We start from the raw sequence: 212,673 nt of genomic DNA on the forward strand, positions 1-212,673 counted from the left end.
AACAACCACCACCTGGTCATCAGCAAAGCACAGAGTAAACAGAGTTTCGAGATCACCCAAGGGGACACCCATACCAGAGCATTTCTTTTTCCATTCTTTTAGCACGCACTCGAGATAAATTTTAAATAATGTTGGCGACAAACAACATCCCTGTTTTAAACCCTTAGTCACATAAAATCCCGCTGACAACCCCCCATGGCACTTAACTTTGGTAAAACTCCCTTTATAAAATCGCTTAACAGCGTCAATCAACCCCCCGTTAAAATTCGATTTTTCCAAGGCCTCCCAAAGTTTCACCAACGGCACGCTGTCATACGCCTTCTGGAGATCCACAAAAATTAAATGCAGTTCCTGAGCTACGGCCATTTTCTTCTCAATGACCTGGACAATAACAAAGAGGTGATCTATCGTAGACCTGCCAGCTCTAAAACCAGCCTGCTCCTCTGCTTCGTGATCCTGCCATTCGTCCTCGATCTTCGCTTTCAGTATCTTCCCGTACACTTTGCTTATTGTCCCGGTCACTGAGAGCCCCCGGTAGTTGTTACAGTCGTCCTTCCTTCCCTTCTTTTTGTAGATGGCCTTGATCCAAGACTCCTTCCACTCCCTTGGTACCTCGTCACCCCTGATGCATACAATCACAAAATCACTACGTTAAAAATAAAAGATGGTATTTAGTTAGAGAAAAAAAAAAACAAAAAAACACACAAACAAATTCTGAAACCAAATGTTAGATTCAATCGGAGGCTAGTGAAATACTGGTTTAATTATCATTCTATACAATTTTAAATTATAGGGTTTACATTAGAATTAAGGAAACTTCAAATAGTTTTTCGTATTTTTTAGGCACCTTTCCTCAAATAAATGCGGCATTGGGTGTTCATAATAATTATATGATTTCGTCTTGAATATCTATAGCTCATTATTCGATTATTCTTAGTTGTTTTTTTTCTTATTTAATGTACGTCGAAGGAGGAGAAATAAAAAGATCAGAATGTTCCTCATAATCATCGGGTGTGCTGCTTTTCTATCCAAGACAAAAGGGCGGTTTGATGTTACAGGAAAAAGTATGAACTAATGAGGAAGGTCAGTGTAAATCTATAATATGGTAATTCTGCAGGAATTCTGCTGCATGTACGTGAGAATATACTCACCGTTTTACGTCCTCAGTTCTTTTTCCTCTTCCAAAAAATATAGATACGTTTTAAATGCCTTGTATGTACGTATGCCTGGTGCTTTCGCAAAAGTACGGACAAGAAATTATGACGTTAAAAAATAGACGTCATTATGCAAGAACGCGATTGACCTATGTGCATTGGGCGTCACAAGAAGTCTTTATTTTAGGGATGGGTATGATTTGAGTTTTATCGTGTCGGGTATGGACTTAGGTTAAGGAGTGTCCTGCGCCGTGCCGGTTGTTCAATGACAATTTTGCAAGTTGGCAATACGGTTTCCCTTCCATTTGAATCCATTGAAAATATCGATTTTAGGTGAGGCAAGCTGCCTCACCAAGAATCGATTGTTTCACATACAATTAAATGGAGAGAAAGCAATATTGATTATTCTTGTAAGAATCGCTATTGCGGTCGTTCAACTTCAGTGCTTTTGCTCTAAATTGACCAACCTGTTCTTATAAAAACCGCTTCATAATAGTAAGTAACGTGCGCAGAGGCTATCAGGGCCGGATTAAGGAGGTGGCCACATGTGCCGCGGCCCATGGCGGCAAATAATCTAGGGGGCGGCAAATCTTGCAATTTTTTTTAAATGCAGGTATAAAAAAAAACGGATTTAGAAAAAAAAAATTACAAACGGAAAAAGGCGACAAAATCTCTCATTTCCTGAAAGTATAGTAATTTCTAATTTTGTCTTCTTTCAGTCATACAAGTGACAGAACCGTTAATTAATCGAGTTAAGAGAGAAACCAAACACGCAATTTGGCCTGGAACGGCGTGACTTGGAGAGAAATGATGACGAAGACTTGAGATGAAAATGAGAAGCTTCGGCGCGGCGATCGATCGGCATGTAACACATATTAGCGCCTACAAGGCTGCACGAATACTTCACGCATTGCATCAAACATAGTGCGGTCTATGTGGTCAGCGTGAAACGGATAGCGCCTGCAAGAATGCATGAATACTTCACGCATTGCGTCAAACAGTGCGTTCAGCAGCGGTCGGCGTGAGAATCATAGTACCTACAAGACTGTCGGAATACTTCACGCATTGCGCCAAACACGGTGCGGTCTGCGCGGCGCGGCGCGGCGGAAGTTAAAATCATTGAACCACATTTAGGTTTGTTCTTTCATAATTTTATCGTTCATTTCTTATGAATGGAAGGCCTTGTCCACTAAGAGATACGTTTACGAAACGTAAATTTTGTGAAAAGTTCCGTGAACTTTTGCTAGTAGTGTTGACAGGGCTTTCTCAAAAAAATTTGTCCAACACGAGTAAACGCGTCTTATGCACCCCTCTCCCGCTGGCACGTTCACTTGATGGTTTTTATTGATGTTTCAAAAACGAATGAGAATGGGCGGCAAGTAGGTAAATCCGGCCCTGGAAGCTATGCTAGAGGCCTCAAGGAGGAGCATGCGTAGAATCCTGAAATGTATACATAGCTCAACTACTGAAAAATCCTAAAGCCTTCGAGTTATACTCTGTCAGGTATATAATTCCTCCTTGTATTAATCACAATAAATATAATTTTGTTCCAAAAAACAAAACAAAAAACAAAAAAACTACTGAAAAATTGATGGGAATCGGAAAGAAAAAGTAGGTAAAATCTTTTACGAAATACCTTTCGTCACAAGTTTTTCATTCAAGTTTTCACAAGAGCGAGCATTATGTCCGAGAGATGAGCAGTGCGTTCCCTTTGAGGTAATGTCTTCTCTTAAAATTGTTTACGGATGGATGAAACAAAGTGAGTTGCAATGGACCACTAGACAAGGTACGAATTTCAGCATTCTGATGCTTGATTCTTAACCATCATTTCACGTAAAACACGATACGCACAACGAAAATTACAAAAATCAACTCCTTACGAAGCTATTTAATGATTCTTAGTGCGTGAATTCAAACCATCCGCTCCTGAAAACTTAATGCTCTACGTGATTCACATCGCGCGCTAAACGTTATCATGACAGTCTTTGCGATATAAAAATCTGGCAACCTCAATTTTGACGCTTTGGCTCAGATATAGCAAATTGCTTATAGTTTGAAAAAAACATGGCGGGAAATGAAAATGAACATTGCTCGATTGAGAAGCTTGCTGAAACCGTTGTAGTGCGCGCGAATTGACTCGCGTAGAGCTTTGAGTTTCTTGTGAGCGGGCAGTTCAAATTCCTCGTAACCAATGTGAAATAAAAACGTTAATATCTTTGTTAGGAGTTGGTTTCAGTAATTTTCGTTGTGTTAATCGGGTTCTACGTGAAATTCTTGTTAAGAAAATTGTATCAGATTGTTAAAATTCGTACCTTGTCTAGTGGTCCATTGCATCCAGCAGGATGGATCATTCAAGTATTAAACACGCTTAAGTAGCCATTTCAATGATCGGAGTCTTATGAGGTATTTATGTGACCGCTTTCGCTATGAGAGGCAACACTATTTAGACTTGTAATGCAGCCTTAGTCACTAACGTATTACTCATGTAAAAATAGCAGAGATGTATTCTTTAAATCTCTTGATGCAGGTTGACCTCAGTATGCAAACCTTGATTTCACTGCACAATGGCACAATGAAGTCCTGAATGAGTCATCTTACTCAGTTTTCGAAAGAAGTGAAGTTATCGATTTTTTTTCTTATTCAAAAAATCTCGCCCCTGATCCTGAGCCTTTGAGCTGACTCGGCTTAGAGGCAGCGAGAGAGAATATTTCAGTAAAAAAAGAAAGAAAACAACTTGAAAAATGTGCACAAACACGTGGATATTCAGAGCGGAGGAAAAGTGAAAGCACAAAAAATCCTCAATGAGGAAAAACGTTCGGGACAAAGGAAGGTGCCTAGGGCACTAGCGCATGTTTGATATTTTCATCACACAGCCGTAGGAGGGGAAAAGAGGGGATATGATTGGATGTGCTGGATTTAAACGGAAGCGTTTATACCTCAGATCACTTGTTTAAATTAATAGACCCAGCGATAGACAAAGAAGCCATAAGGATCATCCTATTGGTTGAAACGGACGGAATTGTTATAGACTGAAGGGGAAAATGATGGACTAATAATCCGGTCGCTCGTGCGTTGCTGTTAGTTTGTCTATTATTTACCTCCTTTGTCCATTGCAACCACTTGTTTCCACCAGTGGCGTGGAGTGGCGTGCTTTGCGGTATATCGATTGTTATGCCATTTAAACCTGTGGTAACTAATCGATTACTGAGGTGTTCGCTGCGAACACCTAGAGTACCTATATTGAGAGAGTATGGCCACTGGTGTTACCACCTCTGATTGGCTCAGCCATCTTAGGCTGAATGGAGCCCTTAGGATCCAAAAATGGCGGTCGCCATAAGTTAATGTAATGCAAAATGACTCAAAATGTAGTTTTCTTTGCTTATCGTAACGAGAAATTTACCCAAATGCACTATTGCGACTTCTTTACAGCCTTTCTGTCAGCCGAACATAAATCAAAACATAAAAAAAAAATAATTTAAAATATCACTCTAAAATAAGATCAGAGATTTCAATCAGGATTTGAAGAATTCTACAAGATGTAAGTAGGATTTTTTAAATGTAGGATTCCACTGAAAGAACTGAAAGTGTAAATTAAATTTGACTTTTGTCTTTCATACAATTTGTATTGCATTATTGCAAGGTGGCAACACTGCTTCAATTTAATGCTGCTTCAATTTAAATGTATGTAAATAATCGATGTTTTTAATGCATTTAAATGGAGACAAACAGGATTCCCAACTCAAGTGAAAAGTCTCCTGTTAACAACAATATTTGGCCTAGGGAAAATTTCTTTTCAAACATGGTCAATTTATCGAGCATTTTATATTCAGATATTCAAAATTACTTCCTAAGCTGACACTAAGCTGCAGAATTTCACCTCTGAAAACAGTTAAAGAACTGTGCTCATGATTCGCCGAATTTTTTTTTTATTTCCTCGGACCGCCCCATACGAGATTGAAGCTCAATGTTAAAATTCACGACAGGCTGTAAAACATATTAAAAATGAGTCCAGTCAATACTCGTAAATTGAGTCGAATAAAACTCCAACTTATGTGAGACAATTAAGGAAATTTATAGAGTTAGAGGCAAATAAAGTGAGATGCATATAGTCTTCGACTCAAATACAGAGTCTGATTTTTCAACCTGATCGTTTAGTTTGGAAAAGTATGCCCTTATTTTTAAGGGCGTATCTTTAAGTGTATTTCTATTCGGAAAATTTTTTATGCAAATGTTATCACCTTCCCTCTGCAGGGAGACATAGGGTATAATGGTCGATTCCTCAAACAAATTAGTCAATTGACATACACTCCTCAGACTGCGTCCTCTTATCTTACCCTTAAAGAATTATGCAGGCTTTTAATGAGATAATCACTCGAGAATGAGTGCTGGCTATTTTGCCGTCCACCGAAAATGAAGGAAAATCACCTGCAAACAATCCTCTTCTAATTATATGACGGACAATATGCATGGACGCTCGGCTTCACATGAGATAACTATTCGAGCATGGGTGTCGATCGTTTTGCCGTGAATCGAAATTGAAGGCGCAACATATATGCGTAACAAGACGACCCTTTGTTAATGCCCTTTGTAAGGACTTTTGATACATAACAGATAAGAGGGAGGAAAATACGAAGAAAAAGCAGGAGGGGAGAAATAAAGAGTGAGTCAAAGATGAGAGGAGAGGAGAAGGAGACAGGGAAAAGAGGAAGGAGCAGAAGAATTTATTTGTCCTCTGTTTTATTTTCTCCTTTTTTTCTTCTTCCTCTTTATATTTTCATTTTTCGTCCTCTCTTTTTCTTTATACCTCTTCTTCGGGGCTGGCACTTTGTTCGTTTGGTTTCATCTGCGGTGCGAAGGAATACACCGTATGAACGTTCGAATGTTACCAACCTCTCCGATGATAAGTATATTTTTGAAGAAAATTATTAATTCTTTTCTTTGAATTTTTCAGACATTTTGGATCCAATTACGAACAAAATTACCTGAAAAACTGTAGGATAAATATTCACAAATATTCTCGAAAATTCGTGATTTGTCAAGAAAATTTGGCAACATCTGAATGTTTTTACGGCGCACCTCCTTAGCACGACAGTTATGTATGGCCTTTTAAAGTTTAGAAGTGTCTTATAAAACCGAGTTCGCCAGACTAGGACTTTTTTCTTGTGAAAGTTGTGATTTTTGAGTTTGGATTTATCTAATTGCGCTGTTTTTGGAAGATTCAATAGTAACAACGATTTTGTGCAACATCAACTCACAAGTACAAGCAAGAACAAATTCTGAGAGATGATGCCAAGATGACTCAAGAATGCTACAGTGTGAGTAAGCCTACTTATGTAATTAGTCAAATTCTCAATGTAGTAATGAAGTTTCAGCAGGGTTGCCATTCCTGGCAGCTAAAAAGTACGAATTTGATGTCCAGGGTTCTCACTCTCACACTAGATGGCAGCTGTGTTTCAACACAAAAAATTCTGTAAATATATTTGGCAATCTACTTTCCAATAATGACTTAGTAGTAGAAGTATATATAATTTATCGGGCTCCAAAACATCTATTGGCTATATTATACCTGGTGTTCGAACATAAGATTTTGAGGTGTCAAGAAAATGTTATGAGTTAAAAACTCAACATTAATACTTTTTTTTTGTTGAGAATTGAAATTAAATGTTAAACAAAACTTTATTTTAAAAACATATGGTTCAGTCACATGTTTTACGAGATTTAATGTAATTTCAGTTGAATTCTAATTGTTTAGGCAAGTAGTAATTTGAAGTAATACTACTTTGTCACAAATGTCATAGTTTATTACCGCGAACATCCGCAGTAAGATTTCCAAATCCCTCTTTGACAAAACATTAATTGTTTTTAAGTAAAAATCATCACACTGGAAAATTCTTCAATTTGACCAAGTGTAATGTGCGCAGAAATTGGCATGGCTTAAGTAGACTTTAGCTCCTTTGAAGATACTGCGAGAAATTTAAATAGGAGACATTCATTTCTTACTTAAACGTTTTTTGAAAGCTCTATTTCATTTACTGCATTCCGTGTAAGAAACTTAGGGTCATGAAACATATCGGTGTTTAAGTTTATTAATCATTAGTGGCTAATATTTTAGCTTCTAGAGTCTTTGTGCTGACATGTACAATACAGTCCAATTCAGCCTTCCCTTTAAGCGGTAGCAAATGAATGCATTTTAATTTTATCTGTATACCATGTGTTGAGGTGGTTGATCCTACAAGTACGTGCAGAGTGAAAATTCAAAAACCAACACGTGACATAAAATGTTGCTGTGGTTGCTCCATTAGTGGTGTAGCGTGCTTTGCGATGTATCGATTGATCTGTCATTTAAACCTACGGAAAAGGATCGATAAACAGGGTGTTCGCAACGAACATCATAATAATCGATTTTTTACCACGAATTAAATGTAGTTATAATAATCGATCATTCACGCCTCGCCTCTGGGGTGCTCCTCTTGGTAAAATAATTTAAATGCCTTTAGGTATCCCATGTACTTTTCATTCAGACATTTTCCCTAAATATCGATCGATAACTGAAGTGGGAAACCGCGTATTTCAATGGAGATGTTGCATGTGTGAGGGATTTGCGATTTGACCGTTGATTTTTATATAAAAGTTCGCGAGAAACACGATGGTGCCACTGGTTTTCTCTGAAATCATCTCCCAAGCTCAAAAAAAGCTCTCAAAGTGAGGCCAAAATGGAGGGGATATCCCACCCTACCCTGAGAGTCCACCTCTACATCAAAACAAACTCTCCATGCAAAGATAGGGAGCAAATACATTAGTAGGGTTGCCACTTTATCTGGGGACTCCAAAACTGAAAACACGGCAACCCTGCTAATGTATTTGCTCCCTATCTTTGCATGGAGAGTTTGTCTTGATGTAGAGGTGGACTCTCTGGATAGCGTGGGATATCCCCTCCATTTTGGCCTCAACTTGAGAGATTTTTTTGAGCTCGGGAGTTGATTTCAGAGAAAACCAGTGCGGCACCATCGTGTTTCTCGCAAACTTTTACATAAGAATCAACAGTCAAATCGCAAATTCTTCACACATGCATGCAACATCTCCATTTCCGATCCTTTTCTATTTTTTATTCTTGAAGAGAAAGAATCAAACCTCGAGGCTTGAAATTTATATAGAATATTCTGCTAACAAAGAAGAAGAACCAAAGAGGATTTCAAGAAATTACGTTAAGTTTTAGGTACAAAGAAAAAATAAAGTATAATAGGAAGTCTGCAACGTCGCAGGGTTCGCACAGGGCCATCGAAGTGCATCTCAATTTACGAAAAAAATTGATATTCCTAAACTACACAAGATTCCTGTTTTATGTTGTATAGCTGCACAATCTTGTAGCGACACCTGATACCGCCTACCATCTTTTGAACTCATACTCACCACATGTCAATCACTCTCGCACCGAAAATGCGGGTTTTCGCCGAGATGGCAACGCCGGTCAGACCTCACCTTAACCTGAATAGTCTGATTTCGGTGGTTGCGGTTGTGAGCCTTGTAACCGAGCGTCTTTTTTCACATTTTGCACTGAATCCGTCCAATCACATTTGGCAGCGCTAAAAACAAGAAAAAAATCGCTCGCCGAATTCCATCGGGCTTCGTTGTTTCGAAATGTGGACTTGAAGGAGCTAGAGGCGTGCGTAGTAGCTCCAGCTTGTGACTGGATCTTAGCGATCGATCGTATTCGATAGTGGTTCGATGAATCGTTTGGTTCAAAACAATAGAACACAACCTTAAACAAGCATTTTAGGATTTAAGTCATTGGCGGATCCAGCAAATTGGCAACATTGTCTTTTCTCCATTCAAACCTATGGAAATAATGTATCGATTCTTGGAGGGACCAAGTGCTCCGTCAAGAATCGACTATTTAGCATAAGTTTAAATGGAGGAAATCCGGGGTTGCCAAATTGCTGGATCCGCCTCTGATTTAAGTTATATAGAGAAGCTGAAAAAGAGGGAATTCCTATAACAGTTTCACTTTTCATTGTCATCATGTGGTAGTAATAGGAATCAAAAATCAATCACAAAAACCCGATTCCACAGATTATTCCATTGATTTTTGAGGCTATGTTCACATGATGAACTAATCGATATCGATGTAATCTCAGCTACAGAACGCCTGTGTGACGTATCGAATACGATTCATTGGTTTATAGTATGAGGTGTTTAATTCTTGACTTGTGTAAATTCTACTTTTTCTATTGTGGTAAATAAGGTTCTTTGGGGGAAGTAGTCATGCATGCATCTACAAGGCACAGGAGTATGTAGGAAAAGAATAGTCCAACTCTGAATTGCATCAGTAGAATATGTTACCTATAGTTAAATAAGTGAGACATGATCGAATGAATTCAAAGTAAACCCGCCCTACAGTCACGATGAGAACGTTAAGAAATATTATAAAATTCACAATTTGACGCACCGTTTTCGTGGTCCGTATCACTTATTTTCGCAGGTATTTTTTGTTCTGAAAGCTTGTGGGGTTACATTTCCAACAAACAAAATACAATTTTAGCGGTTGGATGTCGGCAGGAAAGGGCACAAATTTACTCAAGATACACAATAATAAACATTTAAACAGCGGTTAACAAGACTTATTTTCACACGAATACCACCATAACGTCTCGGTTGAAAACTCAGCCTTTCTCAGTTGGATAAAAACAGTCAAACATTTTAAAAATCCAGCCAAGTACTAAGTTTTTGGATTTTTAAATTTTTTATACCGTTTTTCCAACTGAGAAAGGCTGAGTTTCCAGCCGGAACGTTTTGGTGGTATTTACGTGAAAATTAGCCTTGTTACCGGTTGTTCAAATTGTTATTTTTGTAAGTATATTCTTCATGATCTTACTCTTATGCGCCTTATCCTCTAAGCTCCTTAAATGTAGTTACCCAAGTAGCAGTGTTTGCGCTAGATAGCGATTTTATCGGTTCATAAGCGCGATTATATCGGTGGCAATTTATCCCAATATTATTGAATGAAAAATTGCGATTTATGGCGATTAAATCGCTATGCATCGCAATTTTTTGTTCGACAAAATCGCGATCATTTTTCGTAGATAAAATCGAGATTAAATCGCCATATATCGCGATTTTTGTTTCGATAATATCGCGATAAATTGCCGGGGATTATAAATCGTTATTATATTGCAAGAGGATCGAGGATAATCGCTCAGATGTTGATGATCCTACACTGGAAAAAAAAAACACATTGGATCTAGAGTCCAGACTCTTAAAAACATTGACAAGAAAAAATACTCTTGATTCAATCGGATTTTTGCTTGAATCAAAACGAAATCCGCTTAAATTAAGAGGCTTGGTTCTTGATTTAAGCTAGATTCTGATTGAATCAAGAGCACTTTTTCTTGTCGCTGTTTTTAAGAGTCTCGACTCTAGATCCAATGCGTTTTTCCCAGTGTTGGAGATGCAATACATCTGGTTGTAAACTTTCGCGTTCCATGCAGACTCTTAAAAACATCGACAAGAAAAAGTACTCTTGATTCAATTAGAATCTAGCTTAAATCAAGAACCAAGCCTCCTAATTTAAGCGGATTTCGTTTTGATTCAAGCAAAAATCCGATTGAATCAAGAGTATGTTATCTTGTCAATGCTTTCAAGAGTCTGGACTCTAGATCCAATGTGTTTTTTTTTCCAGTGCTCAGATGTTGATGATCCTAGCGATTTTATCGCCGATAAAATCGCAATATCTCGCGATTTTTCCGTTGAAAAATACGACTTGGGCACGTTGCTTCGAGAGGGAAACGACAAAATGCGACTTGAACACACCATTTTTCAAAACCGAGGAATCCTTTTAACCCAGAGACCCCGGCGTGCATCCAAAAACGATCTACTGACCGCTCCGATCCACGGTTTAGTTACTTTTGGGGTCAGCGTGACGGGACGGGATGCAGTCGCCCGGGAGGGGGGGGGGGGGGTCCGGCGGCACGTCGGGCGTCGCGACGCTACACTACGTCGACGCCGACGCGACGTGCGATGAAAGTCAATGAACGGCAAGGTCGTATCCGCCTGCCGCTCCCGCCCGAGAGCGACGAGGAAGAGGCGAGAGGAGATTCGATCGGTGATGCAATCAGCTTCGATCGGAAATCAAGTTCAACGATGACGCTCGTCCACTCTTCTGCCGTGCTAAGGAAGAACGCCGTATGAACATTCGAGAGTTGCCAAATTTCCTTGGATAAAATGTATATTTTGGACGAAATTTGCGAATATTTTCCCATGAAATGTTCAAAAACTTTAGATCAAATTACAAACAAAATCATCTGAAAAATTGGCAGAGAAATATTAAAAAATTGTCCTGAAAATTAGTGATTTGCCAGAAGAAATTTGGCAACGCCTGAAGGCTCATACGGCGTTTTCCCTGGCACGAAAGAATAAGTTTAAAGATTGTTACCTTTAACTATTATTTCCCTCGATAAAACACGTATTTTTGACGACATTCATGCATATTTTTCCTCGAAATTTTCAGATATTTTAGATTGAATTGCGTGCAAAAATGTCTCAAAATTTTGGGAAAGAATATTCAGAGTTTTCCTAATAAATTCAGTTTTTATCGAAAGAAACTAGGCAACGTCTGAAGGCTTATACGGCGTTCTTCCTTAGCACGGCAGTCTTGCTGCCGGTAGCGTGGCGTGCACTAGCGATCATCGATATTTCCTCATTTGAAGCTATGGTAGAGAATCGATTATTAAGGTGTTCGCTGCGAACACCCTGCAGTCTATCGATCCTTTGCCATAGGTTTAATGGCAAACCAATCGATATGTCGCAGGCGAATAGTAAAATTAGGCATTTTGTCAAATGCCTGGGCGAATAGTCAAATATTCTAACTTAGATTGAAATTCTGATTCTTTTCCTAATTTCAGGCAAAATAATTCATCGCTCCTGCCAGAGAAAATCCTCAGTAAAAATTTGCGCACACAATAGTATGTTAAACAATGTTTAGCTCCTGAGGAGACACTCATCTTGAAATTTTCAGCATGTCGTAAAATACAGAATTTTTGGAATTTCAACATTTAAAAATATGAGATGCAATTGAAGAGGAAGAGACAAAAAGAGTTCGTATAGGTTTGATGAGTTATTTCTACAAAAATAGTGAAAAATCGTGAGCTCTTTGCCATAAATTCACAAAATTGTCGTTAGATTTCACAGAACTTTCTTTGTCAACAAAAATTCAGCACACAAACCCTCGTATTTTAAGTTTTGCTCAAAGCAATCCCCCCCTCCCCCTGGTCCTAATCTTTCTTCCTTAACCAAAAGCCGCAAATGCGAATTGATTTTAAGTATGATGGTGCATACATTTTGACTGGAATAATGTATTGAGTCCCTCCGATTAGCAAATTTATATAGCTCAACAAAAATAACAAAGTGTATATTTGCGTATTTTTCATAAAATCGTATAATCAGAAGATTGGAAATTCATATAAGTTCCAAATATTTTGTTTTTAACGGTTATTGACTACATTATACGTGAGGATATATAGCAAGTGTTCAAATCTTATTCGCATTTTGAGAGGGTCAATTTTTACACCAATATCACTTTCGCTGCATATTCACCGAAAAATAACTGTTTTTGAGCTAAAGCAGAGGTTTACATATTGAACGTGGTCGACGAAATCTCGAACTGGTTCTTAGTCGACGATTTCCAGACACTCTGACTTTAGAAAACTTCGAAATGTGTTTTTTCGTTTACTTCCTATGTGAAATAATAGTTCTATCTCAATAATTCTATCTCTAATATCTCAGCTATCATAATATTAAATGTAACCTGACTTCTTCCGCTCAACACATATGTATACTCCTTTTTTAAGAAGGTCCATAGAAGGTCAATTTAATCCACTAAATGTATAATGACGCATAATTTGTCTGATAACTGACGTATAAAATGCCTTCAGTTGATGGTGTATGCAACTTCACCTACGTTCGTCTCCACAAAGTGTCGAAATCGAAACTTGCGCCTCTCGTTGTCTCGTCTCGGAAACATCGTTTGAACTTGGGAGAGGATTGGAATTCTTTCGACGCTTCTGTTCCAACCGAGTCTTTTCCGTTAGTGTTTAGAACGAAAAGAGTGTCGTCTTTCAGCCCGTTCAATGACACGAATATTACCATATTTGTCACCCATTAATAATCAGTCGTTAAGTTAGGTCAGGAGGCCCAAAGCGACGAAAATAAATTTTGACGGATGTCTCTATCGATGAATTGCAAATGAGTGCCGTTCACCACTCATCGCAGATGGTCGAATGGGAATTTTGATCTATCTGAACTTGAGTCGGAATTTAAGGAAAGGTTACCAACGTGTTTGTTTTAAATTCATGATCAGTTAATACGATCGATTTTGACTCATCGTTGTGTTTATGACCTTTTTTTTGATCAGGTCCCCAATGAAAATTTTCTGTTTAACGAGTGTTTGGGTTATTAAAAATCCTTGACCCAAATCCCTTTAATTTTAAGCCGGCTTCGGTAATGTGACTTCGCATGAAAGCTCGTCTTTCATTGTAAACTGGCTCCAATTGCGTTTTGAAAGGTTCACTTTTAAAAATTTCCTTGTTATGATCCGCCGAGCCACCACCCAATCTTTCAGATTCCCAGTAGCGATTCTTGAAAGTTGGCAACCATGTTATTCATCCATTTGTATGTAAAACAATCGAGTCTTTGTGAGGTAGCTTGCCTCACCTATAATCGATATTTCTAATGAATTTGAATGGAGGAATAAACAGTGTTGCCAACTTGCAAAATCGCCACTGCAAATTCCTTACACACGAGTATTTTTAGATTGAATTTGATTTTAAATAGAATTTGAAAGGTACCAAGGGATGTACATTTACCGAAAATCACCCAAGGATCATTCATATTTATCAGGACTGTCCCTGGAGGGTCACATTGTCAAGTTTTAGGGAGAAAAAACTCACGCCCTTTCGATAAAATTTTCTAACGAGGACGAAAGAGTTATATGATCTAAATTTTTTTAAACATCACGATTTGACCTCTTAGACAGAAATCCAGCTAATGTAACGGAGATTCATACGAAAATGCGGTCAATGACAAGAAATGCAGCTAAAAAGGGGTACTAAAAAATTCTGCCACCCTAGTATCTGTTCTGTTCATGCTACTAAATAAATATCATCCTGTCTTTCCAAGAAAATTGTATAGTGTTTAAAGTGTTATACGTGCAATCCAGCCAAACGGCCTCTACGATAAATTTATTGTAAGACAGATTAGCTAGATCACTGCTTCCAATACCTCTACCTCTAGCCTGACAGATTCAAGCCTCACCACTTCTAATAAAATGATGCAAAACGAGGACGCTCTTGAAATTGAAAGAGAGCGACACAAATGAAAAGGAATAAAAACAAATCAAAGAAAAATAGAGGGAATAAGCATATAAATGAGAAAAATGGGAGGAAAGAAGGAAGGAGAAAGTGAAATATTCTCTATAATAAATAAATATCAGGGCCGGATGAAGGGGGTGGCGGTGGCTACATGGGCCGCGGCCCATGGAGGCAAATTTAGGGGGCGGCAAATTTTGCAATTTTTTTAAATGTAGGTATAAAAAAGATCGGATTTAGAAAAAAAAAATTATCAATAAGAAAAGGAAACAAAATCTCTTTTTCCTGAGAGTATAGTAATTTCTAATTTTGTCGTTTTTCGGTGACACAAGAGACAGTATCTTCAATTAGTCGAGTTAGGAGAGGAACTAAACACGCAATTTGGCCTGGAGCTTAGCGCAGAGAGGAATGATGGCGAGGACTTGAGATGAAAAGGATAGGAGCCCTCGGCGCGACGGTCGGCATGTAACACACATTAGCGCCTACAAGACTGCATGAATACTTCACGCATCGCGTCAAACAGTGTGCGGTGAGGAGCGGTTGGCGTGAAACGCATAGCGCCTACAAGACTGCATGAATACTTCACGCATTGCGCCAAACATAGTGCCATCAGCACGGCGCACACTGTGGTATTTGACCGAAAAACCTGGCCAAAACCTCAATTTTAAATTTTTTTTTTTTGGAAAACCAATGTGATATTCGAAATCTACACCGTTTTTTACCCCAGTAGCCATGTATGTGCCATTTTTCGAGTGGCTCAATTTCCCGCGAAGAGACCACGAAGTTACCTATTTCTCAGCGATTTTTTTTATATGTTTCGACGCGCTACTCGTCGATCAGTTTACTTCAACTGTGCGACCATGGGAGGGAAGTTCGGCGATATGCAACACATTCTTAAGGGTATATTCTACACAACTAACCACAGTATTTTCGAAATTTCCTTTTTTAGTGATTTTCACAGGAGGTTGAAAAGTGATGTAAAAGTAAACGTTTTTTTCGAATTTCACAGTCCGATTAAAAATTTCTCTCAACTACTCTCAAGCGGTTTCAGGCGGAATGTTATAGTCCGAAGTGGGTATTTTCAGGATTCAGGGTCGACAGACTGAGGAAAACTGAGGAAATTGAAATTTTTGACTTCAAACATGGACTTTTGAGCGATTTTCACAAAAATGAACGGGAAAAATTATGTCGATATGACGACTGAAATTGTATTTTTCCAACAGCTCTGACCCATTTAGTACCAATTGGGTGATATTTGGTCACCCAACCTGTTTTTTTGGCCCCTACGCCCTCGAAAGAGGGATTAAAAAAAATAATTTGAAAGCGGATGGGAGGGTCACTTTAAAGTCTTGCAAAAGTGCTTAATCCGTTATCTAACAATATCTTCGTGCATTATCCTTGAGTATAGACATATTTATGCCATGATTTACTTTGACAGACAAATTTGAGTCCATGCGGCCCCGGGGATGGGGCCTTAAAAGTGGCCCTCTGGCACCATAAAATTACGCTGTGAGGCACACTTGAAGCCTCGTAAAAGTGAGATATGTGGTTTTCTTACAAATTTCTTAGTGAAGTGCCTCACTTTGAGATGTGGGACCATGGGTTAGGAAGGAACCCATCAAAATGAATCTTTTTCACAGGTGCTTTCTGTCCTTACAATGGTTCTTATTATGATAAAACTCATTTTCATCTTATAATTTATCCTCAAATCATCATATGGAGGTCCCGGCACTTTCATATTAGGACTAATTTTGATTCAAAACTGTCAAAAATCTAATATCTAGAATGATTCATATTAATTGTTTTGAGAAATGTACAATTACTCCTCAATGTGAGAGATCGGCTGTTTGGTCAAAAATTTTGAAGTGACTTACGCTGTTTTTAAAAAAAACCATTAATGAGGTAATAGAAAGTCCTTATTTCAAAAAGTAGACCATAGGTGAAGGAGAAACTCGTCTAAATGCACCGCTTTAGTTAGATACTTTGCGTCCTTTTAAAGGCTTTTTGGAGGGCTTCTTGCACCCTCTTTAAACTCTCCGCAAATTGTCGTATGATGTCTTAAGTGGTTAAATTGTGCATATTATCACTTAAGAAGAAGTACTGATTGTAAAATATTTTTAAAACTCGGCGATATCTGGTGATAAATAGTTTTGGCCAGCTTTTCAGGTCCAATACCACAGTGTGCGGCGCCGCGCCGCAGTGGCGGAAGTTAAAATTATTAAACCACATTAATGTTTGTTCTTTTACAATTTGTTGGTTTATCTCTTATAAATGGAGGACCTTGTCCACACAGAGATATGTTTACGGAACTTAACTTTCGCGTCAAGTTCCGTGAAATTCTGCAACTTTTGAAATATACCCAACAGGAGCAGGTAAACGCGTCTAATGCACCCCTCCCCCTCCGGCACGTTCACTTGATGGTTTTTATTGATGTTTCAAAACGAATGAGAAGGAGGCGGCAAAATACAGGCGGCCCATGGGCGGCAAGTAGGTAAATCCGGCCCTGATAAATATCTATATAAAAAATCTCCTTCTCTTTTTCTTTCCCTCGACTTGTCCTCCATTTATTTCTTCTCTTTCATCTTTAGCCCCCGTTTCGAAAGACGGAAATTCGGGTCCAAAAGACACACGATTGTCCGACTAAGGTTTAAAAATATTTCAATTTTAACGATACGGCCTATTCTGCCGTGCTAAGGAAAAACGCCGTATAAACCTTCAGAAGTTGCCAAAATCCCTTTGAAAATCACTAATTTTCAAGATCATTTACGAATATTTGTCTTCCAATTTCTCAAGTAATTTAGTTTGCAATTTGATCTAAAAAGTCTGAAAATTTCCAGAAAAAATATTGATAACTTTCTTCAAAAATTAATATTTTCCGAGAGGAAATTTGGCAACTCTTGAATGTTTATACGGCGTTCTTTCTTAGCACGGCAGTATTGCACTGAAGGAAAGACACCTTTCAGTAGAAGACTCAACGTGACTCTAAGGATGTTGTGAACTTGGGTAGGATTGCAGGTAATGATCCAGTAAAGCAGCGCTTTACGTGTCTCACGTTTTTTTTAAAAAGTATTTTTCGCTTCTTTTTACAGCACTTTAACATCGCACGTTTTCCTGTTGTGTCGTGTACCCCGACTCAAAGTGTTATTGCGCGCCGAAGTACCTAGGTATTTTGTTGATGGTATCAAGAATCATGTGTACTCGTAAAAAATTGGCGAATCGAAGGTGTGCGAAACGATAAAGGCACCTGCTTGGTGTAGTTAGGTTTCGTGATTTTGCGGGAGAAATCGAATTCTGATTAGAGTTCAAGGCCGTCTTGTGTACGCGTAACGCATTGTCAATTCACTGCAAAATGTTCGTATTATCTGCCGGTTTCTTTCGTTATTATGACCGTTCATAAAATACGTAAGACTAAAAATCGGATTTTTTTCACTTCCTTGACGTACTTGACGCACTCGTTTCGTAGATCTGTAACCACCCCCCCCCCCCCCCCCCAAATATAACTGCTCAACTCCTCCAATTAGCTTTTGTTATGAATTTTGGATGAGAAATTGAAATCTCACTCATTTTTATCCTGATGTTGATCTCGCAGCGTTGATACGGATATACTGAATACCAATAAAGTAAGTTTACTCAGAGCATAAGTTCATAGGTCAATGTCTTGTCCTGCTGGGTTGATTTTTTGACCGCGTTTAACTTCGCATCATGAGTTATCAAACAGAAACTAGCACTACTCTGCCACGCTAAGAAAGAACACCGTTTGAACATTCGAGAGTTGCCAAATTGCCCCGGATAAAACATGTAATTTTGAGAACGATTATGCGTATTTTTCCTTGAAATTTTCAGACATTTTTGAAAAAATTGCAAGCAAAATTCTCTGAAAAAACTGAGGAAAAAAAATTCACAATTTTCCAATTAAATTAGGTTTTTATTGAAGGAAATGTGGCAACATCTGAAGGTTCATACGGCGTTCTTCCATAGCCATAGCACGGAGGTATATCGGCCTCATATTCAAGTGCGTCATGAGTAATGAACGCGAGGATCCGCACGTTCAAGCCAGCGGACTGATTATTGAAATTGATAGACAAAGCGATAGACAAAGAAGACATAGAGAGTAAAAAGCTATCCTATCGGCGGAAACGGGTGGCTCTTATAGACTAAGGAAGAAAATGATGGACTAATTATCGGGTCTCTCGTGGGTTGCCGTTAGTTAGTCTATCACCCACGACCCACGTCCTTTGTCCATTGCAACCACCCGCTTCCACCAATAGGATCCCTCCAAATCCCTTTTGTCTTCTTTGTCTATAGCTTTGTCTATCAATTTCAATAATCGACCCGCAGGTTTTATACCTCTCGTTTCCAACTTTTAGACATTTTGAAGCAATGAGCGAAAGTTCTCAAGTTAGTTGATTGTTTTCGAAAAGATTAAAATCTTCAAGCATCAATGGACCACTAGACAAGGTACGAATTTCAGCATTCTGATACATGTTTCTCAATCAAAATTTCACGTAGAACACGATACGCACAACGAAAATTACCAAAATCAACTCCTGACGAAGATATTTAATGATTCTTGACGCGTGAATTCAAACCACCCGCTCATGAAAACTCAATGCTCTACGTGATTCACATCGCGCGCTAAATGTTTATCATAACAGTCTCTGCGATGTAAAAATCTTCAACTTCAATCTTGACACTTTGGCTCAGCTATAGCAAATTACCAATAGTTTGAACAACACATGGTGGAAAATGAACATTGCTTGATTGAGAAGCTTGCTGAAACCGTTGTAGTGCGCGATTTGACTCACGTAGAGCTTTGAGTTTCTTGTGAGCGGGCAGTTCAAATTCCTCGTAATCAGTGCGAAATAAAAACGTTAATATCTTCGTTAGAAATTGATTTCGGTAATTTTCATAATGTGAATCGTGTTCTACGTGAAATTCTGGTTAAGAAACATGTATCAGATTGCTTAAATTCGTACCTTGTCTAGTGGTCCATTCAAGCAATAAAACTGAATAGGTGAGATTTGGAGAGGGTTTTAAATGGATTCATGTGTTTTTTTGTTTGAATTTATGCGCATTGCTGAGCAAGGTATGGGAAAACACTCACTCGGGGAAATTTTATTTTATTATGGACTGAAGAATGTTTTTGAAATTGTGATGACTTCACCTTGAGGGGAGTAATTTTCATTATTCAGACAAAAAATTGCTGGATAGGGTGTGTTTGACACAAGTGCGGTAATCTGAAGCAGATTAGGTATTTTCTTTCCGATTATATTTGATTCGTTAAATATTTCGGAACATTATCAAATCTTTACTTCTGAAAACGGAATTTATTTCGAAGGTAAAGCGCTGAATAAAAATCGATTTTAGTGCATGCACGTGCTAAATTTTGGGATATGGAGTTAAAGGTTCAAAATTGAATGATTCATGCCGGAAAAGAAAAATTGAAATCGTTGGAAATTTACCAAATATTGAGGTATGATATTTCATTTCTTTCACGTATTATCGACTTGGCGTGAGGTATTATATGCTTTTATTTGTCAAAATATACTACCTAATATTTTCATACACAGAATATAGCGCGTTAATGTCATCATCTTAAGTGATTCTGAATCGTCAGAAATCTCCTTAGAATATTATTACCGAGTCGTTTCTTGAATATGAAAATGAGGTATCCTTAGCATAACAACGACCGTTTTATGTAAGGAATTTTCTAAACACAATTATTGGACAATTGTTAGAAATTAAATTTTAGGAAATAATTTCGGGATGTTGTTCAAATAAATGTGCACTCAGTAAATTAACGTAAAATATTATTTCTAAAACTACTTTTTTAAAGAGATTGTTTAACACGTTTTTTCGAACATGTCAATTTCTTAAACAATGACAGCAGATCTTCTAAGAATTGATGATACTGTAGCTTACTTCAATCCTGTCTCTTGTACATTTTGCTTTGAAAATATCCAAAAGGTACGATATGCGCAATATATATTCTGAATATATATTTTAACCATTTCTCAAGAGGTGTCTTTAAAAATTTAAGGGTTTTTTCGATATGTTTTCGAATCGATTGTATTTTTGGAATAATTTGTGTTGAGGAATTTTTCGATTTGTGCAGACGTCACAACAGCCAAGAAATTACTCTTAGATTGCCAGATACCTCAGCTCCGGCCAGAGGACGTAAGGTGATAACAATGCTAAAGCTTTGGATGCGACTATTCGCGCTTTGCGGATGTCCGTGTGTCCTATGGATGGAATTGAAGGCCTTTTACTATTCCTGTCCTTGTAGCAGCTGCAGAGTGCAAGCAGTGGCGATACTTGCTAGATAGCAACATTGCAGTGGCGTAGCGTGCTTTGCGATATAGCGATTGACCTTTAAACCTATAGAAAAGGATCGATAAATAATCGATATCATCGATAATAATCGATTCTTTACTTCAGCTTCGAAATGGGAAAGATCGATAATCGATCATTCACGCCTCGCCACTGAACATTAGGTTTCAGATTGCATGTGCAACAATCGATTCCTTCAGAAGCAGGCTGTCTCACCCAGAATCGATTATTTGTAATGGATTCAAATGGATCCAAATGAAGGGGAGGCTGCGTAACTTTATAACTTGTGAAGACTGCAATTTATTTTGACACTTTAAGTAATGTATTATTAAGAAGTGTGTCTAAGAAAAATGCGCCGCCGCGGCCGTATTGAAATTATAAGGTTGGCATATTTTTCTGAAAAAATATTTAATGCATGAGAGAAGTTTCTACTATTTTCCTCTTTTTTTTAGAAGTCATTCATCAAATTAAAAAAAAGACATTCTTCGGAATTTCGAAAAAAAATATTCATAAGTTTTGGTGACATTTATGTTAAAATGTATTTCACTTAAAATTCTCAGATGTAAAGTTAAACAGATTCTTAAATAAAACACGAGCGCTGAAATATATAGGGCACTATATAAATATATGTATTGAGGCACTATCAAACAGTAATTATTCTTATCTACAGTTGAGTATTTTACAAATAAGTGGAAAACACGCCACCAGACGCCTGTGCAATTGTTCAAGACTGATTGATCAAATGTCATGCACAAAATAATAACAGAGTTCAACCTATTTGTAGCTTTTATAATTATATCGATGTATGTTAAACCATCAGAACAACTTTTTTGTTCATCGTCATTTTGAATGCAATTCTGTCAAGCTATATTTTTTTTAGTGCTACCAAAATCTTCAATGGTATGCAAATTTCCAAGAATAATGCTGTTTGCACGTCCATGTGAAGAAGCAACAATCTAAACTTTCCTAGAATGTTTGCGACCTTTGGAATAGCGAAAAGGAGTTCCTCTAGTTCCATCATCGATGAGATCCCGGCCTAAAAGGTCTCAGAAAACGTGAGATGAAAGAATACATTAATTTTCTGGGTTAGTTCATCAAGTGCATGAGTCTGTTGAGGAGATGAGTCCCTGAAAGTAAGATACATATCACTCTTTGGAGAGACACAAGTGTCGAAGGCAAATAATCAAATCAGGCATTTCATCAAATGCCTGGGCAGATAGTCCAATTTCGATGGTTTACAAAGACTTGTATGTTTTTGTCGAGGAACTATTAAGTGTCCATTGTTTTGAAAGTAATAATTCATCAAAACTACCAACTGATTTTGTATGTAACAAGGTGGAGAACTGGTGCTGGGTCCACACCATTTCGCGGGGAAACAAAGCCAAGAAATACCAAAAATTAAAATTAGAGTCAAAAATAAATTTTAGAACTCTAATGCGCACCAGTATGAAACTGAGGGGGGAGAGTGTTCAGCTCAGGCAGTTTGCAATGGAATATTAAGTTGGAGTCACGCCGAGAGATCTTTACCGGTTTGGTATTTACCTTATTTTGTATTTTGCCCTCCAAATACATTTTAACTTTCAGAATTTTAAAAAGTCGGTATTATATGCCATGCTGAATGCTGAGATGGAAGCTCGTTTAAGGACTAGATTTAATTTATTTACAAGTGTATGATACCAATTTACATCGAAACTTCTTATCAACTTGAGAGAATGATTATTTTGTCTAAAACTAATAAAAAACTCAGAATCTCAATCCAAGGAAGATTATTTGACTATTTGTCTAGGCATTTGACAAAATGCCTGATTTGACTCATTGCCAGCGACCAGTGGCGTGGCGTGAATTGCGACGTATCGATTGTTCTGCTATTTAAAAAACCTATGGTAAAGAATCGATTATTAAGGTGTTCGCTGCAAACATCCTGTTTATCGATCCTTTTCCATAGGTTTAAATGGCATAATAATCGATTTATCGCAAAGCACGAACCGCAACTGCCTGCGACATAAACTTAACTCTGGCTGGGGTAAATGGACATGTCACATTTACTCCTCAGGCAGGAGTGATAATAGAGGACATAATACTGCCGTGCTACGGAAGAACGCCGTATGAACATTCGAGAGTTGCCAAATTTCCTTGGATAAAATGTATATTTTGGAGGAAAATTACGAATATTTTTCCTCGAAATTTTCAAAAACTTTAGATCAAATTACAAACACAATTATCTGAAAAATTGGCAAAAAAATATTTAAAAAAATGTCCTGAAAATTAGTGATTTGCCAGAAGAAATTTGGCAACGCCAGAAGGCTCATACGGCGTTTTTCTCTAGCACGGCAGAATATCTTTAAAGCTTATTCTACCCCCTCGCGGTCTCATCAAGATGTCGTTGAAGAACATTCCGATAACGACGACGAGCTATCTGTCCCAAGGGACGTAGTGCTAATTCCTACTTGACCCTCCTCTTGGTGTCTTTTCTGGTATCGCTCATACGGTGAATGGCTCCGTGAATGCTCTCTCCGGTCTCCTCGAAACGGAGATGGGCTCGGTGAATACTTAGCCTGCCTCTCTTGATACGGAGAGGGACTTCTTGGATAGCCACCCATGTCATGGTTACCACTGTAAACGTGCTGGTTACCACTGTATACCTGCTGGTTACCACTGTAAACCTGTCGGTTACCATAGTTACTGGCAGGACCAAAAGGCATGGCCGTGTGACAAGCTAGCGAGTCACCTGCAAAAAACAAACACCGCAATTTACAAATGACAAATCCAACCAGCGGGCCTATAATTGAAATGATAGACAAAGCTATAGACAAAGAAGACAAAGGGATATGGAAATTTTTCCTATATATCCAGATATCTTGGATGTGCGTGTTGGATATTCAAAAATTCGAGGCGTTGCGTTGACGCTTACAAAGACCAGGCTAGGCTGACTATAGCGCTTTGATGCAACTATTCGTGTTCTACCGATGTGCGTGTTGCATACTCAAAAATTGAAGGCACTTTCAATTTTCTCACTCTTTCAATGATACAAGGGGACTTGTCAGCTGTAGCTCATTATAGGATGTCCCTGAGTTCAATCGCCAGACTGCAAGGAGCATTTTCTAAGTAAAAATAAAAGTACTTTCTATCGGTTTACTTTTTTCTGCAAAAGTTCTCCTAGAGCTTTACGTGATTTATGGACAGCCCCTAAGATCCAAAAATCACCATTTTCGACGTTTTTGTGTATTTGGACGTATTTCTGTCAAATGGAACTATGTGCATTATGACGTGAGCCCTGTTATGCATATATTCTTATGGGTCTCGGAGCTCATGTCTTAATGCACGTAGTTCCGTTTGACAGAAATACGTCCATTTGTTCAATCGATCATCGAATAGCTCCCCGTGGCGCAAAAGTTCCAGCTAAGGATAGCCAGTGGGCTGATTGTTGAAATTGATAGACAAAGCTATAGACAAAGAAGACAAATGGATATGGAGGGATCCTATCGTTAGAAGCGAGTGGTTGCAATGAACAAAGTAGGTATAAAAGTAATAGACAAACTAAGGGCAACCCACGAGAGACCATAGAGTTATTCCATTATTTTTTCCTTCAGTCTATGGGACCCTCCCACTCCTGCCAATAGGATCGCTCCATATTTCCTATGTCTTATTTGTCTATTAATTTCAATAATCAGCCTGCTGATGAGGTTTCCTCCAAAGACAGAAAACGCATAGTGATCCGTCTTGTTTCTCCCGAAAACTACCTGGTAATGCTTTGAAATATCTCTTCACCTGGAATCTGATTCGAGGGGTAGTAAGGTGGGATTCCATACGTGGGTTGAGGATGAGACATACTGATTGGTTGATGGGTAAATCCCGTCGACACAGGCTGCTTGATGATTGGACGACCGGGTGATCCACCTCCGTGGAAAGGAGAAGGACTTCGTGACATACTCTTTTCATACGGAGAATGACTTCGAGACCCTGCTGATAAAATTAATTGTGCTTAATAAAATTGAAGATAAACCTATGCAATGGAATAAGATTAATTTTTTTCAAATGAAAATTGACTGCATTTTGCAATTCGGAACTAAAATTTCTGGCCCAGTTTAGAAACAACGTATGTAATATTAGTTTCCCAACAGATATATGTCTTTTTACGGATTAGCCTATTCGAAAATTCAACCTAGATATCCGTTTCATTGATAACAACACGTGAGATGCGCTTCTCGAGTTAATTAAAAATTATGGGACGAGCGAATTTTAGCTTCCATCTGAATGCCCATTTTACTTGACTCCACGCATATTTTTCTAAAATCTGGACGTATTTCTGCCAAACGAAACCTGCAGAGACATGTCGGAAGGAAGGGGTGTGCTTCTTAGTCGAAGGCAGTACGAATGAATGGGAATTTTAAATCGCCAGTGACGTCAGCAGCGACGGAGCTCCGCGTGGTTTTCTCAAAATTTCATTTTTGCACTTACCGTTCTCTTTGCTATCACTGCCGTGCTAAGGAAAAACGCCGTATGAGCAACCAGGCGTTGCCAAGTTTCCTCCGATAGAAACCGAATTCACAGGAAAAAATTGCGAATGTTATTTTCCGAAAATTTCAGACAATTTTGTACGCAATTAAATCTAAAATATCTGAAAATTTGAAGGAAGAATATGCATGATTTATGTAAAAAATATATGTTTTATCAAGGGAAATTTGGCAACTCTCGAATGTTCATACGGCGTTCTTCCTTAGCACGGCAGTATAGCTCCGCGTTTGGCAGAAATACGTCCAACTTATCACCCACCTTGTGCGTACCGTGATGGGCTTTTACTGCGTATCGATCCGTTTGCAAAGGGTGATCGACTACCCTCAATCCGTCCCATCGGCGACAAAGTCCCGCTTTGGCTCGTCGTCTGGTCCGAGTACAATGTCCGGCCCTCGGACATCGTCTGCTGTTGGGCGTAACATCGGGAGCCATCCCTTCGATCAATCGACCCCACCGTCCGCGGGCTGACGGCTCGACCCTGCGGCGACACCGACTGCCGGAGGGGCATCCGTCCGTCCGGGCAGGGGCAGAGCACGTGTCCCACCTCGTCCACCAACTGGCCCGAGGGGGAGGGGGCCCGCTTTTGGGGGAGTCGCGCGAGTTTCTCAGCCTCCCTCTCGGCGGCCTTCGCGGTTAGCTCCTTCTTGCGCCGCATCATTTTGTGATGGTAGCTGTTGGACACCAGGAAGAGGATGATGTTCAAGGCTGTGACATAGGCAAAAACACAAGTTGAATCTTGTAGAATCTTGTCAATAGAATGAACTTTCTCTTAAGGTGATTCGATGGACGCAATGTTTTGTGTCGGAACGGCATGCGATATATCGCATCAATTGGTTCCATTTTTTCAGCTACTCGTCATTTTTCTCCAATTTTGAGATCGCAATTCTGTTGTCAGGAGACTAAAGCATCCCCTTACCAATTTTAACAAAGAAATTCAACGTAATAAAGGCGTGGTTTTTTTAGAGAGAAAATATCGCATTCGAGTGCAGTTTGGATATCAGTATTGAATGCGATGTTTTCTCTCTAAAAAAACCACGCCTTTATTACGTTGAATTCCTTTGTTGAAATTGGTAAGTGAGTGCTTTAGTCTCTTGACAACAGAATTGCGAAATTGTATGGGAGGAAATTCACGACGCTGAAATTGAGTTACATTATTTTTATTGTCTTAAAAACGACAAATCGTCGAATCACCTTGATTCGATGGACGCCATATTTTGTGTCAGAACGGCATACGATATATCGCATCAATTGGTTCCATTTTTTCAGCTACTCGTCATTTTTCTCCAATTTTGAGATCGCAATTCTGTTGTAAGGAGACTAAAGCACTCACTAACCAATTTTAACAAGAAATTCAACGTAATGAAGGCGTGGTTTTTTTACAGAGAAAACATCGCATTCGATACTGATATCGAAACTGCACTCGGATGCGACATTTTCTCTCTGAAAAAACCACGCCTTTATTACGTTGAATATCTTTGTTGAAATTGTTATGTGAGTGCTTAAGTCTCCTGACAACAGAATTGCGATCTCAAAATTGGAGAAAAATGACGAGTAGCTGAAAAAATGGAACCAATTGATGCGATATGTAGTATGCCGTTCTGACACAAAATATGGCGTCCATCGAATCGCCTAATGGGTAACTTGGACGTAACGGGTCAGTTGCGCTGATCACAGAGTCATGTTTTGATCCGTGATTCTTGTAGATTAGCTAAAGATAAGAAGATCTATTCAAACAGCAACTTTCCACGTTTAAAATTAAGCGAGATATCGCCCTTTGAAATGTCGGGTTTTTGACGTCATCCACCGCGGTAGTGACACCCTTGATCTCTTCCACCTTGTTTTCATTAGTGACGCCATTTGCACTGGTTACTAAACGTGAAACTCGGATGAATGATATTAGCGCCTGCAAGATTGTGAGAATACTTCACGCATTGCGCCAAACAGCGTGGTCGGCTTGAACCACATATTAGCGCCTACAAGACTGCATGAATACTTCTCGCATTGCTCTCATCCGAGTTTTATGTTGAACAACCAGTGCGAATGTGCGTCGCAACGCCTGGCGAAAGCAAGGTGGAAGAAACCAAGGGTGTCACTACCGCGGTGGATGACGTCTGAAACCCGACTTTTCAAAGGGCGATATCTCGGTTGATAGTGAACGTAGAAAACTGCTGTTTGGACAGATCTTATTATTTTTAGTTATTATACAAGAATCAAACATCAAAACTCGATTCTGTGATCAGCGCAACTGACCCATTCTACCGTCCAGAACTTAACTCCCGTTCTGGTGGAAAATATGGGGTGTGTTTGTTAGTCCTCGGGCGACAAGAATGAAGTTGAGGGCCGTAAGAATGAGTGGTCCGAAATAAAAAGCGCCAATGACGTCAGCGGCAACGCACAGTGGATCGAATCAATGGGAGAGGTCGGACAAAATTTTGATGCTCTAAAAGTGGTTTCATCGTGAAATTTTGTTGAATAAACAACCCCTGAAATTTCAAATGTGCCGAAATAAACATCAAAATCTGTCATTTCGGCTAAAGATGTCATGTCCGCCTTCTCTAATTGACTCGATTCACTGTATGACGAAGCCGCCGCCGAGTTCTTTCCTCTTCTTCTAAAACGCATGAGTCCTGTCCACAACGCTCTTGTCACATGCCCCCGGCTTATGAGCCCCGATTACAGTCAGCACCAAGTTCCGTTTGATGAATTTAAAATCTCGCTTTTCCCTTTTCACCAAAAGGAATCACGCACACTTTTACATTATTTCTTATCCAGCTCACCACGAGCATATCTTTACCACGCGTACGTAGTTTTGTTTGGTAGAAAAACGTCCAGTTCCGCTTGGCACAACGTCGTGTTTTGATGCTAGATTCTTGTCGATCCGCTAAAAAATAATAAGATCTAGAGCAACTTTCTGGGTTCAACATTGACCGAGATATCGCCCTTTGAAAAGTGGGGTTTTGACGTCATCCAAACCGGTAGTGAGTTATTTTGTTTTCATTTCTAACCACTTGTTTATATGTAATCCTCCTATAAAAATTACCAATTTGCTATAGACAATTCTAGCTGAAGCGCACTTCAGCTATGTATTCACCACTGTAAAAATGTTAACGGAAATCGAAAAGGCCAGCGTGTATGAAGGCTATTTCAATTGTAATCTTCCGTCGCATTTCTAAGGCGCAATGATACAACTATTTGAACTCTCCGGAATGCGGAAGGTTTCACGCCGCATTTGAAGGCGTTTTCAAAACAGCCAAGTTCCGATACCCGGATTCTCGTTTTGCAAAGTTCCTATTATTTTGTTTTATGTCCTATCATTTGTTTGTTTTCAATCCTCATATAAAAGCTACTCATTTGCTGAATACACTCCTGGCTGTAGCGCAATTCAGCTATGCATTCATGACTGCAAAAATGTTAATGGAAATCGAAAAGGCCAGCGTGTATGAAGGCTATTTCAATTGTAATCTTCCGTCGCATTTCTAAGGCGCAATGATACAACTATTTGAACTCTCCGGAATGCGGAAGGTTTCACGCCGCATTTGAAGGCGTTTTCAAAACAGCCAAGTTCCGATACCCGGATTCTCGTTTTGCAAAGTTCCTATTATTTTGTTTTATTTCCTATCATTTGTTTGTTTTCAATCCTCATATAAAAGCTACTCATTTGCTGAATACACTCCTGGCTGTAGCGCAATTCAGCTATGCATTCATGACTGCAAAAATGTTAATGGAAATCGAAAAGGCCAGCGTGTATGAAGGCTATTTCAATTGTAATCTTCCGTCGCATTTCTAAGGCGCAATGATACAACTATTTGAACTCTCCGTAATGCGGAAGGTATCACGCCGCATTTGAAGGCGTTTTCAAACCAGCCAAGTTCCGATACCCGGATTCTCGTTTTACGAAGTTCCTATTATTATGTTTTATTTCCTACCATTTGTTTGTTTTCAATCCTCCTATAAAAGCTACTCATTTTCTGAATACAATTCTAGCTAGAGCGCACTTCAGCTATGCATTCACGACTGCAAAAATGTCAAAGGAAATCGACAAGGCCAGCGTGTATGAAGGCTATTTCAATTGTAATCTCCCGTCGCATTTCTAAGGCGCAATGATACAACTATTTGAACTCTCCGGAATGCGTGAGGTATCACTCCGCATTTGAAGGCGTTTTCAAACCGGCCAAGTTCCGATACCCGGATTATCGTTTTGCATAGTTCATATTATTAATGACACCCTTGAATTCTTCCACCTTGCTTTCATCTGCTCCTCTGACGAAATCTACTGACGTTAGTTTTGGGCCAGCCTGTGCGCATTTGCACTTGGTCAGTTTGTCCACTAATGAGTCGATGAAAATATCAAACTTACCTATGCCCAACCTGGTGTAAAACTGGGCGAGGTCTCCGCAAATGGTTTGAGACATAGGGTGAAGAGAGTCAAGCAACGGTGACAAGTACATGTATTCGTACACTATAACCCCCATAAGTCGGAGCGTGTCCAGAAAGAAGAAGAGGTTAAAAATCACCACCTTGCCTAAGTTCGCCTGCGATAATTAAAACAGAGCTTCGTTATGATTGGTCTAGCCATTTATTTACAGTAAGGCTCAATTAGATCGAGCTATATTGCCATCCTAAGAAAGAACGCCGTATGAGCCCTCAGGCGTTGCCAAATATCCTTCGATAAAACACACATTTCCAAGTAAATTAATGAATACTTTTCTTCCAATTCTTCAGATAATTTTGCTCGCACTTCCACCTAAAAGTACTGAAAATTTCAAGGGAAATATATCCATTACGTTCTTCAAAAATAAATATTTTCTGATAAGAAATTTGGCAACATTTGGATGCTCATACGGCGTTTTTCCTTGGCACGGTAGTATAGGTTTTCATCACCCCAGGTGTTGATTTTAGCCGTGATCAGTGGCATCACTCGGTTTTGCGCAAAGTTTTTCAGTGGAGCAATTGGATGAATCACAAAATTACCCGCTTATACAGAGGCTGTTTGCTCTAAAATGAAAATGCTGCAATCGAAGTATCATCATAAAAAATAGCAATTCAGTGGGGTTCCCAAAAAGGAGAGAGAAAACCCGCCGAAAAAAAGATTATCCAGCAGAAAACGGGATTATGATTCAACGGAATTTCAGTCCGCTGAATCTTACACCCTACTCTGCCGTGCTATGGAAGAACGCGGTATGAACATTCTAGAATTGCCAAATTTTCCTCGATTGAGCATTTATTTTTGACAACATACATACATATACATATTTTACATATTACATATTTACATATTTATCTCATGTACATAGATGTCTCTGTATGTCTCTTATGTAATTGATCTTCAAACAATATAACAGTTATTTTAATCATAGTAATTATATTTTTAAGATCATTATATAGAATTTTCATATTTTACATTGTTACTCACAGAATTTCCAAAAGATCAGCCGCAATCATCAGAAATTTTAACTCAAAAAACATTAACACTTCTGTTATACTTATCATTCCAATAACATTAACTTCAATTGATCCAGATTTCCTGATTATTCAAATCTAAGTAGTTTATAAAAACATTGATCATCATTGATTGTGTCTCATGATCATCTCTGTTGTATACATATTTTTCCTCGAAATTCTCAGATATTTTAGACTGATTTGCGTAAAAAATTGTCTGAAAACTCTCGGAAAATAATTTTCACAATTTCCCCCAGTAAATTCTGTTTTTATCGGAGGAAACTTGGCAACGTCTAAAGGCTCATACGGCGTTCTTCTTAGCCTCGATAGTACTCTGGTGATTATTCTAATTCTAACGTAAGGATGGTTCAGAAGCTGCATTTATGAATTATACAATTTTTTGAGCGATCACTCATTATCTCCCACAAATTGTTGACCTTGCAATGCTCAGTTTCGCAAATCTGCCGGCACAGGACCAGTCCAGTGGGCGTGTTTCACGCCAGAAACGGATTTTCCATGGGACTAATGCCCCTCCCCTCCCCTGCAGCACAGTATAACTCAGGGCACTTGCAAATCCAAAACAACCGATACGGACGGATACAGGATGAATTGGACCGCGTTAAACAGAGAGGAACCAAGCCACATCAGCTATTGCCAAATTTAATTGGCCAATTTTATTTTTTACGTGATAACGGTTCTGCGAATTTCCGTGGAAATTGCAGTGAGAATTTTCCATAGTTTGAAGCAAATACCTTGAAAATCTCAAAAGAATTCGTACAAACATTCTCTCGTCAAAAATTATATTGCCCAGTTAAATTTGGCAATACCTGATGTGGCTTGGTTCCTTTCTGTTAAACTCGGTCCAATTCATGGGTGGATTTACCCACTTACCTAAGATCGAGCTTGATTTAAATTTTATTTATTGCGGCTAAGGGAAACTTACAACTCGTTGTTTTCCAGACAAAGGAACGTAAACAGAGAGAAATTTTGACACAAAAGTTTGGTTAATACGGGAAGTGAAACACAAAATAACCATAGCCTCCGGTTGACAATTTCGAAAGAAAATGCCAGCTAGTTATCTTGAAGAAATTTAATAAAAAACGAGTGGTGAATACGAAATCCCCAATCGGAGGAAAGTATTGTCCCAGTCCCTCCATTGTTACTTGGCCGATTTTGCAGCAATCGGAATAAGAATCCGCTGAATTTTCGGTTTGAGATCCCAACAATTTTCGAGTAAAAATACTATTTTCAAAGGGGACATTTTGCGACATTCGAAAATAGTGAGCAAATAGCGAATTGTATTTTTACGAGGAAACTGTTAGGTTTTTTTACTGTAAAATTAAAGAGATTTTTCTCTTGATTACTCCCAATAAATCAGTATATTTCTGGAAACGAATTCCGTATCCTTGTAAAAAAGTGTATTGTTTCAGTCAATTTTGCAACCTTGGAATGAATTTACGTTCTTTCCTCAGGAATCTTACTTACTTAGGAATCAGTGGTGATGCGCTCTAGTTGGCAACACAGATTTTCCTTCGTTTAAATCTATTAAAAATATCGATTTCAAGTGAGGCAGCATGCCTCACCTAGAATCGATTGTTTTACAAAGTTTAAATGGAGGAAAATCAGTGTTGTCAACTATTAAGAATCGCCACTAAAATGTAGTTATGAGCATGTTACCGTTACGACTCCGCAAACGAGAACCATGGCGAGTATAAGTATCCATCCATCACAAACCAGAGCAACATATAGGTAAAGTGTCTCCACTGGAAAGAGGGAAAGGTATTTATATTTTGGAAAAATAAAACTTGGAAGAATCTACACCGAGTGAAAGCATTTTTAGGAACTGTGAAAGCTCATGCACTATGAAATGGGTTTGCGAGCATCTTATCGTTTATCATTTAAAGATCTCTGAGCCTCAGTCTTAAAACTCAGTTCCTAGATCTATTTTCAAAAATCATAACATAAAAATGGGAACCGTCAAGTTGTAAAGCTCCAAATTTGGAGTGGATTCCATTTGCAACGAGAAACTACAATTCCGTGCTCGCTGGTAGAATCACCTGTCTGTATAGGAGAATTAACAGAATATATGTTGTTTCTGAAATGAGCCAGGAAGAGTAGTTTCATATCGCAAATGCCGTCCAGGTATTGTAGCATAATAATATGGAAAATACACAAAAAGGAAGAGCAAATACATGAATCAACACAAAGTGCTTAAAGACGCCTGTTTATTTGATGGATATTATTATACTCCTTCAATCCCAGTACGTATAAAATAACCCTTTTCTTAAAGCGTGCAATGGCGCAATGTTTTATCTGTTTTAGATGCGCCAATTGACTCGAAAGAAGTGGCGAATGTTTCGCCTTCAAAATAGAGGTAGGCCAAAATACTACCTTCAAGACCAGCGCCACATTTGCTATGCCATCCATAACGTGAGCAAGCATGTAAAGTCAATTTAAGTTTGTATTTGAACTTCATCACCTTAAAATCATCGAATCGGTCTATTCAAACAAGTCATAACACAATGTTGAACACAAAAGAAAAAACATGTTATAAACATTTTTAGTATCAATTTTCTCTCGTCTACCTATTTATTCTTTATTTTTTTTCCTCTCATGACGTTACTAGTAAAAATTTTAGCACTTGTTCGATAGAAGCTATAGTATTTTAGCGTGTGCTAAAATAGGGACCATGCAGAAAAATATGTCAGGACTATGGTGTGATTTTAGTTTCAAAACTGGGTGATAACACTTAACTATTTTATTTGCGTAAAGTTTACGTCGATGGAAACAAAACTAAAATATCATTTTCTGTCACCCAGAATCATCAGCTTGCAACATACGCTATTTTTCCGATGAAAGTACTCAACAGTGAGCCCCTAAAGGGAAATGAAGGTAAGTATAAAGGTGGGTAACTTACCATCGGTTAAAAGATAGTCTGTTATCGATTGATATGGTGCGTCAAATGGTAATATGAGAGTCTGCTCAATCAAACACAGGTCAACGCCAATCGCCATCACTTTGAAAACCTAGAGTCAAGGAAAGCCACAAGGAGTTGAAAAAAATGGGATCTACATAAAAATAATGAAGATTGGTCGGTTTAATTATATACTCCTGCCTACTAAATATCGCGGAATCGATCAGAATTTGGGAGAAGGAACGTCTCCTGTGCCTCGTCTATTGGACCGCGTTAAACAGAAAGGAACCAAGCGACATCAGCTATTGCCAAATTTAATTGGGCGATTACATTTTTTACACGAAAACGGTTGTGCGGATTTTTGTGCAAATTTCAGTGAATTTTCTCCATAGCGCAAAGCAAATTCCTTAAGCTTTTCAACGGAATCCGCAGAAACGTTCTCTCATAAAAAATTAAATTGCCCACTTAAATTTGGCAATAGATAATGTGGCTTGGTTCCTTTCTGTTGAGCGCGGTCCATTGGCCTTTGAATTATGATAATCCATGGTGCGAACTTTTTAGAAATTTTATTTTTATAATGAGGGAGTGATTATTTTTTTTTTTTTTATTTTTTTTTTTCACAAACCGGTGAAAGAGGACGGTATCACTGAAAAAATTAAATTGCTGATTTAACAATTCAATTGCTAAAAAAAGGGACTGCAATGTGTAAAAGAAGATTTTACAACAAAAAAATGCTACTTTAATCACCTCCGTGGTTAAACCAGCAATAATGGTTAGAGTAGCATATTTTAGTTGTAAAAACTACGTTGAAACATTGCAATCACTTTTTTTCAGCAATTTAATTTTTTCCGTGTACCGTACCATATTAGAGTATATACTGGTTGACACGGTGAAATAATCATAAGGAAATTTGAGGAAGAGTTGAAAGAATCTCAATTCAATAGAATCTTTAAAAGGTTCAAAACAGGATATCGTCATTTTCAATTCAAAAATAGTTGCGGCTCACCTCAAATTTTATTCTGATAACCCGTCAAAACTTTTTAAAACTCAAAATACTGGACCAATTTAAGTTACCAACCTTAAATCTGCAGGCTACCAATAACGAGGGTTGAGGATAAGTCCAAAAATTATAGTAAACGGGGGTTGAGGATGATAAGTCAAAAAATTGTGGTAGAAGAGGGTTTCTTCAAAGAAAACTTTAAGGTTATAGGGATAAAATGTTACATTGCTCTGTTTCTTACCACGGTCAAAATGCCAACAAGAAGCGCACCAACCCTCAATGGAAGACCGCAACACGTAGCACACCGAGGACATATGTAGCAACAGTAGTATAAGAAGTTGCCCATCTCAATCCGTGAAGGGGCTCTTGATTCGCTGTCTCGATTTCTTCAACCTCATCCTTCAATGAGAGGACATCGTAGAGTAAAATTTAGTTGAATTTTATCTATCATTCCGATTTCTGGGCTATTTGCGCATGTTTTCGTTTACCAGACACAAGAAGTAACTATAATTTGTCATTTCCCTCACGAAAGAACGTAATTCCATTTCAATGTTGCCAAATTTGTCCTCAATTTTTACTTGTCAACCAGGAGAATCTTGGGTATTTCTGACTGAAATTTTCATTGCTTTTTCCTCAGATTTCATTCAAAAATCAGACAAATTTGGGAAAACATTGAACAGGTACATTCTTATAAAATTAATCAATTGCTCGAGTTAATATGACAACCTTGGAATGGAGTTACGTTCCTTCGTCCGGGAGACGATGAATTTGACTGCATTTTGAAATGTGGAACTATAAAATCTGGCTCGTGTGAAAAAACACGTAAGTGCACAGGGAAACTAATGGCGCGTACGTCGTTTTTTAACCGGGCTAGGATTTATATGGTTCCAAATTTCAAAATGTAGTCCAATTCAACGTTGGAAAGTCCACTTGCAACACATTTCTTGCATGTGTCGGGGATTTGCGATTTAAATACTTCCCTTTGTGTAACATTTTGTGAGAAACACGATGATGCCACTAGTTTTCTTAAAAACTAAACCCCCAAAATCTCAAAAAAAGCTTTCAAACTTAATTTTTTAGATTCCGTGTGACTTATCAGGATCGATCTTTGAAAATTGTGCACTTAAACGTTGAAAAGAAATTTCCTGAAGGAATGAAAAAAAAAGAACATTCACAAAATGACGACATGTTAAAGGAGGTTTTAGGAGCTCAGACACCTAATTTTTGGCAATTTTGAGGACTGACAAGGTTGTTAAACGTTTAAAGAATCAATGTATTTCTTGAAAAAACGACAACGTCGCGATAAAAATGAGTAATAGTTTACTTCATTGGTAAAATAAGCAAAGCTAGAATTAAGTTTAAGTGTAGGAAAAACAAACAAAGCGTTCAAGGCGCACGCAACGAACAGTGAACGAATTTCATCATGACGCCTGAATACAACTATTCGGGCTCCTTGGATGTCCGTGTTGCATACACACGGGTTTGAAGGCGTTTTGATTTTTGAGGTACTCACCGCTTCACTTAAAGCGCGGTAGCGCTGGTTGGTAGTCCTGAGAAGATCCAGAATGACAGAACGCCTTAAATTGTTCGTTTATACTACATAGACATCTCAAAAGTCAGAATAGTTGCTCTACAATCCTGATATAAAAACTGACACACAAGAGATACTTACATCCTACGTTCGTGTGGTACTATTCATGCCAAAGAGATGTATTTTTAGAATAAACAAAGAATTGAAGGTGCTCTGTCATTTTGGATTCTCGCCGTACAGCCCTATCTACCGCGGGTGAGGCGGTGAGTGTCTAAAGAATCAAAACGCCTTCACTTGCGTGCGTATGCAACGCGGACATCCTCGGAGCCCGAATAGATGCATCCCCGCGCCTAAATGATACATGTTTCTTGTTCGTCGTATGCCCCAATAGGTGAGGGCGCTTGGCCCGTTTCCCTTAGACCTTAACTTAAATTCAGTGTTGCCTATTGCACTAATGAAGTAAGCTCATGCTAATTTGTAATATAACATTATCGATTTTCTGGTTATCTCGTGATTAAAAATAGTATTAAATTGCAACCGCATTTCCAGCGTAGATAAAGTTTTGTTTTTTTTGTGTCTATTCCTCCAATTTTAAGGACAATTGTCGACACAAAGCAACGCCAGGCTTTCATCACTTCATTTTGTTCACCTTAAAAAGCTCAAATAATCATTTGCGCTTATATGGTTTGCCTTTTTCTACACGTGCGCTTTTGAAGAACATTATCGAACATAAAGTGTGTAACTGCAAAAATGCGTATCTTGGTTGCAGTGTCTTAAAATCTCCGCTCCTATTTTATTTTTTAAAAAAGGAGACCGAACATAAATTACATCTTGAAATTTTGACAGAATATTCTTCAAAAATCTCTGGGGTGTTCAATGAATGAAGTTGAGCGACAAATTATCGATGTAGAAAATAAAATAAGACGTATAATTTGCATGCCACAGACCGAGACACGCATTTATGCAATTTTCCCATCGACATGGACAAGATACATGATGTATTTACCTTTGAAGCTCAAAATTGAGGGCGTTTAATGAACGATTCACACGTTATCTGGCAAAAAACTGGTTAAAGTGCAATAAATCACAAAGTTAAAATGATGAGAAATTCTTATCCCGTCTTCATATGTTGATTATTTTCTTATTATTTCACAGTACACAACTACATAACCTTAAAAAACCTGCAATCAAAACGATCGAAATTTTTGACGGTTATATTTTGGTGCCGCCGTTTCTTAGTAACCAGGATAAGTAATCATTCATTAAAATACGCACACGACTCAGCAAAAATTACAGCGGCATGATATTATATGGTGACTCTATACTAACGAGAAAAAAATTAATCAGATCGCTGAGTAGGTTGAAAAAAAATTAACACGAGGGAGCAATATATTTTTAAAGAATATGCAAAATTGTTGAAAAATAAACTTAAACAAAGGGAAAAAGATCTAAAAATTGTCATTCATGGCTCGAATGTAATATTTTTACATTCATTGATAGAATTTTTGCATTGTGAGTAGTAACACGTACTCAATGGCGTGGCGTGCTTTGCAATTTATCGATTGATCTGCTATTTAAACTTATGGAAAATAATCGATAGACAGGGTGTTTGCAAGGAACACCTCAATAATCGATTCTTCTACATGGATTCAAATGGGACAATATCGATAGTCGATCATTCACGCCATGCCACTGCAAGTACTACTCACTCTAAGATTGGCGACCGAGAAGTGTCAGTGCTCTTGCCAAGATCAAGAACGTTCGAACCTGCCAGCACCGAAACTATCGCAGCTTTGACAGTTTAAGTGTCCCCGCAATGCCGGCGGTGATGCAATGTTGTCCGTTCACCACCCGTTAAGGTTTAGATTTGAACTTCTTTAAGGAGTTTAAAGTTCACTTTGAACAACTTTAGCGCGGTTTTCTACATTTTTGAAATTTCATCTCCATCTCTATTAAGTTTTTAACTCCTCTGAGCGATTTTCACTTCCGCACTTTACATTTGATAAGATGCATGCACGTGACACACAAGATGTTAACGCGTGGATGCATTTAAAAGTCTACACGGAGCCGAATCTCTACACTCTTTTAAGACACTTTTCGAGATAAATTAATTAGGGCCCTTAAAACTCCATGGCCTACTCTCCAGTACTCCTATTTCTCGGAACCAGTACCAAATTTCGGAATTTTTGAGATTTTCCTGAATATTCTCCGGAAATTTTGAAATTCCCGAAATGTTCAACTTTTTCAGAACTTCTGAAAATATCTGAAAAAAAAGCCCGGAAGTTTTGTCGGTCGTGGAGCGGGAGGAATTGGAACAAAAAAGTTCCAAGTCCGGAAACTTCACTGGAAAAAGAAAAGAAAAAAAAGAAAAAAAAAAAAAAAAAGAAAAAAAAAAAAAAGAAAAAAAAAAAAAAAAAAAAAAAAAAAAAAAAAAAAAAAAAACACATTGGATCCAGAGTTCAGACTCTTGAAAACATCGACAAAAAAATACTCTTGATTGAATCGGATTTTTGCTTGAATCAAAACGAATCCGCTTAAATTAAGAGGCTTACTTCTTGATTTAAGATAGCTTCTGATTGAATCAAGAGTACTTTTTCTTGTCGATGTTTTTCAGAGTCTGGACTCTAGATCCAATGTGTTTTTTTTCCAGTGTGAATTTTCTCCGGAACTTTTGAAATTCCCGAAATGTTCCGGATCTTCTGCATTTTCCGGAACTTTCTCAGAACTTTTGAAAACATCTGAAAAAAATCCGAGCCCCGGAACTTTTTACGGACATGGTCCATACTGACTCTCCCTATACTCTAGAAATGCTCTATTCGATCTCAAGGTCATCTCGGCGCGGGCCGTGCGGTACGCGCGAGTTGGCGAGGCAGGGCAACAGGGCCAAGTGCATCCCGAGCGAGCGCTCAGCGCACAAAGCCCCAATCGTTATCAGCTGTTGCGCGTATCCCCCGTCCCGGCTCGCGCGAGCGCCCGCCTCAGTCGTTTCCGAGGGGCCGATCCAACCGCGTCCCCACCGTCCCGGTCCCGAGCCGCAGCCGCGCAACCCGAGGGGCGCGCGAGCCCCCAGAACGCCTTCCAACTCCCAGTGATACCGCCCGCGCGACACACGACCAACCATGCGAGCCGCGCCCGCTCTCCTCCTCGCCTGCCTCGCCGGCCTCACCCAACTTGCCGCCTCTGGTTAGTTCTATAACTTAAGACGTTACGTGACTCTTTACGTGATAACTTAAGACGTAACTTACGACGGTCACGTTAAGGCCAGGGTGGCGAAATTTCGTGAAAAATAAAATCTTGAAATTCCGCGTGAAATATTTCATGAAATTTCAGAAATTTGTGAAAGATTTTGAAAAATTCCAGTTCCTTTTTATGTTTCGAAGGTTTTAGAAATCGTGATTTTCCTCTGTTTTTGGGTGTTTGAGTGCGGGTTGCATACTCTGGCCCCTGAATAATATGAAATATTCCACAGCCTCGTGAAATTTCATGAAATATCTCACTGAAATCGTGATTTTCCTCTGTTTATGGGTGTTTGAGTGCGGGTTGCATACTCTGGCCCCTGAAAAATATGGAATATTTCACAGCCTCGTGAAATTTCATGAAATATTTCACTGAAATTTCCAATCTTTCGTTTCTTTCTTACGTTTCATGCCACCCCGGTTAAGGCTTCGATACACGATCAAACTCCCGAACCGATGTATAATTTGCAGTTGTCTGAAATTTGATGAATTTTTGTGTTTAAGTGGAAACCACTGAGTGAACTGAGCACGAGGATACTGTTGGTTCATGAACTGAACAATGGAGAATTTGCAAGTGTCTGAAATTATTTGATGGATTTTGTGTTTGAGTGGAAACTACTGAGTGAACCGAGCACGAGGATACTCTTGGTTCATGAATTGAACAATGGAGAATTTGCAGGTGTCTGAAATTTGATGGATTTCGTGTTTAAGTGGACGCTACCAAAGTGATTTGAACTCGAGGATACCCTTGGTTCATAGATTGAACAATTATTGTAGGAAATACGGCACAATTATGGTAAAATACATGTGTTTAAATGGGAAATGCCGCGAGATGACGTCATTAGACGGTGCATTTTCTCTCTTATAAATATATTTTTATACTATTTCCCTTATCGAAAAATGAGTATGTAAAATACTGCAAAATCAGCTCTTCAGGCACTTTCAGATGAAGCATTAAAAAATTTGCGTGCGAATTCTCCATTGTTGGAGAAGATATAACCAAATGATCCAATCTGCTATAATACACGTGTTTCAATGGGAAATGCCAGATGACGTCACTAGGCGGTACTTTTCTCACTTTTAAATCGATTTTTTTACTATTTCCCACATCGGAAAAAAATTATGAAAAATACTGCGAACTCTGCTCATTAGACACTCTCAGATGAAGCAATCAAATTTGTGTGTGCAAATTCTCCATTACCATCAAAGTGTCGGGAGTCATCAGTTGTAAAATTGTTGCTTCGCCTAGTTTTTAAATGAAAACCTGGCAGGAACGTTTCGTGCGGCAGGAAATAATGCGTGGTGGCACTCCATTCTGATCAAAATTTGACGTCCTGACCAATTTTGATCAAAAAGAACTGTTGCATGGTGACCATCGGTCTACTTTGATTGGAATTGGTTCCAAATTTGATCGTGTATCGAGCGACCTTTATGCTTTCCGTTGTGTCTAACGCACGGTTTATATTTTTGGAGAGGGAAAGTTTTAAAAGGGGAAATTATATTGGTGTCTGGAACCTCGGTTCTAGTTTTGGTGATTATTCACGTGCACTGATGATAGAAATAGTCGTGTTCTTGTGTTCCGTTTGGTTAATATAGGAAGTGAAACACAAACCAACAGTGTTGATTTTGGCGCAGATTGTGGTTAAATATGTTTGATGCTCCGCAGCCCGTGACAAGATATACAATAATGACAATTTAAACAACGGGGTAACAAGGCTAATTTTTACATAAGTACCACCAAAACGATTAGGCGGAAAACTTAGCCTTCCTCAGTTGGATAAAAACAGTAAATAATTTTAAAAATCTAAAAACTTAGTACTTGGCTGTACCTTTCAAAGTGAGAAAAATGTTGTCATGAAAGAAATTTTTTGATAATAAAAAATGGTTAATTTTTCTCGCTTTGAAAGGTACAGCCAAGTTCTAAGTTCAACCCGCTAGGAGAAGATGTGGGGGACGTCCAGCAAAATCGTGGATAGGTGGCATTCATGATGAAATGACGAGCTTTCATTTACGAGATGACCTCAGGGTCGACAGACAAGCGTGACGATTAGGTGTCGCAGAGCGCCCTGGCGCGCTGAGAAAGCGACTTACACGTATGCATATTTTTGAGAGGGAACAGCAACATTAGAGCAAATGGTTTAAAGGAACAGCATCTCAAACCTTGCTTCTGAATATGACGAATATTTTTTTACAAGACTCGTTAATGATTTACTTTACAGTGGTTTTTCATGTTCCATTTGAAGAGAAACCCTCGGTTTTAACAGCCAACAAAAAATCCATTACAAACAGGAGTTTTCCGTTGTCGCATTAAATTTAAAGGCAAATAATTCACTCGACTTCGTTATTTGCTGTCTGAACAAAATGAGTATTATCTTCAAAGAAACTTAAAACTGCCGAGGGAAATGTTTTTTCTATAATGATGAATTTAATTTTTCTTGGTGTGGTGCAATTATTTAGAATGATGAGACATTTAAATCATCAGCCCTCGTTATGGCGGTAACTATTTCGGATAGTTTTAGTACACTTGGCACCAGTGTGCTACGAGAAGAAATAAATGGCAGGCTCAACTATCTTCTGGGCTGTTTTGGTGCCAAAAAGAGGTATGGTTGATTTGACCAGGTTTCTGCTAGAGCTACATTTATGAATTAATTGCATCATGCGCATAGTGTCTTTGACCATAATTTTTAGTCGGTGCCAAAATTACCTTGGTATGTGATGAAATCTATCATTCTTATTTGCTATATAGACCATTATTATTTAAGCTATAAACATCGCATTTCCACACGTGCGGTTTCTAAGTTTATAAAAGTGCAGCCTCAATACTTTTTGTGACCAGATACTGTGCTACTGTTAACTTTGACGAGCTTTCAACACTAAATTGACACACGTGCCTCACAGGAAGTGCGAGATAGGTAATAAACGGCATGAGGTTGAAAATGGTTCATTTATTACACCTATAAATTTTGGTTATTGCCTTTCCGGTCTCGTTTGAAGTGTTGCGGATGTGTGGAAAGTGAAGTATTGAGATTCAGTGAAGTCATTTTGCAATAAACGTCGGCGTTTTTCGACAAGTTGCTTAAAGAACGATTTAAACCTGAAAATCTTGAGTTTAGCCGGCCAGGCTGGCCCATGCAGTGGTCAGCGCGTCTTGCTCTGGGTCAATCGGTCCAGGGTTCGAATCCCGGTGGTGGCGACAAATTTTCACGAGACTGACGAATAGATCCGCAGTAACAGATTCATGGAGTCGATATGTAGATGTTTTTTTCTGTCAAATCCTGTTTATTTTCACTTTTGCCGAGTTCTTCTGATGTGAGGTTCGAAGATATTTTAAAAAAACATCCTAAATGTTAAAATATTATCAATAGATCGATCGACTATCAAATTGTTTCCTAGAGACTTGTAGAACTATGTTAAGATCTCACATGAATGCACAATTAAAATAAAATTCATTCTTTTCTCGGTGTAGTGGGTGGTACAATCTGAAATATTAAGCAAAAAGGAACCAAGCCACATCAGCTATTGCCACATTTAATTGGGCAATTTGATTCTTCACATGGCAACAGTTGTGCGGATTTTTGTGCAAATGTCAGTGAATTTTTTGCATAGTGCGAAGCAAATTCCTTAAAATTTTCGAAGGGATCCGCACTAACGTTCTTTTGTAAAAAGTTAAATTGCTATGTCAAATTTGGCAATAGCTGATGTGGCTTAGTTCCTTTCTGCTAAAGAAGGTCCAAATGTCGTCCGCTGCACGCTGATTGTGAGTATCAAATGCTCAGTTCTCCAACTCAACATGAACTTCGGCCTCCACGATTTGAGAGGCAACATTTTTGTGGGTTATTCAACTGAACGGGAAGCATGACATTATATCATAAGTAGCATCAGAAAAATTTGACCGACAAAAACACTGTGACGAAGATAGTAGCGAAGATGAAGAGCCGCTATAAAATCGGTTTTACGAGATCACGTTATCGATTGTTTATTTTAGGATTTGCACTTTCACACTCGTAACTCATGCTTTTTATGTGATTGGATGATTCGCAGAGTAACTCAAAACAGACAGCTCCACGCAAGCAACGGTTTTCAATTGCTTTTTTAATTTTTCTTTTATTTTTTTTATTCTTATATTTTTATAATCCCTCTCAAGGTGAGGTTGTTGACCCTTCTGAACATAATAATGCTACTCGCGTAATTATTATTGCGTAGGTAACCTAACTCTGACAATGTTAGAGGTCTCTTATTATATCGTTAATTTTTTGTTGTACTCGTTATATTTTGTAATTTTATCATTTCATTAATTTTTCATCCTATACACAGAGAGAAATGTCAACACAATAGTTTGGTGATACCCGAAGCAAAACACAAAATAACTCCAGCCTTATTCGGTTGACGATTTCAAGAGAAAATGCCGGCTAGTTTTCTTGAAGAAATGTAATAAAAAACGAAAGGGTGAATACCAACGTCACACAGTGGGTCGAGTCAATCAGAGAGGTTGGACATGAAATTGTTTATTATAACTGCAGATTTTGATGTTAATTTCGTCACATTTCAAGTTATATGGGGTGCTTCTAGAAGAAAATTTCACGAGGAAACCAATGGAGCCACTTTTAGAACCTCAAAATTGTGCATAAACGGAATTGTAAGCTTTTAAAGTTTCCGACTTTTGTCCGACCTCTCCTCTTGACTCGATCCACTGTGCGTCTCAGCCAGAGGAATGCTTCTACCCCAGTCTCTCCGTTATTTTCTTGGCTAAATTCACCGCAAACTGTACCAGAATTGACATAGAATTTGCGTTGGTTTGTGTTTCACTTCCAATAAGAACCAAAAGAAACACAAGAACACGAATATTTTTATTAGTGTTCATTAAACATATTCTCTCGGTGGAAAATTTTTCATTCAAGATTGATCAAAAAGCGCTACAAAAATGTCAGACTCTCAATTATTTATCCCTAAACCTTCAAATTTTGGTGCTTATGTAAGTTCACTAATTTTTATAAAGCTATATATACTCATTTCCCATTTTCAAGTGAGCATTTTATCAACCACTTAATGTAACTCTGTGTGACTAAGCTCTTCGAAATTTAACCAATAATTTAGCAATGGTTTAGTAATCCGTCCGCTTTGATCTTGTAATCTCAGTCAAATTTATGATCTTTTTTTACTCTCGCGTAAGCGCGCGTGACTCTTGTTTTTTATGAGGCGTCGACATGAAAATATGTTGTATATCATATTCACAAGTGGATTCAATGGTTCATTGAATTACAATATCGAGTGCGTAAGAAAGTGACAGGACTAATCTCAAAACTACGTAGTGGTTGTATATTGCTAAAATTCAAGTAAATAGGAGGAGAAAGTAAGATCATTCGGATTTCATTTTGCAATAAGCAACCAATATTTCTGACGCATTTTGGAAACAACATAGGTACCCTATGCAGAGAGGTGCTTTTATGGAAGAGCCAGAGATTACTATCTCTGGCTCTTCCATGAGGTGGTTCCATATTACAAAATGTAATCTATTTGAACTGAATGTTCACTTTCCAATGTTGAACTTCTGGGTTTATTGAAGAAGGCTTTCGGTTTATGTGACGGAGCATTTTATTGAGGTTGGGATTGATCTTAGTTCGAGACTAATTTAGTTAAATTCGACATTACTCCAACTCGTTTTTTCCCAAAATGCTCAGGGTGTAAAAATTTGTTTTCAAAGGAAGGATACAATGTAATATTATTGTCTACTCAAACATAAGCGGCTTTGAATCGTGAGAGTAAATGGCCAAACTTAACGATCAATCAAATCCGGTATTCAGTGATGCACTCACATAAAAGTATCAGGTGGTACAACCACAAAACGTCCTCAAAAATCGTTTATTCGTGGACAGACAGGCGGCAAATGCGGATTCCTGATGAATTATTTTAGCGCTACATGATATAATGTATCACTGAATGAGATCAACAATCATACTGATTGACAGTAAGAGCGGTTATAAGCGTAGTTTTGAGGAAATATAATAAAAACACTTTGTCATTGCTATCTGTATCAATTGTTATCAAATATCAATACTTTTTGCTAAATTTGGGAGGAAATACAGATTTATGAACGTTTGGTACATTCAACGTTTCATTCAATTGAATCCTAGTAAAAATGAAAAGGTTCGCTCGGTGAACGCTCTACAACGTCCATACGTTGGAACCAACCCCTTGTTTTTTTATCACTCACGCTATCTATGGAGCCACGCAATTCTATCCACGCTAAAAGTTTCAAAGTTGTGTTTTTCTCTCTCCACGTGTTTGAAACATATCCAATGTGTTTTTATTTCGAAGTAGGCTTTTTAATTATTCACCTTTCTACCGTGCGCCTCTCGCGCAAAAAATGCCTCAGTGTTGACAGTTTCAGTTACTTATCTCGAGAAAGAGGAGACATTTTGATTGGATGAAAAGAAATATACAAATATCGCTCATTGCAAGATTATCGGCAAATGCGCAACCTAACATATCTTTCTAGAATGCAAGATTGAAGTTTATTGACAGTTTGCGTAATTTCCTAAGAGTAAAAGGATAGCATGCCAATTTTTACATAAATTGTGAGCTCGTTAGTGAACGACGTGTCAACGTTTCCGACGCGCAGTAAAAAAAAGAAGGGAAAAAAAGGAAATTCATTTCGGGATTAACAGTATCGTTTTTCGTGGAAGTATAGTTTCGTTTTCCCCCAGGTACGTTTGCAAAAAGTTCAATCCGCACATATCAAGTGGTTGCAGTTGGTTTCTGTAGTTTGCTTTACTCCGGTGGGATCGAAAGTAGGTGTTTCAGTGACCCAAAGCTGGAGGTAACTACACATGTTCCTAAAATTTTCTTTGAAGTTGAATAGAAATTTGGAAGTTCGTGTACCATTTTGTTTTCAAATATCTTCTTCTACGCGCTATTTTAGCAGGGACTAGCATTTTTCTCTACATGAACTCGATCGGCAAGTTATCACAATCAAAGTAGACTGTTAGTCTTCGATTTCCAGAAATACTAAAGCTTATCCAGAGACACTACTTTCGTTTAGCAGAACTCCTAAATTATGACTCATTTCTTTCCAAAATAACCCAACTGTTTTTAAAGTATAAAAAACGAAAAAATAACACTTGTACCACACGATTTGGCAAAAAAAAACCAATGGAAAAGTATAAAAAATAGGGCTGGCTGCACAATCTACATCAAACGAAATCAGAAGCGTGCCTACTATAAAAATGTAAGGCATGCTAAAATGACAAAAAAAAAAAAAAAAAAAACCGTTGTGCATTTTCTTCATGTCTATTGTAAAACAGTAAAAACGCGCAACCTATACTTGTGACGGCTCAAAATGTCCACTTCCATTTTATTTCATCGCGGAAGAGTCGCAGAACATTCTCCTCCCAGGAAAGAAAATCAGAGAAGTTTCCCAAAAAGTCAGTGGCGTGGCGTGCTTTGCGATGTATCGATTGATCTGCCACTTAAACCTATGGAAAAGTATCGATAAAAGGTGTTCGCAGTGAACACCTTAATAATCGATTATTTACCACAGCTTCAAATGGGGAAATATCGATGGATCGAAAAGCACGCCACGCCACTGCAAAAAGTAACGGTACGTACATCTTTAAATAAAAAATTAATCATCACAGGAAGTCTGAAGCGTCGCAAACTACGTCTCCACAGTTTCACTACTGCTGTGATTCTTCTATAGTAATGATTTCTCTTAACTTAAACTAATCAGCTTAATACAGTAAGCAATGACGTGTCATATCAATGTATTGTGTTTGAATGTAATGATTGTTTTTCTTCTCCTACCTGAGGGGCCCTTTCATTGCCTGAGCCCATCACATATTATTCGTAAAATAAGGGAGCGTTCATTAATTACGTAATACACTTCATCGGCATTTTTTACCCCCCACCCCCGCGTAACTCTTCGTAAGGAAGCCCCGGACCCCTCTTTAATAATCACGTAGCACCTTAAGATTCAAAAAATCGAGGGAGACTTGTGAATATATGCCTGGATACAATTTTAAGCATCTTTCATAACAGTGTGATACATTTCAAGAAATGAGGATGATACAAGATGGATTTTGTGTGATTTGCAACAATAGAAAGGGGTACGTACTGCAGTGGTGATTCTTGAGAGTTGGTGACACCATTTTTCCTCCATTTTAATGTATGTAAAACAATCGATTCTATGTTAAGCAGCATACTTCACCTAAAATCGATATTTCTAATGGATTTAAATGGAGTATTAACAGTGTTGCCAACTTTCAAAATCGCCACGAACGCACTGATCCCTCTCACCCCCTAGAGCGGTACGTAATTTGGGAACGCCTCCCAATGTCAAGGACTTGTGAATAATCAGTAAATTTCTCACAGCAGATTCATTCTACCCGGTGCAATGGTTACGAAATGGATCTTGTTACCATTATTCCTGGTTACAATCGTAAATGATCCGGTTGCTGTGTGCGTGAAAAAAACTCCGCGGGAGAGGACGGCTCGCCATTTCGGGCTGCAATTTCTTAGCCGATCAAGTAAATCGGGTCGGTCACTCAGCAGATCGCGAGCCCGACAACTCAGTCCCAGTTCAAGTTGGTCCTTCCCATCCGTCGGAGATTTTCCAACCTCGCCAGAGCTCCAACGTATAGCGGACGAATTTGTCAAATTCAATAGAAAAGAAGCCTCTCATATCAAAAATAATCTTAGTGTAAGGATTTTTTTCTTCTTAAAAATAAAAAAAAAGAGATAATTCATGAGGTAACGACATTACTGAGCTTTCGGCTGCTCATAATGAAATCAAAATACTGAGCTTTCAGCTGATTTTACTAAAATAATATGCGAACTCAGGCCATGCTTTAATAATAAATAATTTGCAAGATGAAGGCCATCGGCATGACCGAAACGTTTGCTCCCTTATTTTGCACCATGTTGAGGTAAATTTTTTATGAATATAAAAATCCTCTTGCACATTGTTTTTTTATTGAAGCATGGTCTGAGTTCACATTTCATTGAAGTGAAAATCTGCTATAAGCTCAGTACCTATTTGATTTGATTCGAATGGACCACCGGGCAAAATACGAATCTTAGCATTCTGATGTTTGTTCACTCCTTAGAATTTAACGTAGAACACGATTCGCGCAATGAAAATTACTGGAATCAATTCCTACCAAACGTATTCACATTTTTATCTAACATATTGGTTCTGAAAAATTTGAATCAGTTGGAAAACAGAGAATCCAAAAAATAAACTCGAAAGTGCACATACCTAGTTCCCGTGTCTAGTATTGCTAGCGCGAGGCGCGATAGCAATCCTTGGTAAAAATTGGCTGTAGAATCTGTGTTCCAAAATACCATAGACCTACGGCCGGCTGTAAGATTTCCAATGGCTTCTATAGCCGGCTAAATAGTTTCTTATAGGCTTTTATAGCCGATGGCGATTAAGCAACCCACAGTCAGGCGATAAAGTGTATGCTAAACGTCACTAATTACGGATGCTAGGACTTAGTGAGTTTTTGGACCACTGCTCTCTTTTTGGGCCGTAGTATCTTGATTTATTTTGCGAGGAAAGCTTCGTACTTTCGATGGATGCCTGCCATTCCTATTATAGTAGAGCGCCTTCGGTTTCGTATGATACTGTGCAATACCCCTGGTGTGAAATAGTTGCTTCAAGCGCCGTGGCACGCTGCGGTGCGGCAGGCGGGCAGCCAGCGCGGAACGCGCATTGGCGCCTTCAAACCTAACAAGGATACTTCACGCAGTGCGCAATGCGTGAAGTATCCCTGTTAGGTTTGTAGGCGCCAGTGCGTCGCCGCTCCGCTTTGAGTTAGGCTCTAAAATTTAATCTTGTGGAGTCAGCGTTATTCAACTCATGATTTTGAAATGTTTGCACGTCCTGTATGGATTATTCTCGTTTTACTTGATGAAAAAAAAATATGCATTAAAGGAAAAGATAACGTGTGTTTTGTAAATATTAAGGCGGTTCCGTTTCAAACTTAATGATTTCCAAAGCACATGAATTTCTTACAGCCTTTTATAATCGATGGTGAAAAAGCAACAGCCAGGCGATAAAGCGTAAAGCCCGACTTTTTTATCGCTTCGTATAGCCCGGCCGTATGATTTTCTCCGCATTCTACAGCCAGCTATATGATTTTCTGTAGCCTTCTCTAGCCGGCTATAAGAATTCCGATGGTATTTTGAAACGCAGCTCTTATCGCCAATTTTTACCAGGGATTACCACCATGTTTTCTTTGAGCGGGAAGTTTCGTTTTGATACAATTAGGATGAATTTTGCTAATTTAGTAATAATTTCAGCGATTTCAACTAAACGAGATTAGACAAATTTTGAAGGAAACTCGATTTCGAAAAGTCGACACTTACTGCTCTCTTCTCTATCACGGCAGCTTTGTTTTCAATTTATTCCAGACGTTGGACCTGCTGGGCATTCGAGAGTACATGACGTCAGTGGCAACCAACGACCAATGCTCAAATAAGTTTGATTTCCGTCATCAAGGGAGCAAAACGGACTGTGTTGCCGCGTTCAAGAGATTCAAATCCATTCCTTACCATCTCCGTGGCGCAGCGTGCGCAGATGCGTATCTCGCTTGGTGCTGTCGACTAGCGGTTGGTAATTCGAAAACATGCGCGTTTTTCGTGAAAACATCCCCTGGAGAGACCAGACCGGTACAGGGTCATTGGAAACACATTCAAGAATGCGCCAACGGGATTAATTTGAGCGCATGGCAGGGCACGGTTTTTTGGCCGGGGTCAACGTAGATGGATTTCGGGAGGAGATAGAGGTTAGTTCCGGTTAGGCTAGGTACAGGGATATGAGACCCTGCACTCGCGCCGGCCATTGTGGAACGGTGGCGAGGTGTGAATGATCAATTAGGTATTGATATTTCCCCATTTGCAGCTGTAGTAAAGAATCGATTATTAAAGCGTTCGCTGCCAATCATTGCTTATATTTGTAAAAGTGGCAATTGATCAACTTTTGTTTTTATCTAAGAAATAAATGTAAAACCAGAGTTACATAAAAAAATGTGCGATTTTTTTTAATATTTGGTTTACATAGGACAACTCTCCCTGAAATAATGTTTTACATCATTTTTCAAAAGATTCATGTGCCTTGTGAAATTTTGCCACGTGTGACGTTTAAGTGTCGTGGCATAAAATTGCAAAATGCAGTCCATTCACTCTTTTTGCCTAGGCTAATTGGACCAAGTTTATCAGAGAGGAGCCAACTCACATTTCCGAAAAAATTGAGTTGCTAATGTTTTTGAGTTGCAATGGTCCTATATTTTCTTCTGCCAAAAACTCAAAGTCCAAAAAAAAAAAAAAATTATTCCGTGAAAAGAGGGGTTAAAAATTATTTTTTGCATTGAGTCTTATGGAAGAACTAGTCGTGATTAGCTCGCTTTGCGAGCTGACACGTCTAGCCGGGGAGTGCCCCTGGACCCCAGTTCTACGCTTCGCGACGAACTTGCGACTCGCTCCGCGAGCCGCCACCGCCCCGCACAGTTTTTAACATTGATGAGGAGACAACATCTATGTCTTAATCTTCTTTTTCACCAAGTTGTACAGAAATTGATGTTCTAGGAGTCCGGACCGCGTTTTCGAGCGGGGCCGCCATCTTGGATTTGGAAATGTTGAAAATCGGACCTAAAATTCTAATTTCCCTTCGAAATACACCTCCTAATACCGAATTTCACAAAAATAGATGGATCGGAAGCCGAGATAACAATTTAGACCATGTTCGCCATTTTTGATTTTTGAATTTTGAAAATCGGACCTAAAATTCTAATTTCCCGTCGAAATACACCTCCTAATACCGAATTTCACAAAAATTGATGGATCGGAAGCCAAGGTAGCAATTTAGACAACGTTCGTCATCTTGGATTTTTGAATTTTGAAAACCGGACCTTAAATCCTAATTTCCCGTCGAAATATACCCCCTAATACCGAATTTCACAAAAATCGATCGATATCCGGAAGCAATATAGCATTTTAGGCCACGGCCGCCATCTTGGATTTTGAAATTTTGAAAATCTAACAAAAAATTCGAGTTCCCCGTCGAAAAGTACCCTAGATCTCCGAGTTTCACAAAAATCGATCAAACAGGAGCCGACTTAGGTAGCATTTTAGGCCATGGCCGCCATCTTGGATTTGAAAATTTTGAAAATCTGACCGAAAATTCGAGTTTCTCGTCGAAAAATACCCCTGGATACCGAGTTTCACGAAAATCGATGTAACAGGAGCCGACTGAGCATTTTAGGCCACGGCCGCCATCTTGGATTTTGAAATTTTGAAAATCTGACCAAAAATTCGAGTTTCTCGTCGAAAAATACCCCTGGATACCGAGTTTCACGAAAATCAATCAAACAGGAGCCGACTTAGCATTTTAGGCCACGGCCGCCATCTTGGATTTTGAGATTTTGAAAATCCGACCAAAAATTCGAGATCCCCCGAGAAAAATACCCCCGCTTACCAATTTCCACAAACATTCGTCGAAAAATACCTCCTAAAACCTTAAATTTCGTCTATAAGGCAGTGACGTCACGCAACAGGATTGAACCTGTTCGGCGCGATGCGCGTAAACAACCGCGTATCTCCAATGTAATACTATATGGAGAAATAACTTTTCGCTCTTGCGGGCATCCGAGGCAGCGGATTTGAATGGGAATAATTTTAATCAACTCCTCATTACAATAGCTAAGCGTGTACCAATTTTAAAGGAAATCGCTTCGGCCAATTTTTCTCTAGGGGGGGCAGAGTGAGTGGGAACAGCAGCTTTATATAGAGTAATAATAATAATAATAATAAAACTTCAAATACCCCTTTTTCTCAGTTTCAACTTCATGTGGGTCGGTTCTTTCCTGATAAACTCGATCCAATCAAAAGATTCAATTATGCCAAATGACAGAAAATCATTAATTGCAAATGCCCATATCATCCAACAACCCCTACCTCTTTTTCCGTGAAAGTTGCACCGTGTGAAATTAGGCTTGATTATGTACCCATCTCGTGAGGTCCATTTCATTACGAGGAATCTCGATAATTTTGTTTAAAATGCCGAACCTACGTGCTGATTATTGAAATCTATAGACAAAGCGCTAGACAAAAAAAAATATAGGGAGTATGGGACGAGCCTATTGGTTGAAATGGGTGGTTCTAATAGACTAAGGGAGAAATTGATGGACTAACTATGTGATATCTTTTGGGTTGCCGTTTATTAGTCCATTACCTACCACCTTTGTTCATTACAACCTCCTGTTGCCATTAATGGGATCCCTTCATATCCCTTATGTCTTTTTTGTCTAGTTTTGTCGATCAATTTCAATAATCAGCCCGCAGAAGGTTTTTTGGCTTTAACTTCGAAAGAAAGTCAGTGGCGATGGGTGAATAATCGATTAGCGATATATCCTTATTTAAAGCTATGGTAAAGAATCGATTATTATGGTGTTCGTCACGAACACCCTGTTTATCGATCCTTTTCCATAGGTTAAATGGCGGATCGATAGTCGATTATTCACGCCTCGCCCATTGACTTTCTTTCGAAGTTAAAGTCAAGTGGCAAAAAAACCTTCTGCGGGCCGATTATTGAAATTGATCGACAAAGCTATAGACAAAGAAGACGAAAGGGATATGAAGGGATCCCATTAGTGAAAACAGGAGGTTGTAATGAACAAAGGTGGTAGGTAATGGGCTAATAATAACGGCAACCCAAAAGAGATCCCATAGTTAGTCCATCAATTTTTCCCTTAGTCTATTAGAACCACCCATTTCAACCAATAGGTTCGTTCTATACTCCTTATATCTTCTTTGTCTAGCGCTTTGTCTAGCGCTTTGCCTATAGATTTCAATAATCAGCACGCAAGTTCGCAAAAGAAGACAAAAGGGATTTGAAGGGATCCTAATGGTGGAAACAGGAGGTTGCGATGGACAGAGGAGGTAGGTAATACGAGGTCTGTTAGATTAGAAACCGGATTTTGGTCATAACTAGCCCACAGTGCGTCCGAATTAGATTTTCTTGAGCTTTCCTGATAGCTGGAAATATACTTAAGAATGCTACGTTCACAGATTTTGTTTATTTTTATCAGTGTTTATTCTGTGTCATCTTGAATACGAGTAAGTCAGGTGCATTTTGCGATTTTCATCATGCGATCACTGATATAGCAAAGATTCAACATTGAATTTTGTTTTAAACTCGGTATACCTTGCACCGAAACTTTTGGTATATGCTAAGTAAAGCTTACCGTGATCATTGTATGAGATGTTCCTACTGTTTTAAATAGGTTAAACGACTCAAAACTGGTCAGGAGTTCGTCAAAGATGAGGAGCATGGGAATCGACCCTCAACGGCAACTGACATTTGTCACGTGGAAGAAGTGCGGGCTAAAGTGCTCGAAAATGGTCGTTCCGAGCTTGTTGAACAGAGTAAGGCTCTGTGCATACAATTTTGATAGAATATGTAGACACGCATCGAGTTTCAGGTACACTTGCCCCTTGATTGTTGTCCGTTGAACGAAAATCCAACCAAATGTCAATTTCCCTTTAGCTGCTTGAACGTTCTAGCAATGATCCTACATTTTTGGATAGGATAATGTTCGGTGACAATACTTTAGTGTACGGCTACGATATGAAGACGAAACTCCAATCCAATCCGTGTGGGTTGAAAAATGTAGTGCAAGACCGAAAAAAGAGAGACAAGTTCGGTCAAACATAAAAATCGCAAAACACCCTTGAGGTTGCCTCACTTCAAGCCAAATACCAACGAAGCTAATTAGGATTTTTCAAATTTGTGAACGTAGCGTTCTTAAATATATTTTCAGCTATCAGAAAAGCTCAAGAAAACGTAATTTGGACGCATTGTGGGCTAGTTATGACCAAAATCCGGTTTCTAATCTAACAGACCTAGTAGACTAACGACAACCCATGAGAGACCCATAAAACTTTTCCATAGGTTAAATGGCATATATCGATATATCACAAAGCACGCCGCACCACTGAAGAAAATAGGAGCCTGATCGCACCGCGGGTATGATGAAATGCGAGCCCAATAAGCGTTTTGAGCGAGATGATTCGGAGGGACTCATTGCGCAAATAACACGTCCCACGCGAAATTGCGATCGCGATTTAAACTTGAACTTGCTTACATTATCGCCCGTCTCCGGGTTCATCTTTTTTTGCCAACTTTTTCGCCGGTGCGGATGCTACACCTCTCCCCTCATCTGCGGCGGCCGACCAAAGAAAATAACGCTCTGCACAACGACGCGCTGCACTTGTGCAGTCGGCGCGCCGCGATGCCGCCAAATTATATAAATAAATGGACATATTTCTGACAAACGGAACTGCGGCATAGGGGCAACTAGAGTACCTTTATAGGGAAAGTACGCTGGGGAAAAAAAAAAAAAAAAAAAAAAAAAAAAAAAAAAAAAAAACATTGGATCTGGAGTCCAGACTCTTGATTCAATCAGATTTAAGCTTAAATCAAAAGGAAATCCGCTCAAATTAAGAGGCTTGGTTCTTGATTTAAGCTTAAATCTGATTGAATCAGGAGTATTTTTTCTTGTCGATGTTTTTAAGAGTCTGGGACTCTAGATCCAACGTGTTTTTTTTCCAGCGAATAGTGTATCAGGCATTTTGTCAAATGCCTAGGCAGATAGCTAAATTTTGATTGTCTACAAAATTTTGTGAATTTATGACGGAGAGCTCACGAGTGGTCAATATTTGTGGAAAAATATCTCATCAAACCTACAAACTCTTTTTGTCTCTTTCCTCTTGAATTGCTTCTCATATTTTTAAATGTTGAAATTCTAAAAATGCTGTATTCTCTGACATGCTGAAAATTTCAAGATAAGCGCCTACTCAGGAGCTAAAAATCGTTTAAAATCCTATTTTGTAGTGCAAATTTTTACTGAGAATTTTTTCTTACGGGGTTAATTGATTATTTTGTCTAAAATTAGGAGAAGAATCAGAATTTCAACCTAAGCTAGAATATTGGACTATTTGCCTAGGCATTTGACATAATGGCTGATTTGACTATTTGCCTGCGATATGCATGTATGTTAGTGTGTGCGTACATACGTAAAAAAGTTCCAATAATGCGAGATGAAAATTTGACGCAAGGTGGCAATTTTTCACTAAAAAATCATCGTGGAAAGCCATTATGAAGGGGAGGGGGATTGAACAGAGCGTTGCGTGCTTTTTTTTAAAACGGATACTGCAGACTTTTGTTCCGAGTGCTTCGCGGAAGGGGGTGTTAAAAACTCCAGATCTTTTTTAAAAAATCATTTTTTTTTTTTTGGGGGGGGGGGGGGGAGGGAACTGACTCACTGGCGTACAATTTTAAAAGATGGGACGTGTTCGAGACCTTTGATCATCTCATCAGCCACAATTCTGCCGCGGGACCAAACGCGTCCTATTTTTTTAAAATTTTGCGCTTTCTCAGTTTTCAGTCAGTTTCATCAACAACATAATTTTTGTGTTTTTAAAGAATTCGAGACTTATGTAGCCCCATAACGGTGTTCGCAGTAAATACTCCAGATATATTAAATTTTTAGGTGAAAAATATGCTACGAGGCGAAATTATTCAACGTAAAAGACTGTTAGACTGAATCTTGTTCATTCAATCCAACTGCAGTTTCCTCGAATTCGGCAACAGCCAATGCACCTTCACCTCACGCGCGGCGTACGCTGACTCAGTCATTAACATTGACATAAATAGCCCATTCAAACGCTCTATATTTTAACCGCCACTACCCCTACTCCTTCCACCTATACCGTATTCTCTTCCTTGTCCGACAAAATTTTTCCCCGTATTTTTTGTTTCACCTCCGTTTCCGACAATACGCCGGCCTAATTATAGACTGCAGCTGCATGGTGTAAACACTGACCACTTCAAAGGTCTCGGATTAGCCGCAGGCGGCAGCACACTGACCGATAATCCAATCGCATTATCATGTGAGGCCGCCAACGGTGATGAAAATTCTGTTGACATATGGTGGGTGAAGAGTTGCACTCAAGTCGATAACGATTCTAGCTCCGCCGTGATAGCGAAGTGGGCAGTGAGGGTCAAACTGTCAAAATCGAGTCTCCTTCAAAATTCGTCGAATCTCTTTTAGATGAAAGCACACCGGAAAAAAAGCGAAGTTGATTTAGCATTTTGGATGTAAAAAAAAGTGTGAGAGAACTCGTAAAATGCTGAATTACCAGTCAGAGCAGTTAGTTTTACATTTTGGCATTGCTAAAGTAACTGCCTTTGCGGGTAATTCAGCTTGTCATAAGTTCTTGCACACTTTTTTTACATCCAGAATGAATGTTACCTAAATCAACTTCTTTTTTTTTTCGGTGCACTGAAATAGCTAAAACAGCAAAATTCATCGGAACTGTATGAAAACGAGACATATGAGAAAGCCGTAAGTGCGCACAAAATTACGTAGTTTCAGGTTTTCCTGAAATCTTCTGAATCCCCGGAATTTTCAGCCATTTGCGGTTTTTCGCCAGTTCGACAATTTATTTGATCAAATTTAGGGACTTTTTGATCAAATTAGACGATCTTCGGAACTTCGGAATCCGGGCGTATTTCGGAATTTCTCTCGGAACTTTGGCAAATCGGAATATGTTTCGAGAAATCAGAATTATTTCGGAATTTTCTGATAAAATGAAATGACAGCACTGAAGTAAAACCCCGAAAGTGAAAGCTCTCTCCTATCGTAAGGAGGCCTCACTGGAAAAAAAAGTGAAGTTGATTTAACATTCTGGATGTAAAAAAAGAGTGAGAGAACTCGTAAAATGCTGAATTACCAGCCGCAGCAGTTAGTTTTACGTCTTGGCATTGCTAAAGTAACTGCCTAAGCGGGTAATTCACAGGGGCGGATCCAGCAATCTGGCAACAACGGATTCCCTCTATTTAACCATATGTTAAATAATCGATTCTTGTCGAGGCACCTGGCCCCTCCAAGAATCGATACATTTCCATAGGTTTAAATGGAGAAAAACATTGCCTATTTGCTGGATCCGCCGATGGTAATTCAGCATTTCGTAAGTTCTCGCGCACTTTTTTTAAATCCAGAATGTTAAATCAACCTCACTTTTTTTTCGGTGCTCAAGAGGGTCTCATTTCGTGCATGTCCTTAACTCTAATTCCAGCGACCGGCGAAAAGGCGTTGATGAAACCGTTGCAGTGGGCCATTAGGCCGTTGTGCAAACGGGGACGAGGGGAGTCTGAATGGGGCACGCGTAATGGCCGAGACAATTGGATAACTACACATGCTGACCTTCGACCTTGCTGCCGTGGAAATGCGGCGCCGCCACAATCTTCGACCGATAGGAAAAAATAATTAAACGCTCCCGACGATTAATCGCTCCGCCAGATTCGCCGACGGCCGGAACCGACAGTTGCCGAACTGCACAAAAAGAGCTTCACGAACGCTGCCGTCCTAAGGAAGAAAGCCGTATGAACATTTGAGAGTTGCCAAATTTCCTTCGATAAAATGTTTATTTTCGAGGAGAGTTATGAATATTTTTCCTTTAAATGTTCAGAATCTTTAGTTGAAATTGCAAACAAAATTACTTGAAAAATTGGGAGGAAACTTTTCATAAGTTTACCAGGAAATTTACGTCTTGTCAGAGGAAATTTGGCAACGTCTGAAGGTTCATACGGCGTTTTTCCTTAGCACGGCAGAACGGTCGTTAGACTAGAATCAGCATTCGTAACCGCTCCTTGAGGTGATTCGACGGTTGCCATTTTTTGTGTTAGAGCGACGTGCGATGTATCGCATAAATTCGTTCCATAATTTCAGCTACTTGTTATTTTTTTCGAATTTTGAGATCGCACTTCTGTCGTCACGAGACTAAAGAATTCATGTACCAAATTTGCCAAAGAAATTCAACGTATTAAAGGCAGGGGGTTTTCAGAGGAAGAATATCGCATTCGAGTGCAGTTTCGATATCAGTATCTAATGCGATATTTTTCCTATAAAAAAACCCTGCCTTTATTTCGTTGAATTTTTTTGTCAAATTTGGTGCATGAATTCTTTGGTCTCATGACAACAGTAGTGCGATCTCAGAGTTCGAAAAAAAAGAGAAGTAGCCGAAATTATGGAATGAATTGATGCGATATATCGCACGTTGTTCTGACACAAAAAATGGCAACCGTCGAATCACCTTAAACAGCTCCTCTCCGTAGGAAACTCAGTATCGACTTAGGTGAAACTCCCTAACCCCCGTATCTCAGTTTCCGACCCGACGTTGCAGAGTTCCTTTCATACGTTTTTTGGGGGCTTTTTTACTATGATTCAGTTGCGTTGGTCACAGGATCGTGTTTGGATGCTTGATTCTTGTAGATTGGCTAAAAATAATAAGATCCGTCCGAACTTCTGCAACTCTCTACGTTCAATATTAACCGAGATATGGAGCTTTGAAAAAATTGGTTTATGACGTCATCCATCGCGGCAGTGACACCCTTCGTTTCCTCAACCTTGCTTTCGTCGTAGGTTAATGTTGCACAATCAGTGCAAATTTGCGTCACACCGACTGATGAAAGCAAGGTGGAAGAAACCAATGGTGTCATTACCGCGGTGGATGACGTCAAAAACCCGACTTTTCAGAAGGCGCTTATAGTATGCGTTTTACGTCAACTGACCGGCTGCACTGTTTTTGATGCAATGCGAGAAGTATTCATGCGGTCTTGTAGGCGCTAATATGCGGTGCCCTCCGACCGCACTGTTTGGCGCAATGCGTGTAGTATTTCCACAGTCTGACAGGCGCTAATATCATTCATCCGAGTTTCACGTTGAGTAACGCACATTTGCAATGGTTGTTTAGCATGAAACTCGGATGAAAGCAAGGTGGAAGAAACCAAGGGTGTCACCACCGCGGTGGATGACGTCAAAAACCCGACTTTTCAGAAGGCGTTATCTCAGTCAATATTGAACGTAGAAAGTTGCGGTTTGAACAGATCTTATTATTTTAAGCTGATCTACTAGAATCAAGCATCAAAACATGATTCTGTGATCATCGCAACTGACTCATTATACCAGGCCGATTTCCAATGCTTTTTGGCGACCGGCAGGTAATAATTTCTCAGGTTGCTTACTACAAACATTTCTAAGGTTCAAACCGGAAATTTTAGTGCAACGTATCGATTCTTAGAGGGTGCGAAGCGCCCCTTTAAAGATTGGATTACTTGACGGCCAAGACAATGTTCGTCAAGGAAACGTATGGATTGGGAAAACAATTCGATGACATCGTGCTCGAGATGCGTAAATAACAATGTGCGCGATTTTTTTTCACACTACCGACACGGCTTGTTACGACAATTACCTGGTGCTACTGCGGAAAGCACTAATTACCGCCTTAGTCGAAACACACTATGTGAACCGGCATCCTCCAGAATCGTCAAAATTGTGAGGCACTCAGGTGGGAAGGGAGACCATGGCGCTACGTTGCTCTAGGCGGCGTGTTACAGAAGACAGTAGTAACAACCAAATTTTCAAAATTAAGCGTTATACAAAAGGAGAGGTATCGATAAGGGCCTTTTTGGCCCCACTCCAGCTAAATTTCTTTACCTCAATACAAGTTTTTGCTCATTGAAGGGCTAAATTTTACGGAATACATAATTATTTGGTTATTTCCGGTCTCTTTCTGGGTCTAATATTCTGCCTTGCTAAGGAAGAACGCCGTATGAACATTCGAGAGTTGCCAAATTTCTCCGAATAAAAACGTTTATTTTTTAGGAATGTTATGCATATTTTTCCTTTAAACTTTCAGATATGTTAGACTAAATTCCGTACAAATTAACTGTACGCAAATTTTGGAAACAAACAATCACAATTTTCTGAGTAAAGTCGGTTTTCATTGGAGGAAATTTGGCAACGTCTGAAGGCTCATTCGGCGTTTTTCCTCAGCATGGCGGTACAAGGATTTACCAGTTCAGGATGAAAACTAAGAGCATGGAAGTTTGTTAAAGCAGGTTTGTTAAACCGGTAGACCAGTGACGGATACCTACGCCTTTTTTAAATAGAAGCCGAACAGTTGGTTCATTGTTGACATACTCCATCTAGGAGCAATTTTGCGAGGCAGCCTCAGCCCCTGGCAGCCAGCATCACAGGAGATAACCGAGATAAGGAAGTCTAGACGAGGATATTTCAACCCAGTGGGTATTTTCGTTCTTGCCGTGATAATTCTGACACAATATTGACGGGCTAAATCTTATCGAGATATTGCAATTAACTTGTCGGAGTTTGACGCGTTGTGCTTGCTGCCGCGTTTCCGGATGAAGAAAACAGTAACTCCAAGATCATTGAGGCTTTGAGAAAAGGAACTCCATAGTGTCCGCATGGAAGTTTTAATGAACGAATCTTTTTTTATCTTCGTAAAATTGTCAACGATCATCTGAAAGTCCCTTAGAAATCGTTCGATCGATACAATTAAACCTATTTTACCACCAAGATTGTGGGCATATTCGTAAAATAATTAAAATTCACAGAATTAGCAGGTGATATACTTATCATTGAATGAAAAATAATTTGTTTGTCGTCGTTATGATCAGTCATTGACGATCCTCACAAGTGTGTGCTACTTTGTTCCCCATTTATAGCACCATTATAAATAAAAATCTATTACTTTACACTCATTTGAATGAGTCCCAGTGTTGCTATAACTTTCAAAAATCACCACCGATCAGTCGCGTGACTATCATTCAAATTTGGAAAAACAATGAAACAATAGGTTGCTGGGTAATTTTACGTTTTCCCGAAACCGGACAACACATTTCACAGTGAATGTATGGCCCACGCTGCGCTTCATCACCCCTGCCGGAACTGCATCTGCAAGTAATGAGATAATCGGTGTAAGTCAAGTTGCCTGCTCGCGTGCTGAAGGCGCTGTAGGTCAAGGTCGATGAAACAGTGAGCTTTCTCGAGTAGCCTCTTGTCTAACAACACACGGATTGGAAATTATGACCTTTAATTATCCCAAGCTCATTTTATTTCAGCCGGATTATTTTTATGGAGTGCGCATCCCCCATACACGCAAAAAACACAATGGATTCAAGTCCAGTAAGAGATTAAAAAAAACTTTTTATAAGAGCCATAATTGATTCTTAGCGTTTAAAGAAGGTAGGCTCCCCCTGAAAATATCCGATCGTGCCAAAATTTTGAACAACTCTAATTTGAATCGCATTTAGGGAAAAGGAACCAGCGCGATTACAGTGTTGTAAAAATGTTGCTTCTTCACGGTTATCTAAAATATCTCTCAGAATAGCAAATGGTTTTTGCTTCCCACCAAAAAATTGTTAATTTTAAAGGAAATAATTGTGTAAATTTAATACTGTACATACATTGAGTATTTGTAGGAGGAAAGAAGAAGTTGCATGAATTTGAAAACACTGTAATCGCGCTGGTTCCTTTTTGCTAAATATGTTCTATTTGGTATTCGGTCTTTTAGATTGTCTACTAAGAGCTGATATTCCAAACAGTTAAAATTGTCTGAAAATGAAAATACAAAAGATGATTTTTGTCTAAAAAGGGAGGGGGGAGGGGCGCACTTTCCAAACATTAAAAGATCGACTCGAAATTTGTCTCAGCTATGTTTTTGTCATATATCTTCCAAAATTTTTACTTGGAACCGAAATTTCAGACCAAAAATGTATTTTTGAAACACCCTATTCATACAAAGTATGTATTTACTCTTGCGTCCGATTCAGTTTCGATTGGAAAGCGCAAATTCCTCGGAACTCGGCAGAGTATGCTGCTGTGCTAAGGAAAAACGCCGTATGAACATTCGAGAGTTGCCAAATTTCCTTTGATAAAACATGTAGTTTTTACGACATTTATGCGCATTTTTCTTAGAAATTTTCAGATATTTGATTTTGATTGCGTACACAATTGCGCGAAAATTTTGGAAGCAAACCATCACAATTTTCTCAGTAAAGTCAGTTTTTATCGAAGGAAACGTGTCAAAGTCTGAAGGCTCATACGGTGTTCTTTCTCGGCACGGCGGTGTGGTAAGTGCGCCCCGTTAATTAAGGGAATTTAACCACTGCGTATAATAGACTGTAATCACGAATATCCATACACAGCAGAGGCACCCTCAACGCGGAAACATTTTCCACCACGGCTCGAGGTAAATTTAACTCGAGTATCTTGCAACCCTTGAGCCGCGAGGCTCAACTCACTTTTCCAGGTGCTTCAAATACCCGAGAAATCTCAACGTGGGAGAATTCATCGATCAAATCTCGGTTGTGCTTCCGTTCAACGCGTCAGAGTACGAGAAAATCTCAAGAGAGTTGCTTAATCATATTTTGCTTTTTTCCCCTTTTTTGTTAGAAACGGAAGCGGAAAAGCAGCACTTTAGCTGCGTTGTGGGTTCGCTCTTGGGGAACCAGACGGCCACTCGGCCAACCTGTCGTGCTAATGAAAAACTCCGTTTGAGCCTTTAGACGTTACCAAATTTCCTTTGCCGAATCACAAATTTTCTGAAAATCGTATACATATTTTCCTTTCAGTTTCATTCAGAATTTTGTCATCAATTCTACCTGAAGTGTCCGAAAATTTCAAGGAAAAATACTCAAAAATTTCCTTACAAATCCATGTTTTTCCGAGGGGAAATTTGGCAACTCTTGGGTGTTCATACGGTGTCCTTCCTCAGCACGGCAGCACGGGAAGCGAGAAGAGAGAACATATCCAAGACCCCGATCTATAGGACTTTCAGTAAAAGTTACCAACAGGCTGTGTACTGGTCAAATACATGCAACCCTAAGTTCGTCTATTGAGTGCCTCTTGAGTAAATCTTCATTGGTAGTTCCAAAAAAAAACCAAAATCGACAAAGTTACAAAAAATTTGACTTCAAAATCAGCGATTATTTTATTATTACGACATAGTTATATTATGTTAAGAGTTACAAATTCAAGCAGCATATTTGAAAGATGTATACAGCTATAAATGAGCCTGAAAAGTTGAATCATAAACGCTAAACATTGAATTTGAGTTGTATTGAGGGGACTCAAATGAGTGCGAGATAGATATCTGCCATGCTATGAGAAATGGCTGCAACTGATAAGAACGAGCGTTTGTGACTGGTTAATCAAACTTTGCTGTCAAATCAACCTGGCTTTGACATCGTATCAATTCGCCTTCAATTTATAGTATAGGCAACGCGACCTCCCGAGTGGTCGAATAGTGGTATCATCGTAAAACGGCACGCTCCCTTAGTACACACACACACAAATAACAACTTATACCAATCGGTAAACGGGTGATTGGAGGAAAAATTTTGTTGGGTGGCGGATTTGAACTTTAAGAGAGCCTCCTCGTACTGAGAGGCTATCCACGGTCACAATTTCTCTGAGGAGAGGGGGGGCTGTCTTCTGTTGGAGACAGGCCTCCACCAGAACCTTCTTAACTACGTCCTTGTTGGTTTTAAAATTCAGACGGAAGATGAAAGCACCGATCAGCCTATATAAAGTTCTTAACTTCAAAAATTCAAAGTTCACAAAATCAGTGAGAATTATAGAGCGCCATCGGCAAGGCTGCTCCAAAGTTCTCCTAGAGCGCGTAAACTTACCGGAAAGTTTCGTAGAAAGATCAACTCATCAGCGGAGAATCAGCATTCATAGGAGACGAATCAAAACTTCGCAAGGAAGCAGAACTTTTCGTAAGGAGAAACTTTGTATCTTGCAGAAAAACGCAGATAGGCGGCGCACGTTAGAGTGGATAAATTTGACCGAAATCAGCTTTACTGTATTTCACGTAGCCTAATTTCTTATCGGGGTTTATTTTTTTTTATCAATAAACTTAGCGACAATATAAAACCATGAAAATATCCCTAAATTTTCCTTAGAGTATAAAAAAAAATACGTAACAAATTTAAAGGCAGTTTTATTTAAATATCTGCTCTAAAATTACAACATGAGGGTAAATAAGGCATATTTAGTTAAGCAAAGTTCAGCCAGTTCAGTCAGTATTCAGCCACCGATGAGGGACTCGTAATTTTGGCGAGACCTGTGAATAGATTCCTGAGTAGAATCAAATAAGTTTTGCTCTTGGAGCCATCGTTTTTTAAAAAAGTGACTTTAGTTATTTTAAAACTTCAGCATGTTTTCTGAAGTCCTCATACTCTTGGAAAGTCGATTTTAATAGTGGTCAATCTTCGTTTTCAACAGAAATTTTTTTTTGGCCTCTTTTATCACTGGAAGTTAAATTTTTTGTCCGTACCGTAGACCAACTAAACGGGCTTGTTTTCCTATCAATACGTGTGATAATAATACCGTTTTAAGATTTTTTCCACTCATAGAGCTATATTCTTGTAGAAGAATAAAACAAAATATCCTTCAAAGTTTTTACTTTCAAAATTTAGCCCCCAAATTGCTCTAAAGTCCGATTTCTAGAATTTTGCGCCATCATTTTTCTCCTAAAAAAGCCAGGAAATGTAATTAAATGCTTAATTTTAATTAATTTCTTTAGAACTATAACTTAGAAGATGTGGTAGACAACTTTTTTAAAGAATTTCTACAGGTTTGCTCTTTTTAAAGCTCCAAATTGTACAATTTTTTACTGGTCTACGGTACAGGACAATTACGTTACGGCACGAACAAACGGACTACGGTAAGGACGAAGAGGCATTCGTAAATATTACTGTATGCAAGGGCCGAATTATAAAGAACTGAAATTCATTGGGGAATAAACTGCTAAGTTATAGCATAGCTTATAAGTGCCACTTTTATAAATAATTACAGGCAATAAAGGTAAAAAGAGTAAGTAAATCAGTTTTTCAAAAATAATGAACTGCTTTTATTTTAAAGTAAACGCATTAAATAATTAGGGACAAATCTTAGAAGCTGAGTTCTTAAAACAAGCTTGACAACGTTAGAACGTTTTAGGTGCACTTTTACAAAATAAGAAAGAAAACAAAAAGGTAAATTTATTGAAAATGTGGTCACAAATCACCTTGAATAAATATTTAAAGGACAATAAGAAAAAATAAGTTAGATATTAACGAATAAATATTAAACGAATAAATTGCTATGAACTTCAGACGAAAAAGAGGACTCAAAGTCCTAAAAGAAAAAATGAAAAAAATAAAAAGATGGCGATCCTTATGCAATCATCGAAAAAAAAGCCTCCTTCTTCTAAGTCGCGTCGTACTAAAAAAAAATACGTCTCTCTTTTTTTTTAAATTCCAAATGTTGGTGATAGGTAAAATAAAGTAAAGTGGGATGATCTATCAAACAGCGCACCGATTTTTGGATGACTTTCACATTTTGTCCGTACTTACCGTAGACCCGGCCGCATCGCGCGTCAGCTACGGGCTACGGTACCGGACGGCTACGGGCTACGGTACGGACGGCTACGGTGCGGACAAATCGTGTGATTATTGGCAACGGTGCTCGGGCATATTCACGCATGTGGTTGAAATTCTGGATTTGAGGTTAAGATATCAGAGCGTATCAAAAAATACCAAAATTCGAGAGTTTGAAGTGATTTATGCATTAAAAAGGTAGGTATACGGTAAGGACATCCTAGATGGTCGTTAAACCTAGAAACTCATAAAAAACGGTCAAAATTTACTGTTTCATTGCGGTTTTTTTTCCTCTGCTCGACATCAGCGTGTGATAGTCACGATAACGCAAAAAAAAGTAAACAAAGTTCATAAGTGCTGCACTCTAACGGACGAAATGATGCTGAAAAAAGGGGGCTACGGTACAGGACGCGAATTCCGCAGACAAGGCTGCTTGACGCAAAGACGGTCAATATTTTCACTTATTTGGATGAATATAACTGAAAATAATAAGTTAGGTACAAGTTGAGTGTGAATTTACAGCAGAAGTGGAAGTATTTAGATGCAAGATGATGGTTATGAAGCGTTAAAGTTGCGCACTTGAGTCGCAGACAGGCTACGGTACAGGACATTTCAGCTGTTTAGGGCCAAAATTCTGATATTAAATGGCAAAAACTGCCTAAAACGATGTTGGGACCTGATTAAGCGTAAAATTTTGAACAAATGCAATAAATAAAAAGGTCAGATTTTTCCATTTTGAAGGGCTAAAAAGTCGGGAGACATGGTAGAGCAAAACTTATTTGATTCTACTCTCCTACAAAACTTTCCTCGCGAGGTTGATAGTGATTAATCAGAGTTTCACTCTGATCAACTTAATATAGTTCGTGGAAAATTCTAGTTTTTCCGTTCTTGTGTTGTGAAAATATACCTGCATGTTATCACCGCGTATTATGTAATCTCCGGATGAAGAATCAAAATTTAGTGCCCAAGGTTCGGTATCCATTGTAGTTAGGTATTTGTTGAGGAGGTTTACATCACTTAGAAGAACGATTGAATAGTCAATCAACCATTTAAAGTCATTTTTTAAGCATCCCCGAAACTGAAATCATGCTGAAGTTGGTCAGGTATCCATAAAAAACGTTTCATTGAAAAACACACCGAAACACATGCGATAGGAAACCCTGAGCAGTAGTGATTTTGCAAGTTGGCAATACTGTTTATCTTCCATTTACAAAACTTTCACATTTCTGGCAACTAATATAGCAATATTTCAGAGAAAAATGTCTTTCAAGTACGATGAAGTAGTCATCTCGACATTGCCAGCTGGCTCTAATATTTGAGGACCACCGTTTCAAAATACCCGAGTTTTGACTCTCGACTGAACCCACGCTCAGTTGCTCTTGACGGTCCTAAGGGTTGCGCCACCCCATACTTCAGATGAATGACTCACAAGTACGCGAGCTTGCGGAGTCTGCGATCAATAGCTAAATGATTAGCTTAAAGCTCATGTCGAAAAGGAGCAACCTGGCCTAAATAATACGCGAGTTCAGTCCTGTTCCCGTGGTTGAAAAACTATTTATCATTATACTACATGGCATCGATGCATTTAGACATGCATAACGGCGTTTTTTTACACCGAAAAAAAAGTGAAGTTACTCTAACATTCTGGATGTGAAAAGAGTGTGCGACGACTTATAAAATGCTGAATTACCCACCATAGCAGTTAGTTTTACATCTTGGCATTGCTGAAGGAGCTGCAGTAGCGGGTAATTCAGCATTTTATAAGTCCTCTCACACTTTTTTTACATCCAGAATGTTACATCAACTTCACTTTTTTTTCGGTGTACGTATATATGGACTGAATCTTTCCACCCACACAATTATTTTAAAATTCATTAATTTTACCAAACACTTCCGTACCATCAAAATACGGCGCCAGTAATAATAATAATAAAAAAAAAAAAAAAAAAAAAAAAAACTTCGATTACAAGGACTAAACTTGACGTACGTATTACGCTCGAAAGTTCTCGGCTTCAGAAGTTGTAGATCGCTGTAAAAAAGCGAACTATAAGGTTCACATAATCGATGTCTTCGGGGAGTGTCCGTGGTAGTAAATTACCATTATTTTGTGTACTCCCCTAATAATATTTTATGTCTACCCTCTAAAAGTAAAAAATAAGGTACAATTAACGCGGCTAGGTGGGGCGGGGGGTCTGTACCCACACCTCCCCCCCCCCTGTCTACGTCACTCACAAGCATGATCTGAAGCCCAATCATCATCAAACTAAAAATGTATAATTATGCCCTTGCGCTTAGTATCTGACAATCAACGCCGTCTGGTGGTGCAAAAGTGAACCACAGGCTACGCGCTCTATCCCCTCCCCTCCCTTCCCTACGCACTCCCAACGCACGTCACCTGTCGCCACTCTGTCTAGGACCGCTCCGATCCCTTTGTGCCGCGCCGCGCCGCATTCCTCAATCGCTGAGGAATTTGCGGAAGCGCCGGCCGGCCGGCGTCTATTTCATTTCCGAGATTTGATTTCTCCGTTATCTGTTTCTTCCACTCCTGACCTACTGACCACCCACGTTGAGCCGGAGGAACCTGTCCACACCCTTCCCAGCATGCGATTCGGACGTTTGATACATGGATCCTTGTTGCTTTTTGACAAGGAATCCGAATCTGACCTCAGAAACTGGCTATCACGCATTATAATATTTTGAAGAGTTGAATTACGCGATGAGACCGGTTTTAGGGTGATTCGATGGACGCCGTATTTTGTGTTGGAACGATATGCGATGTATCGATGCATGGACTCTTAGTGATTTTTGACGAGAGATCCGAATCGGACCTCAGATTTTGGCTATTACGCATTATGATATTTTGAAGATTTGAATTACACGACGAGACCGGTTTTAGGGTGATTCGATGGACGCCGTATTTTGAGTCAGAACCATATGCGATGTATCGCATCGATTGGTTCCATTTTTTTCAACTGCTCGTCAATTTTCTCTAATTTTGAGATCGCAATTTTGTTGCCAGGAGACTAGAAAAATTCACTTATTAATTTTGACAAAAAAATTCAACGTATCAAAGGCGTGGTTTTTTTAGAGGAAAAATATCGCATTCGAGTGCAGTTTCGACATCAGTATCGAATGCTATATTTTTCCTCTATAAAAACCACGCCTTTAATATGTTGAATTTGTTTGTCAAAATTGTTTAAAGAATTTTTTAGTCTCCTGGCAAGTGGCAACAGAATTGCGATCTCAAAATTAGAGAAAAATGACGAGTAGCTGAAAAACTGGAACCAATCTATGCGATATATCGCATATCGTTCTGGCACAAAATATGGCGTCCATCGAATCACCTTACGTTGAATCGGCCTCGTGCCCTCGGAATGGGGGGTACGGCAAGGAATAAATGGAATGAGAGAGGGAACGGGGATGGAAATTCGGTAATGGAATCATCAAAGATTACAGTAAACGTCCGATTTGTATAATCTTTATTCTCGTTTGTGACATCCATAAGCCGCGTTATCTCAACTCCCTCTATCAAGGGACTCAAGCGTCTTCCAAAACCAATACAATCGATTAATCGATCCCTGTAAAGCGAGACTCAGAAAATTCTGTGTTCCAGTTCGGAGAGGTGAGCGAAAGGCTGCCACCTCCGGGCGTGGGAGGGGGGATAATGAACTTGCGAGAGGAAGGGACAGAGGGATGGAGGGGGGGGGAGGTCGGAGGGTCCAAAGCGCGCGCATCCAGCAGTCGATTTAATACCTCGTCCCGGTGACGTCATCATCAGAGAAGTGTCGCGGACATCGGAGTTGCCTCTGTATGAAGCTGCATCCGTCATAATTTTCCGTTTTGGCGCGATTTAATCTCTTCACGACGTTGCCAGTTTTGATGAAAATAAGTATATTGTAGAGTCCCGCCCTCTAAAAATATGCAATGGTTTCTCTGATCCTTCCTCTCCCCTCACGATAAAAAAATCCCAGTCTTCCGTTTTCATCAGTGAAAAGAATGAATAGAATCAATAATTCAAAAAAGAGGCAAAATAAATTGTCCGAACATTTTTCAGTCATATAACTCATTGCAAAGGAACAGAGAGGAATCAAGAAATAACACACTGGGAAAAAAAACACATTGGATCTGAGTCTAGAGCCTTAAAAACATCGACCAGAAAAAATACTCTTGATTCAATCGGATTTTTGCTTACATCAAGAACCATGCCTCTTAATTTGAGCGGATTTCCTTTTGATTTAAGCTTAAATCTGATTGAATCAAGAGTATTTTTTCAAGAGTCAATGTTTTTAGGAGTCTGGACTCTAGATCCAATGTGTTTTTTTTCCAGTGCATATTAAAATGGAACAAAAAAAATAATAAATAAATAAAATGAAAAAGCAAAAATTAAAAGTATACCCTCTTAAAAATATTTAAAAATACAGCGCAAAGCATTATGTAACGTAGCCTTGGACCTCCTCCCTCTCCATCACTTACAAAATGTATCTCCCCATAACCACCCCTATACCGTTTCGTAGTATGTAAACGACCCTTTTTTTCAAAACTGTGTGAATATTTTTAAATACTGCAATGAAGGTCCTTCATGAGATATGTTTGACGCTCTGCAGCCCGGGATAAGATATACACAAAGAAACAATTTAAACAGCGGGTAACGAGGCTTCTCATCACCCAGATAATACCAAAACGTTTCGGCTGAGCTTTCAGCCGAGCCGGTTTGGTATTTGTTTGATAAGACGTCCCTTATTTCCTGTTTTAGCTTTGAGATTTGACAACGTTGCGGAACTTTTGCGCGCGCAACATTGGCCAGCATTCAAAGCAGGTCCCTGCTTCCTCCTAGCCACCCCTCGGCGCTTCCATACCCTTGACAGTAAGAGCAGTTTCTATGTCAATGGGTTAGAGTCTGAACTTCGGTGCATTCTCAGCCGGCCGACTAAGCAGGGATTTCTGCTCCCTCCCCCCGTTTAACACTTTCCTCCTCCTTCCCCTCCTCTCCTACTATCCTTCATTCGAGCGCGTTATTTAATTAAATACTTCCGATTTCCATGTTTTTTTCTCTTTTCTACCGAACCCAACGTGTCAAAAGTACGAGATGTCTCAGAATTAAACAACCGCAATGCACAAGGAAAAAAGTATGATCATTTCAGCTACATTCCAGGCAGTAGCGTGGCGGGTTTTGCAATATGTCAATTGATCTGCCATTCGAATGTACGAAGAAGGATCGAAAAACAGGGTGTTCGCGACTTATCGATTCTTCACCACAGCTTCAAATGGGGAAATATCGATAATTGATCATTCACCCCACGCCACTGTCCAGGGTAATCGGACGTGTTTCTGCTAAACGGAACCAGAGACAGGCGGAAAAAAGGGATGTGCTCGTTAGTTGAGGGCCGTTAGAATGATGAATTGGAATTTAAAAGCGCCAGTTCACGCGAATGATCGAGTATCGATAAATCCTCATGTGTAACTATGGTAAAGACTAGATTATTAGGTTGTTTGTTGCAAATACCCTGTTTTTCGATCTTTTTCCAGAGGTGTAAACGCAGATCAATCGATATATTGCAAAGCACGCAACGCCACTGATAAGCATATCTCTTCTCCTGGGCTCAATTTTGGGGAAATTTTCGACCTCAATTTCAACCATTCCCCCCGCCCCCGCCTCGCTCCATATAACGCTTTATGTCGTATGTTCCTCTATCCTTCCAACATGTGAAAACAAAATAGCAGTAGCGAGGCGTGAATAATCGATTATCCATAAATCCCCATTTGAAGCTATGGTAGAGAATCGATTACTAAGGTGTTCGTTGCGAACGCCCTGTTTATCGTAATTTTATATAGCATTCGTAAGTTTGAATAGCAGATCAATCGATTTATCGCAAAGCACGCCACGCCACTCCAAAATAGCGTAACGCTCTCTCAACCTCCTCCTCCCCTCTCCTGCCGTGCTAATGAAAAACGCCGTATGAGCATTCAGACGTTGCCAAATTTCCTTCAATAAAAAACGAATTTCCTGGGAAAATTCTGAATGTGTTTTCTCCAATTTTTCAGACTGTTTTGTTCCTAATTTAATCTAAATTATCTGAAACTTTCGAGGAGAAATATGCCTAACTTTCTTAAAAAATGCATATTTTACTCGGGAAAATTTGGCAACTCTCGAATGTTCATACGGCGCTCTTCCTTAGCAAAGCAGTGCACCACTACATAAGGTCGAACCGAATCAGAGATATGTAAAATACAAACTACCACAAAGAAAGAAAGTCCCAGCCGCGGAATGCGATTGTTAAAACAAATTCACTGCAAACAATGCCAAGACGTAGGATGGATTCCAGTTGTTTGATGTCCATGCATCAAAATAGCTATGATTCGCATTTTAGCCCGCAAAATACCGGAGCGCTCGGATTTTGACGGGCTCCTCAAGTCTTTGCAGTGGCGAGGCGTGAATGATCGATTATCGATCTTTCCCCATTTGAATCCATATTGTAGAATCGATTTGAGGTGTTCGCTGCAAACACACTGTTTATCGATTCTTTTCCATGGGTTTAAGTGATAGATCAATCGATAGATCGCAACGCCACTGAGTCTTAGACGCGGATTCGTGGTTTACAGAGAGTCGGCTAAATAAACGAATTTCTCGCATACGCGATGCGGTCAGTGGCTGGCGGGCAGCTCACAAATAGATTGTATTCGATAAATCGAACGGATGAGATTGTATCGATATCGATTGGTTCAATATGTGAACATAGCCTCAAAAGTCAATTTAGAAACCGAGTGTAAATTTTTGTTTGTGAGAGGCCGTTTAGCTGCTCACACCTTTTTGATCACGTTCAAATTTAAGGATTTAGGAGCAAACGCAAGTACCTTCAAAAGCCAATAAACGCACATATAATATGCATTACATCCGCCCCTGCACTCGAAAAATTATCTCAGAATGCAGTGTTACAAGCGCCAATCTTCTAAATAAAAATATTTTTTTTCTTTTAATTTTATAAACCATTAGGATTAAACGTATTCTTCGTCTATTAGACAAAATTTAAGCCATGATAACATGTCGAGCCATTTCAAATCATTCGTATGCGTCTTCTGTAAAGTTGTTTGGAGTCTGTAATATTCTGCTCGGGAGGAAAGTCACATTCCGCTCTGAAAATAATGTATTATTGAACCTTCGGAAATGCTCCAAATGAAATACAAGCGATTAGTGTTTAATTATTGAAATTATAGTACCTAATGCACGTAGTACTATGATGGTGGTGACGCTTGAATACAACTATTCGAGCTTAGAGGATGCGCGTGTTGCATTGCTTGTAACTGAAGGCGTTTTGTTGCTTCTGACCCTTGTAGCGATTCGCGTAGCGCGCCGCTCGCCACACATCCATATTTAAGGTGACTCATTAAATCCTCTTAAAGGTGCATTCTACGCGGAAATTGGTACTTATTGTTAGTTGCATTAATGGAGAGGTTTAAGTATGTATGCTTCCGCGGCTACGTATATGTTGTTCTTTTTTTCATAATGACAAAAAGCGTGTGCATCTCGTGTTGATAATGGATGTCATATAAGCTAGATATACTGCGATCAACTGTCACATATTGATTGACGGGATCGAGGAACTTTAAGCTTAACTTTTAAAGGACAACCATAAGCATGAGGGAAAAAAATCAAGTTGAGAGATGCATGAAATGAAAATAACCGTGGGTTTACAAAGTATGGTGAAAAATGCATTCAAACATTGACAAGACAAGAACGAGGAAAACTATTGGACTCTGACGCACATATATTCTTTAATTACATCCTATTTTTACTCATTTATGGTTTTTTGTTACTGTATACCGCGCGAGTATCAAAATAAGTCACTTGAGTCACCAATGCTAATAATCACCTCTCACTACCTACGACTAATTTATTGAAGTATGTATAGACCAGCATGACTTTCCCGCTATAAGTGGTATGTACCAGTCGCAAGACAGGAATGGTCGATCAAAAAAGACTCGATTATTAAGGTGCTCGTTACGAACACTCTATTTATGGATCCTTTTCCATAAGTTTAAATGGTAGATCAATTGATATATTGTAAAGCACGCCACGCCACTGGTGACTGTTTTGGCAGAGCAATTGAATGTGAACGCATATTTTTCATGATGATTTCGAAAGTAAGATTGTAATATCATGATAACTTCCAACGTTCCCTCTGTGGTTCATTTAGGGGTTTGAATGCGCTTTAGGTTCGAAAAAGGAGATGTAATAATTAGAACAATCTTCAAGTAAAATGACTTCAATAGCTTTGATGATGACGTATTAGCAAAAACAACCTAAACGAATAAATGGCGTCTTTACAATATCGAATCTCATAATAACATGCGCCAATTTCTTTGATTCTGAGTACAAACACCTTCGTTGTTCAGTTAGTTGTTGCGATTGGTTAAATCGTCTTGCGAATTGGAAGTTAGCCTGGCCACACGATTTTGAAAAACTTCAAATTGGGATGATAGTAGATTGAAGATCAGTAGATTTGAGCTCTTAGAGAGGGAGGGTATTTTGATGATCATGATCTACTAATAAATAATATCATCTTCGTTTTAGGTTATATCCAACAGCTGATTAGCGAGCTTGATAATGCCGAAATGGGAGATGCTGAGTTTATCGGTATGTATGACTATGAGGCTCTATTTTGATAAAAGAGTTGTATTTTTGGATATCATCATTCCTGAGCACCTGAGCACTTCAACAAGTAGATTTCACAGTAGAAAAACAGACGGGAGTCCTGCACACACGAGTAGCACAAATTCATTATAGATATATTCCTCACATTGACTTTTTCAAAAAAAAATTAACACAAGCTATATGGAACAGGTAACAGGCGCGTGGAAACAGATACTGACATCATGTGAATCTCTACTAATAGTAGTATATACTCTAATGACATCTATTGAGTCTCTCATAATGCGAGTAAAAAGTCTGATGATATCATTAAAATGTCTTTATTCTTTTTTTAGTAACTCACATGAATAGAGAACCAGCCGATATCAAAGCATACTTCACATCTGCCATGCCTGAAGTCTCGGGAAATTAGCACCGAATTAAAAAAATGATAGATGCAAAATGTGATTGTATTCAAATTTTACACAATACAAAGATATTCCCAGATCGAAACCAGAATATTAAATGGAAAAATTTCACTCGTATGAAAAAAAATTCTCTGCTATTATCAGCGGATTTAAGGTGAATTAGTTTGGCCTTTAAGCAGACTTCATCACCATTTCCAACGGAGAGTTTAAATTTTCAAAAAAAAAAAAAAAAAAAAAAAAAAATCTTTACGGTAAACTTTATGATTAAACACGATAATTTTTCATAGATACTTCATAATATTTCGAAATATTGCGTAGTCAAATTATGAAAAATTTCAGCTTAAAACCGTATCAAAGGACTCTCCTATTGACTTCTAATTACAAACTCATAATCTAGACGCAGTTCCATGATCAGCACAAACAAGGAAGGGAACATTCTAACTAAGTCTGGTTTAGGACCCCGAAAAGACGGTTTTCACAAATTGTTTCTCCCTGTTTAATCCTTACCCATAATTTCCCATAGACTGAGAGGCGGATCAGTGGCGTGGCGTGCTTTGCGATATATCGATCGTTATGCCACTTAAACCCATGGAAAAGGATCGATAAACAGGGTGTTCGCAGCGAAAACCTTCATAATCGATTCTTTACCATATGTTTAAATGGCATAACAATCGATACATCGCAATTCACGCCACGCCACTGAGGCAGATGCCTCCACCAACCACTCTTCCTAGAGCAAATTTCGGTTGACCAACATCTATACGGACCCGCGGATTTGATTACATTAAACTAGGGGGTTACCGCACAGTGGATCGAGTTAATGGGAGAGGTCGAGCAAAATTTGGAAACTTTAAACGCTTATTACGCCGTTTATACAAAACGTTGAGGTCCTGTAAGTGGCTTCATTGGTTTTCCTATAAAATTTTCTTCTTTAAGCACCCCTTGAATTTTAAAATGTGCCGGATAAAACATCAAAATATTCAGGTTTAGTCAAAAATTTCATGTCCGACCTCTCTAATTGACTCGATTCTTTGTGTGCCGGTTGCCCCGCTGACCGCTTCATTGTCCGACCTCCCTCCCCCTCCCGAGGAGCCTCGAGCGTTATGCGTTAAGCGTTATTCTCATTATTTTTTTTATAGAGTAAAATTTTGGCCCTGTTACCCAAATATATACAATTATTACGCCGCATTAAATACGCTCGTCATCATTTCCATCGATTGTTCAAAAGTCATAGTTTTACTCTCCTTTTTAGAGTCATTTTTTTCCACAAAAGCTAGCGGCAGAATATTAACATTACACTATCAGCAGTTCAGCACCCATTATATTTTACTTACGGCAGATTATCACTTCAATGTTATGTGTTTCCATAGTTTGAGTAAACTTTTGGCGTAGACGTATTAATAACCAAGATTTTGTGAGTTTGTACATACCTCTTTCACCACCCATGGCTGACCCACTCATCCTTGCTGATTCTTGATCTGGATAAAAAATAGAATATTTGCGGAAGTTAATACGTATTTATATATATTTTTTACGACACTAAAGAGTTGTTTGAGGTACTCCAGCTTTATTTACACTCTTGACAGCCTCTCAATCATTGATTGAAATGAGATTGACGTGAAACTTTCAAGGGGATATAAATTCAAGAGCAGGTAAGTATACGGCTTCGTCGCAATATGCAAATTGCAAATCCTATTATCTTATTTTCGCGAACAACAAGCACGCTTATTATGCAGTAGTTACACATTGGTCCATGAAAAAGTCTAAAAATTGTATAGCAAACCGTATATCTCAGCAGTACTGACATTTTATTTTATCAAAAGATACCGAAATAATTACGATTTGCGGAAACATATTACGATTTGCCAAAGTTCGGGGGAAAATTCCGGGGAAAAATTCCGAGATACGCCCGGCATTGGTTCAAAAAATCGTCAAATTTATGAAAAAGTACCTTTTGATCAAAGTAATGGTCAAGCTAACCAAAAACAGCAACTTTCGAAGAAATCCCGGAAATTTCTGAACGTCCCGGGGAAAAGAAAAAAGGCAAATCAAAAGATTCCGAAATAATTACGATTTGCAGAAACATATTACGATTTGCCAAAGTTCCAAGAAAAAATTCGGGGAAAAATTCCAAAATACGCCCGGCATTAGTTCCGAAGATAGTCAAATTTGATGAAAAAGTACCTAAATTTGATCAAATAAATGGTCAAACTGACCAAAAACAGCCAATTTCGAAGAAATCCCAGAAATAGCTGAAAATTCCGGGGACTCAGAAGATTCCGGGAAAATTTCGGATTATTTGAAAAGTTCCGACTTTCGGAATCACGTTGGAAAAAAAAAAAACACATTGGATCTAGAGTTCAGACTCTTAAAAACATCGACAAGAAAAATACTCTTGATTCAATCAGAATCTAGCTTAAATCGAGAACCAAGCCTCTTAATTTTGGCGGATTTCGTTTTGATTTAAGCATCCGGTTGAATCGAGAGTATTTTTTCTTGTCAATGTTTTCAAGAGTCTGGACTCTAGACCCAATGTGTTTGTTTTCCAGTGCATTTCCGGGAAATGGCAGCACTGTAATTTTAGGGGCTGTTGCAGTAATTAGTCGAAATTGATGGTTGGAAATAATTGTTATTTCTAGTCGTGTTAAACTTTTATAATGCACTTTGAAGCGTAGCAAAGAGTAATCGGCAATGTCTTCACTAATTTTGTCTTTTTATTTACTTTTTCAGCCTCTGCAGGAGACTGGCGCTATGGCAGTAATGAGGAAGACGGGGACGAAGGTAAGCAAGGGAAAAAAAAAACAAATTTTTCAATCCTCAAATTTTGGGTTCAGCATGCACACCGCAGTCTTCCCGTTTTGTGGAACGCGCCTCATGGTCACAATAATAACACATTAAACAGCGGGTAACAACACTGAAAAAAAATTCCCGGCGTTTTTACCACGGTCCGTTGGTACCTTTACCATCTCACTTTTTTTTACCAATTATTAGTAATTTTACTGAGACAGACTGGTAAGTTTACCTAAAAACCGGTATTTTTACTGTTTTTTTTTTCTAGAAAGAGTACCACTTTTATTGGTAATCAATTCCCGGTAACTTTGCCATTTTATCTCGGTAATTCTAATGAATGGGATAATCACGAGTGAAATGAAATAAAATAAGTAACACCATTCCAGCACTTGCTAGATTGCCTTAAACCATAAAGAGCTTTTCTAAGACGACAGACTTTGTTCTTTCGATTTGGGACATTTAACCCTGACGGTAAACGCATGTACACACTTTCTTTTAACTCCGAATGTAAAAATGCTGATTTAACATCTAATAATTATTTGTAAATTGTGTTCAAGTGCAATTGAAAACATTAATCGAATTGTAGACATGCGTGGAACTGGTGAAAACAAATTTTCCACATCATTTTGTAAAAAACCTCTAGTTACCAGTCTAGATTTCTTTACCAACACGTTATTTACCACTTTCTCAGAGAAAACCCATTTACTGTCTATCAACGTTTGACCTTCTGGAACTTGAGTGATGCTGACAATATCCCAGGTGTGGTTCTTCTCTAGTGCTGTGAATTCTTCTTGAATGGAGTCTTCCCAACCCATTTGTACCGCTTCCTTGTATGACGAAGGTAATTCTGACGGAAGTTGTCCTGAGAATAAAGCTGTCATCAGACCAGTTTCAAAATCTTCCAGATACCGAGGGAGTTTTCGTTCTCGTGTTCCTCTTCTTACCGAAGCTTCTGTTTCCGTGGTTTCATTTGTATCAAGGTGCACATGTATATCTTCTGTTTGTAAATCTCCTGTTTCCTTTTCTTGAATTCCAAATTTTGTTTCATCAAATCGTACAGATCGAGAGGTTGTGATTTTTCGTTTTTCAGGATCCCACAGGCGATAACCGTCAGCAGTGTATCCAAGATGTACCATGGGCTTGCTTCTGTCAGCTAGTTTTCCTTCTCTGTCTTCTTTAGGGATGTGAGAATATGCTAGAGATCCGAACACTCTCATGTTACTGATATCAACTTTTCTGCCATACCATAATTCAGCAGGTATCTTGTTCTGTAAAGCTGATGATGGAAGACGATTAATAGTGTAAACCGCAGTACAGACAGCATCTGCCCAAAACTTCTTATCTAGCTTTGCTTGTTTGAGCATACACCGTGCCATATTCATCACCGTCTGATTCAGTCTTTCAGAAACACCGTTCTGTTCAGGATTTCTGGGAACAGTGTAGTCCAAATGAATCCCTTTCTGGCGGCAAAATTCTTGAAGTCGGTTGGAACTGTATTCACCACCATTATCACAACGGAGATGTGATATCTTCGCTCCATGTTGAGCAGTTACTAATGCCTCGAACTCAAGGAACTTTTCGAAGACATCAGATTTGTTTGCAATGGGGTAAACAAAACTGAAATGTGTATAGTGATCAGTAAAACTCACATAATATCTGTATCCATTATGTGTCTCTGGAGTGATAGGTCCAGCAACGTCTGAGCTGACAACTTCTAGAACAGATTTCGGTTTCCTTTCTTCAGCGAGAGGCTTGAAGTCTTTTCTGGTCATTTTACAGGTGACGCACACTTCACATACCGCACTTTTGCATGGAAAGTGGGACGAATGACCCATCCGTTGATGCATTAGCTCACTGTTAGCCACGAGATTTAAAGGAGCTTTTAGATTTACGCGCACTAGATAAAGGTTTCCTTGCTTTACACCGTGCATAAATGGTTTCCCATTTTTAAGAAAGACTACTTTGCCGTCTGCAAAAATGACTTCACAGCCCTCCCCCTCAATTCTGGGGACGGATAACAGATTATACTTTAAATCTTTGCACACAAGGACATCATTAATTCTTAAATTTCGATTTTCACTTCTTGCAAAAAGGGTACCGCGTTGATTAGCACATATTGAGTGATTTTTGTTAGCAATTGTTAAATTGAACGTGACGTCTTCTTTATTAGTTAAATATTTCCCGACTTCCGCACTCACTATGTGGTGAGTCGCACCACTATCAACTACGAAGGTAACTTCATGAGCTTCCGACAAACAGGCAACCGCACTGCCTTCCAGAGAACTTTCCATGGCAGTAACGAAAGCGATTTCCTCACCATCTTGCTCAGAACACAGATGACTTTCTCTCTTTCCTGAAGATTTCCGAGAAGAACAGTCTTGCTTTTTGTGACCCTTCTTTTTACAAAAGTGGCATTTGTAAGGGAAGTAACTTGAAGAAGATGAAGAAGAACTGTCTCCACCATCATTACGATGCTGGTTCCTGTTAAACCCATTTCCATCTTGGTTTCGCTTCTTGTTAAAGCCCTTGTTCGATTTACCGGAGAAGAAAGCAGTATTCCCAGGTTCATCTGTTTGATGACTTATTTCTTCCTGAATCAGCTTAGACTTAACGAACTCAAGTGAGATATTCTCGGGGTTTTGTGAATACAAAATATCAATCGAGGAGGTTACATGACGAAACTTCTGAGGCATTGCTAAGAGTAACATTGATACAAGTTCTTGGTCATCAATGGTAGCTCCAGCTAATTTCAATTCGTCAACCTTTCCAAAAAAGATTTCAAAGAAGTCTTCCAGCTTACCAGATGTGTATCGAAGTCCCATAAGTTTCCTTTTCAGGTCTACCTGCGCTGCGAGGCCTTTCCTAGCATAGGTTGCTTCAAGTGCATCCATCATACCCTTGGCTGACGACTTTCCTCTAATGGAATTGAGTACCTTGTCAGAGACACATTGCACGATGATTTCCCTTGCCTTCACGTCTAGCTCGGCGAAGTTATCATCGGACTTTTCCTTGGGTCTTTCCTCTAGAACAGAGAGCAGCTTATCCTTCTCCAACTTGAGACGAATCCTGAAATTCCAGTCAGCAAAATTCTTACCATCGAACCTATTCAGGTTGATAACGTTCACGTTTTGAACTGAAAACATGCTAGACCGATACCATACACTTTCGCACGTTATCCAATGGTTAGGAATTGGCTAGACCGACGCCATTACTCCACACGGCAAACACGAGGACCGACCGGGACACACAGGCTTCCGAATTTCGCGTTACTTGCCATTCGTCAGAATTTCCGCGAGCGATAAACGATACGACGGCCCATAACCTAATGAATGGGATAATCACGAGTGAAATGAAATAAAATAAGTAACACCATTTCAGCCTGAGAACGCCACAGGCGAGGACGTAAGATGATATATTCAGCGAAGAAATACAAGCAAGTGAGAGCCTAACCTTGAGCCGTACACAACAGCCAATCAGGTGGTCCGAGCGGACTACCAACCTAATATGACTACACACTACCAACATAATACATCATATATCGAGCTCTAACAAATTCTACCTCATTGCCAGTCGATAAAAAATATTGGCGTTTTTACCAAGGTCCAGTAAAATTACCGAAAAAGTTCAATAATTTTACCGAGATTTCTCGGTAAAATTACCAATTCCGTACCTAAATGGTAATTTTACCAAGATAAAACGGGGATCAAATAGAACCCTGAATTCTTGGTAATTTTACCCTTTTCTTAGTAAATACGCCGAGATTTTTTTTCAGTGCGCGCTGGAATGTGAACTTCCCTGAGGAGCCTTTCAGCTTTAACTATGACGGCAAGCTAATCGAATTTTTTGCCGACACGAGCAACGAGAAAACCCCTCTCCTATCCTGAAAATCGGTTCCCTCTCTTCGAACGGCGCCCATTTCTTATCAGCACTTGTGCGAGGGCGAAGAGAGCAGTAAGTGCAAAAATGAAGTTTTGAGAAAACGGTCTCAGAAAGCTTCTGACCCGAAAAGTGTATTGAAAGAGGCCTTTGTTCTTTGTCAAATTGCCACTAATTGTCCGAAAGACTCCTAGAAATTATTCGGATGATTAAAAATCGACTGATTTTATTCAATCACATTGAAAGGGTATTTTTCATTTTCATGTTAGGCTAGTGTTAGGAAAGACAACCGAAGGTGCTATCCTCTGCAGTCTGCATGCTTTCGTGGTTGCATTTTGGACACAGAACTAACACATTTTCAGGTTAGGAATCGGCAGAAAAGGGCGGCAGTTCACTTAAAAGCACTGTTTTCATTGTCTCTCTGGAGGAATATTGTCACTTACTGCTGTCTCGCCTGAAACTACGTCATTTGCGCACCTACGGCTTTCTCGTTTGTCTCGTTTTGATACAAAGATAAATTTCGCTGCTTTAGCAATTTCGGTGATTTCATCTGAAAGAGTTAAGACGAATTTTGAAGGAAACTCGATTTCGAAAATTGGACAGTGGACACGTACTGCTCTCTTCGCCATCACGGCATCATACCCCTCTCTTACACAGGGGGGAAAAAACACATTTGATCTAGAGTCCGGACTCTTAAAAACATCGACAAGAAAAAGTACCCTTGATTAAATCAGAATTTAGCTTAAATCAAGAACCAAGCCTCTTAATTTAAGCGGATTCCCTTTTGATTTAAGCTTAAATCCGATTGAATCAAGAGTATTTTTTTTGGTCAATGTTTTCAAGAGTCTGGACTCTGGATCCAATGTGTTTTTTCCCCAGTGTATCCTGAAAATTGGTTCCCTCTCTCCGAACGGCGCCCATTTCTTTACAGTAGCCGATGAATTTGCCCTCATCAGCGGGAGAGGAGAGCGCGAATTTTTCGCGGAAGCCTACGCTCTCGCGAGCAACCTTGGCCCGGTGACCGTGGCGCATGTGCAAGCTGGCAGATCGATACGCAATTTCTGTGCATCTCAGATTGGCACGGCAGCACCGCTCTCTTCCCTTTCACCCCCTCGCCACCCCCCTCCTCCTGCCCCGCCTCACGTCAGCCGTGAAACTGCACCCTGGAGCAAGGATTGCGCGGGGAAAGTATCGTGATTTTCACGATCTACATCGAAAAAATCGGCCACTCCGGCTCTCTGACTCACCGAATTTTTATTTTTTGACATAACTTGTTCCAGAAATGTACTGGGTCGCATTCCATGGCTTTGGAATATCCTCTCTAATCTAATAAAATCGCACTGAAAAAAAAAACTCCGGCCATAGGAGCCGCAATTACGGGCTATATAGACATACCGTTCGTTCCGGGCTCAAAGGCCGAAAATTCCGGCTGCTGGAGCCCTGAGCTTCGGCCTCTGAACCCGGAGCAATCGAAGCTACGCCTCCAGCAGCCGGAATGTTCGGCCTCTGAGCCCGGAACGGACGGTTTGTCTATATAACCCGTAATTGCGGCTCCCACGGCCGGAGTTTTTTTTTTTCAGTGCAGTTTCAAGACGCACGATGGACGGGTTGAAAAATGGGAGTAAAACAGGCGATGGGCAGGAGTGAGGAAGGAGTTCAAAGGTCAGAGTTTTAATAAAGTGGGTCTTTACTTTCAGAGGCCTTTGCTCAGTCATGGACAGCTACATGAGGCCTTGTCAAGGTCGGCTCTCAAAAAAGGAATCAAATTTTAGAGTAAGGAGAAAGTCATTAAGAATAGTGTTCGGGAGGAAATTTTTCTTTGAAACATCGTTTTGTTATTCAATTAAAATTATTTGCTCGTTATCCGCCAAGGGCCAAGGGGCGATTTCGACGATTTCGCTGGCCGCGAAGCGGCCTTTGGAGGCGGACGGCGACCCAGGGGTTGGGCAGCGTAGTGACCAGGGGGCATAGCCCCCCGCTCATAAATAAAACTGGTCATTGCCCAAAAAGCATAGGTCGCAATTAAGTGCGAATGTGCGATGGAATGGTAAAATTAATGCTGCTGTATTGGATTGTTGTGTATGTTGCCTACTCACCAATTGAAGGAGCTCTTTCTTTCCGGCTTTTAAACAACGATAGATTTGCAAATTGCTCTTCTGTGTCGACAGTTACATAATAAAAACGCGTATTCTGATGGAGTGTTACAAAATCTTTGCTTCGATGATTTCGAGCGTTCGATCCACACGACAGAACTTTTTTTTTTTCAATGTCAGCTCTTAATATTACCCTTTGGCGCAACACCTATTTTTCAATTCAATCAGTGGCCTGGCACGCTTTGCGATACATCGATTGTTCTGCCGTTTAAACCTACGGAAAAAGATCGATAAACAGGGTGTTCGCAACGAACACCTTAATAATCGATTATTTACCATAGCTTCAAATGCGGAAATATCGATAGTCGATCGTTCACGCTTCGCCACTGGCGTTTAATAATAAATATTACACTGATAAAATATTTCTGTCCTTGTGTTACTTTTCGTTAATATAGGAAGTGAAACACAAACCAACATAAATTTTGTATTGATTTTGGTATAGTTTGCAGTGAATTCAGCGCAGAAAACAATGAAGAGACTGGGAAAATGCATTCCTCCGATTGCGACGTTCAGGGCCGGATTTACCTACTTGCCGCCCATAGGTCGCCTGTATTTTGCCGCCCCCTTCTCATTCGTTTTGAAACACATTAAAAACCATCAAGTGAACGTGCTGGAGGGGAGGGGTGCATAAGACGCGTTTACTCGTGTTGGACACATTTTTTGGGAAAGTCTCGTGGCACTACTAGCAAAAGTTGACGGAACTTTAGGCGAAAGTTAAGTTCCGTACACCTACCTCTGTGCGGGCAGGACCCTTCATTTATAATAAATAAATGAAAAAATTATGAAAGAACAAACATAAATTTGGTTTAAAAATTTTAACATCCGCCGCCGCGCCGCTCAGACCGCACCGTGTTCGACGCAATGCGTGAAGTATTCATGCAGTCTTGTAGGCGCTATGCGTTTCACGCTGACCGCAATGACCGCACTGCGTTTGATGCAATGCGTGAAGTATTCATGCAGTTTTGTAGGCGCTGATATGTGTTACATGTCGACCACCGCGCCGATGGCTTCTCCTGAGAAATTTTGTCGCCCTTTCTTGTTTGTATTTTTTTTTTTTTTTTTTTTTTTTTTTTTTTTTAAATCCGATTATTTTATTCCTACATTGAAAAAAATTGCAAAATTTGCCGTCCCCTAGATTTGCCGCCATGGGCCGCGGCCCATGTGGCCACCCCCTAAATCCGGCCCTGGCGATCGACGTTGGTAATCACCACTCGTTTTTCATTGAATTTCTTCAAGAAAACTAGCTAGTATTTTCTCTTGAAATCGTCAACTGAAGGCTAGGGTTATTTTGTGTTTTACTTGCCATATTAACCAAACTTTTGTGTTGCAAATTTCTCTCTGTGTAGATGGCTTAACATTATTATGTTATTACATGCAATGACATATTATCGTAGTTAAAAAAAATTCTTTATCCTGCGCAGGATGGGATGGCTTATGCGAGGTGGGGAAAAAGCAGTCACCAGTCGACTTCCCGGAAACGGAGGAGGCGAAAAAGAATGAGGACGAAGTAGAGCCTTTAGCCTTTTTCCACTATAAAGAAGCTGTATCGACCAATCTCACCAATAACGGACATACAGGTGCGTTGATCTTCTATTTATTTATTTATTTTTTTATTTATTTATCTATTTATTTATTTATCTATCCATTTATCTATTTATTTATTTATCTATTCATCTATCTATTTATTACATTTACAGTACATGAAAGCCCAATTATTGGAGCTATGGCACAAGTCAAAAAACACTAGGAATTACAATATACAATAATTAAAAATATAAATTATAATTGTAAAATGTTAAATTAAGTGGTGGTTGGTAGAATTTTATTCAACAACTGAAGTCAGAAATTCGTTTATATCATAAAATGCCTGGGTTAAGAGGAGATTTCGAAGTAATTGAAGAATTTCTTTACTTCTCCATCGCGGAGTTGTTGTTTGATGTTCCAGGGCAAATGCTACTACATGATGCGTGCAGTGGTGAGGCGTGAATGATCGATTATCGATATTTCCCATTTGAAGCTGCGGTGAAGAATCGATCATCAAAAAGTTCGTTGCAAACACCCTGTCTATCGATCCTTTTCCAGGATTTCAAATGGCAGATCAATCGATACATCGCAAAGCACGTCACGCCACTGTGCTGCCGTGCTATGGAAAAATGCCGTGTTGCAAAATGTCCTTCAGTTAAATGTTTATTTTTGAGGAGAGTTATTAATTTTTTCCATTGAAATTTTCAGATGATATCGGCCTATTTACGAGCGAAATTCCCTGGAAATCTGGACTGGAAATATTCATAAGTTTTCTGAAAATTCGAATTTGATCAAAGGAAATTTGGCAACTGACGAAGGTTCATACGGCTTTTTTCCTCAGCACGGCAACGTAGTATGCTGCCATGCTAAGGAAAAACGCCGTATGAACCTTCGTCAGTTGCCAAATTTCCTTTGATAAAACACGAATTTCCTGGTAAACTTGTGGGTATTTGCCTTCCAATTTTTCCGATAATTTTCTTCGCAATTTCACATAAAGTTCCTGAAAATTTTAAGGAAAAATATTCACAATTTTTCCTAAAAATAAACACTTCCCTGGTAAAAATGGCAAGTGTTAGGTCAGTGAATTTTCCACTGAGGTCAGTGCAATTTGCTCTGAGGTCAGTTCAGTTTTCTCTGACGTAAGTGTTAAAGCACTTACCCAAGAAGTCAGCACTGAGGTAAGAGGCACTGACGTCGGGAGAAAGACTTACCTAAGTGCAGAGATGTCTCTGAGGTAAGCGGGACTGAGGTCAGGACTTGGTTCAGAGGGTAAGTCTCTGACATCAATCTTAATCGAACCGCACTCACTCCCAAAAAGTAGAGATGGCTCCCCCTTCCCCCACCCTATTTCATTTTCGTGGGGGAATATTTCCTCGGGACACGGGGACCACAAACTTTATCTTTCAGAGAGGCATATTTTGTAGAAGGTGGGATTTTCTAAGAGGGAAGGAAAACTAGTTTAAGTAGCCACACTCTTGAATAATTTGTTTTACCCTCTTCGTTTAAGATGGCACTTAAATAATTAAAACACAACAAAAAATGAGATCGATAAAAATATTATCACCGCTAAAATATGTATTTAGATATATTTATTTAAGCATTATTATTTTTTTATAAAAAAAATAGTTTTAAATTTGGTTTTAATTTTTTTCAGTTTTAACTGTTTTTAAAATGTTTCAGTCTCAATTTTTTTTAAAATTTTCCTACTTTATTTTCAATTCTTTTCTAACTTTTTTACTCCTTTACTTTCAATTTTTGTATCTGCTAATTTATATTTTTTGTATAATTTCAACTTTCATTATTTTTTTTGCATCATTAGCTTTAATTTTGAATTTTAGTGCGATCCATTTTTTTTTCAAAGAAACGTAACTTACAAAACTTCATTTACATGTTGATTGATTAAAAAAGAATAATAGAAAAATTAAGTATCGGATTCACATTCAAAGACAAAATCATCATTTGCTGGCAAAATTACCCCAATGGGGGCCCTGAAATGGTAAAATTACGCCCCTAACACGTACACGCGCAGGTAGTGTAGTGGTTCAATCGCTAGGACGATCACCGAAGTTAAGTCACGTCGGGCGTAGTTAGTACTTAGATTGGAGACCGCATGGAACGAGCGATGTCCCCTGAAGATTGTGATACTTGCTTGGGATTGAAAACTCACAGCAGCCCTCCCTGATCGTCAAATAGTGACTTAACGTACCTGGCAGATCGGTAATTAACGAAATTTTTGCCTGTACAGTATTTCTGGGAGTTTCCACTCCGCTTACGTCTGAGACACTTAGGTCAGTGCCACTTACATCAGAGGCACTTGCCTTTGGAACAGACCTAACACTGAGGTAGCAGATCAGCGCCCGGCAGCACTGACATCAGTGCTTAGGTCTGTTCCAAAGGCAAGTGCTACTGATCTGAGCTTTTGCCATTTTTACCAGGGTTTATCGAAGGAAATTTGGCAACTCTCGAATGTTCATACGACGTTTTTCCTCAGGACGGCAGTGCAGTATGCGTGATGCCCCTTCATTACAGCCGTGCTGAGGAAAAGCACCGTATGCACATCCGAAGGCTGCCACATTTCTCGTCATAAATTATGAATTTGAAGGAAATTTAGAGTATCTTCATTGGCGGATCCAAGGGAGCGGCGTAGAGGGCGTAGGCCCTAGGCCCCTCCCCCTGTTTGATTAAAAAAAGGAAGAACAAAAGGGAAGAAAGCAAGTTGGAAGGAACGGGTGAAAGGAGAAGGAAGTACGATTATATTTGCGATAATTATTCACAAAGAAACTGACTCAAACTGCTTATCAGATGCTTTAAAATTTTAAAAATTATCTGGAGGAAGCCTCTTGAACTCTCCTTTTGTCTTTTTGAATACGCAGCTCCATATTTTCCTTTGATTATTTTTCTTTTTTTCTTTATTCTCTAATCTTCATTGTACGTCTTGAAAGGAAATGTTGGTAACTTTTAATCTCCAATTTTCTTTTTTTTTGCAGTCGTTTTGAATATCAATCAACCGTGTGACGTTGGCGTTGCATCGGGTGGTCTCAGGAGCTTGTACTTTCTAGACCAGATCCACTTTCACTGGAATTCGGAACATACCGTCAATGGTAAAAGGTAATGATGAAATAAGCGTACGATATTTTAAACCGCTAATTCCATACAGCTCCGTCTTCGTTCCAGTTCAGTACGACATACGACACCTCGTCGTCCCTCGCACGAATAAGGAATGTAACCCCATTTCAAGGTTGCAAAATTGAAATGCAAATCAATTGCTAATCAGTGAAATTTTCAGTCAGAAAGATCCACGATGTCTCGGTAAAAATAAAATTTTCGCGGGGAAATGTGGCAACATTGAAATATACTTACGTTCTTTTGGGGGGAAAACGACGATTTTTGCACTGTTTTGCTCAAAAATACTATATCAAATTATTCAATTTTTTTGCAAGACTGTACCTGCGTCGTTTTTGTTAAAAAAATGTTCGATTTTTGCATAACATCAGAAGAAAAATCAGTGAAAATTTCAGTCAGAAATATCCACGATTGTCTCGGTAAAAATGAAATATTCGGGGGAAATGTGTTATAATGAAATATACTTACGTTCTCTCGTGAGGAGAAGGACGATTTTTGCACTGTTTTATTCAAAAATACATGTAAAGCACTTCCTATGCGCTACTATCAGTATAGAAACTTCGAGTGTTTGTGGTTTGAAGTCTTTTTACTCACACTGAAAAAGAAGTATAGCAAATTTGATCAAAAGACAGGAGAAAACACTAAAAATGTGGCCCGAACCGTAACTACCGATATGGTAAAATAATGTTGGGTCTACACTAGATTGTGGGGAAAAGTAAGGCAAAAAAATTCCACAAATTTTAATTAAAGTAAAATTTGAGCTCTAATGGGCATCGGTACAAAATTGAGCGAGAAATTATCAATTCAGGCAGTTGCATCGGGATACTGCATAGAGTATTTTTGGAATTTTGTGGCCTAGCTTTCGCCGCAAAACAGCGTGGACCCAGCACTATTTTAGCACCTTGTTTTACCATACTACCTATTTAGTTGAGCCATTTAATTAGAGCTTGGCTGAAAGCGTATGCGAATGATTTGACAACATGGTATCGTAACCAGAAGTATGGTGAATTCTTTTATGCGTTTACTTGATTTTTGACATAGTGATCCTGTAGGGTAAGAACTATTAGACATCTGGTAGCATTTTTCATACTTTTGGTGAATGTATGTGGTTAGAGTTAGAGAGTTAGTGTGTGGAGAGAGTATTTGGTGCAGTGGCGTGGCGCGAACTGCAATAAATCAATTGTTATGCCATTTAAAATGCATGGAAAAGGATCGATAAACAGGATATGGATAAGAATCGATTATTTAGGTGTTCGCTGCGAACACCTAAATAATCGATTTTTTACCATATGTTTAAATAGCATATCAATCGATACATCGAAATTCACGCCACGTCACTGGCTGGCATACTGTCTGTTGAAGATTATCGTAATAATATCATTGTACCTCAAACCATATTTTCTTTCTCGGCACACGTTCACTATTCGCATGAGCACTGACTTTATTTTGATTTCTGTTTTTTCATGCGTTTTCCTCAGAAGTATGTTTTTCCCCCTCAGGTACGCAATGGAAGTACATTTAGTGCATCACAATGTGGAATTAGGATCTTTTGATAAAGCTATCAAGAAATCACGCGGTGTTGCAGTTTTAGGAGCATTTGTCACGGTAAACAACAATTTCCACTTTTACGGAGTTAGGCTAGGTTAAGTTATGAAATGTCACTCGCAGCCTCAAATGTGAATAATGTAATTTTGGGCCAAATGTTTCAATTATATGTAGACTCAAAATTGGACGGGTTAAGACTGTTATTTTGAACATCACTGATCTAGGGTCACCCTAGTAAAATGAGGAACAAAATACATTGGACGATAAAATCCAAGAAGAATGTAAAGTATGTCTATTTCGGAGATTCAGAGGTGCTCTGATTCTGTTTCAAATCATCTTGGAGTACCTAATGAATTTCATCTTGTTTTGAATTTTTATATACGATACGAAGGTGGACTATTCATAAAACAAAATTGTACAAAAACTATGGCCCAAGATCACATTTTCGGTTCTTTTGGCAATTACATGAAAAACCCCTATGAAAAGGTTCAGAGATGACAGTATGTTTGCAAAGTTTCTCAAGACCTTGATGAAATTGAAATTCTGGTCTGGAGCTATACGAAAATCGGCAAGAAAGCAAGTTTACCCATTCAATATCTCCTAAGTTATGATAGATATATGTAGAAAATGTATAAAAAACGTTGAAAAGCCATTGCTCTCAGCTTTCTAACAAGTCATAGTTTTCATAGATTTCAGTAACTACTACATTACTACGTATTTTGTGACTACGAGAAAATGAAGTTTCTTTTCATTTTTCCTCAATAATTGACTTTTGGTGACTACATTCTCGTTCAAATAACCCGCTGGATTAGGTACAAAGAGTGGATAGAGACATAATGAAAGTGGGAGAGCTGGCGCCACTTTTTAGCATTTTCCAGATCCCGATTTCCGAAACTCCTGCGTGATGCCGGGTCACTTTTTCGATACATAATCGATTGTCTTCGATACACAGGGACCCGGCCATGCGATGTAAACAAAGGAGATAGGAATTACTCATAGAGTACATACATAGAGTCGTAATGTAAATGGGAGAGCTGGCGCCATGTTCTGCTCGACGAGTTCCGAGCCCAGTGTGCACCGAGTTCGGGTCACTTTTTCGATACATGTTCGATCCAAAATGTCAGTGTGGAATACGTGGTGATTCCTATCTTCTTTGTTTACATCGCATGGCCGGGTCCCCGTGTATCGAAGACAATCGATCATGCATCGAAAAAGTGACCCGGCGTCACACAGGAGTCTCGGAATTCGGGACCTGGAAATTGCTTAAAAGTGGCGCCAGCTCTCACACTTGCATTACGACTCTATGTACTCTATGGAATTACTACGTATTCCACAGCGCCAGTTTGGATCGAACATGTATCGAAAAAGTGACCTAAGCTCGGCGCACACCGAGCTCGGAACTCGTCGACCAGAACATGGCGCCAGCTCTCCCATTTACATTACGAATCTATGTACTCTATGTACTCTGTGCTGGATTGTTACAACCGCTGTACTTTTCGTTTCAGGAGACAACCCACCCGAACCCGGTGTTCAACAGCGTGATCGAAGGGATGAGCGAAGCGCGGGATGCGGGCGCGGCCACCGTCCTGAAGAGCACCTTCTCGGCGGCCGACCTCCTCCCCAAGAACGTGGCCAACTTCTACCGCTACGAGGGATCCCTCACCACGCCGCCCTGCCTCGAAACCGTAGTCTGGACAGTCTTCGATGACACCTTACACGCTTCGAGGGAACAGGTGCGTCTCTAGAAAAATGAATCACTTGGACGTATTTCTGCCAAACGGAACCATGTGCATTAAGACATGAGCTTGAGACTCATGCACTGAAAAAAAAATATTTGTGTATTTACCAAGGAAAGGGTAAAATTACCAAAAATTCAGGGTTCTATTTGATCCCAGTTTTTTCTTGGTAAAATTACCATTTATGAAATTGGTAATTTTACCGAGAAATATCGGTAAAATTATTGAACTTTCTCGGTAACTTTACTGGACCTTGGTAAGAACGCCAATATTTTTTATCGACTGTGGTAGAATTACCGAGATAAAATGGCAAAGTTACCGGGAATTGATTACCAATAAAAGTGGTATTCTTACCTGAAAAAAACCGTAAAAATACCGGTTTTTAGGTAAGCTTACCAGTCTGTCTTGGTAAAATTACCAATAATTGGTAAAAAAAGTGAAATGATAAAGGGGTACCAACGGACCGTGGTAAAAACGCCGAGAATTTTTTTTCAGTGTGAGCTTGAGACTCATGAGAATATCTGCATAACAGGGCTCACGTCATAATGCACATAGTTCCGTTTGGCAGAAATACGTCCACTTATCAGTTTTCCCTGAAAAGATGTGACCGGATTTGGATACCTATACTGAAAAAAAAACCCGGCCGTGGAAGCCGTACTTACGGGCTATATAGACTAGACATACCGTCCGCGTTTCGGACTCAGAGGCCGAAAGCACCGGAGCGGTCGAAGTTATGGCTCTAGCACCCGGAACTTTCGGCCTCTGAGCCCGGAACAGACAATATGTCTCACTACGTAATCCAACCGGATCTCAGAGAAGGGTGCTTGTATCCCATGAAGTCAAAGTGGAGCTATTGATACTATATTGCATAGAGTTAGAAATCTACACATTTTGCAACGAATTTGACTCTAAAAGCTCAAAAACCATAAATGTCATTTTTCAATTTTTTATCTTTGAAACCCTTCGATGATAAATTTTTAATCTTAGATTTCCCCACTCCTACCCCGAATGAAGAATTTCTGGTTACGCCACGCACTGAACAAGGCACCCTCACTAAAACCTTCTGTTGTATGTAAAAACGAACTTTGCAGAAAGATTTTGCATTTGATTAGTGACTATCTGCGGAAAAATGGGTATTAAACCTTAGATTAGACCTTTTGGATGGATGGAATAAGGTAGTAAATCAGGAACTGCGAATAAGTCAGGATCGCCATCAGTGACGGTTGGGTGTCGCAGAGCGCACTATAGTTTTATAAGAATGACATGTTAGTTAATGAGACCTTAGAGACAAAATTTTTAGTGCGGATTGTATGTATTATAGACCATTTTTGTGCCAATAGAGTCCATTATTCAAGGAATATGCATGTGTCAAGGACACCAATGTGTGAAATATCCAAAAGAGACTATTTATAGCGCCTTTGAAGGAAGCGCATTTCCTCTTTTTATCGAGAACATATTAGTGGAGCTCCGAGGGATCTCATTCATTCATTGATTATTGCTAAAAGAGGGAAAGAAGCTGCGAGTAAAGGAGTAAACTGGGATGCAATTTTGTCCTCGCTTCAAACTTGAACCGGAAAGCGCGACTTCATTTCCGGCTTCGTTGCAACAGCTTTATTAAACATTTAACCTCTCAGATCTCCCTTCCTTGCTTTTAACTCCATTCACAGAGACACCAGCATATGGATTAATATTGCTAGGAACTAGGGGTTAGTAATCAAGTCTACAAGCTGAGCTCATGGCGGGTGAAAATGAAGAAATTGATTTAACACCAAAGATAGACGTCAATGGACCACTAGACAAGGTACGAATTTAAGCAATCTGATTCATGTACCTCAACCAAAATTTCATGTAGAACACGATTCTTACATCAGAAATTAATGAAATGAACTCCCAACGAAGATATTAACGTTTTTATTTCACATTGGTTACGAGGAATTTGAACTGCCCGCTCACAAGAAACTCAAAGCTCTGCGTGAGTCAAATCGCCCACTACAACGGTTTCAATAAGCTTCTCAATCGAGTAATGTTCATTTCCTACCATGTGTTGCTCAAACTATAAGCAATTTGCTACAGCTGAGCCAAAGCGTCAAGATTTAGGTTGCCAGATTTTTATATCGCCGAGACTGTCATGATACCTAATGTTTAGCGCGCGATGTGAATCACGTAGAGAATTGCGTTTTAATGAGCGGGTCGTTTGAATTCACGCATCAAGAATCACTAAAATAAATATCTTTGGAAGGAGTTGATTTTGGTAATTTTCGTTGTGCGCATTGTGTTCTATGTGAAATTTTGGTTAAGAAACATGTATCAGAATGCTGAAATTCGTACCTTGTCTCGTGGTCTATTTCAAGTAAAATTATTCTGAATGCATATTCTGTAAAATATTCGCACCCGAATTCCAATTTTCAAGCATCAAAAAGTCAATTTCAACTTTCTTTCCGCCATAAGGATCCATGTAAATAAAACTTCAAACACGTATTTCTCGAAATAGCAAAAACTACACTTATGCGCCTTGTCTTCCAAACCCGTCAATTAGCATGTTGCAAACTTTTGCTGGAGCAAAACGAGGAGTTGCTTTTCAAGTATAATGGCTCGAAATTCACAACAGGAACACTGAGAAAGTCTGAAATTCACTCCAACTTCACAATCCGAGTAAATAAACAATCAAAGCATCTTTCTGAAAACTGACAGTTTCGAGAAACGTATCAGTAATGATCCTTTACTTCATCAGCACGATAGCAACGCTGAATTTAAGGTGAGGTGGGAGAGAAACAAGCAAAAATCCGTAAGTTTGTACAGCACGCGATGTATATTTAACAGATTTCAATATAACGCCTAGCGAATGAAACTATTCCAGCTGTATGGATGTCCGTGTTGCATAAGCACGCAAGTGAAGGCGTTTTGACTCTCTAGGCCTTTGCCATTTCACCCGTGGATTGCCTGGGTCGGTGGCAAGCAGATCCTCAAGACAGAGCGCCGTCAATTCTTCGTTTGCACTACAAAGTTCTCTACGCACGAAAAGTTACACGTTGGCGAGGGATGTGAGGATAATTGGACCGCGTCTAACAGAAAGGAACTAAGCCACATCAGTCATTGCCAATTTTAACTGGGCAATTTAATTTTTTACGAGAAATCGTTTGTGCGGATCCCTTTGAAAATGTTAAGGAATTTGCTTCGTACTATGGAGAAAATTCACTGAATATTCCACGAAAATCCGCACATCTGTTTTCATGTAAAAAATTAAATTAGCCAATTAAATTTGGCAATAGCTGATGTGGCTTGGTTCCTTTCTATTTAACGCGGTCCAATTTTGCTTCAGTTTTGATATCGCGATGTCCTGAGTATGATTTGTAGAGCGACCATTCAAGCGGAATAGATTCCTTTGCGCCATAAACGAAGATTTTCAGATACTTTGTCTTTTATGATCCTCGCATCGTTCTGCCCACCTCCGTGCTGCAGGGAAGCGGCCAAAGCAGTTAGTACTTGAGGAATCAAAGCCCCTTCACTTTCGTGCGTATGCAACACGGACATCCGTGGAGCCCGAATAGTTGCATTCAGGGTTTCAGGCGCTATAATAAGATACGATAACTGTTCGTTGCGTGTGATACTAACATCGGGCACTTTGCTTGTCTTTTTTACACCTTCACTCAATTTCAGCGTTGCGTATTGTGCCAGTCATCACTAATTTTCATTGCAATATTGTCAATTTTTAGGAAAAGGTTTTGATTGTTCATTGGTGAAAAAATACAGTTTGGTAGCAAAAAATTTAGGAGGCTACGCTGCATTGATTATGGGTCCGAACACGTATGTGAGCCATGAAGTCGTACGTGAGAGCCAATGAAAACAGTGCTTTCAAATAAAGTGCCACTCTCTTCTTTCAATTTCTAACCTGAAAATGTGTTTGTTGTAGGTCCAAAACTCTACCACGAAAGCATGCAGAAGATAGCATTTACGGCTGTCTCGGTTATAGGACATTTCGTCTACGATTGTTTGTCCGCGCACCTGTTTTTTCCAGTAATTTACATCTACGCGATTTTTCGGCACGGAAGTTTTGGTTCACGTGCCAGTTGAGACCCAAAGTTAATTGGCCCACGTGTAAATACAAACGACAATTGCTCACGACGTTTTTGGATGAACATGTATGATGTCTTGGAAGAATGAGGGTTTGCTTGTTTTTTGTTTGGTCTGTTTGGTCAAAAGGAAAATAATATATAGTTGAGAGTTTTGGTAAAAATGGGGGAGCGTCAATTCCATGAGACAAAATTCACTGAAACTTTCTACACCTCTTTGGTGTAACAGGACTTAATTATCTTCCAAGAAATTCCCACCTTGTTATACCTGAACCGGATAAACCTCTATATTTGCCTCAGCCAAAGGCTCTTAGATTTTTCCTGTGTACGATAAGTATCTTGATTTATTTTGCGAGGAAAGATCTGTACTTTTTAAGGATGCCTGTCATTCTTAATAAGTTCAATTTCATATAAAACTGTGCAACAGCAACACCTCTTTTTTGAAATAGTTTCTTCAGGCGCCGCCGCACGGCGGGCGGGCGGCCAGCATGACACGTGCATTGGCGCCTGCAAACCTAAGTGGATACTTCAAGCATTGTGCAATGCGTGAAGTATCCACTTAGGTTTGTAGACGCCAGTGAGCCTCTCGCGCTGGCAGCACGCCGCTTCGCTCTGTTAGGCTTTAATATTTATACTCGCATAGTCAGCGTTTTTTAACTCCTGATTTTGAAATGTTTGCACACTCTGCATTGATTATTCTCATTAAAATTGATGGGAAAAAAGTATGTATCAATTTATCAAAGGAGAATAATAATATAAAGTGTGTTTTTTAAATATTGGTGGTCCCGTGTCAAATTTAATGATTTCCAAAGCACTTTAATTTTTTCTTTTACATTTTGTGCTTTTATTGTGCTGCAACGAGGTGTACGCGCAACCAAACGCTCAAAATTTGACGTATTTGACTCTAAAAGATCGATGTACAAATGGGTTAAAACTAGAGATTGCATGCTTCTTGGTTTTTTCCCCTTTTAATTCATTTTTTTAGATTCTGTCGGGACAACTGCAGCTCATTGAGATTAATGTCGCTTGGAAAAGGGTTTACAAATATTTGCCACGTTTTAAAAATATAAATGTTTTCAAAATGAAGTAATAATTTCGTAAAGAAAAAATTAAAAAAATAAAAAAAGCACCTGTACATATATAAGGTATATTGTACATAGAATATTTTAAGGATAGAAATAAAACCAAATATTCATCAATGACAATTTAAAAAGATGATTCAAAAGGAGAAAGTAATAACGTTTCATTTAGAAAATGAGCAACCACAACAACACCTCTTTCTCTCTCAATTTCTCATTTCCATATTGTCAATATAATTTTACATACCGACTAAAATATAACGCTTGGACCAAGTCACTGTTGCTTTTTTTACGTGTGGGCGTAAACTACTGGACAAAAAAGGTGCGCGAACAAAAAATCGTTGACAAAATGTCCTGAAACCGCCGTCTCGCCTAACACTAGCCTAGCATGAAGATGAAAAATATACTTTTTCTGTGATTGAAATAAAATCGATGGATCTTTAATCATCCAAACGGTTTCTATGAGTCTCCCGGGTGAGTTGTGGCAATTTGACAAAGAACGGAGGCTTCTGTCGATAAAATTTTTCGGTCAGACGCGTCTGAGCCCGTTTTCTAAAATCTCCATTATTGCTCTTACTGCTCTCTCCGCTATATCACGGCACTAGGAACGGCCCTTTATTAGCTAATCTTTCCCTCGTTTTTCCCGACAGATCGAGGCGTTCCGCGAGCTGCAAACGAAAGAGGGTCCGATGAAATTCAACTACCGGCCGACGCAGCCCCTGAACGACCGTGACGTCACGTGGATCTCGACGATCCTCCCGGAGGAGGAGCCGGAACACGTCTTCGCTGAACAGAACGAGATCAGCGCTGGCAGACCCACCAAATCACAAGCCACCGTTCTCATCCTAAGTTTAGCTTGCATTCGAATTATCCTTAGGACCCTCTCATAATGAGATGGTCAAGCGGTGGGAAAACTATCCAGTCCAGCTCTTGTTTGACAACTATCTCCAATACTGCCGTGCTAAGGAAAAACGCCGCATGAACCTTCAGGCGTTGCCAAATTTCCTTCGATAAAACAAGAATTTTCTAGTAAATCTAAGAAGATTTTTCTTCCAATTTTTCAGATAATTTTGTTTCCGATTTTGTCTAAATTTCCTGAAAATTTCAAGGAAACATATTCATAACTTTCCTCAAAATTTCACATTTTATCGAATAAAATTTGGCAACTCTCGAATGTTCATACGGCGTTCTTCCTTGGCACGGCAGAATAGTGGTGTGGCGTATTTTGCGATGAATCGATGGATCTGCCATTCGAACCTGTAGATCGTATTCGATAGTGGTTCGATGTATCGTTTGGTTCAAAACAATAGAACATACCCTCAAACGAAAATTTTAGGATCTAAGTGGGGGAAGTTAAATATGAAAAAACTCATACCAATTTCACTTTTCATTGTCATTTTATACTCATAAGAAGGGAAAATCTATCACAAGAAACCAGTTTCCTTAGATTACTCAATTGACTTTTAAGGCTATGTTTACATGTTGAACCAATCGATATCGATACAACCTGACCTGTTCGATGTATCGAATACAATCCATGGAAAAGGAGGGAATATCACGGCGTTCGCAACGAACACCGTGATAATCGATTCTTTAGTGTAGCTTTAAATGGGGAAATATCGATTGTCGATTATCACGCCTCGCCATTGATCTCGAGTTGATCTGAGTATGCGATGAAAAAGGAATCTCAGGTTGCCCTATTAATGATCTCATCGGATTTCTGTTCAAGAAAACTGGAATGCCTGTTGATAGGCTGGCTATTGTGATTGTCCAGTTGAAACAACGGAAATTCCGACAGTCTGAGACTCATTAGGAGGATTGTGAGAACTGAGATTTCTTCTTTCCGTATTTAGGGACTATCTATTTAGCAATGCCTTCTTAAAACAATTGGAAAAAAAAAGAACTCTTTGAATTTACGAAGTTGGAAACTCTTCTGTTCTGAGTGTTTATAAAAATTACGTACAACTTTTATGATTGAAAAAAAAATCCATAAAAAACGATGATTTATCCTAAAAAAAGAAAAAAAAAATGCACATTGTCGCGAAAACTAACACGAAAGTGCAAAATATGCAGCGGATAAAATTAAAATTACATGCGAAAACGAAGCTAGACCAATAAAATTGCCTACTGCCATTTTTATTACGGCTTTTCCCCATTCTAATACATTCTTAGATTTTTTTCTCTTTGAGAGTATATGCCTCTTAAATTTTACGAACTTCGTGACGATATATTTACTCGACATTGCTGCTAGATTTGAAAGAATTAACCCTGAATAACGGTCAATTCGATTGTGCTGAGACTTTTTACACTTGTATTAACAACAAGACTGGATAGTTATCCCGCTGAATAATTAATATCCTTTCACGAAATTGCCATCGAAACATAGCTGCCATTAGCACGACCAACTTGAGAGAGCTTCATCAACATAGATAGTTGAAGTCTTCTAAAACATCGAGTTGATTGATTTCATTACCTGAGGTAGGAACATCTTGAGGTAATTACTTATGAAAATTTTTATATCGTTAGACTTCAAGATCATCTCTATAGATCAGAATTCGATTAATGGACAGTACATTCAAGGTGATTCTTCACGTTTTCTGGCCTGGTCGACCTGGTGTGCAACGTATAGCATTGATTAAGTGAAGCATTTTGGCAAATTTTAAATTTTTAGCCAAAAATAAGGACTATTATCCTCGCGCATGAACCTAAAAAATCATTCGAAACGAATAAATTGGTAAACCTCAAAGATATAATAGCAGGATCCTTTTTGGATATACCTCGTATTCGATTCAGAAATCGATAATAGTACCGAATTTGAGGTTTTTTCCGAAAAGGACCCTGCTTTAATTTGCCCTTATTTTGGCTAAAAAATCAAAATCTGCCATATTTATTAATCGATGCTGTATATCGCAAGCCAGTTCGACCACGCTAAAAACCGTGACAAATCACCTTAACCACTTCTTGTCATAATAATATGAGCCTCATTTGAATGCAATCAGAGGAATGATTTAAATTGGTGATACTTATATTTAGGTGGTGATTTTAATGTGTAGGTATTTTAACAAGGGTACAGATTTGACGTTGGAAGCGTCATATCACATGAGTAAGTACCAGAGGTCTGGAACACGTCTTGCACGTTGTCACGGACTGCGAGAAAAATTTGACATCATGAAGCAGAGGTCATTTTTTTCAATGGAAGATTTCAAAAAGCTCTTACCTCTCAAAGCTTCAGAAGTTGGATTCATGATGTTCATTTAAAATTCTAATTGTAGTTAAATCATATCTAAGAATCAAATACTTTTCACTTTTATTTCAAATCGTCTTGTAATACTTCACCTACAAACTGGCTGTACAAGTTCCCTAATCATGAAGTATTCGAAAAATAAGAAACCAAAATATATTCAGTATAGTTTTTTACTGTAAAAAGAGGTTGAGCCCCCCTTCCACTTCATCAATTATTCAGTTGTGTCGTGTCTGAAAAATTTCGCAATCCGCACTCATCTTCCAAATGCCAAAAAAACTATGTGAAAAAATCGTCAAGACTATGCAAAACTAGTCAAAAGATTAGACTAAAAATGATAAATCTTCCTACCTTGATGTATTGTGTACAGTTTAATATTGTTGTTAGAATGTATATTTTCTTCTTTCATTTAAATAATTGGTGTATTGATCAGCACTATATCAAATGAATATAAATTGTGATAGTTAGGTCTTTTCTTTAAATGGGGAGCAAAAAAGTCAATCATACTGATAGAGAAAAGCGGAGCCACATATTATCAGGTGAAAGCAAAATGGCGCAAGACTGAATTGAAACATATTTTCTTGTATTATCACGCTTCGCAAGAACAAACGCATTGATCTTGTTAGAAGATTATCGATGGTCAAAGTGTGAAACCACGTATATCCATCCCGGTTTTTTAAGAATTTCTGTTCCTCTTTTATTTTCTCAAAATGGAACAAGTCAAATTAATAGCTTAAAATCTATACGAATGGAGTATTCTGCAAACAGAAAAGCAAAATCAAGGAAGTTTTCAAGAATTGCGATGACAAGTTCCCCACCAAAAAAAAAAAAAAAATATATACAAAAAAAACCAAATAAAAAGTGCCAGAAAATTTGCAATGTCACAAACGGAAATATGTGGTTTCATACTTTGATGGCATCATTATGTGTGATGTGATGCGGTTAATGCGAACTCCTGCATGAAATCCTTCAAGAGGGATAAAGTCAGCTAACTGTAAATATTATATATTCATCGTTTATTAGTATCTATATGAGTACGCGGGTCGACTTCGTACAAAACTTCTTCTTAGTGTAAGACTCGAATCAGTGTCATCAGTGTGATCAGTGTGATAACTCCTTCTCAAGTAAATGCTGCGCTAAACGATCTAGGTACTCGTACCTTTGAAGTTGTAACCCAACAATTAGTTCTGTCGTCATCGCATTGACAAACTATTGCAGGGCAACAAACTCATCTCAACTGATTTCATCCGTCCGCTAAATAAAAAGACCTGCGGGCTGATTGTTGAAATTGATAGACAAAGCTATAGACAAAGAAGACAAAAAGGATATAGAGAGATCCTATTGGTGGAAGCGGATGGTTAAGATGAGCAAGGGTAATAGACTAACTAGCGGCAACTCACGCGGGACCCTTCAGTCAGTCTATCATTTTTTCCCTTAGTCTGTAATAACCACCCAAATTAACCAATAGGATCGCTCCATACTACTTTTTGTCTCCTTTGTCTATTGTTTTGTCTATAAAGTTCAAAAATCAGCCCGCTGGGATGAAACCCTGTCCTGTATAGAAATTCATTTCTTGAATGTTCCGATGTTCTTGTCTCCTTGTTAAATGTTCTGCACTGAATATTATTCATCGATTGAAACACACCCAATTGAGGGGTATAGGAAGAGGAATATGTCTTACATGATATTTTCTTAATATAACGACATTATAGTAGCGACAATCTAAGATATTCCCATGGAAACATGTAGGTATAAATTGTACACGACTCCTCTCTCACAAACAGAGGTAGGTATATAGTAATATAAGTTTTGGAATATTGACAACTAATTATTCTTCCTATCAAATATACAGTTGAGCGTTTTGCGCGGTTCTAGTATCTATGAATTTCTTAAAATAGGAAGACTTTTCTCTGTAAGAGAACTTCTCCTATCGGCAATGTTGTCAAGTCTCTATTCATAAAAAGATCTCAGTGAACATAAGCGGACACTAAAATGATAGTTCTCGCTCGATAGGGTGAACATCGCGTTTTACTTTACCTAGAGAAATTGAGAACGACTTTATCTTTGCATGACTTGTGGAATTATTTTTGTACCATTAAAATTGGATTCCTGACAGTTATTACGTAGATATGGGAACTTCCTTTAAAAACAATCCCGTGAGAGCAAATTAAACGTGTAGTGGATACCATCCTCGTATTTAAGTCATTTTTTAAGGGTAGGCACGTTATTATTTTTTTTTTTCATTTTTATTTATTTATTTACTTTTTGTGGATTAAATTTCCACTAACCTGTTGGTACAATATAACCTTAGAGACAAACTTCTCTTGGTGACCATAAATTAACAATGAAGTTGTTAAGATGTTTCTCTGTGCGTGTGCGTCTGAGCCTAGGAAATTAGCGATCATTTTTAAAAATAAAAAGAATGGGTTGTCATGGGAAATTAAATCTCTTGAGATGTTCCAATTATCTTGCCATCCGTGCTCACCGCAGACTAAGAATTATGTTTTTTTTTATTATTCGAGGCTTTTAAATCTTAAGTGTGGAGTGTGGCTTTCTTCTTTCTTCTATCGTACTTTTTCATTGAAATACAAAATTTATCTGGCGCATGTACGAGGCACATACTTATTGCTGCAATTTAAGAAGTATTCTCATTGCCCACGAAAGAAGCGATTGAACTCATGAACTCAGAGCTGTATTCTCTCTTATTTTGGGGAATCATGTATTCTACATTAGTGAGACATTCCCTGACAACAAAGAAAAATTCTTAAAAGATTGCAGTGTAGAGGATACTTAGGCTTCAAGATCCCTTTAGAGTTCTTATTCCAATTCCACCTTTCTGAACTTAACATCGCGTTGTAAATAGGCCTCTCTAATTACCTTGTTTCTTTAGATCAAATGGACGTATTTCTGCCAAACAGAACTATGATCATAAACACATGAGCCCTGGGACCCATTAGAATATGCATAACAGGACTCACGTCATAATGCACAGAATTCTGTTTGGCCAGGAATACGTCAAATGACGGTGGACGTAACATACCGTAGATGTAGGTCGTCATTTTTGTAACTGTTCGATTCAAACTACAGTTTAATTAGATTTAAATAAGTATTAAGATTAATGAATTATATATAATCGTGAAGATCTCGATTGTTATATTGAACCGATTGGCCTGGTTTTGCGGAGCCGAGTATCGCAAAATTAACGGAACGGATTCGATCCATACTCCGCATTGCGGGTAGCCTGCTTATAATCTTGAAGGCGTTTTAAAACATCCTTGTTTTCAATCTACTTTACTTGAAAAGAGGCAACTCTTTAAGCGAAATCTACCTATGACTGATAAACTATAGTTACCTACATTTTTATTTTAAGATAAAGAATGTTTATTTTTATATAATCTTCCTCAGCCAACTTTGCTGATTCTTAGAGAGCCCCCATTTTTCATTGAGAAAAAAAGATTGGAATTGACTAAACCAGAGAAAATATCGGAGACTATTGTATACAAAACATAAGGTCCAGGCTCTCTTAATGTATGAAAATCATGGTATTAATAGATAGAGTTGAAATAGTGGAATTTTACGAACCACGAAAACTGCAAAATGAATAAGCTTTGCAGATTATTATTTGTAAAAGGGCGGGGGGGGGGGGGAATTTTACCTTGCCAAGCGAGACATCTATGTGGCAAAGGCAGTATTGTACAAGTTAGGTAACTTTTTTCTTGTATTTTACCAGAAAAGGTATAAAATTTGGAAAAGAATGTGATGAACAATGAATTTTATTTCCTAAAAGAATCAGAACATGACTTAATATGTACTAAATTTGAGAGTGGAATACGAAAGCGCGCAGGGTCCTCCTTATATATTGTTCTCTAAAAATGAAAGAAGTATCCTTGTTTCATGAAGAATTATTCACAAAAAAGGCAATTTGTCCAGTAAAATTGGGAGATAGATAGGTATTATATGTTCTTTTGATCTTGCCTTGTCGAAATTTTTGGAAAATCCAGTTATAAAGGTGGAAATTTTTTCCTTCCTTCAGGAATTGAAAATGCTCTTTTCCCAATGAGAAAATCTATTCTAGCTATGTGATTTTCTTAGTTGTCAAAATAACGAAGGAACCTTTCAAAATACTTGAAATACAATAATGTTTAGTTGCTAAGAAGAGAGTTGCCTACTCTGATAGGATCTTTTACTATGTAACATATCAATAAATTGTCCCTATTTTGGTTAAACTTTTTCCACTTTTAGCCTCAGCAGTATTATAAGCAGGTTAGGCATAAGGTAATCAGTGCTATTTTTGTTATTGTTGAATTGTAAGACTGTTGTGTAAATAAAGATACGTATATTGACCGTTAAAGCCCGTTTTTTTTTGTTATCCACTGCGCTTCCTTCCGTTCACCACGGCTTTGGCGCGACAGACGTCGCACAGTGGACCGAGTCAATAATAGAGGTCGGATAAAATTTGGAAAATTTTAACGCTGTTAACTCCGTTCATACAAAATTTTGAGGTTCTAAAAGTGGTTTCATTGGTTTCCTCGTGAAATTTTCTTCTTAAGGCACTTCTTTAAAATTTGAAATGTGACGAGATAAACATCAAAATTTGCAGTTTTAGTCAAAACTTTCATGTCCGACCTCTCTCATTGAATCGATCCACTGTGCGTCGGTAGCGCCTGAGTACCACTATCGATGGTTAATAGTTAAATGGTTATCCGACTCCCGTGTTGCATACACGGAAAATTGTAGGCGCTCTGGCTTTTCGAATAAATTAGATAGCTACCTAGTTTTGATTCCATATTAATTTGATCACTACCTAGTTTTGATCTTTGATTTCTCAAACACAGCAAAACTACAAAAAAGAATATAGGTGTTCTTATTCCAGTTAAATTAATCAAAGTTTAATTCCTTTTAGAGGTTTTGAGAAGTGATCGGGCATAACACTTTAAGAACTGATTTTGCGTGAAGTTAGTGTTGTATGCCAGTGAAGTCAGATTCGTAAGTTTTAATGCGAACACACGTATCGACGGTTAAGTCCGCAACCTCGTATCTTAGTTTGCGACGTCACAGACCTCCTGTCATACTTGACTTTTTTAATGTAAAACCACTCAACGGAAATGCTTAAACACTGCCATGATTTTTCTTCTCTGTGCGAGGAAAATTCTACGAAAACTTCAAGGAATGATGCCGATTTGCTGATCTTTAAGAAATAAAAAAGGAGCAGAGATTTTCAAGCGCAGCAAACGAGATACGTGGTTGTGGACTAGACCGTCGATATGCCACTTTCCATTCGTTTTGAAACATTAATGAAAACCATCAAGTGAACGCTCCGTAGAGGGAGGGGTGCATAAGACGTGTTTACTCGTGTTGGGCGCATTTCTTGGGAAAGCCCCGTCAACACTGCTAGCAAAAGTTCACGGAGCTTTAGGCGAAAGTTAAGTTCCGCAAACCTACCTCTGTGCGGACACGGCCCTCCATTTCTAATAAATGAACGAACAAATTATGAAAGAACAAACATAAATGTGGTTTAAAAATTTTAACTTCCGCCGCCGCGCGCCGCGTAGACCGCACCGTATTTGGCGCAATGCGTGAGGTATTCCTACAGTCTTGTAGGCGCTATGCGTTTCACGCCGACCGCTACTGAACGCACTGTATGTGACGTAATGCGTGAAGTATCCATGCATTCTTGTAGGCGCTATGTGTTTCACGCCGACCGCAGTGACCGCACAGATTTTGATGAAATGCGTGAAGTATTCATGCAGTCTTGTAGGCGCTAATATGTGTTACATGCCGACCGCCAAGCCGAGGGCTTCTCCTTTTCATCTCAAACCCTTGTCATCCTTACTAGTCGTAACTTTTCCTTTTGCACTGTCTACGGAGAGAGACAGGACAAAACGGTATTGCGCGGCGGAAAAGGAAAAGTTTTCTGGAACAGGCTATACTCTAAAATTTATACAACGGTTATCTGATGACTCAAACATCGATTTGAAAAGAGAGGCGAGGAAAATAAATTAATGAATAATTATAAGTAATTTTTAAAAAAAGGAGAAAGTCGTGAAAGTGATTCTAGTTAAATTGATGCACGTGCAGAAAATCGAATTCAAAAATTATCTCAGATATTTTTTTATTCGGTTGAAGGTTCCTATACTCATACTTATTTTTCCCTTTTTAAGAAAAAACGTACAAATATAATGAAAAGAAACATTAAAATGATATTTTTGGTCTTATCTCGGAAAAATCATGTCTACGTCTGATTGTAGATATTCATATTCCGATGTTGTAAGTTGGCAATCACATAACTTGGTTTGCGACGTCGCAGACTTCCTGTCACACTTTATTTTTTAAACGGAAAACTGCTCGAGAGCGATTCTTTAAAACTGCCGTGATATTTCTTCTCTGTGCGAAGAAAATTCTGCATAAACTTCAAGGAAAGATGCCAATTTGTTCCTTTTAATATAATAACATAGAGGCGGAGATTTCCAAACATCGCAAACGAGATATGCGATTGCGGACTTACGCCGTCGATTTGTTTACCAGCGAGAATTAGGCAGTGAAAAACTTGCAACGTCGCAAAATGAGGTTTGACTTATTTTAGCCTTACCACCGGTGATGAGAAAATGTGTCACAACACACGGGCTAGTAAGAAAGATCACAGGCAGTCGCAGTCGTGATCTTCTGCTATCAAATGAAAGCGACAAAGTTGAAGGCGCCCTGAGCAACTATTCCACCACAGAAGTATTGCACAGTATCAAACGAAAATGAAGGCGCTCCACCGTACGTAAATTGACCGGTATCGTTCACCGTTGTCCAAAGTCTTCCTGATCGTACGATATGCGACTCCTGTTCGATCGATTTTTGTGAAACTTGGTACCAGGGAGAATTGTTTGACGTAGAAGTCAAATTTTCAAAATTCAAGATGACGGAAGTGGCTTTAAAACGATACCTCGGCGCCTTCCAGATTGTCCTACTTTGGGATCAAAACATCTGATCTTTTTCTGTTCATTTTGAAATTAGTTGCAATCTCAGCTACCTAATTTAAACCTCAATATAGGGAGGGGGAAAAAACATAATGATGATAATAAGATTTTGATTTTTCTAATTTTTTAGATATTTTTGTCTCCTGGTCGAGGAGATGATGGTTGAAACCACCCCGAAACGTTCAATACATTTATGTTTGTTGTTTTTTTTTAGCCTTGGGTACCCGTTCTCATGTATTTTTTAGTTACTGATCAGAATTGTTTAGGGCATTCGTGGAAAACAAAAAACAGCAACAGCTCCCCAATATCGTTCAAACATAGGACAAAAAAGCTGTGAGCTTTCACAAGTGTAAAATCACCCGAGTTTTCTTGCGTCTTCGATAGGTAAGCATTAGTTGTATCAATGTAAGTTGCTCTCCAAAATTAACATTTTATTGTTTACTTATAGCTCTCTTCTCTCCTAAATAATCTACTGCACCAATCTTAAATAATTTACTGAAATCAAAATTCAACAAATTTTAATTTTTTTTCTAATCTTTCTCAACTCCCTAATATAATATTTTCTCCTATTTCTTTCTGAAACCTTAGGTAACACTCTGTGGCCTTGACAAGTATTTCTAGCAGAGATCGGACGAAGGTTCGATTATGCCGATGACGTTATTTGCATTTTTACAATTTTACCAATGTTAAGTGTAAAACCTCGTACCTTGTTTGGGAGTTGCTTTTCGGACTTCTCGTCGTGCGATTCGTTTTCCTCTGTGCGAGATTTTGAAAAGAAAATGTGCTGCGTGGTATTTTAATTCACACCTCCTCTAGAGGCTCATTGGAAAAAACTATAACGTACTTATTTGAGAAAAAGGCAGCGTAAAAAGTTAAAAAAAAAAAAAAAAAAAAAAAAAAAAAAAGAGGACAAATTACCTATTTAAAGGGTGAAAGTCGAATAAAAGATATTGAACATTCCGTACTGTGGAAGCATTTCAGATGACAAAAAATAATCATTAAAACAGTTAAAGAAATAGTTACTTTTAACCATTATTATGGCACATTATTAAATAACTCACTACCTCTCTCAATTTTTTTTCACTCGTGTGACTCTACCCTTGGATAATACATACAAAGAAGAATGCAGTTGTCTGTGTTCTTTTTTTTTATTATTGTACAGAAATCATTTTCAGTCAAAATACCTAAGACAAAACTTAAAACTATGCACAGCCTGATTCAGGTAACTCAGGTAACTGATAAGAAAGGATACAATTGATTGTTTATGCGATGTTTATCCTTCACTTAAAAAATTCGTTTGTGAGAATTACAAATTTTAAAAAAAGTTTAGGAAAATAGGACAATAAACTGAATGAGCCAAGTGAACAACAACCATTCACTACTTGCATCAGATCATTGATATACAGATATTTTTCATTGTTGGTATTTTGAAATATCATGGTTCCAAACATTTATCAACTGAAAAACATGCTAATACAAAAAAAAATACTTGAGTAGGTAAGGAATACAGTACAGTAAATGAAAACGTAATTATTTCTCTGCCTGGTTTCACTGTAAAATGGCTCAGAATTTCAAAGGCAGTTGCCTAAAAAAGTAATATTTAGGACTTTCATTATGGCCTTGCGATGAAATTTTCAGCACACTTCACTAATTAACACTGGAAGTATTTAACCAAAATCATTCTAAACATATGTCATGTTGTCTAATTTCTTTTCATGAAGTATCTGTTTAAGGCAGAACTGAATAACTTTGTGACTTAAAACTCTGGATTTGTATTACATAGAAGAGAGAACTAGAATCAAAACTTAACTTAGAAATCTCACCAATTAATGTAATACAAACCATGCTTAACTCCCAAGAAAATTGGAACTTAATCCAGAACTACCTTACTAAAATACTTAAACACAAAATAACCTTAAATAACACTTCAATTACCAACCACACCCCGACACTTATTGTTGCAGCCGGAGAAGAGTCCCCCTCTAGGGATGATTCCGGCACTATCCGGGCAGATATGCAGCCGTGAGTTTGGTTTAGTTGGTCGGCTCGATCTCGGTCCCCGATCTCCCTAGCCAGCTCCTGATCAGAGCATTTTCTAATTTAGAGCCAAACCAACATATGATAGTTTAACCATCCAGACAATCATCTGGCCGAAACCCACCCCATGTTGGGGTGGTAGCGCGAAACAGATGAGAGTCGAAATCCCTGACTATGTATAACACAGCCAGCGAAGTAGGATGCTTAAATTGTCATATCTTCGAGAAGATTCGCCACTTTTTCTGCCGGTAGAACTACAAAAAAAAAAAAAAAAAAAAAAAAAAAAAAAACTCTGGATTTTCTCCTGGATTAAAAAGAAAGTATGTAGTCATAGAGTAATTCTAAGTCTGAGTGTTGCATTGTTTCCTGGTGAATAAATAAAACATGAGAAGAAATTGGACAACATCGATTGTAGTTAGGTTGATTCTGATTCCAAATGTACACTGTACAAGCAAAACCAGTCCACACGGGCCAGTCATGCCTGTGGATGAATATTGAGACCCTGCTCAGCATTGGTGGCAGGAAGTGTAAATGCAATCAGGCCCGCCACATCCCATCTCGGGCCCTGGTACCAATTTTCTGGCCCGGGCCCCTAGCACAGGGGGGGGGGGGGGGGGTCCGGGGGGCCTCCTTCGGGAAATTTTTGAAATTTTAAATCTATTTGGACGTATTATGAAGCTCTTATGATGGAGATTTTCCATCAATTTCTGCAGAATAATTACGCCTTTTTGTTTACTTTCAGCACCAAAAACTTTCGAATTGTTGCATTCAAAACATCTATAATTTTTTTTTTTGAGGGGGCAGATGATCATTTTCAATTCTATGGGGAGCCGGGCCCCCCTGGACTCCCCTTTCGTACGTCTATGGCAAGGGAGTTAAGCCATTGAAGTCGAGGATGCCCAGAAAGGAGCCTCTTAGCATCCGACAACGGAAGAAAATGAAACACAGTTACTATAAATATCATTCTACATATACTCAAAATCTTGAAAATCTCTAAAGAAGTAAGAAAAATTTTATAGTGCCCTAGCGTGTTTTTGAAACTTCATTCACCTTTTGCGGAATTTTTACGGTAATTTTTTCACTTTTCCCTACGAGACAAGGGTTACACATGAATTCGTAGTGGTTTGTCACCTGCATCACGGGCCCCTCCAGGGCCCGGGCCCCGGTACCAGGGACCCAGTATCCCCCCCCTTGTGGCGGGCCTGAATGCAATGCATATCTTATGGGAGCAGCCAATGATACGTTCACTGGCTCCAGTCGAATGATAGGTGGGCAGGGAGGGGGGAGGGGTGGACATCCAAAAAAATGCAAAAAGACGGACTGGTGTGGATTGGTCTTGTGTACGATTAAGTTATATAAAATTTTCCAGTGGAATTGGTTACCTCATTCTAGGAGATACGTATATTTTTCTACTCCCTAAATCAAACTGACCAAAAAAATAAACATAAGAGTGGTTTTATTTTCAGGTCAGGTTTTCTCATTTGTTTAATGATTAACTTTTTCCTCAATTCACATGCACCAAATCTTCAAAATATTTCAATAGATACAAATATATGAAAAAATGGAGAAAGGGTTCGAAGTTTAGCCAAGTCAAGTAGCAGAGGTCGCAAAAAATTGCAATCACATTGTCAAATTAATGCTATTGCATGAGAGGGTTGTGTATGTTGTCTACTGAGCAACTGAGGGTGCTCCTCGTGGTGAAATTTATTCACATAAAATTGAAAAAAGTTGGAATCTTATTTTACATTGCAGATTGCATACTTCTCTCACATAAGGAACAAAATTTTTTCATCATTAGAAATTGGCTTTTATTGAGGAAAAATGATATAAAAATATTGCAATTTCGCAGAGACAGATTGTAATTTCATAGGATGAGATTGCAAAATTTTTTTGCAATGCAAATAGCAATATTTTCGTTGCATTTGTGCTACTTGGCAACTGTATGCTTTCAACTATCAAAAATGTTAAGAAGCTTTGAAAAACTAACCAAGGTGAGAGCTACCTGGTAATTAATTCAACTCTTTCTTTTTTTGATTTGGTATTTTTACGGACAACTATCATTCTATATTTGGTAAAAATTACTTGGCATTTCAGCCAAATTGCACAGACAACATACTAATTGCACCGCCTCCTTCCATGCCATCAACTAGGATACTCACAGGTTCATCAGGATGATGTGCGCCTAGCACATAAAGCAAGGGCAAATAATGTTCTGATGTTGGCACTGAAAGCTTGCCATATTCATGCTTCATAAAATTCACAAGCGGGTGGTCTTTTGCTTCCATTTGCACGTTGAGGTTTTCCCGGACATATTTGTTGAAGTTTACGGCCCATGGGTAGACATCATCACCATCTTTCCAATCCCACTGTAGCTTTCTCAGGTTGTGCACCACATTACCACTTGCTACAATCATGACGCCTTGATCACGCAATGGAGCCAGTTTTTGACCCATTTCAAAATGCCATGCCGGTGGTTTCGTTATGTCTAGACTGAGCTGTACCACAGGTATGTCTGCTTTTGGGTACATATTGATGAGAACAGTCCAAGCACCATGATCAAAACCCCACTCCTGATCCATCTGCACAGAGACTGGCGATAGAAGCTCGGCAACCTGTTTCGCAAGCTCAACTGAGCCGGGCGCAGGATAGCGTGGTTTGTACAAGGCCTTGGGAAAGCCGTAAAAATCATAGATCGTGCGGGGATTTTCCATTGCTGTTACAGCTGTGCCTTCCGTAAACCAATGAGCAGATATTGCTAGGATGGCACGAGGGCGAGGCAAACTCTCGCCAGCCTTTTGCCAAGATTCTGTGTAGCGATTCTTTTCTATCCCATTCATTGGACTGCCATGGCCCACAAACAGTGCAACCATTCGTGAGAGACTCATGACTAGTCTTAAGAAATAAGTCTTTCTATTATAATGGCACAGTTTTAATTGATGAATGTCTGGATGCTTGACAAAATTCAAATAGCTGAAATTTTAAGTGTCCTGAAACAGATAAAGTGAGCATGTTTAAGACAAGGTGTAGACATATTTTAATACCTATGTGAAAGTTTTTTTGCATATTTCGCAATAGATACATAGTCAACAAGAAACTTATGATTCTTTATAAAGATGTGCTTCACTATATACCTGACGGGATACACTAGCCTTGTGATTTCACACAGGAGATGTGTCCTGGTTTTATTACAAGTCATTTATGCCGTCTCGGCTCTAGACCGAAATTAAATCCTCTCTTTTTTTACTTGTGATCTTCTGTTGTTTTCTTTTTCATACTTTATTGTGGGACAAATTTGGACCTCGAAAAATGAGGGTATAGGCAATCTCATTCTTAGACACCAACCTTAAGATGAAAAAAAAAAAAAAATGAACAGGCTTCTGGAGCTGAATTTGCTGTACCTTTGAAATTTATTCCTAATGCAAGAAGTTATGGCACCTTTAGTTTTTATGAACAGATACAGCAGATTTGATTATTCTGTACTATTTCCTGAGTGTTTTTCAACTTGCATGGGAAGAACATCTTCAAAGCTCGACCTCAAAACATCAATCTCAGCTCACTCAGTGTAAGAATGACTCACACATGAGCTTCAGGGCTGGCACACTATAAAAACTGTCTGTAGTAAAAAGCAAATGCAGAGACTCTCTCAACTATCTCAACTCGAAAATGAAGAAAAAGTAATGGTAAAATCTGACAAGGGATGCAGAATTTTTCAAGCTCCCACGTTTTCACGCGCCCGCTTGCCGGCTGTCCACATTTTTCTCATTAGTTTTCCACAAAATTTCCCACTAATTTCAAAAGTACGGCCCTTTTTCCTCCTCCTTCTTGTGATTTTTGACTTGACCCATAAAATTTTCCCTCCTTCCACGTTTGTAAGTAAGAGCCTTTTTATTCCATGTTTTCAAACGCCCGGGCGGGCTCATGATCGAGCATTATCTGCACTCCTGAATCTGACGTTTTTTGGTGCCAAGAACAAGGCAGGGGGTAAGCAGAAATGCTCTATGTTGCCCTGGGCTGTTTTCATAGTATCCAATGCGATGGTTTTACTGTGCAGAGTCTTTCGTTAACTTTCAGAGTTGGTTTCAGTGATGCAGTGGTCACCACAGTTTTTCCTCAATACTGAGGCCCTAGATTCGATCCCCTGTGGTCATGGGTTTTTATCAGTACTTAAAAATCCATTTTTGTGGCTGACCTTTCAGAAGGGGATTAAAATTTGCCAAAATTATAAATACTTAGAAATGTTGTTTCTTGTAGGTATGCTTCTTTAAATTACTTGGATTTTTGTTTCTTTTTTCTTTCATTAAAAAAAAAGAAAAAAAGAAGAAAAAAAAACAACAAAACTTACGTCTTGTGGATGGAGCCTTTTCCTCTTCTTCAGAAGTGACATTCAAAGCTAGAGGAGTATCAGAGCTGATGTCCCTAGAAGATTTCTTCAACTTGACTGCATCAATGTTCTCATCATCGGTCAAAACATTGCCAGAGCAAGCCATGCATGGATCTGGTAAACTTTAGAACAACTTATTCATGGCCAGTGAACCAGGAGGGAAACCACTAAAAAAGAAGAAGAAAATAATGTGATACTACTTAGATAACAAAAGAGAATACAACTCATCAGGAAAATCAGTTACTCTTGACTTATATTTTTGTGAGTAAAGAAGATGCAATGAAAATTCCAAGATGGTTAAAGCCAGATCGTTCAATGTCTTTTTAATTAAATTTGAACCCAGCTTTAGTTCTGCAGCAAGAAAAAGCAGACCTAAATGATCCTTCACCTCTAGTTAGACAAGCACCAGTGTTCTGCCCTCCCTGGGCGCCATGCGCCAAATGCCCCTACAAATCGGGCTTGGCTCTTGAATATTGGGGGGACTGAGCCATCATGGTGCCTAGAAGAACTCGCAATCAGGAAGTAGCGGTAGCAATGAAGCGCTCTCTATACGCCTCGTTCGCAGTGCAACCCAAGGGCAATAGTTTGGCTTCTAAAAAATAGTAGATGGCTCCTAAAAATTGGGCTTTTCGGCCATGGTGGCTCCTAAAATTTTAGGAGTAAGACGGAACACTGATGAGCACAATATGATGAGCGTGCTAGGCACGGCCTGAGCTGTTTCTGTTTCACCTTCTCGGTTCACTCCCCTCCCGTAATTACTTGATTGGGTACGATTGGAGACAGAAAATCAGACAGATCTACAATGTTGAAATCATGGACATTAGGAGCCAAAAAAGCCCGGGAGTAAACTGTGAACTTTACAGAATGATTCAAGGTTACATACTGGTAATATGCTTGTGATTGAGTCTCAAAATATATTGTCTTGTGCTTGGCTTATGGGAGATCCGCTCTTAAAACCTACAGCATGAAGTGCTAAGGCATGGAATTTATCCTTCTTAAAATTTGTATTCATCAATCAAGAGTGCCTTCAACATGTGAACCCTTTATTGAAGTTTTTGTTAGGGTGACAGTGGTGTCCCGGGCAGTTCTCTCGCACTCAAATTCTGTGCAGTAACAAAACAAGTGTATGGAATTCAAATTGCCAATTTTCCGTAGCGGAAAGAGCACTGAAGTGAGGCGAAATAAGATACCTAATAAAAGGGCAAACCTTTTGGAGAGTCACTAGGTGAGATGATTGGATATGAAGACACTGCCGTTTAGATTTACGAGTTTGGAGGTCAGAACACAAATTGCAAAAAATATGCGAATGATAAGAGCGAAAATGACGAGGCAGCACGAATGATATAATTCAGATTACTTTTTAAATCACAATTTCACAATATTTGCGCAAATATTCCTCTGAATGCAGGAAATGTGTGGTGTGAATCGGATGACGCAACCTAACCTATCATTTCCTGAAGTAAACAATAAACAAACAATCTCAAGAACCGCGAAATTCAAAAAGGCGTACTTTGAGCGATTCAGCGATTCGAGGTGAGTTTTTTTCCAGGCAAAGGACGTCATGGCTGGGTATAAAGGGACTCTAGTCATGGCTCAATCACAATTTTAGTGAATACTCACGGTGTTTGAGTTCCTCTCCGGCGTACAATATGAGTCCGTAAATTATAATGCAAATATTAGAAAGAGCTCTGTCAAAATTGAAGAGTCACAAACTGTACTGCCGTGATTGGTAAGAATGCCGTATGAGCATTCAAACGTTGCCAAATTTCTTCCCAGAAGATCATTATTTTTAAAGAATGTCATGAATATATTTCCTTTAAATTTTCAGACTTTGCTCACTTTGCAGATCAAATTACGAAGAAAATCTTCTGAAAAATCGGAGGAGCGATGTTATAGATTTTCCTGAAAATTCATGATTGGTTAAACGAAATTAGATAACGCCTGACAGCTCATACGGTGTTTTTCCTGCAGTGGTTCTTGCCGTTTTTTCCCGAACTAACGCTGAAGCAGCGAAAATATTTACATTTCTTTAAACTTTGAGTAAAATATATATGGATACAAATTTTTCAAAAGTCGTCTTCTCTGTCTCCCCAATACTCTCCCCTCCCCCTCCCCTTTCGAGAATCGAGACGCAAAGCAGCAAATGTCGACGAGAGACACTTTTCAAAGGGAAAGAGGAGTCGAACTCACATAAAATTCCAAGATTTAGCCAAAAAATGGTATCATTTTCCCTCAGCTAAGAACTGCCTGCTGGAAATCTGTAGTCATTTTTCTTAAAGAAATTGGAAATTTTTCCCATGAGTCATGAATATGAGAGTTTAATTCTTTCATATAACTCTTTCTATGACTCTAAAAATTTCCCTCTTCCTGCTCACAGTAATGCCTAGAGTCCCTTTATACTGAGAGTCAAGACAATTTGAATCCATTTCTGATTGGTTCCCGTATTTTAGGCCTCCACAGTGTCACAAACGGGAATAAAGATTACATTTTCACCAATTGCAAAGATTATAATCTGGAATGGACCAGGGAATTACGGGTTCGGCAAGGAACAAACGGAATGAGAGGAGGAACGGAGAAAGGCATTTGAGAATGGGCCGATCAAAGATTACAAAAAACGTTCAATTTCTGTAATCTTTATTCCCGTTTGTGACATCCATGAGCCGAATTGTCTTGACTCTCAGTATAAAGGGACTCTAGTAATGCCTGAATCCTGAATCCAGTATCGTATTCGCATGAAGCTACATGCCTTGTCACTGTGTATTGCATTGCAGCATAGCGCGGCGCATCATGTACCCGGACTAGCCTTATTTTGAGAAACTCCAAGAGGTACCCCTATCATACCTATTATAGTCTATCCTCCTCTCACTTTTGTTATGCTTTATGCTTCTTCCCTTTCATTTTCATTTCATTTCATTATCGCTTTCTCCATTTTTGATCGTTTTCCATATTATTGCGTGAATAATCACAGATTTCCTCTGGTCTCCCAAGAAATTAGCTCTCAGTCCATTTGAATATTGACCGGGTTCCGCAGAATAAGTGCCGTTGCTCTGCATATTAATTAGTCGAAGCTATAATTTAATTTAATTAGTGGTCCGCCTATCCTTGTTTTTATGTCGACTGACACCTGATAAGTTTGACAAGTAGTGAGTTTCCTTATTCAAGCAGAAGAACTTTCGCAATTCGCATTTAATCCGTCTATTTTAGCCGTCCATTTTCATCAATCAATCCTCAAAATGACTTGCAATCTCTCCGAGATCGTCTGGTCCATCAAGAACAAGGAGACTGACTCAACTGCTGAGTTTCTTGACAGGCTGGAGAAAGAGGTTAGTCTACTGATCGATTCTAAGGTTCCTCACTTTTCTCACCGAATAAACTATGCCTCGATTTATCTCAAGTCATTCTCTTACAACTACAAGACATTAAAAATCTCACTAAGTGTATGAAGATCTATTGAAGTTCTAGATCGTCAATCGCAAGCATCCTGATTGGAGCACCTAACTGACACCAGCGTTTTAGTTTGATTGGATGCATTCTCGATAGACCATAGGATAAGCCTTAATGCTAATGACCCGTTGAGTATGTGGAGATTTTGAGGTTTTGATGATTATTCTTCAACCCTCTCACGATAAGTTCATTTTTTATCCAGTGACTGTCATGGTGGTTGAATGCCCTCCGCACCAGCTCAGCATTTTTTAAAGTGTGGTTTGAGATGTCAAAGGAATTGCAGAAATGGTTCTTAGAATTTGATAATAGTAGTATGGTGGGGATACTTATCAAATATGTAACATTGACTTGTCTATCCTGAATGCTCCTAATTCAATTCTATCATGGTAGCTGGACTAGAAGAATGTTGCCCATTGCAATTTGGTAGAACTGCAACCATCCTTATCAGTATTTAAGCTGGCTCGTAAACAGTAAAATGTACGCCTAATTATCAGAGCAACCATCTAAAATCCCTCACTTACTCTGTCTGAGGGAAAGCTACAGCAACCAGCATAACAATACTGCTGGTCACTGGAGTAGATTTTGTAAGTATTTTTCGGAATGGGTGGCTTGCTTGGTCACATGAGTTTTTACTTGTTTGTCACTATTTGAAGGTAAGTTTATTTTGTAAATCAATTGTCTAGTGTCTTAGGATCATGTTAAAAGCTGTAAAGGTATACTTTGTTACTTATTTATTCAGAACACACTCCGGCAGTCCAACGCTCAAACCCTGGATGTTCTCCCAATGCGTGTAAATCATTCTTAACTCTTCAACCAACATCTCAATATCATTCAGAACGTTCCCACGTTTTATAAGCTTATGTTATTTTAAAATCCTGTGTGTTTTAAATGTAACACTATACAGAAAAATTTATCGATAAAGTCTGGTAATCGAAGAAGGATCCTACGTCTACTTTCCTTGCCTCCAGCTAAAACATACCGGTCTCCTCATCTCATCAGTATTGTCAAAGGTAAGTTTTTTTTATCATCAATGATTGATACTATCATTTTGGTGTCTTCAGTGAAGCATTAAAGGGTGAAATAGTAAGATATAACAACTGACTCGCTACATCCAGGTTTGAGCGTTGGACTGCCGGAGTGTGTTCTGAATTAATAAGTAACAAAGTATACCTTTACAGCTTTTAACATGATCCTAAGACACTAGACAATTGATTTACAAAATAAACTTACCTTCAAATAGTGACAAACAAGTAAAAACTCATGAAAATGACCAAATATTGAGCTAATGTCCATGTCTGTTATCACTAAGCAGATGTAAACAATCGCCCATTGACTACAGTCTTCCTTAAAAATAGGGTTTATCCCGTCGGTTCTTATTTATCTAATGAAGGTTTTAACCATTTAAACGTACGAGGAATCCATTTCTGCTTTCAATTTTGATCAAAAAATTAGCGATTGACTCGATATTTGCATTTGAAAAGCGGCTGCCATTTCCTTACGGGAAAATACATTGTAAGTGATGAAGAAACCAGGTCTGTCATATCATTTCACGTCACAAGTATGGCGGACCCGAAACGACCGTTTTGAAAATCCAAATTCTGAGGCGTTTTTAAGTTGATTTTTTGGGGGTATTCTCATAAGTAAAGGCTCGGTGTTGGAAATCCTCCCACTGACACTTGACACAACAAATGAGCTCATCTTATTAAGTAATGCTCTAATTATAAGAACCAGTGGATTTGATGTAATTTTATTTTAGGAGTTACATTTTTCCATTTACTTTGTATCCTTTCTTCCAACTTTAAGCTGCAATTTTACCTGCAATACCCTGCAAATTTTCACCAGCAATGTTCAATGGAATACTGCACTTATATTCGGAAGTTCAAATGCATTTTCATTTATTTCAGGCCGGGGACATAAATCCTGCATACAATGGTCGCAACTTAATCCACTATGCAGCAGACTATGGAAATCTTCACACTTTGGAGCTGCTTGTGAAAAAAGGCTGCGATGTGAATGTAAGTTAAATTTTTACATTAGTACAGTAGGTTGAAGTTTAAAATATCAAATCTATGTTATATCCTAATGCACTGAATGTTGGTCTAATGTATTTCTCTGTTACTCTTTTTATATTCTGTCAGTACCAATGACAAGAATGGAACCATAAAAGAGTCTGTTAGTGCTGTAGTAAGTATTATTTTATACATTAAAATACTTAATCAAAAAAATTATATTTCTGGTATTTAATCTACCTTTACAAAAACTTCCTACATAATCTTCATGGTGACAGTAACGAATGAAATGGTAGGTATTTACCAAGTCAATTTGCAACAAGGTGCTAAAGTATTGCTGGGTCCACATTGTTTCTTGGAGATGGCAAGGCCAGAAAATTCCAACTTCAGATTAAAAAATTTAAGCTGTGATAAGTATCAGTACATGATTGAGGGGATAGAGCTGAGGCAGAAGCATGGGAGTAGGTACTAAGCTAGAGTTAAAGCAGAGAGATCTATAAAGTTGCGGGTCTTTTTAAACCTCATTAGAAGATCAAGCTCGTCAGCAAGATTTTTAGTGTTTTTCTCTTGTTCCAAATACATCCGTTGGTAGGGAGTAAAAATGTATTCAATTCTATACTGTGAAGGAATAATATTTAGAACAGGTCACTCTGTCATATTCCAGGTGTGGAATAATTTTTTTCATATTTTTTTATAGATTATGGACAAACATGAGATCACGCCTTTACTAGCAGCAATTTGGGAAGGGCATGCCAAATGTGTCAAGTTCCTCATCGACAATGTAAGTTCCCCATAATTTTTCTTCATACCTGTTTTAAAGTTCCAAGAATTTAGCCATTATTTTTTAATTTTTCTGAACATTATTGTGCAACTTTAAAATTAAAGATGAAGCAACAGGAAGGTAATGATGGAGAAAATGAAAATAGATCACTGCAAATTCAAGCATTATGATACATGTCTGTCATTAAAATTTCACGTACAACATGATTTAAGCAATGGAATTATTGAATGTATCTCCTAACCAAAATATTGGTGTCTACCTACGCCTAAATCCAAACGGCCTGCTCCTTTAAAACCATGATGTATTTGAATTAAACATGAGCATGATAGTTTCTGGGGTGTGGAAATACAGCAACCTCAATCTTTGAGCTTTAGCTCAGCTGTTGTACGTTGTTTACACTAAAGGCAGGGAAGGAATGCTGCTCAGTTGAAAAGCCTGCCCAAACCATTGTAGTGAGCATTTTAATTCAAGTAGCCTTTAGTTTTACTTTGAGGGGAAAATTCAAGCTTTTAGTAACCTAGGCTAATACTATATGATAACTTTTTGGTTAGGAGTTGATTCTAGTAATTTTTTTCACGCAAATTGTGTTCTCTGTGAAACTTTGAAGAGGAAACATATTTCAGACTGCTTTAATTCGAAAATTCTCTGGTGGTCCATTCTGAGAGACTACATTTTTAAGCCCAAACTTATTTCCCTGAAATTTTGGTATTTTCTCCAATGATGTGAATGAAAAATATTGGTCTCCCAAGCGTCGCTCTGGTGGATACCTAGAGAGGACTTTAAAAACTGGATGAATTTAATGAGAATCAGCCCATCTACATTCCATATCGCCGCTCTTCCCCTCTTATTTCATCATTTTCATCAGAGAATCGAACAACCAAATGCCCTAAAACTACCCCTGAATTTTTCTGAAATTATGACGATTTTATTTAAAACATTTGCACCTTGTGTGGTAATTTCTTGAGATGATAACTCAACTTTGAGTTTCTGTGGATTAAGTTCCCCCTTTTTATGGACAGCTATAATTGGTTTTCAAGGTATCAATATATTATTCAATTTTCTTCTCATAGGGAGCCAATTTGAGTTGGAAAACATCAGATGGCAAAACATACTTGGAAAGCACCGATGATGAAGAAATCAAGAAATTGGTGATAGATGGACTCAAGAAGCAAAACTTACCAGTTGCCTAAACTTCCCAATTTGCAATGGACGGAGCAGAGATTCATCATGCAGCTCTCAACTCAACACTGATATGTACTTCGTACTTAGATTTAAGACAGTCCTCAGACAAACAGTGTGAAAGGTTTTCCATTGTGTACCTAGCTATTAAAGGAGGTTCTCCCAAACGGATCTTCATTGATAGAAGAATGTCAACATTATTGTTAATAGACTGATATAATGGCTACAGCATTCATCATATATTGCAGTTTGATGTTTCCATTGTAAATGGACACATAAGTAGTCTTTTTGAGCGCGTTTCATTCAAGATGGAAGAATGCATGTAACTGTCTCTTGCATTTTAAGTTTCTAATGTTTAATGAGTTATTGATTGATTTATGATTCATTAATTGTTGTTTCCTAGACGAAGGAATGTATCTCAACTCTACCATTGCAAAATTCACTAAATGAATTTATCTCACACTTAAATGACGGTGCAATGGCTGCCCAAAATAGCATTGATTTTTCACTTAATCCCTGAAAAAATCTGTGAAAACATGTCGAATAGTTTCTAAGTTAAAATAAAAATTTCGAGCCGAAATTTGGCAATGGTGATGCAGGACTGCGTGCTATTGTCAGGAAAACAACGTAATGACAAAATCGTAATGGACTAACACAATAAACTCTACAGAGAATTTGGACATGAGGTCATGTTCCATTGTTTCAGTTGGAACCATCAAAAATTGATACAAGTAGTGTGAGGATGACGTAGCCATCTAATCTGTCTGCATAGGTAAAATTACCTATTCATTTGAGACTTTGATTGGACCAAATTTTTAAGAACAATGCTGCTAATATGAAGTCATATTTATAGATTTGGCAATAAATGAAAGAGGGGGAATAATTACTATTAGCCAGTTCCCTGTATTTTAATACTACGACAGCTTTTTATGCTGAAAGTCCTTCTTAAAAAGTATTACTTGATCAGCAGTCTCATCTTTGAACTCATTTTGAATTTATTTAACAAATTTTGTTTTGCAAAAAACACCACTGTTTTTAACTTGCTGTCTGAGGACTTAAAACTTTTTTTTAAAATAGAGAGTAACTGCACCATATCAATTTGCATGAATTGGAAGAAAACTTGTCTTGATTGCTCTGTTTTAAGATTTTTTATCTTTTCCCCTTTTATTTCTCTTTTAAATACAGTAATGATCCAATTATCCAACGCTCTATGGCAAGAGCCGCATCATGGCTGGTTGAATGCGATAAATGAGTATATAAATTGCAACGCGTAAGAATCTCCAATTATACTTTTTTTTTCCAATTCAAGGAAAATTAATGAAACTGTTTTCTTGTAATTTTCTGTGATTTTTTTCGGTTGTTGAGAAAATTCACAGAGATTCAATACAAACTGTTGTTTAGTTTGCCTTTGAAAAAAATTAAACATGAAAGGATATTTACACTGTTGCCATCTGAGGTACGCATTTTCTGACTACAGCCAATGACTTGTGAAACTATGAGCAGCTGCAATCATAGGCTTGTGTTTTTCTAATTTCATCATAACCAATTATTTTATCTTTCTGATTCTTTTTCAGGAAGAAGAAATTATTCTTAGTCTTGCTTCCAATTTGCAAAAGAAAGAAAGAAATAAGATGGGTCTTGACTATTTTATAAGTCCTGAGTTCTAGAGCTGATGTCATTTTATTTGGACCGGCCTGGTTAAGTGGCTATGTCATAGTTTTATATTGCAATTTCTATGGTTTAAATATAATTAGACTTGTAACCTTGTGGTGGTAAAATGCGTCCAGGTGTTTCTTGCAATCGAAACTTCTCGAGTTCAATGAGTCATCAATTGACCTCTGACTTGTCAATGATAATATTGTAATTTATTAACACAATTAACTCGCTCATAGTTTGGACATGAGATTATGTTGATTTGCTTTGGTTTGAACCATCGCAGATCAATAATGCAAAAAATTACTGCAAGAGTGATGTAGCCACTGAATCAGTCCAGCAACAGAAAGGAGCGCACTCAAATGTTTATGAAATGTGAGTTTTGGGTACTTTTAAGTGGATTTAAGACTGAAAAAAAAATTGCTTGATTTTATAAGGACAATAGTCAATCAATGACTTAAATCATCATCATCTTTTTTTTTTTTTTTTTTTTTGATATTTTAGATACATGTATGTTGAATCCTATCTGTCGTATTAAGTCCTTTTAAGGAGCTCCTGAAGCCACCTTGAATTTAATCATATTTTAACTGGAACCATTGAATGTGATAAATTCTTTACAAACTTCTCAACCTGTGTGTCGCTCCTTTTCCGAAATGATTAGCATGTTCCATCCAAAATGTTTGACATTTCATTCCAAATTTTTTTTGTTCCGGTTTTATCCTTCTCTCTTTTTTTAAATTATAAGGTATGAGTCGTTCAAGCTTTGGGTGTAAACTGAAAACTTTGTTTCTCCTTCTGTTTTTAATTTTGAATGGCATGAGCCTGTGAGCTTTAAACGTTTTCCATTTCATTGATTTTCAGTTAATTTTGCTGAATTTTCTTGTCAAATATTTTGAGCATTTAATACCGACTGAAGACCCTCAAATTTTTGGTGACGTTATACACAACATCCATGGCTATGCTCATATGATCACCACCTTGTGCTTGTGCACTGGTGACTCTACCTGCGCTTGTTCTTTGTCAAATTTTGGCCTCTTTTCTTACCTAAGTTAGAAAAGTATTGTGAAACACTAGACACAATACAATCTCTATGTCTTTCTACTATTTTTTTTTTTTTTTTTTTTAAACAAAAAAACTAGTCATACCTTTCTTGAACTTCATCCCTGTAATGATTATTATCTTCTTTTTTCCCTTCCTTGAATCAATTTCTAGAATTTTAGCATAGATCGTAACTTTTAGCAAACCATACTTTAATTTTTTAGTTTTACAGGAGGTTGTAAAAATTTCCAGCCTGATATATTCGAGATTTTTTACATTTTAAAATTTGTATAAACGTTTTTACCGTCCTGGTAGATCTATAACAAGTTGTAGTGCGCCAATAAGAACATGCCTTCATTTTATTCGGGTATTTCTATCTGCCTTAAAATTTTCTTCACTCAAGTAGCAATATTTATGTGTGTAGTCTGTCATAGTTGGGATTAAGTTCAGAAGACACCAATTACATAATTTGTACCAAATTTTCCTACAACCCAGTGAAAAAGTAAAACAATATTTTCCTGTCCTTTTCATGCAAAAAATAGCATTTAATATTAGTCTGTGATTTTTTACTCTGATTCAGTTTGATCTACCTGAATTTCTGTGCCTTGGTTCTCCCGAAATGTTTTCTGTCAATTCAACATTTTATCGCTACAAAGTGAAACAGTCCTTTTCATTTCGTCTTCATTTAGATCAAGTCAGCTGAGGAAAACCAGCTATTTTCCTTCATCTCAGAAATAACACATACTTCATTGATTGCCTTATTGAAACATGAGTGCTTTTATGCATACCGTTACCTTCCAGCCAAGGTATCACAAGCATCATTTGTGCTTAGGCACTATGTTAGCACTAATGTAGCTTTTAAGCATAAATGGCTCTTTGTGATACTTTGGTCTAAAAGTGAGCACTTGATCTTGCACTTGGTCCTTTTGAAGGAAAGTAAATTCTGTTGTGTGTAACATGTTTGAATTAGATGATTTTCACTGACCTTAAAAACGTGGAAGAGTTTCAAGGTTTTGAAAGTTTAGAAATGTTCCGGAGAACTTAGGGAAAAATACTACAAAAATCATTCATGAATCCTGAATTTATAATATGCAACTAAAAGGTAGTTATATGAAGATATTGGAAAGTGCTTTTCTCAAAATTTCTACTCATAGGTATCCGTATAAAATAGGCAGGGAGATAGTCACGAGCACCATGGAATTTCTAACTTGATGTGTACCTTGCAAGAAAATTTTTTCTGAAGATTGTGAAACTCTCGCAGCTACAAGTAATAACAAGAAATTAAGATAGCATGAAGTACACTTCCTGAGTAATCACAAAATTAAAAATAGTGATTTGAAAAGAACTCAATAGAATTGTTCGCTAATATTTTGTGGTCCCCCACCAGAAGGAACGTATCTCGTTTACGCTGTTTCAGCATTTCTACAATCATTATTTTTATGGAAAACCAGTTCACAAATGTGCCCGAAAATATTAGAGTTTTTTCCTACTGAAATAAAGCATTGAAAATTTCAAGCAAATCAATGAGGCAGCTCCTCTACAAAAAATAAAACACATCAATAAGAAATATAGAAACAGCACAATTGAGATATGTTTCCTTGTACGGGAGATGACAATTTATTTAAGAGCAGGATCAGATTTTTAATGGAGTCGGTTTTATTCCCTCCCCTAAAAAATATTCTTTGCTACAATCACAGGTGTCAGTTATGAGTCATTTTCTCGAGGTGTTAATTCAAGGATGGTTGAGAAGTTAACTTCATCTTTGCTGTATTCTTCAGCTTTTTTCTACATTTTATTCACTTTTATTTTAATCCTTCTGTCAAGCCTTTTTTCTCATATTAGTATTTTTTAAAAGGATAAAAGTAATCACTAATTATTATTTTATGTAACGTATTAATCAAAGCTTAAAAAAGCATGTGATGATTTTGATTTCTTGTCCTAGATTGTAATGTGTATAGTCAGCTGCATATATTTTGCATTTAACATTAAGTAAACGTTTGTATTTTCCTAGTTTTATCAGTTGATGTGTTTTTTGTATAAATGGAAAATATTTATTCAATATTTTATAATAATAATTTTTCACTTATTTCAAATGTGTCGTTTTAATCACCTTCCCTATAATTATACATATCATGGGCAAACTAAACAAATGCATCTCCAATTGAAAAGCTGCACCAGCTTATGTTTTACTTTTGTAAATCCTCTTTTTTTATTATTTATTCGTGATTCAGAATCCCTCGAGAGAAGTGCTTACGTTGGGCTCAGGTATTGCAGAGGGTTCAAATCAACCCAAGTAGCATAATTTCCAGGGGCGGGGAGGCGATCGCCCCCTAACAATTTGCCGCGGAGGTCCCGAAGGGGCCCCCGCGGCGAATTTTTTTCGAGTCATCGTTTTTTTCCCCGTAATGTTGTAATTTTCTTATCCTTTTCAATCCCTAAAAGGCCCCGAATTCATTGAAAATTTATCTCTAAGAGACATTGAAGGTCGCAAAAAGCATTTATGATGAAGGGACCCCCGCTGAATCCTAAGAATGGGTTTTTGAAGTTCAAGTACTGTAGAATCCAACTCCAATAATGCCTACGTGTTTAAAAAGTGTGAAATTTTCAAAATTTACCGGGAGGCGGACCTTCTTAGAGGGGCCCCCGAACGACAGGAAAGGCCCTTACATTTAGGTCTCCTAACTTTTCGACTACAAGTCCGTCCCTGTGTGCCGCTATACTGCAGTTTTGACCGTTCAGGCCGTAGTTTAAGGGCGCTAAAGCCAGGGTTTTATTTCGCAAATGGATACTTTTTGCAGAATAATTAAAAAATAAGAAGCAGGAGTAATTTAACGAAATAAAAGAAGGACCTCAAATCTACAACATAACGCAAACAAATTTGGAACGTCTCGTCATGTAAATTCAGAAGATTCGAAAACGCCTTCAATTGAAGCGTCATACCCAACGCGTTCCGGGGAGTTAAAATAGTTGTATCCCTGCGCGACCCTTAAGCCTTACAGTCAACCCCCTCCCCCTCTTTCTTCGGATCTTTTCTGCATTTAATATTTGGGGATACATCTCAGCAAATTGAGGGGCGGGGGAGGGCATGGATTCGATCGACATAAATCGATCGAAAAATGAAAACCAACGTGAATCGATCGACAAATTATATGTATTAAAAAACCGGTGTCGATTCGATCGACATGAATCGATGGAAAAACAAGAACGTGAATCAACGTTACCAATTCGGTCGCCAACCGTGAATTGATCGAAAAACCCGTGAATCGATCGACAGGCCCGTGAATCGGTGTCGATCGATTCACGTCCCTGGTAAAAATTGGCAGTAGAATCTGTGTTTCAAAATACCATAGACCTACAGCCGGCTGTAAGATTTCCAATAGCTTTCTATAGCCGGCTACACAATTTCTTATAGCCTTTTATAGCCGATGGCGATTAAGCAACAGCCAGGCGATTAAGTGTATGCTAAACGTTACTAAATACGGATGCTAGGACTTAGTGAGTTTTTGGACTCCTGCTCTCTTTTTGGGCCGCAGTATTTTGATTTATTTTGCGAGGAAAGCCAATGCATAGCTTAAGTGCGCTTCAGGTAGAATTGTCTATAGCAAATTGGTAATTTTTAAAGGAGGATTATATATAAACAAGTGGTTGGAAATGAAAACAAAATAATATGAACAATGCAAAACGATAATCCGGGTATCGGAACTTGGCTGGTTTGAAAACGCCTTCAAATGCGGCGTGATACCTCACGCATTCCGGGGAGTTCAAATAGTTGTATCATTGCGCCTTAGAAATGCGACGGAAGATTACAATTGAAATAGCCTTCATACACGCTGGCCTTTTCGATTTCCGTTAACATTTTTGCAGTCATGAATGCAATAAAGCTCCGTACTTTTGATGGATGCCCGCCATTTCTAATATATTAGAACGCCTTCAGTTTCGTATGATACTCTGCAATACCTCTAGTGTGAAATAGTTGCTTCAAGCGCCGTCACACGCTGCGGCGCGGCAGGCGGGCAGCTAGCGCAAAACGCGCTTTGGCGCCTACAAACCTAACAGGGATACTTCACGCGTTGCGCAATGCGTGAAGTATCCCTGTTAGGTTTGTAGGCGCCAGTGCGTCGCCGCTCCGCTTACTTTGTGTTAGGCTCTAATATTTTATCTGGCGGAGTCAGCGTTATTCAACTCATTATTATTAAAGTCGCTTTACAACGCACTCTGGCGTTCTACGACCCCCAAACGCCGCGCCACATATGCCTGTCTTCCCAGAGGTTATCGGGCAACTGACACCGCAACATCTCTTCGTCAACCGGTCAACGCCCTGCCGCCAACCCTTTACGGGACGTCCCCGTCGCCTCTTCCCAGGTGGTACCCAATCCAAAACTTGTTTGGGCAACCTCTCCTCCGACATTCTTTGCACATGCCCATACCAGCATAACTGCCTGGACATGACGTCGTGCACGATATCTTTCTCAACCTTCATCACCTGGCGAATTCTCTCATTACGGACACGGTCCCGTCTCGAAATGCCGGCAGATCGCCGCCAAAAATCCATTTCAGTTGCCCTCAACATTTCTTGCGTTCTTTTCGTCAAAGGCCACACTTCACTACCATAGAGCACGATACTTTTAACGATGGCATCATATATCCGGTGCTTGTTTGCCTTCGAGATGCTCTGATCCCAGAGCACCCCGTTCAGCATCGCGATGGCTCTCCTGCCCTGGATGATCCTGTCCTTAATTGCTCTATCCATCCTTCCATCCTGATCGAGCCAAACACCGAGATACTTATACTCGTCACACTCTTCGATGCGCCGTCCGTCCTCGAGCTCTATGCTTTGCCGTTGATGCGCTGCTCCCACGACCAGCTTCTCTGTCTTGGACACACTAACGTCCATGCCCCATTTCCGATATTCTTCGACCAACTTCCGCGTCATGTAATCTGCATCTTCCTCATCTTGAGCTACAACGATCTGGTCATCGGCAAAGCATAGAGTATGAAGGGTCTGCCCATCAAGGAGTGGAACGCCCATTCCCGCAACCTTATTTTTCCATTCCTTCAACACGTGCTCTAGGTATACCTTAAATAGTGTTGGTGACAAACAACAGCCTTTGTTATTCAACTCATGATTTTGAAATGTTTGCACATCCTGTACGGATTGTTCTCATTTTAATTGATGACAAAAAATATGTATTAAAGGAAAATATAATGTGTGTCTTGTAAATATGAAGGTGGTTCCGTATCAAACTTAATGATTTCCAAAGCACACAAATTTCTGCACAATTTCTTATAGCCCATTATAATCGATGGCGAAAAAGCAACAGCCAGGCTATAAAGTGTAAAGCCCGGCGATAGGAACTGTAACCCGCCTGCATAATTTTTTATTGCTTCGTATGGCTCGGCCGTATGATTTTCTCCGCATTCTACAGCCAGCTATATGATTTTCTGTAGCCTTCCTTAGCCGGCTATAAGAATTCTATGGTATTTTGAAACGCAGCTCTTATCGCCAATTTTTACCAAGGGTTTTCATTTTTCGATCGATTCATGTCGATCGATGTGACGCGAGTTTTTTTAAATTAACCGTCAATCGAATCGGTGTCGATTGATTCACGTCGATAGACTCACGTTCTTGTTTTTCGATCGATTCATGTCGATCGACGTGACACGGGTTTTTTTTTAAATTAACCGTCAATCGAATCGGTGTCGATCGATTCACTTTCTCAATTTTCGATCGTTCGAATCCATACCTTCTAGAGGCGTGCGTGCTCTCGATCAGCTTTGTCCATCTGGAACCCTACACCCCCCCCCCCCCCCCGGCGCGCGATCGCGCTGGGTAGCCGTGTTTTTCCGCGGACGTTACGTCCAAAGTTCGCCCTTTGTTTTCCGCGGCTTGCTTCTGTCACCCGCGCGCGATCGGTCACCCGCAAGGGGGGGGGGGGGAGAGGACGATGTATAACCGTATTTCCAATCAACTTCGAGTCTGTTTTTCTGGTCGTTCCTCGCGCGACTTTTGACCTGAACGCCTGACCGCGGGCCGGCGAGTGCTGCCCAGGAGCAGAGGGACTCGGTCCGTTGCTAGTTGGTTGTAGGTCGTGGACCTGGTCATGCGTTCGGATGGCAGAGTAGAGGTCGGAGTAGTATGTTTGCTTTTCTAAAGTTACAGCAGAAGTTTTTGTTTTTGTCTATTGTCTCTCCTGGTAAGTATTTTTGTGTAGAAGAGCTCATCTTTCTCCCCCCCCCCCTTTTTTTTAGCACTGGAAAAAAACACATTGGATCTATAGAGTCCAGACTTTTCCAAAACGTCGACAAGAAAAAATACTCTTGATTCAATTAGATTTACGCTTAAATCAAGAACCAAGCCTCTTAATTTGAGCGGATTTCCTTTTGATTTAAGCTTAAATCTGATTGAATCAAGAGTCCTTTTTCTTGTCAATGTTTTCAAGAGTCTGGACTCTAGATCCAATGTGTTTTTTTTCCAGTGAGCCCTTTCCACCCAATCCATCCATCTCCAAATCCGCCAGATTTGTGGTGCCACACACTGCCGTGCTAAGGAAAAAGCCGTATGAGCCTTCAGGCGTTGCCAGATTTCCTCTGGCAAATCGCGCGCAATAATCAACCGATAAAATCGCTATTGGTCAAGAGCACTGCTACTTAGGTGTAGCAACAGAAAATACACCAAACTCCGTCAACGAATAGTTTATTTTTAATAAAAGTGAAATGTGACAAGAAACTTACGATGTCACCAGTGTACAAGCCAAACAGTGTAAACTGAAATGAACGATTGAAATGAAACGAACAGTTCATGCGGACACCACGAACAAAAATATTAAAGTAGTGTGTTCAAACTATTCACGTTCGTGGACTCCACGAACACAAATTTAATTACAAATAACTGAATAAATTTGGCACCGTGCATAAGCTTGTACAAGTTCCAAGTTTTTAAAAGTTCAAGTTTAAAAGTCTAAAGTTTTCTTCAAAACTTGCAAGTCCTTATCATAAGTCATGCGTAAGCACAGCTTTGAGTAATTTGTGAAAACTTGGTTCGTGGACTCCACGAACACCTAAAGTTTAAACCAGGTGGTTCATGCAAATTGGCAACACTGGTTTTCCTCCATATAGATCCATGAAAAGCATTCACCCTAAGTCAGGCAGGCCAGGGGTGTGAAATTTTCTTCAGAGCAGGATTGTCAGTAACAATCTTTGAATCAAAATTATCTTACTTTTCAAAAATCAGCAAGGTTTTCTGTTTTTTCTCCATTTTTGGCTTAGAGCGCAGTGGAAACCCCAATGAAAGAACTTCCTCATGCCACAAACTAGCTGCAGCTTATGCATTCTACCATTTTATGTACCCTTGCGGCAAGGCTGCCTTTCTCAAGATAGATCGTTTTATTCAAATGGCTTGAAAACTTTTGTAGTTTCGCAAGAATTCCCTGTACTTCGAATCTTTCAATTGCTGCTTTTGGCAGGTGCATAGATGATACATGGTTAAATGATTAAGGGAAACTTTTCCATGTCATTTGCAAACTCATGGACCTGTGTCCAGATCTGTCTGTGTCAGATCTGTTTTGTCTGACTGAAAGGATAATTTGAACTCCAAAGTATTCGAAATTGTAAGACAAATCCCTTAATTTTTTTTTTTTTTTTTTTTTTTTTTTTTTTTTTTTTTTTACAGCAAACGGAATCCAAAATGCATTGAACACTTGGGGCCATTTATTGCCAGTTGGCTAGTTGCCAGAGGATTCAGACAGTTCCTTCTCGGATGAAGACATGGACGATGGTATGTGACTTTACTTTCAGGACAAGTTTAGTTGGTGTTTGTGTTTAGGTCTTTTGCAGATGGCTTATTTCAGAATAATCCTGCATAGTTGCATTTCCATGCAGGGTTGCATGACTGAAATGAAAAATATAAGAAATTGAAAATATCCGTGAAATATAACATGAAATTTCGCAAAGCAGTAAAAATATGAAACATATTTTCAGGGGCTGTGTATGCAACACGCACTAAAAACACCAACTAGCAAAAGCCTGTAACGTTTTATTTCATTGCGCATTTAATTTTGAAAAATATTTTTCATATTTTTGTGAAATTTTATGAAAGATTTTATGTAAAACTTTAAGATACTATTTTTCATGAAAAATTGCAACCCTGTTCCCATGATGGGTCAGGTAGTATTTTATGGGGTTTTAAATGATTTCAGGGAGAGGTAACCCTTCTGGGAAAATATTTAAATTTTGATCAAGTGAACCTACAGTTCTTCTAAGATGTAAGCCTCATTTCATGGATTTCAAACTATTTGGAACAATTTTTAGTAATTGCTGACCTCACGGTGCACCAAATAATTTACATATTTTGAAACTGCCAAAGAAGGAAGTGTTGAATTAAACAGCTAAAGGAAGATTAGGGAGAAGTTTTTTTAACTTATGAAAAGTCCTTTCTTGACATTTCAAAGCAGATTGTTGCTAGCTCTCTTGTTAAAAATATATCGGCAGTGCTGAAATGTGCAGTTAGGCTACCTCTGGTCTTATGCTTTCTAATTTTTCCCTCATCATTATTTTTTTGTTATTCTAATCGACTTTTTTATTTTTTTCAGATTGGAGACGCCAAATTGTGCGCGCAACGACAATCTTTTGTTAAATTACACTGAGGCAAAGCGGCAGTACAGGGCATTGAAATTATCCATCGATATTGTCGACAGTTTAGAGGTGCAGCAAACCAAAGCGCAATATTGCTATGGCTGCACCTCCAACAAGTCCCTGTATAAAGCCCTCCCCTGCAATCATGAAGTGTACTGCCGCGATTGCCTCAAAGAGGCTGTTAAGCCGAGACACCATAGTTTTTCGACGCAAGAGGGCACAATGACTGACAGGGCAAACTATGTCCCTGTCAAGTGCCCTACTTGCCGAGCTCTAATTGGAGCCTTCGGGAAGGTCCCATCCTAGTTGTAAAATAGTTGTCATTGTATATTTGTAAATATCACTAATTTTTCCAGGTGCCAAAGAATAGTTTTAACACTTTATTGTATATTATTTCTTCTGTTGTATATCCATCGTGTTCTATCTCCTACTGTGTATTTATCGTCTAGTATCTCCAATGGTATATTATTATATCTCCTATTATTTGTAAATTTGTAAATTAACATTTAGTTAATAGAGTGAACATATTTGTTTGTTGTACATACGCATTTAAGTTGTAAAATAGCTATATAAATTCCAAATCTAGTTTGTTTAAAATGTATTTGACTTTGACTTATGTACCTACTGTTATATATGTTCCCAAAATTTTGTCTTTATTTTTTTGACATCTGTACAATAAAAATAATATTTTCCGGTTATGAAATGTTTTGTTATAATTTTTATATTTTATTATATTATTATATTTAGGTTCATCAAGAATTACTTTACTTTTGAAACGCTAGTGGTTCCTTTTTGCAAAATGCAATCCAATTTATAGTTCCAAATTGCATAATGAAGTTCATTCATTGTGTCTGGTTTCAGGGTAAATTTTCCAAATTATTTTTAGAAAGGTATTTTTTTCTCGACAGGTAAAATTTACCTACCTTTTCCTGTATTTATCTGGGTATCTCAGATTCCGACTAAAATTTTTAAAGATTTTTTGTCATTTTACGGACGTACAATTTTGTGATTTCCCTTAGTTAGACACTGTCTTTTGGTTTCTCCTCGCAAATTCCTGCCATTTGACCTGAGACACCTTTATTTTAACCAAAACTATCATTAAGAAAAGAATACAAATACATGGCCAAACCTTATACTAGCACCTGTTTAAACGTTCAACAAATGAACACAAATCTGATGTGGTGATGGAAGTAAGCTACAAAATCTATCCCATCTTGATGAACAGCATCCTTTTTATTTGGATCACATTTTGCAAGAAAGAACCACTGTCTCTGGCGCCCCCATAAAAACGCTTTTCTGCAAAGGGAAACCAATGGCATATGTGTCGGTTTTAAAATGAGCCAGATGAAATAGTGCGGTTCCTTAATGCAAAGTGTGTTCCATTTCATATCGACGATGAAACTTCGAAGACTCATCTCGTCTGCGATGATGGCAATCTCTGCTGCTCTCATCTTATTTTGTCATAGGAAAACAAACCAACACTAGGTAATGCTTGAAAGTTTTACATAAAAATCCTCACGCTAAGAAGAATAGTCAGAGAAGTTCTCAAGAAGAATCGCTGAGTATTTTTCCATTGAGAAGATAAATATGGCAGGACCCATGTAGCATTTCTCAACGGAAAAATCGCTATAAATTGCGATTTTATTGCTGATGAAATCGCGCTTTCATCGCCTGACAATTGATCGCGATATTTTCGAAATAAAAATCGCGATAAATGGCGATTTAATCTCGATTTTGTCGAACCAAAAATTGCGATAAGTAGCGATTTAATCGCCATATGTCGCAACTTTTAATGCGATAATATCTCGATATATTGCCATTGATATAATCACGATAACCAACCAAGGTACACTCTACTACAGGTATGGGGAATTTTAGAAAGTCGTCAAAACGCGTAGATTTGACAGCATCGAGAGAACGACTGCGAAGACCTGCGCGGCCAATGGACGGTACGACTTCATACGTCACTCGATCGCCGATTTTCTCAGCGCTGCCACTTCGGCACCCCGTTTGACCATACCTGTAGTAGAGTGTACCTTGATAACCAACCTATAAAATCGCTATTTATCGCGATCTTTGCTACTTGGAGATTGGGGAAGTCTACAGCATAGCAAACTGAGTTACGCGATTTAGCAGTTTTACTCTCAATTTGCGAAGAAATTACTGCGGAGGGTTTCTGTTGGGTTCATTCCTGGCCAAAGCTCGGAATTCAGCTGTCGCTAACCGGAACGAGCTTTGGGTCTCCCACTTGACGTTGAATTTCTCGCAGGTCCTCAAAAACACCGGATAGAGATACTTGAGAACGCCGTGGTCCACTGTTGGGAAGAGATGGTGCAGCGTGTGATCGCCGAACATGATGAGGGCAAAAAAATGGTTTCCTATTAGCCTTTGATTATCTTTCGTTGTATCGATCTGAGCCAAACCCCAGTCACGATCTCTCCTGGAAAATTCAGCCGTTTAGTGTAAAAAGAAGTAAACATGTCTTAGGTCAACCCTGCTGGGAACGACCACGTTTGCGAGTAAAACATGGTACCATTTTGACACCAATATAGTGTCGACAGGGCACCTAAATGGCATTAACATGGTACCAACATGGTACTAAAATGGTACCAACATGGTACTAAAATGGTACCGACATGGTATACCAACATGGTACTAAAATGGTACCGACATGGTACTAAAATGGTACCAACCTGATCAAATTTATCAATACTGCCGTTCTAAGGAGAAACGTATGAATGTTCGAGAATTGCCGAATTACCTTCGATAAAATGTTTACTTTTGAGGAAAATTATGAACATTTTCCCCTGAAAGTTACAGAAACTTTACGTGCAATTTCGATTAAAATTGTCCAAAAAGTTGGAAATGAAATATTTAAGAATTTACTAGGAAACGGAAGAATCAGGGCCGGATTTACCTACTTGCCGCCCCCTTCTTTTTTGAAATATCAATAAAAATGAACATGGGAGGGGTGCATAAGACGTGTTTACTCGTGTTGGACGCATTTTTTGCGAAAGCCCTGTCAACACTACTATCAAAATTTCACGGAACTTTGCGCGAAAATAAGTTCCGTAAACCTATCTCTGTGTGGACCAGGCCTTCCATTTATAAGAAATAAACAAAAAAATTATAAAAGAATAAACATAAATGTGGTTTAATAATCTTAACTTCCGCCGCCGCAGCGCAGTGTCGCGCTGACCGCACTTTGTTTGGCGCAATGCGTGAAGTTTTCCTGCAGTTTTGTAGGCAATATGCGTTTCACGCCGATCGCTGCTGACCGCACTGTTGTGTTCGACGCAATGCGTGAAGTATTCATGCAGTTATGTAGGCGCTAATATGTGTTACATGCCGATCGCCGCGCCGAGGGCTTCTCTCCTTTTCATCTCAAGTCCTTCGTCATTATTGCTCTCCTCGCCGCGCCGTTCCAGGCAAAATTGCGTATGTTTGATTTCTTTCTTAACTCGACTAATTATTAAATGGTGCTGTCTCTTGTATCATCAAAAGATGACAAAATTAGGAATTACTATACCTTGGCGCATCGCCTTGCACGAAATCCACAGAGCGATGAGTTGCCACTATGTCAGTGATGTTTTGAAAGAGGCTTGCAACACATATAATCCAAGTCCACATAAGGATGGCTGATATGATGTATCCTCCATTAGCAACAAAAAGAAGTGGGGGAATCACCAGGGCAATCAACAATTCTGACATTGAGAGAATTTCATGGTAACATCTGAAAAGGGAAAATCTAAAGGGATTAAATCCTGCTTATTTGGCAAGATGAAATTCTACGTTTATGTGCCACAACTAATGAAAGAAAGCTCTCTTCTTTTACTCATCTACTAGCCGTTTACCCGTGCTTCACTCGTGGCGCTGCAAAAATGTTTAACTCGGTTTGCGGCCTTGCATACTTCATTTTCTGCATGAAAAACTACTAAATGTCATTTCTAGAAAACTTGGGTGAAATATTCTGTGAAAAGTTTAAGCTATGACTTTGATCTGGTCTCCTTTTAAAAAATGAAGAGAGAGCGGAGATTTTGAAACACCACTACTGAGATACGCGTTTTTGGAGTTTGATCGTCGATTACGCGCTTATTAGCGGACATTCTATGAAATTAATTGTTTTGATCACTGTAAAATAATGATAATGAGAAAATGGATCCGTTGTACAGGCTTCAGAATTGTGTTTTGATGCTTGCTTGATCAGCTGAAAGTAATAAGATATGTCCAAACACCAACTTTCCACGTTCAATATTAATACAAATATAGCCCTTTGAAAAAATGGGTTTTTGACGTCATCCACTGTGATAGTGACACCCTTGGTTTCTTCTATCTTACTTTCATCATAGTTTCACATTGAGTAACCAGTGCAAATACAGAGTGATCCAAAAGTCCCTTCCACCCCCTCTAACTTTTTACCTAATTGAGGTAAAGATTTGAAACTTGGGGGATATTCCTAGGTTAAAGGGAGCTACTTTTTGGCCCCCCTAAAATTTTCAGGGGGGCCCCCCTTGGGGGGCAACGGCCCCTAACTTTTAATTTTCAAACGGGAAGACCCCCTTTGTGATAGCTCGTTCGAAAGAGCATAAAAAAAGAAAACTTTTCGCGCAAACCCAAAGTCAATATCTCAAACCATTTCAAAATGGCGGCCGGTTAAAGTTCAAAATGGCCGAAAATTCACACCGGTTATTTGTCGATGGATTTGCGTGAAAATCGGTATGTAGGGGTATTTTGACACGAGGAAAACGAATTTGACGTTAGATTTTCCAAAAAACCGAAATTTCCAAAATGGCCGAAAATTGTCACCTCGGTTTTTTCCTGATGGATTTGCCTAAAACTTGGAATTTGAGGGTATTTTGGCATAAGATAAACAAATTTAAACTTAGATTTCTAAAAAAATCAATTTTTTGTCATTTTGAACTTTAACCGGCGGCCATTTTGGAAATTTCGGTTTTTTGGAAAATCTAACGTCAAATTCGTTTTCCTCGTGTCAAAATACCCCTTCATACCGATTTTCACGCAAATCCATCGACAAATAACCGGTGTGAATTTTCGGTCATTTTGAACTTTAACCGGCCGCCATTTTGAAACGGTTTGAGATATTGACTTTGGGTTTGCGCGAAAAGTTTTCTTTTTTTATGCTCTTTCGAACGAGCTATCACAAAGGGGGTCTTCCCATTCGAAAATTAAAAGTTGGGGGCCGTTGCCCCCCAAGGGGGGCCCCCCTGAAAATTTTAGGGAGGCCAAAAAGTAGCTCCCTTTGACCTAGGAATATCCCCCAAGTTTCAAATCTTTACCTCAATTAGGTAAAAAGTTAGAGGGGGTGGAAGGGACTTTTGGATCACCCTGTACGTCTCATACTGATTGATGAAAGCAAGGTGGTAGAAACCAAGGGTATCACTGCCGCGGTGGATGACGTCATGAACCGATTTTTTTCAAAGCGGGATATCTCTTTTAGTATTGAACGTAGAAAGTTGCTGTTTTAATAGATTTCATCATTTCTAGCTGGTCTACAAAAATTAAGCATCAAAACACGGTTCTGTGACAAGCGCAACTGACCCGCTTAAAAAAACGAAAAACCACGAGAAGCCAAAGGACAATGGAACACACGTTGATTTCACATAGGTTTAAATCGCAGATCAATCGATACATCGCAAAGCACGCTACGCCACTGGTAGTGAAGCATCGCAGAGCTCCATAAAGCACTCTGAAAGTGGTTTTTGTGTTTGAATGTAATACAGACCCAAATGCTATTTGTCCATTTCTTCCACATTTTCCATACGTCTTTCCACTCTCACTTAATTAAACACTTTTTCTCCTCAAAATGGAAAAAAGACGGAACGAAGTGGCTAAACGGGATTCTGTAGGTAACATTTATAATTGATGACGGGAAAAATTTTAGCGAAACAAAAATCCACCGCCTGAAACGAATTTTCAGCTAGATCTAGTAACCGCAATGACGTTTCACCTCAGGGTCGGACTGACGCACCTCTGAGGGCGCAGACCCTTAGCCGGCGAAGGGGGCGCAATGTGATATTTCGCTCAGGAGTATGCTGGAACCATCCCCCCTCTCGGAGGGGCCGGAATTTTTTAAACATCAAACTCTTCTGAGTAAAATTTTGACAATATTTTCAGGTTCAAAGTCGATTAATCTTACAGAGGAAAATTCTGGAATTGGATTGAATTTCAAACGGCAAGGGTATGTCTTGACTTCAGATATGGATTCTACGAAAAAAGTTACGCAGAAATGGTATGGCGCATAGCCTGTTTGCTTCAATTTTTTTTCGCCCCTTATTTTCTCCAAAAATACACGGCTTCTTATGGGGAAATGGGGTTCTTCAGTAACTAACTCCTGTTAAAACTTCTCCCGTTTACTTATAATTTTTAGGCATTTCTGTTTACTTATTTTCTTTTCTCCTTGCTTTTTATTTATTATTCTTTCCTTTTTTCTATTCTTTTTTCATTTTTTCCTTCTTTTTTTGTTTTTTTGTTTTTTGTTTTTTTTTCTTTGCTTCTTTTCTTCACTTTCTTTATTATAATCCTAGCTGCCGGAAAAGGGGCGCGCCTTTGGCGCGCTGAGGGGGGCGCATCTGCCAATGACAGATTGGCCTTATGGTCAGTCCGACCCTGTTTCACCTAATAATCAATAAAGGACGTATTTATGCGAAATGGAACTATGTGCAAGTGGAATTGCATTATTATTATGTGCACATTGCGCAAGTGCTTATTAGTTGAGGGCCATAAGAATTAATGGGACTTTAAAAGCGCCAGTAACGTCAGCGGCAACGTATACAAGGAGGTACGACAACCGTCAACCCAACCGTCAACTTCAGCCAAGTCCAATGATAAACACACCCACCAAAATTCAATTAGCAACTCGATAGTGGGCATGACGTGCTCCAAAGATAAATACAATTGTTTATTCGTTTGTACAATTTTGATAGACATATATCATGCGGGTATATCTATTTAATTTAATCAAAATGAAGTTAGATTATGAATATTTAAATAACTTCAACTTACGTTTAGTATCGCTGGCATTATTGTAAAATGTTAAATAAAATTAATAATATAATGTAGCAGCCTGCCTGTTATTATCAAATTGATGGGTGGCGGAACTCTTTAACTCATGAGCCCTGTCCACAACGTTCTTGTCACAAGCCCACGGCTCACGAGCTAGCGCTCAGTTCCTTTTGATTCAATTGAAAATCCTGCTTTTCCATTTTCTCAAAAGGAACTATATCCACTTTTACATTGTTTCTTATCCAGCTTCCACGAGCATACCCCATCTCCCCATTTCCACAATCCTTTAGCTCCTTTTAGCATAAATACGTCCAATAGCAAATTTGAGACAAACCTGGAGAAAAACTCTGCGTGACACATCGTAGCGTGAATAAAAGGATAATAAACCCAGGACAGAAACCGCTGAATCCAGTTTTTCTTGGGGTCCGGAGTGAAATCGAAAAATGGCTCGAAAGAAGTCAGCTCCAGGTCTTGAAGTGTGTTCGTGTACACGTGATGACTGAGACAATGATATATCCGCCAGTCTCTAAAATTAAATTTTTTCAAAAGTATCATGTGAATTTAGATGCTTTTAGTTGTTTATTCCCTGAATACGAATGATTTAAACTGAACTGACATTTAGTAGGACCAAACTACCCAACGGAAGTATTGAAAACAATGAGGAAGATTTGAGGATTTTTTAAAATCAAAATACGGATCGTTTGTTTCTCTGAAATACCTTTCGATGGGTTACTTTTCCCAAGTAGCGATAAATAGCGATTTGATCGGTTGGTTTTCGCGATTTTATTGGTGGCAATATATCGAGATATTATTGCATTAAAAATTGCGATTTATGGCGATTAAATCGCTATTAAATACACATCGCAATTTTTGGTTCGATAAAATCGTGATCAATTTTCGTCGATAGAATACCACGCCGTGCGCCACAAATAAGTATGCCGTATGCAAAGATTCCAGATTCAAGATTACTGACATCTGTCTCCAAGTAATCCATTTTATAAACCATTAAAAATGAATGACCATGAAAAGAAAAATCGTCTACTATGTATACTTCTTTTTCAGATTAGGGTAAATGTTATAGGACATTTTGTCAATGATTTTTGTCCGCGCGTTATTTCGGAGCTACTATTTCGCCACGGAGGTGTTGCACAGTATCATACTAGATTGAGGACACCCAACGTATCATGATTGGTGGCATCTTTTGAAAGCGAGAGGTTCCCTCGCAAATGGAGTACCGACAACAAAAAGAGAGCGATAGTAGAAAAATTTACGAAGTCCTAGTATCTGTATTCAATAACGTTTAGCATAATTTTGAACTTCATTAGAGGAAAGAGTGACTTAATTCAAGCAGAAATATGCTCAAACTAAACGCCGAGAAGATTCCCTCATGAATCAATGAAGAAAATAATACTTGTTTAAAGGAAACATGCTTATATAAAAAGAAAAGTCAGTTAATTCAAGCAAAAACCCGCTTTCATTCGGCTACTGTATTCTTGATTCAAAATAAAATCTATCCTTACGGGCATACTCAAGAATGTTAAAGCCTATATCGAGTCAATTATTTCTCTAATGAAATTCAGAAAGTATGCTAAATTTATTAAATACGGGTGCTAGCGGCTAAAACTTGGCGAGTTCTTGGACTACCGCTCTCTTTTTGTGCCGTAGTATCTTGATTTATTTTGCGAGGAAAGCTCCGTACTATTAAAGGATGCCTGTCATTTTTGATACGTTGAAGGGTCTTCAATTCTGTATGATACTGTACAACACCTCTGTTGCGATCTAGTTGCTTGAAGCGCTGCGGCGCGACGGGCGAGGGTGACTAGCGCGACACGCACACTGGCGCCTACAAACCTAACAGGGATACTTCACGCATTGCGCAATGCGTGAAGTATCCCAGTTAGGTTTGAAGGCGCCAGTGCGCGTGTCGCGCTGGCAGCACGCCGCGCGCCGCTCCGCTCTATGTTCGGCTGTGCTTGAGACTTGAATGTACTCTGAATTTTCACTTTTCATCGGTACAGCATTACCTTTCAACCATATATTAAGAAATGTCTTAATCAGTACGATTAGAATATGAAATTTTCGACCGTATCAAAACAGAAATATTTAAGAAAAGCCGTTATTATAACTGAAAACTTACAATTAGATTTCCATGACCGCCTTGCCTGTGTACACATTATTGGTAGGCTGCATTCGTCATCACCCTATTTTCCTATGCACGCTTTACTTTGACCATGATATATTTTTCCCTTCATTTAAAGTACGATTCAGTCGCATAAACTTGACACGTCCCATCAATTATGCCTAGGAAATCATCTAAAAATTCCATCCCTCAATGGGCCTGTTGCAAACTTTTGCTGGAGCAAAACTAAGAGTTGTTTTCTACAGATAATGCCTCAAAAATCACGATGAGCGCATCGGCAAAGTCTGAAATGCACTCATAACTTCACAATCTGCGTAAGAAATTTGCGATTTTTTGAGCTTCCCGCTTCGAAAACGATACTACTGTACAGGTGAACATTTTGTTAGAGGAGTCGTTCCATTGGCGGCAATACTCATCATCGACGCCAGTCCGCCAAAACACGTGTGATGGAACGAGATAACACCTAAACAGGATTAAACCAGATAACAATCGGCGTGTTTACGTTCATATTTTCCTCGCCCGCCTTAATTGACCTTGAGTTCTCCTCGAATTACGTGAGGAACTGCGCAAGCGTCGGCCATGATGAATATTGCCGACGATGGAGCGACTCCTCTAACAAAATGTTCACCTGTGCAGTAGTATCGTTTTTGAAGCGGGAAGCTCAAAATAACGCAAATTTCTTACGCAGATTGTGAATTTATGAGTGCATTTCAGACTTTGCCGATGCGCTCATCGTGATTTTTGAGGCATTATCTATGGGAAACAACTCTTCATTCTGCTCTAGCAAAAGTTTGCAACAGGCCCATTGAACGTATTTCTGCCGAATGGAACTAGAGGCAGGTGGAAAAGAAGGGGTGTGCTCGTTAGTCGAGGACCGTAAGAATGAATGGGAATTACAAAGCGCCAGTGACGTCAGCGGTGACGAAGCCGCCCCCATAGTCCCAAGTGGTCATCTTTAACTCATGAACCCTGTCCACAACGCTCTTTTGCCATTCCCATCGCTCATGAGTGCTGCATTCAGTTGGCACATAGTTCAGTTTGACAGAATGTAAAGTCCCGCTTATCTATTACTCCAAAGATAATCACACCCACTTTTACATCGTTTCTTATGCAGTTTTCTAGAGCACACCCCATATTTCTCACCTGTTTCTAGTCCCTTTTGGCAAAAACACGTCCAATCCTACTTCATTTAGGAGGAAAACAACTTTTTTGAATTTTTTTCATACCCTCAGTCTCTTTGAACATATAAACTAGTTGAACTAGTTGAAACCTAGAACAATTGCTAGGTATGTTTGGGTGGTATGGTTCATACCTAACAGATAGGAGGCTCAAATGAATGTAGTACATTCGCCAGTTGTCCTTTTTGTGGAAGAAATTGTGACCTGCATTCGCCGTGAACGCGAGGAGGACTCCACTGACGGTCGCAATGGAATAACTGCTCCCATAGGCAGCGGCAGCAACCAAAAGGAGGGTTGTGCAAGCGATTGCGTCCATGATAATCTTTGACTGGGCTTCAATTTTCTTGATTGGCAAGGTTTTTAAAACGCATTTCACTTCCGTCTTTAAAGAATTATAGAATCCATCCTTCAAGAACGTGTAGTCCACCCCTCTTGGTGCTGACGCCACTTTTACGAAGAATTTTGGTAGAATTTTCTCGGCCTTTTTTCCCAAATGATGGCTTTCAAACGCCTCCGTGCAGTCCGTCCCCTGGAATAGTGAATTGAGGGTAAAACGAAGGAATCTCCTCTATGTATATATATCAAACCGCTAATTCGGCGCAATAGAGCGCTCTGTGACTTCCATTCACCATTGAAATCCATCCTCCCGCAGATCATTAGGCGAATGATAATAGCTAGGCAATGCTTGAATTAAATCAAGTTGTAGGAGGAACAAGCGCTTTCATCGCATGCGACGAACACTAAAAGAGTTTCATGACAATGTCTGGATGCAACTATTCGAGCTCTATGGATGTCCGTGTTGCATACATACGGAAATGAAGGCGTTTCGTCTTTCCAGGCACTCGTCGCTTGGCGCGCAACGCATCTAAGGTGGCAAAATTTCATGAAAAAAAAATCTTGAAATTCCACGTTAAATATTTCATGAATGTTCAGAAATTTATGAAAGGTATTGAAAAATACCGGTTCCTTTTTATGTTCCGCAAAATGTTGAAAATTGTGACTTTCTTCTATTTTTGTGTGTTTGAGAGCGGGTTGTCCCTGAAAAATATGAAATATTTCACAGCCTCGTGAAATTTCAAGAAATATTTCACTGAAACTTCCAATCTTTCATTACTTTCTTGTGTTTAATGCCACCCTGGGCGCGTCGGGCTTTACTGCAAGGATCCAAACTTACAAGGCTCCCACATTCTTTGTTTATACTGAAAATAAATATTTCGGGCAAGACTATCGTTATTCTACAAATCATGTTCAGCACATCGCGATATCAAAACTTAAGCACCAAATATATTCAAATCCTACACCTGTACGCGACTATTCGTACCTAAGAGATATTTTTGTTGTTTTGATGAATTGAAAGTGTGATTTTGGATCCTCGCAGTAAATCCCACCGTCTCGTCGGCACCGCGCTACGGGTGAAGTGGTGACTGCTCGGACAGTCAAAACGCCTTCAAGTCTGTGCGTATGCAACACGGACACCCATAAAGCCCAAATAGTTGCATCCAGGAGTTATAATAAAAATCCGTTTAGTGTTCATCGTATTGGACAGTAAGTGAGGGGGATTTGCTTATTTCCCTCAAATCTTAACTTAATCCCAGCAACAAGGTTTGGTTATGATCTTAAATTGTGTCCATAAAGTTCTTCTCTTCTCATTCTATCCAGTTAAATAGCAATTAATTGCGCAAACGACTTTCTGCTTCCAAAACCTAAAATACGACAAACTCCACTCGCGCTTTTAGGGTTTGCGTTTTCGAAATTTTACCCGTCGAAACGCTTTTCAAGGACATACGCGGCACTCTCATTTTCTCTCCTTCATGTTTTAAAAAATATCCAAGTGCTACCATTATTTCAGCCGACCTGCTAGAGGTGTAGACTTTGTCTCTCTCACAGTAAGACTCGTTTTATTGAATCCAAGCCTCCTCTCACCTTAGTAATCTCGAGCCATTGTCGACCTCCTGGATGTTTATCAATATAACCGCTCAAATCGTACAATCCGTCATGAATGCGCCACAGTCCTTGCAATCAGATTGAATCATGATGGAATCTTTATTAAATATAAAAAACCGAAATTTTTTTTGATAGCTCTCACATTTAAACGCGGCAGGGTAAAACATACGACTTTGCCCCGCAATCTAGGCACCAACATCGAAGACGGAAACAAAAACGCATTGCCCGTTAACCAGACATAGGTCTTGAATGTATTTGCTCTGGCCTAGAACTCCATTTTCTTTTAAGCATCAGTCAGTGGGCAAACCTCACTCTTAATCAGTGAGGATTAAGTGACTATCACATGACAAAAGATTTTTCTATAGAGTGAAACAATGTCCACCCTAAAGACTTTTACTGATTAAAAAAAGCGTTAGAGGAAAGTAAGAATGATCAATTATCATAGTAAATATGAGGTTTAAGGAGAGCAAATATTGCAATTTATAATCATTTCAAACTGTCATTGTGACCAGATTGAGATTTTAATCATATTCGATAAATTTCTTATTCATTTTCAAAAGATCGATGAAATAAACTACCTACGTGTTAGATCGTCTTTAAAAAGAGTTATATAACCATGCCGTGCTAAGGAAAAACACCGTATGAGCCTTCAGGCGTTGCCACATTTCCTTTAATAAAACACAAATTTCCCGTTAAACTGATGAATATTTTCCCTCCAATTTTTTATACAGTTTTGTTCGCAATTTCATCGTAGGTTTCTGAAAATTTCAAGGAAAAATATCCATAACTTTCCTCAAAAATAAAAATTTTATCGAAGAAAATTTAGCAACTCTCGAATGTTCAAACAGCGTTCTTCCTTAGCACGGTAGAACTGTTGTTTGGATTGCATAATGCAAAAATGATTTACTTCCTGAAACTTAGCATAAAGGATGACACACTCACGACAAAAACTTACATGTTAGGAAAACCAAAACTACACACTGATTAGAGCCACTATCAAACTTCTAACGATTATTATTGAAAGAAAGTTCTTAAAATGAGGAAGAGAGAGATACACGGGGCCCTCTAGTATTGATCCGTGTAACTGGCCATTCAAGTATTTCTATGCCGTATTTCTCATGAAGAAGATTGTTTCACCCCCTCCATCTCTATTTACAGGGCATTCTTAACAGTGGAGCGTTTTCTAGAAATGATTACTTTCATGGGAATGCATTGTTTTTTTTCCATTGTTCATTTTCCAGTTATTTTCCTTGCAAGGCTGCAAACAGCAATGAAGTTGACACGTTCGGATTTCTTTGATGATACATTCAATTTTAAAGTCGATGCTCAGATAATTCATCTGAGTAACAATTGCTTTTGTACCTTGAAAAGAGAAAGGCCGGTGAAGCAGACCATGGCTACCCAGAGATAGGAAAGACAAGTTAACATTACAATACTGCCGTGCTAAGGAAAAACACCGTATGAACCTTCAGGCGTTGCCAAATTGGCTATGATAAAACATGAATGCCCTAGTAAACTTATGAATATTTTTCTTCCAATTTTTCAGAGAATTTTGTTCGTATTTTGATCTAAAGTTCCTGAAAATTTCAAGGAAAAATATTCATAATTTTCCTCAAAAATAAACGTTTCATCAAAGAAAACTTGGCAACTCTCGAATGTTCATACGGCATTTTTTCTTAGCACGGCAGACGGTACTAACTTTGATAATATTTGAGAGGGTACTTTCATACACCCATCATAGTTTCACCGTGTGCCATATTCACACTTTATAAATTAAGATTCCCGTCTAAATGAGCCAGTTGCGCTGGTCACCGAATAGTTTTTTGACGGATTGTAATAGATTAGCGATTAATAATAAGATCTGTTCAAACACCAAGTTTTCACATCCAACATTTATGTTCATATCGGTTGTTGAAAAATACGGTGTATGACGTCATTCGTTACGGATGTGTTTCCAAACCATTGGTTTCTTTAATCTTGTTTCTTTTCACGTTTAATGTCTAGCAACCCATGCAAATGTGTGTATCTGATCGATGAAATAAAGGCGGAAGAAACCATGGTATATGCAACACCGCCGTGGACGACTACAAACACTGTGTTTTTCGGTGATCGATATCTCTGTTAATTTTCGACGTAGGAAATTGGTGTTGGAGTAGATCTTATTATTTTTTGTTAATCTCTAGGTTCAAACCACCTAAACAAAATTCCGTGACAAGCGCAGCTGACTCATTACACTCTAGCGGTTGCGCAGTCTCAAATTTTCTCGTCACCGACGGTATGAGGTAAAGCAAAGTCATACATCAATTTGCGACATTGCAAGTGTTTTCACTGCCTCATTTTATGTGCCTGGTGACCTGTTGACCTGTGGGAGAACCGAGTTTTGTGACGGTTAGGCGTCGCAGAACGCTGTGAGAGCGACTCTTATGTATGTATTTTATGTATCCCAATATGGGTACACCAATATGAAAACTTAAATCCTCCGTGAATTTTCCAAAGTTTGACGAAAGTTATTATTTTGATGTTTCTCTCAGGTCTATTAATTTGTGTAATTTCCTATCAAAGGGAAACGAAGTAAACGGATCCCATTGGATACAAGGTGCCCTCACGACACCAAGTTTCACAAAAATCGATTGAACAGAAGCCGCATATCGTAAAATCAACAAGACTCGCCGTAGACGATACTAATCAATTTACGTGCGTTAGGGCGCCTTCATTTTCATCTGATACCGTGCAATACTTCTGTGGTGGAATAGTTGCTCATAGAGCGCCTTCAACAGTATCGCTTCAACTTGATGGAAGAATGCTTCGAATGCCGCTGGTCTTACACTGTAGCGCGTGCTCATTACACATTTTTTCGGGACTGACGGTGAGGTATTTTGCACGGGAACACGAATACGATCACTTTTAAGTCTGGCTTAATTTTTTCGAAATATGACGAAACATATTATTTTAATGTTTTATTCAAGTCCATTTGGACGGTTTCCTTGAGAGGAGAATAGGAAGTATGAGTGGTTTCGAACGAAAATAAACGGATTCGAAATTTTATATCTCTTAAAAGAAACGGGCCTGAAGAGTGATAAACCGCCGAAACATACTAACTGACAATTAGTGTCTTTATCAGCTTGCTTTCCGCTTTTGCGTCTATGATGTGAATATTATGAGTTTTTTTCCTATGCCTCTGAATGATCAATCGAGAAAATAAAACTCTCGACGATTCAATGTGAGTCTAATGTACGAGGCTTGTCATTTATCCTGCCTACTTTCCGCCCTCTATTGATTTTTGTCCCTTTGACTATGATTTGCTATGATCAAAAACAATAATAAGAACCATAGGTATTTATACAAAACTACAGCACAGTCGCTAAAAATGTGTTTAGAAATGCGTTATATAAAAAAAGAAGAAAAACATGCATTTGAATTACCATTGATCGAAGAAGAAGGTTGCTAAGCTGTTAATTTTTTCCACCATCTAGCTCATCGCCAGTGAACAGATTTAATGTAAAATTAGCGTTACCTGACTTTTTCACATTTTTTTATTTTTCAAAAAAATCTAAGCTACGTCTTTTTCACATTAAATTTGTGAATAATCACTTTATAAACCACAGAACATTTACAGGAAGTAGTAAGACGTTATGCTGTTCAGTTTTTTGTTTAGAAAATAAAACTAGAGGAAGAATTAATTGACGCAAGATGTGAACTTTAATTAGGCTTGATCTTCTTTAAACAAAGATGGATAATTATACAAAATTTATTACTGTTACCAAAACACTGCAAGTGAAAGAACAGAAAATAGTAGGAAATTCGCAGAAATGACAGCAGAACTACTCCCAGAGCTTATCACAGATGTCAAAACCAATCCAGATCTTGGACGCAGTTCAGGCAATGAGTCGAGTCATTGGAGTTACAAACTACAAATCTATCCCTAAGGGCAGAAAAAAGCTTATATTAATGAGACCTATATTTTGTTGATTGTTGCTAATAATAAGTTTTGCTGAATAAGTTTTTTTTAAAATATTTCCACTTTTAAATCGCTGAAGCCAAGAAAATCCGAACATTGGAACTCTCCCCCTCCCACCTCCCATGGGTAAAGGAAAACTTGCATTCTAGGAGACTTCTTTGTGAGTATTAATTTCTTACACTCAAATCACAACTTGAAACAATAAAACCGTGCATCCCAATTTTTCCGCTATTCCCCTGGCTCCTGAACTCATCAAGCTTGAGGTTGGTGAGTTTATAGATTCATTGCTGAAAATTTATTAAAAGTAACGATTCCTGATTTTAAAATTGGAGGCCGCTTCAGACATGCATGTCTTAAAATTCGATGAAAATTGCTTTCTTGAATGGATTTATTTTTCTTCGGTCGCTTCTATTTTTGTCTCCTCATTTTGTCAACTACATATGTATCAACCAATCTATATTCTCGTTCTCTCTGCTTCTGTCAATTATGTTCTACTTACCCGATCTCGAAACCCGAGTTGGAGCTGGCCGTATGAATTTCCATGATCCTTGGCAAACTAAATAAGCAGTTTTTAAGACTGATAACTTCCATCTCCGTGCCTAGATTGACGACCACTACGATTGGTGCTTCGCCATGTAGATACCTTGAAGGGAGAAAACATTCATGAAATTTTCGACAAAAACTATAGGCGCTCAATTGACTGTAAAACATATTTAAAACGAGGGGATATCGCTGTGGATCATCAATAACTTTAAAGATTTTTTTAAAGCACAATTTTTCTATTGTGTGCATAGTTAGGCAATTTGTTCGAGTATAAAGCCGAAAACAACGCAGAACATATATGTAGATATACCTATGCCACCAAGTTTCGTCTTGTAAAAGATACTTGCATTAAAAGGGCCAAATCCTCCCGTCTGTGGGCCCTCGAAATCGGGGTCCCTGTGAGGTTATTTTTCATCTTTTAATGACTCTTTACACGTGCGAAAATTTCAGATTGAGTATATGAGGCGCATCGAGATATCGGGGAGCCAAGTGCCCGATCATCACTCATTTCTGCAGATACTTTAATGTCGAATTCCGACTGTAAGATGTTCCCTGATTTAGATGTCTAAGTGGGGTTTACGGTGATTCTTTTAGCTATTACTGGTGTACACTCCTACATCTTCCGCGGTTTTGAGGGGAGGGGGGGGGGGGTTGGAGGGGGCGCTTAACCCATACAGGGTCTGTACAAAATATGGAAACTTATTCATTACTCCAGAACAGTTGCAGATATTGACATGCTGTTCGGAAGAAACTTCCTTGAATACTAGGAGGAACATTTCTGGTTAAGAGTCATATTAACCCCCCCCCCCCCCCCCCCCCGAGAGGAATGGGGAACAGGGGCTACTTTCTCATTTTGAACGAGACATCCGGAAATTGTTTACACTCGTAGAATATAAACGCGTTTTTACTGCATTTAAAAATTAATTTAACTTCTTATCAAGCAAACTTCGAAATGCCAATTACTCAGTTTTGAATTTTTGAGGGGCACGAGTAAAACTCTTTTTGCATGCCGCCACTTCACCACCTACATTCAAACCTTTTTTCTTTATCTAAGAGCTAAAACGAATACATGCCGAGTGATGTCTTTTTTTATTGCCTTGCTGCCTTATACCTTTGAAAAACAAAAAGCCAAGGAGTTGGCGCACACATATTCAACTCTCCTTGCATGATGGTAGGTGTCTTCCTGAGTTTCATCAGACGTTTAAAATTGTTCAACTGACTGTTTTTTTCGCCCGCTTGCCTCTTCACGTTAATTGCATAGTAATTTGGATTCACGGGCAACCATGGAATTCTTCTTTTCGTAAAACCTGCGATCAAAAGAATAAGCATTTTATACATATAATTTGACTATTTCTATGTGAATCGGAGCTATGTGCATTAAGACACGAGCCCTGAGACTCATACAGCAGCTGCAGCTGCAAATTATTGCAGCTCATCATGCTGCAGCATACTGCCGTGCTAAGGAAGAACGCCGTATGAACATTCGAGAATTGCCAAATTTCCTTCGATAAAATGTTTATTTTTGAGGCAAGTTATTAATATTTTTCTTTGAAATTTTCAGGAACTTTGGGTAAAAATGCGAACAAAATTATATGAAAAATTGGAAGAAAAATATTCATATGTTCACCAGGAAATTCGTGTTTTATCAACGGAACTTTGGCAACGCCAGAAGGTTCATACGGCTTTCCTCCTTAGCACGGCAGCATAGTGAGTACATCATTGTCCCCATTTTAGTCTCTCTCTGCCTTTTGACACCTTCAGTGATAAGTCGCAGCGTATCATTAATGATGGCCGGGCGCCAAAACGCGTCTGATTCTAATGTGAACTGGATTTTTAATCAAATTAGAATTCGATTGTGTTGTTGAAAATTCCTTGAGTTCAAAACAGAGGTGGATCCAGCAATTTGGCAACACCGGAATGCCCCGATTTAAACCTATGCTAAATAATCGATTCTTGCAGTAGCACGTGACCCCTCGAAGGATCGATACATTTCCTTAGGTTTGAATAGATCGTATTCGATACATCAAACGGGTGAGATTGTATCGATATCGATTGGTTCAAAACATAAACATAGCCTCAAAAGTAAATTCAGAAATCTGAGAGAACGGATCTTTTGAAACAGATTTTTTATTCTTTTGAGTACCAAATGCCAATGCAAAGTGAAATTGTCAGGAAATTTCTCATTTTCAGCTTTTCCAATTAAAATACTTACAGTTTGGTTTGAGGTTATGTTCTATTGTTTTGAACCAAACGATACATCGAACCGTTATCGAATACGGTCTATGGAGAAAAGACAATGTTGCCAATTTTCTGGATCCGCCAAGGGTTCAAAATAGCGTAATGAAATGAATATGCAGAGCGATGATCGAATTGTCAACTTGCCTGCGTTGGGAGAGTCGTCCCACTGCATCGGGGTCCTGTGCATGATCTCACCGTGTGGATCCCTGTCACCCTTTTGATCGGGGCGTAAAGGGAGGCTCGTCATCGATATCTCCTCGCCGTAGTAACTATTCACCACTCCTGGGAGTAGAAGGATTATCATGAAAGAGGGCAGGGATATTTCTACGCCACCCAAATCTCCTGCTCGACCTTTATCGTGATTCCCAACCTAGAAAAAATAATATAATGGACCCCTGCGGACTGATAATGGACCACTAGACAAGGTACGAATTTCAGCATTCTGATACATATTTCTTAACTAAAATTTCACGTATAACACGATGCGCACGACGAAAATTATCGAAATCAACTCCTACCAAAGATATTTAATGATTCTTGATGCGTAAATTCAAACCACCCGCTCATGAAAACTCAATGCTCTGCGTGATTCACATCGTGCGCTAAACGTTATCATGACAGTCTCTGGTATATAAAAATCTGGCAACCTCAATCTTGACGCTTTGGCTCAGTTGTAGCTGTTCAACAACACATAGTGGGAAATGAACATTACTCGATTGAGAAGCTTGTTGAAACCGTTGTAGTGCGCGATTTGACTCACGTAGAGCTTTGAGTTTCTTGTCAGCGGGCAGTTCAAATCCCTCGTAACCAATGTGAAATAAAAACGTTAATATCTTCGTTTGGAGTTTTTTTCATTAGCCCTAGTCTGCCTGAGCCTCTGAACCAACGAGAAAGCCTGAGCGGGGTCAATTTGACCCCAGCTGAAAATCAATTAGTTAGCTATGTTTTTTTTCAGGTTTTTAGTTAATATCAGTGCACTAACCTTACAGAACTTAACCATAAAGCATATCGTAAGTTTTAAAAAACACGGCGCAGGGTATGCAACCATTTTATCATACACATGTTGCCATGTTGTTCTCAGCATGAGAAAAAAAATCATAGGGCTACTAAATACTGAAAACGAAAAAAAATCTGAAAAATTTTGCTTGTTTTATAAGTTTCTGAAAAAAATTAAAAAGAGAAAAATGAATACACCTTCAAAGTAAGCTTTTGTGATGCTAAATGGTAAAATATATGTTATAAGGATATCTGACCCCGCTCAGGCTTCCTAGGGGTACTCGTGAATTTTTTGATCTCTCATGCACATTTTTTTTTCTTTTTTTTCCCCTTCAAAATTGTGTTCCTAGATGTTTTTGTAGAGCTAATTGTGAAGGACAAAAAATTTCGTGCATACCACGAGAAATGGCAAAGAGTTGAAACTCCCGTGGGGTCAATCTGACCCCACTCAGGCAGACTAGGGTTAGTTTTCGTTACGCGAATCGTATTCTACGTGAAATTTTGGTTAAGAAACATGTATCAGAATGCTTAAATTCGTACCTTGTCTAGTGGTCCATTTAAACTGATAGACAAAGAAGGTAAAAAGGGTATGCAGGGATCCTACACGGAGAGAAAAACTTCGTGCGTAGGACCCAAAGTTGAGGTCATATGGATCTCTGAAGTTTTCGGATCACGTATCTAAAAACTTGAGGTCCAGCTGCCGAAGTTCGGGTCAGACATCTGAAGTACTTCGATATATATACGGAAGGGTTCGGGTCACACATCTGAAGTACTCCAGTACATACCGAAGTGCCTCGATGTCTGACCCGAACTTCGGCAGCTCGACCTCAAGTTTCCGGATGCGTGATCAGGAAACTTCAGAGATCCATATGACCTCAACTTCGGGTCCCACGCACGAAGTTTTTTTCTCCGTGTATTGGTGGATGCGAGTGGTTGCAATGGACAAAGGACGTAGGTAATAGACTAACTAACGGCAACCCACGAGAGACCACATAGTTAGTCCATCATTTACCCCCTTAGTCTATAAGAACCACCCATTACAACTAATAGGATCGCTGTATCCTCTCTGTGTCTTTTTTGTCTATAGTTTTGTCTATAAATTTCAATAATCGGCCCACTTAGCAGGATGTGAAATTGACGTATTTCTGCTAAACGGAACCAGAGACGTGTGGAGAAGATTGGGTGTGTTCGTGGTGAGCTGCATAAGAAACAATGTAAAAGTGGGTGTGATCAGGGCCGGATTAAGAGGGTGGCCACTGGCCACATGGGCCGCGGCCCATGGCGGCAAATCTACGGGGCAGCACATTTTGCAATTTCTTTGAATGTAGGTATAAAAAAAATCGAATTTAGAAAACAAATTACAAACGAGAAAAGGCAAAAAAATCTCTCATTTCCTGGGAGTATAGTAATTTCTAATTTTGTCGTTTTTCCGTGATACAAGAGACAGCACCTTTAATAAGTCGAGTTAAGAGAGAAACCAAGCACGCAATTTGGCCTGGAACGGCGGCGCGACTTAGAGAGCAATGATGACGAGGACTTGAGATGAAAAGGAGAAGCCCTCGGCGCGGCGGTCGGCATGCAACACATATTAGCACCTACAAGACTGCACGAATACTTCACGCATTGCATCAAACACAGTGCGGTCACTGCAGTCAGCGTGAAACTGATAGCACCTACAAGAATGCATGAATACTTCACGCATTGCGCCAAAGACAGCGCGGTCAGCGTGAAACGCTTAGCGCCTACAAGACCGGCGGAATACTTCACGCATTGCGCCAAACACAGTGCAGTCTGAGCGGCGCGGCGGCGGAAGTTAAACTCATTTAACTACATTTATGTTCATTCTTTCATAATTTATTCGTTCATTTCTTATGAATGGAAGGCCTTGTCCACACAGAGATAGGTTTACGGAACTTAACTTTCGCGCAAAGTTCCTTGAACTTTTGCTAGTGGTGTTGACAGGGCTTTCCTAAAAAATGTGTCAAACACAAGTATACGCGTCTTCTGTACATTCACTTGATGTTTTTATTGATGTTTCAAAACGAATGAAGAGGGGGCGACAAAATACAGGCGGCCCATGGGCGGCGAGTAGGTAAATCCTGCCCTGAGCGTGATTCCCTTTGGAGGAATGGTAAAGCGGGATTTTTACATAACATTATATGGAACCAATTATTCGGATTCTTCCTCATTTTTTAATTATTTTTCAGTGCTCTCTACCTATTGTTTCTATCTATTCTTTATTTCCCTGGTAAAAATTGGCGATAGGAGCTGCGTTTCAAAATACCATAGGAATTCTTATCGCCGGCTAAAGAAGCCAATAGAAAATCAGTTGGCTCTAGAAAGCGGAGCAAATCATATAGCCGGGCTATACGGAACGATAAAAGAGTATACAGCCGGGCTATAGTTTATATCGCCGAGCTTTACTCTTTATCACCATTGGCTTTAAAAGGCTATAAGAAATTGTGTAGGAATTCGTGTGCTTTGGAAATCATTAAGTTTGATACGGAACCACCATAATATTTACAAAACACAAATTATATTTTCCTTTAATACACATTTTTTTTTAATCAATTAAAATGAGAATAATCCTTACAGGATGAGCAGACATTTCAAAATCATGAGTTGGAAAACGCTGACTCCGCGAGATTATATATTGGAGCCTAACACAGAGCGGAGCGGCGTGCTGCCAGCGATAAGCGCGCACTAGCGCCTACAAACCTAAGAGGGATACTTCACGCTTCGCGCAATGCGTGAAGTATCCCTGTTAGGTTTGTAGGCGCTAATGTGCTTTTCGCGCTCTCTGCCCGCGCGCCGCGCCGCAGCGTGCCACGGCGCTTGATGCAACTGTTTCACACCAGAAGTATTGCAAAGTATCATACGAAATTGAAGGCGCTCCAACATATTAGGAATGGCAGGCATCCTTCAAAAGTACGGAACTTTCCGCGCATTATAAATCAAGATACTACGGCCCATAAATAGAGCGGTAGTCCAAAAACTCACTAAGTCCTAGCATCCGTAGTTAGTAACATTTAGCATACACTTTATCGCCTGGCTGTTGCTTAATCGCCATCGGCTATAAAAGGCTATAAGAAATTGTGCAGCCGGCTATAGAAGCTATTGAAAATCTAACAGCCAGCTTTAGGTCTATGGTATTTTGGAACACAGATTCTACTGCCAATTTTTACCAGGGTTATTTTACATCTATTTGAATCGGTTTCTGTTAAACGGGCGTAAGTCCACAAATCCAAATTTTTCAGGAGAGGCAAAAAACTGTTTTTCTCGTTATGCAGGACACCACTAAATTTCGAAAAAGGGTTCAAAGGTTGTATAAACACCCATTTAAAAGTTCTGAAATGTTTTTTTGGCTCAGAAAAATTTTAGTACCCTTTTATAGGCTAATTTTAAGTTTTGTACTTACGCCCTTATACCAGAAAACGAAGGATGACTGAGACAGTTTCAAGCCAAAAAACTAATATTAAAGTATGTTTGAAAAATGTAGCACATGGTTTTTTTCTTTTATATAGCATAGGGAGTTATTATATGTTTTTAAATTTATTTAAAGGCCTAAATTTTCTAGAATTACTCCTATTTTTCCAAAATTAATGAAGGTGACATGGGATATTTTCATTTAAAAAAGTGTTGAAACCAAGTTTTCAAATTTCAATCATGTATTTTTGTGATCAATGCACAATAAGAAGTTATATCACCTAACAGCTAGGTCAAGATGCAAATTCAATACAAATGTTCTTCATTTATTATGAAAAAAGTTACAGAAACTTTAGAAATGCGCGAGTTTGAGAACTCGCCCCCCCCCCCTATTCCACAGGCTTCTATACATAGGACTTCCGCCATATTTTCAGAAAATGTGTATGTACCCTAAAGGAGACTGAAAATGCAAAAAAAAACGATTTTGAAATTTTTGGACTTACGCCCGTATAACAAAAACCGATTCATTTATGGTAATGGCCGTCCTGAACTATATTCATCTAATACTTAAATATCATAATAACTAACCGACCAACTTGGAACTCCAGATGGTGATGAGGCCCACAATTGATCTTGGACACGTTTTATAATTTTACTTGAATTATATATCCTTGCGAGCCACATATTTGGAGTCAGTTGAAAATGTAGATTCTTGTGTGTCTCATTACCCATGAGCTTTTGAGTCATTTCCGCAGAGTCCCAAAATTCAAATCCCATTATCCTGAAAGAAGTAACACATTTTTCAACAGAGGAGACTGAACTCAAACCGTTCCCGAGATACCGATTTTTGAAGTTTTGCTAAAATGGAAACTTGGCGATGAAGAACTTGGAAATAATAACAGAGGATAAAAATAAAACCGGAAGCGTTTGGCACGTCACACTGTGGAACGAACTAATAGAAGAGGTCAGACATGACATTTCTTTACCAAAATTTCAAATTTTGATGCTTAATTTGTCACAAATTCAATTTCAGGGAGTAACTCTACAAGAAAATTTCACAAAAAAACCGATGGAATCACTCTTAAACTTCATAGTTTTTTTTTTTTTTTTTTTTGAGAGCTTGCGCACTCTAGGTATAGTTCATTGGCCTTAGTCGTGTAGACAAACAGCCACCGCTAAATGATGGGAAGATTACAACAACAGTAGAAACAGAAGTACAAAGGAAGAAACGAAGGAAGAAACGAAGAGAAACATCCATGCCACTCCACGGTGACAAGATCCGAGACCATCAAATCTTGCCACCGAGGCCGGGATTCGAACCCGGGACATCTAGGTCTGTGATCAGTTGCGCTAACCACTGGACCAACCGATGTCGGCAACTTCATAGTTTCATATTTTCGAAAATATAAACTCTCAAAGATTTCAGTTTTCGTCCGACCTCTCCAATTGACCCGATCAATTGTGCGTCGGTGATAAACGGCAGGTTGAAGCATGTTCACAAGAATGAGATTAAAGATTTTTAAGTGTACCTGGCTTTTTTGGTTTTTTCTTTATACTCATCCAAGAGCAAACGCCATTCGTGAGTTACTTCATACATGTCTTCCTGGTTCTGACTGTATGTGTGAATTTGAGCAAAATAGTTATTTATCCCGAACATACCAGGTTGCCATGGATTGTCTCTCCGCATTGCATCTTCCATCAGATGTCCAATCGCATCAACCCGAAACCCATCGACACCAAAATCTAACCAAAATCGAATAATGTCCTACAACAAAAGAAAAAAAGCATCAACACAAGTAGCAGAGATCGCGATAAATAGCGATTTTATCGGTTGGTTATCGCGATTATATCGGTGGCAATATATCGAGATATTATCGTATTATGAATCGCGATTTATGGCGATTAAATCGCTAAAAATCGCAATTTTTGGTCCGATAAAATCGTGATCAATTTTTGTCGATAAAATCGAGATTAAATTGCCATTTATAGCGATTTATATTTAGGAAATATCGCGATAAATTGTCGGGCGATAAAAGCGCAATTTTATCGCGATAAGATCGAGGATGATTGCTGAGTTTTTGATGATCCTGGTGATTTTATTGCAGATAAAATCGCAATATATAGCGATTTTTCCGTCGAGAAATGCTACTTTGAAAGCTCCACAGCTCCACAAAAAGGACTTTTGAGGCTTAAATACCAATAATGATCATATAGATACAACATTGCATAAAAATAGCCTTTAAAACCGCGGAGAGAAAAATATCCGACTTATCAAGCCAAATCAAAGTTCATTCATTGTGAGTTTCTTAAAATTCTTAAAATTTCATATCACATATATCGACGGTGAAAGTCGGCAATCACATAACTCGTTTGCGGTGTCTGAAAATCTCCGCCTCTACGTCATTTTTTTAAAGGAGAGCAAATTGACATTATTTCTTAAAGTTTTTGCAGAATTTTCTTCGCATTGAGAAGAAAAATCATGACAGTTTTAAAGAATTGCCGTTGAGTAGTTTTCCATTTAAAAAACAAGCAGTGAACTCCAACAAAATGTGTTGATAAGGCGCGTCATTAACTCACACATACCAACCCCTTTAGTTGTCATTTACAGAGATTTCAAAATAGGCAAGTAGCACAACAAGAGAATTCATACGATCCAACTCTTCAACGACGCACTTTGACGAGACCTTGTATTGTGAATGTAGAAAGCCATTCGAACGAGTCTAAGTTTTTTGATCTGTCCCCAGCAATATCTTATCAGATTCTTAAAGAAAAGTGCTACGGAATAATTTAAGCGAAGAAAGGAAAAATTCTGTCAAACTCCTGAAAGATACAGTCGATTTAAAGGTCTTTTTGGGGCTAAAATATCCAAATCACCGGTACCTATTATAAATCCCGATATATTATTGAAAATAAATTGACTCGATATAAATGCAATTGCATTAAATATGTCTTGATTTTGTTATTTTAAACGTATTTCCATGCAAAGAAGTTCAACCATGTCCATGCTTTATTCATTCATGAATTGAAAATAAGCAATCTAGGTACATCCCGAAAATCTACCGATTTGCCGTAAAAAATTGCAGAAACTTGATATACCAGGTCGATGCACTCACTCGTTGAATTTACTAACCAATTTCGTGGGTGCAAATATATAAAAATCAATATGCTATAGTCATTTTGGGTGCATTTATTTTTCATGAAACAATAATAATTTCAATCCCGAAAAACCATCCATTTTCCGTATAAAATGGAAAAAATCGAGATGTGTCGACTCCCTGACGTGAAAATTAGATTCTACGTGTAAAAATACTTACACATGGATATGCTGAACAGAGACCATGTGTGGACACAGTTAGGATACATAGCCCCAGAAAACTTTTAAAGCGCCTTTACTTTCCAGAATCTTGACGGAATTTTTTTTTTTGGCTTAAACGACTCAAGAGACACTGTAGTTAAAAAATATTTAGAATTTTCGATTTTGACACACAAAAAAAATGTTCGTTCAGGCACACCCTGTATTGTATGGAGTATAGGGCTTTTTTTTATGCGGATCGCAGTGGATCGCGGTGGATCGCGAGGAACATCGGTATTTTTTTAATCCGTTCCTCAGCGTGATCCAAGCGTTCCAGGTGGATCAGAGTGGAACGCTGGATCGCTCTTCCGAGGTGGGGCGAGCTCGCGATCCACTGTGATCCTAACCTAATGCGAGGAAGTTGCCGTCCCCAAAAAATCAAAACAATAACAAATCGAACCAAATTCCAAGTTTGGATTTTTTTTTATCACTTGGAACACTTGGATCGGTCCGGATCGCTCAGGATTCCGATCCAGCGCGTTCCACTGCGATCCACACTGATCCGCGATAAAAAAAAAGCCCTTATTGCGCTGGTATTCAATCCTTGCCTTCAGATCAAAATTCTTACAAGGAAGCCCCTTGCAAGAGGCGAATTTTTTGCAATTTCTCCCAATTTTTTCTCCGTTATATAGTTGAATTGCTTGCCAAATTCTGAGGTCAATTATATTTAATTATAATTTATACATTTATTTTTTCCCCTTCATTTTATTTTTTGTATGGAGAAGTTTCGTTGATTTCTTCGGATTTCGAATACTGTAACTTCTCTTCTATTCGGCCGATTTTTATGAATGAGACCTCTTTCAATTCGTCTTTGAATGGAGAGTAAGGAAAAAATTGCTAAGTACTCGCGAAACAATTATTTCGAAAATTTGATGGATCCCAGCGTGACGGTGAAATGAATAATCGAGTGAAAGTAATTAGGTCTGACTGTGGCGAGGGCCGTGAGGGTCGCCTTTTGTTCTTCAGCTGGGAAGCGACGGACGCGGCGAACCGAGCCAGGCCCACTACCTGGGTTTTGTGCCTGCCTGTGCACTGTTTTGGCCTGATAGGGGAGTGAATTTCTGTATGGGCCACGGTTAGCACATGGGCTAATGAGTCTCGAGGCTCATCACAGATTGCACTTACCACTATCCTGCTGGCCCTGGCTATCAGAGCAAGGAGTACCAAATTTTGAAAAGGATAACAGGGGTATGGAGATCTGTCAAAGCAACGTTTTAAACAAAACGAAGAAGTGAAATTCTCATTCAACGAGTGCCGACCTTATCAGCCATCCTCGAATCAGTTCGCTTGCTTCTGCTTATATATGCATATTTTAAATCAGCGCGTCACATTCTAAGGTTTTTTTAAGAAAAACCAAGTAACGTAGACTCTTGGTATTCATTACACATAAACTAGAGAGCCCCAGAATGAGAAGCAACTTTAAATCATAATTATTGACGGATAAATAAACTTTTTACACGCTTTGGAAAATCTCAGAAGTTCGCGGTAGTCACTTTTCGGTAAGGAACTAAGGGACTCGGTTATTGTATCGAGTGGGGGGGGGGGGGGGGGGGTCGAAACGATCGCAAAGGCGGTATACTACGTATACGCGCCAATAAAGTATGACAGGAAGTCTGCGACGTCGCAAACCGAGTTATGCATGTGATTGCCGACTTGCACCGTCGATATTTCTTTTCGGGAAGAAACCAGTGATAGCAGTGACCTTATGTTCATGAAACTTCACGTTAATTCTTATAACTTTAATTATCCTGAACATATTATTAACTTTAATGTCGTAATGTTTAGGAGGCAAACACGGTTATAATCGGGGTTTTCTGTGTTTATCAGCTATATTATTTTGCCTTTTACCCCGCTTGTGGGCTCACGTGAACTCACGTAGAACCGTCTATGCCTCCGGTGACGTGTTGTAAGGATTAAAAACATACCTGTTTCTTGAACTAACCTTCACTGCCTCTCTTAACGCCCGATTTCGATAGTTCAGATCAGGTTGCAAGGGTAAGAACTGATGCAAATAGAATTGTTTCCTTTCATCGTTCCACTCCCACATAGAACCTTTTGGAAAGCTTATCTAAAAGAGCGGTTGAAAATTAGGAGTGAAAGAAAAAGTGTCAGAATGAAACATCGAAGTGAGGCAGCAGCATACCTGTTGACCATAGAGACTTTGAAAATAATGGTAATGCACACATCAGTATTGTAACAGAACCAAACTTGAACAGAAAGGGTAGTAAAGTCGGGAATCGAAGGGTGTAAAATTTCGTAAAATGAAAGAGACAAATCCTTCCAAGCGTCAAAATGCATCATTCCTCACTATTTTAGATAATTGGAACCTAGTGTCCGACGAATATTTTTTGAATTTTGCTAAACCCTAGTAGCAGAACAAATTTTTGTTTCTCTAAAAAAAGTATAAAAAAAACATATCTGTTATCTAAATGATCGTTTTATATAAAAAACGTGTAACGCTTATATAAAAAAAAAATCAAAGTTCAGACCTGACCGTAATACATGAAAAATGATTAAAGCTAGATAAGGTAATTTTTTTTTATACACACATTTTTTATTTTTTTATATAACGCATGCATACGAAAGTGTTAAAAGTGAACATTTTTATGTAACGATTATATAAAAAAATAGGTCATCATTTTCGTGAACTTTTCGCGAATGAGATGAATTTTTAGTATGTTCGCGAAAAGCTCACGAAAATTATAACATTTTTTTATATAATGGTTACATAAAAATGTTCACTTTTAACACTTTTGTATGCATGCATTATATAAAAAAAATTAACTTTCGTACATAATATTTATCTTTTCCTTCTGTGGTTCTGCTACTAGGGAACTGCAAAAAATGAATGCACAGAGTATTTAGTAGATAGCATTACGCAAACCACACTGAAAAAAAAAAATTTGCTTGGGTCAAGCATAATGATTCTTGAATTTGCCGCCAAGAATTTTTTTTATCTTCATTTATACTGAATTTTTCTTGATACAAGGAAAATAAGGCTTGGTTAAGCAAAACAGTAGTTTATATCAAGCAACAAAAGTCTTGATTTAAGATGAAATACTTCTTGGCCGCAAAAAGATTCATTTTTTCAATGCAGTCATAACTGCCTTGAATGCTCAACAGAAATACCTAGTTTGGGTTGGGACAATAGGGGCCGTCCACAACTTACGTAAGGCACTTTTTCCAATTTTTAGACCCTCCCCCTCCTCCCCGTAAGGCACTTGTATGGCTAGCCAGGGCCCCCCTGCATAATTATGCAAGGCTGGTCAGACCCTCCCCCCCCTTCTATCGTTTAAATGCATAAATTAATGGAAAAATGGTGTTGAAAAAAATCTGTATTATTTTAAACATTATTAATCGCTGGTTGGAGCCCATAAAGAATAATAGTTGTATTGAAAAAATAACGATTTTTTACATTCGAAAAGTTCAGAAAAAATTACATTTCAACAAAAAAACATTAAACGTCTAAAAAAAAAAAAAAAAAAATTTGGACTAGTCAGTCTTTAAATTAACGAAATCCCCTCCTTCTCAATAATAAGATTTTGGCTTACGTAAGGCAGCGCTTGACACCCCCCCCCCCCCCCGGTAAAGCACCCATAAGGCACCTCTTGATCCCCTCCCCCAAGTGAATTACGTAATTTGTGGACGGCTCCATAAATATTATTATTTAATAAAAAGAAAGTTTCGAAACTGCTTACCCAATTACTAGGCGGGATTGGTTGGTTTGTCTCGGGATCATATTTTTTTGGATCTTCCCAAACATAGAAGTCAGTGTAAGGAGCTTCCCTTTTGACAGACTTCTTGAACCACTCATGTTTGTTACTCGTGTGGTTTGGAACAAAATCAAGAAGAATTTTCATTCCTGCCGGTATCACAATACAGCTTGATTTGGTCAGTGTATTAAAACTAGACTGAACAAATTATATTGTGTCAATGGGAGTATTTTAAGCTTTCAAACAATGTTGGGCTCGATGTAATTGCGGTAACGGCTAGAAATAGAGTACCTGTATACGGGAGAGTATTGCCATCTCAATCTTTTTACTACAGAAAAAGTTTGCCGCTCTCCGATTGATGGGCTGTATAATGGAGCCCCAAAGTTGGACCAATGTAAACAAACCCCAGCCCCTCCGCTCCTAGTTTGGCCCAATGTAAACAAACAAGATGGCGGAAAAGTTCTCCAAAGCTCTGGGCGTAATTTTGGGTGTGATAGAGATTTTTTTACATCCAACTTTTGAATTGAGGTCGAATCGAACTTTTATGAATATTCTTGCCGAAAATCAAGCTTTGAGTGTGATTATCATTCATTTTTCAGCCGATAATACGTGTTCCTTTGGGTCGGGTCTGTTTACATTGGTCCAACTTTGGAGCTCAATGATAGCTTGAAACTGATGAACCAATCAGAGAGCGGCACAGAGATGGTAATACTCTCCCGTATACAGGTACTCTAGCTGGGAATAGGGCCCTCACGCGTAGAAGCCGTTCTGTCCAAATCGGCATTTTGGATTCCTTGTGCCTTTGGCCGGTCGTCCCTCATCCCAGCACTATCTCGAAAATGCCTGGATTCCTGTGCTCAATAACATATTAAAGTCGGTCCGTTACGTCTTTGTGAGGAAAATCGGCACAAGCGCGTTCAGGTTGTTTTCTCATCCGTAGGCACGTCATGAGGTATTTATCATTAAGGGCCTATCTATCCTAAAAATTCCTCCAATAACCTCCTGAAATCTATCTCTGTTGCGCATTGCATATCTTGTGTCCATTTTTTCAGCAACCAAACTTCACATCTATACGTCAGAATACTTTTTAATGTGTGGTTTCTTTCTCAATTTTTTTATTTCAAATTTTGAAAATTGGAACATGGTTGATCTACCTCTTTTGTGAATTTCATCAATCAAATTTTTCAATTCCTTCATGGTCCCGAACATTGGATTGACGTCTTTATTATCTGAAATGTCATATCCTCCGTCCAGGAAAGGGGATTTAAAGACGGTCTGGACATAAACCGTTTCAAATCCTAAAGCTTGAATGTAATCCAGTTTCTCTAGTATACCTAAAATAAAGAAATTTATATTTCATATTAATCAACACGGCATTTTTAAAGTTGGGTAGAAATTCATTTCATATAATATAAAAGTCAATTCTCTTAAAATTTATGTCGATTCCATTCCGCGGACAAACCGAAAACTCAATACTTTCAAACCGTAAAAATTGATGGCCCTAACCCAATTTACCCCACGTGCACTTCAAGTTGCCTGGTTTCTTCTCATTACCTATTTAAATATGGCAATACAACCATAAGATTTTTCGGCTGCAGAATGTGTGATATGCATAATGTAATTTGATCTACTAGCTGATACAATTCAAACATGTACAGCGGACAGACGACGAAATTGTGCCGATTATTCTATAGAAGCGGTTGTGATGACGAGACATGACAAACAATTTTACAAACAGCAGTCATTTTGGACCAAACAATGTCCCTCATTAATGGACAAAAAAAACGAAAATCATAAATAAACAATAAAATAATATCAAGGCATCTCATAGATACCCGAGAAAAAATAATTGATACAATCATTTTATGCAAGCTTAAATCGTAGTTGGATTTGAGAACAGCGTCGACTTAAAATTGAGACCCAAAATAAAAAAATAAAAATCTTCGCAAACATTGGGTACCAGTGACGTCATCTCATCAGCTTCAGAAACATGTAGAGAATCATAATTGATCTATTTATGCTAAAAAAAATATGTGCATCGGATTTGCGTCGTACGTAGTTCCTTTTGGTTTCATTCTTTTGAACTTTTGCTTTATAAACTCGTACTGATTAAAGATGTCGACATTTTCCCGCTAAAAATGACGAGTAGGCCATTCAGAATTCGCCAACTCACATGAGTAGAACTTCCTACTTATATGAGTAGAAATCCTATTTATATGAGAAGAAATTCTACTCATATCACTAGAATATTCTACTCATAAGAGTAGAAAAGTTCAACTTATATGCATTCAAATTTTCCATTTTTCAGAAGTGCTGTTTCTGGCCAGGAGACACCGACTCATCATGTAAATTTGAAAAATAAAAACATTTTGTCCCTATGATTTGTTTGATGCCGTGACTAGTTTCTGAGATAGCGGATACGGTAGATTCAACGCTGAACTCATGTGAGTTGAAATCTCTAGTCATATGAGTTAAATTTCTAGTCATAGAAGTTGGCGAAAACTGGATAGAGAAATTCTGCTCATAAGAGTTAAAGTCTATTCATATAAGTTGAAATTCTATTCATATAAGTTGAAATTCTATTCATATGAGTTGAAATTCAATTCATATGAATTAAAATTCTACTCATATGACTTTGATTCTCTACTCATTTGAACTCGCCATTTTTAGCAGGGTTCCCCGGTTCCCTACTTCACTCATTAAGTCGTTTTCATTCATTCCAGGTTCAATACTTTTAATAGATTATGTGGAGACCACAAAACTCACCCTTAAAGTCCCCATCACCATCATTATTTGAGTCCATAAATGACCTTGTATATACTTGGTAAATGGATGTTGTCTCGTACCATTCATTTTGGTAAGATTGAACTTTCTGTAGGAGACAAAATATAACTTTCATCCAGAAAATCAGATACAAAGAGTAGCATATGCTGTTCCTTCTATGAATCATTCTCCCTTAAATTGTCTCCCGCAAACTGAAAAAAAATAAAGAATAAGAAAAACAAGCCGCTTGCCAGCTGCTCTAAACCGGATTGGAAATAGCAGATGGCTGATATCTCACGTCCTTTATAGAAGAGCGTGTCACTGAAGCCTGTCTATAGAAGCGAAAGTGACAATGAAGCCACTCTGCAAAATACCCTTAGTCCAAAATATTAGTCAATAGGCAGACAATTAATCAGTCCAATTTTAAATATTAACATGGAAAACAGAAGAAACTGTCCAAGTCCTCGATTTATTGAGCATATTATTATTCCAAAGATCCTTTGACGAGCTCATTTTGACAGCATGTTATTCTTTTAAAAAACAAAGCTGATAGAAAAATGCAGCCCATATGCAAAAAAAAAAAAAAAAAAAAAAAAAAAAAAAAAAAAAAGGAGATTTTGAATTTTCTAGGCATAAGTATGTCGAATTTTTATACTTAAAAATAGAACCTAAAATATTGACTCACCAAATTAAATCCAAAACCGTTGATGAATTTTAAAATTGAATGCACTCAAGTAACTTAGCTAAAGCTATTTAGTTAAAATAGTCATTAGCTCCGGTTTTCGCTTGGGAGATGTCTCTGTTAAGAAAAAGAGAATAATCTTCACTCTTGAACAGAAAATTTGAAAAAAATGGTTACTCTAAGTAAAGTGGTTTATCTGCTTATCAAGGGCCATAGTTATGTAAAAATACTTGATGATAAGCTTAAATTGTCAAATCCGGGCACTTCAAAGTTTACGAGCGAAGATATGATCAATTAGTCTACGCAATTCGATAATGTGACGTGAAGCCTGAAGACAACATAGGTATGATTTAGCGCATTATGGAGGTTTATGGTCAGGATAAGAATCACCATGTTTCCTCTTCAAAATTAAGTGGTCAAATGGGAAATGCTTTACACATAGATCAACGCCCTGCCGTGAGATCAGATGAACATGCTTATGCTAAAAGGAACTATGTGCATAGGGGTTGCATGTAACATAGTTCCTTTTAGCATAAATACGTCCAAAATGATCTTACCGAGAAGAAACATGACGTCACATGCGAAAGTGCAAAACGCATGCACATGATGTTATCAGGAGGCAAATTATTGACCCCTAATAATCAGACGAACAGTTTCAAACCTTTCGTTATCGGTCAGCTTAGTATTTCACGAGGCGCGTTTTCTGCCTGTTGCTGATAGTTATGCTACATACAAAGTGAAAACAACGGGTACGTGTATTCCAAGAAAAGGTATGCATATTTGAAATTATACAATTCGAAAGGGACAATATAAGCACTTGCGAGGGATTGCTTACGACCATTGGCTGATCCAGCAAATTGGCAACATTGTTTTTCTCCATTTAGACCTTATCGATTCTTGTAGGGGCCAGGTGCTCCAACAAAAATCGATTTTCAAACATAGGTTTATGGAATCCGGTGTTGCCAAATTCCTGGATCCGCCTTTGTATGCTCACGACGATTAGCGATCAGATTTGTGAGAGATTAATGTGAGTCTTTTGAAGAAACGATAGGAATTTATTGCTCTTTACATTCATTCTTTTATTTAGTGATTTATTGTATTCGATCAAATACGTATATTTAAGCCACAGGCAAGCAGTGATCGCCGGCATTTTACAGAATATTGTCTATGACAAATAATACAGGTGCATGACGAAGATGAGGTGTGGCGGGTATGGACGGTATGAGGAGAGGTAACAGCCCTCGGAAAACATTAAAAAGAGCTTGCTCACCAGTTAAATTTTAAAAAAAGTTGAAATTTCATGTCAGGAGTCCGCCCCGGAAGTTGTTTTCTAGATTAGTGCGAGAAATGATTGACATTTTGAGGCACGGTAAATCAGTTCGTATCCCGCGCGAACGGCCTTTTTGTTCTCTACCACCAGTTCTTTCGAAATCAGGAGTAGCACAATCTACTTGAATTTCCAGTTTACTACCTTCATACACAACTGGTTGGTGTCGCCATCTATTGGCTGAAACTTAATTTAGTTATTGAATTCGTCTCATCGACGTTTGGCTCCGATGCTTTGCGTTAACCGTGCTATCAATTTTTTTTCACATCAACGTTATTCATTTCGTTTTGGAAAGGCACAACCTAGCACTAAGTTTTCAAATTTTACTATATATTTCATCCAACTGAAGAAGACTATTGTGTCTCCAGCCGAAACGTCTTGGTTTCATTTTATTCTAGCCTTGTTACCCGCGGTTGTACAAGTTTAAATCTGTACTCGATTCATTATATCGAGAAGGGGGTTAAACGATCGCCAAGGCGGTAATGTATGATTACGTCAGATACGTTCACGACGTGCGTCAACGTGAAAATTCGAGATTGAGGAAACTAGAGAGGAGTAATAATTATAACGCTTTGAATTATAAAGTTGTGTTTTCTTCATAAATTCACAAAACAGCGAATAACACACGCGCGTGTAATAGGAATTGTTGCCCTTAGTTGGGTTTAGCTCGGATAGGCAACTAAACTAACTGCGAGGTAAGGCGGAGAGTATGATGGAGAAATGAAGGCGCTCCGAGTTGAGCCTTTGGAGTAAATTCTGCTGAGAATCTCACTTTGAATTTCTTGTAGTGAAGAAGTTGCAATTTAGGCAATGCTTCACTCGTCGACATTTCCAAGTTTTAAATGTTGCCAAGTTCTAAGACCAAAGGGGACAGTCATTTTAGATACACGTTTGAAACGAAATGAAGCAGTTTCTGTGAGAGAGGAAGAAATTACATAATTTTATAGCAAATTTTGACCCTCGGATTTTTGTTTCTTTTTCAGATGGGAATATCTTCAAGAAACACCGAAAGTTTTGGTCGACCGTTGAGCTGGTTGGTTTTTCAATTGATGTCATCATTACTCTTAACGACAATTTTAAAATCATGTAAGATATTCATAAATTCAATTAACACGGCCATGAAAAATGTGCCCAGGCAAAATATGTTCATACTTATTTACTCATCGACGTTATTGAAAATATTCAACTGCGAAAGCTATAATAAATGTCTTAAAAATTGTTTAAAGCGATTTTAGAGCATTCAAACAACTCGAATTCATTAGGTATGGGACAACCTATTTGAAACGTTGGCACTAATAACATTTAAAAATCTAAAAAGAGGTCAAAGTCATATAAGTTTGAAGTCTGCTTGCAGTTCAAAAAGAAAACAAAGTTTTAAGTTAAAGCTAGACACTAAATAAGTTTCCCCCTTTATGTGCAGGTCTCAAATCTGCCGGATTTAAATGCAACTTTACGCCTGCTTTTGCCGCAAAAATCTTCAACACTGATATTTTGGCTATGGTTTCCAAAGTTAATTTTATCTTTGCTCTTGGCAGGCGAAACGCAAGGATTTCTGGACCTCCGTGAATCTTCCGAGGAAAATGACGCTTTAAATTCAAACAGGGCGCCCGCCCTTAGGCCACTTATGAGCCAACTCTCCAAGGTAATACACGTTTGTCAATAAGCGCGGGGGAGGGGATTGAACGTATTTAAACGAGAGCTTAAGAGCTAGCTATTAGTTTTTAAACGAAAAACGATATGTAATGATTGAGGAGTGATAAAATATGCCAGAATAGCCCCCCAAAGTGGTAGTTACATAGATGTAGGTCCATGCAACTTTGATAAAAAAAATGAAGAGATAAGTTATATTCACGTGACTCTATGCAATTTTGGTAAAAACCCTAAAAAAGATTTGTTATACTAAAAACATGCGTAAGTACATTTCATTGGAAAAAAGAAAATATCAGTCTTAGCAGAGATTAAATATTAGAAAAACACTATTTTTGCCAGCGTAAATCAAATTAGAGGCGAATATTAGCCATATGTTTATTTTGATTGGCCACAACCGGTTGCATAGAATGACGTATATCGATGGTGTAAGTCGGCAATCACATAACTCGTTTGCGATGTCTGAAAATCTCTGCCTCTACGTTATTTTTTTAAAGGAGAACAAATTGACATCCTTCCTCGAAGTTTTTGCAGAATTTTTTTCGCACAGAGCAGAAAATTCATGGCAGTTTTGAAGAATTGCTGTTGAGTAGTCCTCCGTTTAAGAAATAAAGTATGACAGGAAGTATGCGACGTCGCAAACCGAGTTATGTGATTGCCGACTTACACCGTCGATATGGCTCCTAAATATTCACTGGTAAAAAAAAAAAAAAAAACCTCTTGGTTCAAGAGTGCAGTTTCTTGTCGCCGGATTTAAGAGTCTGGTCTCCTTTTTCAATGCAAAATCCGCTTGAAACAAAAGTTCAAGACTCTAAAATCCGGCGACAAGAAACTACAAACTTAAGTCAATGCAATGCGGCATTGGTCCAAGAGGTTTTTTTTTACTAGTGTTGGGCTCTCCGGCCAACGTCGCTCCTAAAATTTTAGAGGGAAGGCAGAACACTGGTTAAGAATCTAACATATATTTTATCCTTTCAACAGTGGGGGCTCCCGAAAGCCACGACAAAATCCCTTTTGGACATGCTTGCACCTGTCACGACGCCGGCACCTGTGGCAGAAGAGTGGGATAGGATGAGCGAATTCCTCATTTTGATGGACGAACACCCGGAGCGCTACGTCGACAAGACCCTCTTCCTGAGGCGAGCGATGGAGCCGAGACTCACAGTCGTCACACGCCCTCGCGGTTTCGGCAAGACACTCATGCTCTCCACGCTCGAACACTTCCTCGACGCTCGACAACCCAACTCGTCGACCGACCTCTTCAAGAACCTTAGCATCATGAGGGACGCCGAGTTCGTGCGGAGGCACAAGCATAAGTATCCGATCATCAGGCTCGACTTCGGAGGCGTCAAGAACGCCACCTTTCCGGAGAACTTCCGGGCCATGAAGTCTGTTGTTGCCGCAGCGTACCTTCGTCATAGCGAAAGACTACTGCAACAAGATGAAGCGGTGAGTTGTGGATGATTCGGGATTATTTTGGAACTAAAGTTTCCGGTTGGTGACTGGTGATGTGATCAGTTTTACCGGGTACCATTTGGACTGCGTTAAGCAGAGAGGAATGTGCAGAGGATGGCTGATATCAGGTTGCCGAAGGAGGTGTTGGAGTGGGTCCATCCAGGTAGGCGACGAAAACGGCGTCCAGGCAAACGGTGCACTGGAAAAAAAAGAATCTTAAATTTGCCGCCAAGAAGTATTTCTTCTAAAATCAAGAATTTTGCTGGTAAATATAAGCTACATTTTTGCTTAACCCAATGCATTATTTTTCTTGAATCAAGAAAAAGTCAGCCTAAAGCAAGATAAAGAAAATTCTTGGCGGCAAATTCAAGAATTATCATGCTTGATCCAAGCTACTTTTTTTTTCAGTGTGGGTACAAGACATCCGTGAAGAGATGGAGAGATGTCAGTTTCCGGAGGATCGCTCCACCATGACAGATTCCTGTGGCGAGTAGGCGACGCAGAGCGCCCTAGCGCGCCGCAAAAGCGACTTTTACATACATGCATACATAATTGGGCAGTTTAATTTTTTATATGCAATCAGTTGTGCAGATTTTTGTGCAAATTTCAGTGAATTTTCTGCATAGTGCGAAGCAAAATCCTTGAAATTTTCAAAGGAATCAACACAAATGCTCTCTCGTAAAAAATTAAATTGCCCAGTTAAAATTGGCAATGACTAATGTGGCTTGGTTCCTCTCTGCTACACGCGGTCCATTTAATACAAAAAACTGTGACGCTTGCTGATTTATCGCACCATTTTTCCTATCTATGCTGTCCTTAAAGGCATGCCCTGGTAAAAATGGCAAGTGTTAGGTCAGTGAATTTTCCACTGAGGTCAGTGCAATTTGCTCTGAGGTCAGTTCAGTTTTCTCTGACGTAAGTGTTAAAGCACTTATCCAAGAAGTCAGCACTGAGGTAAGAGGCACTGACGCCGGGAGAAAGACTTACCTAAGTGCAGAGATGTCTCTGAGGTAAGCGGGACTGAGGTCAGGACTTGGTTCAGAGGGTAAGTCTCTGACATCAGTCTTAATCGAACCGCACTCACTCCCAAAAAGTAGAGATGGCTCCCCCTTCCCCCACCCTATTTCATTTTCGTGGGAGAATATTTTCTCGGGATACGGGGACCACAAACTTTATCTTACAGAGAGGCGTATTTTTTAGGAGGGAGGATTTTCCAAGAGGAAAGGAAAACTTGTTTAGGTAGCCACACACTCTTGAATAATTTGTTTCGCCTTCTTCGTTTATGATGGCACTTAAATAATTAAAACACAAAAAAATGAGATCGATAAAAATATTATAACCGCTATAATATGTAATTAGATGTATTTATTTAAGCATTATTATTTTTTTTATTAAAGAAAAAAATTAAATTTGGTTTTAATTTTTTTCAGTTTTGACTCTTTTTAAAATTTTTCAGTCTTAATTTTTTTTAAAATTTTCCTAATTAATTTTTAATTCTTTTCCAACTATTTTACTCCTTAACTTTCAATTTTTGTATCTGCTAATTTATATTTTTTGTATAATTTCAACTTCAATTATTTTTTTTTACATCCTTAGCTATAATTTTGAATTTTAATGCGTTCCATTTTTTTTGCAAATAAGCATAACTTATTAAACTTTATTTACATGTTGATTGGTTAAAAAAGAAAAATAAAAAAATTAAGTATCGGATTCAAGTTCAAAGACAAAATCATCATTTACTGGCAAAATTACTCCAATGGGGGCCCTGAAATGGCATAATTACGCCCTTTACACTAACAAGCGCAGGTAGTGTAGTGGTTCAGTCGCTAGGTCGATCACCGAAGTTAAGCTACGTCGGGCGTAGTTAGTACTTAGATTGGAGGCCGCATGGGAACGAGCGTTGTCCACTGAAGATTGTGATACTTACTTGTGATTGAAAATTCATAGCAGCCCTCCCTGATCGTCAAATAGTGAATTAACGTACTTGGCGTATCAGCAATTAACAAAATTTTTGCCTCTACAGTATTTCTGGGAGTTTCCACTCCGCTTACGTCGGAGACACTTAGGTCAGTGCCACTTACATCAGAGGCACTTGCCTTTGGAACAGACCTAACACTGACGTGGCAGATCAGCGCCTGGCAGCACTGACATCAGTGTTTAGGTCTGTTCCAAAGGCAAGTGCTACTCATCTGAGCACTTGCCATTTTTACCAGGGTGTCAATTAAGTAACTACTCGAGGTCAACAAACAAAATCGCAACAGAACACTTAGTTAAGTTTACATGGTAGTGAAGGCCGGGTTTTTTGATTCCTGACGATTGAAAAAGTCTAACAAAATGTGCAAGACATGTTTGCCAAGATTTACCAATCTTCAGATTCCAATATCAGACCAAAATGGCCAAAAATGTCCATAAATGAGCGCTCATCCGCAAAAATGGGTAAAGTTTTTGCAAAAAGTCAGTCTAATTCGTGCTTTAGGTGCGACGGGTCACAAAAATTGCAAAACTATCCGAGAAAATTCGAATGAAGCTCTTGCATGTGTCAGTAATATGCGCCCTGGTAAAAATTGGTAGTAGAATCTGGGTTCCAAAATACCATAGACCTACAGCCGGCTGTAAGATTTCCAATAGCTTCTAAAGCCGGCAACACAATTTCTTATAGCCTTTTATAGCCGATGGCGACTAAGCAACAGCCTGGCGATAAAGTGTATGCTAAACGTTACTAATTACGGATGCTAGGACTTAGTGAGTTTTTGGACTACCGCTCTCCTTTTGGGTCGTAGTATCTTGATTTATTTTGCGAGGAAAGCTCTGTACTTTTGAAGGATGCCTGCCATTCCTAACATGTTGGAGCGCCTGCAATTTTGTATGCTATTGTGCAATACCTCTGGTGTGAAATTGTTGCTTCAAGCGCCGTGGTTCGCTGCGTTGCGGCGCGGCGGGCGGGCAGCCAGCGCGCAAAGCGCATTGGCGCCTTCAAACCTAACAGGGATACTTCACGCATTGCGCAATGCGTGAAGTATCCCCGTTAGGTTTGAAGGCGTCAATGCGCCGCCGCTCCGCTTTGTGTTAGGCTCCAATATTTAATCTCGCGGAGTCAGCGTTTTTCAACTCATGACTTTGAAATGTTTGCACACTCTGTGTGGATTATTCTCATTTTAATTGATGAAAAAAAATATGTAGTAAAGGAAAATATAATGTGCATTTTGTAAATATTAAGGTGATTCCGTACCCGTACCAACTTAAGGATTTACAAAGCACACAAATTTCTACACAATTTCGTATAGTCTTTTATAGCCGATGGCGAAAAAGCAACAGCCAGGCGATAAAGTGAAAAGCCCGGCGATAGGAACTATAGCCCGGCTGTATAATTTTTTATCGCTTCGTGTAGCCCGGCCGTACAATTTTTTCCACTTTCTACATTCAGCCATATGATTTTCTATCGCCTTCTTTAGTCGGCTATAAGAACTCCCATGGTATTTTGAAACGCAGCTCCTATCGCCAATTTTTACCAGGGATATTTAAATACTTTCCCTTACGTAAAATTTTCCGAGAAATACAATGGTACAATGGTTTTTTTCAGAAATCAACTCCATAGCTCACAAAAAGCTTTCAAAGTTGAGGCCGTGATGGAGGGAACACCCCATGCTATTCTGAGCTGCGTCCACCTCATAATCAAGAAAAACTCGCAAAGATAAGGAGTAAACACATCAGCAAGGTTGTTGTGTTTTCAGGAGTGGAATCCCTAAACAAAGTGGCAAATATCCTGTTGATACATATGCTCCTTATCCCTTTGTATGGAGGGTTTGACTTGATATCTAGAGGTGGACTATATGGATAGCGTGGGATATCCTCTCTATTACGGCTTCAACTTTGAGAGCATTTTTTGAGCTTGGGAGTTTGTTTCAGAGAAAACCAGTGTCACCATCGTGTTTCTCGCAAACTTTTACACGGGGATCAGAAGGTACCTAGATCGCAAATTCCTGACACATGGAAGAGCTTTATTCATAGGTTGGCTGCCCTTTTGGGCGCTAAAAGCTTCAAGACCTAATCTCAAAATTATTAACATGTCTGGACCAGAGACAATAAGAGACCCTCGACTAGTATCTTGCCCATGGTGGAAGCCTTTACTTTTGGGACGTCAGCATTCTACTGTTGCCTTATCGACATGATTGATGTTCAACAACGTGTTGGTAGTTTAGCTTTGCAAACACGCCGGAAATGGCCGAAGTTGTGGAAACTTGTTTGACTCATGACGTCACCAGAAGTTCATCATCCACCATGTAGGTAGGTCAACAGCCAAAAATAGGGTGATGACTTTTGCTCCCTAAAGCTCGTATCAGACGATCAAAGTAGAGGCTTCAAAGAGGTTCATCGATGCCTTTCCTGGCCCTCTCATTGGCCAGCGGTTTAAGTCGGGGCAATCGATGAGTTTCTTTGAAGCCTCTACTTTGATCGTCTGATACGGGCTTTATAATCGTCCATTAGGAATTGATGAATCCCCGAAAATAAAAGCTTCCGCCTGTCGCCAAGAGGCCAATGGAGGGTCTTTTGTCTCTAGTTTGCTCTCTCTCTTTGTGGGTACTCTATCCTAATTTCTACATAAAAGTAGATTAGGTACTCGTCGGACTCTTTCAGAACTGAAAAAAAATTCTCGGCGTTTTTACCACGGTCCGTTGGTACCTTGACCATCTCACTCTTTTACCAATTATTGGTAATTTTACAAAGACAGACTGGTAAGCTTACCTAAAAACCGGTACAGTTTTTTTCAGGTAAGAATACCACTTTTATTGGTAATGAATTCCCGGTAACTTTGCCATTTTATCTCGGTTATTCTAGCATAGTCGATAAAAAATATTGGCGTTTTCACCAAGGTCCAGTAAAATTACCGAGAGAGTTCAATGATTTTACCGAGATTTGTCGGTAAAATTATACCAATTCCACAAATGGTAATTTTACCAAAAAAAAACTGGGATCAAATAGAACCCTGAATTCTTGATAATTTTACCCTTTTCTTAGTAAAAACATACCGATATTTTTTTTTCAGTGAGGAATCAAAAAAAAATAAATCAATAAATCAATAAAGCAATAAATTTCCTAATAATTGCAGGTGATGGACAGCGCAGAGAAGGAGGTATACAGTAGTATAATGGAGAAACATGGCGATGAGAATTTGTACTTGGGAGCAATCCAACGGTTGTGCAAATTCATTTACAAAGCTGAGGGTGTTCGCCCGATCGTCTTGATCGACGAGTATGACACGCCTCTCGTGACGGCGCTCGATACCGGGCACTATCATGCTATGATCAAGTTCATGCGCGGTTTTTACCGTCAAACCCTCGACCCGAGAGAAAATGATTCTTTCGAGAAAGGTGTTCTCACCGGTGTTACGAACATCCATACTATCGTCCTGGAGCCCTTTCGAGATGAAGTGAAAGTATATTCTATCTTCGATGATGAGTGCTCGAATTTTCTCGGCTTCACACAGGCAGAGGTGAGACAGCAACAACAATTATATTCATAGAAATCCTCAGGGATTACATCGGAATCAGTGTTGGAAACTCACCTTTGTGTATGAGGAGCCAAATGGCGCATCAAGCCCGATTTTTAGGCGCCATTGAAGATTTTTTAGGGGCAAAATTGACTTTTTGCCTATATATTACGGTGCATTTAGTGAAATTGTTAGATGCAAGATGTTTTCGCAACAGAACTAGTAAGTAGCTGTAACTTGGGGAGGACAAAAGCGCAAAGGATGAAATCGTGAAGAATAGAAAAAGCTTTCACTTGTAGTGTTGAAAATTTCGAATAATCACCTGATATGAAAATTCAGATTTTTAGGGGGTAATTTTCAGGGGCCACGTAGGCGCAGAGCCTTCATTTTTTAGGCGCCATGGCCGATTTTTTAGGCGTATTTGGCGCGTTGGCGCCTGCGAGTTTCGAACACTGATCGGGATAGACCACTAGATAAGGTACGAAGTTAACCATTCTGATGTACCTATGTTTCGTGACCAAAATATCACGTAGAGCACGATTTGCGCAAAGAAAATTATTGAATTTGACTATCCTAACTATTTGATATTCAATGTTTCTTGACGCGTGAACTCAAACCTCCCGCTCATGAAAACACAATAGTCTACTTGAGTCAAATCGCACTCTAAACTTTGCCATGAAAATCTCTGCAATATGAAAATCTAGCAACCTTAATCTTGACGCTTTGACTCAGCTACATACCAAATTGTTCACACTTTAATCGATAAAGGGTGGGAAAGGAACAATGCTCGATTGAGAAGCCTGCCATAACTGTTGTGAGGCGAGATTCCCTCCCGTAAATATTGATATTGAAGTCTCAAGCCTAGAGGTAAAAAGTGCGGGAAAAAAAGGACCAAGTGGACTACATTTTGCAATTTGGAACTATAAACACTGGCCCGGTTTAAAAACAACGAATGTGCTATTAGTTTCCCTACGCACATAAGTGTTTTTTCAGATGAGCCAGAATTTATAGTTCCAAATTGCAAAATGCAGTCCAACTGGGAACGCCTCCTCGTATAAAAAGTACGTGTGTAGAACATAATTAAGATAAAAGTAACTCACTTTTGTATTTTTCTGGGATTTGGGGTTTGGAGAAAATTAAATTGAAACTGGGAACAAAAGCCTTGACGCTTTACTCCTCTAAATGTTTCAACGTAAATCGTAATCTTCAACTTCTATTTTCACAAACGATATTCCGTCGTGCTAAGGAAGAACGCCGTACGTATATTTGGAAGTTGCCAAACGACAACGGGCAAAAAATATATTTTTGAGAGCAGACATGCATAGTTTCCTTAGAAATTTTTCAAGTAATTTAGGTTAACTTGCAAGGATAATGAATCGAAAATTTTGAAGAGAAATATTCACAATTTTCCAAAGAAATTGGAGGAAAATAATGCTACGTTTAAAGGCTCATACGGCGTCTTTCCTTAGCACGGCAGTCTTGTACTCTTAACTCTGAATTTTGGAGAAGAGAAAATATGCCAGGATCTGAGCTTAAATTGCTCCTAAATCAATTGATCCTATTTGATCGGCTCCTTTCAGATGAACTTAGTAGTGCTCCCATTTTCCGGAGTTAGTTCCGAATTTCGGAACTTTTGAGATTTTCCTGAATTTTTCCCGGAACTTTTGAAAATCCCGAAAGGTTCCGGATCTTTTGCATTTCTCGGAACTTTCTCGGAAATTTTCAAAAAATTTTCCCGGAAATTTAGACGGTCATGGAATGGGAGGAATTGAGACAAAAAAGTTCCGAATTCCGGAAATTTTGACGGTCATGGAATGGGAGGAATTGCATGAGACAAAAAAGTTCCGAATTCCGGAACTTTTGACAGCCATGGTATGGGAGCATTGAAACTTGGTCATTGTACAGGTCAATGAGCTGGTTTCACGTGGTAAACATGGACCAGATGCCTTGGACAGGGTGCAGAAGATGTATGGAGGGTACAAGTTTGGAAACTCTACATTGTACAACCCTTTCAGCGTCTCAAATTACCTATTCAATGAGAAATCTCGACCCTGGATGGCAGCAGATCCCCAGACCCAAGCTAGTCTAGAGAAATTCATACTTGCGCACGGACTCTATCCGATTCTAACTATTCAAAGGCTGATCAACGGTGAGGACGTTATCAAAAAGGTACCTGGAGTCTTGGGGCAACCCGAAACGGGCACTGGTGCAGGAGAAACTTCCTACTGGGCCTACCTCATCCAATTTGGGTTCCTGTCCTACTCGAACCTTGGAGCTATCGGAACCCAGAGTTTATCCCGAAATATCACACTGCGCATCCCTAATGAAGAGGTAAATAAATGTTATACTCTTCCATCACCGTTAGGTATACTAAAGTACGTGTATACGGGAGAATGTTGAGTATCTCAATCCTCTTACTACAGAAAAAGTGTGCCGCTCTCTGATTGGTCGGCTATCATGGAGCCCCAAAGTTGGCCCAATACAAACAAACCCCAGCCCCTCCGCTCCTAGTTTGGCCCAATGTAAACGAACAAGATGGCGACAAAGTTCTACCAAGTTCGAGACGTGAATTTGGATGTGATAAATATTTTTTTATATCCAACCTCTGAATTGAGTTCGGATCGAACTTCGATGGATATTTTTGCGAAAATGAACCGTTAAATGTGGTTATCATTCATTTCTTAGCCGCTAATACGTGTTCCTCTGGGTCCAGTTCGTTTACATTGGGCCAACTCTGGAGCTCCATGATAGCCTAAACTGATGAACCAATCAGAGAGTGACTCAGAGATGGCAATACTCTCTCGAATATTGGTGCTCTATTTCGTAAGGATGGATTTCTCGTTCTTGGAATTCGTGTCTGCCTTTTTCATGCAGGTAGAAGGTTAGGACATTTCGTTAACGATTTTTTGTCCGAGCACTTGTTTTTTCCAGTAGTTTAAGTCCACGCGTTTTTTCAGCAGGGGAGTTGTGGTCACTTACCAATTATTGAGACCCAAAGTTAATTGGTCAACATGTAAATACTAACAACACTTGCTCACGACGTTTTTGGATGAAATGTATAAATTCTTGAAAGAATGAGGTTTTGCTCTCTTTTTGTTTGTTTGGTTGGCCAAACGGAAAAAAATCATATAATTGAGATTTTGGCGTCAATTCCATGAGGGAAAATTCACTAAAACTCTCTACACCTCTTTAGTGCAACAGGACTTAATTATCTTTCAAGAAAATCCCATCTTCTTATACCTGAACCGGATGAACCTCTTGATTTTCCTCAGCTAAAGGCTCCTAAATTTTTCCTGTGTACGATAACATCGCGACGGCGCCGGCGGGCCGCGGCGCTTCAAACTACTATTTCACCATGAAAGTGTTGCACAGTATCATACAAGATTGAAGGCACCCCAACGTATCATGATTGATGGCATCTTTCAAAAGCACGAAGTTCCCTCGCAAATTAAATCGAGTGACGACGAAAAAAAGGGAGCTGTAGTCGAAAACTTCCTAAGTCCAAGTATCTGATCCAGTAACGTTTAGCATGATTTTTAAACTTAATTAGAGGAAAAAGTGACTTAAATCAAGCAGAAATATGCTCAAATTAACCGTCGAGAAGATTTCCTTATAAATCAATAAAGAAAATCTTGCCTGTTCAGAGAAAAAATGATGCTGAAATAAAAAGAAAAGCCACTGACATCAAGCAGAAACCCGCTTTCATTCAGCTATTTTATTCTTAATTCAAAATAAAATCTTCTTGACGGCATACTCAATAATGTTTCTGCCTAGATCGAGTCACACTGTTCTCTAATGAAATTCAAAAATTAATTATGCTAGCTGAACGTTATTAAAAACGGATGCTAGGACTAAGTGAGTTTTTTAGATTACCACTCTCTTTTTGTAACGTAGTATCTTGATTTATTTTGCAAGGAAAGCTCTGTACCCTTAAAGGAAGCTTGTCATTCTCGATACGTCGGAGCGCCTTCAATCTCGTATGATACTGTGCAACACCTATGTCGTGAAATAGTTGCTTGAAACGCCGTAGCACTCCGTGGCTCCAGCGTGACACGCGCATAGGCGCCTACAAACCTAACAGGGATACTTCACGCATTGCGCAACGCGTGAAGTATCCCGTTAGGTTTGTAGGCGCCAGTGCGCATTTCGCTCTGTGTCAGGCCGTAATATTTAAACTCGCGGAGTCGGCGTTTTTCAACTCATGATTTTTAATCAAGTGTTTTTTTTTTCTTGTCAATGTTTTCAAGAGTCTGGACTCTAGACCCAATTTGTTAGTGTATTTTCCGAAGAAAATACACTATTTTTTTTTCCAGTTTGGCCAATATGAAATGCAAAACGCAAGGTTTAGTGACCCATTCAACCCTCACCAATTGGACGTATTTCTGTCAAACGGAACTATGTGCATTAAAACATGAGCCCTGAGACCCATAAGAATACATGTATAACAGGGCTCACGTTGTAATGCACATAGTTCCGTTCGCTAGAAATACGTCCAATTCCTCCTCGTTTCCAATACATGAACCAACTAATGCAGAGCAATGCTCATTATTTTACATTTAGGTGAGAACTCTCCTCAGAGATATCCTCTACGAGACGGACTGGAGCCGCCGGTTCATAGGACTCGCAGTGAACTACCCGCGCTATGACAACGCTGAAGCACTCACCACACGCGGCCCGCCCATCGAGGTTCCCGAATACAGGGACTTTATCCACGCCTTCACGACTGGCAACTTCGAGGAGGCCCGGGAGATGATATCCAAGTACATCCGCCAAGCGGGCGTGTTTTTCAACCCCCACGACGAGGTGTGTTCGACGGCGCTTGGTGACTACGTGGGACAAATGTTGAGCGGAGTAGCTTGGATGAAAAACTCGACGCTGCGGGCTGCGAAAAGCTCCGAAAAAGTCGCGATGGAGGTAGTCGGGATCCCGGCGAGAGTTGCAATCGAGAGGACAGGACTGTTAAGATCAGTCTGGTTGAAGACGAAGTCGAAGGTCTGCGAGATCGTCAACACTAAGAGCCGAAATGAGACGGAGATTCTCATCACGTGTGGCGAAGCTTTTGTTGATTTGTGTCTGCGTCGCTTTGAGGGGGGGTTAAGTCTGTGTGATATTACGGGATGCTTGGGATGATTCAAAGAGAATGAATGCCCAGCTTCAGCTGGATCGAATTTATCAAAGAGGAACCAACCCGGATTTTTGAAAACATAGAGTCAAGCAGGGCCGGATTAAGGGGGACATGGGCCGCGGCCCATGGCGGCAAATTTAGGGGGCGGCAAATTTTGCAATTTTTTTAAATGTAGGTATAAAAAAAATCGGATCCAGAAAAAAAAATTATCAATGAGAAAAGGGGACAAAATCTCTCTTTCCTGAGAGTATAGTAATTTCTAATTTTATCGTTTCTCGGTGATAAAAAAGACAGCATCTTTAATTAGTCGAGTTAAGAGAGGGACTAAAAACGCAATTTGGCCTGGAGCTCAGCGCAGAGAGGAATGATGACGAGGACTGGATATGAAAAGGACAAGCTCTCGGCTCGGCGGTCGACATGTAACACATATTAGCGCCTACAAGACTGCATGAATACTTCACCCATTGCGTCAAACACAGCGCGGTCAGGAGCGGTTGGCGTGAAACGCGTAGCGCCTACAAGACTGCATGAATACTTCACGCATTGCGCCAAACACAGTGCGATCAGCCCGGCGGCGCGGTGCAGCGGCGGACGTTAAAACTTAAAAGTATTAAACCACATTTATGTTTGTTCTTTCAATTTTTTGGTTCATTTCTTATAAATGGAGGACCTTGTCTACACAGAGATATGTTTACGGAACTTAACTTTCGCGCAAAGTTCCGTGAAATTTTGCCAGTAGTGTTGACAGGACTTTCGCAAAAAATGTATCCAACCCGAGTAAGTAACATGCGGCCCATGGGCGGCAAGTAGGTAAATCCGGCCCTGGAGTTAAGAATGTTGGGCGCTTCTGGGTACCAGATGCGCCCTTTCCAACCGTTCGACTCTCCCGATGTAACATGTACTATACTACATGCCCTTTTGCCTTATGGGTAATGACGCCATTCTGGTACACCCGGGAAAATTGGATTTTTTTCTGCATCTGGTATTCGTAAAAGTTTTCGTGAAATGTTTTGCTTTTAAGCATAACAATCTCGCACGGACGTATTACCTGGTTAAAGTATTTTAGGGCCTCCTTATGCTTTAAATACTTATATCCGAGGCAGTACTTTCAGATCGATTTGAAAATATTACGAACAGTCACGTGATCTCTTCATTTTAGTGACGTATTACTGTGCTACTTTGTGATTGGTTCATTTTCTTGGCGCAGCATCGACACGTCAGCTGTTTGCGGCATTGAGCGGAAGGTTTAAGGTTATGTCATGGACCACAGTTAAAAAAAACGGAGTGAGACTCAGCACAAGCGCGAGTAAGAACGGGCCCTCACTTCGCCGGACGAGGAGTCACTCCGACGGAGAATCGGCTGGACGGATTTGGGTGCCGTACGCATAGAAATCACTCCGACGCCGGACGGACTCGCGGGAGCCGCAAATTTAGGGGTTCGCAGCTAGGGGATGGTGAAAGGGTTAATTGTGGAAATAATTTTTGAAACCATGAAAAATAAAAATAATGAAGCCGTTGGTACGTGATTTAACCGATTTTGAAGGTTAGAAATTTTTCTACCTACATTGGAATTGAACCCGGGACCTACCTAACACTAACCGACGACCCTACCGATTGAGCTACAGCGGACGACATGAAAGTGACACAAAAACGGTATTTAACGTCGATTTGAACGGGCCGCTAAAATATTTTCAATCTACCTGGATTTGTCGTGTATTTAGTTTACTTTACTATATTTTTTAACTATATTTTATTGTTTTACTTTGTTTTATTTCCTTGTTGTCTCTATTTCTCCTTCACTCTATTTTATTTTTTCCAGCACTTCATTTTTTTCTCTTTAACTATTTACTTCTCATTCCTTTACTTTGTTTTATATTTACTGTGATTTCTTTTAATACTTCATCATAATTTTTGGACTTCACTTAACTCTTAAAATTCATTCTATTCTTTAACATCATTTAGTTGTTTCCCTTATTTTATTTTTTCTTCATCTCCTTGCTCCCTCTAATTATTTACTTCAATTTAGTCTTTGACTTCATTTTATCATATATTTGATTTACTTTATTTTATTTCTTTTCTTTTGTCTCTGTTATACCATAATTTCGACTATTCTATTATTTCCACTATTCTATTATTTTTTCTATTTTTTTCTCTTTAAATTTTTCATTTTCATTCTGAGAGTGGTAGGCTTAAAGGGGAGGAGAGACAGTATATAGCGCTAGTGCGAGGGAGAGAAGGTGCGCGTGACTCCGGGCCGTACTGCAGCTCCGGTGCGGAGTGCTTTGACTTCACATGCAGCCCGTCTCAGCACCTACGCGCTGAACCGCACTCCCGTGTTCATTCTCACTCCGGATTTTCCGTCGGACGGAATCAACGATTTTTAACAGTGCAAGAGAATGAATAAGGACCCCCAACTCCAGTTAGCGGAGACATTAGCGCTGCCTATATTTTCATCCATGGCCGATGTCACCGCCGGCCGGCCGGTCTAGAGTACCTGTATAGCGAGAGTATGGACAGATCGCTTCATGGAGGGCTTAGGGCCCAAAAGTGCAGCCACCCTTCTAACCAACTTCTAACGCACAAAATTTCACTGCCAGTCTGCAGATTCCAATTCTAACCATGATGGCCAAGAATGTACAGAAATGAGCGTTCTTCCGCAAAATTGAGTAAATTTATGCAAAAACTGAGTCAAACACGTGCTTAATAAACGACGGTTCGTAACAATAGTATTAGTAAATCGTTCTGGATAATTGAAATTCATAGGTTGGCTGCATTTCTGGGCCCTAACTTTATTCGCAGAAGCATCGGTGAAGGCCTGATGGATTTTCGGAGTTTCACATCTGTCCATACTCTCGCTATACAGGTACTCTAGGCCGGCCGGTCCCTCTCTTCACCGCGACCCGCGCTTCCCCTCCCCGCTGCTGAACTCCTCTTCACGCGGCCCCGCTCCCCCGCGACCTGCACGCCCTACCTCGCGGCGTCGCGACGCCGCTGTCCGCTAGATCGCGTTGACGCACCAGCTTTAGAGGATCCGCCGCTCTTTCCCGTCGTCTGATTTACAGTCCATCCTTTATGTTTTCATTCACCACCAACTTAAATTTATCTCAAAGTGCTTGTGGAAAGTTTCAGATCTTCGCGGTCGCTCTGAAGTTTTAAAGGGTTTTGCGGTTAAAGAATCCCACTTTAAATTCCGTCTTCGTCAGTCTTCGGGTACAAAAGTTGGTAGTAATATGCTTTGTCAAAGAAGCGCCCTCCAACGCTTGGGCGTTGGAACTGCTTGTTTTTGAGTTCCACTAGAGTCCAGTTCCACTACTTGTATATCTTTTCTCGCCAAAAATGAAGTCGAAATAAAAATTGCCTCGCAAAGTCTGTGATTGATCTGGATTCTTGGGATGATTCAAAGAGAACGAATGCCAGCTTCAGATGGATTGAGTTTATCAGAAAATAACCAACCCGCATATATGTTTTAAAAAATTGAGTTAAGTATGTCTTTGAGTTCCAATAGTTGTTTATTTTCTTCCGTCAAAAACTGAAAGTCAAAAAAAATGTCATGAAAAGTCTGTGATTGATCTGGATTCTTGGGATGATTCAAAGAGAACGGATGCCAGCTTCAGTTGGATCGAGTTCATCCGAAAGGAACCAACCTGCATTTTCGAATAAATTGAATTAAGAGTGTTTTTGTTTTAAAAATTCAAAGTCGAAAAAAAAATAGTTTTTGAAAAAAAGGGTTTAAAGTTCATTTTTTACATTGAGCCCCACGGAGGAATACAACTTCAAGTCTCTTTCTTACGGTCAACTTAATGTGGGTCAGTTCTTTTCTGATAAGCTCGGTCCTATTGTAAATTGATTTTCTCCGACTAAAAATTGCATAAAAGACGTTCAGAAATAAAAATGTTCTACGAGTGAATCAAACGTTTTAAAGAGGTTAAAAACACGCTCTGGGTTACTGTGTGTAAAAATTTGCAGTTATAACGCATCAATTATGATTTACGGTTCTGTTTAACCTCGTGCGCCGAGTACAATCATAGGTAGCCAGAATATGGTAATCTGCGTGCTGCTTTTGAATTCGTCACAAAAAGTAAGTTTTTCATGAGGCGTATAGCATGTGTTTCGGCTCTATAACCCATTGAACAAATAAGATGAATCTCACAATGCAAATCATTCCGAACCAGCTTGAAAGCCGTCCGGAGAGTAAATAAGTTAACCTGTTCCTTTTTTTATGTATTTGTGACCTTTTGGAGGTTTTTTTAACAGGTTTTATTTTAATTTTTATAGATCAAGATCCAAATAAATTTTATGATACATTTAACAAAAACGGTTTTTTTATTTTCCTTTAAGAGCATACCTACGTCAGCATTTTAGGCGTGTTTATTCAGGTAAATTTAATTTTCTCAGTGAAAATTAAAATATGTCCATTCCCCCCAAAGGAATCACACCCACTTGTACATTTTTTTCTTATGCAGCTTACCACAAGCACACCTCATCTGTCCCACACGCCTCTAGTTCCGTTTAGCAGAAATGCGTCCAATTTCGGCGCCTGCTTGAAGTTGGGATGCGCCATTCAGGGCGGGTTTCGTTTTGTGAATCAACCGGAATATGGGTAAAATTACCATACTTTTCCCCCGTGCAGGTGCGTTCTCTATGAGTAAAAAGTAGAATTTTCCATACTTAAAAAAAGGATTTTTCCCCTTACGGATTTTCTTTTCTAGAGGTTCCCCATTTGGTGATATGGTCACCCAAATTTTCAAATTTTGGTATCCCATATTTCCCACTCGTCTTCAGTGCCGTTTAGCAGCGGGCTGATTGTTGAAATTTTTAAACAAAGCGATAGACAAATAGGACAAAAAGGATATGAAGGCATCCTATTGGTGGAAGAATGTGGTTGAAATGGACAAAGTAAGTAGGTAATAGGCCAACTAACGGCAACCCCCAAGAAACCAATTAGTTAATCCATCATTTTCTCCCTTAGTCTACAAGAAACATGCATTTCAACCAATAGGACCGCTCCATATTTCCTATCGTATCGACGGTCTAAGTCCGTAACCACGTATCTCGGTTTGCGACGTCGCGTTGCAGACTTACTCTCATACCTTATTTTTTAAATGAAAAACCACTCAACGGCAATACTTAAAAACTGCCGTGATTTTCTTCTCAGTGCCACGAAAATCCTGCGGAAACTTCAATGAATGATGTCGATTCGTTCTCCTTTAAAAAAATAAAAAAGAGAGAAGGGATTTTCAAACATCGCGAACGAGATATGTGATTGCGGACTCACACCGTCGATATTTACCCTTTAATTGTGGTAAAAACCAAGCAGAGACCATCAAAACAAATGACGCGGGGTCCTGGTTTTGCGGCGATTTTGGCGTCGCGCAAGCCAGAGAAGAAAGTCGCGGTCGAGTCGCGAGTCATCCTCACAGTGTGATGCGCCTTTAATCTAGCTAGCTGCAATATGCCTTTACCCGTAGTCGAATAGTTATCACAAATGGTTCTCGCATTGCGTTTGGCGCAATGCGAGAAGTATTCATGCAGTCTTGTAGGCGCTAATATGTGTTACATGCCGACCGGCCGCGCCGAGGGCTTCACCTTTTCATCTCAAGTCCTCGTCATCCTTACTAGTCGTAACTTTTCCTTTTGCACTGTCTACGGAGAGAGACAAGACAAAACGGTATTGCGCGGCGGAAAAGGATAAGTTTACTGGAACATGCTCTACGCTAAAATTTATACAACGGTACCTAATGAACGGTTTTGTCATTAGGTAATCACTCATTTTGATATTCTTCAGAAGGACCTTTTTGGCGATGCTTAGGATTGCGCGAATTTATCTGATACTGACTGACTGCACTGCGGTTGGCGCAATGCGAGAAGTATTCATGCAGTCTTGTAGGCGCTAATATGCGTCACGCCGACCGCACTGTTTGGCGCAATGCGAGAAGTATTCCTGCAGTCTTGCAGGCGCTGATATGACTTCGACGCCAGGCGCACCGTACTTAGCGCGATTATTCGAACTCGTGTTAGGATAATCGCGGCATCGAATATTGGCTTATAAGCCCGTGTTGTGTTTCGACGCCGTTAGAGCATTCTAACGTTGCCTCGTTTCTCCCGATAAATTAATTTTTCCGAGAAAAGTTCCTTTCGAAAAATAAAATAGCAGCGGAGATTTTGAAACACTGCAACCAAAATACACATTCTTGCAGTTTAGTCGTCGATAAAAAGTTTTTGAGGGCAATGTTCAAAAGGTCTTCCCGTTCAACAAAGACATCAGTTCAGCTAAATTTTAAGGAGGAAGGAAATCCAAAAAAATATCCAAAATTATACCCACGTGAAACCATAAATGGTCAAATGTTTAATCAATATGAACGAGGTTGTAAGGACTTAAAGCCCTGCATAGACGATCAAATTCCGATCAAAGTAGACATGCTGATGACTGGTGGTCACCATCTACCATCAAATTTTGACGGGCCGCACTTTTTTGTTCAAAGTAAGATTAGAACGGAGTGCCACCATTCATCATTTCCTGCCACAGGGAACATTTCTGCCAAATTTTCATTTTAAAATGAAGCATATTAATGAGTTTAAGACTGATGACTCCCGACACTTTGATGGTACTTTGATCGGAATTTGTTCGGGAATTTGATCGTCTATCGAGGCCTTATCAAGATACCCTAAAACTTAATTTCCGGTATGGTATAATTTTAGCGTTCTCTGTTGCCTCTGAAACCTTCCAGGTCACGAAATGAATTTGATAAAAAGTACAAAAAACGCGTTTATTCGAATGTCTTTACAGAAGCGGGCAGTAGCCGGGTCCGTTGGGCGGGGCGGTAGGGATGCCCCTGCGTTTGAGGCGGCAGGCGTGTTCCTCGAGGCGGGCGGCGGTGTCCGGGTGGGGGAAGCGGCTCCCGTAGCTCCAGAGGCGTTCGGCGGGGGCGCAGGCTCGCGGCCAGATCCGCGGCGACACGTTCGTCTCGTCCACCCACTCGCCCCACATGCAGGCCTCCCCGCCGATGACCAGCGCCCTCTCCTCCGGCGTCGCGTCGAAGTCCAGGATGTCGCAGTGGTAGTAGCTCCTCCACGTCTCGCTCAGGTGGTCCAGGTACCAGCACGAGGAGAACAGCGCCTCGTAGCCCCGAGACACGATCTGTTGACACAGGAAATCATGTAGATTGCATTTTGCAAAAAGGAACCACTAGCATTGCAATGATGCTAAGATTGTGCAACTTCATCTTTTGCAATACAATTGCGGAAATATTGAAGAACTATGAAATTTAGATGGTAATTTTTGTCTTAAATTTACAGTTTTTAGCGATTAAAATAGAAACTATTAATGGATAATCGGGTTTTTCCTCCAAGACAAAAGAAGTTGCACAATCTTAGCAACATTGCAATGCTAGTGGTTCCTTTTTGCAAAATGCAATCCATGTAGTTGGTCCACTTTTTTGTAAAGGGGTAGTCGGGGGTGATAGAAACGGGTGGCACATTACATGGATTGCATTTTGAAAAAAGGAACCAACAGCATTGCAAGAATGCTGCAATGGTGCAACTTCTTTTGTATTGGAAGAAAAACCTGATCATCTAAAAATATTTTCTATTTAAACGCTAAAAACTGTAAATTTAAGACAAAATTACACGGAAAGAAAACTTCGTGCGTGGGACCCGAAGTTTAGGTCATATGCATCTCTGAAGTTTTCAGATTGATGAACACTTTAGATCTAGTTGTTCTGGTTCAGTTCTTATACATCTGATGTACTTTGGTTTTCACATCCGAAAAACTTCGGTTCTCACATCTGAAGTACTTCAGATGTAAGAACTGAAGTACTTCAGATGTAAGAACTGAAGTACTTCAGATGTAAGAACTGAAGTACTTCAGATGTAAGAACTGAAGTTTCAGATGTGTGATCTGAACCTCGACAGCTAGATCTAAAGTGTTCAGATGCTCAATCTGAAAACTTCGGAGATCCATATGACCTAAACTTAGGGTTCCACGCACGAGGTTTTTTTCTCCGTGTACCGTGTACATTCCATATATTTGCATGATTACAGTAGTTTTATTACAAAGGGTGGAGTTGCACAATCTTAGCAACATGGCAATGCTCCTGGTTCCTTTTTGCAAAATGCAATCCACATGTGACATGAGCAAAAGTAGGGGACGAGGGGAGAGCTTCCCCCTCAGAGGCCTACTCGGCTTCTTCTGAGAAATCTTAGGGAGTTTTTTAAGTAGGAACGTGAGATATCTTTCATCTTTGAAATTGTAATTCCATCGGGTTTTTTTTTTTCGGTAAAAAAATGCTAAAAATTGCCTCTGAGACCACACAATGTGCCTGAATTTTCCCGAGGAAGCCCCTAAGACATCCCTTTGAAGTTAGGGAATTCCCATAACTCTATCTTCTCCAGCGAAGCGAGTCCCCCAGATCTCCCTACGGAGAAGTCTTTTAGGGCTCAATCATCCCTCCTTAATGAGACGCCATTCCACCTCCCCCCTCCGCAGAAAAAATCTTCGCCCATGTCCGTGTGATCAATTTTTCTGACTCACCGGAAATCAGGATTGCCCAAAAAGAAATGTGAAAAAATAAGTGATCTAAATGAATAAAAAATCTTGCTGATTTACGTATGATTCACTTGATTTAAAGCGTTTGTTATTACAACACAATGAAATAAGCAGAGAGGAAATATTTTGAGACGATTGAAATCGTACATGAAAAAATTTTTACGATACTAGATTAATTGTTTTTAGGTCTGTGTCTGAGCAACCCAAATCGTGGTAGAATATGATAACTGCCCCCAAAAAGTGTGGTACGGACGAGGCAAACTTTAAGAACTCGACTTAATATTCGTTCGATTCTACCGCTAAATAGAAATCGCTTTTCTGCTTCGACAACTTTGCGGCGATGTTTCTAAAAAAACATCCTTATTTTTCCGCTTTCTTGAATCTTTTGCATCTGCACACGCCACCAACGGTTTACTTACCGGTTTCATGGCCTCTGGTTCAGACTTCCATACGTGAATGATGGTCTTGGGGTCCAGTTCGACACCGAAATCGAAAACTTCCTGCCACACTACAGGTTTTAGATTAAGCAGATTTGTGATGTTCAGCAGGCGCGTGAAGTAATACGTCTCTAGTTCGGTGAAGTTCCTGCTCATGTTGTATTTGTTCATGAATGAAGCTATCTTTGGATTATCCTCCCTGTCACAGAAATGGGTAAAATAGAATCTATGTATTTGGGATACATTGATGGAGATGGAATCTATGGATTTTTCCTTGTACCCCTACCCTAGAGTAATCCAGCTTAAATCAAGAAAAAAACAAGCAGAAAAATCCAACATGAATACAGTTGGAAAAGCGTGCCGAATAACTAAAATGTTGGACACATACCTACTATTTTCACGTCTTTGTTATTTGCATCAATTGGTACTTTTTGCTAAATTTGGGAGAAAATATTGATTCATGAACGTTGAATGTAAATTGATTTTAAAGATTCCGTCCAATTATCTTGATTTTAAGCTGATATGCGGCATTTCGCACGACCGTGATTTGGGCGAACTGCCGTGCATCGAAATCGCGTTGAGTTAATCTCTTTGGATTTCGAACTGTAACTTCTCTCCTATTCGGCCGATTTTTACAAATGAGGTCTCTTTTTATTTGTACTTTAACGGAAAGTAAGGAAAAACTCGCTAAATAGACGGAAAACAATTTTTGTGAAAATTTGGTGGATCCTGGCGTCACGGTGAATGGTTAATCGGGCGTGGAAGATAATAGGTTCGACGAGGCGACCCTCTCCTCGCCGTCTTTTATTGCCTTGCTCGAAACCTGACACCCAAAGCTATATCGGGAGATAACTGCAGTGGTTTGAGTGGATTTCTGCAGGGGCCACGGTTAGTACATGGTATAAAGAGTCACGAGGCTCATCACAGATTGCACTTGCAGTGCAAGACGCTCATTGGCTAAACAGTTTTGGCGGGAAAGAAGGTTCTAGAGTTGAGTCCTCCGAGCGTAAGAAAGCTTCTATGAGGTTTTTGTCAAATGAAATAATACGGTTTTGACAGGAAAATGTTCTCAAGGGTTCCCAATTAGCAGTTCATTCGGTTTTTTGGTAAGAGACCATCAGGGCTTGACAGTATAATGGTTCAAAGACAAGAAAACGGGTCCGAGGAAAAAAATATTTGGACGGCCCGTTGAATAGCATTGGTTGATCGGTGTGCTGTACTATGGTATATCCGAGTGATTTCAAAAAGCGAGCCCTACTGGCACGCTTAAAAACCCTTGGCAGACATCAGGTACTACCTATACAATTTCCGGCTCGTTCGTAAAAATACGTATGCCAATAGGGAAAATAATGGTACATACACTGTTTTTAAACTGAGCCATAAATTAAAGTTCCCAATAGGTCAATTTTGTTAGTTTCAGAATAGTTTTTTGGCGCTTGATTCTGGTCGATCGGCTAACAATATGAAGATCTGTCCCAACAGCAACTTTCTACGTTCAATATTAACCGAGATGTCGAGCTTTGAAAAATTCGGTTCATGCCGTCATCTACCGACTTTTTCAAAGCGCGATATCTCGGCTAGTATTGAACGTAATAAGTTCCTGTTTGGAAAAATCCTAATCTTTTTAGCTAATTTACAGGAATCAAGCATCAAAAAACGATTTTTTGACCGGCGCAACTGACCCATTGCAATTAAATTTAGTCCATTTCCAGAATCATCATGTTTTAGGCAAGTCATTTTTTCAGTGTGTATGAAAATGGTCAGAGACAAGAGACCCTCCGCTGTCCTTTTGGCGACAGGCGGACGCTCTAACTTTCGGGGTTTCACAATTCCTTGTGGACAATTATAAGGGAGCCACAGTCATCATCCTTATTTCGGCTGTTGACCTACCCACATGGTGGATGATGAGCTTCGGGTGACGTTATAATGAGCCATACAAGTTTCCCAAACTTCGGCCATTTTCGGCTTGTTTGCAAAACGAAACTGCCAACATGTGGAACATCCACCATGTAGGTAAGTCAACAGTAGAATAATAAAGTCCCGAAAGTAAAAGCTTCCACCATGGCCAAGATACTAGTGGAGGGTCTCTTGTCTCTGGATATAGTCAATAAAAACCTTGCGAGTATTACCAGCACTTGATTTCGACTTCATCGCCGCCGAGATGGATGTATTTATCCTTGAAAACAGACGCTATTTCGATGAGCAATCTCTGGAGGAAAACGTAATTGTTTGGTTCTGACGGGTCGACGGGCCCGTATTCCCCGGTTGTGTTGCACTGGGCCAGAAGTCCCTTCACGCTTGCACCCCAAGATAGAGTATGACCTGTGGGTGAAAGTAACAATAGCGGATGGTTAAGTTGTGTCTCGAAGTTTCCTAGACTCGATGGCACCTTACCTAAGTAGCAGTGATCGCAATAAGTTGCGATTTGATCGGAGAATGTATCGCGATTTTATTGACGACGATTTTTTGCCATATTATAGGATGAAAAATTGTGCTAACTTGCAATTTTATCGCATAAACTTGCAGTAAAATTGCGATTTCATCGACAGCAATTTATCGCAATATTATCGAATGAAAAAAGATGAGGAGGGGGGAGGGCAATATGATTTTTGACTTCGGATGCGAAAATTGGTGGAATGAGTCTCTTTCTACAAAATAGGACAAATTAATTACTTGGTTAATTATACACGTAAAAGAAGTACCTGGAGTGTCGAATTCGGGGATAACTCTAATACCACGATCTTTTGCAAAATCAATGACATTTTCAATGTCAGAAAGTGAATAAACTGCCAGCTCTGGATGATATGCTCCTTTAAGGCTGCAACAAAACAATACAAAATTGGATACACGATCGAAGATTTTCAGCGTTCTATACGCATTTAGTTATTTTTTCATTATAAATGACCCGCGCATCAGTAGCGTGTCGTGCTTTGCGATATATCGATTATTATGCCATTTAAACCTATGGGAAAAGATCGATAAACAGGGTGTTCGCAGCGAACACCTTAATAATCGATTCTTTACCACAGGTTTAAATGGCATAATAATCGATATATCGCAAAGCACGCCACGCCACTACCGCGCATCCACTGCTAGATGCAAGTGTGTTTCCCGAAATAGGAGCGGAAGCCATGGAATTAGAAATCTGTAAGCCACTTTGCAACGAAGCAAAGAAATGAAACGGCAACGCAAATCCTCTGAGCAAAGTAGATCTGAATAATTTGCTAAAACTAACAATAAGCATTTGCGAAATCCAGGTGATTTAATTCACAGGTGAAGCCCAAGTAGCATTTTTCAACGGAAAAATCGCGATATATTGCGATCACAACATCAACATCAACATCTGAGCGATTATTCTCGATCTTGTTGCAATAAAATCGCTAATTTATCGCACGGCAATGTATCGCGATATAATCGAAACAAACATCGCGACGTATGGCGATTTAACCTCGATTTTATCGATGAAAATTGATCGCGGTTTTATCGAACAAAACATTGGGATGCATAGCTATTTAATTGCTATAACTTGCAATTTTTTATTCCATACTATTGCGATAAATTGCCACCGATAGAATCGCGATAATCAACCGATAAAATCGCTATTTGACACGATCATTGCTACTTGGGAGGGGGGTGAGGGTTTTGAGGAATCAGCGCCGGAGCCACCAAAAAAGAGGACAGTAGAGGAAAATACAAAACGGTTGGTGGAAGCTGGTATATGTGTCGCAGGCAAATGGTAAAATCAGGCATTTTGTCTAATGCCTAGGCAAATAGTCAAATATTCCAACATAGTTTGAAATTTTAATTATTTTCCTAATTTTACAAAAAATAGTTCATTGCTCATGTGAAAAAAAATTCTAAGTAAAAATTTGCATCACACAATAGTATTTTAAACAATTTTTAGCTTCTGAGCAGCCATTTATCTTGAAATTTTCAGCATGTCATAAAATCCAGAATTTTCGGAATTTCAACATTTGAAAGTATGAGAAGCAATTGAAGAGGAAGAGACAAAAAGAGTTTGTAGGTTCCATGAGTTATTCTTCCAAATATATTGAAAACTCTTGAGCTCCTCGCCATAAATTCACAAAATTTTGTAGACCATCAAAATTTAACTATTTGCCTAGACATTTAACAACATGCCTGATTTCACTTTTTGCCTGCGGATGGTATCGGTGCAACGACGTTCAAGTCCCAAAAATCAAATTGTTTGCAACGGGTCAAGGTAAGTAGGACTGCCGTGCTAAGGAAGAACGCCGTATGAACATTCGAGAGTTGCCAAATTTCCTTCGATTAAATGCTCATTTTTGAGGAAAGTTATGAATATTTTCCCTTGAAATTCTCAGAATCTTTGGGCAAAATTGTGAACAAATTATCTGGAAAAATTGGGAGGAAAATATTCATAAATTTACCAGGAAATTCGCGTTGAATGAGAAGAAATTTGGCAACGCCTGAAGGTTCATACGGCGTTTTGCCTTGGCATGGCAGGACGAGACAAGAGAAATTTATTGCGGTTGGAATTCGGCGAGCGCAGACAGACACAGAAGAAGGGGAGAGAACCAGTTTTTTGTGCAAAAAATGATGCAATCTGATTGGCGAGCGGTGACGTCAGCTCAGCGCCAAATTCCGCTGATCGGCGCTGCGGACCGTCATCTTTGATCCGTTCAGTTGTGATTGGTGTGTGAATGAGAAAGGATCTGTGAAGTGTACGCTCCCACTGTGCTTTAAAAATGAATTCTACCGACGTTGACATTAACCCCGCTGACCAACTTGACTCTGAGCTTGAAGAGATTTCAATCGAACCGACAAACAATGACCAGCCCGAACTTTTCCCCCCTTTTCTGGACAGACCACTTGCAAAACCACCCCAAAATTCAAGATACAGCCGTTTTGTTCAATTTCTGATTACTCTTACGACCAAAATTAGAGCGCGGTGGGACGGAATGAGAGAGTGGTATAATCAACAGGAAGGTTTGAATGAGCGTGTTCTGCAAATCTGGTGTATTGTGCGATGTGTGATTGACTTCTGCAAATGTTGTTTCTGCCTTCTAGACCTGGTACGTGACTTTTTCTGAAGTATAGTTATAGTATGAATGTAGTATATGTATGTATGTGAATGTAGTATAGTATATAGTATGAATGTAGTATATGTATGTGAATGTAGTATATGTATGTATGTGAATGTAGTATAGTATATAGTATGAAGTATAGTTATAGTTATAGAAGATAGTAGTATAGTAGAATAGTATAGTATAAGTTTTTGTGATAGTATTTTTCAAAATTTAGGAGAGGACCATACTCTAAGAATTTAGATCAATTAACCCTAGTCTGCCTGAGCCTCTGAACCAACGAGAAAGCCTGAGCGGGGTCAATTTGACCCCAGCTGAAAATCAATTAGTTAGCTATGTTTTTTTCATGTTTTTAGTTAATATCAGTGCACTAACCTTACAGGCCTTAACCATAAAGCATATCTAAGTTTTAAAAAACACGGCGCAGGGTATGCAACCATTTTATCATACACATGTTGCCATGTTGTTCTCAGCATGAGAAAAAAAAATCATAGGGCTACTAAATACTGAAAACGAAAAAATCTGAAAAATCTTGCTCGTTTTATAAGTTTCTGAAAAAAATTAAAAAGAGAAAAATGAATACACCTTCAATGTAAGCTTTTGTGATGCTAAATGGTAAAATATATGTTATAAGGATATCTGACCCCGCTCAGGCTTTTTAGGGGTACTCGTGAATTTTTTGATCTCTCATGCACATTTTTTCTTCTTTTTTTTCCCCCTTCAAAATCGTGTTCCTAGATGTTTTTGCAGAGCTATTTGTGAAGGACAAATAATTTCGTGCATACCACGAGAAATGGCAAAGAGTTGAAACTCCCGTGGGGTCAATCTCACCCCACTCAGGCAGACTAGGGTTAAACCACTCAAAGCATTATGCTTAGCACTAAGCACTATGCATTATGCTCTATGCATTGTCCTCTCCGTCATACCGCTGTAAGAGCGCTGATGACGCTGATGAAGCTCACTGATCCGACATTTGTAATCATAGCTTTGTCATCAAAACTGTGTACATGTAAGGGTGGGTGATGACTTAAAAAGCTCACTGATCCGACACCTGTAATCATAGCTTTGTCATCAAATCTTTGTACATATAAGGGTGGGTGATGACTCGAAAAGCTCACTGATCCGATACTTGTAATCATAGCTTTGTCATCAAAATTTTGTACATATAAGGGTGGGTGATGACTTCAAAAGTTCACTGATCCGACACCTGTAATCATAGCTTTGTCATCAAATTTTTATACATATAAGGGTGGGTGATGACTTAAAAAGCTCACTGATCCGACACTTGTAATCATAGCTTTGTCATCAAATTTTTGTACATATAAGGGTGGGTGATGACTTAAAAAGCTCACTGATCCGACACTTGTAATCATAGCTTTGTCATCAAAATTTTGTACATATAAGGGTGGGTGATTACTTAAAAAGCTCACTGATCCGACACTTGTAATCATAGCTTTGTCATCAAAACTTCGTACATATAAGGGTGGGTGATGACTTAAAAAGCTCACTGATCCGACACTTGTAATCATAGCTTTGTCATCAAAACTGTGTACATATAAGGGTGGGTGATGACTTAAAAAGCTCACTGATCCGACACCTGTAATCATAGCTTTGTCATCAAAACTGTGTACATATAAGGGTGGGTGATGACTTAAAAAGCTCACTGATCCGACACTAGTCATTAAAAAATTGTGCATATTCCCCCAGAGGAATGCAGATAGTGAGGGATGACCTTGTAAACAATATTTGTTGTCTGTCATTCTAAAGGTCAATATATACTAAAAAAATTTAAATCCCCAACAATATGCTTCAAAAGCACAAAAACCCGTCAATTGTAAGCCAAAAGAACACAGTTGGATATCTTGATGCCTCAGTTGCGCCTTCAAATAGCTAGATAGGCAAACACACCTTCAATCGTCGATTTGTAGTTGCAAACTTGCAGATCTCGCAAATCACCAGAGGTTGCGGAGTTGTGTGGGTTTCCGCGTATGCAACTTGCACATAGTATTTTTAATTTTTTTTCCTCTTTTTTGATATTATTTGCATTAAAAGGTTTTTCCGCTTTTATTTTAGATTTCAATCGGAAAAAAGAGACAAAGCCTTTAAACCACCACAAAAACTAAAATCAGAAACTAAACAAAAGTAAATGCTAATTATTTGTCCTTGCCAGAATTCGACGGTCATTTTCTTCACCAAAATTTGTCGCTATCATATTTCTAACGATATTTAACAAAAAACAAACAAACTAACAAACAAACAAACAAACAACAAATGATTTGAAAATACTGAATATGGCAATTGACTGATTGGTTGCCGCACGATGGCTACAGTAACCAGACGATTTTGGGCATACCTCTTATGGATCAGCGGAATGATTGCTGAAATTGCTGTACAAAACGATAGACAAAGAGGACATAGAGCGTATGGAGCGATCCCATTGATTGAAATTTATGGTCCTTATAGACTAAGGGGATAAATGAAGGACTAACTATGGGGTCTCTCGTGGGTTGCTGTTATAGTTAGTCAATTACCTTTCTCCTTTGTCTATTGGAGCCACCCACTTCCACCAATAGGATCTCTTTAAATCCCTTTTGTCTTCTTTGTCGTTAGTTTTGTCTATAAATTTCAACAATCAGCCCGCAAGTGCAGACTTCTGATTTTCCACCAAAGTGAACGCCCGTTCAATGTGATTTCTCCATGTTTTTTAAGTTACATTTTCGCAATACTGCTTTTATGCTAGGCCTTGTCCACACGCGCAAAGCACCCGAAACTTTGGCGAAATAAGTTATAGATGAGTTATAACTTATTACGTCTGTGCACAGAAAAAGGGGCAAAAGACGACGCGCAGCTAGAAGTTCTGCGAATCGTCGCTTGTGTGGACAAGGCCTTATGAAAATGTTTTTTGCTTACTTATGGAGGTTTTTCCGGAGATATCAGGGGAGATTTAATTGGACGGATTCGGAAAAATCACCAGGAACATCCTAAAATGCTTGAAAGACAACTGAAGTGATTTTAGTATTTGTGCCAGTCCCAAGTCTGGATAAAGTGTGAGGGGAGGCTTTATTTTTGATAAAGAGCGTTTTATGGACCGTGTTAATCAGAAAAAGCCAAGCCACATCAGCCATTGACAATTTAATTGGGCATTTCAATATTAAACAAGAGAACGTTTGCGTGAAGTCCTTTGATTTTAAGGAATTTGCTTCGCACATACAGAAAGTTCACTGAAATTTGCACAAAAATCCGCACAATTCATAGAAAATTAAATTTGACAGTAGCATGTGGCTTGGCTCCTTTCTGCTTAATGCGGTCCATATTGTCTTTTTCTCTACATAGAACCCTTTCCTCGCGGGAATGGATGACAAAAAACTACCAACCTGAGTTGCGGGTAGACCACGCTCTGATAAGGGAAAGACTGATCGTCGACGATGTGCCAATGAAAGACGTTATACTTGTTATATGCCATACCGTCAAGCACTTGCTGGATTTCCGGAACAGAGAAAAAATGCCTTGATGTGTCTAGCAACAGCCCACGGTGCTTAAAGCGAGGCTCGTCCTCTATGAAAATCCCGTCCATTATTAACTATGAAAGTAAAATTAATCAAATTGTGTACAGAAATAACGATTTAAGGGCTAGAGTTTAGAATAACATCACCTAAATGGAGATGTTGTACGTGTGAGGAATTTCGGATTTGACTGTTGATTCTTTTGTAAAAGTTTACGAGAAACACGATGGTGCCACTGGTTTTCTCTGAAATCAACTCCCAAGCTCAAAAAGAGCTCTCAAGTTGAGGGCGTAATGGAGGGTATATCCCACGTTATCCTGAGAGTCCACCTCTACATCAAGACCAACTCTCCATGCAAAGATAAGGAGCAAATACATTGTCAGGGCTGCCACTTTATTTAAGGACTCCAAAACTGAAAACACGGCAATTCTGCTAATGTATTCCCTCCCTATCTTTGCATGGAGAGTTTGTCTTGATGTAGAGGTGGACTCTCAGGATAGCGTGGGATATCCCCTCCATTTTGGCCTCAACTTGAGAGCTTTTTTGAGCTTGGGAGTTGATGTCAGAGAAACCCAGTGGTACCATCGTGTTTCTCGCGAACTTTTTCATAAGAATCAACAGTCAAATCGCAAATTTCTCACACACGGAACATCTCCCATTATGGGTAGGTATCAGTCCTGCCTTTCAAAGGCCCTACCAAGTGTCCTACCAAGGCTGGTCCTGCAACTCGCAGGACCAGCCACTTATTTGGGCAGGGCTGGTGCCTTTACCCAAAATTTTTCCTGCGGCGCACAGTGGATCGAGTCAATCAGTAAAGTTGGACATAAAATTATTGGCTTAAACTGCAAAATTTGATGTTTAATTCGTCATATTTTAAATTTTAAAGAGTTCTTACGGAAGAAAATTTCACGAGGGAACCAATGGAACAACTTTTAAAATCTCAAAGTTATGTATAAGTAGGAGTAAAAAGAGAGAACCCCGCAATTCCACCCAATACTATGAGGAAGTGATTTTACACACGAAAGGAGACAATACAACTTAAGGAATTAAATATTTTAGGATAAGGAAGTGCTTTTAACCTCACATTTCTAGCCAATACTATAAGGAAGTATTTTTATACACGATTGTATTGCTATGAAGAAACCTTATACACGATTGTATTGCTATGAAGAAACCCGTTTCCACACCACCACAGAGGTAGGGTTATCAGCGCGTTTTTATAAAGTGGTATCCCCAGTAGGCCTATTCCACTAGATGAGAGCTCTCCTTTTATATATTTTTTTAATTTTTTTATTTTTTATTTTTTTTTTCAATTTTTTTTATTTTTTTTCAAACAAGAGGATATTCGATAACGTCAACTCCCTCTTCAACATTTACTTTTGATACTTGATGAGAGTTTTCAGGAGTCCAAAGATGTTTTTTTGTGAGAAACTTTTTATTTTTTTTTTATACGAAATATATCACAAATAATACATATTCCACTAAAAATAAAACTTAATATAATGATTATACTACAAATGATATGCTTTTCTTTTTTCAAAATTTCGCTACAGATATGTGTTGAATTTTCTATCAGACGATTTACACGTAAGTTTACCGCATCGTAGAAAGAATCGTCACATAAATTCGAATCTTGAATCAATTTTTTTTAGATATTCTTGCACTACCTTTTCGGAGGAATTTGATTTCTCACACGTATTTATTTTCTTATTTTCTGCGCACAGAGTTTCATCCATTTTCCGTACACGAACACCTTCTTCCCATTTTATAGCATTTTCGGTACACAATTTGATCCACTTGATAGGTTAATTTCAACGATTTCATTATCACTAACGTTGAAGTATTCATCCAGCCATCCCTCACAGCTTGCAGATAAAGTAAGACACAGTACGATCATGAACATTCTTCTGATCATTCTTCTATTTCCTTCTTCTTGGATCCACTGGTTGTGAGAATCGTCGAAACCCAACCATTTGACGAGGACTTGGTCGCCTTTCCTTTTCAACACTTTTTCAACTGCTTTCATGATGCTAACAACGAACAGGAAGCAATAGCTAACAACGAGTGTCCAAGGCTTGACCTACGCTGAGTCTGTGTAAGGTGTGCACCGGGTCGGTATTTTGATCGGATAACGCTCACTGACCGTCATCCAATCTGTCACAAAAATTCTAGGGCGACGATTCTCACAACCAGTGGATCAAGAAGAAGGAAATAGAAGAATGATCAGAAGAATGTTCATGATCGTACTGTGTCTTACTTTATCTGCAAGCTGTGAGGGATGGCTGGATGAATACTTCAACGTTAGTGATAATGAAATCGTTAAAAATGAAGCTATCAAGTGGATCAAATTGTGTACCGAAAATGCTATAAAATGGGAAGAAGGTGTTCGTGTACGGAAAATGGATGAAACTCTGTGCGCAGAAAATAAGAAAATAAATTCGTGTGAGAAATCAAATTCCTCCGAAAAGGTAGTGCAAGAATATCTAAAAAAAATTGATTCAAGATTCGAATTTATATGACGATTCTTTCTACGATGCGGTAAACTTACGTGTAAATCGTCTGATAGAAAATTCAACACACGTCTGTAGTGAAATTTTGAAAAAAGAAAAGCATATCACTTGTAGTATAATCATTATATTACATATGTATACTCACTGCTCACAGGCAGTGAGCTCCTGGACAGTCAAAACGCCTTCACGTAAGTGCGTATGCAACACGGACATCCACGGGGCCCGAATAGTTGCATCAAGCAGTTATAATGAATACTGTAATTATACTGGTAGTGTTCTTCAAATTCGAAAGTAACTGAAGGCGCCTTGCCGATTCCTCTCGCACCAGAACTTAATTTCAGCGTCTCCTATTGTACTGATGAAGGAAACTTTTACTTATTTTTATCGCGACTTTGTCAATTTTCCGAATGAAGATTTGATCGTTTAATTATATAAAAAAACATTGCTGCGTAGTATATATGTGAGGTGCGGCCTCTACCCTCTTTGCGGGCTGATTTTTGAAATTGATGGACAAAGCTATAGACAAATAAGACAAAAAGGATATTGAGGGATCCTATCGGTGGAAGCGGATGCACTGGAATAAAAAAACACATTGGATCTAGAGACCAAACTCTTAAAAACATCGACAAGAAAAAGTACTCTTGATTCAATCAGAATCTAGCTTAAATCAAGAACCAAGCCTCTTAATTTAAGCGGATTTCGTTTTGATTCAAGCAAATATCCAATCGAATCAAGAGTATTTTTTCTTGTCAATGTTTTCAAGAGTCTGGACTATAAATCAAATGTGTTTTTTTTCTAGGGTGGTTACAATAGACAAATAAGGTAGGTAATAGACTAACTAACGGCAACTCACAAGAGACCAATCATTCATTTATTTTCTCCCTTAGTCTATAAGAACCAACCATTTCAACCAATAGGATCGCTCCATACTCCATAAGTCTTCTTTGTCTATAGCTTTGTCCGCCAATTTTAAGAATCAACCTGCTGCTCTGAGAACGACAAATGCGGTAAATTCGATTCATTGTCACTTCAGGATAAATTCGAGCGCGCATCTCAGCATATATTTGAATTTTTTTCGCCGGAGAGTGAGAAAAATGTCCAGTCAGAAATGTAAATCAGAGCTCCATTCTGCAGGGCCCAAAGCTTTCAGAAAATATGGCTTACATAACTGATTGCTTCAGGATCAATAAATCGGGGCACCAGTGGACAGAGTTCTTGAAATAACAAATAAATTATCATTTATTCGTTTTTTCATCTAGGTATCCTTTATATACTATATCTAGTATTTTAAGGATGTCGGTCTTAAGTTCTCACTTAAAATCCTGGATGAGCTGTTGACTAAAATCAAAAAAAGTTTCCTCTCAGATTTTTTAAACGCAGTCATAAAACCGGAGGAACTCACTTGAAACGAATAATCTCATTGCCGTACTTAAAAGGTGTAATCCCTTAGGTAACAGGTTTAATAATGCGCAAATGTCTTGCCTGTGGTAAGTTAGAAGTATAGCATTACGCATTAAATCATTACAGCTGACATACTTTCAGACATGTGCCTTATGAATATAGAAATGAAGATGTTGCATGTGTGAGGGATTTGCGATTTTACCATTGATTCTTACATAAAAGTTTGCGAGAAACACGATGGTGCCACTGGTTTTCTCTGAAATTATCTCCCAAGCTCAAAAAAAAGCTCTCAAAGTGAGGCCAAAATGGAGGGAATATCCAAAGCTACCCTGAGATTTCATCTCTACATCAAAACAAACTCTCCATGCAAAGATAGGGAGCAAATACATTAGCAGGGTTGCCTTGTTTTCAGTTTTGGAGTCCCCAAATAAAGTGGCAGCCCTGTCTATGTATTTGCTCCCTATCTTTGCATGGAGAGTTTGTCTTTGATGTAGAGGTGGACTCTCAGGATAGCATGGGATATCCCCTCCATTTTGGCCTCAACTTGAGAGCTTTTTTTGAGCTTGGGAGATGATTTCAGAGAAAACCAGTGGCACCATCGTGTTCCTCGCGAACTTTGACGTAAAAATCAACAGTCAAATCGCAGATTCCTCACACATGCAACATCTCCATTGCGGTGACTTACCATGCGGCCTGTTTTATCCGGTACGAGGATCTGTGAAAAGGACTCGAGACCTCTGAGAATGCCCCATATCGAGTTTGCTGATATGCGATTCATGAATATAAGGGCCGATGAGAAATGACTCACCGTCAGATTATCTGCAAATAAAGCACATTTAAGAAAATCATTAAAATGTGAATATCGACGGTGAAACTACCAAACCTCGTATCTCGGTTTGCGACGTCGCAGACTTCCTGCCATACTTTATTTTTTAAATAGAAGACTACTCAACGTCAATTCGTGAAAACTTCCGTGATTTTTCCTCTTTGTGCGGAGAAAAATCTGCGAAAATTGTGAGTAATGATATTGATTTGATCTCCTTCAAAAAAATATAATGTGAGTGGAGATTTTTAAACACCGCAAACGAGATACGTGGTCTGGTAGTTTCACAGTCGATATGTGTTTAAACTAAATTCACATGCATTTACATGCGTCCAAGGACAAAAGAAGCTCTTTCAAGACCGAACTCTTCTGAATATTTCATCGATTTGATATGTAACATTTACAGACATGTGATTTTTTCTTATAACAACCGCAGTCTTTGCCGGAAAATTTGCATGAAACTTTGCCATAAATTTTATTTCTCGAATTATATTTCCAAAAGCAATCGCAGTTGGTGTCAATTGAGATGAGTCGCAATCAAAATTCATCCTCTTGCAAATAAAAAGTGTTATATTTTTCTGATAATCGTGAATCCATCGCAAAAAAAAGAAAGCGGAAAATTTTAACGGAAACTGTTGGGCTACCGCACCTTGAAACAGCGGTACATAAAAAATGGAGAAAAATTGATGTTTTGCACAACTGTTTGTTTTTCACAACGATTTATGGACAAAGTAGCTTCCAGCTGTGAAAATATTACGTCATACTCTCACGTGACCTGGGATTCAAATTTCGAATGGATAAACGTATTTGTTTTCAGGAAAAAACTGGTCTGTGGCTCAGTGAAAACGGTGCACCATGCCAAGCTTAGCATGTTTTTTTGTAATTTCTCCGCACAAAACGATTATGCAATAAAGTGATGAAAAATCACGATAGTGAGATTTTCGCGGGCTTCGATGAATAGAGGCATACCCTACGCCACACAGTGGATCGAGTCAACTACAGAGAGGTCGCACATGATTTTTTTCACTAAAATTTCGTCACATTTTTTTCAAAGTTTTGTATAAATGGAGTTATAAGCGTAAAGCTTCCAAATTTTGTCCGACCTCTCCTATTGGCTCGATCCATTGTGCGACAGTACAGTGGTACATTACTGGTACCACCTCCATACCTCGCGCCACGCGTGTCTGGGCCACTTAAATGCGCGGAGGAATACTGCCGTGCTAAGGCAGTGGCGTGGCGTGCTTCGCGATATATCGATTGATACCTCACTCAAACCTATGAAAAAAGATCGATTATCAGGGTGTTCGCAGCGAACACCTTAGTAATCGATTCTTTACCATAGCTTCAAATGGCGAGATATCGATAATCGATCATTCACGCCACGCCACTGGTGCTAAGAAAAAACGCCGTATGAACATTCGAGAGGTGCCGAAGTTCCTTCAATAAACTGTTGATTTTTTAGGAAAGTTATGAATAGTATTTCTTGACATTTTCAGGAACTCTAGGTGAAATTGCGAACAACATTATCTGAAAAATTGAAAGAGAAATGTTTCCACAAATTTTCCCGAAAATCCGCAACTTAGCAAAAGGAAATAGGGCAACACCTGAACACGGCGTTTTTTCCTAGCACGGCAGAATACTCAAAGGGACTAGAGTATCTTTATACTGAGAGTCAAGACAATGTGAATCCATTTCTGATTGGTTCCCGTATTGTAGGCCTTCACAGTGTCACGAACGGGAATAAAGATTACATTTTCACCGAGTGCAAAGATTATATAATCTGGAATGGACCAGGGAATCACGGGTTCGGCAAGGAGCAAACAGAATGAGAGGTGGAACGAAGAAAGGGCTTGAGAATAGGCCAATCAAAGATTACGAAAAACGTTCAATTTGTGTAATCTTTATTCCCGTTTGTGACTTCATGAGGGGGTGTTGTCTTGACTCTCTGTATAAAGGGAGTCTAAAGGGGACATGAAAGGATTCTGGACCTACACGACTCATCCATGTTGTCCGAAGGGATCTCCTCGCAAGGGCTCCTCAAGTCCACCCTGAGGGCTGGCAGCTTGGTTGCGTCCACTTCCGCGGGTGAGTCCTTATTGTATGCGGCGTCCACCTTCCCATATCGGACGGCGTTTTTTATCAGGAGCTTGTAGCGGTTTAGCGCTTTCTCGAGGATCGGGCAGGTCTGGCCAACGCTCTGCAAGAATATACAGAACCTTGAGTCGCAGAATCGTGTTTTCGTGGTTGCACTTTTTTTCTCTGCGCGAAGCAAATTCTGAGAAAATTCAGTTTTAAGCGCTCAGCCGATAGGCAGCGCATTTTGATTTCGACTTGCCTCTGAGTACTAGTATACTAGTGCTTATTCGTTTAAGTGGCGCACCCGCTCATCGATGTGTAGGCTTTTTTTTTGGGGGGGGGGGGGTCCATTTTTAAAATAAATAAAGCTGTGAAAACTGTATTTTATGCTTTTAACGTAATGCGCAGGTAGTTTCGATTGTTTGTCTATAAGAAAATTTCTTAGCGGTAGAGTAATTCTTATCGAAATTGATCGTTGAACTCAAATGAAGCCTAAAAAAAACGCGCCTGATGAACTCAACGGTGAGCTCATTTTCGGGAAACAAAAATACGCGTTTACGGTTTCCTTGGTAACCTTTGTTTGCTATCAGCTGATGTTTTATTTCCATTTCCCAGCCAAGTCGACGGAGTTTATACGTCCTTTCTTCATTAAATACATTTACTAACACCTGAGCGCTTTTCTAATTCGACAGTATTCGAACTTTCCCGTTTTTTTTTTTTTTTTTTTTTTTTTTTTTTTTTTTTTTTTTTCAGGGTGTTCGCAACGAACACCCTAATAATCGATTCTTTACCATAGTTTCAAATGGGGAAAAATCTATATATATCGAAGCACGCCACGCCACTGGTCTTCAGGAGTATAGGAGCCATCAATTCGTCTTTATCTTGGATTTGGAACTATTGATATCTAGCTTCTTATCGAAGACATTCAACCCCATGACAATAAGCAAGCCTTCTTTGATTTGGAAGAGGTGAGAGATTCAAGTAGAGGCTCTTACAATGAAGAGGACACAAAATTTGCATTATCGATCCTACGATAACAAGGACCCATAGTTCAATTGGTAAGTGATGGTGGTGTAGGTCCAGAACTTATGAGCCCTGGCTTTTTTTGATCACGCAGGAAGCTAGAACAAATGAGTTTTAAGACTTGCGTCCGTCTAACAGAAACCAATTCAATTCAGATCCCTCTTTGCATATTTTTCACTTTATACTCTGTTAATATTTTACTTTCTTTTATTCTTGTGCATATGATCTTTTATAACCCACATTATTATTTTCTTCCTTTCTTTCTTTCTTTCTTTTTTTTTAAAGTGAAATTCACATTCTCAAAAGATCATACTCGATTAATTTTCATGTGATTAACACACAAAAATAGCCCAAATATACCAACGAAACACGATACAAGAAAATGGGAAATAAAGGCTGAGAAATAAACAAAATGGGCAGGACGCCAGAGTGCGTTTTAGAGCGACTTTACATATATAATAAGCAAAATGCCTGGGACTTTTAGGGGTGGTCTCTCCCGCTCCCCTCGACCAGGAAATAAAACAAATAAAAATTAGAAAAAAAAACCCAGGCACCCATTTGTGATAAAAAAGAAAGTTCAACCTCTCTCAACCTTCGGGATAACCTCTCTTGTTTGTTATCACGATTTGGGGTCAGAGGGTTTTTTTTATATATTTTTGGTTCCTTGGTCGAATCGGAGGGGGTTTAAACTACCCCGAAACGCTCCAGGCATTTTGTCAATTGTTCAGCCTTGGTTCTCAATTTGCTCGTGTTTAGTTCCGTTAATCTGCATATATTACTTCATTAAAATATTACTTGGAAATAAGTTGCCTCAATCGTTAAAATTACGTTATCATTTCGGCTAAAATTAAGAGCAATCACCTCCGTTGACTAGTTTGTTCGTGTGTTTTTCTCTCTCTCTCTCCTCTAAAAACTTTGAATAAAAATACTACCTTTTTAGCCGTAAAATAAGAATGTATGAGAGAAATGAACCCCTGACCTGAAACTCAAAATCCTTCGGGTCAATAGCAAAAGAGAAATTAAATCGCCTTTCGTAGCTTGGTCTCGGCCAGAGAGCTCCTTTCGTTGGTTTCACTTCGGGGCCAAAACCAGAAAATCCCGACCGTCCTTGCAAGAATGTGAAAAACACCAACAAAATCAACAGGAATTTTGCCGCCTGGTGACTGATCCCGACCAGTATTGTGCAAGACGAATAGGTAGATTCCATTCTAAGTCCTTTCCAAGTTTCTTTCCAAAGTTTAGGACCGATCATTCACTTATCACCGCCGTCCTCTCGAAGGAAGTTTTCATATTGTGTTCGTGAGACACAGTTCCACCGAGGCATGCCCTTGATTTTTTGAAAAACTGGAATAAAACGATTTTTTTAGAATGTCAGGAGTGGTCATAGAACGTACCATTTTTTTTCCATAGCTCAAATAATATTGAACAATCTGTAAAGTGATCTTGGTCTCATTTGAAAAGAATATAAATAGGTAAATAAGTAAATATATAATGGTGCACATGAATGGCTAAGGTAACGAAATACGTACCTCTGATTGCGGTGGTGTAAAAGTCCGCTCATGTTTTGTTTTATTTTGAAAGATTTCTAAAATTTCTAGATATTAGAGTCACATGTCGAAATAGGGAACAATGATTCTGTTCATGCCCATCCTTCGTTAAAGGACAGAAAATAACTACACTGATTTTTCCATTTGAATATTTTTTTCGTACCCTGGAAAAAAAAAAAAACACATTAGATCTAGAGTCCAGACTCTTAAAAACATCGAAAAGAAAAAATACTCTTGCTTCAATCAGAATCTAGCTTAAATCAAGAACCAATTAGCCTCTTAATTTAAGCGAATTTCGTTTTGATTCAAGCAAAAATCCGATTGAATCAAGAGTATTTTTTCTTGTCAATGTTTTCAAGAGTCTGAACTCTAGATCCAATGTGTTTTTTTCCAGTGTAGACTCTAAAATGAAAAAAAAAAAAATCCTCATTTAATTTTTCACAGCTCTTGGTACGATAATGGCTTCTTTTCGACTTACTCTGCGGATGTTTCGAGAGGATAGCGGATGGATAGCAGCCGATTGTGAATTAGCACAGATTTTAATGCGCGTAAACAAACATAATAGCTACATGCTTCTTATCAAACAACAAGGTTGGAAGAGAGTGCAAGTTGGTCAGTGATAAGAAAATTTAAAATTCTATTCTCATGGACCGGTCTTCTGATTGCTTTATCATAATCTGGGGCGTCGCGTCGTTGGAGAGCCATTAAGGTTAATCTTCAGCTGTAGTTCCGAAAAAATCCACCACGTCGCGCTGCTAAAATCCGACTCCGAAATCAGTGATTATTTAAATATCACAATAGGTATCTTAAATTCTAAGACTCATAAGTTCTAGCAGCATACGTCTGGAATCCTTAGAAACAAACGCGAGCTTTGAAAGTCTAATAATAAAAGCTGTAAATTGATCCCAGTTTCTCTTACGGGATATCTGTAAGTGCGAGAGAGACAGCTCACGGTGGGAGAGAGATATCTGCCAACTGCTGAGAGCGATCAAGCGCGATTGGTTGCATCAAGGTCATCATGCTTAACCCTACTTTTTTCTGGGATCAAATTGCAGAGCTTCAGAAATGACTTTTCACGTTGTTTTTAGGGTCAATAGGAAGAAGAATGTTATAGCTAGAACTTATTTATCTTCGATTTAAACAGAAATTCCTTCAACTTTTATAAAAGTTCAAGGACTCACGTGGTGCTGTACGGACTCTAAAACACAGCGGTGGCGCCCCCTGCGCGGAGAAATTTCTTACTTCACGCAGCTGTAGATACACCTTAAGCAAAGCCACGGTTCCATAGGGCGCGAGTGACGCGATGTTGGTCGCGCGGTAGATTTGTGTGACCGTCTGAAATTGGGATATCTACATAAGCAGATTGGAGGGTTTTTCGTGCCGTAGGAATTCCCAATCTAATTACTTGTCCTCTTGAAAAATATTACGAGAAAAATGATAGTGTCAATAATATGCTCTAAAACAAACTTCCAACGCCTACGATAACAACATTCTCAATTTGAAAGGTACAGTCAGGTACCTACCACTATTTTAGATTTTTAACAATTTTTATTTTTATTCATCCAACTTTTTGTATTTACCCATACCTATGAGGATGGCTAAATTTTTAGCCGAAAGGTTTTGGTCTTGTGCGTGAACTTCTAGCCTTGTTACCCGCTTTTTAAATTGTTTTTTATTGTATATCTTGTCACGGGCTGCGGAGTATCTATCACACCTCATCTACGGAGAGAGTTCACCCCAAATCTAGCGTCCCTTTATACCCAGAGTTAAGACAACTTAATTCTGGTTGGGCTTAAGTGGTCTAAAAAAATCCAATTCTGATTGGTTCTCGCTCATGGCGCCACAAAAGTGTGCACCAATGGTGGTGGCTCGAATGTGAACAAAAATAATGAAAACATAACCTAATTTTGATTTCTCAAGAGAGCCCGCTTTCTGAAATGGGATAGGGGGCAACATTGCACGGGATATTTGCATAGAAATGTATGCCTACTATCGCAGAGAAGAATATTTTAATGAGGAGTGGGCTATACCAACAATAAGTTATAGATTGTTAATATTGGAAGGGGAAATTCCCAAGGGTAAAATATCAATATAGCAATGGTGCCAGACTGCATCGACAAAACGTTGCTCCTCACACGAAAGAGCGTAACTAGATTTCGATGTTACCAAATTTTTTCGCGCAAATGGCATTTTTACCAAGAGAATTTTGGGAAATTTTAACTGAAATTTCAAAATTTTAACTGAAATTTCAAAATTTTAACTGAAATTTCAAAATTTTTTCCTCTGATCTCATTCAAAAATTAGGAAAAATGTTTTCATAAGACTCTGCAGGTTTGTTATCGTAAAAAATTTAATTTTTCGAATCGATTTCGCAACCTTGGAATGGAGTTACGTTCTTCGTGCGGGAAACAACGAAAATAGGACACGCCAGTAATAATAATATTATGAAACTTAGTATTAAGACTGAGGAAATGCACTCGCATTGTTTTTTGCTAATTTTAAGTTAAAATTTTTAACTCCCAATTCTGATACTGCAAGGAGTCAGGGCCCCCAGGCCGCTACGCGGCCCAACTCCCTGAGGGCACTTCTCTCGCTCAAGGCCGCTCTCGGGTATGTTTTAATATTTAAAAAGTGCAAACTAATCTGGAGGTTATTACCCGATGATTGCCACTACAATCATGGAAACTGGCACAGTTGCTTTCTAGAATGAACAATGGCGAGAAAATCAAAATTCAACAGCTCTAAGAGCTCATATTGATGAAATATCTCCCCATTATTGCCTTCTATCTCATGAGTATAGGTAATATTATCACAACGTTGCTACAGTATTTCCTTTCGATTTTACTTTGCAGGGCGGGTTTGGAAAAATCCCTAAAATAAGCAGCACGCTTTTCATACGCCGACACGGAAAAAAGCGGTAAGGGCTCTTGGATGATATGGACATTTCCGATGAATGGTGGTGGTACCCGAATAAATTAGGTTATTAATCCAAATGCTGCGGTATTACCCCAAATTGAGTTGCGGCACCACCGCAATTAATTGAAAATGCCCATATCATCCAAAAAATTGGGGTTGTACCACAATTGAGGCGTTGGATGTAGAAAGAGCATTCCTTAGTTGCGGCGACGCAAAATCTCCACTGGTAATTTATATTTTAGAGAGGAAACTAGTGGGTGAGTTTCCTGAAATTTTAAGATTTCAGCATTGCAAAATTATGATGAAAATTTACTCTAAGTTTCAACGGATTACATTCATTTGCTTCAATTACAATGGATGTAACGTTAGCGGAGATTCTGAGACAACCAAAAAATGCCCTTTTTGCACCCTGCGCTTTAATTTTAGGGGATAATCCACTTCCCACGTATCATTCCTGGCCATTCGAGTAATCGTGTGAGGTGTGTTAGTATTAGCTGCGGCGAGGTTGTCAAATTGTACAATAAAATTTACGTACTGTACATGGCTTTAAATAGATACATTTGCTATTTCAGCACTATCCGGCAATAACTAATTCTTCAGAGGGAAAAATTCCCTATATTGGCATGTACTTAATGATTTTACCTTCTTTTAAAAATGGATTTTGTCGTACAAATTTGTTTCATTCGATCAAAATTGCATAGGAATTCAACTAAAAATTCCATGCCCGGAGCAAATTTGCTTTCTTCAGTAAAATAGTCAATTATTCTAAATTCACCCTTTATGATCCTGTGCATCCTCCGTAGCTCTGACCAGTGCTGCGTGCTAAGGAAAAACGCCGTATGAACTTTTAGGCGTTGCCAAATTTCTTATGATAAAACACAAATTTTCTTGTAAACTCATAAATATTTTCCGTCCGATTTTCCACATAATTTTGTTTGTAATTTCACCTAAAGTTCCTTAGAATTTAAAGGAAAGATATTCATAACTTTTCCCAAAAATAAACATTTTATCGAAATAAATTTAGCAACTCTCGAATTTTCATGCGGCGTTCTTTCTTAGCACGATAGAGTTAACCTCAAACAATGGCCAGGAATGTATAGTTGGAATAGGATAACCCCGAACACTTTTTTCCCGCGGAAGAGGGTTAGAAGAAAAAAAAGTGCACACTTGAAATAACGATGTAAACACTTAAAATTTTCGGAGCATCTGATTGAAAAAAGTTGCTAACCACTAATTTCGAGCTCGAACTTAACGCGGAACCAATAAAAACACTAAAAAACTGACAATATTTACACCGGAAACACAGACATCTGCCGATTGTCGGTTACCTCACAGCGGTTCGATTGCATGCTGCATGCAACAGCGATTAACCAGGAAGCCCTCGCACGATTAGCATGACGTCTAGACAGGGAAATGCTCAGGAAAACAACAGTATGTATGACACCGCGCGCGGTTAGAAATGCACTGTTCGAAAGCGTGTCCCGCTTCGCTCATTGCATTGTGAGAGGAGGAAGGTGCTGCCGTGATAGCGAAGAGAACAGTAAGTCCATTTTTGTTTGAGCCATGGTCAACACATGCTTTTATGTGTCTCGAGGTTCATCCCAACACGCACTTACTGCTGTCCTCGCTATCATGGCAGGGTGGATGACCCGTTTCTTGAACCTGGTCATCAATCAGTTGGTGATAACGAGTCGCCGTCTACGGGCAATAACTCGCTTCGAGCTATCGAAGTATCGACACTTCGAGGGGTCAAGG

The 212,673-nt window shown here is 39.0% G+C and overlaps 8 protein-coding genes and 1 long non-coding RNA gene across 16 annotated transcripts; 4 read left to right on the plus strand and 5 right to left on the minus strand.

The window, feature by feature from the left end:
• Positions 1-21,446: 21,446 nt before the first annotated feature.
• Positions 21,447-38,396, minus strand: LOC109037711 (uncharacterized). Of its 2 annotated transcripts, none has more exons than XM_072305362.1 (8): positions 37,248-38,396; positions 34,952-35,109; positions 33,714-33,822; positions 32,474-32,559; positions 29,715-29,889; positions 25,616-26,062; positions 24,611-24,805; positions 21,447-23,570 (listed from the first exon to the last, which is right to left on the minus strand). In XM_072305362.1, the coding sequence occupies exons 2-8, from the start codon at positions 35,054-35,056 to the stop codon at positions 23,215-23,217; spliced, it is 1,473 nt and encodes a 490-aa protein (XP_072161463.1). In that variant the 5' UTR covers positions 35,057-35,109; positions 37,248-38,396; the 3' UTR covers positions 21,447-23,214. The 2 variants fall into 2 exon arrangements, with proteins under 2 accessions (XP_072161463.1, XP_018908052.2); XM_019052507.2 differs by having other exon boundaries at positions 24,611-24,802; positions 37,248-38,392.
• A 769-nt stretch (positions 38,397-39,165) lies between these two features.
• Positions 39,166-104,306, plus strand: LOC109037833 (carbonic anhydrase 2). 2 transcript variants are annotated; one of them, XM_072305363.1, is made up of 8 exons: positions 39,166-39,424; positions 74,334-74,396; positions 77,549-77,599; positions 85,059-85,214; positions 88,149-88,269; positions 89,784-89,889; positions 91,335-91,562; positions 97,365-104,306. In XM_072305363.1, exons 1-8 carry the CDS (start codon positions 39,361-39,363, stop codon positions 97,602-97,604), a joined length of 1,029 nt encoding a protein of 342 aa, XP_072161464.1. In that variant the 5' UTR covers positions 39,166-39,360; the 3' UTR covers positions 97,605-104,306. The 2 variants fall into 2 exon arrangements, with proteins under 2 accessions (XP_072161464.1, XP_072161465.1); XM_072305364.1 differs by lacking the exon at positions 74,334-74,396 and having other exon boundaries at positions 39,171-39,424.
• On the plus strand, positions 46,797-50,503 carry LOC109037841 (uncharacterized). The gene is made up of 2 exons (XR_002009504.2): positions 46,797-48,172; positions 49,888-50,503. It is a non-coding gene; the product is annotated as an uncharacterized lncRNA (long non-coding RNA).
• Positions 104,307-109,254: 4,948 nt separating the features above from the next.
• LOC109037981 (4,5-DOPA dioxygenase extradiol) lies at positions 109,255-114,798 on the minus strand. Its single transcript, XM_019052884.2, has 3 exons — positions 114,546-114,798; positions 113,300-113,505; positions 109,255-111,944 (listed from the first exon to the last, which is right to left on the minus strand). The coding sequence occupies exon 3, from the start codon at positions 111,840-111,842 to the stop codon at positions 111,048-111,050; it is 795 nt and encodes a 264-aa protein (XP_018908429.2). The 5' UTR covers positions 111,843-111,944; positions 113,300-113,505; positions 114,546-114,798; the 3' UTR covers positions 109,255-111,047.
• Positions 114,799-116,214: 1,416 nt separating this feature from the next.
• Positions 116,215-125,535, plus strand: LOC109037974 (myotrophin). The gene is made up of 4 exons (XM_019052871.2): positions 116,215-116,661; positions 118,687-118,797; positions 119,489-119,572; positions 120,643-125,535. The coding sequence occupies exons 1-4, from the start codon at positions 116,572-116,574 to the stop codon at positions 120,760-120,762; spliced, it is 405 nt and encodes a 134-aa protein (XP_018908416.1). The 5' UTR covers positions 116,215-116,571; the 3' UTR covers positions 120,763-125,535.
• Positions 125,536-129,821: 4,286 nt separating this feature from the next.
• Positions 129,822-145,697, minus strand: LOC109037994 (cytochrome b5-related protein). The gene is made up of 7 exons (XM_072305338.1): positions 145,556-145,697; positions 144,338-144,426; positions 142,549-142,943; positions 139,431-139,622; positions 135,603-135,806; positions 134,238-134,513; positions 129,822-131,330 (listed from the first exon to the last, which is right to left on the minus strand). The coding sequence occupies exons 1-7, from the start codon at positions 145,695-145,697 to the stop codon at positions 131,261-131,263; spliced, it is 1,368 nt and encodes a 455-aa protein (XP_072161439.1). The 3' UTR covers positions 129,822-131,260.
• Positions 145,698-148,039: 2,342 nt separating this feature from the next.
• LOC109037694 (probable maltase) lies at positions 148,040-166,188 on the minus strand. Of its 3 annotated transcripts, none has more exons than XM_072305130.1 (11): positions 166,033-166,188; positions 165,351-165,559; positions 163,739-163,918; positions 162,570-162,733; positions 160,814-160,939; positions 157,049-157,284; positions 156,108-156,300; positions 151,242-151,467; positions 149,971-150,166; positions 148,816-148,959; positions 148,040-148,280 (listed from the first exon to the last, which is right to left on the minus strand). In XM_072305130.1, the coding sequence occupies exons 2-11, from the start codon at positions 165,532-165,534 to the stop codon at positions 148,205-148,207; spliced, it is 1,725 nt and encodes a 574-aa protein (XP_072161231.1). In that variant the 5' UTR covers positions 165,535-165,559; positions 166,033-166,188; the 3' UTR covers positions 148,040-148,204. The 3 variants fall into 3 exon arrangements, with proteins under 3 accessions (XP_072161231.1, XP_072161233.1, XP_072161232.1); XM_072305132.1 differs by having other exon boundaries at positions 162,570-162,782; XM_072305131.1 differs by having other exon boundaries at positions 165,351-165,456; positions 166,033-166,178.
• Positions 166,189-166,674: 486 nt separating this feature from the next.
• On the plus strand, positions 166,675-185,386 carry LOC109037671 (uncharacterized protein in vnfD 5'region). The gene is made up of 8 exons (XM_072305561.1): positions 166,675-166,799; positions 168,340-168,389; positions 168,777-168,998; positions 169,985-170,452; positions 175,566-175,949; positions 177,852-178,277; positions 180,507-182,340; positions 183,465-185,386. The coding sequence occupies exons 3-7, from the start codon at positions 168,981-168,983 to the stop codon at positions 181,074-181,076; spliced, it is 1,866 nt and encodes a 621-aa protein (XP_072161662.1). The 5' UTR covers positions 166,675-166,799; positions 168,340-168,389; positions 168,777-168,980; the 3' UTR covers positions 181,077-182,340; positions 183,465-185,386.
• A 2,426-nt stretch (positions 185,387-187,812) lies between these two features.
• On the minus strand, positions 187,813-212,402 carry LOC109042328 (beta-hexosaminidase subunit beta). Of its 4 annotated transcripts, none has more exons than XM_019059009.2 (9): positions 212,247-212,402; positions 207,435-207,799; positions 205,349-205,553; positions 203,219-203,352; positions 198,494-198,699; positions 192,756-192,871; positions 192,183-192,375; positions 190,036-190,252; positions 187,813-188,209 (listed from the first exon to the last, which is right to left on the minus strand). In XM_019059009.2, exons 2-9 carry the CDS (start codon positions 207,705-207,707, stop codon positions 187,853-187,855), a joined length of 1,701 nt encoding a protein of 566 aa, XP_018914554.2. In that variant the 5' UTR covers positions 207,708-207,799; positions 212,247-212,402; the 3' UTR covers positions 187,813-187,852. The 4 variants fall into 4 exon arrangements, with proteins under 4 accessions (XP_018914554.2, XP_072161661.1, XP_072161660.1 ...); XM_072305560.1 differs by having other exon boundaries at positions 212,212-212,397; XM_072305559.1 differs by having other exon boundaries at positions 212,147-212,397.
• Between the last annotated feature and the right edge of the window lie 271 nt (positions 212,403-212,673).

Source organism: Bemisia tabaci, chromosome 10, assembly GCF_918797505.1.
Source record: "Bemisia tabaci chromosome 10, PGI_BMITA_v3".
NCBI classification, from domain to species: Eukaryota; Metazoa; Arthropoda; class Insecta; order Hemiptera; family Aleyrodidae; genus Bemisia; species Bemisia tabaci.

Coding starts and splice junctions, on each gene's coding strand:
- LOC109037711 (XM_072305362.1), bottom strand. CDS start 35,056: ATGGGCAACTTCTTATACTACTGTTGCTACATATGTCCTCGGTGTGCT. Junction 29,890..32,473: donor TCGTTTGCGGAGTCGTAACG/GTAACATGCTCA, acceptor TAATTATCGCAG/GCGAACTTAGGCAAGGTGGT. Junction 24,806..25,615: donor CCCATCACGGTACGCACAAG/GTGGGTGATAAG, acceptor TAATTTTATCAG/CAGGGTCTCGAAGTCATTCT.
- LOC109037833 (XM_072305363.1), top strand. CDS start 39,361: ATGCGAGCCGCGCCCGCTCTCCTCCTCGCCTGCCTCGCCGGCCTCACC. Junction 39,425..74,333: donor CACCCAACTTGCCGCCTCTG/GTTAGTTCTATA, acceptor TCTTCGTTTTAG/GTTATATCCAACAGCTGATT. Junction 85,215..88,148: donor CACCAATAACGGACATACAG/GTGCGTTGATCT, acceptor TTTTTTTTGCAG/TCGTTTTGAATATCAATCAA.
- LOC109037981 (XM_019052884.2), bottom strand. CDS start 111,842: ATGAGTCTCTCACGAATGGTTGCACTGTTTGTGGGCCATGGCAGTCCA.
- LOC109037974 (XM_019052871.2), top strand. CDS start 116,572: ATGACTTGCAATCTCTCCGAGATCGTCTGGTCCATCAAGAACAAGGAG. Junction 118,798..119,488: donor AAAAAGGCTGCGATGTGAAT/GTAAGTTAAATT, acceptor ATTTTTTTATAG/ATTATGGACAAACATGAGAT. Junction 119,573..120,642: donor TCAAGTTCCTCATCGACAAT/GTAAGTTCCCCA, acceptor TTCTTCTCATAG/GGAGCCAATTTGAGTTGGAA.
- LOC109037994 (XM_072305338.1), bottom strand. CDS start 145,697: ATGAATTATCTGAGCATCGACTTTAAAATTGAATGTATCATCAAAGAA. Junction 139,623..142,548: donor TTGAGCCTCCTATCTGTTAG/GTATGAACCATA, acceptor ATTTAATTTTAG/AGACTGGCGGATATATCATT. Junction 131,331..134,237: donor CCCAACAGAAACCCTCCGCA/GTAATTTCTTCG, acceptor TTTTCATTTCAG/TCATGCAACCCTGCATGGAA.
- LOC109037694 (XM_072305130.1), bottom strand. CDS start 165,534: ATGATTCATAGAAGGAACAGCATATGCTACTCTTTGTATCTGATTTTC. Junction 157,285..160,813: donor CGTTAAGAGAGGCAGTGAAG/GTTAGTTCAAGA, acceptor CTTTTGTTGTAG/GACATTATTCGATTTTGGTT. Junction 148,281..148,815: donor AACTCGGGTTTCGAGATCGG/GTAAGTAGAACA, acceptor TTCTGCCCTTAG/GGATAGATTTGTAGTTTGTA.
- LOC109037671 (XM_072305561.1), top strand. Junction 170,453..175,565: donor TACTGCAACAAGATGAAGCG/GTGAGTTGTGGA, acceptor TAATAATTGCAG/GTGATGGACAGCGCAGAGAA. Junction 175,950..177,851: donor TCGGCTTCACACAGGCAGAG/GTGAGACAGCAA, acceptor GTCATTGTACAG/GTCAATGAGCTGGTTTCACG.
- LOC109042328 (XM_019059009.2), bottom strand. CDS start 207,707: ATGATCGGTCCTAAACTTTGGAAAGAAACTTGGAAAGGACTTAGAATG. Junction 203,353..205,348: donor GGACAACATGGATGAGTCGT/GTAGGTCCAGAA, acceptor CTTTATTTGCAG/ATAATCTGACGGTGAGTCAT. Junction 188,210..190,035: donor AACCAGAGGCCATGAAACCG/GTAAGTAAACCG, acceptor CTGTGTCAACAG/ATCGTGTCTCGGGGCTACGA.